Source organism: Phoxinus phoxinus (genome assembly GCF_949152265.1).
Source record: "Phoxinus phoxinus genome assembly, chromosome: 10".
Lineage (NCBI taxonomy): Eukaryota > Metazoa > Chordata > Actinopteri > Cypriniformes > Leuciscidae > Phoxinus > Phoxinus phoxinus.
Window position 1 is genome coordinate 5,983,196 of NC_136885.1, and position 288,358 is coordinate 6,271,553.

The 288,358-nt window shown below is 39.2% G+C and overlaps 8 protein-coding genes and 2 long non-coding RNA genes across 12 annotated transcripts in view; 6 read left to right on the top strand and 4 right to left on the bottom strand.

Annotated features, from left to right (window-relative positions):
* Positions 1–72,813: 72,813 nt before the first annotated feature.
* LOC307005121 lies at positions 72,814–73,896 on the bottom strand. The gene is made up of 3 exons (XR_013799227.1): positions 73,608–73,896; positions 72,995–73,258; positions 72,814–72,908 (listed from the first exon to the last, which is right to left on the bottom strand). It is a non-coding gene; the product is annotated as an uncharacterized lncRNA (long non-coding RNA).
* A 15,012-nt stretch (positions 73,897–88,908) lies between these two features.
* On the bottom strand, positions 88,909–187,599 carry bckdhb (branched chain keto acid dehydrogenase E1 subunit beta). 2 transcript variants are annotated; one of them, XM_079624929.1, is made up of 11 exons: positions 187,343–187,599; positions 186,024–186,101; positions 165,066–165,134; positions 157,680–157,813; positions 155,936–156,091; positions 153,296–153,404; positions 143,621–143,718; positions 142,114–142,224; positions 102,467–102,553; positions 90,813–90,961; positions 88,909–89,263 (listed from the first exon to the last, which is right to left on the bottom strand). In XM_079624929.1, the coding sequence occupies exons 1-10, from the start codon at positions 187,533–187,535 to the stop codon at positions 90,821–90,823; spliced, it is 1,176 nt and encodes a 391-aa protein (XP_079481055.1). In that variant the 5' UTR covers positions 187,536–187,599; the 3' UTR covers positions 88,909–89,263; positions 90,813–90,820. The 2 variants fall into 2 exon arrangements, with proteins under 2 accessions (XP_079481055.1, XP_079481054.1); XM_079624928.1 differs by having other exon boundaries at positions 90,813–90,980; positions 102,421–102,553.
* LOC307005120 lies at positions 170,032–179,071 on the top strand. Its single transcript, XR_013799226.1, has 3 exons — positions 170,032–170,154; positions 176,770–176,935; positions 178,506–179,071. It is a non-coding gene; the product is annotated as an uncharacterized lncRNA (long non-coding RNA).
* Positions 187,600–188,340: 741 nt separating the features above from the next.
* Positions 188,341–210,492, bottom strand: ttk (ttk protein kinase). The gene is made up of 25 exons (XM_079624918.1): positions 210,296–210,492; positions 209,378–209,474; positions 206,998–207,220; positions 206,096–206,202; positions 205,845–205,988; positions 205,450–205,522; positions 203,475–203,553; positions 203,285–203,388; positions 200,844–200,940; positions 200,619–200,724; positions 200,256–200,475; positions 200,070–200,176; positions 199,814–199,957; positions 198,323–198,459; positions 198,094–198,224; positions 197,745–197,874; positions 194,882–194,974; positions 194,637–194,794; positions 194,398–194,549; positions 192,145–192,269; positions 191,985–192,056; positions 191,687–191,863; positions 190,871–190,961; positions 190,123–190,208; positions 188,341–188,994 (listed from the first exon to the last, which is right to left on the bottom strand). Exons 2-25 carry the CDS (start codon positions 209,463–209,465, stop codon positions 188,911–188,913), a joined length of 2,928 nt encoding a protein of 975 aa, XP_079481044.1. The 5' UTR covers positions 209,466–209,474; positions 210,296–210,492; the 3' UTR covers positions 188,341–188,910.
* A 1,138-nt stretch (positions 210,493–211,630) lies between these two features.
* Positions 211,631–218,223, bottom strand: dctn3 (dynactin 3 (p22)). Its single transcript, XM_079624934.1, has 7 exons — positions 217,812–218,223; positions 216,689–216,773; positions 216,504–216,590; positions 215,003–215,086; positions 214,839–214,897; positions 212,286–212,345; positions 211,631–212,141 (listed from the first exon to the last, which is right to left on the bottom strand). Exons 1-7 carry the CDS (start codon positions 217,911–217,913, stop codon positions 212,055–212,057), a joined length of 564 nt encoding a protein of 187 aa, XP_079481060.1. The 5' UTR covers positions 217,914–218,223; the 3' UTR covers positions 211,631–212,054.
* A 3,568-nt stretch (positions 218,224–221,791) lies between these two features.
* elovl4a (ELOVL fatty acid elongase 4a) lies at positions 221,792–236,649 on the top strand. 2 transcript variants are annotated; one of them, XR_013799224.1, is made up of 8 exons: positions 221,792–222,042; positions 222,646–222,736; positions 223,305–223,492; positions 227,018–227,098; positions 230,461–230,632; positions 231,848–231,975; positions 234,503–235,490; positions 235,724–236,649. XR_013799224.1 is itself a non-coding variant. In XM_079624931.1 (7 exons), the coding sequence occupies exons 2-7, from the start codon at positions 222,670–222,672 to the stop codon at positions 234,812–234,814; spliced, it is 948 nt and encodes a 315-aa protein (XP_079481057.1). In that variant the 5' UTR covers positions 221,792–222,042; positions 222,646–222,669; the 3' UTR covers positions 234,815–236,649. The 2 variants fall into 2 exon arrangements, 1 of the variants encoding a protein (XP_079481057.1); XM_079624931.1 differs by having other exon boundaries at positions 234,503–236,649.
* Positions 236,650–247,207: 10,558 nt separating this feature from the next.
* Positions 247,208–258,141, top strand: mtcl3 (MTCL family member 3). The gene is made up of 7 exons (XM_079624919.1): positions 247,208–247,315; positions 248,099–248,825; positions 249,882–250,106; positions 250,250–250,408; positions 252,128–252,196; positions 252,726–253,913; positions 255,731–258,141. The coding sequence occupies exons 2-7, from the start codon at positions 248,148–248,150 to the stop codon at positions 255,839–255,841; spliced, it is 2,430 nt and encodes an 809-aa protein (XP_079481045.1). The 5' UTR covers positions 247,208–247,315; positions 248,099–248,147; the 3' UTR covers positions 255,842–258,141.
* Positions 258,142–258,328: 187 nt separating this feature from the next.
* On the top strand, positions 258,329–270,096 carry mtcl3a (MTCL family member 3a). The gene is made up of 7 exons (XM_079624917.1): positions 258,329–259,031; positions 259,117–259,284; positions 262,985–263,239; positions 265,349–265,807; positions 266,067–266,146; positions 266,232–267,744; positions 269,416–270,096. Exons 1-7 carry the CDS (start codon positions 258,708–258,710, stop codon positions 269,608–269,610), a joined length of 2,994 nt encoding a protein of 997 aa, XP_079481043.1. The 5' UTR covers positions 258,329–258,707; the 3' UTR covers positions 269,611–270,096.
* A 2,997-nt stretch (positions 270,097–273,093) lies between these two features.
* On the top strand, positions 273,094–279,223 carry echdc1 (enoyl CoA hydratase domain containing 1). The gene is given in 6 exon segments (XM_079626082.1): positions 273,094–273,466; positions 275,110–275,252; positions 275,756–275,808; positions 277,500–277,580; positions 278,663–278,964; positions 278,967–279,223. Coding segments are annotated over 6 exon segments (915 nt in total). The 5' UTR covers positions 273,094–273,234; the 3' UTR covers positions 279,071–279,223.
* Positions 279,224–279,852: 629 nt separating this feature from the next.
* Positions 279,853–288,358, top strand: part of LOC307005117 (uncharacterized protein) — a 69,279-nt gene continuing 60,773 nt past the window's right edge. Inside the window, exon 1 of the mRNA XM_079624935.1 lies at positions 279,853–280,201. Coding sequence (XP_079481061.1) covers positions 280,064–280,201 — 138 coding nt within the window. The 5' untranslated portion in view covers positions 279,853–280,063. The remainder of the gene's footprint in view (positions 280,202–288,358) is intronic.

Here is a 288,358-nt window from a genome sequence, read left to right on the forward strand (position 1 = left end):
TTATGGTAGACAGTGTCCAACAAAGACAAACATCGATCAGGCGCATTTCCATAGAGCAAATCACCGTAATCGAGTGCAGTAAGAAAGGTTGCAGAAACCAATCTCCTCCTGGTTTTCCAAGAAACAGGATTTGTTTCTAAAATAAAATCCAATTTTTAATTTAAGCTTTTGTACCAGTTTATCAATGTGCAACTTAAAAGAGAGCTGACCGTCGATTAATATACCCAAATATTTGTACAATTTGACTTGTTCGATCTGCTCGCCATGTATATTAACAATACTTGGAAGACTGTTAAAAGTCTTCTTAGATTTTGAAAAAAGCAAAAAAAGTTTTCTCAACATTCAAAACTAGTTTAAGCGATACAGTTGTATCTGAACAAGGTTAAAAGCAGATTGTAAATAAGAAAAATCTTGGTGTAAAGTCGCAGCCTTACAATAAATAATGGTATCGTCAGCATAAAAATGGCAATGAGCCTGTGAAATGTCATCACCTAAGTTATTAATATAGATGGTAAATAAAATTGGACCCAAGACTGATCCTTGGGGTACACCACAAGATACACCCAGAGTTGTTGATTTGAAATTGTCAAAATAAACACACTGAGTTCTATCTGCCAAGTAGTTGGTAAACCAATCAACAGTATGGTCAGAAAAAACAATATTACATAGCTTTTCCAGTAAAATGCAATGGTCTACTGTATAAAATGCTTTGGCTAAATCTATAAAAGAGCTACACAGGTGTTCTTGCCTTTAATGTCATTTATGACCTTCATTGCAGCAGTAGTAGTTCTGTACTGCCTTCGAAACCCAGACTGTACGTCAGACAAAATACGATTGGAAACCAAATAGTCTTTTAACTGATCACCAACCAATGTTTCTAAAACTTTAGCTAAAATCGGTTAATTGTTATTATTACATATAATAATAATATTATGGATCTGGGCCAACACTATGTTGCTGTCTGGGATCTATGGAGAAAACTGTCCATGAGAGCAGTAGTCTAATTTAATATAATATTTTTTTATTTATGTCTTTCAAATAATTTGTTATCATGCATAGGTATTTTTGAAATGTTATGCATTGTGAAAAAAAGTACACTTTAGCGTACTTATTACGGAAAAATTAAGTTAAATTTTTTTTCCGATATATTGAAATGAATGTAATGTTTTTAACCACTTTTTAATTGCATATTAATTGCAATTAATTAAAATGCATTATAGTTTAAATTTATATGCAATTAGTTGGCCTTAATTGTCTTAGGACTTAACTACAACTTTACATGCAATTTCATAATATTTATGTGCACATTCAATACAATTAAGCACACTTCTTTTTCACAAGGGTGTCAATGGAAACACATGTGTAATTGTGTAGTTTCAGCATCTATCAGACAAAACAATCATTCAAATAATGGTGGCAAAAATAAATAAAAAATTGTGATCAGAGCATGTCCAAAAGTACTGATTATTTCACAGATGTAGCTTGACACATTTTGGCAAATTCAGTGTGTTTAGTTCTTCCTGGAAAGTTCTTCCTGAAAAGTGCTGATTGTATCCACCCGGTACTTTGTAAACATGGCAAAAAAGACTGATAAAACACTTGTGTGGCTTTCCTCCTGCAAGTTGTGTTGGGCCAGCCAATCAGATTAGAGCTTGCCACAATGAAAAAGTACATTCCAGATGTGTGAGAATAAGAGGGTCAGTAAATGAGCTCTGGGAGGTCCATTAGCAGCTGTCAGGAAAATTAGGATGGTCTGGTCAGTTTTGGCCTTTTGCAGCAGGTTAACCTGTATTTAAACTTTGGTTAAAGGTGAGCATATTACAAATGAGTTGCTGCTGGAGTCCGCTGTGTGTGTGTGTGTGTGTGTGTGTGTGTGTGTGTGTGTGTGTGTGTGTGTGTGTGTGTGTGTGTGTGTGTGTGTGTGTGTGTGTGTGTGTGTGTGTGTGAGTGAGGCTGGGAGTGAGAGAAAGAAAGTGAGAAATGAAGGAGATCTGAAGTGAATTCTTTGCATGATTGTGTAGCCAAAGAGATAAATAACTATTTCATCATCTTTTAAAGACCTTTGAGTTTCATCCACATATATCTCTTCATGCCAGATGGAGGGCTGAAGCCCTGGACGTGTGAACACTGATCTTATTTATCTTCCCTTACTTGACAAGAGGATTTATGCAGCCTGTTGACATTGACAGTGTTACACTACATTCATGTAAAGAGCATCACAAAAGGATACACTTCAACAACAGCATACTTTTAAAAGAGTACTTATTACAGAAATAACCCCTAACCCTTAAGCTTAAACTTAACAGTGACTGTAAAGCTGTCCTTCAAATCTGATTGGTTGATTGAAATTGTGTTCCAGGATCAACCAGGTTTATCCAGGCTCATGTTCTCCTTGGTGAAATCAGGTTCACTGTAGTTTGAGTGAGTGCGAGAGTCCAGAGTGACCGTTGCCTTTTATTCCAGCAATATGATATTATCTGCATCCACAGTTTGTTTTTTAAAATATACTTTTAAGATTTTAAGTCGTCACATTTATTTATATAGCACTTTAATAATTTATACATTACTTTATGTATTCAAATTCTGCTGTAAAGCAGCTCTAAAAAGACAATAGTGTCATTATTCAGCTCAAGTCAGTTCAGTGTTGATTCAGTTCAGGTTAATAATTGTGTGACGTTTATCATTATATATATTTATATTATGCAATTAGTTAAATTCAGCTACAACTTACAAGTGCATATTCAAAGTTAAGCGCACCTTTCACAAGGGAAATTGCAATTTTTGATGCAACTTTTCATGTGGATGTAACTCAGACAGCAACATAGTGTTGGCCCAGATCCGATCCTGGAAACCACATGTACCAGATACAGTATGGGCAGGATCTGGGCCGACAATATGTTGCTGTCTGGGAACACTCTCTAATGGTCCTTTACTGTGACTGAAATTACAAAACATGATCAGCATATGAGATGCTGTGTTTATGCGGGCAACATACTAAGTCAAATGTGCATGCAAGCACCACAGTTAACTTTAACGTGTAATTATGTTCAAGCAGTGTTGGCCAAGCTACTTGGAAAATGTAGTAAGCTAAGCTAGCAGTTACTCTACATTAAATTCAGATTCACTACACTGAGGATACCTCCCTTGGAAATGTAGCAAGCTAAGCTACAGCAATATGGCAAAAGTATTTTTTTTATTATTATTCCTTTTTATAATTTTTAAACATCATGTCAGTCAAACAGATAGGCAGGCATAATTTATCGGTTCTATTGTTTATTCACAAACTGTTCCAAACCAATTTGAAAAAAACTAAAACTAAAAATAAACTATATAAAACCATATAACTATATAAAACTATAACAAAACCAGGTGTCGAGAGTGTGTGCATCTTTCCATTAAGCAAATTTCTCACGTGTCAGTCCAAGGATTGAGATTGGTACGTGATGTCCACGTCCGGAGCAGAATGTGATGGTAATGCACCTAAAAGCTGGTTGTAGGGCGCTATTGTTTTTATTTTTCACACATTCCAAATTCTTTTTTTTTTTTCATTTACATTTTTCTGTATTCAGTTTTTTTCCGTTTTAATATTTTTGGACTCCCATTTTAATGGTTAAATAAAATTTTAGTAATCAAAAAGCATGTCTAATTAATTGAACCATGGAACTTATACAATTTAACAATCATCTATTAAAATATTCAAATTAATTTTTACACTATTACTTACTATAAAAAAATTTTTTACCAAATTTTGTTTTCTTTTTGTTTTGTTTTCTCCATTTTAATGGTTAAATATCATTGTAATAACCAATTATTTAAAATGTAATGATTTAAACAAAACTTTCTTCAAAGGTTAAACCAACCTTTTATTTTGACGGGTTGCCGTGGAGACCTTTGAGTCTGTGTGTGTTTTTATGATTTGACGATAGTTTTTCTCAAATCAAGCTGAAATGCTGCTGAAGTGACTCTCAGAGCGGCTGTGTAGATAAAGTTCATTCATTAATGTCCTCATATAGGATGAAAACATCGCGAGCGTCATGCATGCCTCAGTGTGTGTTTAAATCTGTGGTAAATGAAACCGCGCGTTCATTCAGAGACACGCAGAATTTAAATACTCTTTATGCGAATATTCACATACACTATAGTCTATATCACGATTTTATTTAAATTTACTGACCTACTTTTCATCCAAGATATGACAATTCCATATACAGTAAATTCCGTTTTTATGCCTGGATTCCGCGATTTTGTCCGTGTTTTCCGCATCGCGGGAATGAAATATGGTCCTATGGTTGCCAAACGCCGTAAAAAACATTAAGAAGTCATCGTCCCTTACTAATTCAGGATCAGTGATACTTAGCAGTTGTATTTCCGATTTGAGCTTGAACTTTAGAAATGCTTGTGAAAGTGTAGTGTGGACGCTACCGCACTACTTAATAAAAAAAAGAGCTTCACTACTGAAAACCTATTTGATTTAGAAAACAGCGACGCTACCACCACTACTGAGAAATGTAGTTAAACTAGTAGCGTCACTACTTGTAGCGACGCTACTGCCCAACACTGTGTGTTCCCAACGACGAACGTTCAACATAAACTTTAATCATAAAATAAACAAATAACAACAGGAAAGTTAAGCAGCAGTACCTGTTGTCACTTCTCCTTTTATCCCTCCGTGGGATTGGAGACAGGTGTGGCGCACAGGTGATGCTCATTAGCCCTCGCGCCACAGGCCTCGCTCCGTTCCCAATGCTCTCGGCCCCGACCTGCTTGACAGCACATGTAAATATGTAGATACAGTTCAGGTCCTTCTTTGGGATTTTTTTGTACATTTTATTGTCTGTGAGTTGAAAATTATCAAGTGTAGCGTCAGTTCTGGCAGGTCACGTTAGTCAAGCTCGCATCAGCTGACTCTCAGCTGATCCACGTCTACCTATAGGAATACGACGCCTATCACCGTATACATATATAAGCTCCTTCAGTATTATCAGCATCACATTTTTTTCTGGAGCTAATTACCCTCCTCCATCCCCAGCTCCTCCTCTCGCCAGTCAGGATTTGGCATTCTGATTCCCCTTGAATCAGAATAAATTCTCAAATTATGTTGTACTTTAAAATCTTGAATTAATTATATCTGCAATACATTCATGTTGGTTCTGTTCTGTTTACCCCAAGCGGGGTTATTGCTGCTCTCCTGCTGTTTTCTATGCTAGGCTGCATGGATGCGCAGGGAGTTCTTGCCCAGAACAGAACCATACCGCCAATCCAAACTGTACGCTAATTGTCAATCGTATTCGACGATAGTGACAGACAGAAATAATTTTGATTGCTTAGAAAACTCATGCAGTTCCAAGTTTAAAACTTATGTTTAGAGGTTTCTTCAAATGTCTAACTCTAAGTAATAGAGCAATATCAGTCATGCTTGCTGTACCACAAATAATAAATCATTTGCCGTTTTAAGTGCAATACATTTCATGGCAACTCAGGGCACTAGTCCATCTTGCATAGCTCTTTTCAAATGGATGTTCTCTATCAGTCTATAAAAGCAGTGGAGGTTGAATGCATTTCCAGCTTCGAACACAGAACTTGGAGGAAAACATCACTCAAAATCAGATAAACACAACCTCAGGTGAATGAGGTTTCCCAGAGGAAACGTCATACTGTTTGATTGGCTGCCTAACGGAGGTATGTGACTTGCAGTACGGTCATGTTTTAATATTCTATTCATCACATCTGAAATCACGTCTCTGGCATCCACAATTTCCTATAAATCTTGCCTGGATCAACATGAGAGACGTTTACAGCGCATGGGAATGATTATACATAAACGTATCACTTATTTTGAACTTGATATTAGCACTTCAAGCACAAGGCACAATTCCCATTTCAGAAAGAGAGCTTCTTGGCTTCTGTGTCTGCACTTGCTTATATTACATTTATATTATAGATGGACAGTTTTGCTAAAGAGCGAAATAATATTCACCCTAGATTCTTTATGTTCTTTGCTTTGATAACCAGAGAACATTGTCTTGGTCATAACAGTGGTGTCCTGTCAGGGGAGGCAAGGGTGGCATAGCCTTCCCAAATTCTGAGGTGGAAAATCAGAAAAGAATGATTTAATGTCAATAAAATTGCCAGTTATTCATTCAATTTCATGTCTCAGAATGTGAATTTCTTGTTTGCAATTTCACCATTGTACTAACACAAAATCTTACAGTCAGAACCCCTGCTGCTCTTCCCCGAATGTGCCGAATCTGCTGAAGTAATTACAGTCGTTTGGAAAACTGTGCTTAAGCGAGTCTGAGGGGATTGAGAAGGAAGGTTAAAAAATTTTTTTAGCCAATCACCATTGAGTACTCTTTGTATACTGTATATGATCAACCGATGTATCTATGCCAATATATGTGTGGCTATACCAATACATTAGAAACCAATGCATTTGTGTTACAACAATGCGTTACATTCAACCAGTGAACCAATCCATATTCACACAATACATATGTATTATTTCCTGAACGGCTTCTCATATTGCTGTACCAACGTGTCATCCTGGAATATGGCCATGATGTGTATTTCTATATAATTTTTATAGAAATGAAAAGCTCCACATCAGGGTTAGAAGAACTGTTGCCAATATAACATGGTAGAAACATAATAATCATTGCAATAATGATCCAATCATTGAGTCTTATGCATTTGCCTGTTTAAATCCAAACAGCAACTTTTTTTTTGACCGGGCAGTGACCCTTCACATCACGATTTAGCAATACAGGCAGGGTTACACTCATGTGACATTGCAGTTCTACGCCATTGCGAAAGTTTATTATTTGAATTTGTTTTTGAAGCCTTGCCAGTTAAACTTTTTATTCACTTGCAATTGTAATAAGATCGTGGATAGTGATCCTGCCTAAAAAAAAAGTGATATGATATTTTTGCCATATTTCCCACTCCTATGCTGAAGACTGGAGTAATGATGCTGAAAATTCAGCTTTTCATCACAGGAATAAATTACCTTTTAAAATATATTAAAATAGAAATGAATAAATAATATATCACTGTTTTACTCTATTCATTGATAAAATAAATGCAGCCTTGGTGAGCAGAAGAAACTTCTTTCAAAAAAATTTTTTTTTTTATCTGACTGACCCTCAGAAATTGTTGTGCCAATTTTTCATAAAAAAAAAAAACATAATTATTTGTGTTTTCCTTGAGTATTAGTGACATACACTGTTGTTTTGCTACAACATCATATATAAAAAGGGCCAGTTTATGTCATTGAGTGAACACAACTTTACATTTCTTTACATTGACACTAAAACCAAATGACACCTGCCTGGATTTTCTGTTTTCACTCTTCTGAGTCTCATGTTCTCAGAATGAGAAAATCTAAAAAGGATCATGAAGGCTTGAATTGGACATCTTTGTATGGATTTATGTGTGTGAGAGCACTTACGCGTGAACGGCACACAGCTACATGTATCTGCCTGCCCTAAAACAGGCAAACAGCTCGGCCAAGGAATTATCAAACATTTGGATCCACTCGTGGCTTGATACAGGAGGGGTGCAGTCAGGGATTTGAAGGGAAAAAAACTTGCATAGTCAAGCTCAGAGCCTGAGGTGTTCTAGCCAGCTGGTTCAACAAGATATCAGAGCTGTAAGGATGACAAAAAGTTTTATTTTCCCCCGACAAGACTGTAGAGAGCTTTGCTATGTGACATGTAGAGACAGGGACGGTGCTGTTTGGGATAGAACAACTGATTTATGAATAGATGAATGATCTGTGGACATTGTGGACAAAACTCTTCTTGATGGACAACGTCCAAAGTTTTCTTTTAAAGCGGGGCTATTGGGGCTGGCGAGACTGAGGGCTGGTTGCATAAAATGCTTCTTAAATGTTAATTAATAAAAAAAAAAAAATTAAGACTGGCCCTAACTTTTTTAAGTCACCTACATAAAAAGGTATATTGATCTAATTTTAATAGAAAAAGTAAGACAGATTACCTCTTAACTAACTGCTAATTGGTAACTGCTAAACTAGTTCTTAAGACACAGTCTTAACATAGTGTCTAAGTTTATGCAACTGGCCCTGAGACACAGATCAGTGGAACAAGTGAAAACTTTTTTTAAAGCATACGCCTCCAGCGTAACAGCATCTGAAGCATGTGTGAAACTAATCCAGTCCGGATTGGCATTGCGTCGTGACGTAGCGCCACGGAAGCTGCAAATGTAAGCTGGCACACAACAAAGTCAGCTTCTGTGCTTCAGCAAGCTCTCTGTGCGTGTAAAACTGTCATTTACTGTTGAATTTCCTATTTGGTGTTGTTTGCAGGTTCCAGCTCTCGCTGGCTTGCTTGCTCTGTGACTTCTTCTGCCCCAAGCCAGAGCCCGATGCTTGAGCTCTTCAGTTCTGAGGAACTGTAAGCGTCTCAGCATCGAGGCGGGGGAGATTGAGGACTCGCCACACATACTATGGCCATCATGCAAGCGTACCAGGCAGACTTGCTGAGGGACCTTTGGAGGGCGAGAGAGTTGGGACCGACGATATTAAATACCTATGTGGAGCCATTGACCTGTTGCTCTGTGCCACCAAGGAGATGGCCCAAGCTATTGGCGCTCTATGGCACCATTGGTGGGAACGGTGGTGGTGAACCTCTTGAGAATAAAGGAGAGGGATCGAACATTATTCCATGATGCCCCACTGTCACCTTCTGGCCCTTTCGGCAATGCTGTAAGTTTGATCGTCTAGATCGTCGAGACGTCGAAACGTCAATCAGCAGCGTTTTAAGAGGTTCATCCCTTGCCGCTCTCGGTCCCGTGGGCCGCCAGCCTCCAGCTCCTCATACCGTCAAGAATAGAAAGAGAGTGCTGCTTGAGAGACTGATCCCCCTAGGGGATACAAAAGCATGGAAACTTCTACCAAATATATCTCAATGGGCCTTGCATACAGTAGAATAGGGGTACAGAATCCAGTTCGGTCTTGACCACCTATGGTGGGAAAAAGAAGTGCAGTGTTAGCGCCCTCATCACCTCTGAACAAAGCATGAAGAGAGAAGAGAAACTTCATAATTTTTCTCTGGAAGACACGCTGTGAGTTTACACAGGATTTACCTCAGAAGAAGAAGAACGCGATTTGAAGATAACAAATTTAAGGTAAAACGTGTAGACCTATTCCCATTTATAATAGTTAGCATGTTTAATGGTGCATAAACTTCACATTGTACTAGCTGAACTGGTGCCAGACTAAAATGTATGAAATCGATGGAAACATGTTGAAATATGAACTATAGACAGGTAGGCAACCTTTCAATGATAAATAAATATAGCCTATGTAGACACAAGGGTGTTTTTATGTTCGATAATAAAACACAGCATGATATAAAAGTAGGCTAATATGACATTTATGATGCATATTTTAATGTTTAGACCAGTATTTACTGTTAAATGCTGTTTTTGTTGATATCTGCTCAAACTTGGATGTTTATAATGTGCTAACAATAATGTTTCATAGTTTGGAGCGGCTCGATCGCTTCGATAATGTTCTCTGCACGCGCTGTGAGTTTGAGACACTCACGCTGTGGCTTTGAAAAGCAAAACGCTCCAACATTAGGCTTCATGTTTTTACCCCAATCTCATTTCATAACGTCTAATGCATATATTGATATATATATATATATTTCCCTCTAGTGTAGTGTACTGAAGTGTTCCTCTTTAACCATTTATAGGCCGCCATCAATTGGCTATTGTTATTATTATTTTATGCAGCCCTACAAGTATATGGCTACAAGGCACAACAATATTGGTGTTCATTACACATATATATATATTTTAAATTTTAAATCGCAATTTTAACCAAATTTTACAAATTTAAAAATGTATTCCCAAAGCCCTATAGCTTCTCTTGATATCAGCATGTTCACAGTTGTTTCTTTTTTTTTTTCTTTTTTTTACAGGGACCAGATGCCACTGATGGAGTCCTGCTGACTTAAACATTCACATGAGTCTCTGTACATGAACATGGTTAAATGAAAAATCACACAACATGGAAATAACAGGTATGTACTATGTTTCAGGAATGGCACAAAGGTGTGATCAGTGTGTTCAATAATGTGCTTTTTTGTCCTTTGTTGTGTCTCTTTTGATTATGTTGTTTTGTAAATAAATCCCAAAAATCAAAAAGCCATTCTTTTTTTTATTCACTCCTCATTCTTTGTGCAAGGTTCCTCATAACGATAGGGCCTGATAGCACCTAATATGGTCATTATGGGAGGGTCTTTGTCTTTCTCAGGTGTGAAACACATCAATATTCATGTTTGGTTCACGCATACAGCCTTCTTACACAAAACATGTCTTACAATTTTTAATTCATACATTAATTACATACATGCTGCTGACATATTATTGTAGCAGAGTTTGTTCTGAATACAGTGTAATAAGACTTTAGCCATGAAAATGTCACAAGTAACAGAAATAAGCCCAAATGTCAGAACACCTCCAGGGCCCAGAAAACACCTCAGACCCCAGAGGGTTAAACCGGTTTCTGAGAAAATTCAGATTCAAGATTGTTAACAATCCTGTTGATCGTGAGTCAAATCAAGTCCGAGGACTGGTTTGTCACAATAGATCACAATATACTTCCATAGATCCACCCTCCCTCAACATCGGAAGTTCCTGAGGTTCGCTTTCAGAGTGAAGCGTTCTAGTATCGGGTTCCTCCATTTGGCTTAGCTCTGTCCCCACGCACCTTCACGAAGTGCATGAATACAGCACTGGCTCCTCTGAGACTCCAGGGCATTCGTGTGCTAAACTATATAGACGACTAGTTGATTTTACCCCAGTCACGAGAGATGGCAGTTTAACATTGAGATGTCGTTCCCGCTCACATAAGGCGCTTGGGGCTGAGGCTTAATGCCAAGATGAGCGTGTTACATTTGCTATCACTAAACTTGACAACACTTTCAGCCTTTATTTTAAAAACATTTCCCCTGAAAGTTTGAGTTAGAATAGTTTGTGAGAGTGCGATTTTAAACTACAAATGTCGACTAGTGAGTAGATGAGTTTACCCGGCTGTTCGGCGTGATGCCGTTTAATGTTCCAGATAACCTCTGTAGATAGGAAGTTCGGATAATTTGACTGACTGACGTCAAAATTATCAAATCTTTTTCGAGTAATTTTGTTCATTTAAGGGGCTTTGAATGTTATACTTTTAACAGGAAAATTCCTTGAACACATCCACCTACGCTATCTACAAATTACAGGAATATCTGTCTGTCTGTCTGTGTGTCTTGTGCAGGGACGTGCACAGGAATTTTGAGGGGCAGTTGCTCTGACCCTAATACTGCAACACATCGCCGCGATATAAAGTTAAGGCAACTAAACAACCAAGAGAAATATATGTCTACCTCAAATGTAACATTTGTTCTGTACATTTGTTTGTTCTCGTTCACGGTAGAGAAAGATGCAAGTAGGCTACACAGGGACCGTGAAGACACTGAATTAAACATAAAAGCAGCCCTCATAATAATCACAAATACACTTACATTTCTATAAATCAGTGTTTATAAATGAATGAATGAATGAATGAATGAATGAATGAATGAATGAATGAATGAATGAATGAATGAATGAATGAATGGCTTGCTCTAACTGTTGCTCTGGTCTTCGTCAACAACACGCGCTTGCACTCCCTGCTGGTGAGATCGATTAACAGCAGATGGAGAGTATGCTCGGTAATCTACTGCTTTTCCTGCAGTTCCTGGATGTCAATGTTGAATTTACTGTCGAATTTGAACCACTGAATTTGTGGAAGCGAATTTGTAAAGCGAAATAAAGTGGACCGAAAATTGCCTGTTGAATATTATAGGTTGCATTTTTAAACAGTTTGAATATTTTGGAAGTGAAATATGAAAGGTGAAAATGGATTATTGAATTTTTATGAATGAAAATGTGTTTGAAATGTTTTGAATTGAAATATTCACAGCTTAAATATACAACCATGTTGAATTTCAGCCCATAAAAATGCAAGCCCTAAAAATACAATGCATTAAAATGCAAGCATGGTTAATGCAATAAATATTTTTTTCAAGTAGTGCAATTCAACAGGCTTTTTTATTTCAAAAACATTTGTCATTATTTTACTTCCATATTTGTGGATGTTAACTGTTTACTTCTGAATATTATATTTATTCTGGTGCGCTTAACGTTATTGCTACTGTGTAATAGTAGACTACAGTATGCTATTCACCAACTAAACATATCCCATTCCATGCGTTCACAGTCTCTTTTACGGTCATCATTTGTAGTAGCCTATTTACAAACTATTTGCTCAAGCGTAGTGTTTTCTCAGAGTTCACTATGTAGCCTGCTCTCTGAATCATTATGTCAGTATTTGCTTTCTACCATGCACAAATAAAAATGTCACTGAACTTGTGCTGTGTAATTGTAACAATGAGCACTCAAACACACCAAACCAACAATTACTAAAAACACACACAAAAACTGATTTTGCATGGGCACTTTGCACTAGTATTCTGAATTAAGAAATAATTACTTTACCTTCCGAGTCTTTCGTTCATTTGTCAGGTGACAGACGCAATTAAATGATCGTTCATGAATGACTCATCACTATTGTAGAACCATTTAGACACTTGTTAGCAACCGCCTTGTTCAAGACAAGTAACAGCTTTTTGAAAAAAAAGAAGCTATCATGAGCTTGTGTTTACCACAGACCAGGCACTTAATCAAAAAGCCATCCAAAAACCTATTGACTTAAAGACGCTGGAACCAGGAAGTGCTAAAATAAATATTGTGATCAGTCATGGATCAGCGCACACTGAGAGCCAGTCGTGATCAGAGCACAGTCTGATCTAATGGTTAGCGAGTCCGACTGGTAACCTAAAGGTTGCTGATTCGATCCAGAACCGGCAGGAAATGACTGAGAAAGGCACCTAATCGCTCCCCGGGCGCCACAGCATAATCCGGGAGTGTCACGGATTGCAGTTTGTGTGTGTGTGTTCACTAACTTGGATGGGTTAAATGCAGAGGACAAATTCAGAGTATGGGTTACCATACTTGGCCTTCACATATCACTCTCACTTGCAAAAATATGTCATCCCTGCAGTGTTTTCTCAGACATTCAAGTGATGATCTATCGTGGGATTACAGATACGTTTCTCACGTGTCGCACGCAGCAAATCCAGTCAGATATGATTATTTGGGTGCAGATGATGCTCCGAGTATTATTACTTGTTTATTGTGCTTCTTGAAATTTAGATTCAGATTCAACATTTTTGAACCAGTTTGACCGATTTAAAGTAATCAAACTGAATATAGATTAATTCACAAACTGGATAAATGAATGACTGGTTAATTTTTATGATTTAATTTAGTTCTTAATGTATTGGATTAAAAGTAAAGTGTTCAAGTAAAGTAGTGATCTAACAAAGTATTTCCCCTTTGTTACTGTACACCTGTACTTGAGAGTTAATTTTATACAAATCCACTGAAACACCCATTTAAGCATGCAGAACCAAATATGTGTAGAGTGAATTAATTAGCAGTGAAGTTGTAGATTTTCATAGCACATATGAAACATCTGATTTCAAATGTGAGCAGTAGTTTCCAAGGGGTTTTATAGCAGTGAGATTCTTGTCGCTGGACCAACATTTCTCAAAAAGAGTGTGCACGCTCAGACTTTAAAACACAGTGAATGAAGACTGACGGGAGACAAATGTACCCATGTCCAGATGTGCCTCATAAGATTAGGATCTCCGATATGTCATCCGTCTTCCCTGTCGTATGGTGATTTTTACTATGTGGACAACTTTTTCCCAACACAGCCGTTTAAATTCCATTATCTTATTAACTTTTGAGAGTAACAAAATTGAGCGTTTTTCATTAGTTTTGAGGGCTCAGAAAACTTCACCAGATGTTCATCTTTAGTCTTACCTGAGCTACTGGGCCAGAAAGATCTTTGGGAGAAATGACAGCTAGTAACTGTAAAGATATCCGCACACCCGGATTGTATGGAAATTATCGTTAACACTTTATAATGACTGCACGCTATTAATCATTATTTAAGCATTAGTAAACAGTTAATTCATAATTTATTAAGCATTAATATACATTAATAAGCAGTTCATAATACAGCTATAAATACTTTAGTCTTTATTTTATAAGCATATCTATAATGTGTTTAATAATTGTATTGTCATACTTTATTAATGATCAATTTATAATTTCTAAATGAAGTATAGCATTATTTACAAACCAGTTATTTGGGAGTTGTCAGTGATTCAAAAGATCACTTAGAAATGGTAAGTAAATGGTAGTTATAAAGCATTTAGTAGTGGTCAGTTAACTATTGTTGTGAGCTCATCTATAAAGTGAGGACTAGTTATGGTAAAGCATTTACAAAGGAGATTTAATAGAGTTTCCGGGAAGGCTGAAGAAACCCTGTCAGGGTATATTTTGCTACTGACCGTCTGACTGTTGATCTGCTTATTTTAGGACATTTTTCCCAAATGTTTGACCACTAAATGATGTGACTGACCAAACTCAATCCAATATTTTAGACCGTTGTGTAATAGTTTTGATAAGTGCTTTTATTGAATTGAATTGAATTGAATTACATTGCCTTAAAATATATTTAGCCCCCAACCTTTTTATGTAAATTATTATTCAATTAAGATTTCCCCCCTGCAACAGTGCACCCCAAAACATAATGAATGTATAAACCTAGAATGTATAAACCTATAAAGAACTAAAAATCAAGGGCTGAAATGTCAGCCGTTAATAATTAGGCCCATGCATTCTTTCACAGCTTTTTGAAACACAACATGATGGAGCAACATTAGTTTCTCAAAATTGCTGGATCTGATCCAGGTTAGATAGCGATGCACAGCAAATTTGAGTTATTTTCACAGATGTGCGATGAGGTCAGAAGCCCGACTGAGCGTCTCTAGGGTGTTAAACCACTAGTGTTGCTTTGGCGGTGTGCTTTGGGTCACTTCCTCTTTTAGGTTTTGGCAGAGGGGAGTAGGTTTTCGGCCAGTATCTTAATTTTTAAAGCATTCATCTTCCCATCACTCTCAGCCAGACTGCCAGTCCATGGTCTAAACATGGTCTAAACTCCCTCACAACAGCGGATCTCACCGCGGGGATGCTGGTGCATGGATCGGGAACTATGTTCAGGTCCATATTTCTGGTTCAGGTATTTTCACTGCCTTTGATATTTCCCTCTTGTATATTTCCCTAAATATTATAGCATTTATTAGCAGCTATTAAATATTAGCAATTGCCACTGAGATGAATAGGAATGCTTATGAAATTACACACAGCTGCTTTTTATATCACTTTATGGGATTGAACAATACATAACCACAGCAAACTATTCATTTACATTTTACATCTATTTTACATTTATTCTGCAGATATTTTTAGACACTTTTATCCAGAATGACTGAGAAACAAAGAGTTCATTAAGGGCACATTAACGTCAATAGTTTTGTACCGTGACACTTTTCAAGTTCAATATTCAATATTCATGAATAACTTACTTTGGTTTCTAAACTTAAAGGGATGGTTCAAAGTAATTTCAACCTAGGGTCCTTTGCACCATGACCTCGAGCCAAACACCCCGTAAAAGTCTCGTGCGATCACCCTGTTTGCTGAAAAAGTTTTTTGGTATATCCACATTTTTGCAATATTTTATCCCAAGTGTTGACAGTTGACATAGTGTTAACTAATAATTGTTGTAAACTGGTACTATCAACAAAAAATGTGTGCATTCCTGGAACTGGGCGTCGTTACACTACATCCTTATGCATCGCTTTCTGCCAGGACTTTTACGGGCTTTTCCCAAATCACGGAAGTGACCTCGACGTCCGGGTTAGCGCTAGCGTAAGCCATCAGGCAAATGTTATTTAAATAAACTCCTGATGTACTTACAAACTTTAAAATGTTTTCTTATAATTTACATTGTTGCATCACCTGTTTTCACCCTTTGTCTGAACTCTGTTTTGGTTTTGGTTTCTATAATCTGATCTGATTGGTCAGCCAGCCCCAGTCTGTTGTGATTGGTCTACCGCTTGAGCATGTCAGAAATGTAACGCCTCATACTATAACCGGCAAGTATCTGTTCCGGAGTCTTCCAGAGGCGCTGATAACGCTATTGTAACTATGCTATCAGTTTTGCCGTATCAGTTCGAACCCGAATCCGATAATGAGAGTCAACCGGAACAAGCTGATGAACCCGAACCACCTTTGCAAGCATGACTTGTGCAGGACGTTTCACAGTGGTAATTATTTATTTTATATCTCTCTCATATGTCATGTTATAACTGTGTCATTACGTCTGACCTGCATCAAACTGTATGGTCCAAAGAGCAGAGAGAAGAAGAAGAAAGTAAACAACAAAATGTTGTGGTTGCATTGCTGAGGAATACATTTTAACCACGGTTTCATGTACATCTTAAAAGGCCAAAAAACGGGGTGTCTCCTGGACATGGTGACAATACACTACTAATGCAACTTAACCAAGCCTAGGGTTAGGCTTAGTAGGGTTAGTGAAGAGAAGGTGGGTGACTAATAAGAGGAATAATTCCTTCCCTTTGTCTCGTTGTACTTACGGTTGCAATTCTCACATGCAGTGAAATATGATCGTATATTGTTCTTTTTCAAACTCTCCTTTTGTTTGACTAATAGTCACGCAGACGCATCAGTCACAACCATCACAGTTATGATGCAGCATTTGTCCTTAGAAATACCCATTCACCCTCTCTCTACCCAATAACATTTAAAAATACATATATTTGTCAAATAAAGAATAAAAAAGCTCATAAAATGTCCCTAAAATGAAAGAAATTGTTCACTCATAAATGAAAGATCTGCCATTATCTACTAACCCTTTGTTTCTGGTGCACAAAAGGAGAATTTGTGATCAAACTTAAAATATGTCTATTCATCTAACTTGCTGCGGGACTCACTGCTGAGCTTTATTTCACGTTTCACTGAATTATGCCCTGACATTCTCATGTAGAGTTTTATCATATGACGCTGTAACGATTTAATCCTGGAGGCAAGTTGATGTGAAAAACCAAATGCAACTTTAATTAACGAAATAAACATAAACCAACAGCTGGAAACTCAAACCAAGAACATAGACATGAAACATTCAATACTCAACAAAGACACAGGGCAAAAATGAGGGCTTAAATACACAGACTAATTACAAGACAAGGAACACCTGTGAACATTAATCAGACGATTAACCAATGACAAGACACATGGCAGGATCACATGACGAACAGGGAATCACATGACAAGACAAGAACCAGTAACAAAACCCAAACCGTGACAGACGTAGAATTCATAGTTCCATCAATGCCATCAGACTGTCCTGGTCCAGACAGAAAGCAAACCTAAACCATTATTCCTTTAAGTTTTCTTTCACGTTTTGTTACATAAGGTAGTCCTAATAACATTATGTTGATTTTATTTTTTTGAGCTGGATCTTTTCATTATCTAATTTTTTTATTTGTTTTAACATTAGAAGACATGTGGGGAAAAAATAATTGTATTACTGACTGGTTCTTTTAGGAAGCTTATGGCTTGCTGGGGTAGTTTGTGTTAATACAGAAGCCATATATGGATTTATTTGCCATTAGTTTTGGATAAAAATGTAGATGTTGGCTGTTCTTGTTAAACAAACGAAGGGATGCTGCTGAGTGTGTTTAAATGTGTGATTTTGCAGCTGCACTTGCATGTATCTGTATATAGAAGTGATAGCCGTATATAGAGAATATCCCCTAATAAGTATTAGAATACAGAAAGTTATAATGCCTTTACATTTGGATGCACATTTCACAGCTTCAATACTCACACAGTCCAGCTTTAATTAACTGTTTGTTTTCCAGGATAATCTGAAATTCTACATTCCTAATCTGTCTTTACACGTTTAGTTTAAGACACATGCACCAAGCTGTCAGAAATGAACGTTTGTTTTCATGTTTTTGGAAACGTTGACATTTTGGGTCCTATTTTAACAATGTGCATGGTCTAAAGCGTATGGTCCCAATCCACTTTTGCTAGTTTAACGATGGGCAAAGTGGTCGGCGCTCCCGGCGAATGGTCTAAAAGGATTGTCGCCATTCTCTTAATGAGTAATGGGTGTGTTTTGGGCGTAAGGTGCAATAAACCAAGAGTCTCATCTCCCATTTCCTTTAAAAGCCAGTTGCGTTCGCGTGCCTTGATATATATATATATTGCGCCATTGACTTTAGACCAGGTTTCAGTTGGTCAGTGGCACAGTCTGTTTCAGTTCCTCAAAATAGCAACTTGCCAACAATGTGCCTGAACACACACCTCGTTTTCCGACCACCACTCCATGGGCGAACAGATGGACGCAAATGCATTTGCTATTTAAACAATGTGGCGCAGGGCATGAAAATGATAACTGCGTCGGGCTAAAACTAGTAAAAAAAACACTTGCGTTGCGTCTGGCGCCACATTGTGACGGGTGTATGATTGGGCCCTTTGATTTAATGACTCTACAAATGAATTGTAATCATCAAATAAAAAGTAATTACAATTTATTTACACCTTAAATACATGTGTATACATAACAAAATTTATATTAAGTCTTTTATGTAATAGTACCATGTGTTGAATGCAAGTTGCATGTGAGGTATTTTAGCATGTCATTTGTAAATTCAGATCAGCAGCTAAACCAAGAAGTATTCTGGAATTCAGTGCATTAATACTAATGTTTCACAGCGTTTCTGATACCAGAGCGTTGCCGAGACTGTCTCATATAATCTTGAGGTCATCTCAAACAGACAAAACATTCCCTGAGCTTCACACACACATACACACTGCACTCACAGGCATTTCACACTGCGATAAACAAACTTCACTTGGAGGCAAGCTTTGACGTCAACTGTCGTATCAATCCTCTGCTTCTTAGTGACACATGCGGACCTTTGATAAAAAGAGGAAAACAAAACTATCACTGGGATTTTGCTGCTGGAGGTTACTATAGAGACATGGCATACCTCGCTGGGTAAGCTTCATTAGAGATAAGCACGAGGAGAAAAGTAGCCCATGTAAATGTAACACACATTAATAGCCCTTACTTGATAATGATCCTTTTAGCGCCATAGTAACAGCCTGGGCTGAATGGATGGCTCATGAAAACTGTTTCTATATATTTCTCACCTCTTTTATATTTTAGATAAAGATGAACATGTACACAAGATCCAGCACTCACTGCAGGGGATGTGATCCGCATCATTGGGCCAATGGCTGATTTATGGACAAACCATATTAACCACAGTCCACTGGACTAGTAAACAAAGATGCCAGTCCATTTAAGTTGATTGTTCTTTGAAAACATTAAAAAACTGTGTGTCCGAAATTGAAAATTATAACTATGCAGCCGTCTACTACAGTATCGCATCAGGCAGTGCATTTTAGTCTCCTTGAGGAAAAATTGAATTAATTCATTGCTATAGGAGAGGAAGAATTGTCTAAAATCGTTAAATCATCTAAATCGACAACTTTTATGTTAGACCCTATACCGACTAAGCTACTGAAAGAGATGCTTCCAGATGTCATAGATCCTCTTCTTAATATCATTAATTAATCTTTGTCATTAGGATATGTACCGAAAACTTTTAAACTGGCTATGATTAAACCGCTTGTTAAAAAAGCGCAACTTGATCCTAGAGAATTAGTCAATTACAGGCCGATCTCGAATCTACCGCTTCTGTCAAAGATATTAGAAAAGGCAGTATCTTCACAACTATGTTAGTTTTTAGACAGAAAAACCAATCATCAGGATTTAGACCATACCATAGTACCGAGACAGCTCTCATCAGAGTCACAAATGATTTGCTCTTATCATCCGATCGTGGTTGTATCTCTCTATTAGTGTTACTGCATCTTAGTGCTGCATTTGATACCATCGACCACAACATTCTTTAATTCGACAATAACATTCCACAATAAACTCGAAAATTATGTTGGCATTAGTGGAATTGCACTAGCATGGTTCAAATCACACTTATCATACCATTATCAGTTTGTAGCAGTAAATAAAGAGATGTCTTATCGATCAAAAGTTCAGTATGGTGTACTACAAGGCTCAGTACTAGGAGTGTTGTTGTTCACTCTGTACATTCTAGATATCATTAGAAAGCATGGGATTAGTTTTCACTGCTATGCTGATGATACTGAACGCTATATTTTTTCGCGCCCCGACGAAACTTACCTCTTCACAAAATGAACGGAATGCATAGCTGATATAAAAATATTAATGGCTAGTAATTTCACTCTACTTAATTCTGAAAAAAATTATTTTCTAATTGTTGGGCTAAAAACCTCTGCACGTATTAACCCAGAATACTGTTTAACAATTGATGGCTGCTCTGTCAAGTGTTCGCTGTCGGTTAGGAACCTGGGTGTGCTCTTTGATACCAATCTTTCATTTGAAAGCCACGTTTCTAGCATCTGTAAAACCGCATTCTTCCATCTTAAAAATATATATAAATTACGACATATGCTTTCAATGAAAAATGCGGAACAGTTAGTTAATGCGTTCATGACATCAAGGCTAGATTATTGTAATGCTCTACTGGGTGGTCGCCCAGCACGCTTAATAAACAAACTACAGCTAGTTCAAAACGCAGCAGCTCGAGTTCTTAGCAGAATGAACTCAATGCTGCATTGGCTCCCTATTAAACATTGTGTAAATTTTTAAATATTGCTGGTTACTTACAAGGCACTAAATGGTTTAGCTCCCCAGTTCCTATTTGAGCTCTTAACACATTATAGTCCTTCACGTCTATTGCGATCTCAAAATTCTGGATTAATCATTTAATTTATTCATTTTCATCTACATGTCAACTAACTGTCATTAGAGTATTAGTAGACTGTAGTAGACTGTCAATAGACTGTTAGGTTATGGTTAGGTGTTAGGGTTCGGGTTAGGAGAATAAGTTGACTTGTAGTTGCCAAGTTACTTATAGTCAGTAGAATATCTGTTGGGGGACCAACGAAATAAAGTGTTAGCAAATATTAAGCAGACAGTCTACTAATACTCTAATGAGAGTTAGTTGGCATGTAGTTGCAAAGTTACTTATAGTTAGTAGAATGTCTAAAGTGGACTATCAAAATAAAGTGTTACCTTTTCTTTTCGTTTCATCTGCCTCCTGGTGATAAACACTACTAACCTTCACACAACACCTAAAATACAATGTTAGCACTTTGAACAGGATGCTTCACCGCTGATGTAATTAAATAAAAAGACACAAAAGGCTGTTGTCATATTAACCACAGTCTCCCTCCTTTAACTTATTCCTGAGCCGAGAAAAGAACAAACACAAGTCCCTTTCACACGCGGCCAGAGACATCCAAATGTTTTCAAGTGCAGGACTGTTGTGTTGCCATGTTTGATTCAGCGGCCACAATGTCCAACTTTAACCCTCAGATAAGCAACAAACACATGCTGACGAGATGTAGAGACATTAGATAAGGACAGTTTATTGAGTTTACTGAGAGCATATTGCTTCAATTTAGATTGATACGATTCCCATGTTTTCGCTCATTGCTCTTGTATATTTATTTCTCTGTCAGTGTCAGCAGATGAAGTGACACTACATGTGTTTGCCAAGCTTGAGGAGCTTCCAGGAAAGAAAATTCTTTTCAGTTCACTAAGCGGATCTAATTGTATTATGTAATGATGCTGCTATACCTTTGAATTCATAAAACATATATGAATAAAACATATCCAAGACACATCTTAAGAACATGTTTAGTATATGTTTAGTATAAGCTATTTCCAATTGCTTTTCCTCTGGGCTGCTATTAGTTTTCTCCATTTTAACAGTAGCTGCGTTTACATGGACACTTATAATCGGATTGATGGCTCAATCGGACTAAAAAACCTTCAAGTAAACACCCTAATCGATCCGATTGAGCTCGATCCGAATGAAATTTCGATCGGATTGAAAGGGGTGGTTTATTCCTTTTGTAATGCAATCGAGAGAACATGTAAACACTTGATCGGATTAAAAAACGAAACTGAAAGGACTGCGCATGTGCAATATTAAATAGCGCAATGACGTTAAATAGCGCAATGACGTATGACGCGCGGAACGAGCTGTTCTTCCTGTTGAATAAAGTGTCATATAAATAAATGTCCCGTCATTCTAAAATTCTCATTTCAGCGTCTGTGAAGTGAAGCAGGACAACGTCCCACCAGTCCTTGTTATGGATTTGCATCCACAGACGACTGGTTTTGGCCACGTGGAGGGACATACTGCGTGATAAATATAAGCAGCACGGCAAAACGGTTATGCTCATCGTCTCCAAATCATAACCAGGATTAATATTACGTCTGCTGTTTAAAGCAAATAATGAACCAATAGAGGAGAATAGTTATGCGCGAACAGCGGGAAACTCTATGGGCCCTATCTTGCACCCAGCGCAATTGACTTTGTACACCGGCGCATGTATCATTCCTATTTTGCACCCGCGCAAAGTGGACTTTTCCCTCCACAGACGCACGTCGGTAAATTAGGGAATGAACTTGCGCTCGCGGGGGCGGTTCAGCGAAAAGAGGAGGCATGTTCCGGCGCAAACGTTCCCTGCTGCTATTTTGCAGTTTGAGAAAACAATTCCGCCACTGACCAGGAAAAACCTAGTCTAAAGACAGTGGCGCGTTGCGCGATAGTCATATGGTATATTTAAGGACGCGTGCTTGGCCATTATGTAGCGTGTGCACAACGCACATACACTTTAATTCTCTAATCTAAACAGACGCAGCAGTTTTCATTTTTGCAAATCATACACTATTACAAGGGAAAATATGAACACACGAGGGAAATCATTGTTGTGTCCATGAAGATGTGAAAAAAACGACATACTTCGCATACTACAGCAAGAAGTATGTACATCTGTCAATGTTAAGATGTACAGACAAAAGTCAGCTACATTAAATACTCAAGACCTACCCGGTACAAAAGAGTCTAACTGAGTGGTGAGACATCAAAGTATTGAAGAAATTGAAGTGGATTGATTTTTATACCTTTATGAACACAGAAGCCGGTTCATTTCATCTGCATCTTTACAAAACTATCTCATATCCTTGAATTCTGTAATTGCTTCTTCTATATTTGTCATTTCATGACTGATGAAGACATGATGTGGTACTATTAGGCAAGGAGGTACATGACATGTCTGTGCTAGTGTAGTCTTTATCAACGCTGGCCTGTTTAAACCAGTCTGAGGTGGTTATCTGGAAAAATTAGCCAGATTTCTCTGTTTTGAGAGGCTGTTTTGGGAACTTTTAAACCAATGTAAACCTACCTTAGGCTGGTTTAGGGTTTATCACTTTTTGCAGTTTTGTCTGTATTTGATAAAAGGTCCAAGTCACTCAAGACCCAATGGGGTTTGATGTCATCATCATTGAAGTCATATACTATTTGGATGTGACATTGTAATTGCCATTGTAAAAAAAAGTCTGAATGAAGTCTGTGAATTAAGCAGTTAAGGCTAAATAAATTGCTGAAATATCATCCTTATAGGGTCAAAGGTTTTAGAACAACTATTAAACACTATTACTAAAATAGTTTATTAAAATATATATATATATGTTTTTATTTTCCATTTTCATTTTAGCAAGTTTGTTGTGTGTTTTTGTCCTTTTTATTAGTTATTGTTTTTCTTTTATGAATAATATTATTGTTTCAGTTTTTGTTATTTTAGTACATAAATCTAAACTAAATGAAAAAGAGAAATGTTGCTTTGGCAAATAAATGAAATAAAAAAAATATATATTTTTTTTTACAAAAAAGGTCCATTTGTTCAATTTAGTTGCATTAACTAACATTAACTGACTATAGGCGATACATTTGTTACATCATTGATGTTTGTTAACTTTGGTTAATACAAATGCAACTGGTCATTGTTAGCTCAGGTCCATTAAATAATATTAGCAGATACAACTTTTGAATTAAATAATACATTAGTAAATGGTGAAATTAATATGCTTTAAGTATTTTCTATTGTTAGTTCATGTTAATGTATTTTACTAAAGTTAACTAATGGAACCGTATTGAAAAGCATAATGTTTTTTGTTTTTTGTTTTTTTTATTGTAGTTATTTTCAATAATAATTTGTTATGGTTTTGTTTTATATAATAACCCTATTTAGAACACACAAATAAAAGAAACAATCACCATAAAACTTGTCACAAAAATGTTAATTTGACACATTTCTTAAGTTTTGCAATCCAAACACAGTGGATTTCTCACTGTGTTTGGACATCATGTGTGAAGATGCTTATCTGATTGGCCATGCAATAGTAGTGACAAGAAGTTTCTGGCCTCAGTTCAGACAGAGAACGTTCTGTGGTGCTCTGCTTTCATGAAGGCCGAGGCAGACAACGCTGCTGTCCCTCCAATAAAATATATAAAACCAGAAGCTAGAATTGCAGAATCTTCTCCAAAATCTGACAGTAAAATTATTTAAAAAAGTTATTTAATTATTTTATGCACATACACATTTAATTGTGTGCAGTGTGTTTTCTCTGGGTTCAACAGGCATTTGACGCATTTTATTCAGGTACTTTCTGTGAAAATATCAGATACGCTTCTTCCCAGATGAAGGGAAACCCAGCGGTTCAGACATGCTGAAGTGGTTCTCTGAGACAACATTCCTTTGAACCAATAAATGTCACACTCACATCTGCTCCTTTGTAATATGTTGTTCACACGTTTTGTGCCCAGAATCACTGCATCCGTCCTCTTTTTTCATTACCAATTTGTTTCTTTTTGTTAAATTTTTGTATTGTATACCTTTTTTAAATACTACTATGCAGTGTTGCCAGACGTACGCTAATAATCATATTTGTACGATAATTTTGACCTCTGTACGATGTACGGTCAATAATGAGAAAAAAAAAAGAATGTACGGTAATTTCAGAATTTTGTGACACTTCAAATGATGGTGGTTGTAACCAGGCTTCTGTACTCATTGATCCTGCTGTGGATTCTACGTCTATCATCACGATTGTGTGGTGAACATGAACATGGTGCTACGCATGTTTTCAATCTCATCTCACGTTACGTCTTCTCGGCCAATTATCGTGGAGAATGAATCTCTTACGTGCCCAATTTAACGTTCCTGCCGCGGCGCTTATGTCAGTTGTTTCCAAGCTGACGTTGATAGTTTAGCAATAAATATCTATAAACAGCTGTATTTTTTACTTTTGACTTGTGTACGATCATTTTCTTCCAAATATGGTAATTTTTAACTTCTGGTACTATACTTGGACATTTCCAATCTGGCAACACTATGGGCTTTTCACAAAGTAGGTTAGTTAGTAGCAGCAGTAAGTTCATTAACTCCAAAAAGGAGTTAAAGCAATAAAATTACATTTAAATTCAACCTTTGCATGAAAAGATCCACAGCCACCTTGATTTCTGCTGCCACATGGCCAACTTCATGGCCCTTTGCTTATTGGCCCCTGTGATGCCCAACATATCATAAGCCAGGGACTGGCTCGTATCTCACCCGCCACAGGTTGCCTCAGTATTCTTCCACCAAATCTGTATCTTCTTCCTCTCGTTGATCTCCTTGATGCGGTCCTCCCATAACAGTGAGTTACAAGACTTCCACTTGTTTAGAGGATTCAGAGATTAACACCATGTCTTCCCTTAGCATTCCCCACGTTGCTTCCCCAGTGTTACATTCTAGCTCCCAAAGGGAGGGGAGCCTGACAACCCATTACTCGGGCCCGCCGATGCCAGCAAAGGAGGTGTGGAGTCGCGGTGCGAGAAAAGGACACAAACACCAAATACCGTATAAAAAATGAAGCTTTTATTTAGCCACAGTAATAGTGTAAATAATAAACAATAATAATTATCTGGGAAAAGGGGAGGGCTAGACGGACCAAAACAAAGAAATAAACAAAACAAAACCCCTAACCTATACTAAATAGAAGAAGAAAAAAACAATCCCTATCTGGCACATGATCAAGGCGCCCTAACCAAACTTACAGCTGGTGGTCCGCCCAGGTCTAGCTGGTGTTTCTAGACAGAGAAGGATCCCTAAGGGATGTATGTATACCCCGGGGTAGCTCTAAATCTACTCCCCAACTCCCTATGTACAACAGAGGACAAAAAAAAGTAATTAATACAAAATATAAGAATCCACAAACAAACAAGTGCTCCGTCCTACTACTACAAGTTCCAAAAAATGGAACACAAGTTAGGTTTACTAACACACAAAAACAGTTTGAAACTATTGTCAAACGTGTCAATCAAAATGTCAGAAAACCAAACACACACAGGGTACAAACCAAACCAACAACAGGAACAGAGAGAGAGAACTGATCCAAAACTTAGCCCTTTAAAGAGCCCAACCAGCTGCAGCCACTGATGAGTGGGCGGAGTTCCAAGTCCCAATCAGCTGTTGAGCCACCAATCAGCTGCCGGAACTGGTCACAGAAGCCATCTTACCTGGTAGAAAAAACGCAAACACACATACCACAAGCAATACCAGAACAACATGACTGTAAAACGAACCCAGAACTCTGGGGACGTAACACCCAGGTTAACTTTTAGCTCCCAGTCTTGTGCTGTTTTAAGCAGGCCAAAGGAAGTGGTCCTGGCAGCTGATGTTAGCTTTTCCCCAGCCCTGGTCTTCTTCACTGGGTGGCTAATCCCACTGCAGATGGTATCTGCTATGGTCTTCAGGACTTGGTCATGGCGGCACCAAGTCCACCTTGCAGAACAAGTTAGAAATGCTTGGTAGAACATCATAGATTGCCTATATTAAGAATCTTGTTTGCTGGGGCTCGGCTTTTCCAACTTTGTCCAGCTTCGCCAATTGAAGTCCATACAAGCCCAGGTAACCAACTCCTCAAGGCCCTTCGGGAATCACCAGTCTCTTGGAAAGAGGCTGTTGTCACTGTCAAGTCATCCATAAAGGATCTAATAGAAAAAAATCAAAGAGGATCACTGGAATAAATGCACTGAAGGGCATCCAGTAATAATCTCCTCCTCGAGACTCGCCAGTCTGAGGTGGTATTCCCAGCAGAGACTCTCAGACTGAATCTGTTGTAGTAGTCTAAAATGATGTCCCTGAATTTGCCTGGTATATGATGCTGGCTTAGAGACTCTTCAACCAGCTTGTGGGTTATGGACCCATAGGCATTTGCCAGGTCAAGCCACAGCACTACCAGATCCCCATTGTTCTCTCAGGCTTCCCTGATAAGTTGGGTGACCACGGCTGTATGCTCCAGACACCTCGGTACCTTCAGGACCCCTCATTTCTGGACCAAGGTATCATTGTAGGATAGTCTGTAGGTAGTCTGACGAGCCGCTAGCAAAACTGCTGAAGAATATCTTCCCCTCAACACTGAGCAGCAAGATGCTATCTACTGTATATGCTCAATGAATATTATTGCCTTAAAACATTGTGATCCAAATGCTAAATTTATTTTATTGCCTGAAAAATAATTGAACATTATTTATTTCAGTATGTGTCAACAAGTGATATTTATGAGTCATTGAATCATACACTTAACTGGTTATTTCAAAACATTAGGTGTGTTTGACTTCATATGGCGCTGCACAGACCGATTGGTGTCGGACTTGAAGCAGTGCATGCCGGTTACAAAATTGTGTCCATGAGACAGTGCCGACGCCACGTCACTGTGACGTATGGCATCACAGTACCACAAGAGCGATTCGAGAGTAGCCGGAGGATTCAGCAGCGCAGCTTCTCCAGAGCAGCTGCATGAGCTCTGATGACGAGACAACTTATGCCAGCAGCCATATCACCCTATAGCCCAAGCCCGGTTGCCCACTGAAGCTAAGCAGGGCCGAGCCTGGTTAGTACCAGGATGGGAGACTCCTGCGAAATCCAGGTTGCTGCTGGTAGAGGTGTTAGTGAGGCCAGAAGGGGGCGCTCACCCTGTGGTCCTAATACCCCAGTATAGTGACGGGGTCACTATACTGCCAAAGAGCGCCGTCCTTCGGATGAGACCGAGGTCCTGACTCTCTGTGGTCATTAAAAATCCCAATTCGAAAAAGAGTAGGGGTGTAACCCCGGCATCCTGGCCAAAATATGCCCAGGGGCCTCTGTCCATCATGGCCTCCTAATCATCCCAATATATATACTAATTGGCTTCATCACTGTCTCCTCTCCACCAGTAAGCTGGTGTGTGGTGGGCGTTCTGGCGCAATATGGCTGCCGTCGCATCATCCAAGTGGATGCTGCACATCGGTGGTGGTTGAGGAGATCGTCCAGCTCAGTTCAGTTCTCATATAATGGTGTCAATGCAGGCAGATCAATAATATTGATGAATATTAAGTGTGCCCAACTAAGCAAAGCCATATGCAACAGTGGCAAGGAACCCAAACTCCATCAGGTGACACAATGGAGAAAAAAAAACCTTGGGAGAAACCAGGCTCAGTCGGGGGCCAGTTCTCCTCTGGCCTATGAACAAACAGTGTATGATTATGATTCAGGCAGTATTATAGCCAGTTCCATCTGGTTGAATATCGGAGTCTTAAATACTGGGTGTTATAGGAAGTGTTCCCGGTTCCGGCTGACCTAGTTTATGCAGCCTAACAAGAGCAGAAAGTCTCTGACTTGGCGGCTTCAAGTCAAACCCACCTATTGATTTATTCAGGACCAAATCAAGTCTTTAAATCTTTACAAGTGAGTGATTGAACTGTTCAATCAAACGATTCATTCAAAACATTGATTCGTTCAGGAACAAAACACTATTATTGTGGCCGAGAAAAAATAGAAAAGTAACTGGCAATATTGTGTCTAAAATTACTCAATATTAACTTCTCGTTTATTGAATTGGTGTACAAAAGTATCACTCATACAATCATGTTGCTTTCCTGAATAACTGATATTCAGGAATAAAAGCACTGTTGCTTATGTGATATTGCTAAAATAATCTAGCTATTTGAGGTAGTATGTCTTAAACTGATCATACAGCATGTCAAAAGTCACATTAATTAATTGATTCATAAATAGTTGAATACTAAATATAAAATTATGGCAGCCAACACATTGATTAGATAATAAAAACATGCATAGTTCAGATGTCTTGAGATCATGCATGTGTAATAAACCCACACGCCATTTTAAGCTTGAGAGGATATAAATTTCGAGAGGAAATCACTTTCAAACAGTATCAATTCAGAGCAGTTGATTGATAACATGTATGTGCAATATATGTAATCACAAGCAGTGGTAGAGGAGGCCATGCACATTCATTGGTTTTCCACAATAAATAAATACATTTTTATAAAAACTAATATATATATATACACAGTAGTGAGTTGATATTTTTACATCTCGGTTGAGATTATATCTAATACTTGTTCACATCAACACATGATTGATGATTGATGGAGGTTAAGCGGTTGAGTTGAAGCTTACGTCGACCTTCAGAAGCTAGTAGACTAATTGTGCTCGTCTCTCACGGATGTGGCCTTCGTGTGCTGAGATGCATTATGGGATCAGCGAGAGGAAGGAGAAAGCTTTTATGACATGACGGTCTGTCTTTTTCTGCAGGACACCTTTCCTGAAGCTTTATTCTGTGGAGATAACTGGATGTACCTTGCGTTGTGTCACTTCGTCCCAGCCTTGAACACATCCTGACAACTACGTCATGAACAAAGATCCAATCTCATAATGAAAAAAACGTTCTGCTGTCAGATGCTCATGGTCACTTTAAGGTGCAGGGTGCGCTCGGTGCCATCAGGGTTGATGTATCCCAGAAGCCTTGGCTGCATTTCCGCAAGCTTCATGTGATCTGAATATGGCCAAGGTAACCTCCTCATTACCCTTGCAGAAAGTTTACAGCTCGTGTTCACGCTTTAGAAGAATTGATCAAGATTTTCAAAAAGGTTATTTTATAGTTTTAAGTGTAACTGTCTATTTTGGTGTAATTTTAGCCCTAAACCCCCATTCATTTTGGGATCTTTCATGATTTTGATAATAAAGACTCAAAATAAGACATTTTCAAGCTTTTAAGATTAGAAAAGGGGTTTTACCTCCTTTAAATTGAATTTGTGATGTTACACCTACCAGATTGATTTATTCAGTTCTGCATTATAACACCTCAACATTTTCAACAAACAACCATAAAATAAGTGAAAAAAATGTGCAAAACAATTTTCACTCATACATTGCTAGTAAAATGTACAATTTGTCAGCAGGTAAATCAGCAGGTAACCGATTACTGAAATTGTATTTTCTTGTGATCTTTGTGTTATTTCTAATTTTGGGAAATATTTGTTTACAGTGCATGTGTGGATGTAGCATATGAGAGTCTAGCTGTTGGAAATGTTGGAAACAATATGTCAAAATGGTAACAAGATGATGTAGTTGCACTTGACATGTACTTATAGTAATAACAGTAGATTATGCATAATCTCAAGCAACTAACTCTAATCTTAACCCTATAGTAAGTACATGTAGTTAATTAAAATGAATCAGTATTTATTACACTGTAACAACATCACCTAAAAATAAAGTGTAACCATTTATAGAATTTTGTGTTATAATTGTTGTGCATGCAGTTTTTTATGAGCCCATGTTAAGTAGTATATTTGTACTTTTAAAAATTAATTTGTCACAGAGCAGGACTATTACAGTTTTTTACAGTCGCTAGGACACATTTCTCAATACTTAGGTCACTTTTTCTAAACTCAATTTCTCAATTCGCCACAACTCTGTGTACCTACAGGCCAATCTGCACAGGCTTACACACTGATTTCAAAACTGTTAAACTTAAGTTTAAAACAATAACATTATACAAAACTGAATAAGACAGTAATTTTCTAAGTTTCTAAAGTAATATTGTAATGAAATATATTTAGAATCTAAAAATTAAATGATATAAAAACAATTGGACCAACCATAGCTAATTCCTTAATGTACCTGTAACGGTGGATGGTGTGTATACACATTCTTGTATTTTGGAATTACTCAAAAAAAAAAAAGAAAAAAAAAGACATACAGTTTTTTTACAGTCACTAGGACGCATTTCTCAATACTTAGGTCACTTTTTCAAAACTCTTCACACAGTTCTCCTAACCAACTTTCAGCTCGGCACAGCAGTTCATTTCACATTCAAAATGCACTAAAAATACCAAATCACTTCATACATGTCTCACATCAACACATATTTCCAGAACACTAGCAAAGTTTGACAGCCAACAAACACACGTTATCACCCACAAAACAATTACCTAAAAACACTAACAACAGGTAACTTTATACAATGTTTTCCTCTGTAAAACAAAGACAACTCTCTACTGTTTCATTGCAATATATGTTACTGGAATGAATCAGTCATGATGCAGTATGCTTCAATATGATTTGATTTACTGTATTTTCCGGACTATAAGTCGCACTTTTTTTCATAGTTTGGCTGGTCCTGCGACTTATAGTCAGGTGCGACTTATATATCAAAATTAATTCATACTGACTGAGATGAACCAAGAGAAAACATTACCGTCTACTGTATGGATTTTTTCTTACTGTGGTTGAAAAGCAAGAAATTCCCCCGGTATAGAAATAAACCGCTTTAAATCCCCCAGAAAGTCCGTTTTGAGCCGTGAGAGGGGATTCTATCAGAAATGCTTCTGATTGGCCATTGCGTTCAAGAAATCAACACATATGTCTGTGATTGGCTACATCGCTCAACGCTGCAAACATGTTACAAATAGAAACTCTGGCATGTAGATCGTTTCTATTTTGTTTTAGTTCTTCTTGTTGCGTTTCTGCAACAGATGAATAACAATTTATTAGTTTTTATATGTTTTATTCATATATATTTATATTTATATCACACACATAGTGAGTGCATTAGGCTACCGTCTGCGCTCGCACTCGGCCATCAAATCTAGTCCCGCGCCGCACTTCTCTAGATCACGGGCCCGGCCCGAGTATAGCGGGGGGAAATATCGGGCTCGGGAGAATCTAAGCTCTAAACAGGACAGAGTAACACGGCGGATATCGCTCATATAATTTTTTGTTGACGATGTATCTAAGGCGGCAGGCGTGTGTTGCTTAGTTCCAAAGTGCTGCGGGAAACCCTGTGTTACGTTAACATGCCGGACACCTATTCAGCCTGTTGTTCTGTGTGCTGTTGTGGAGCTGAATAACTTGCCTTTCTAGATTAAATGTCTTTTCTTGGTCTTGGATTTTGTGAAATAAATTACAAAATGAATGTGACTTATAGTCTGGTGCGACTTATATATGTTTTTTTCCTCTTCATGACGCATTTTTTGACTGATGCGACTTATACTCCGGAGCGACTTATAGTCCGGAAAATACGGTATATGATATTGTCTTTTTTTTTTTGTTGCACTGAGTAATTCCAAAATACAAGAATTTGTATACACACCATCCACCGATACAGATACAATAGGAATCAGCTGTGGTTGGTCCAATTGTTTTACAGTTTTTTACAGTCGCTAGGACACATTTCTCAATACTTAGGTCACTTTTTCAAAACTCTTCACACAGTGAGCACAACAGAAGTCTATGTGGACTAAACTGTGGATCATTTATCATTGCTTTGGCACAAAATGCATTCAATGACTACATCTTTCAAATTACATTAATTATTTTCTCACTTCGCCACAACAACCGCCAAAACTCTGTGTACCTACAGGCCAATCTGCACATTTACACACCAATTTGTAAAATGAACTAGTGAAGGCAAAAATAGTAATCAAATACAATATCTGAAACATACTGTACCTTTTCCCTTACACACATTAATCTACAATTGTCAATTTGACATGTTGTCACGTAAAAACAAGTGTTTATAAGCAGAGAAAAGGCACACTTAACCAAATGCTGTGGACCACAAACACCGCTGTAGATCTTAAACAGGCCACATGTTTGACACACAGTTTCTTTTCTCATGAGGTCAAAGATATAGACACTACCAGAACAAAGGAATGCATTATTTATTGCCAAATGATTATCGACAGATCATTATTCTGTACGTTTTGCTTTAAGGAATTGGGATTTAAATCTGTTCTTCATTGACATGACCAGCAACCTCCAGCCAAAAGTGTAAGTGTTTGAGTGAAAACACACTCTGTAGACTCGGAGTGATGTGTTATCTCTTGCCTTTGAAGCCCAGCTGTAGAGCAGGCCCTGGCAAGCTGAGGTGAGAGAGAGAACGACGTCAACCAGGCCAAAGTGCAGATGCAGACATGGAGGTCAATAAGGCACAACATAAACCCACCAAACTGCCCCAGTACCAAAGACTAATATGAGCTTATTACCCCCATTATGAAGTCGTGTGGCTGAGAGGCAGCATTAACAGTCAGCGTCCTCTTTCTCTCACTCATGTTCCTAATAGTCCTTATGCCAAAGGCTCACAGTGAACACATGAAACAGATGGGCAGGTCGTATGCCAGAGAAGGCCGTGTTTTTAAAAGAAGTTTCTTATGCACACCAAGGCTGTATTTATTAGATCACTTTTTGAGGGTCAGCAAAAGCGCACCGTTTTTGTCTGTCCCTTTAAATGCAAATGAGCTGCTGCTCCCTTTCAAGAAGAGGGCGGAGCTACAACGGCTTGTGTCCTTTTACCTCACACACACATGCACTGAAAATTGTCACTGACAAATGTCAAAGATTTCTATTTCAAATAAATGCTGCTCTTTTGAAGTTTGGATCTTGGTTTCCACAAAAAATTTGAGCACAACTGTTTTCAACATTTATAATAATAAAAGAACATTATTAATAATTGAGCCGCAATATTATATACGTGAGCTGTGGCATGCTGCTGATTACAACAGAATATGATTTTGTCTTGTACCAGTTCTCGGCAGTCTCGACCAGTCGAACCACGAACGCCGCCGTGCTATGTGAGCTGAACTGTGACTTGAACCCATAGATATCCATATAAGGCTAGATGTCTTAAGGCGGAGTCTCGAACGGCATCACCGGTGGCCATCTTGTCACAGGGAAGCTTTCTGTAAGGCGAGTGATCTGCACGAACACAAATACTCTTATCTCGCTGAAATCTTGATGGATTTACAAACGGTTTGGTTTCTTACAAACGTTATTAACGTGGCTCTAATTCTGGATGCTTGAACATGTTGAAATATATAATATTATAATTATTGATAAGTACGCAGTGTCATAACTACATCTCTGACATTTATAACAAACCAAACCGTTTGAAAATCGGTAGAAAATTTAGCAAGTTATGGTTATTTAAAAAGTACATGCACCATTAAAACACAATGTTACGAGTGAGCGACCCCCCTGTGGCAAGATGGCTGCTGTGTGCGAACGTCGACCTCCATTGGCCAGCAGCGCGGGCGAGACATCTAGCTTTTATTATATGATATCTATACTTGAACCTATCGACCAGCTCACGTAGCACGGCGTTCGTGGCTCGACTGGTCGAGTCTGTTTTCCAAAGATGGCTCCTGCCTGTATACGCGACGTGTACGGTCTTTATAAAGTATCTTCTTATTAAACTGTCTGTACACTTACAAAGTTCTCAATGCTTCGGTTTGCATGTAGGGACCGTCATTATGCTACCGAGTTAGTGTGAGGCTATTTTGAGCCTTGTTAATGGTATTAACTAGCGATTTCTTTTCACTTATTCTATGCCCCACTAAGAGATAGAGATAAAACTGGGTAAATTCGATTGTCATAAAAAACAAATCCCAGAAAACAGTCGACTCGACTTACCCATGTGTTATTAACCTAGGTTCATTTTGCGCCGGAATTGTCCTTTAAGAAAGCAAAATGAGCAAAACTGTGTTTGACAATTACAGTCTAATGGAAGTCTGTGGGATAAATGTAAAGCCCCTTTCACACAAAGATTCCGGAAAATACACGGATAATGTGACCCGGGATTTGTCCCGGGATCGTTTGATTTTGGTTAATTTACACTGCCAGTGATTTTCCGTGATCTGTGAGTACGCACTCACATACATGCCAGTAAGATCCTGTAAAGACACGTGACGTCAGGATGAGACCACAAAGCTGGCGAACGCTCTCAGCTTCAGCGCGGAGAGTAAGTAGCTCCTGGTCTCTGCTTCGTTCCAGTTTGCAGACATTTTTTCGTTCTTTCTTTGTTGATGATGAACACACACTTTCTAGAGTCGCGCAATGGCACGTGCGTCATCACTACGACACACCCCTTACGGCATTGATCCTGGCAATGTTACAAGGTCCCCAACCCGGGATCGATGCCGGCATCAATCCTGGGATGTGTTTGCGTTCACACAGAAGGCACTCCGGTTTTCCGGGTAATGTTAATGTTTCCCGGGATCAACGCGCTGTGTGAAAGGGGCTTAAGACTATCCCATAGCCTTAAAATATATTGAAAATGTGAATGTATCTCTTCAAGAGTTTTGATCTATCACATGCACTCCGATCAAACAGAAAAGCTTTGATGGAATGCTGATGTTTGCTTGCAGCACCAGTTGATGTGTTATGGGCAGGGGAGAGCAATGGGGGTTATGCACAACACACTTCCGTATCCTGTAAAACAGGTCGCACCGCTTCCGATTCAGGACTTTTGTATGTGCTTCGTTAAATATAGAACTGTTTTACTCAAGATGCCTTCAAAGGAACGAGCAAAGATGAACATAACTGATGTCCATCCACACATGCATATTGATATCTAAAAGCTTTTTTTCCCCACTATAACATTTTGATATTTATATAGAATAAAACGCCAAAAATAAAAAAAACTAGCTAGGTTAGCAAATTTCTTTAAAAGTCCATAGATATTGCCGTCAGTTCATACTGCTATTAACACTTTCTCTAACTAGTGGATGAGATTTCCCCGTTTCCCGTTTGTTCACGTGACATTCGGCATGAAGCCTATTAAAACATTTTCACTTTGCCTTCTCATATTCTCAGAAGGCGAAGCACTGCTACTTCTGCGGAGTGATTTGCTCGCAACACCTGAGATGTATACGGTTAGAAGATGTCTCATGTGACCTTGTTTTTATGTACACGGAGTGACTAAACAAATCACAACATGTAAATAGGAAAATGTTGGCGTTATTTTGTCACTTATTGGAAGCAGCATGCTAGCTGGAGCCATTTACCTCCAGTCTTTGTGCTAAGCTAGGCTAGCAGTGTGTGCGTCAGACAGAGTTACGGCACGCACTGAGATGAAAAGGGTATGACCGGACTTATCTAACTCTGGGGGATACGGTGAATAAGCTTAAGTCCCAAAAAAGTCGGCGTGTTCCTTTAAATAAAGTGTGATGAGATCATAGAGTTCATCATCTGGATTCTTTCTGACTTCATCAGAGGGGAAAAACAGCTCAACAGACAAATGAAAGCAATGAAGAACTCCAGTGAAGGTTATTAAGTGTCAATCAAAAACTTGGAGCAGAATGTCAATGGAAACAGACTTTTCTTTAGATATGTACAGTAAAAAAAGACCCCCCAGTTTTCTGAGGCCCTAGGAAAGAGAAAGCGGGTGCATCACTAATTTCACGCAGCTGTTTGAGCGCTGGTGTTATTTGTCACTCTTGGTCATGATCCCTCACACTAATCAAAAGCACGTTTTAGAATCGATGTTCTGAAATCTCTTTTAAGAGGCCTGTCGGTTTGTTTTCTTTCCATGTAGATGGATGGAAGCATATTTAGGTTTTGTTTATATTCGTGACATCCATCATTGTAGAAATTGTCTACAAAGTTCCTTTGCCAGTGTCTGACCAGCTGATTTGATCAAGTTTGCCAGCCATGTTAGTCAAATAGCTAAGGCATACTTGAGTAAATTATTAATTTCAGCTGATTAGTTTATTATAAGTCTAGAATCTATCAGCTTCAGATTCTAATCCTACAACTCTACTTTAACAACCAAAAATTATATAATGAGCTAGTACATCATGAATCCATTTTCCAAACCGTATTTTTGTCACAACAGTACACCTGTAATAAGTGTTTATATTGGGACTATTTTAGACTGGTTTGGGTCGTACCGCTACGGAGTAGTCCAGTGCCTGCGTGACTCGTCATAGACATAAAAAGAGAGAAGTAGCTCCGGCTACAATGTTCTTCCGCAAGACACACGCCGTTCTGTTTATTAACTGCTAGAGTGCCAAAAGTTACGAGCTGCAGCTTTAAAATACAAAGGAAAAAACAAAACATTAATTTGTTTAAGGTGTATATCTGACAAAATTGTTTGGCAAATTTTACTATACAAAAAGCTCACAAGAAAAAGTTTGTGGAGTGGTTGGGTGTTGTTGAACATTGCGGAGGACATCACCAGCACCACTCCAGCCCAGCCAGGATCACCCCGCTGTACGGACACGACACCAGAGCCCACCGCAGATGGAAAGCTCGAGACTGTCACGATGCATGAGCCAGCTGCAGTAAAGAGGGCTGAACCAATCATTGCCCTAGAGCCCAAGTGAAATGTCTGATCAGTTGCGTGAGCCGGCAAGATCATGTGCCACTGTGGGTAGTGTTAGTGGAGAATGAGGGAATGGAGGAAGACCCCGCCCACACTCCCACCACCGAGAGTGAGCTGCTGTTGCCATCTGCATTGTTTTATGAATTGGAAGAGGATGTTTACCTTAATCTCCCATCCCATCCAGCTCCTGTGTCTCCAGGGTTCCCACCCAGCCTCCCTCTCCCACCTCCTCTTCCATTAACAGCCAGTTGCTCAGCTCCACCTCCGCTTGTTCCCTTCAGCCCCTCAGCTTCTCTTCTGATGCCACACTACAGTGTGGAATTGCCTCTGGTCTTCTGGTCTCTAGCTCCGGCTAGTAAAGATGATCCCCAGGCTCTGCCTCGAGCCGCTGATCCTGTCACTCCATCTCGGCCCGTCGACCTGTTGGCTCCGCCTTAGCTTCTCCCTCCCCCGGCTCCACCAGAGACCTTTGTCCTTACGGCTCCACCGGTCTCCCTCATTCCTCCGGCTCCGCATTGGTCAGACGTCACCCTCCCTGCGCCACGGACTTATGGGCCTCCAGGACCACCGGTGTTTCCCGGTCTCATCGGCTCTCCGTTTTCGCCTTGGGCTCCAGCACAATCTGCTACATCTCCGTCAGTCATCCCACTGAAGTTGACAACCAAATCACCAGAATGGCTCCTCCCTCCCTCCAGGACTCCACCGTGGGCATTCATCTTGGCTGTGGTCTGGGTCCCTGCCTGGCTACTCCTGGATCCTCACGCCACCATCTCTTCTTGTTTCTTACCCTTCGCCAGGCCCTCGTCCTCCTCCAGAGCCCTCAGTCGAACTGTTACAGCGTGGGGATGAACCTTCCCAGGGGGATTTTCTGTGTGGATTTAATAAAGACTGTTTTTATTTTCTACTCCTTCATCGTGTGCTTCTCTACAACCCTACTTAACAAGCCACATTATTTTTATACCAATCTGAGACGGTATCTCTCACTGAGATTTTGGTCACATATTTCTTCAAGTTATGGAATGGCAAATATAAAGTACAACAGCCCTCATATATTATAATGCCTGCTGGGTCATATGGTACTGTGTGTTCTCAGTGGGGGTGTTTTAATACAGTCTCTTTAGGAAGCCCTTTTAAGCCAGTGTAATTTGATTTCGTCAAGGGCCTTGAATTATTGCACAGTTCTGGTTCTAATATCTGAAAGAATCATGCAACCTCCTTTATGACAACCAGTCTCAGCTTGTAACGCAAATTTGAGAATGAGGCACTGGAGAGGCACGTGAAGAGGTTTAGCCTGATGTGTGGCCTGGTCATGCTTTGACCTTCACTGAGACACTAAGTAAAGCTTCTGCAGACTGAACACCAGGAAATGAAGTTATATTGTCGTCTGGTATTGCAGTTCTTGCTGCAAGAGTTAACCGTATCTGAGTCATGGACAAAAGCTTTCTGTCTTGCCTTATATGTGTCCAGACAACCAATGAATCCACATAATCCAAGATTTATGTCATTCTGCAGTCAGCAGCACTGAATCCTTGAGAGGAAATAAGCATTTTGATAAGACTCAAATGTATAACTCAGAGACACATATGGTAAGAGTATATTTGCTCTGCTTTGGCTCTAATCAGGGAATGTTGAAAAATGTTCTGAAACCTATGGTTATATCATATTGACAAAGGTTTATAATGTCAAAACAAGGATCTGTTCGAGACGGTGGTCTCTGAAAGGAGCTTTAATGTGATTTTGAGTACACAAATTAAGTACTTGAGTAAAAGTACAGATAAGCGGCGAAAAGAGGAGGCGTGTTCCGGCGCAAACGTTCCCTGGTGTTATTTTGCAGTTTTAGAAAACAATTCCGCCACAGACCAGGAAAAACCTAGTCTAAAGTCAGTGGCGCGTTGTTGCGCGTGTTATTCACATGGTATTTTAACGGCGCATGCTTGGCCATAATGTAGCGTGTGCACAACGCACATACACTTTGATTCTCTCATCTACACAGACGCAGCAGTTTTCATTTTTGCAAATCATACATTATTACAAGGAAAAATATTAACACACGAGGGAAATCATTGTTGTGTCCATGAAGATGTGAAAAAATAGATCTAGCTTACACATTTACCCAAATTATTATACGCCTGTTTAACCGAAGCTAATTTGAGTGGGTTTCTCCCATCATCCCCATACAATGTCACTTCACTGTCTTTTACGGCCCTGACGAGAACGTCGGTCTCCTCGGCTGTGAACCGCTCCTGTCGTTCGCCTGGCAAATCTGCCGTTATAATAGCAATCCGCCATGGAACAAGCGCACCTGCTCTTAAAGGGAATGTGAGAGGACGCTCTGATTGGTTTATTTCACATTATGCCCAAACCACACCTATGAATAATGAAGCTACTTCAGACCAACCCATTTTAGATTTGTGTCGGGCGCAAGAGTCATTTATCCCGCCGGTATAATATCAACAGCGCCCGGGAACCGCCCACAAAGTTACATGCATTTCACGTTTGATGCTTGTGTTTCAGATCGTTAAAATAGGGCCCAAAATTTTGAAATTATTAGGGCATTTTAGGGCCCTAAATTGTTCCTAATTATGTGAAATATTGTAAAGTCCACTGATTGCGTACATGGGAATTTACTTCAAATCAAAATTATTTCCATCATTTGTGACAACGATTCTGGAGAATGGTGGTGGGGAAAGAGTTAAACTACAGTTGAATGTATATTTCAAGCATAATAATGAATACCTAAGTAGGAACAAAGTAGAATACTTAAAGAGCAAAAAATAATATACAGTACATATTATTTTTGCTCTTTAAGTATTCTTCTTTGTTTGTAATAGCTGTGACTTTTATCAAATAGTTCTCTGTTCTCAGACACCAATGATAACAAGAACTCAACATCCATTCTCTTCTCTCTCCCGGAAACATTTTCTTCGATGTTTACACTGGATTTTAAATCAGATTTCTGTGCTATAGCGCCACCAATCTGGCCCTAAAGCTCAAATCTAATTGGACGGCCCGTTTCATTGTGGGGCAATGGGGGGAAAAGATAAAAAAAATAGGTGGCGAAAAAAAAAAACTTCGACAAATTGGTCGAAAAAAGAACCCCCCGACAAATTGGACAAAAAAAAGATAGCTTTGTCGCTGCACGATTGATCACATCCGGTGTGAATAGCTCTATAGGGATCTATTGTTTCATTCAAGAAAGTAATTGCATCGTACATCGCGTCGCTTAATCACACTCAGTGAAAAAGGCCCTTAAAGCATGTTGTTAAGGAAATTGAACGGTTTTACTTGAAATGAAGGTTAATTTAAAATCCAAGTCTTCAAAGATGGAAAGTACCATTTCAATCCATGAAAAAGCCAAATTTCTCCCAGTGTATGTTTCAGCTGTTTGCATAAAGAAAAATGGCACCTTTTATGCATTTCATCATTGTTTCTCTGGTCCATCGTATTTGGGAGTGTAATTTTGCCAGAACGAGCATGATCTCTTTATTTCAAGACACTATGACATCCTGACAGCAGGGCCTTGTTAGTGGCTTCCCAAATGAGCATTCACATTTATTATTTTTTTGTTGTTTTTGTTGCTGGTGGAAGAGGAACTCAAGGGGATTGTAATGAGTTTTTGAGTTTAAGCATGCAACACAGCTGGTCTGTGCCATTAGCAATAACATTAGAAACATAAGACACAAATTTATGGAGTAAAATCAACAATAACCAAACCATAATTACTGGTGCTGCAATGACGACACAAGCTCATTAGACTCATCTGTTATTATGTTGTGATGGAATTGGTCCAGCATGCAGCAGTTATGAGTTATATGATGGTCCAGTTATTATCACACTGCTGGTTCTAACACAAAAACTCTCTATGTTTGAAATAATTACATTTTTTTGAATGTTGTTGAAAGTATTTCATGCTCACCAACGCCACATTTATTTGTTCAAAAATACAGTAATATTGTGACATATTATTACAATTTAAAACAACTGTTTTCTATTTGAATATATTTAAAATTGTAATTTATTCCTAAAGGGAAAAAAGTGCGTTTAGTGCGCACTCATACACATTTCTTATTATCATCAGTGTTGAAATGATCAGTTGTGCTACTTCATAGTCTTGAGGAAACCTTGATACACTATCATTCAAATGTTTTCAATAAGAAGAAGATATTAATTTTTTATCAGCAAGGACACATGAAATTGATAAAAAAAATGAGTAAATCCATTTATAATGTTACAAAAGATTATATTTCAAATAAATTCTGTTAATTTTGATCCATCAAATATACACTATATAGAATTTATTTGAAATAGAAATCTTTAAAAAAAATCAATACTGTAGGTTCAAATGATCATCTGAATGTTGCAGCTGAAATCACGTGGACAACTAGTTAAATGTATGTAGTTGTATTTTACATATCAGTTATAACATGTCAGCACAGACCCTGGAACTCATATCCTTTGTCATAAAGTTTGTAAATATTGTAAAAAATGTGCACATGATATGAAGTTACATCTGTGGTATACTTGTTTTAACTATAATACCACAGACATTGCTGTCTGCTAAGCAACATCCTTAAAATTGCACATTGGATCACAAAAAAATGTGAGGTAATTGGTTTTTACTCTATGCAAATGTCCCTAACACAATATGAATAATGGAAGAAATATGTCTTTGAATGTGAGCAGTTGCTTCCTGTACTGCAGATTTATTTGGGAAAATGCTCATTGTTCCCTTGTCCAAGAGCATGACAAGTTCAAATTCACTTCTCCATGAAAAGATCAAGTTCACTTAAAATGTATGTTCATGAGACCAAAAGCTGTCTCAACTACAACAACTGCCTTAGCTATTACTGCCAAATATGTCTGTTGTCAACATAGAGCAATTAATAATGATTCTACCACGAGGCGCGCTGGGATGATGATGTGCTCAAATACATGTTCTGGAGTGGACAGATTCTGCTGTTGAAGGACGATCACCGTCCCATCATCAGATTCATTGATTACGCCCTGTGGTGTGTGTGGATCCCTGCCTTCCCTGGAGGCAAAGCCATCCACAGCGTCCCAGTGATACCCCAGGAGTCATTGCCATCAGAGCAGTTCACCCTAGAGCCACAATGGGAGCACTGGCTCATTGACTTGGGGACTATGGGGCCAGTCCCCACCCAAAGGCCCATGCCTGAACTCTCTTGCCCTCAACCTGTCCCTCGTAACTTCCTGGATGAACCCGATATCCTGGCCGCCCCATTGTTTCGGTTCTGTCCACTGGCTCCACCTGCATCCCTGGACTCGCCTGCACTGCTGCTCGTCTCCTTGGCTCCAACCTCACTGCTGACTCCCTCCAGCTCTCCGGCTCCTCCAGCTCTCCGGCTCCACCACCATCTGCTCAGCCTTGTGAGACGAATCCTCTGTCTTCAGCTCAGGCCTCAAGGCCCATGACTCCATCTTGGCCTGTCAGCTCCCCCTTGGCTTTGCACTCCCTCGGCTCCACAGCAGTCAGTCATCCCTCAGGCTCCACCGGGCTCCCTCGATCCTCTGGTTCTGCCTTGGTCCATCGTCATCCAGGTTCTCCCACAGATTTCCTGCGCCTCAGCCCTCCAAACCTTCGGCTCCACCATCATCCTCCTTCCCTCCGGCTCCTCCTATGTTCTCTCTCCCTTCGGTGTCACCTCAGTCTTCCAGGCCCCCGTCTCCACCTTGGTCCCAAGTGAGTGATCTTGTGAGTGAGTGATCTTGCACATTAAGATAAAATCGGATTGTCTCCAGTCATTGTTAAAAAACAAGCTAACAAAACTTGCAAACTAACCTCAGTGAAGCGGTCAGAGGGTTCTTTCTGCAACCAACTAAGCTCCGCCCACAAAAACAACGTCACCATGTTTACTAACTGAAGAGGGGTCTATTGACCAATCAGAATCAATGATTGGAACTACCCGTTTTATAAAATGCAATGTTTCAGTTTTGTTTTAAATAAATGTGTCACTATAACTTATGTTTATACTTATACATTCCTGTTTTAAAAATGTTTGATTTGTTGTGGTGTGAGAGGAACTAAAATACATGTTCATTATGTTTAAATTGTTTAATTTTATTTACCAGAAATGTACTTTTCTGAATGAAACACTGATGTGATATCTAAACCAGTTTTTTTCTCTCTCAACAAAGCATTTTTGACTGTGCAATTCAATTGAAAAAAAAAAAGCAGTTGATTGAAATTCGATCTATACTTTGCAATATTTAGTGAATTTTTATATTTATAATCAACATTTCACTCACATCATCTGCCTTTATTTTTTCCTTCCTACCTTTTGGAAGAGGTTTTTGTGCCAGAAGTGTGCACGAGACGCCTTCAACCTGCACATTTGGAACAGATCTTAAGGCTCAAAACCGCTTCTAGACTCGATAGATAAATACTCATTTCCAAAATGTATGACAGACCACCTTCAAACAAACCTCCATCTGCTCATGCAGGATCAGCATCTTTCTCCTCACACGTGCTCTGGCGTCTGAAGCCCTGTCTGATCTGGTGCTCGTGCAGGGATCACGCACATGTGCAGAAGTGCAGGAGTCCAGGAGCCTCAGGGTTTCCCTGCGCAAACAGCTGCAAGCTCTCAATGCTGTCTTCCTCCTGGAAGAAGGACATTCCTGGAATGAGTAACCTAAATATTTTACTCTCAAACTGAGACCTAGACTTGCACAAGGAGAGCGAGAGAAGTGTGAGGACAGTTATAGGCTAGAGCGGCTCTCTTCGGGAAATAGCAGTGTAAGATCAGAGGCCGTACGGGTCTTAGTTAGCAGCATGTTTAAGCCACATCTGGGCAGCGTAGCATGAAACCTTTATGATGGGAAAAGACCGGCCAGTTAAAGCTGCACTGAGCAGCCCTGGAGAAAAATAAAAACACACAAGCGCCCACAAGCAATTAAATATATGACTCTTTGGCTCTGTGCATTAGCAGTAGCGTTTTAATTGTATTACCACTGTTTAAATGTGAAACCATGAGGCTTCTTTAGTGCTTTTAGGCTGTGAGAAATCAAAATGATGCAAATTAAAATGAGTAATTTGTCCAATTACAGAGCAGTAGAAGCGTTCCTGCTTTCTAATTTAGATATATAAACATAAGCGGAGATATTTATCAAAGATGTTTCGCTTTTTAAAGTGTTCGTGTTCTAGTCGGCGAGAATGACTGCTGGGGTTCAGACACAATTCTCAAAATACCACAGTTACGATTTCTGTAAAACCATCATAGCATTTATGTGACCTTCAAACAGTTTTCATTCTAATAATCTTCCAATTATTTTTTTAAATTATTATTATTATCATTTACATTAATACATTTGGAATGCATTATTTGCTTTTATCCAAAGCAACATTGCATTCAAGACATAGTACATTCAGTTCATGTATTCCCTTGAATCAACATCTGCTGTTTGAGCAACAGGAACACATGACAGTGGTTATCAGTTTTACTGTATTAGAAATGAATTACTACTGTAAGATAGAAATATGGCAGAAACCATGGTAACATTTTGTTAGAGTCATTGTACCAGAGACACAGAACACAAATTATTACTCCATTATCAAAATACTCATGTGCTCAGTTGCTGTGAGTGGTTACCAGGGCATTGCTATGTTGTTGCTAAGTTGTTCCGAGTGGTTGTTAGTGCAGTTGCTAGGGTGTTCTTGGTGGTTGCTAGGTGTTGTTCACTGGCCCAAGTCAAAAATCCCACCACCAATTCACTGGTCCCAAGATTTGGCATGAATCCCTCCTTCAATATATATTTCTGTCCACTTATTTTTATACGAATCTTGCATAAAACACGCTCGATGGAAACGCCAAGATGTGCATGAATTCTAAAAATACGCATTAAAAACCTACGTGTTCAACTGAGGTGGATACGTTTTTTGATCCAATAAGAAGACATGTGCATAAACTACGATGGAAACGCATTTACAGAATAAATCCCTCGGACACTTATTTTGCCTCAACAGTGGATGTGATTGGATTACTGGACTAACCAGTGGACCAGTTTCATTGCACAGCATCTCAAATGTTGAGTTGATCATTCTGAAATCCCTGAGCCAAAATTTGTCATCAGAATAATTGGGTATAAGCGTCTCACACACGATTGCGTTCCCAAACACCATCCGAAAGCAAGATAATGTGTTTATTGCGTTTCGTCTGCATGCTCTGAGGCACAAGTCATTTATGATGTGGGAAAAATGAGCCATTTTGGCTTCCCGGATTGCAGCCACTTCAATTTTTATTACAGATATTTTGCACCAATTTCCCAGGAAGTGACGATTTTGTTCTCTTGAACACATGAGATGGAAACAGTGCAAATGCAATATGCAATATTCCTATTTTGCACATAACTGTGATTGGAAATATAGCTAAGTCTATGTGGTTTTACACCTCTATATATACACTGCCTGGCAAGAAATCATAAATTTCATAATTTCATAGAGTAATGGCACAGATATTTTAACAACACACATCATTTGAGAAGTCGTTCAAGTCTAGAGCACAAACGAACGCGGGACGTCCTTCTGCCAGCGCCAGTGAATTTTTTTAATGAACTTTTTTTTTTTGTGAGTAAAACTCAGTGATGAGTGTGGGGGGATTTTATTGACGATGGATGTGATTTTTTTGCACAATGTTTGTTAATGTGTGAACGCATGTTGAAACTCACTGAAACTAAATTTCCCCACAGGAATAATAAAGTCACTACTACTCTACTATGTCCGTCACTGAAGGGTTGTGTGTTTGACTGCCAATGCTGAACTCTCCACTGGAAGAATTGTTTCTTTCTTTGTCCTTTCAACCTAAAATTTTCCCAAAAGCCACACAGAGCTCTAAATATGTGTCTCCGCTGTTCTAATTAGAGACTGTCTCTCCTCGTCGGGCACTGAGTTCAGGCTAAATATGAAAACTAAACATGAAATTTGGTGAGAGAAGAAGCAAACAATATACAAAGCAAAAACAGGACAGTATCCTTTGTCTGGTTTACGTTCCTCACTTTAATGCTTTTTGACTTTTTGTAGAAGTGAGTAAATTGTAGACTATGCATTTGTGTTAGTTCTGGGTATTTTTTGTTGATTGTGGAAATATAGCTGGACGTTGTGTTTTTTGAATCTTTAATTTGCTAAACAGCTGAATCAAGTTAAAAAATAAATCAACTTGTCCTAAAAGAAACATTAAATATCTAAAAACAAGAACTGGGTTACTGTCAGGTGCTCGGCTTTAGCACTATTTCTGTCTCTGGTTGAAATATGTGGTTCAAAATAATCTTTATTTGAACACTTTTTATTTCGATTTACAAAGTCTAATGGTTAACTTCTTTATTAAGCCTTATTTGCACAGCATGGGGGTATGCATACCATTCCTGTCATACCTGTCATATACACGTATTAGATAAAATATCAAACTTGCAATTTTAAAGATCCATCATATCAGCTAGTTTTCTTGTATCCCAACATCACAATGTGATGCAAGTGAAAATAGAGATGAATGTTAAATAATTGCACTACTTTGATTTGAGTCCGCGTTCATCGTCATCGGATCGGTTGTTGCATCAACTTCTACAATGAACCACTGACACTACGGGTGTCCCAAACACACACTTTTTTCATTCTATAATTAAAATGTTTCAAATAAAACATGTTTTCTTGGAAATATTTTAATTAGTTTTAATTGGTAATTAATCAGCCTTACTGAAAAATGTATACTTCAAGTTCATTTTATTAAAGGTACACTGTGTAGTTTAAGTATTTTATTAGCTAAAATCAATGTCTTTATTCATAAATATGTCCTCATTGGTGTAAAATGACCTCTGCCAATGATCTGACTCATCCTCGTAAGCGAATAATTTCTTATCTTTATTTACATGGGACAGGTAAGTCCATAGAAGCTTGAAAAACTATAATAGCAGAGAGGGACAAAAAGCACTAGCCTACCTCAACGCGTTTCCACAACGCGTTTTCGTTCAGAGCCAGCGTCACGTGACTGAAACGGACAAGGAGATCAGTGAGAGGCGCTTGTGTTTTTATTAGTCTTGAGGCAGGATCATGACAGACCCATGTGTTATGTGCAAACACATGGCCTTTTGTTGGGTCATGTGCTTGTGTTGTCTCGTCATCTAGCCCCGCCCTCCTTGTTATCCTCGTTTAGTCATTATTGCTTCCCCATTATCACCTGTTTCCTTCATTAGTTTGTCTCTATTTAATCCCCTCGTGTTTGTGTCGGTTCATTGTCAATCCTTGTCAAAGTTTGTGAGTAATCTGTCAATGTAGTAAGTATACTAATATCAATATACTAGAAGTTATTTTAATACTACTTGGGACTAAATTGGCCCACTTTTTAGCTTACAGAAGTATACTTTAAGTGTAACAGTAGTAAACTGAGTTCACAATTAGTTTACAACTAAGTTTTTCATTTGTTCTACAATACTACAACTGTTTCACACATACTCCGTATGCGGTGCATTTTTTTTACATAGGTTTTTCTGCTTTTTTACACTGCACGCGGATGCGGATAACGTAGTTCAAACGACTTGTATAATGAAGTGATTTTTGTCTGATTTGTTACCAGGCACTAAAGCGACTACCCATAAAACGTCCTTTGAACCAATCAGATCTAGAGATGAGTCCCAGTTTAGGACCCCAGTAGTGTGCCTGATCTAAATCTGTTCTCACGATAACTTGTTGTAGCTAACGTGAGCTGTTTTACCGTAGCTTTTAATGCTAAATCCTGCTGCTTTTAATGCTACATCCCGCTGCTTTTAATGCTAAATCCCGCTGCTATGTATACAAGATAAGATAAAATCAGTTTGTAAGTAGTCTAGTAGTTATATGATTTATTTGTATAGCACTTTCCACAGTACACAGCTTTACAGAAAGACAGACATAAATTGTATTCTATAGCTAATATTTAAAATCTCAAGTTGTTGAAAGCAACGTCATGTCAAGACTTTTTACATTTATCACAGAACAATATTCACATGGTGTTTGTCTTTTTCTTTTATCCATATATCCAATATCCAGGTAAATCGGTTATAAATATAAATCAGCAAGATCTCTCTCTCTCTTTAGTAAGGGTCTTCAGGAATTATTATTAGCAGCTTGCAACCACAGCAACGTGCTAAAAGCGATTTGTCCTTAAAACAGAATTTGATATCAGGTTACCACAAGCAGACTTAATCCCAAAGCCCACATTAAGCCAAGATTTCAAGGCTTGATTTTTAGCTTTCTAATGAAAATAAATCATCTTTATATTCAATTCAATTCAAATTTATTTGTATAGTGCTTTTCACAATACATATTGTTTCAAAGCAGCTTTACAGAAAATGCATTTCAGAAATGTACATACGAAAATACAGTTAGTTAATCAAATTTAGAGCATAACATATCGCCGGCGTCGAGTCGTCTCTTCACAGGCTTTGGGGCATCTGAAGTCTCCATGAGGGGCTGGATACATAACTGGAGCTGACGAACTCTATTTGAGTTATCTCGGGACAGGCGTCCCTATCTTTATATCACCAACACCTGACTCTAAACAGAGATGAGCCGTACTTCAGAGTATGTTGTCTTGAATGAAATCCAGCATCACTGGCAAAGGCTCAAAGAGACTTTTTAAAAGATCTTTTAAAGGGGTCATCAGATGCAAAAGTGTTTGCATATGAATGTGTCTTTGCAGTGTGTGGACACAACCACCATACAAGGAAAAAAATCCATTCACTCCTTTTTTTTCATCCTCAAAAAGTCTAAACACTCAATCAAGCCGTTTGGATTTTCTGAGCAATCTAATGTCATATTGCTCATGCTCCGCCCACGATAGACGGACTGTCCCGTATAGACCCCTTTTACGTCACGGTGCTAGCTGGAGGCAAAACCGAGTGAAAACTGGAGGCGGCCAATACAAACCAGCACAGATTTGACTACATAATAAGGAGCTTAAATTACTATTATTATTATTAAATGTCATCTTGTTGTGTTGTTGGGTTCTAGAATCGACGGAGTACAGGCTACAATTTTACATTTTAACGCATTATGTTTTCTAAATTATTGTGATTATTTGTGAATCATCTATGATTGTTGTTTTGATTGATTGTGACTACACTTTTTGAAGAACCTGGTAAGAAAGGGTAATCAAATACATAGTTAAAAAAATGAATATGCTGTATCTGGAATTTTTTATTTCTAGAAAATATTCACATCATTAAAATTGCACCGTAATGTCACTGTGACATTATCATCTTCTGGCCTTGGCGCTGACTCGGCAGAACTGTGGATCGTACCACAAGTCCTGTACGTGGCCATTCAGCACATCTCTATAGGGTAGAAGTCAGGCTAACTACTTCTCAAAACTCTGTTAGTGTTAACCTTAATCCTGTCAGATCGTCCATCCATTGACTAAGCGTGTACGGGTCGGCCAATCTGGTTCTTTCTGTTAAAGTTAACTTTTGCAAATAACAATCCCGGCCCTGGACAGTGAGTGATCTTTCACATTAAAGGTGGGGTTGTGAAAATATGGCAGATTGTGAAAATACACAACTCAAATGGTCCTACCTTCTTTCCTTTGACTCCACCCATTCAAAGAACATGGACATGGAGGGGGGAGGGGGGGATGGTACGACCGATTGATTGACGCAGTTACTGTCCAATGATTCTAGGTGGTCTTGGAAATGATTGGCTGGAGTTTTTCGAGTCCTGCCCGTTCCACAGATGATTAAATTGCTTAATTTTTATTTCAGTGCTTCTAACTCAGTGGCTGTAAGTGGGTTAGGAATAGGATTTTAAGTGATTTTGAAAAAATGGCCAAAAAAGAGAATTACATACCCCACTTTTAAGAAAAAAATCTGATTTTCTCCAGTCATTGTTAAAAAAAGCTAACAAAACTTGCAAACTATGTTAGTGAAGCGGCCAGAGGGATCTTTCTGCAACCACCTAAGCTCCGCCCACAAAAACATCACCATGTTTACTAACTGAAAAAGGGTCTATTAGCATATTTCCGGCCTCAGCCTTTTGTATACTTATACTGTCCGCCAAGGCATCTTGTGTCGACACCCCCCCCACGGAAGAGAGGGGTGGGGTGAGCAGTTGCTCATTAACATTTAAAGAGACATGCACCGAAACGGGTCACTGTGAACAGAGCTGTTTTTGAGGAGGTAAGGGTGTTTTACTCAACCATTGAGGAATTTTAACCAAAGTATGTTACAAACTTTACATGAAGACCCTAAATAATCACACCATCTTGTGGAAAAGGGGCATCCAATGACCCCTTTAAAAACAGGTTGCTGTTGATATAGGTCAAATTATTTTTGTTCAGTACTTAGCTAATATTATGTACTGCAATATTAAATATAATACTTGAATGTGTGTTTTATGTAGTGTACTGACTGCTGCGTTGTAAATTTAAATGAGGAACGGGCAACTCAGTCCCTTTTTAGGTCTCCTTGAGGTGGAGTTTGCCTCCGACCCTAATCGAGCACACCTGAACATTTGAACCAAAGATACTTGTAGACACTTATAGGCAGCTGGGTTTGAGGTGGGAGCTACATCTGCAGGACAGTGGTCGCTTTAAATCAGGCAGAACATAAGCTGACCTGACTGTCCTTTAAACAACTTCATTTAAATTGTTTGTGTTTTTTGTTGCACTGGAGAACATCTGGCAATGGGAGGTCAAGGCTTCTTCCTCTGGTTGTTGGGATAAAGCTACACTACATCAGTGATCACATCTTCTGTTCATCAGTACAACTGAACAAACGGTGAAGAAGAAGAAGAAGATGATGATGATGATGATAGAGACATGTAAGAGCAAGAAACCAGTTTAGCTGTGATGTTTTTTCAACACATCAAAACTGTTTCTGTATCATAGTTGACCGGATGGGATTCATGGCACTCATTTGTGTGGTTTGAGGAGATTAATATGATGTAAATGTATTTTTGATGACCCATTTTTTTATCTTGGGTCTTTTTTTATTTTATTTATGCTATTTTATCAACTTTATGCTGTATCCTCCAATAAAGTGTTATGTAATAAAGTATGGTGAATATGGTGTGAAAGTGTTTTTGTACAGTGAATACAAAATTTGACTATGCTCTTACAAGTTTATTTCATTATAAACTCAACAACAACAAAAATCTGTACATCACATCTACTACTGCATTAAAAATGAAAGCATGCATATTATTGATGTCAGGCATGTATAAGGCACAAGAAGACGGGGGTGAAGATTACATTTTGCCACTGTTTTTCTTCTCTTCTGAATGGTGCATTATCCTTGTGTTATAGTATTAGTGGTGTAAATATATAAATTGATTTTGTTTACTGACAACACAAGAAATTGAATAATGGCTAGTTGTTGCGGGTTCATCCATTTATTGGTGTTGTTCATCCAAAAAAGCAAAGAAATAATAATAATAATTATTATATTACAACATTTCTTTTAAATATTTATATATATATATAATTAGATGGTCTCATACTATCCATCAAAACCTAATACAAGCATGATGTTAGAAAAGAAAAGTTTGGGGAAAAAAATCTGATATTTAAATGTGATTTAACCAAGTTTGTTGTCCACGATGAGGAGAATTAGATTTGACGGTCCTTCCACACACACAGCGCTTCTAACATTTACAGTGTATGAAAGGTTTAATTTTAATCACTTCTTTATTCCGTTCTTCAACATTTTAACTACTGGAATTCAAATAAATGTAACAAAAGCATAATGCATCCACACAATTTTGTAACCAAATTCCAATATTTAATGATATTTCAAACTGTTTACTATTTTTATATACACTATTTTTGCACACTGTCAATCAAAAGGGTCATTTCCACAGCATCTGGATGTTGCTGTTTTTTGTTGTTGTTGTTGTTTTTAAATTAAGATTTCAAATCACAAATTCAAGCAAATATGTTTCCTCTCCCATCCCCCACCCGAGAGGTAGACATTGCACTGCCTGTATTTTAAGCCTACACACGATATATACTATATGAATAACACCAGCAGTTAACTATAGCTATAGTAATTCTCAATGACTAGTTTTAGCTGTTTATTCAGTCCTGTTCCTGCCAGTGTGTAAATACCGGTAATCAGGTTCGGATGAATCAAGTTTGAGCAGATTTCAGGAGGACTGCTTTACCCTTTTATAGAAAAATGTCCTTCAATTACAAGGCGTTTTTATTTATTTATTTCAAAGGTTGTTGTGAAACAGGAATGAGCCATACAAATATTAAACATGTGTATATACTGTATTCTAATAAATTTTAGTGATTTCCCCATTTCCTAGTGAACATTCAGCTGCCAGTCAGCCCTCAACATGCCTGAGTGCTTCTATTTCCATGCTTCACATGCAGTTCAGAAGCGAAGATGATCATTAATGGAGTCCATTAATACGGTGTTTTAAGCTCCACGGGCAGTTCCGTCTTGGCAGTGCAGCGCTGCATATTGCAAGAAAATTGCTTCCACGTGTATCAATATCATTACTTTTGAGTTTTTACTGAAGTGACATCAGACGCTCGTACATGTTTTCCACGCACATAAGAACAGGTCCCGATCTGACCGAGAGTGAGGTAGCTCCCGTTCACACTGGCTGTCCGGGCTTGTTCTGCTTCCAGCCCTGATAGAGGCGCTCACTGTGGGAATGTGTGTGTGTGTGTGTGTGTGTGTGTGTTTTTGTTCCAATCCCCAGAGAAAGAAGAATGCGTTCCCTCATCATGTGTTTCCCTGACTGACCTCAAATGACTCATGCGCTGTCCAAACTCAAATTCCACTGCTTGGGATCCTTCGGCACCTTTCACTGCCATTGTACTCAGTATAGGCCTACTTACAAAGTGAGATGCAACAGTTGTCATTTGTGTGTACATTTTTTCTTTCGTGGAAAACAAAATGGGAATTTTTTAAAGAATCTTCATGCAGATCTTTTCCATAAAACAGCAAATGCACAGTTGAGCTCTGTAGGCTAAATAGGTAAAAAATAAAATAATCTAAAATATCTAATTTTCTGAGAGACTGAATTTGGGACTGAATTTTCATTAGTTGTCAGTTATAAGCATAAAAATGAAAAGAAATTAACATTTGAAATATTTAAGTCTGTGTGTAATGAATGAATATAATATACAAGTTTGACTTTTTGTATATAGCCTACATACACATACACACACACACACACACACACACATATATATATATATATATATATATATATATATATATATATATATATATATATATATATATATATATATATAGCCTACACACATTATATATATACTGTAAAAACAAAGAGGCATGTTGTGTTCTTCTTCACTGGGTAGTGGCGCGCGTGCTGTATCGCGTCGTTTCCGGTTTGTTTTATCGCGTGATTTTTCGTGACAAAACGTGGTTTGTAGACTAGATAGAATCGTTGGGTGACAGAGTTGTTGTCAACTCGTGTAGTGCGTTACCTCCTGTTGCGGATCAATCACGCTGTGTCGTGTGGTGTGAACAGCTCAAGAACTTGAACACTCCTGATTTCACAGAGAACAAGTCATGTAGTGTGAACCGCACAGTTCAGCCCGACGTTTTCAAATCCTGTAGTGTGAACTTGCCTTTAGGTTTAGCGCCACTCACCGGACATTTCACCAACCAACGTGATAAAACACAATCGAGTCTACCCGTTTCAAACTGATCGCGATTCTAGTGCTCCTCACTGGACACTTTGAAAGTGTCGTGAAACGTGCAAGAAGCAGCGCATCATTTACACACGGACACAGTGAGCCAGGGTTGTTTAAAATGTTTTCACACAAAGCGATCGCATGAAGTCAGAAGAACTATTTATGATAGTTTTATCGACTTTTTTTTTTTCATTTTTGAAGCTTGACTTCAAATGTGTGTTTGTTTACCATTTAATAATAATTAAACTTATAAATATAATTTATAATCTGCTGAATATGAATTTTAGTCTACATTAGGCTATGATTATTATTTTAATCAAACTGGAAAAGGGACCGTTTCATGACATGCAACATGGAGAGATGATGGAAAAGTAACAGCCAGTCTGGACATGCTAGTTAGTTCTGTCGGAGGATCCTCTCCTGTTACAATCACAGATTCAACAATAATGACAAAGGGATTGACTAGTTAAGACCAAAAGAAGTCAAAACAAAGAGCTCAAAAGGTGCACAAAAGTATGTCCTGTAGGCTATACTTGGTTGTAATTCTACATTAGGGATGTAACTATAGTATTTTCAGCAACCGCAGTTGCTGCCACATAGACACTCAGGAACTGTGAGGGATCACCTGTTTGTCTGTTAGTTACCATGGTTTCTCATTGTTTGATTATTGTTTGCACCTAATGTTCATTTCGTTGATTGGTTTGTCTGTGTATTAAAGCTCTATGGGTTTCTCTCTGTTCATTGTCATTTCTCATTATGTGTATAGCAGTTGTTTTGTTGCTTCTTAGTGTTTTTTTGAGTTATGTTTAATAAATAGTCCTGCTGTGAATAGATCCTTTCTCGTCTTTATTTCAACCGGTACATGACAGAAGAAGTGAGTGAATATCAACACTGTTGTAACAACACTGTTTCCTCCTGTTTTCAACACTGATAATAATCAGAAATGTTTGAGTTGGCGCCGATAGCCTCGTGGGCAAGTGAACTGACATGTAGCGCCGTTGCGCTTCGGGCGACCCGAGTTCGAGTCCCGGCTCGTGGACCTTTCCCGATCCCATCCCCCCTCTCTCTCCCATCTCACTTCCTGTCTAGAAACTGTCCTATCCAATAAAAGGCAAGAAAAAAAAATGTTTCTTGAGCGGCAAATCATCATATTAGGATGATTTCTGAAGGATCATGTGACTCTGAAGACTGGAGGAATGATACTGAAAATTCAGCTTTGCATCACACGAATAAATCACATTTTAAAATACATTCACATAGAAAAAAGTTATTTTAAATTGCAATGTAATTCAGTGGTGACGTAGTAATACAAGGTATTGTGCAGTATCTGTACATATGGGGGATATATATATATGCGCATTTTATATCAACACTCATTTCTGACGCAAGAGAAGCTGAAATTCCCCAGCATCATTATTGTGGAGTATAAAGCTTTCTGGTCAATGGAAGTCACGCATGCGGCTCAGCGTGACGTAGCTCGTTTGCTAAAGTCTTAAGTGTGGAGCGTTCAATGAAAGGATCCTTAAATTAGAGGTGAAAATGATTTTGTTGCCATACACAGTTAAAGCACTTGCGTCACATGAGACAGAGCTGTCCTTCTGTCTCCAACAGCGCGGCATTCGTGTATAAACAAACACTCTGTCCAACGGTCAGCCAAATGACCTGCACTGCCCAGTGCTCTGTCCCTAGCAACCGTTCGTTAGCATCCGAGTCCCACGAGTCTGCTGGAGGAGAACAGAGTCGGTCTGGGCAAGTCAGGCTCAATTAAACTGCTCTTCCTGTTTTCAGGGGTACAAATGATCCTTTTTCTGTCTGACGTGGGAATTCACGTGTGAGCCAAAGCCTGACTACTTCCTCATCTTAATCTGCGCTTACGCCGCTTTCACGTGCTATCGGAGTTATCGTAAATACGAGTTTCCTAGTTCAGAACTGCTCACGAAAGCCCTCTCAAGTCGTCTTTACCACTGGGAAGCTCAGGGATCATTTTAATACCCAAGTTCCTGATTTGGACGTGCCACAAAATTGAAAGATGGCGGAGGAGGGAACGATTGATGCATTTGATGCTGTGACTGGCATTCTTTTTTTTTTTTTCACAACCGCTACATCACCTTGTCTTGTTGTTAAAGTAGAGCTTATTTACAAATATGAATAATCTTTTGAAGCGGATTGTATGATTTATACACTGCGGAAATAGTATTTCACCAAAAATCTAGAATTGTCAGTAAGCTAACTATAGATAGTGTGGTGAATGTTTATATGGTTGTGAATGGGATGCTAAAAAATTATCTTTTGGCTCAAATAACATTTTCCCAATAAGCGAGAATAACCCTGAAACCTGTTCTTTCTGACAACAAAGCACTTGAATGCGACGAGCTCGTAATTCCGACTTCAGAAGTGGGAAGTAAGACATTTCCGACAGCACGTGAAGGCAGCATTAGTCATCATGAATTGGACCCTATTTGCTTTCTAGTAGGAATTTGTTTTAAGAATTGACTCCCTTTCGATTCATTAGTGTCAATTTTAATTGAATTGGCCAAAACACACAGGAAGTTGAATTCAAACTGAACTGGAATGAATAGAGTGCATTAGAGCCCGCCCACTTTTTCAGTGGAGTTGGTTCTGGAAGTTATTCCCATAGCAATTTAAAAAGTCTTTGTTAAAGAGTAACAAGCCATGAACCAAGCCAACCAGCTACGAGGAGAATCACAAAATTACAAACTTGATTTGAAGCAAAAATGTATTTGAAAATTGGATTAAAAAAACAAACAGGTGCAAGACTGTGTACAAGACTGTTGTGGCAGGCGGGACAGGGCCGAGAGCCGTGGGTACGGAGCTTGCTAATGAGCGTCTTCGAGGAGTGACGACAGTGAAGGACGAGAGAGGACCAGGCCTGGACTTTACGTTGTCTTTTAGGTTTGATTATGTTTAGAAGGGAACCGGCGAACATTCAACGAAACAACTCCATAAACAAACACAAAATGAAGGTAAAGCGGCAGCCCCTCATGGACGACTGCCTCTTTACTTTCGTTTTCTGTTTATTGATTAAAGTTTCGTTAAGCGTTCGCCGGTAACTAACCTGGTTACAACTGTGAAAAAAACTACAATCCCATGAAGCATTGTGAAAGTACGGAAGGGGATTAAGGCAAAGCAATAATACATTTTTTAAAATAAGTTTTGAGAAAAAAGTCGAAATACAATGTTGAGAATAAACTCATTAAATTTTGAGAATAAAGTCGTTGTGTTTCGAGAAAAAAATTGTTAATTTAGAGAAAAAAAGTCTAAATAATATTGAGAATGAACTCGTTAAATATTGAGATCAATTTGAGATACCGGTAATTTATATAGGCTACATTCATTATCCTAACATCTAGCCTGCATGCGTTTCAGCCATCCATCGACACCCGAGCGAGGAGTGGATTTTGACTTCATGTATGTGTACCTTGTTGATTATTGATGACTTTTTGTATATCATGCGCGCTGCAATTGTGCTGTATACCACATCAAAAGTTCCCAAATGATCCAAAGAACGAACCCTTTACAGACCTGGTGATAGAAAGTCTAAAATATAGCTTTACTAAGTGGTCCAACTCTTTCATGTCCTCTATCAGCATGCAATGAACACTGATCGAATGCGTTTATCCTCGACATTTTATTTAGACTTTTTTTTTCTTGAAATGTAGTTTTTTCTCGAAACACTGCAACTTTATTCTCAAAATGTAATACGTTCATTCTCAACATTTTATTTCAACTTTTTTTTTTCGAAATGTAAAGATTTTTTTTCTCAAAACACAAGTTTATTCTCAAAGTATAATGAGCTTTCAACTTTGTATTTCAACTTCTTTTTCTCAAAATTTAACGAGTTTAATCTCGCATTATAATGACTTTAATCTCGAGAGTGTTTTATTTTTTATTATTGCTTGGCTCTCATCCTCTTCCGTATTAACTGGATAGTTCAACCAAAAATGAAAATGCTGTCATCATTTACTCACCCTCGTGTTGTTCCAAACTTTCTTCCTTCTGTCGAACACAAAATATATTTTTTAACAATGTTAGTAACCAGACAGTTTACGGTAGCCATTGACCATAGGATTTTATTTTTACCTATGGAAGTCAATCCACCACAACTTCTCCATTCGGCTGGGTTCGTCAGGGATTGTGATTGATGATCAATTGAACTTCACAAACCTCATGACTAGAACTGCCCGGTCCTGCAGATTTGCCCTATACAACATTAGGAGGATCAGGGCCTTCCTGACACTTCATTTTACCTTTTGTCTTCTGCATTCTCCTTACCCTTGTCTCCTGTTCTTCCCTCAGACTCATCCCACAGCAACAGTCCCACGGACCCAGCCCTAAACCCCATCTCTGCAATAATAATTAATAAAGGCTGTTTTAAAGTACTTCTTCCTGCCTGCATGTATTAATGCTCGTGGCTCGCCTAAAAGAGTTCCATTCAGACCTTAACTTTAAGTCTTTTACTGTTATATGTCAACAAGACATATTCTCCTGGCTATACCCAATGTTTAAATCTGTTGTGGTATTTATGCAAATTAGCACATACGTAATTATATTATGCACCATTTGCCCATGTTAACAAACATCATAAGCCACAGAAGAGGCTCGTTCTGAAGAAGATGCTTCTGCATGGCTGGTTTAAGATACTTAAGTTTTGATCATCAGTCATACAATCATCATAAACTTGTTGCCAACTCACATCTGCTCTAAATGTAATGCATTCAGTCACATGACACTGATTTGTGTTTTTCGACGGATCTGTCCATCCTTCCACTCAGGTCTCAGCGTCTTGCGAGGCTGGTAAGTCCTGGCAGTGTTTGGCAGATTGACGAAGCAGTGATATTTGCGTCTGGCGGTATTGTAAGTCAGATTAGCGATGGCTCCAGATGGGTGTGTGTATCACAGGAGGGCTCGGGTCCTTTCTGTGTGGAGTTTGCATGTTCTCCCCGTGTCAGCGTGGGTTCCCCCACAGACTCAAGACATGCAGCACTCAGTAAACTAAGCCAATAAAAAAAAATAAAAAAAAGTATGGCATTTTATGAAAAATAATAATACTAATAAAACTTATAAATATTTGTACTAAACATTATCTTACAAATGTTCAAATCTTACAAAATGTCTTAAATAGTTCTAAGGAAATGTATAATAAATGATATTTATATTGAACTGATCCCTTGTCAAGTTTCACAGTACATTACTGCTAAAGTCACTTGTGTTGCTTCTGAAGCCGCCGTGGCCCCAGAGATCCCCGTCATCGCCATCTCTCACTGTATAGGACCAAAACAACTTTTATAACAATTACAAATATAAATCAAGAATAAATATTATATATAAGAGCAAAAACACTACATTAAAAAGGATCCCCATATTTATCACAATCACAATTAGAGAAAGTGCTTGAGAGAAGGGGTCATTTGTATCAGTATCCAGTAGAGTAGATGATCTCTAGCTAATTCAACTTTTTTTTTGAACCCCACGGGAAAAATAAATATAACAGATGAAAAAATGATAAGAACTTTGATTGTGAGAAAACTGAAATAATTGAATGTCTTTTAAAATCCATATAACAGGCCTATAGTATTAGACATTGCTGCTAGTGTAAACCTTTAATGATTATATTTTAGTTCTATTTAGCTGTTATTACTGAAGTGAAAGTGACTTTAGTTTGTCTCAGGGATCCATTCTTCAATTGGGCAAAGTGTGATTGCTTTTCTTATGTCAATATCTACTGTATGTGAAGCTCCTTTGAGTAATGAACTCTTCAGTTTCATAAACTACTGTAACTCTTACAGGGAAATCATCAAGTCAAGATCTAGCAAGCTGAAAACTACCTGACTTTTTTTTTTTTGGCACTGTTTATATATGAGAACCAGTTTCAAGTTCTAGAACTCGGATTTATGCATGAAATCAAAGTGTTAATCCATGTGCACAAATGCATTACTGCGGTTTACATTTGGCAGATGCTTTCATCCCAACACCTTGCTCTGCATTCAAGCTACAGTCTTTAGTTTTTCCATGTCGTGCTTTTCTTGGGTATATATGAAAGATGCATCTTAAATATATGATATTCCATATATTCTTGAGCAATCAGCTGAATGATCTTTACATACTGTAAAATGGTTAAAAAGGGCTTGAAAGAACACAGTCTCGGATTAAAAGGAAATAAAATGCGATTCACTTCACTACATTTGGCTGAATGTACTTGACCAAGGTTATCCTTGTTCCATTTAATTACATAACATTTTAGTTGGTTTGTATACATTTTATTTATTTATTAATACTAGTGCTTGATATATATATATATATATATATATATATATATATATATATATATATATATATATATACACACACACACAATTTAGTTCTTTGGTTGTTTGTGTGGGAGTTTGATTCCAGGTTTTTTAGAGCAGACTCCATTTATTCTACATCAAAACAGGAATAATACGAGGAATAATAAAAGACTGCAGACATTATGCACATTTTCTTCCAGCATGAAACCTAAATTCCCCTTATTAAAGCACACTTTTAGCGTGACTGTCCAAATTAGACCAATTTACTGATGACATTACCTTGTAATGTGTAGCTATCAACATAATTTCCTGGTTGCTAATACCTTTTTTTATTTTTTTTTAGCTGTGGTGGAATATTATATCAGAATTAAATGCACGAGAAAGAAGGCAGGCCTGTTCTTTAATGAACTCCTCTCATTATAATCGTTGGGTGATCGTCGTCTTAAACCGCTTAGACAGGAGAGTTAAAGATCCTACAAATAAACAATACATACAGAAACACATGGAATAATGTACCGTACACTTATTGATGCGTTTATTCTTGATGCAAGTCTTCATTGATTTATGGTTAGTTTTATGAACACAAATTAGTTTAACCATGGAAAACCACATTAATTGATTCTATATACATGCAATAAATATAAAACTACAAAGCTGTCAATATGACTCATCTACTTCTAAAGTAAGCCAGATGCAGTGTCGGGGTTTCACATTACAAGTGACCGGAGTTTGTTTTCCCTCAAGTAACTAGTAAAGAAACACGTTACTTTCAAATTTAGAATAACAAAATATCCGAGTTACTCTTTCAAATAAGTAACGCAAGTCACTGTTTCCCATTCATTGACTGACAGCTGTCCTGTCGGCATGCGGAGAGGAATCGTGAGCAAGTGCAGAAGTGTGTGTGTGAACATGATGGGTATTGTAGATCTAGAATAAATGTGAGCAGGCAAAAAAAAAGAGAAATGCAAGATCACACTATTACACAAACCTGCAATGATGAAATGTTAAATAACACAAATATACTATGTATTTAATCACTTTATGAACCAATGTTTTTGTTGCCGACTTTCGATGGATCCAATTCAACCATACCAAGCAAGAATTACTTTATCGGTAAAATCACAAATGTGATGTTTATCTAAAGTAAGAGTGTTGAACTTTCTCTCAGACGTAATTTGCATTTTCTTCAGCCTGAGTCTTTATTTATTTCACTTCTGGTGTGAACATCTCCTTTGTTTTGTGTTATTATAAAACAACCAACAAGCCCAGCCCAGAAAAAGTTACACAGAAGTAACGTAACGCATTACTTTCCGTAAAAAGTAACTACGTAACGCAATTAGTTCCTTTTTTCAGGGAGTGACGCAATATTGTAACGCATTACGTTTAAAAGTAACTTTCCCCAACACTGGTCAGGTGTAGGATCAAGATGTATTTGCACAGCATGGGGGTATGCATACCATTCCTGTCATACCTGTCATATACACGTATTAGATAAAATATCAAACTTGCAATTTTAAAGATCCATCATATCAGCTAGTTTTCTTGTATCCCAACATCACAATGTGATGCAAGTGAAAATAGAGATGAATGTTAAATAATTGCACTACTTTGATTTGAGTCCGCGTTCATCGTCATCGGATCGGTTGTTGCATCAACTTCTACAATGAACCACTGACACTACGGGTGTCCCAAACACACACTTTTTTCATTCTATAATTAAAATGTTTCAAATAAAACATGTTTTCTTGGAAATATTTTAATTAGTTTTAATTGGTAATTAATCAGCCTTACTGAAAAATTTATACTTCAAGTTCATTTTATTAAAGCTACACTGTGTAGTTTAAGTATTTTATTAGCTAAAATCAATGTCTTTATTCATAAATATGTCCTCATTGGTGTAAAATGACCTCTGCCAATGATCTGACTTATCCTCGTAAGCGAATAATTTCTTATCTTTATTTACATGGGACAGGTAAGTCCATAGAAGCTTGAAAAACTATAATAGCAGAGAGGGACAAAAAGCACTAGCCTACCTCAACGCGTTTCCACAATGCGTTTTCGTTCAGAGCCAGCGTCACGTGACTGAAACGGACAAGGAGATCAGTGAGAGGCGCTTGTGTTTTTATTAGTCTTGAGGCAGGATCATGACAGACCCATGTGTTATGTGCAAACACATGGCCTTTTGTTGGGTCATGTGCTTGTGTTGTCTCGTCATCTAGCCCCGCCCTCCTTGTTATCCTCGTTTAGTCATTATTGCTTCCCCATCATCACCTGTTTCCTTCATTAGTTTGTCTCTATTTAATCCCCTCGTGTTTGCGTCGGTTCATTGTCAATCCTTGTCAAAGTTTGTGAGTAATCTGTCAATGTAGTAAGTATACTAATATCAATATACTAGAAGTTATTTTAATACTACTTGGGACTAAATTGGCCCACTTTTTAGCTTACAGAAGTATACTTTAAGTGTAACAGTAGTTCAAACGACTTGTATAATGAAGTGATTTTTGTCTGATTTGTAACCAGGCACTAAAGCGACTACCCATAAAACGTCCTTTGAAGCAATCAGATCTAGAGATGAGTCCCAGTGTAGGACCCCAGTGTGCCTGATCTAAATCTGTTCTCACGATAACTTGTTGTAGCTAACGTGAGCTGTTTTACCGTAGCTTTTAATGCTAAATCCCGCTGCTTTTAATGCTACATCCCGCTGCTATGTATACAAGATAAGATAAAATCAGTCTGTAAGTAGTCTAGTAGTTATATGATTTATTTGTATAGCACTTTCCACAGTACACAGCTTTACAGAAAGAGACATAAATTGTATTTTATAGCTAATATTTCAAATCTCAAGTTGTTGAAAGCAACATCATGTCAAGACTTTTTACATTTATCACAGAACAATATTCACATGGTGTTTGTCTTTTTCTTTTATCCATATATCCAATATCCAGGTAAATCGGTTATAAATATAAATCAGCAAGATCTCTCTCTCTCTCTTTAGTAAGGGTCTTCAGGAATTATTATTAGCAGCTTGCAACCACAGCAACTGCTAAAAGCGATTTGTCCTTAAAACAGAATTTGATATCAGGTTACCACAAGCAGACTTAATCCCAAAGCCCACATTAAGCCAAGATTTCAAGGCTTGATTTTTAGCTTTCTAATGAAAATAAATCATCTTTATATTCAATTCAATTCAAATTTATTTGTATAGCGCTTTTCACAATACATGTTGTTTCAAAGCAGCTTTACAGAAAATACATTTCAGAAATGTACATACGAAAATACAGTTAGTTAATCAAATTTAGGGCATAACATATCGCCGGCGTCGAGTCGTCTCTTCACAGGCGTTGGGGCATCTGAAGTCTCCATGAGGGGCTGGATACATAACTGGAGCTGACGAACTCTATTTGAGTTATCTCGGGACAGGCGTCCCTATCTTTATATCACCAACACCTGACTCTAAACAGAGATGAGCCGTACTTCAGAGTATGTTGTCTTGAATGAAATCCAGCATCACTGGCAAAGGCTCAAAGAGACTTTTTAAAAGATCTTTTAAAGGGGTCATCAGATGCAAAAGTGTTTGCATATAAATGTGTCTTTGCAGTGTGTGGACACAACCACCATACAAGGAAAAAAATCCATTCACTCCTTTTTTTTCATCCTCAAAAAGTCTAAACACTCAATCAAGCCGTTTGGATTTTCTGAGCAATCTAATGTCATATTGCTCATGCTCCGCCCACGACAGACGGACTGTCCCGTATAGACCCCTTTTACGTCACGGTGCTAGCTGGAGGCAAAACCGAGTGAAAACTGGAGGCGGCCAATACAAACCAGCACAGATTTGACTACATAATAAGGAGCTTAAATTACTATTATTATTATTAAATGTCATCTTGTTGTGTTGTTGGGTTCTAGAATCGACGGAGTACAGGCTACAATTTTACATTTTAACGCATTATGTTTTCTAAATTATTGTGATTATTTGTGAATCATCTATGATTGTTGTTTTGATTGATTGTGACTACACTTTTTGAAGAACCTGGTAAGAAAGGGTAATCAAATACATAGTTAAAAAAATGAATATGCTGTATCTGGAATTTTTTATTTCTAGAAAATATTCACATCATTAAAATTGCACCGTAATGTCACTGTGACATTATCATCTTCTGGCCTTGGCGCTGACTCGGCAGAACTGTGGATCGTACCACAAGTCTTGTACGTGGCCATTCAGCACATCTCTATAGGGTAGATGTAGAAGTCAGGCTAACTACTTCTCAAAACTCTGTTAGTGTTAACCTTAATCCTGTCAGATCGTCCATCCATTGACTAAGCGTGTACGGGTCGGCCAATCTGGTTCTTTCTGTTAAAGTTAACTTTTGCAAATAACAATCCCGGCCCTGGACAGTGAGTGATCTTTCACATTAAAGGTGGGGTATGTGATTTGCAAAACGGCTGGCAGATTTTGAAAATACACAACTCAAATGGTCCTACCTTCTTTCCTTTGACTCCACCCATTCAAAGAACATGGACATGGAGGGGGGAGGGGGGGATGGTACGTCCGTTTGATTGACGCACTTACTGTCCAATGATTCTAGGTGGTCTTGGAAATGATTGGCTGGAGTTTTTCGAGTCCTGCCCGTTCCACAGATGATTAAATTGCTTAATTTTTATTTCAGTGCTTCTAACTCAGTGGCTGTAAGTGGGTTAGGAATAGGATTTTAAGTGATTTTGAAAAAATGGCCAAAAAAGAGAATTACATACCCCACCTTTAAGAAAAAAAATCTGATTTTCTCCAGTCATTGTTAAAAAAAAGCTAACAAAACTTGCAAACTATGTTAGTGAAGCGGCCAGAGGGATCTCTCTGCAACCACCTAAGCTCCGCCCACAAAAACATCACCATGTTTACTAACTGAAAAAGGGTCTATTAGCATATTTCCGGCCTCAGCCTTTTGTATACTTATACTGTCCGCCAAGGCATCTTGTGTCGACACCCCCCCCACGGAAGAGAGGGGTGGGGTGAGCAGTTGCTCATTAACATTTAAAGAGACATGCACCGAAACGGGTCGCTGTGAACAGAGCTGTTTTTGAGGTAAGGGTGTTTTACTCAACCATTGAGGAATTTTAACCAAAGTATGTTACAAACTTTACATGAAGACCCTAAATAATCACACCATCTTGTGGAAAAGGGGCATCCAATGACCCCTTTAAAAACAGGTTGCTGTTGATATAGGTAAATTTATTTTTGTTCAGTACTTAGCTAATATTATGTACTGCAATATTAAATATAATACTTGAATGTGTGTTTTATGTAGTGTACTGACTGCTGCGTTGTACATTTAAATGAGGAACGGGCAACTCAGTCCCTTTTTAGGTCTCCTTGAGGTGGAGTTTGCCTCCGACCCTAATCGAGCACACCTGAACATTTGAACCAAAGATACTTGTAGACACTTATAGGCAGCTGGGTTTGAGGTGGGAGCTACATCTGCAGGACAGTGGTCGCTTTAAATCAGGCAGAACATAAGCTGACCTGACTGTCCATTAAACAACTTCATTTAAATTGTTTGTGTTTTTTGTTGCACTGGAGAACATCTGGCAATGGGAGGTCAAGGCTTCTTCCTCTGGTTGTTGGGATAAAGCTACACTACATCAGTGATCACATCTTCTGTTCATCAGTACAACTGAACAAACGGTGAAGAAGAAGAAGAAGATGATGATGATGATGATAGAGACATGTAAGAGCAAGAAACCAGTTTAGCTGTGATGTTTTTTCAACACATCAAAACTGTTTCTGTATCATAGTTGACCGGATTGGATTCATGGCACTCATTTGTGTGGTTTGAGGAGATTAATATGATGTGAATGTATTTTTGATGACCCATTTTATTATCTTGGGTCTTTTTTTATTTTATTTATGCTATTTTATCAACTTTATGCTGTATCCTCCAATAAAGTGTTATGTAATAAAGTATGGTGAATATGGTGTGAAAGTGTTTTTGTACAGTGAATACAAAATTTGACTAGGCTCTTACAAGTTTATTTCATTATAAACTCAACAACAACAAAAATCTGTACATCACATCTACTACTGCATTAAAAATGAAAGCATGCATATTATTGATGTCAGGCATGTGGCACAAGAAGACGGGGGTGAAGATTACATTTTGCCACTGTTTTTCTTCTCTTCTGAATGGTGCATTATCCTTGTGTTATAGTATTAGTGGTGTAAATATATAAATTGATTTTGTTTACTGACAACACAAGAAAATGAATAATGGCTAGTTGTTGCGGGTTCATCCGTTTATTGGGTGTTGTTCATCCAAAAAAGCAAAGAAATAATAATAATTATTATATTACAACATTTCTTTTAAATATTTATATATATATAATTAGATGGTCTCATACTATCCATCAAAACCTAATACAAGCATGATGTTAGAAAAGAAAAGTTGGGGGAAAAAAATCTGATATTTAAATGTGATTTAACCAAGTTTGTTGTCCACGATGAGGAGAATTAGATTTGACGGTCCTTCCACACACACAGCGCTTCTAACATTTACAGTGTATGAAAGGTTTAATTTTAATCACTTCTTTATTCCATTCTCCACCATTTTAACTACTGGAATTCAAATAAATGTAACAAAAGCATAATGCATCCACACAATTTTGTAACCAAATTCCAATATTTAATGATATTTCAAACTGTTTACTATTTTTATATACACTATTTTTGCACACTGTCAATCAAAAGGGTCATTTCCACAGCATCTGGATGTTGCTGTTTTTTGTTGTTGTTGTTGTTTTTAAATTAAGATTTCAAATCACAAATTCAAGCAAATATGTTTCCTCTCCCATCCCCCACCCGAGAGGTAGACATTGCACTGCCTGTATTTTAAGCCTACACACGATATATACTATATGAATAACACCAGCAGTTAACTATAGCTATAGTAATTCTCAATGACTAGTTTTAGCTGTTTATTCAGTCCTGTTCCTGCCAGTGTGTAAATACCGGTAATCAGGTTCGGATGAATCAAGTTTGAGCTTGATCAGAGCAGATTTCAGGAGGACTGCTTTACCCTTTTATAGAAAAATGTCCTTAAATTACAAGGCGTTTTTATTTATTTATTTATTTCAAAGGTTGTTATGAAACAGGAATGAGCCATACAAATATTAAACATGTGTATATAGGCTACTTTATTCTAATAAATTTTAGTGATTTCCCCATTTCCTAGTGAACATTCAGCTGCCAGTCAGCCCTCAACATGCCTGAGTGCTTCTATTTCCATGCTTCACATGCAGTTCAGAAGCGAAGATGATCATTGATGGAGTCCAGACCATTAATACGGTGTTTTAAGCTCCACGGGCAGTTCGTCTTGGCAGTGCAGCGCTGCATATTGCAAGAAAATTGCTTCCACGTGTATCAATATCATTACTTTTGAGTTTTTACTGAAGTGACATCAGACGCTCGTACATGTTTTCCACGCACATAAGAACAGGTCCCGATCTGACCGAGAGTGAGGTAGCTCCCGTTCACACTGGCTGTCCGGGCTTGTTCTGCTTCCAGCCCTGATAGAGGCGCTCACTGTGGGAATGTGTGTGTGTGTTTTTGTTCCAATCCCCAGAGAAAGAAGAATGCGTTCCCTCATCATGTGTTTCCCTGACTGACCTCAAATGACTCATGCGCTGTCCAAACTCAAATTCCACTGCTTGGGATCCTTCGGCACCTTTCACTGCCATTGTACTCAGTATAGGCCTACTTACAAAGTGAGATGCAACAGTTGTCATTTGTGTGTACATTTTTTCTTTTCTTTCGTGGAAAATAAAATGGGAATTTTTTAAAGAATCTTCATGCAGATCTTTTCCATAAAACAGCAAATTCACAGTTGAGCTCTGTAGGCTAAATAGGTAAAAAATAAAATAATCTAAAATATCTAATTTTCTGAGAGACTGAATTTGGGACTGAATTTTCATTAGTTGTCAGTTATAAGCATAAAAATGAAAAGAAATGAACATTTGAAATATTTAAGTCTGTGTGTAATGAATGAATATAATATACAAGTTTGACTTTTTGTATATAGCCTACATACACATACACACACACACACACACACACACACACACACATATATATATATATAGCCTACACACATTATATATATACTGTAAAAACAAAGAGGCATGTTGTGTTCTTCTTCACTGGGTAGTGGCGCGCGTGCTGTATCGCGTCGTTTCCGGTTTGTTTTATCGCGTGATTTTTCGTGACAAAACGTGGTTTGTAGACTAGATAGAATCGTTGGGTGACAGAGTGGTTGTCAACTCGTGTAGTGCGTTACCTCCTGTTGCGGATCAATCACGCTGTGTCGTGTGGTGTGAACAGCTCAAGAACTTGAACACTCCTGATTTCACAGAGAGCAAGTCATGTAGTGTGAACCGCACAGTTCAGCCCGACGTTTTCAAATCCTGTAGTGTGAACTTGCCTTTAGGTTTAGCGCCACTCACCGGACATTTCAACAACCAACGTGATAAAACACAATCGAGTCTACCCGTTTCAAACTGATCGCGATTCTAGTGCTCCTCACTGGACACTTTGAAAGTGTCGTGAAACGTGCAAGAAGCAGCGCATCATTTACACACGGACACAGTGAGCCAGGGTTGTTTAAAATGTTTTCACACAAAGCGATCGCATGAAGTCAGAAGAACTATTTATGATAGTTGTATCGACTTTTTTTTTCATTTTTGAAGCTTGACTTCAAATTTATGTTTGTTTACCATTTAATAATAATTAAACTTATAAATATAATTTATAATCTGCTGAATATGAATTTTAGTCTACATTAGGCTATGATTATTATTTTAATCAAACTGGAAAAGGGACCGTTTCATGACATGCAACATGGAGAGATGATGGAAAAGTAACAGCCAGTCTGGACATGCTGGATAGTTCTGTAGGAGGATCCTCTCCTGTTACAATCACAGATTCAACAATAATGACAAGGGGATTGACTAGTTAAGACCAAAAGAAGTCAAAACAAAGAGCTCAAAAGGTGCACAAAAGTATGTCCTGTAGGCTATACTTGGTTGTAATTCTACATTAGGGATGTAACTATAGTATTTTCAGCAACCGCAGTTGCTGCCACATAGACACTCAGGAACTGTGAGGGATCACCTGTTTGTCTGTTAGTTACCATGGTTTCTCATTGTTTGATTATTGTTTGCACCTAATGTTCATTTCGTTGATTGGTTTGTCTGTGTATTAAAGCTCTATGGGTTTCTCTCTGTTCATTGTCATTTCTCATTATGTGTATAGCGGTTGTTTTGTTGCTTCTTAGTGTTTTGAGTTATGTTTAATAAATACAGTCCTGCTGTGAATAGATCCTTTCTCGTCTTTATTTCAACCGGTACATGACAGAAGAAGTGAGTGAATATCAACACTGTTGTAACAACACTGTTTCCTCCTATTTTCAACACTGATAATAATCAGAAATGTTTCTTGAGTTGGCGCCGATAGCCTCGTGGGCAAGTGCGCTGACATGTAGCGCCGTTGCGCTTCGGGCGACCCGAGTTCGAGTCCCGGCTCGTGGACCTTTCCCGATCCCATCCCCCCTCTCTCTCCCATCTCACTTCCTGTCTAGATACTGTCCTATCCAATAAAAGGCAAGAAAAAAAAATGTTTCTTGAGCGGCAAAACATCATAATAGGATGATTTCTGAAGGATCATGTGACTTGAATAAATCACATTTTAAAATACATTCACATAGAAAAAAGTTATTTTAAATTGCAATGTAATTCAGTGGTGACGTAGTAATACAAGGTATTGTGCAGTATCTGTACATATGGAGGGATATATATATATGCGCATTTTATATCAACACTCATTTCTGACGCAAGAGAAGCTGAAATTCCCCAGCATCATTATTGTGGAGTATAAAGCTTTCTGGTCAATGGAAGTCACGCATGCGGCTCAGCGTGACGTAGCTCGTTTGCTAAAGTCTTAAGTGTGGAGCGTTCAATGAAAGGATCCTTAAATTAGAGGTGAAAATGATTTTGTTGCCATACACAGTTAAAGCACTTGCGTCACATGAGACAGAGCTGTCCTTCTGTCTCCAACAGCGCGGCATTCGTGTATAAACAAACACTCTGTCCAACGGTCAGCCAAATGACCTGCACTGCCCAGTGTTTCTGCTCTGTCCCTAGCAACCGTTCGTTAGCATCCGAGTCCCACGAGGAGAACAGAGTCGGTCTGGGCAAGTCAGGCTCAATTAAACCGCTCTTCCTGTTTTCAGGGGTACAAATGATCCTTTTTCTGTCTGACGTGGGAATTCACGTGTGAGCCAAAGCCTGACTACTTCCTCATCTTAATCTGCGCTTACGCTGCCTTCACGTGCTATCGGAGTTATCGTAAATACGAGTTTCCTAGTTCAGAACTGCTCACGAAAGCCCTCTCAAGTCGTCTTTACCACTGGGAAGCTCAGGGATCATTTTAATACCCAAGTTCCTGATTTGGACGTGCCACAAAATTTAAAGATGGCGGAGGAGGGAACGATTGATGCATTTGATGCTGTGACTGGCATTCTTTATTTTTTTTTCACAACCGCTACATCACCTTGTCTTGTTGTTAAAGTAGAGCTTATTTACAAATATGAATAATCTTTTGAAGCGGATTGTATGATTTATCCACTGCGGAAATAGTATTTCCCCAAAAATCTAGAATTGTCAGTAAGCTAACTATAGACAGTGTGGTGGATGTTTATATGGTTGTCAATGAATGGGATGCTAAAAAAATTTTTTTTGGCTCAATTAACATTTTCCCAATAAATAAGCGAGAATAACCCTGATTCCTGTTCTTTCTGACAACAAAGCACTTGAATGCGACGAGCTCGTAATTCCGACTTCAGAAGTGGGAAGTAAGACATTTCCGACAGCACGTGAAGGCAGCATTAGTCATCATGAATTGGACCCTATTTGCTTTCTAGTAGGAATTTGTTTTAAGAATTGACTCCCTTTCTATTCATTAGTGTCAATTTTAATTGAATTGGCCAAAACACACAGGAAGTTGAATTCAAATTTGATTTGGAACTGTATGAATAGAGTGCATTAGAGCCCGCCCACTTTTTCAGTGGAGTTGGTTCTGGAAGTTATTCCTATAGCAATTTAAAAAGTCTTTGTTAAAGAGTAACAAGCCATGAACCAAGCCAACCAGCTACGAGGAGAATCACAAAATTACAAACTTGATTTGAAGCAAAAATGTATTTGAAAATTGGATTAAAAAAACAAACAGGTGCAAGACTGTGTACAAGACTGTTGTGGCAGGCGGGACGGGGCCGAGAGCCGTGGGAACGGAGCTTGCTAATGAGCGGCTTCGAGGAGTGACGACAGTGAAGGACGAGAGAGGACCAGGCCTGGACTTTACGTTGTCTTTTAGGTTTGATTATGTTTAGAAGGGAACCGGCGAACATTCAACGAAACAACTCAATAAACAAACACAAAATGAAGGTAAAGCGGCAGCCCCTCATGGACGACTGCCTCTTTACTTTCGTTTTCTGTTTATTGATTAAAGTTTCGTTAAGCGTTCGCCGGTAACTAACCTGGTTACAACTGTGAAAAAAACTTCAATCCCATGAAGCATTGTGAAAGTACAGAAGGGGATTAAGGCAAAGCAATAATACATTTTTTAAAATAAGTTTTGAGAAAAAAGTCGAAATACAATGTTTTGAGAATAAAGTCGTTGTGTTTCGAGAAAAAAATAGTTAATTTAGAGAAAAAAAGTCAAAATAATATTGAGAATGAACTCGTTAAATATTGAGATCAATTTGAGATACCGGTAATTTATATAGGCTAACATTCATTATCCTAACATCTAGCCTGCATGCGTTTCAGCCGTCCATCGACACCCGAGCGAGGAGTGGATTTTGACTTCATGTATGTGTACCTTGTTGATTATTGATGACTTTTTGTATATCATGCGCGCTGCAATTGTGCTGTATACCACATCAAAAGTTCCCAAATGATCCAAAGAACGAACCCTTTACAGACCTGGTGATAGAAAGTCTAAAATATAGCTTTACTAAGTGGTCCAACTCTTTCATGTCCTCTATCAGCATGCAATGAACACTGATCGAATGCGTTTATCCTCGACATTTTATTTAGACTTTTTTTTTCTTGAAATGTAGTTTTTTCTCGAAACACTGCAACTTTATTCTCAAAATGTAATACGTTCATTCTCAACATTTTATTTCAACTTTTTTTTTTCGAAATGTAAAGATTTTTTTTCTCAAAACACAAGTTTATTCTCAAAGTATAATGAGCTTTCAACTTTGTATTTCAACTTCTTTTTCTCAAAATTTAACGAGTTTAATCTCGCATTATAATGACTTTAATCTCGAGATGGTTTTATTTTTTATTATTGCTTGGCTCTAATCCTCTTCCGTATTAAATGGCTAGTTCAACCAAAAATGAAAATGCTGTCATCATTTACTCACCCTCGTGTTGTTCCAAACTTTCTTCCTTCTGTCGAACACAAAATATATATTTTTTAACAATGTTAGTAACCAGACCGTTTACGGTAGCCATTGACCATAGGATTTTATTTTTACCTATGGAAGTCAATCCACCACAACTTCTCCATTCGGCTGGGTTCGTCAGGGATTGTGATTGATGATCAATTGAACTTCACAAACCTCATGACTAGAACTGCCCGGTCCTGCAGATTTGCCCTATACAACATTAGGAGGATCAGGGCCTTCCTGACACTTCATTTGACCTTTTGTCTTCTGCATTCTCCTTACCCTCGTCTCCTGTTCTTCCCTCAGACTCATCCCTCAGCAACAGTCCCACGGACCCAGCCCCAAACCCCATCTCTGCAATAATAATTAATAAAGGCTGTTTTAAAGTACTTCTTCCTGCCTGCATGTATTAATGCTCATGGCTAGCCTAAAAGAGTTCCATTCAGACCTTAACTTTAAGTCTTTTACTGTTATATGTCAACAAGACATATTCTCCTGGCTATACCCAATGTTTAGATCTGTTGTGGTATTTATGCAAATTAGCACATACGTAATTAGATTATGCACCATTTGCCCATGTTAACAAACATCATAAGCCACAGAAGAGGCTCGTTCTGAAGAAGATGCTTCTGCATGGCTGGTTTAAGATACTTAAGTTTTGATCATCAGTCATACAATCATCATAAACTTGTTGCCAACTCACATTTGCTCTAAATGTAATGCATTCAGTCACATGACACTGATTTGTGTTTTTCGACGGATCTGTCCATCCCTCCACTCAGGTCTCAGCGTCTTGCGAGGCTGGTAAGTCCTGGCAGTGTTTGGCAGATTGACGAAGCAGTGATATTTGCGTCTGGCGATATTGTAAGTCAGATTTGCGATGGCTCCAGATGGGTGTGTGTATCACAGGAGGGCTCGGGTCCTTTCTGTGTGGAGTTTGCATGTTCTCCCCGTGTCAGCGTGGGTTCCCCCACAGACTCAAGACATGCAGCACTCAGTAAACTAAGCCAATAAAAAAAAAAAAAAAAAAGTATGGCATTTTATGAAAAATAATAATACTAATAAAACTTATAATATTTAGTAAAAATATTTATCTTACAAATGTTCAAATCTTACAAAATGTCTTAAATAGTTCTAAGGAAATGTATAATAAATGATATTTATATTGAACTGATCCCTTGTCAAGTTTCACAGTACATTACTGCTAAAGTCACTTGTGTTGCTTCTGAAGCCGCCGTGGCCCCAGAGATCCCCGTCATCTGCCATCTCTCACTGTATAGGACCAAAACAACTTTTATAATAATTACAAATATAAATCAAGAATAAATATTAAATATAAGAGCAAAAACACTACATTAAAAAGGATCCCCATATTTATCACAATCACAATTAGAGAAAGTGCTTGAGAGAAGTGGTCATTTGTATCAGTATCCAGTAGAGTAGATGATCTCTAGCTAATTCAACTTTTTTTTGAACCCCACGGGAAAAATAAATATAACAGATGAAAAAATTATAACAACTTTGTGAGAAAACTGAAATAATTGAATGTCTTTTAAAATCCATATAACAGGCCTATAGTATTAGACATTGCTGCTAGTGTAAATGTCACAGGTTGATCTAGTTGTTTTCTTTTTCTTTTGTTGCCTAATTAGTAGAGACATTAGGGCCTTACTGTGTGCAGTGTATCATGTGTGATGGTGTTTACTGTGTGCATGAACATATTTGCACTCTGAATTGTAGTGATTATTCACTGTGAGTGCATCATATTTGTAGTGGGTTTTGTTGTTGCCATTTACTCATTCTGCCCTACTTGACTCTTTTTAGACACCCGCTAATGGACAAACCTGGCAACCCGCTTCCTGTTTTATTACTATGCCCATATTTGGACTGTGTTTCCTCCCCTGCTAATGTGACGTAATTTGTTTATTAGAACTCGTTATCATGCTCCACCTTTTTACCCATATTTGGCCGATACTTCCTGTCATTGAGTGACTTTATTATTGCCTCTGCCTTGCTGCTGATGATTGCAATTAGTGACTAATTGTTTACCAGCTGGACATGCCTGGGTTGAAAGAGATAAAAACTGGTTATTTGGAAGAGAGAGGTGGCTGGTGGCGGTTGATCGGCTGCCGTTGTGGTCAATGCACACTCCTGCTCTGTAAATGGATCCCAGGTTCCCAGGCCTCTCTGCTTGAACACTGTGTGCTGCAGTTGGATTTCCTCAACGCCTGCTATTGTTGCCTGAAGCGCCCATCCTGTGGTTCCAGTGTCTGGTGTCGTCCTGAAGACCGTGTGGCTATCCTCGAACCTCCCTCAACGCTCGCTATTGTTGCCTGAAGGGCCGTAACTATATTTTACTATCACACAGTGTGAATGTGTCCTTTTGCTAGCTGTGCTGTTGGTGTTCATTGTGGTTGATTGCTTCTAGCCTCAGCAATACCCATCCTGTGGTTCCAGTGTCTGGTGTCGTCCTGAAGACCGTGTGGCTATCCTCGAACCTCCCTCAACGCTCGCTATTGTTGCCTGAAGGGCCGTAACTATATTTTACTATCACACAGTGTGAATGTGTCCTTTTGCTAGCTGTGCTGTTGGTGTTCATTGTGGTTGATTGCTTCTAGCCTCAGCAATACCCATCCTGTGGTTCCAGTGTCTGGTGTCGTCCTGAAGACCGTGTGGCTATCCTCGAACCTCCCTCAACGCTCACTATTGTTGCCTGAAGGGCCGTAACTATATTTTATCGTATCACAGTGTGTGCGACCTCTGCTATCTGTGCTGTGGGTGGTTATTCTTGGCATTCTTTTCTAGCCTCTGACTTATCCATCTTGGGGTCCTGGGCCCAGTGCTGCTGTGAAGACTGCCTTGGTTACACCAAGATCTCCCTCGACGCTCGCTGCCTAGAGTACCGTAACTTTCTCCTGTGGGTCTGACGACTACCGTGATCCTCTGGACGTGTTCGTTCGATTGCTTTGAGGGAGGACAGCTGGAGCGGACCACCGAGAAGCCACTCAATCACTGACTCTTAACCTCTTTCTAAATAGTTTCAGAGACTTGATTTTAGTGAACTCTTTCCCCTCCGTATCAGTATTTTCTATTTTAGTGCTTGCTGGCCCATTAATAAAGTGTATTCTTTTGTAATCAACTTTGACTGTCTGTTGGGTTTCTGTGGCTGGGACCTGAGTTTATTATTTGACGTTGGTCACTAGGTGACAGTCTTTTCTGGCGCAGTCGGCAGGGTCCCAGCAACGGAACACAACAGCCATGTCTGACCCTCCCGGTAGTGCAGCTAACCAAGAGGCAGAAGGAAATGCAGCTGGTGGGGGTAGTCAGGGAGTAGCCCATTTGTTGGTACCATGGTTTATGGGGGGGCCATGGATACCTCGTTTTTGTGGAGAGAGGGGAAAATTTAGCTCATGGAGGTCTCAGGTAGAAGCAATGCTGAGGGCTCAAGGGTTAACTACACAACAAGGGGTAGATTTTTTGTTGGCAGCTCTAGATGGGGAGGCGAGGCGTCAGGCGCGGTTATTCAAGGCAGAAGAGAAAGCCGACACTAAGGCACTGCTGGATGCCCTACAAAAGAAGTATGGGGATGGAGGAAGTCGAGCCCAGCGGCGGTCCAGGTTCTTCAGCTGCAGACAAGGTCAGGATGAGGGAGTGGAGTCCTTTATCTTGAAGTTGCGGGAATTCTACTTCGACTGGCAAGGACGTGAGCCGACTCAAGAAGAAGAGGGTGAGTACCTGTTAGATCAGTTCACCTTAAACTTAAGACCAGGCCCAATCCAGCAGGAAATCCATCGGCAAGTGCGCCGCAATCCACAGTTGACGTTTGCTGCCATCTGCACTGAGGCTGTGGCTCTCGAGCAAGAGCAACAACATGGAGAAGATCACACCTGGGTCAGACGGGCCATGACACCCACAACAGCGGCATCACCAGTCAACACCCCAAACTGCGACACAGCTGACCTGAGTCAACTGAAAAGCGAACTCCAGGCGGAATTGCGCAAAGAAGTGGCAGAGCAACTGAAGGGTTTAAGTGTCTCCATTGTTGAGGAACTCCGCAAACAGATATCACCTACCCCTCTAATGGCCAGTCAGTCCACTGTCCCACCCCTAACTAACGTCCTACCCCAGCCGCCCATCGGTCCAATCGTACAATCAAGACCTCAACAGACACCACCAGGCAGGGGGTCCTTCCAATGGGATGCAGAGGGGAGGCCTATATGCAGGGACTGTGGAGGAGTTGGGCACATCCAGAGGTATTGTCCAACTCGTCGCAGATCAACTTCGGGTTTTTAGTGCCCCCTGCCACCAAGGGGCGTGTGGCAGGGATGGTCGCTCACTCTGCTGGAGTGACCACCAAGTCCCAGCTTGTTGGAGAGTGTCCACGCGTTGAGGTGGAGGCTAATGGGAAAATGATCTCTTGTGTCCTTGACACAGGCTCCCAAGTTACCCTGGTGAGTAAAGCCTTCTTTACAAGACATTTTGGAGATATTGACATGAATTGTGCCCATGACTCTCCTTGGCTAACCTTACGAGCTGTTAATGGATTGCAGATACCGTATGTTGGCTATGCGGTTGTTGATTTTGCTGTTGGAGGTGTCCAGGTTCCACAGAAGGGTATGGTGGTGGTTGAAGATGGGTGTATGGGAGCAGACCATGCCATTCTAGGCATGAACGTAATTGCACACTGTTGGGATGAATTGGCCAAGGGTAAGCACCCTGGGTTGGCAGCTTTTAAGTCTCTTGTGTCGCCTGTAGCAGGTCAAGTTTGGGAACAAGCCTTCTCCGTCTGCCAGAGGGTGACAGCTGAAGGGCCTGCCATTCCTTTTCAAGGGGTTGCTCGACTTCCCCGGCAGCCACCGGTGGTTATCCCCCCTGAGTCTGAGATGGTGGTATGGGCTCAACTTCAGGAAGGAGCCCCCAAGGCAATCCACAATGCGTTAATAGAACCCCTTGAGGATCAGGATGGGGAATGGTATGTAGCACGGTCCCTAGTGGTGGTGAGTGGAGGTAAGCTGCCAATGAGAATGTGCAACCCAAATCCTTATCCAGTAGAGGTCCCACTGCGCCGACCATTGGCTAAGGTGACGCAGGCTGACGAGTGTGATGTCCAAATGGGCCAGGAATTAGTGGTCCAGCCTGACTCCTCTGGAGCTGTGGAAGTGTCAATTCGAGCTGTGACTAACTCTTCCAAACCCCCTACTCTTACAGATCCACATCCTGTCTTTGCCATTGGGGGAGATGGCCTGAACACAGATCAACATCAATGCCTCCTGCAGCTCTTAAAGAAGTGGAGCAGTGTGTTTGCCGCGCATGATGATGACTTTGGCAGAACCAATGCTGTACAGCATCAGATACCCACGGGTGCTGCTCCACCCTCTCGAGAACGCTACCGTCCCGTCCCCCCGACTCTTTATCCGGAACTGAGGACCCTTCTGCAGGGCATGCTAGACAGTGGGGTGGTCCGTGAAAGCTCCAGTCCATGGGCAGCACCGGTAGTCCTGGTCAAAAAGAAAGATGGCAGTTGGAGGTTCTGTGTGGACTATCGTAAGCTGAATGCAGTTACACACAAGGATGCATATCCACTACCTCGCATCGAAGAGTCCCTCACGGGGCTGAAGAGGGCCCAATGGTATTCCACACTTGACCTTGCTAGCGGATACTGGCAAGTTGAAATGGACCCCCAAGACCGCCAGAAGACCGCATTCACCACCCCGATGGGCCTCTATGAATTTGACCGTATGCCTTTTGGCCTGTGCAACGCACCAGCGACCTTCCAGAGGCTCATGCAGAGGTGCTTGGGGTCCATGGTGCATGACTTTTTGTTAATTTATTTAGATGATGTGGTCGTGTTCTCCCCTGACTTTGACAGCCATCTTCACCATTTGGAACAGGTGTTTCGGAAGTTGTATGAGCATGGCCTGAAGTTGCAACCAAGGAAGTGCAAGTTGTTTCAGCAACAGGTAACCTACTTGGGCCACGTCATCAGCAACCGGGGAGTAGCGACTGACCCTCAGAAGACAGCTGTGGTGGAGGAATGGCCTGTCCCACAAACCATCAAACAGGTGCGTTCCTTTCTGGGCTTCGCAGGGTATTACAGGAGATTTATTCATGGATTTTCACAACTTGCTGCCCCTCTTCATGCCTTGCTGAAAGGAACGGCCACTGCTCGACAGGGAAAGACCCAGGTGAATTGGACGGAAGCTTGTCAGGACTCCTTTGACAGGCTTAAAAAAACCTTGGTATGTGCCCCAGTCCTTGCATACGCTGACTTCTCTCTGCCCTTCCGGCTGTTTACTGATGCCAGCCTGGAAGGCTTGGGAGCAGTATTGGCCCAAGAACAGGATGGACAAGAGAGAGTCATAGCTTTTGCCAGCCGGAGTCTGCACCTTACGGAAAGAAATGACCAAAATTACAGCTCATTCAAACTTGAACTTTTGGCTCTGAAATGGGCCATAACAGAGAAGTTTAAGGACTACCTGTGGGGGGCCACCATAGACGTTTTTACTGATAACAGTCCGCTTGTACATCTAGCCACTGCTAACCTGGGAGCTGTGGAGCAACGATGGGTGAACCAGCTGGCCAACTACCAGTATACCATCAAGTTTCGCCCTGGTAGAACTAATAAAAATGCTGATGCCCTTTCCAGGTTGCCAGGCGAGTGTGTCGATGCTGTGGTAGGGGTGGTGGCTGGACCAGCTGATTCGGCCAGCTCTGCAGAGGACATCCATCAGGCTCCAGACTGGTGGTATAACTGCCAGTTTCAGGACCCAGGGCTGCAACTCCTGTGGACCTGGAAGGCTGCAAACACGCTTCCACCACCTCAGGAACGGAAAAGGGCTCCTCAACAGGTAAAGCGACTCCTGCTTGAGTGGGAACGTATTGAAATTCATGACAAACAATTGCAACGCAGATGCACCGACCCAAGGACAGGCGAGATATATTGGCAAGTGTTGGTCCCAGAGCAGGAAGCGCGAGAGCTATGGCGACAGTATCATGAAAGCTTGGGCCATCAAGGAGCAGAGAAGGTCTGGTCAGTGTTGAGGAGACGGTTCTTTTGGCCCAGCATGCTGAAGAGCGTGGAGACCTGGACTGCGACTTGTCCTCGTTGTCTCCGACAGAAGCCTGGACCTGAGATAAGAGCTCCCCTGGCACCTATTTCCACGTCCTACCCCTTTGAGGTATTGGGAATTGACTACCTGTCACTGGGAAGACCAGGGGACCCTTTCCCTTATATATTAGTCATGACCGACCTCTTCTCCAAGTTTGCCTTTGCAGTACCAACAAAGGACCAGTCTGCAACCACCACAGCCAAATCCCTGTATAGTGCCGTGATCCAGGTGGTGGGGTGCCCAGAAAGGATCCTCTCTGACCGTGGGGGGGCCTTTCAGTCAGCAGTAATGGAACAACTCTGCCAGTTGTATGGATGCAAACAGTCCCGAACCACCCCTTATCATCCTCAAGGTAATGGCGCGTGCGAGAGGTTTAATCAAACATTGCTGTCTCTCCTTAGTTCGCTTTCAGAAGCTGAACAGAACCACTGGCCACAGAGTCTCCCTGCGTTACTACAGGCTTATAATAACACCACCCATGGTTCCACTGGTATGACTCCACATTTCATTGTCTTCGGCCGGCATGCGCGCCTTCCAGTGGACTGGGTCGTAAACTCATCCCCTCCTGTACCAAGATATTCCCTGTCAGATTGGGTGAAGCAACACTATAGAACTCTGACACAAGCCTACAATATGGTAAAGGAAAATTCTGAGAGGCGGCAACAGAAGGACCAGCAAAGGTATAATCGACGGGCCAAGGTGGATTCCCTTCTGCCAGGTGAACGAGTCCTCCCGAGGAATTTTCGCAGACGTGCAAAGGGCAAGCTGGCACCACGTTGGGGCCCGGATGTCTGGGTGGTGGTAGTCCGACCTCGAGCAGATCGACCTGTCTATGTGATCCGTCCAGAAGGCCATGAAGGCCCCACTAAGACCATCCACCGCAATAATCTGCGCTGTTGCCCCGTGAACTTATCAAGAGAGGAGCCTTTAGAAGGGGAACCATCTACAAGCCATCCAAATGCCATGTCCTGGTATCCGATCATAGTCGCTCCACTCGCCAACCAGCACTTGCTCGCTGGCCATACACCCGCCGCAGCTTCAGTCATACCAAACCCAGAGAGAGGTCTGCTGACTACAGCCGGAGGAATAGACCCAACGGCACAGACCCCAGGCCAGTTGACCGAAGAGCTGACAGGTGAACCGGAGCACAGAATACAGCCTGAAATCGTGCCCTGTCCGCCAAGCCACCTATGATGAGTCCAACAGGTGGGGCAGTAAGGCGGTCACAAAGATCCACCAGGGGGCAGCCCCCAACCAGGTACGGGCACATATAGATGGTGGTCGGGACGACCATTAGAAAAGTGGGGGGGAAATGTCACAGGTTGATCTAGTTGTTTTCTTTTTCTTTTGTTGCCTAATTAGTAGAGACATTAGGGCCTTACTGTGTGCAGTGTATCATGTGTGATGGTGTTTACTGTGTGCATGAACATATTTGCACTCTGAATTGTAGTGATTATTCACTGTGAGTGCATCATATTTGTAGTGGGTTTTGTTGTTGCCATTTACTCATTCTGCCCTACTTGACTCTTTTTAGACACCCGCTAATGGACAAACCTGGCAACCCGCTTCCTGTTTTATTACTATGCCCATATTTGGACTGTGTTTCCTCCCCTGCTAATGTGACGTAATTTGTTTATTAGAACTCGTTATCATGCTCCACCTTTTTACCCATATTTGGCCGATACTTCCTGTCATTGAGTGACTTTATTATTGCCTCTGCCTTGCTGCTGATGATTGCAATTAGTGACTAATTGTTTACCAGCTGGACATGCCTGGGTTGAAAGAGATAAAAACTGGTTATTTGGAAGAGAGAGGTGGCTGGTGGCGGTTGATCGGCTGCCGTTGTGGTCAATGCACACTCCTGCTCTGTAAATGGATCCCAGGTTCCCAGGCCTCTCTGCTTGAACACTGTGTGCTGCAGTTGGATTTCCTCAACGCCTGCTATTGTTGCCTGAAGCGCCCATCCTGTGGTTCCAGTGTCTGGTGTCGTCCTGAAGACCGTGTGGCTATCCTCGAACCTCCCTCAACGCTCGCTATTGTTGCCTGAAGGGCCGTAACTATATTTTACTATCACACAGTGTGAATGTGTCCTTTTGCTAGCTGTGCTGTTGGTGTTCATTGTGGTTGATTGCTTCTAGCCTCAGCAATACCCATCCTGTGGTTCCAGTGTCTGGTGTCGTCCTGAAGACCGTGTGGCTATCCTCGAACCTCCCTCAACGCTCGCTATTGTTGCCTGAAGGGCCGTAACTATATTTTACTATCACACAGTGTGAATGTGTCCTTTTGCTAGCTGTGCTGTTGGTGTTCATTGTGGTTGATTGCTTCTAGCCTCAGCAATACCCATCCTGTGGTTCCAGTGTCTGGTGTCGTCCTGAAGACCGTGTGGCTATCCTCGAACCTCCCTCAACGCTCACTATTGTTGCCTGAAGGGCCGTAACTATATTTTATCGTATCACAGTGTGTGCGACCTCTGCTATCTGTGCTGTGGGTGGTTATTCTTGGCATTCTTTTCTAGCCTCTGACTTATCCATCTTGGGGTCCTGGGCCCAGTGCTGCTGTGAAGACTGCCTTGGTTACACCAAGATCTCCCTCGACGCTCGCTGCCTAGAGTACCGTAACTTTCTCCTGTGGGTCTGACGACTACCGTGATCCTCTGGACGTGTTCGTTCGATTGCTTTGAGGGAGGACAGCTGGAGCGGACCACCGAGAAGCCACTCAATCACTGACTCTTAACCTCTTTCTAAATAGTTTCAGAGACTTGATTTTAGTGAACTCTTTCCCCTCCGTATCAGTATTTTCTATTTTAGTGCTTGCTGGCCCATTAATAAAGTGTATTCTTTTGTAATCAACTTTGACTGTCTGTTGGGTTTCTGTGGCTGGGACCTGAGTTTATTATTTGACGTTGGTCACTAGGTGACATAAACCTTTAATGATTATATTTTAGTTCTATTTAGCTGTTATTACTGAAGTGAAAGTGACTTTAGTTTGTCTCAGGGATCCATTCTTCAATTGGATCTTATGTCAATATCTACTGTATGTGAAGCTCCTCTGAGTAATGAACTTCTTCAGTTTCATAAACTACTGTAACTCTTACAGGGAAATCATCAAGTCAAGATCTAGCATGCTGAAAACTACCTGACTTTTTTTTTTTGGCACTGTTTATATATGAGAACCAGTTTCAAGTTCTAGAACTCGGATTTATGCATGAAATCAAAGTGTTAATCCATGTGCACAACTGCATTACTGCGGTTTACATTTGGCAGATGCTTTCATCCCAACACCTTGCACTGCATTCAAGCTACAGTCTTTAGTTTTTCCATGTCGTGCTTTTCTTGGGTATATATGAAAGATGCATCTTAAATATGTGATATTCCATATATTCTTGAGCAATCAGCTGAATGATCTTTACATACTGTAAAATGTTTAAAAAGGGCTTGAAAGAACACAAAGTCTCGGATTAAAAGGAAATAAAATGCAATTCACTTCACTACATTTGGCTGAATGTACTTGACCAAGGTTATCCTTGTTCCATTTAATTACATAACATTTTAGTATACATTTTATTTATTTATTAATACTAGTGCTTGATATATATATATATATATATATATACACACACACACAATTTAGTTCTTTGGTTGTTTGTGTGGGAGTTTGATTCCATTTATTCTACATCAAAACAGGAATAATAAAAGACTGCAGACATTATGCACATTTTCTTCCAGCATGAAACCTAAATTCCCCTTATTAAAGCACACGTTTAGCGTGACTGTCCAAATTAGACCAATATACTGATGACATTACCTTGTAATGTGTAGCTATCAACATAATTTCCTGGTTGCTAATACCTTTTTTTATTTTTTTTTTAGCTGTGGTGGAATATTATATCAGAATTAAATGCACGAGAAAGAAGGCAGGCCTGTTCTTTAATGAACTCCTCTCATTATAATCGTTGGGTGATCGTCGTCTTAAACTGCATAGACAGGAGAGTTAAAGATCCTACAAATAAACAATACATACAGAAACACATGGAATAATGTACCGTACACTTATTGATGCGTTTATTCTTGATGCAAGTCTTCATTGATTTATGGTTAGTTTTATGAACACAAATTAGTTTAACCATGGAAAACCACATTAATTGATTCTATATACATGCAATAAATATAAAACTACAAAGCTGTCAATATAACTCATCTACTTCTAAAGTAAGCCAGATGCAGTGTCGGGGTTTCACATTACAAGTGACCGGAGTTTGTTTTCCCTCAAGTAACTAAAGAAACACGTTACTTTCAAATTTAGAATAACAAAATATCCGAGTTACTCTTTCAAATAAGTAACGCAAGTCACTGTTTCCCATTCATTGACTGACAGCTGTCCTGTCGGCATGCGGAGAGGAATCGTGAGCAAGTGCAGAAGTGTGTGTGTGAACATGATGGGTATTGTAGATCTAGAATAAATGTGAGCAGGCAAAAAAAAAGAGAAATGCAAGATCACACTATTACACAAACCTGCAATGATGAAATGTTAAATAACACAAATATACTATGTATTTAATCACTTTATGAACCAATGTTTTTGTTGCCGACTTTCGATGGATCCAATTCAACCATACCAAGCAAAAATTACTTTATCGGTAAAATCACAAATGTGATGTTTATCTAAAGTAAGAGTGTTGAACTTTCTCTCAGACGTAATTTGCATTTTCTTCAGCCTGAGTCTTTATTTATTTCACTTCTGGTGTGAACATCTCCTTTGTTTTGTGTTATTATAAAACAACCAACAAGCCCAGCCCAGAAAAAGTTACACAGAAGTAACGTAACGCATTACCATCCATCCATCTTCTTCCGCTTATCCGGGGCCGGGTCGCGGGGGCAGCAGTCTAAGCAGAGATGCCCAGACTTCCCTTTCCCTAGCCACTTCCTCTAGCTCTTCCGGGGGGACACCGAGGCGTTCCCAGGCCAGCCGAGAGACATAGTCTCTCCAGCGTGTCCTAGGTCTTCCCCGGGGTCTCCTCCCGGTGGGACATGCCCGGAACACCTTCCCGGGAAGGCGTCCAGGAGGCATCCGGAACAGATGCCCGAGCCACCTCAGCTGACCCCTCTCGATGTGGAGGAGCAGCGGCTCTACTCTGAGCTCCTCCCGAGTGGCCGAGCTCCTCACCCTATCTCTAAGGGATCGCCCAGCCACCCTGCGGAGAAAGCTCATTTCGGCCGCCTGTATCCGGGATCTTGTCCTTTCGGTCATGACCCAAAGCTCATGACCATAGGTGAGAGTAGGAACGTAGATTGACCGGTAAATCGAGAGCTTCGCCTTGCGGCTCAGCTCTTTCTTCACCACGACAGACCGGTACATCGTCCGCATTACTGCGGAAGCTGCACCGATCCGTCTGTCAATCTCCCGTTCCATCCTTCCCTCACTCGTGAACAAGACCCCAAGATACTTGAACTCCTCCACTTGAGGCAGGAACTCTCCACCAACCTGAAGTAGGCAAGCCACCTTTTTCCGACTGAGGACCATGGCCTCGGATTTGGAGGTGCTGATTCTCATCCCAGCCGCTTCACACTCGGCTGCAAACCGTCCCAGTGCATGCTGAAGGTCCTGGTCTGATGGGGCCAACACGACAACATCATCCGCAAAGAGCAGAGACGAAATCGTGTTGTTCCCAAACCAGACACCCTCCGGCCCCTGGCTGCGCCTAGAAATTCTGTCCATAAAAATTATGAACAGAACCGGCGACAAAGGGCAGCCCTGCCGGAGTCCAACATGCACCGGGAAGAAGTCTGACTTACTGCCGGCAATGCGAACCAAGCTCCTGCTTCGGTCGTACAGGGACCGGACAGCCCTTAGCAAAGGACCCCGGACCCCATACTCCCGGAGCACCCTCCACAGGCCGCCACGAGGGACACAGTCGAATGCCTTCTCCAAATCCACAAAGCACATGTGGATTGGTTGGGCAAACTCCCATGAACCCTCCAGCACCCTGTAGAGGGTATAGAGTTGGTCCAGTGTTCCACGGCCCGGACGAAAACCGCACTGTTCCTCCTGAATCCGAGGTTCTACTATCGGCCGTATTCTCCTCTCCAGTACCCTGGCATAGACTTTCCCAGGGAGGCTGAGAAGTGTGATCCCCCTATAGTTGGAACACACCCTCCGGTCCCCCTTCTTAAAAAGAGGGACCACCACCCCGGTCTGCCATCCCAGAGGCACTGTCCCCGACCGCCACGCGATGCTGCAGAGGCGTGTCAGCCAAGACAGCCCCACAACATCCAGAGACTTGAGGTACTCAGGGCGGATCTCATCCACCCCCGGTGCCTTGCCACCGAGGAGTTTTTTGACTACCCCGGTGACTTCAGCTTGGGTGATGGACGAGTCCACCTCTGAGACCTCAGCCTCTGCTTCCTCCATGGAAGACGTGACGGCGGGATTGAGGAGATCCTCGAAGTATTCCTTCCACCGTCCGACAACATCCCCAGTTGAGGTCAACAGCTGCCCACCTCCACTGTAAACAGCGTTGGTAGGGCACTGCTTCCCTCTCCTGAGTCGCCGGACGGTTTGCCAGAATCTCTTCGAGGCCAGCCGATAGTCCTTTTCCATGGCCTCACCGAACTCCTCCCAGGCCCGAGTTTTTGCCTCCACAACCACCCGGGCTGCAGTTCGCTTGGCCTGCCGGTACCCGTCAGCTGCTTCAGGAGTCCCACAAGCCAACCAGCATTACTTTCCGTAAAAAGTAACTACGTAACGCAATTAGTTCCTTTTTTCAGGGAGTGACGCAATATTGTAACGCATTACGTTTAAAAGCAACTTTCCCCAACACTGGTCAGGTGTAGGATCAAGATGTGAGAAAGTAGTTTCTGCGAGAGCTCCAGCTCTCTGACGCACGACACAACACGTGTCCGAATTACTCGCTTCATTTCGTTCACTTATTTCTGATATTTATCTGCCATGCACTTTATAGGGAGTAGGGAATGAGTGAACAAGAGTGATTTCGCACAGCGACGGTCAACCGTAGGGCTATTCAGTGGACTCCCCAGCGCTAGTTGTTTGTGATGCATGACAACTTAAAAATGACCTAAAATCTGTGGCACATCACAGAGCTGGTGCAAGACGAGCATTTGTGGTTAAATAGTATATAAATGTATTTAAAAAAATTTTTTTAAATAAGACTCTTATTCCTCAGCTGGGATCGTGTAGAGACTTTAAAGCGGCACTGACACTACAATTTGGACCTTCAAACCGTTGAAGTCACTATATGGAGAAAAATCGTGGAATGTCTTTTCAAATAAATGAAGAAAGAAAGACATGAATATCTGTGATCAGAGCCGCCGTAACCTAATGTTAGGCCCCGGGGCTGAGAGGTTTTGTAGGCCCCCATCCCCTCGATTTATAGAGTCTCATTTAAAAAAAAAAAGTTTAATATCTATGTGTGGATGTGTGTTTTGTTGTTTAAACGCCTTTATGACGATCGCGTTAGTTGAGCTGTATGCACGATGGGCGGCGCCATGTTAGTTTGTGCCACAGTCCAGAGAATCGGATCTGTTGGATTTACAACACGTCCTCCACTTCTCCCGAAACACATGAAAGTAAGTGGCTGGTGAACTGGGAGAAGAATAGGGTGAAATGTAGACCCACTTACACAATGTGTATCTGATATGAATAAAACGTGTCGTCTTATTATAATGGAAAGGATCATTATTGACATCAGTGTGTATTTTACAAACTCAAATTCATTGGTTTTTTTTGTACTTAAGTGATTTTAAATGTCTGAAACCTAAAATAAAAATTATGTGGTAGAAAAAAACTGAATAATTGTGATTTTTTGACGAGTCTGAGCACCTCCGTCTCAGCGCCAGCCAACGCGCGAGCGCGAGTTTGAATTTAGCAGTTGATCACGTGATGCACTGACCATTGGCGACAAGCAACAAGAGACACGCGACAAAAGTTGAGAAATTTCAACTTTATGCAAATGAGAAGCGATTTTCGCGAGCGACAACCAATAGGAAAGAAGCCTTTCAGTGGAGCTCAGCTCCAGTCACCGTCTCGAGTGCAGGCGAGACAGAAGAGTTCGAGAGCGATTTCACTGTTTTATATGATTTGACTGTAACTAACCATAAACATGGATATAATAAAATAATGCATGGAAAAGAAACTGTCGCAGACATGTAACGTGCGATTACAGTGATTGACAGACAACCTGACAAGTTACAAAACAATATGACCTTTTCAGCTCATCATGAACCTGAACATGGGAGGCCCCTGAACATGGGAGGCCCCTGAACATGGGAGGCCCCTGAACATGGGAGGCCCCTGGGCTTCAGGCCAGGTAAGCCCTTGCATTAAAGCAGCTTTGTCTGTGATGACGTGTGGGTGAGTAAATGATCAGGAATTTTTTATTTTGAAGTGACCTAATCCTTTAACCTTTGACGTATTGTGTTGTTTGCTAACAGTCTAATTCGGTTTGTCAATGTCTGGATTTTGGTTTTGTTTCTGTACTGCATGTGGATCTTAATTAAAATCTGTCAATCTGGGGAAGCCATCGCTGACAGATTCATTCAAGCATGTGTCAGTCATCTATGTAGGTTCCTCAGTGAGCGATCACACAGACCTGGGCCTCCCAGCAGGCCGAACTCAGCAGAGCGTCTCTGAAGATCACTGGGACTGGATTTAATATGCTTAAGTGAGTAATGACACGGTGTGAGTGCACTGGACGCTAGAATACACTCAACCTGAGGTCATCCGAGCGGCCACACCCAGCCTCGAGCGCTGCGGTCACATACCACTGTCACTACGACCAAAATGAAAGATGCCGTTTTATCTTTATATTCTGTCCACGGTTTGCGGTGGAAGTCCTGACGCTCAGCATCCGTCTGTGACAGCAAGGCAGCTCACTAAGTCTTAAAGCAGAGATTATTTATTCAATTAAATCAAAGATATTACAAATAGGATGGTAAATTCACAAACTGTTGACAATCAAAACACGCAAGATCCAGCCTCAATTCAATTTAAGATGAATAAAAAGTGTACAGGGTGAGAGCACAGATACGGAAAGAGAAGAGCACAGCACCCGTGTGAGGTCTACATGTTAGTGTTCACAAATCACCATTCACCCTCTAGACACACGATCAACGACGCTTTCTGGAGTTTCCCAAAAGATGACAGCCTGTCCGGTAACATGGTCCTATCTACAGGCAGGGACTTGGCTGTGGGATTGACTGGTTTGTTCACTGATGAAGTTCTCAGTCTGTATTGCCTGTGAATAAACAAACAAACAAATAAACAAACAAACAGGTTCTGGGTCTGTGTTCAGTAGTTCTGGATCACATGACTTCAGTTTTGCTGGTTCTATATGCCAATAGTATCTACACGAGCTAAATTCGATTGTCAGTTCACCTTTTAGTACTTAATCCTGTACTGTACACACAGAGCTCAGTCATTTACAGGAGTGCGAACCAGATTCTGTAACTGAATTAAAGGGATAGTTCCCCCAAAAATCACCTTCATTTACTCACCCTCATGTCGTCCCAAACCCGTAAGACTTCCGTTCATCTTTGAAACACAAATGAAGATCTTTTTGATGAAATCGGAGAGATTTCCGTCCCTCCATTGACAGCTACGCAACTGAAACTTTGATGCTTCAAAAAATTAATAAAGAGATTTTAAAACTAATCCAAATGAATTGAGAGGTTTAGCGAAAAAATTCTGAATAGACTCGATCGCTTTATATGATGAACAGATTGAATTGAGTCTTTAATTCACATATAAAGATTGATCAGAGAACAAACAGAAGCTCAACTGAATTTGCGAGAACAAACCTCATTGCTGAAGCTCAAACGTGCTTTACCACAACTGATGTGTGAGTAGATGAATGTTTATTTGTGAATAAAAAGGACTAAATTCAATCAGTTCATCATATAAGATGTCATCATTGACATCAATCAAGACATATAAGAACTGATAAGAATGTAAATGTGTACCTTGAAATGCAATGCAAGTTGCTTTGGATAAAAGCATCTTCAAAATTTTTTAAATAATAAAAGAAATATATATAGAAAATTTGGACTAAACTGCTCAATTCATTATGGATTAGTTTTACAATCTCTTTATTAACTTTTTGAAGCGTTTAAGTGGTAGTTGCGTACAGTAGCTGTCAATGGAGGAACATAAATTTCTCAGATTTCATCAAAAATATATTCATTTGTGTTCTGAAGATGAACAAAAGTCTTACGGGTTTGGAACGACACGAGGGTGAGTATTAATGACAGAATTTTCATTTTTGGGTGAACTATCCCACTCCTGAAAAACTTTAGGTAGGGACAACCGCATTTGCAAAAACATCTACGCCGTGTGTACGGAACGAACTGAACAACTAGTTAATGAGGCATTTAAACGTGCATCTTTTCTGCATGCGCAGTGCAAGACAATCACAGGGAAAGAGGCGCGAGCTGACTCATTCATGTAGCCAGATCTTGCTAGAAAAACAGCCAACAAGAACAAGCCCATAAAAAAAATTAAACAGTTTTGTAAACGAACATTATTGGCTGTTTTAATTACATTTTCGGACATGCCCATCGACTCCAATGTTAAATGGGTCCATGGCCAATTCTATTATAGTCAAAAACTCGAGAGAGGAACCATTGTCAAAAAAATGTTGTCCACCACTCTTGTTCATCCAAAACAAACTACAATATAGACTCAAGGTGTTAAATACCGGAATTATCCTTTAAGTATTAAATATGATAGGCTTTAGGTTCAGGCTTCAGTTTACAGGGTCAAATAATAATGTGACAGAAGAATCTCACCTGTGTGCTCAGTAGTTGATCATGCGCTTGACGGCCTCGAAGCACTTCCACTTATCTGGGATGTAGAAGGGCTCAAAGATGTGCGGGAAGGGCGTATCATACCCACAAACCCTACTGATGGGAGCCTCCAAGTTGAGGAAACACTCCTCCTGCAGAGAACACACTCAGCTCCATTAGTAATATATACCATACACATCTTTCTTTATTTTCCAGAGCCTATTTATCTCATTCTTAACGCATTCCTATTCTAACTTCAATGTGTCGCGGCTTCTGGTCTCATTCGCTTCCAGTTATTTGAGCTGTACAAAAACAGCCAGTTATGCTGCTTAATATTGAAAACTGCTACTATCATATTATTAGGGGTTCAAGCACAAAGTGCTGAAACCTTGTAATTGTTAAGGTTTTTATTATTATTATTATTTTCCCCTAAAATGCATCGTGCAGCCCAAACCATAAGTGCTGGAGCCTTGAAACTTTGCCAGATGGTAGTACAAAAATCGAGGAGAGGTAATCAAAGTATAAAAAATAAAAGCTAGCTAAATAAAACGTAATGTATTTTGATGCTTGTGTGCTTAAAGGCCTTAAAAGCTTGAACCCCGCTAAATGCTGCTTCCAGCTTTAATTTTAATTTATTATCGAAATCATAAACATTTCATAAACCATATACAGCGAATAGTTATTCATCCCATTATTCACCTATAGCGGCTTATGAATTGGAGGACAAGTCGCCTTTATTTACAGGTGAAACTAAAAAAAATAGAACAATTATTTTGCACGATATTAAAAAGAATATCGTGCAAAAGTTGATTTATTTCAGTAATTCAACTTAATTATGATTATTACTTGATTATGGCTTACAGATTATGAAAACCCCAAATTCAAAATTAGAATATTGTGAAAAGCTTTTCATAATCTGTAAGCCATAATCATCAAAATGATAACAAATAAAGGCTTGGAATATCTCACTTTGCATGTAATGAGTCTATATAATATATTAGTTTCACCTTTTAAGTTGAATTACTGAAATAAATGAACTTTTGCACCATAATCTAATTTTTTGAGTTCACCTGTATACAGCGCTTTATACAATACAGATCGTTTCAAAAGAAGCTTTACAGTGATAACAGGAAAATTATTCAATGATGCAAAAAGAGTTAATTTCATCTCTAAAAGAAAATAGTGTCATTATTCAGTGTTGATTCAGTTCCATTGTAAATCTCATCTATTATTAAATTAGTCTATAAAACAGTGATGTCTTCGACCAGGTCAGTTCAGTTCTCATACAATAGCGTCAGTGCGGTCAAGTCATGGTTGAATATGAAGTAGAAGAGCCCACACAATCACTGAAAACGGCTAACTTCCGCATTGAAGGTGAATGCAAAATATTTTGAGGTTTTCAATCATTTGAGTTAACTTTAAACTAATCAAAAGTATTGTCATGTGAAGGTGAAAAACTTGAAATCACCGATTTGTTGCGGTTCTACATTCATGTAAATTCTGCAAAAAAAACCTGGCTCAATTTACACTAGTTTCTGGGGATACTTATGAAATGTATTATTTTCATATTGTGGAGCTGATTCCAGAGAGAAAACTTTCAGATTCAGTCAAGCGTGTCATTTTGAAGCTCGAAGGATTTGGTGAAATTGACTCTGAAAGGAAGGACAGAAATGTCTCCAGTTTCACGAACAATATCTTCATTTGTGTTTTGAAGACGAAAGTGTTTAGCTCAAACCTGCCTCAACCCATCTGTCTGGAAGTTTCTAGTGTCGCCAGAAAGATCTTGATTAGCTGGTTTAATTGGGGTTAGAGCTGAACGTTGGGCCTCCATGAGCAGGATTGAACACCCAGGCTTTAAAGAGTATTTTTCTGTTGATCAGCAGGATATTCAATGCTGTGAAACATCAAAACTGTCATTTATTAAAGAACAATGTTGAACTAAAGAACATGTCTTAAATATGGAGGAGCAAGAAAAGATGATAAACAGCAAAAAAAAATCTCTTCATGTCTTTAGTCATGACCCCAATGAGCGGTTGGGTTTCTATTAAAGCTTTTGGAGAACTTTAAAATAAGGATAAAGCCAAAAAAATCCCAAATGAAATCTGAACAAACCCAATTCCTAATGACAAAACAACACTTATTTTCACAGAACCATCAACACTTGTGCATCAGGAAAAGCTATAAAAGGGGTCTAATGTTTCCTAAACAAAGCCAACACTGAAATCTACTGTCCACGAAGACACTTCCAACTCTTAATGGATGCTTTTTGGCTTTTCCCGTGCCCAAATCTGAACTCAGAAAATGCATGAGCTAAGTGTGAAACATGTCGCACTCTGGGCGAACTCTCTCGTCTGCTGGTGTTTTCTGAAGTGCCTACAAAACAGCGTCAAGCTTCATTAAAGGGCTTTGTGCTTGCTTTACATGACGGCCTGAATAAACACAGAAATGTGTTTTAGATTTGCATCAGCAGGCGGTTCCAGCTCTGAGAGACACCAGGAGAGGGCCTGCAGATGCGAGGCAGGTCCCAGACGCTCGAGTCCTGCCGCTCCGTGGTCAGAACGAGCCTGGCGATCCCGCTGCGCGACACACACACACAATCACCGTTTTGGGAATTGATGTGGCAAGATGAACCTTGTGCTTCTGCGTCTCAGAAATAGTTTTATCTACATGTGATGAATCTGATCGTAATGACTGGAAATGGACTCCAGGAAAGGACACATCAGGACATCTGCTGATAGACAGGAGTTAAAATGCAATACATTTGTGCGCTTCAGTTCACTTCAGTGCAGGAAAATAATGTTTCCCATTGTCTACGCTCCCGACTCAAACTTCTGATGTTTTTGGCATTTACATTTGTTCTCTATATTCTCTCTATTCTCTTCCACCATCAGGGTTTGGATAATCAAAGCATCAAAGTAGTTTAGTGCAAGTCGTGCGCTATACTCCAGGTCTTCTGAAGTCACGTTTCATCCGCGAAACACGTGCACATTCAGCAGAACTACTACACAAACGTAGACGGAGCAAACCGATCTAACATCAGCAACAGTTGGAGGTCTGAATCACCACAGGGCATATTTAGCAAATTGTCCTCCGTTTTAAAGCCAAGGGTAATTTTGGGTCATTTATTCTTTAGTCCCAAAGCGGACGAGTACCTGCCAACCTGGCCCACGAGAAGAGCAAGAAGAAACCTCTAAATACTCTTACTGGAAAAGCAGGAGAACAGAAGTGCAGTCTTGTCTGAAGACACGGCATGTGGACTGAAAACAAGGCCATCCTTCAGTTTCATCCATATGAGACCCTGGATCACAAAACCAGTCACATGACGCACGGGTATATCTGTGGCAATAGCCAACAATGCATTGTATGGGTCAAAATTATAGATTTTTCTTTTATGCCAAAAATCATTAGGATATTAAGCAAAGATCATGTTCCATGAACATATTTAGTAAATTTCCTACCGTAAATATACAAAACATTTATTTTTGTGAGTGAATGCAGCACTCACCAACATAAATGCACAACTTTAAAGGAGATTTTCTCAATTAAAATGTTTCGATTTTTTCGCATCCTCAGATTCCAGATTTTCAATAGTTGTATCTCGAACAAATATTGTCTTATCCTAACAAGCCATACATCAATGGACAGCTTTTTCATTCAGCTTCCGTATGATGTATAAATCTCAATTTAAAAAAAATTAACCAATGTGACTTGTTTTTTTGGTCCAGGGTCACATATGAGCAGTGCATCACTATACAGTTATTATACCTGGAGACGAATAATTTACAAAAGCTTTTCTTGTAAGTTTTGTAAGCTTTTCTAAAGATACAGAGTTTTTTTTAAATAACAGTTTAGTGGCAAATTAAAAGTGATAATGTCAATATATACCGGTAATGCAATGCATTTGAGTTATAGGATTTTGTTTTGTAATACAGCTGTGTCATAATTATTCAACCCCTATTCGACGCCGCTGTTTTTAAGTCTGTGTTAAAACACAATTAAGCCTTTGGAAACTCTAGTCTATAACAAAACTGAATTAGCTTGTCCTGTTACACAAACATACATTTAGCCTGTGCATGTGCTAAAGTTGAGAAGCAAATACGGCCAAGTCAATAGAGCGCTCACAAAAGCTATAGAGAACAATTATTACATTAGATTAGTTTATCAGTTTATTACTTAAAAAAATTATATGGCTACAAGAAGATGTTTCTAGAGACACAACCTTATTATTGGCAGCCTTATTCATAAGTCCAAAATGTGTTGTACCAGAAAACCATTAGAGGTTTTGAAGAATACGCTTGATATCATTAGGGGGAATAACATGTTTGATCAGAGCAACTGAGAAAAACACAATTCACTGACAAAGACTTGCAAGATGCCCTGACGAAAGGAGGAAAACACATTTCAATGCAATGAAGAATTGACAAGCATGGCCTTCATTGTTGGGGCACCTGCATTCATAATTTGTTATTTATGAAAGCAGCTGGCCTCGCTTCAGAAGACCGCTATTAACCCCCTGAAGCCATATGTTTTTTTATTTTTTTATGATGATGGATGGATGGGCTTTTTTCCGGGTTACCATTCACTCCCTTTATAAAGCTTGGAAGAGCAGGATATTTTTTAATATAACTCCATATCATATAATATATATTTAAAATATAATTTTGTTTGGGTGAAAGGAGGAAGTCATATACACCTGGAATGGCTTGAGCGCGAGTACATTATAGGATAATTTAAATTTTTAGGTAAAAATCCCTTTAATGTGATGACCTTTATATATTTGTATGTGTGGGTTAAGTGTCCAGTGCTTCTTGGGGCCACTGTTTACATATATAATAAATTATATACACTTTACACTACTGATTTTTTTTTTTTTTTAAGTCTCTTCTGCTCACCAATGCTGCAATCATTTGATCCAAATAGTAAAAACAGTAATATATTGTGAAATATTAGTACAATTTAAAATTTCTATGTGAATATATTTTAAAGCGTAATTATTCCTGTGATTAAAGCTGAATTTTCAGCATCATTACTCCAGTCTTCAGTGTCACATGATCCTTCAGAAGTCAGTCTAATATGATGATTTGCTGCTCAAGAAACATTTCTGATTATTATCAATGTTGAAAACACTTTTTTCTAATCATATAAATATCTTTTGTGTAATCCATACATACATGCATGTGCATATTTAATGCGTGCACTCAAACACATTTTTTTGCTTTCAGAGTGGAACCAGCAACAGCCACAGATTAGAGAGTATTCAAAGACTACCGTGACATGGAAATGCCCATATTACCGACTGTGAGAGCCAAAAAAGACAATTGCTCACCGCATATTTGAGGAGCCCAAAGCCATACGAGGACAGACACTCTGAAACACTCACGAAATAAGATGAAACATTTGAATTCACAATCAAAGAAAGCTGTATATAAATATACATTTCAATGCCAGTGAATTTATCTTGCTTCCCACGTTACAACACAAAATTCAAAATCAACCTCAATGAGGCTCTTTATGACCAGCCGTTAGTGATCAAAACTAAATATGTAAGTCATTTAGTTCTGGGACATACAGTATGCTATAAACTAGTCTGTAAACTGAACGACTAAAAGCAGCGTAAATCTCCTCAAATTCACTGACACTGTTGCAGAAGTTCCTCTCCAGATCCTTTAGTACATGATGCATCAGAGACACGGATCTGAAGGGCCATTTTTAGACAATCATTCTGAACTTCATGCTATTTTTCGCTTGCTAACGGTCAGCGTTTGTGCACGTCAGAAGACTTCACCGTCACTCCGAGCGGCTCAGACACGCATAACATCAAATCATCTCGGCACAGCAACAAATGTCAGGACTGGATGTTTCTCATGTTTTTTACCCATGGGTCTTCACAAATCACGGTTGTGACATTCAGAACTGATTTGAGATGCCTTATAAACCACAATGGACTGAACTGTGGACTGAACTGTGAACTGAAGTAGCAAACCATGCAGAATTGTAATTTAAACTTAATGAAGCTGAATTAAAAATGGAATGACGTCTAGAGAATTTAATTTATTTATAGCATATACACACATTTAATAAAGTTCACCATTGTGTTAGATGTCAATATGCTTTACTTTATTTATGCTGAGCATAAGGTGCTGTTTTGCTAAATAATTTTGTGCGCTTTATAAGCCGTTTTCCTCATGGGGACCAAAAAATATCACCTCAAGATAAAAAAATTCTGGTATTACCATCCTTGTCGCCATTATGTAGGGAACACCTGACCCCTCAAACACACACACACACACATTCCAGAGGAAACTGGCTGCTTTATTCATACACAGACAAAGAGAACGAGACAGATGATACTGAATATTATTCCAACTATTCCATGGAGTTGTCCAGGAACACCGAGATCGATCTGAAAATCCAGCCCTCGCTCCAGGAATAACAGTACGGTCATCAGCGGTCTCAGTCTCAGCTTCTGTACGATCATCTGCTCAATGACTGCATGAAGCTGATGTGTCTGTGACAGAACAACACTAGACCATTTCTGCAGAAACCTCCTCAACACCACACATGGTTTGAGGTGTCAAATCCAATCATTTTATATATAATAAATAGAAAAATATTATTTGGTTAACTGCATTTTACAGGTCAAACTAAAAAAAAATGTATATCATGCAAAAGTTAATTTCAGTAATTCAACTTAAAAGGGGAAACTAATATATTATGACTCATTACATGCAAAGTGAGATATTTCAAGCCTTTATTTGTTGTAATTGTGATGATTATGGTTTACAGCTTATAAAAACCCCAAATTCAAAATTAGAGTATTGTGAAAAGGTTTTCATAAGCTGTAAGCCATAATCATCACAATTAGAACAAATAAAGACTTGAAATATCTCACTTTGCATGTAATGAGTCATAATATATTAGTTTCGCCTTTTAAGTTGAATTACTGAAATAAATGAACTTTTGCATGATATTCTAATGTGAGTTTCCCCTGTAGTTTTATTATGAATGGGCTGTGATGCACATTAGCACATTTTAGATAAAAAAAACATGACTTGTATTCCGGAAAATACGGTAATTGATGACAATTTTCATATGTGAACTAACCCTTTAAATACAACAGAACACTTTAAAGGCCTGTTCACACCAAAATCTAACTATAAAGATAACTCCATTAATAACTATATTAGCTTCCACACCAACACACAAAAATGTTCTGTTTATTGTCAGCATGCGCTGTGTTTTTGTCATTGCTGATATAAATGCTCTTTAAAGCCGGATGATTCTGATTGCCTGCCAATGTTTATATTCTTCACTGTTTTACTGTGTCGTTATCGTAATAGTTGTGGTGTGGAATCTGCTATTCTTTCAAATTTAGAAAGATTTTTTAAACTTAATGTTATTAATACAGATTAATTCTTGGTGTGAACGGGCCTTAACAGTTCTTGTTATGCTGTCAAAAAAGCAACTTATGGTTTATTAAAAAAAGACATGCGCAAAAAAAGTGAGGCCTGGTTGAGTGAGTTAGTAGTTGAAACTAGGTTATGGAAAGGGGTGCGAGAACGTGCGACACTTCCCAAACACCCTCAAAGCGCTTAACACCACCACTGGTCCAGCCGACCAATCAGAGCACAGTGTGCTTTTGGGAAGGAGGGGCTTCATAGAGACATGAACTAAACCGAGCGTTACTGACAGACTGGGAAAAGAGGTGCAGAAACAAGCTAAAATATGTGAAAATAATGTTTTTTTGAACATTAAAGAATGAAAAACCTCTAGTAGAGCCCAACATTTGAGGTAATTCGAGATCAACAGCGGTCCACATTTTCAAAAGGATGTAGATGTTCAAGATCAGCAAACAGAACCAAATAACTGGAAAATCATAATGTAATGTATGAATTGCACTTTCAAGAGCATTTCACTAGTTCAGTGGGACTACACACCAGGGGTGTAACGATACCCTCATGTCACGATACTGAACTCACAATATGATATTATTGTGATACTCCAATACATTATATAAAAGGTTAACAAAATTGTTACTGTTGATTAAAATGGTAAATTTGGTATTACATTGGGGGTGTAAATTAATAGGCTTCGACTTGGTGCTGGAAACCCAAAGCACAGGATAATAGAGACACCAGAATAAAAATATGAATGATTCTTAAACTGAAAATAATAATAATAAATAATAAACGACTAGATATACTGTATTTAAAATAATGTAGCCACTTTTTATTGGTAACATCAGACATTTGGCATTATCAGGACCCACAAATATCCCCCGATTGCATTATTATACATTATATTACACATTGTATATCGTTAGTTTAATGTGGTACTGAACCTAAAACTCCACGATACATATTGTTGCATTTTTGTATTGCAATATATTATGACACGATGTGTTGTTACACCCCAACTTGTAATGTGTTGGTCAGGCATCCACATCTGTGTGTGTCACATAACCGTGTAAAGCATCTAGATTTGAACAAATCTCAAGTATAAGCAGCGGTTTTAATGATGCTTCCCTGAGCAAACACCACTAAAAAGCAAAATGCATGTCCTGACTGCAGGAAAGACCGCCGCTGGTGTGTGGTGTGTTGGGCTCTGGGTGTTTTGGTGAGGGGCAGATTCATTTGCTGTCGTTATCACACACACACATCAGTAGCTTGACCAGTTCAGGTTTTACGTGCAGCTAATAGCCTTTTTTTTTAGCAACTTTTCTGTTCAATGCCATTATCTGTGCACATCCGGCTGACTCATGCCCACCCTGCTCAAACACACACACACTTTAACAAACTTTGACGTCAATGGAAACGTGACTGATGATGTTTATGTTAGAAGACTGGCCCTGCATTTATGCATGGATGAATCTCTTGATAAAATGTCCACCATCAGCACCACCAGACCTGAGACACTCATGTGTACACTACTGTTCAAAAACTTGGGTCAGTACAATTTAAAGAAGTTATTACATTAATTAAGCAATGATGCATTAAATTGATCAAAACTGACATTTATAAATGATACAAAGATTTCGGTTTCAAATACAAGCTGATCTTTTGAATTTTCTAGACATGAAACCAAAAAAAAAAAAAAAAAAAAAAAAAAGGATTTCCACAAAAATAAGAAACAGCACAACGGTTTTCAACTTTGATAATAAGAAATGTTCCTTGAAACACTGCTGTAGCTCGGACCTCTCAGGCAGGATTTGTTAACACTCTTTTCCATCAAAGACATTTGATTGATGGGCAACTAGAAATGTGTCTGATGTAATTTGAAACAAAATCAGGCCAAAACGAAGTTTATTTGAAGGTAGTTTTGGAAGTTCGAAACGGGACATTCTGGAAAAGTTTGCTCCGGCTGGTAAACACGTTTGAACTTCTATTGGTCCTTGTTATAACATCAATACAAACTGAAGTTGTAATTTTAATTGGAAGCAGCACTGACACAGTTTTTATATTTTATACTGTAAAGCTGCTTGCTTTAAAGCGGTCTATTGTATAAATGCTATATAAATAACCCTGACATGACTTTACTGGGGGGCTGAATCGCAGAGCTGGTGCAAACATATCCACATTACTATGATGTTGTGTTATTTTGTTATTGAGATGAAAGCACATATTTCCATATTCATCTAAACGCTGCTCTCATCTGTGTGGCCAGCGTCTGGACGTTCACTAACAGTATATCGCTGCAAAGGTATTTCTAACTTTTTACCCCTAAGCGTAGAACGAAAAAGAACTTCGCTGTGAGTAAATCATTACACTAGTCGTCTCAAAACAGAAGTCTGGGGTAGGATTCACAGGACTCAAGTATAGTTTGTAAATGCTAAGCAATATTACTTAAAGGGTCAGTTCACCCAAAAATGAAAATTATGTCAGTATAATTACTCACCCTCATGTTGTTCCAACCCCGTAACTATTCATTTCTTCTCTGTGGGCCTCTGAGTGAGTTCACGTAGTGTAACCGCAGCACTTCTGTCGTACGTCACACGCATCGCACACATGACCAGCGTCGGCCAATAGGGAGCCTACGTGCTGACGTGGAACCCAGAAGCGCTGTGCTGTTACACTACGTGAACTCACTCAGAGGCCCACAGAGAAGACATTAATCGTTGAATAAAGTTTTTTTTTTTTTTTTTTTTTTGCACAAAAAGTATTCTCGTCGCTTAAACTTGAGGTTGAGCCACTGTAGTCACTTGGACTATTTTAACGATGTCTTTACACTAACTTTTCTGGCCGTTTTCAAAGTTTCAATCCCATAGAAGCCTATGGAGGAGTGAGACAGCTCTCAGATTTAATCAAAAATATCTTCATTTGTTCCCGAAGATGAACGAAAGTCTTACGGGGTTGAAACAACATGAGGGTGAGTAATTACTGACAGAGTTTTCATTTTTGGGTGAACTATCCCTTTAAATGGTAGATGTTGACAAAACTGAAACTGAGTCAAATAATTGAATATCTGTGGCTAGTTGCAAAAAATTTTCGATTGCACAAAATGTACTATTCTTACATGTTAGTCATCTAAATGTAAATTGGTTTAATTTTAATGTGAAAAATAAGAATAGTTATCCTTAGGTTTACAGATTAGGTTGGTTATATTATTATTATTAATCTAGACTAGAGGGACTAATTTATGGCCACAGGTCACATTTAAATGGCACTTTTTTTTTTAAGTCCAAATATTGTTTTGCAAATTGTGGCAAAAAAAAAAGTGAAAGGAAAAAAATCGTGCATCACGCTTGAACAAACTAAATAACTTTGTCACCCCTGCCAATGGCTGGTGAGTTAAGAAAATTATAAAATCATATTTTTTTTACCGGCCATGAAACTTTTTTGGGAAAAACAGGCAGTTACGACACTAAAATTTTAGATACCAGTGTAAATTCACAATTCCAATTTCAATACCACAGCTAAAACTACTAGCCTAACTAATATACATTTAAAACATTATTAAAAGACAAGTAAACGTAATTATATTATTTGTTCTTATTTTTTTCTAAGTACAAGAGCACAAATCCACACTATAGATAAGAACAAAGATACAAATGAAACAATTTTACAAAACAATACAGAATTTTAATAAAGTAATCAAATAAAAACGGCATAGTCTTCACTGCATAAATTAAACCGATTAATTTGTTTGATCAAGATTATAAAACAGACATTAGGCTGGAATATCAGGCTGTCGTCACTTTAGGACATAATGCACAGATCCAATTTACTGATTCTGTACACATCCATTTTCTTTCTTAACGGTTTACTTTTACTTAAGACATAACCGACTACGTTTACTAGGATACTCGAGACATTTCTTGGCATAATTGTGTGAATTTGTCCATTCAAGACATGAAAGAGAACTCAATTTAGCATTCGTGCGCTGTCTGAGACGTGGCTTTCTTGGCGTGTTTGTAACGAATTGAGTTACATTTCGCATCTTGAGCTTGAATATTTAAATTGGCAAGGCTTAAACTTTCGTGATGATGCAGCACTGTCCCGAGTGATGTTCGTGTTTGTTCATCAACATTTCATCTTCTCAAAAAAATGTTGGGCCAACTGGCGATCGACGCGGTTTCATATACTCTGGGCCCTGCTATAGGCCCTGCTTGAACGTAATAGGCCCTGGTCAATCTCTGATTCATGAGATCTGCTTCTTACCTGAACAGTAGAGCTGATCTCCGCTGCAAAGCCTCCGGTCACTGGAGCTTCATGACTGACGAGCAGCCGTCCCGTCTTCACCACCGACTGGAAGGAAAGAGAACATGAGCTGAAACACCTGAAGTCAGGAATCACCCGAAGAGCTGTAAAACCAAATTATTTTATAACAGCACATCAAGACTATTTTTAATTTAAAAAGACATGAAGTGTTTGTGTTCAGGCAAAAAGGTTGGCTCCATATTACAATTCCAGCTCACGAAACCAAAATCTAAAATGTGAAATCAAAAATCGCAATAATAAACAGACAAGTTTTATTATCAAATCAGGCATAGATGCATTTTTAAACCGCTAAATCTTAACGTTGCTTTCACGTTTCACAGCATACCGCCTGAATTCTGCTGAATTGCTGCATGTTGTGGCAAGGTACCAAATTTGCAAAACATCGGTTACTCAAGCCCACAATATTCTTCGTCTATCTGCGTTTCCACAACGTAATTTTCATCATCAGTGCTGCCCTATGACATCTGGTAGAGTATAAAACAGTATTTATACCATTCATGTGTTTAACTTGTCCATACGAGCTTGAGTATACTTTGAAATCTCTGCGGCTTGGGTCATTCACAATTTAAAAAAATAATAATAAAATAAATCAAAAGGTGAGGTGTTTAAAGTGCCAATATTCAAATCAGAGCACAGAAACCTTCCTGTCTGGGGACTCTGGATATGTTGCAAGCCTGATTTGAACTCGCATTGCTTGCATGAGCACTGAAGCTCAATGTATTTGAACACGTGGACACTGCATTTATTAGTTAGCGCAGACTGAAAACACCATTTGCTGCAGATTATGAATTTTGTTTGATGTGCATACCTCAATGTCAGTGGTCATTATGACTTCAGTCAAACTGTCTTTCTGTTAGCCTGATAAAAATAAACAGCAGGTCACAGCTGCAAAGCCCCGACTCAACATCTGCAGGACTCCTCAGACTCTACGAGGTACAAAACTGACAAAGCTTGCCGCAAAGCCAGTTCTTCAAAAGGAGAAAAACAGGTGCAAAGCAGCAGATCACAAGAGCACTCGTCCTTGCGCTGGTGGTCAGGCATTTCCTGCGGAAAGATTTTGGTTTGTTCTGTAATCTGTGTAATTATATAAAAGTCTTGATCTTACTTGAGATAAAAAAGGACATAAATGTTTGGCGTTTCATAGCTGCGCATCTGCGGAGAAGAATGTGAGGTCTGGATATTGATATTCAGGTTTCTGTGGAGCTCCACAAAGACACAGAAGAAACTACACCAGCAACATCCACAGCACGCCAATTCCTTCAAGCGATGTGGGCCAAATGTAATATTTAAAATGTTCATTCCCAGTCATCATACAGATCGGTACGCATTCGATTATTTCAGCTCTCGAGTGGACAAACATTACCCTTCACTCAGAAAACATCCTTCAAAGTTGAGATGCCATGAACCTCATGAACTCTGGCAAATCCACTGACTAGATCTTCTGTTAAAGCTCTCATAATAACAATGACAAGTTGCAAATTAAACACTTTCCCAGTGGACTTATAAACCGTGACGAATTACTCCCAGAAGTAGATTATATGTGGCCAGAAACTAGTTTCTCAGATCTTGCTGTTTTAACCCTAGAATGCATAAAGGGGGTCAAATTGACCCGGAATGCTGTGATTTTTTTAAACATTTGATCAATTACACATTTATTTATTTGATATTCCATGAATTCTAAAAAAAAAAAAAAAAAAAAAAAAAAAATCATATTTCCTGGTCATAGGATGTTTTTATTTTATTTTTTATCACTACCCCAATAATGCATAAATGGGGGTAAAATTGACCCATTTTCATTTCCTATGATATTTAACAACAGTATTTTTGGATACATTTTTGTAAATAATGATATTTTTTTTCTTGAAACAACGGATTTCATAAAAATCTGTTGGGACTTTTTTGTTCTGATGTTTTTTAATTTGCCTTAGCCACCAAACCCGTGTCTGAAAACACATATTTCCTCACTATATAGTAGGTGAAAAGCAGTATGGGAAATGAGTAGTATATCTGAACTCACAGTTTTCATAAAACAGTAAAAAAAAAATTTTTTTTGTCTATTTACGTGGTTCTCTGAAGTTCACATCCAATGGACACTTTACTATTTAAAGCATGGAAGTGGAGTCGTGACCGGCAGCAGCGGATGTAGTACATTCAGATTGCATTCATACTACACACATGCTAGATGACACTTTATTCATACTATAATTTATACATACTTTAATAACAGTTATAAAGTTCTCAAATGTAGAGCCTATTCAGACAGTATGTGGTTTCAGATGCGGTGGATGAGCAGAGAAAGGCCAGACTAAAATTTACTCTACTGTGTATCTAAATTAGTTTAAGGTTGGTATAGAAAAGTACAACTGCATTTTAAAAATCAATTAAATCCAGAAAGAAGTATAAAACTTGTCCTAATTGAAAGAAAACAAGTTGACAAAAAGATTTAATCAGGGCTGTGCAACGATTAATAGCATCCAAAATAAAAGTGCGTTTACATAATGTGTGTGTACACTGTGTATAGCTATTTTGTATATATAAATACACACACATGCATTTATACATTTAAATATATAAGTGCATGCGTGTGTATTTATATATACAAAATAATTATACACCATACACACACATATTTTATGTAAACACAAACTTTTATTTTGGATGCGATTAATAATTTCACAGCCCTACGTGATAATATAACGTAACAAGAGATTTATAAGCTATTTTTGTAAAAGTGTAAAAAGATGAAGAAAAAAAAGGTCAGTAACTTTGAGTCCAATGTGATAACATTAACATTTTCGGGGAAAACAAAGGATACGCATCCGCATACATAAAATGCTCTCACATAGTGATATATAATTTGATTTGACTTTGGACATGACAGTTAAATGAATAACAATAATTCCACACCTCATAACCGAGTTGGTGAAACGCCAGAGACGTGGAGTCGGTGTAACTGCTTCTGATGCCTCAGATACCGGCGCACAGACTCACAGCGGGAGAATCTTGAGGTTGTGTGTTAGTAAGGGTGTGAGATTTCGATAAGACAGCAAGTATGCGAGGGTGTGACTGAAGGCATTTTCTTTACGAGCGCTCGGTGACACTGCAGCGCGACCAACCAGAGACAGCATTATTATATTACAGACACGTTTTATTCTGATTGAGATTTAGATGCGTTTTAAGACACACCTGGCCAGGAAATGCAGCGACCAGATTCAGACAGAACAAACTTGATGCAAGCAGAAAGCTTGGCCAACACACTGCAGATGTGCTCTTCCAGTGAAACCAACTTAAAGTGCATTGCTATGGCGGTTACAAACCTCAGTACTCAAGGGAGTGATAAGAGTTTCCTTCTGAAGTCCATGTTATTAAACCAGATGTTATTCAGGTAGCTAGATATAAACATGTCGACAGTTTAACTATCTTGCTCAGCAAGAATCTTCAAACTGTTGATGTGTATATGCTAATGTATACTAAACCCCCTTTTTAACAGTTTGATTCATGCCTTAAAATACACTAACACCATGTCACCAGATGCGAGCGGCACGACAAAATCAAACAGAACCCATTATAATCAGTGATGCTGTCTACACTAGATCCGACAGTAAACTGATGACTCGTTCTATTTCTGAAATATACTTCTGACACGAAGAAGAAATCGATTTGCAACGGTCGCTTTGTCGTGTCCGATGTAGACGCGGTGTAACATTCAAAAGTTTGGAGTCAGTACGATTTTTAAATGTCTTTGAAAGAAGTCTCATATTCTCACCAAGGCTGCATTTATTTTACCAAAAAATATAGTAAAACAGCAATATTGTGAAATTTGATTACAAATTTCTATTTGAATAGATGTTAAAATGTCCTTCAATGCAGCCCTGAAACCTGACTAAAATAAGTTCCAGCACTAAAATGGCTGAAAATAAATAACTAACTGAGCTAAAAATAAATTTAACCTAAACAGAGTTAATAAAAAAACTAATAAAAATGTAAAAAGTATATTAAATTACAAAAAACAACAACATTTAACTAAAATTTAAATGAAAATAAAACCATTCAAAATAAAAACTGTAATAGTATATAAATACTGAAATACCACTCACACGCACGTCACATGATCTTGCAACTCCAAGACCAGGAAGCTTTAAATATTACTTTTAGTTTGTTTTTAGTTTCTCTTTTTCCTTCCGTTTATGAAAATTATATACAATCATTTTAGTCTAAGAATAGATTAAAATACTCGATGCGGTTACGCTACAGACTTCAAACATTATTCAGACATGATTAGTTGTGGACGTGTACATGAAATCAACAAGACTTGTGTTACATGTTAAATGTATATAATGAATCAGACACTTGCTATTGATTAAACTCTCTTATTATGTTGGATCGGACCTTAGAATATTTCCAACTACCAACGGTTATTTTGGCAGAATAACTTCAGGAAGGAAAAAGGTCAAAATCCTGGATAGGTTCACCATGCAGGACAAGATTAACTCAGGGGCTAATGCCAGTGAATTTCATGTGAACAACTATCCAGATAAAGCTTATGAGTTCTGTAAAAGTGATGTGGCAGTAGCGAACCCGGTCATCCCACCCAGCAGCGTCAGGGAAAATCCTGAAGAGTCACAGCACATACCACAGATAGTTCAGACGCAAACAACCCTCGACTGTTATTACTGCATCATGGGACAGAACGTCACTTCGCTGGAGTGAGAGTCTTGGCCTGGTTGTTTTCCAGAAATACCACAGTGACGAACTGAAAAGGCTAATGACAAATTACACCATTATGGATGATTGAGGTTGAATGCTATAATGAGACCGTGTCGTGACACAGACGCTTTTCCTATGCAATGGTGTTAGCCAATCACAACAGGGGGCATTGATTCAGATGGCAAAACAATTAAAATAGGCTGAAATTACACAGTAAGGTCGTTTGTCCACCAAAGCGTTTTTAGCCAGCTGAAAACGCCTAGCTATGGGCTAGAGATGCACCGATTGATCGGCTGGTGACTGGAATTGGCCAATTTTCACTCGTCGGCCAGCGGGTCAGTCTGACATATGCCGATTTTATGCCGGTCAAATGCACTCGGGCGCCGCATGATGATTAACATCACGCAACATCAGCATCACACGTGCACATGTAGGAAACCTCGTGAATTACGGCCGTTTCACACCACAAGCATGAGCAGCGCGTATTTTTTTTCGGCATGCATGTTAATCAATGAGTGCGTTCACATCGGGAACAGGAGCGTCGTGTGAGGGTCAAGTCGGAGCAGCGTGTGAGCAGCGGTGAAGCGCGGGTTTCGGCGCAGAGTCTATTTTTGCTGCGCTGCTCACGCTCAATTAAAGTGAAAGCACATTTTTGATGGACAAAATAAACATGATTTCAAACAAAAAGTGCCAAAAATGCACAGAATTTGCATGTCTAGTGTGTTTTAACAAGAACTGGAGTAGGCTATGTCAGAAAAGAAAAAGACTCTTCAGTTTGGGTAAAAGTATATGGTGTTTTACAAAAAATATATATAGAAAATAAATATTTGTGTGTGCTGTAAATTGGTTAGAAAAAAATTATATCGGCTAAAATCGGTATCGGCAGGTCAAACTCAATGGAAAATCGGAAATCGCCCTAGAAAACTGTAATCGGTGCATCTCTACTATGGACGCTTGAGAGCGTATGGCAGCGCAGACACTTTGCTTGTTATGATACAGAATATCCGGCAAAGAATTACTAGCATCTCATTTCACACATATTTTGTTTCTGTGTTGACTATGTTAAAATGTTGATACAATGTAACGTATTTTCTCTGGCTCTAGTTTTAAATTATTTTGTTCCGTTATTATGCTTGTTGTCATCTGTTGACGTTGTACAAGCAGAATGTGGCGGTTGGCCGGTGTGGTATTAGTCCCGCCCCTCCTCCACAGTGATTGGACGATTGGGTAAAAAGTGACAGTGATGAGCGCTGCGTTTTACCCAAAGCTGAACTTTCTTCAACTCTCGGCGACCTGTAAAAAAAAAAAAAAGGCGAATGCTCAGCGCTTGGGAAAAAAAACGCTCAGCGCCTCGTTACGGTCATGCCGTTTTAAAAACGCGGCGCTCCCATTGAAAACAATTGAAAAAATACACCAGCCGCGTGAAAAAACGCTTTGATGGACACACAGCCTAAGTGGACTTGAGGAAATACAGATTAAAGTGTGTTGTGACCCATTTAAATGTAGCGTAAGAGTGCAAATACTTTTCAGGGACACTGTAGATGCCACAGAGCTAACAAACACACACCAAATAACAGCCACACAACACCCATTCATATTCAATGGGGACATTTAAAAAATATGTATATACACTACCGTTGAACAGTTTCTTATGCTCACCCATGCTGCATTTTGGTATCCCACTGCCACCTGTCGAACTCAATTCTAGCTCACACAAACCGTGTCAAAACAGCCTTTAATTGACCAGGAAAACAGCTCAAGCTAGAAAAACTAGCAGTAGAAACACAAACACAGGTCCAAAATGAAGTCATCATATTTAGTCTTTATGAGGTTGCAGTGGCATTTTAAAACACATGTCTCTGTCTTCATGAACTGAACAGACAGCGTAATGAGAAGCTAATGTGTTGACATTAACTACGGCCTGCAGCGCGGATGAAGATTTTATTGTCCAGTGTGACGTGCCTATGTATCCCGGACAGATGAGTGTTTCTCGTTGCCTCTCGGATTCAGAGCGGCGTCTCCTCCTAAAAAGGGCCGAGCTGGTGGTCAGCGCTGTCATCCAAACGCTTATTTACAGCTGACCTCTCAACCGCAGTTCAACACACTCGTTTCAAAGACTGACTGACCCAAGATGAATAGAGAGGAGGCTTTTCTTGGACACATACTCTCTTTCTCTCTCTCTCTCTCTCTCTCTCTCTCTCTCTCTCTCTCTCTCTCTCTCTCTCTCTCTCTCTCTCTCTCTCTCTCTCTCTCTCTCTCTCTCTCTCTCTCTCTCTCTCTCTCTCTCTCTCTCTCTCTCTCTCTCTCTCTCTCTCTCTCTCTCTCTCTCTCTCTCTCTCTCTCTCTCTCTCTCTCTCTCTCTCTCTCTCTCTCTCTCTCTCTCACACACACACACACAGGGAAAATGCACCAGTCGTTCACTTTCTGTAGGACTTTGAAGGAATGAAGGAATGAAGGAAGGAAGGAAGGAAGGAAGGAAGGAAGGAATGAAGGAAGGAAGGAAGGAAGGAAGGAAGGAAGGAAGGAAGGAAGGAAGGAAGGAAGGAAGAAATGAATGAATGAATGAATGAATGAATGAATGAATGAATGAATGAATGAATGAATGAAGGAAGGAAGGAAGGAAGGAATGAAGGAAGGAAGGAAGAAATGAATGAAGGAAGGAAGGAATGAATGAAGGAAGGAAGGAATGAAGGAAGGAAGGAATGAAGGAAGGAAGGAAGGAATGAAGAAAGGAATGAAGTGTTAATAACTGATCATGTTGTAGTCAATGTATCCTTTTCCTGTTAGCTTTGTTTTTCTATGCTTCTTTTTTGCATAGTACAATAAAACATGTAGCTTTATTTTGCCTTTTTTTTTGCCAAATAATTTTGTCAGATGAATAACAATCAAGTTGAGTGTTTTGTTCTTCCTTCATATGTAATATATATATATATATATATATATATATATATATATATATATATATATTCCTCATATTTTGATGGTTAAACTGAACTTGTAGGGTCATTAAAACGATCTCCTCCGGACAGCACTTTTAGCCACTATACTGTACAAACAGATAATACAAAGTTTGAAGTTACCTCCAAATCTTCTGAATGGATGTTATTCTGGTACTATATTTGGATGCCCAAAGATTTTTCTGGGTCCTGAAGCAAAAGAACCGCTGCTTTAACAGCCTTTCATCGTCTTCGTCTCCTAAATTGGCTCAAAAACATAATGTATAATGACCGCAGCGACAGCAATACAGTCTCAAATATAGGCAGCTGCACAATAGCCATACAATAGCACGAAATAATGACATGTTACTCGGACGGGGAGCAACAATTACACACAACATCTGAGGTCTTTATGTCAAAGCCTTGACTAACCACGCAAGGGATCGTAATGATGATGATGATGATGAAATGGTTTTTATTAGCAGTGCGTTTGAAAAGTATGTACATCAGTGCTTTCAGAAACATTTGTGGATATTACACAGCTACGGAAATAATCTAGTGCAGGAGACATTAAACATTGTGTTACAAGTGTTAGAGAAAGACTGAAGATTTACCATTAGAGAATGGTGCTTTTATTTCTGCTACTGTATATAAATTACAAAATCAACATAAAATGCTATTCAATTCATTAGGGCTGGTAAAAAATAATGGGTAACACTTAACAATAAGGTAACGTTAATAAGGTAACGCGTTAATGTTAGTTAATGCATTAACTAAGGGTACGTTTACACAACAACGATATGCTTAAAAGGAAAGTATTTCCTGTTAAAAACAACTAAAAACGCTGTATTCTGCTGCCAGGCCATTAGGTGGCGATGTAACACTATAGACTGAAAACTATGTTAACGTCATTGTTTTCACAGATTCACGTTTTTATGGTTTACACCAAGAAACCAGTTTTCAAAACTTCCCAAAACGCCTTTGTCGTGTAAATTAAAAGCATATTTTGTTTACATTTTTAGTTGAAAATGGTGTCGTGTAAATTAAACAGCTCCTAACAGTAACAATGAGCTATACATTTGTTACCATATTTACTGACCTTTGTTAGTTTAATAATACGTCTGTAATTTAATACCAATTGACCGTTCGCAAAGACCCGCCCCCCTTAGTTACTGTCGCTATGCCCGACAAGCTACGCCGCTCTCACACACACACACACACCAAGTTCTCACGCAGTGAAAAATACATCGCGGAGCAGAGAGGACACTGACAACACACTGACAGACAGGACAGACCAGGTTACTTTTCGGTTACTTTTGATATTAAATGTATTAAACAAAAGTCTCCCCTTTCAAATTTGGTCATTTTTAAAAATTAATTTAAACAATAAATACCGTTTTGTGGCTCTTTAATGTGTCTGACAGATCGCTGTGTCGCCTCAGTTAAAGCTGCTCGTGAACCGATCATCTCTTCCTTCTAGTTCATTTATATCATCAAATAAACATGAATGAACATCAGAAGGAATGTTGTTTTAACCGCGGAAAGACGTCAGTACACTCCGCTTCTCAAGTTCAAATCCTCCCATGTTACTAATTCTCCTGACTGCTTTGTCAGACAAAATGGCGGATGGCGAAGTATGATTGGTCAGATCACCTGTCAATCAAGCTCCCTGCGAAGGGTCAATTGTGTGTAATTTATAGCAAGCAGAATACAAAGTCTCGTGTGCACAAGTGCCATCATGAGAATTGATTCAGAATCACTGAAGAGAATTGCAATGCATCCGATGAATTATTATTTTTGGTGCCTACCTAATAAAAAAAAACGTCCATAATAGAATTCAACTTGATGTGCCTGTATATCAGCGGTTTTACAATGGTCCACCCATCAGATTTGAGTCTGAACTATATGTTCAATAACGCAGTGAATGGGAATAAAGGAGGGATGCTGATCTGGGCCGAGAGCACGAGGAGCGGGTGTTGAAGGGAAGGGTTAACGCCGTCTCTGCCCTGAGCTCAGCGCGCCTGTGCTCTCTGTCCCGCGGTGGCGACGGTGGCGTGTTGTACAGCAGGGCTGTGATTAGGACGGAGGGAAAGATCCTGTTTACTGCTGTTCCCATACACACCCTGCATAATGAGCCCAGCACGGCACAATCCTGCAACCCTCCTGCTGTCTCGGGGTCAATTTCATGAATATTTAGCATGAATGTGCACCTACATGTGTTTAAAAAATATATGTTTCTTACAACTTTTGGGCTGGAAGCATACTGACCTGTCCAATGGTTTCCATGTAATTTGCCAAAATACATTAAAATCAATAAAATAAAAACTTTATTGTAGCTTGTCAAACATTAAAATATTAAATGCATGAATCAAAGGAACATTTTATTTAATTTGAGAATGTGCAGCTAATTTTGAACAAAAATATGTGGCCCAAAGTGACCACTTAACACACTTAACACATTTCTAACACATTAGAAATAACCCAAAATAAATAAATTGTAATTATTAAATTTTATATTTTTTTTCTACTGGGCAACGATTAAATCGCATCCAAAACAAAAGTTTGTGTTTACATAATAGGCTGTGTGTGTGTGCACGGGGTATAATTATTTAGTATATATAAATACACACACATGCATGCAAAAAATATATTTATATATAATATGTATGTATGCATGTATGTATATGTATGTATATATATATATATATATATATATATATATATATATATATATATATATATATATATATATATATATATATATATACACACACACACACACACACACACATATATTTCTTAAATGTATAAATGCATGTGTGTGTATTTATATATACAAAATTATACACCGTACACACACATATATTGTGTAAATAAACTCATTTTGGATGTGATTAATCGTTTCCCAGCACAAATTTATCCCATCTCTGACAAGCTACAATAGAGGTTTTCTGTATTTCCATGAATTTTTAGTGTTTTTCGTCAAATTGCATGTTCAATTTGATCCGCAACACAAACGTACCATTTTTGGGTTTCATTTGTTATAAAAAAGTAGGCAACTACTTGATTAGTCCTGCCTCTGAGTCCTCAGCTGCACTTGTTCTATATATGGCGAAAGCAGGATAAAAATAGCACAACTTACACAGTTCTGACTAACTAAATATGTAGTCTATTAAGACATTACAGGAAGAGAACATTTACACATCCTGCCCACAATATGGATGTGCCACTACTGTGGAGTGTTATTTTTTTGTAAATGGTTTGTGAACCTTTAATCAGAGGCCACCGCATGGACATAACTCACAAACACCATGTGATCTCCATGACAAATTGGCTTCAAGCGCAGGCTGAATTCTTAATCTGTGTTTTAACGAGTTAGAGCGCTATTAGCACGCATGGGAAACCGGAGGCCGGAGAGTAATTCATGCACACGCATATCAGAGCGACAGGCCTTCAGCCAACATGAAGCCCGGACGCCAGGGGAGACCTCAGACTGAAATAGCTCCAAACAACCCATAAAGCCCAATTAAACCCGATTCAGCCAACTCAGGCAGGCCTGACGTGACCTGCCTTCATCCCTCAAAACAGGCCACCACCCAAGGCCAACAGAAAGATCACAAACACACTATAAACACCTTTACAGTGCTGACGAGTAGGGAACCCTAAAGTACAAGGGCAAACAAACCGCTTCAAGGGGAATGCGGAAGGCATTTATAGGTTAAAAATATATAAAAATTATATAAATATCAATAAATAGGTTCAAAATATCTACATTTATTCAATCGTATATTTATTTGGTACATTTACGTTTACACACACACATATTGGGACTGCAACAAGTCAATGCAGGGAAATAAAATATACCACATTTTTAAGAAAATAAACCGCACATGACTTTCAGTTGCACTGGGTAAAAATTGCATTATTGAGAGAAAAAAAATATAATACATATGTGAACGTGTTTTAATTAAGTAACCCAAGCAAACACGACTTTCACTTCCCATCATGCTTTGCAGAGGGCTGAATTGAAAAAGTAAATGTTGAAATAGTTATTTTATGCATTTTTTATCAAGATTAGAAAACCATTACAGCAAATAATTCCATGTACATCTGGATATTTCTTAGCTAGTTGTATACAATTTTTTGCAAGAACAACCACCAATACTTGCATTTCAGAGGACTTTCAATAATGTGAGTACTTTTGTGCGTGTCCGTTTTGGAGAGTTTGACATTATAAACCACCTTCTACTTTTAAATCTATGCAAAAGAGAAACCTTTTAGTTTCACGGAAGGAAGGAAGTAATGTTTTTTTCACATAAACATGACATCAGGGTGAGTAACTTATTTTATTACCAGTTTCCTTTTGTGAGTGCCTCACTGATCGCCACCAGCTCAGTGTCTCTGTGTGGAAGGCTCTTAGTTTGCTGTGATTCTGCACATTATTAACACATAAGTTAATCTGCTGGTGTGAAACTGGAGACATCAGGCATTCTCCGTTTCAAACTGTAAAACGTACTTTTATTGGAGCACCAAAAACATCTCTTAAAGGCTTTGAGAGTGGCCCTGTGGGACACTTTTAGCTCTGGAGCCAGCGTGACTTTGAATCACAGAGCCACGATGATTACACCAGAGCAGAGCCAACCCAGGCCTCACTCCACTAACCATGACTAACTTCAGTTCACTCAGGAGACCAAAACCTCCATTCAATTACATAATGCTGCCGGTGGACGATGAGCAGCTCGTTTCTCTATGAAAGTCCTGCCGTGCAATCAATATCCACCGTTCTGTGCAAGATATTTTTATTTTTTAGAGACGGTGCAAGAGAACCTAAAATGAGCACAAGTTTGTTAGAAGAAAACACAATAGTTGTGATTCCGGACTACTATAAACAGAGACGTCACTACATAGTAAATGAGTTACCGGTAAGCCATGTTTACACCTGGTATTAAGATGTGTTTCGGTCAATCGGATCACAAGTGGACAACACTAAATTCAAATGTAAACGGGGTCTAAACGTTTTGAGCTTGTCCACTTTCAAACACTTCCAGAGGTAGTCGAAAACTCATTCGACCGAATTGCTTTCGTAGTGTAGAAGCTCATGTGGTCGAATGTGTTCAAACCAAGCGGAGCTTCAGCTTTAATTTCTACATGTCCATAACTATTTAATTTACACTGACATAATTTGTTCTGCAGTAAACTGTACTAACGGTTTCTGCGAGAGTGAGGGCGGGACCTTGACATCGCGGCTTTACTTCCGGCTCGCTACTGCGCAGAAGCAGATCCCAAATCTGCGCAAGATGTCAGCGCCATATTAGGACTTTGGCGGCTTCAGTTTTCACAAATGGAAGAGAATAAGGGCCGTCATCCATCTTTTTTTTACAGTCTATGGTTCAAACAGCCAGAAAAGACTGCCTACTCTCCACCTACTGACCTGATGCATAAACATTATGGGAAGCACAATAGCCAGACGTGATGGAGACCCAAGTTTGGTTTGAAGTGGAAAAATGTACCAAGCACAATATTCTCTCACCATTCCTGGTTTCTAACACACACACTCACAGCGTTCGGCTGATCTTGCGGCTGTCAGAGCAGAAACAAAAGCTGCTGCTCTCCGTATGTTTTCCCACAATCTGTGCGCATTCATATGTAAATCACACAAGCTTATTTTGTCTTTTAGATCTAAAGATTTACCCGCCCATTAACCCTCCTCTCGAAGATATCAGGAAAGAAGTGGTTGAAGGTGGACAAAAGAGACGGATTAAAACACCAAGTGTAAACGGGTATGTGTCTCCATCTACTTGTGATTTGATTGACTAAAACGCATCTTAATACCAGGTGTAAACAGGGCCTAAGCCATTGGTCAGAGACACTCTAAAGAAAAAGAGAGGGAAAAGCTTGAGTGAATAAAAAGCCACTTTTCCCTCTTTTGCTTTTTATGAGCCTGTGTGGATTTATCCAGCTCTCATCCAAGGTATGACACAAAGACTGAGAGGAATTCTAGAAATCTCACGAGTGCCGAGCCGAGGAATGCAAACTCTGCAGGAGTGAACAGAAGAGCAGATCTGGTGAAAGCTGTAAATGGAGTGTGATTAAATCGGAGAAGAAAAAGAGAGAGGAGTACTCATAAATAAAGGAGGGTGGTGACTGCAAAGACAACTAGAGGAGCACATAACCAACCACAGTAAATCCCACTGCAATCTGCCAGCGGAAGCTCATGACACGTCAGGAACACAGCCAAGAGTTACGGAAATGTCTCTGTATGGAACTCAGATTAACTCACGAGAGAAATCCTCAAGAAGAAGAAGTAAAGATCCTCTTTGCAGTTCATTTATTTATAAAAATCAAATCCAGATGACGCTTAGTTCATTCTTGTGTGGTGAAATCAGTGACTTCATTTTCCAGCAGCTGTAGAATCATGAGTCACATGACTTTTATAGCATATTTGATTGGCTAAATAACTTAATTTTCTCAAGAGTAAAGATGGCAATTATGGATGCATGGATATAAAAATGATATGGCTGATTTCAATAAGTTGCTATTTATTTTCCTAAATTCCAAATTAATTCCAAATCTAAAAAACATAAAATAATAATTAAAAGTATAAAGCACTAAAATCAATCGGAAAATAAAATAAGGGAAATTACCGTGTGAAATTAAATTCAATACCCCCACATTTCAGTGAATAATGAAAAAAAAAGTCTAAAATCGGCATCTTTGTTCCAAATGATTTAGACTGATAATTCATGATTGCAGTCATTTTACTGATTAATTTCAAACAACTAAAATATATATATAGATTTTAGTTTACAAATCAGACATAAGAATCTATAAAAATCACATTCCAGAATAAATGGAGTATATTAAGGCCTATAAAATATAGTTAAGAGGAAATAAAGTTTCTAGGTTTTCGGATTAACATTCAAACACTTTCAAGGATCAAAGCCTATTTTCAAGGACTTTCCAGTCCTTGAATCTATACATCCGGATTTCAAAAAAAAAAAACTACTCCAGTAGCAGTAGAGTATTTATAGGTCATTAAAGGCCCCTTATGCCCTTTTTTACAAGCTGTAATCTAAGTCTCAGGTTCCCCAGAATGTGCCTGTAGTTTCAGCTTTAAATACCCCACATATTTATTATTTCATGTTGTAAATGACCATTTTTGAGTGAAAGGAAAAACATTCAGTTTTCGTGCATGTACTGTATCTTTAAATGCAAATGAGCTGCTGTGCGGAGCCTGTACAGTTCATGCCTCGGATACTCAGCCAAAACTAAAACCTCTATTTGTTTGGATTATCATCTCTATCGTGGTCACACTCACGTGACATTGCAAAGTTAAAAGGTGCTATATGCTGTTAATATGAATCAAACAACAAAAGAAAAACAGAAAATCCCTCACTGCTCTTGACTGAATAACTTTAGTAGCTTTAATAAGACTCAATTTCTTACTTGAATGCTGCTGTTAAATGCTCTGGCGAGGAGATAAACATGGACTGTGTACAGCTCACTGAGGGCGGAGTCTATGCGAATAGGGCGGAGTCAGTCAGCAGTCATGGGCGGGGCCTATGCATTTGTGATATCACATTAAATAGAAACCGCAAACGGCTTAGTCTGAGACACTGCTTATGATTAATGGGGATTTTTTAAAAAGGAGTGGGTGGATTTTTACCATTATAGGGTGGTTGTGTACACACTGCCGACACAAATGCATGTTCAAACTGCATGTTAAGTGAATTTTGCATAATAGGTCCCCTTTAATATGGACCCCAGCGGGACTGCTGTCACATGCACTCATACAGCATGTTAATCAGAGCACTCATTATGCAGCATTATACGCTAACCCTGTCCTTTGAATCCCAGACAAAACCTTGAAAAACAGACAGAAAGGTCTGTGGGCCACATGAGAACAGAGCCGATCCAGGGCCTGATGCGTGTGGGGTTAGGACACGGTCCAGCCTGAACGGGAAGCATAAAACGCTGGATTCGGATCAGTCGCGAGTAATTTTCCACAAATAAAGCTCTGCAACAATGGCCACACATGACAGAGTTACGACACCATCTCCTGACCGATGTGTGTGAACCATCGAGTCTCAGGACATCCAACGGCTCCAAACCAAAGTGATGCCTGCTAATAATGTAATTATACGTGTAAGAGTCGGTCGTAAATATGCAAGATGCAAACCAAGCCACCAGCGTTTCTTCCTCTGCCATCACCACCATAGTCGTTTCCAGAGACTTACAAATGCAACCGGCCAACAATATTCTCGTACTGTGGTTGTCATCAAACAGTGTTCAGCCTTGTGAAGCACAGCGTTGCACCACTTCCCGTTTAAGATATGTGACTGTTTTAGTTTTCCAGTAGCCAAACTGTTTGAGCAGGACTCTAGAAATGGAAAGATCATTACATCGAACACTCATACTAATCATTATCAATTAATATGAGTGAGTGAGTGAGTGAGTATGTATGTATATGTAAATAAAAAATGTTCTTGAGCAGCAAATAAGCATATTAGACTGATTTATGAAGAATCATGTGACACTGAAAACAGGAAAATTCAGCTTCACAGGAATAAATTAAATTTTAAAATATTACAATAGAAATCAGTTGTTTTAAATTGTAATATTTCACAATATTACTCCTTTTACTGTAATTTTAATCACATAAACACAGCCGTGATGAGTATAAGAGAATGCTAATCGTCATCTGCTCTCACAGGTTCCTGTTTTTAAATGTGGCAACATAATATCAACACATTAAAGGGTTAGTTCACCAAAATTTTTTATTATCCCATAATTTACTCACCCTCAAGCCATTCTAGGTGTACAGTATGTGACTTTCTCCTTTCAGCCAAACACAATCAGAGTTATATTAAAAAAAATCTTTGCTCTTCCAAGCTTTATAAAGAGTGATTAGAGCCTGAGTTTTTGAAGCTCCAAAAAGTGCATTCATCCATAGAAAAAGTAATCGTAAGAGACTTGCGTAGAAGCCAGTGATTCTACACTCTAAAAAATATTCAGGGGCTTAGTAAATATCACAGTAATAATTAACTTTATTAACGTAAACAATCAAGTAAATGATATCAGAGATTTTGAGTTGAACATACCAAAATAATTGACTAAAAATCCAACAGTTAATTTAGTCTAAAATGTAGTTATATATACACGTTTTTGTCACTAAAATAATTTAGTATTTGACTAACCAATTATTTATTTTAAATAAACTTAATATATTTGTGAATTTATGAAAATATTGAGAATGGAGAATTAAAAAGATCGGTTTCAAGAGCCACAAATATTACTTAATTCAAGTCAATATTATTAATATATTTAACACACACTTAAGAAATTGAGTAAGTTTACTCATTTAAAACAATGCACCCCTCCCCCGCCCTCTGACGTGACGACAACTCAACGGTTGAGTGAGCGCGGGCGCTTTGAACTCTCCAGTCTCCAGAGCAGTTCTCTCCCATTATAAAGCTTGGAAAAGCCAGGATATTTTTTAATATAACTGCGATTGAGTTTGGCTGACACAGTTTGGCTGACACACTGACACACAGTTTGGCATATACACCAAGGAGGGGGTGAGTCAATTATGGAATCATTTTCATTTTGGGGTGAACTAACCCTTTTCAGTTCTGTACATCTGCAGATTCTGTGAAATGCTCAGTCGGTCCACTTTTCACATGTGAAAGGGAGTTTGCATTAACCAATTTCCTTAATTTCATTCAAGATGAATTGTGACGTGTAAATATGGACAATCACGAATCATTTGTCTTCCATCAGAAAGTCGTTCCTGCAGCTCGGTTTCAGTAAATGCTCTCTTTAGACGGAGCAGAAGGTTTTAAGTTCTGAACGTTACAGTATGTTTTCCTAAAGCTCAATGAACTCCTCTCGAAAGATCAAGGTCTGCAGAGTATTAGATAACTGCAAAGCCCGACCCCGCAGCTCTCTGAAGTGGGACTGAAATGGACTAATTCAGCGGTCCACTAAAATCTGTTCCAGTGGCTGATGGGATCAGAGACCCATTAACCTGTTCACTTGTCCATCATAACTCCGACAGACACGGTGCATTCAAGGTAAGTGGCACAATTAAATTACTCTGAAAAGCTGCTGAAATATATTGGGCCCCTTTCTGGTTGCACAAGGCAGTCTTGGCTGAAAATGTCTTCAGTTTTCCATCTTGACTGTCTAGATCAGATGTTCTAATAGGGGAAATACAACAACACTGGATAATGCCAAGTTATGCTACTTCCTATTAAGGACCTGCAGGCTTTACAGATGATGGTATGACATGTCCTTTATGGGTTAGTTCCCCCAATAATGAAAGTTCTGTCATCATTTAATCACCCTCATGTCATTCATTTAGGAAATAAAAGGAGTAGTTTGGCAGATTGTTCAGGCAGAACGTTCTCTGTGTGAGGAACAGACCTAAATTTAATAATTTCAGCGTATCCTGAAATCATATGTCATCATTCACTGATAGTGGAAAGTCGAAGTTTGCAGAAGTAAGAATATGAGGTTTGTATGCAAAACCATTTCCACCGCAGAGAAAAAAAAAAATCATATTTATGACAAAAATATAATAATTCTGACTTCTAAATTTTTTCGTCTTTTGTCAATCTTGACTTTTTATCTCATAATCATGACTTCTCATAATTTTCTTTTTCTCTTATGTGGCAGAAATGGGCTTCCCTAGATTTGAGAGCTATGGTGGAAAGGAGGATTTTCAGCAAGTATAAACTTAAATTTGGTATTTTCCTCATATTAAAATATCATATGGCTTTGAGACACTACCGCATGAATCATATAAACTGCTTTTGTGGTGCTTTTGTAAAAAAAAAATTAGCGTGTGACACTGTGTCCATCTTCTCCAGGAGTTTGGAAATTAAAAAACAAATTTTTAATTAAATTAAATAAAAAAATACCTTAAATCCCCCTAACACTGGACAAAAGTAATAAAGTGAGTGATATTACATAGGTTTACATTTTTTTAAATTATTATGTTGCAAAATTAAATTTTATACCCTGGGGTCTCCAGCATCCTGAGTGTAGGGGAAAGCCGGGACGATTGAAACGCGGGACAGATGAAACATTGAGATTTCCTTGAAAACCACTCACGTCATGTACGTCAAATTTCGTCAGCATGTACAACACGCAATGCCTAACAGACCCGCAAAAACATTTCTTCTTTACGTCGTGCCGTTTTGGATTTAAAGCCGGGAAACTGTTTTTGAGTGCAGTAAGTGAATTCTTTCATGCGGCACTTTTTTTTGACTGACAAGTTGTATTTATTGTTTCATGTGCCATTGTAATGATAATACGGCAGGTGTATTAGTACTGCAACACACCCTTAAGTGTGCAATATCAAAGTTTTTTAGTTTAAGGGAAAAACAGGTTTAACTGGCGGGAGGCGCTGTCGGGACGGTTGAAACAGCGCCTCCTACCAGTTAAACCTGGTCATAGGAAAACCGCTGTGAAGGTTATTTAACTAGTAAACACTCGATATGACTCAAGGAAGAAGTGTAAGATAATTAATTATAAACGGATTTGTCTGTCTTCGTCAAAATAGCCTATTAGAAAGATTACACAAAATGCGCATAGGTTTATCGCCTATGTTTAATGGGTGATAGAACAAAAATGGTTAAAATGAACCTTTAAATTAAAATAAATTACAAAATATGTTTGTAACAATATGTACATAAGTTACTTGTCAGGTATTGTTCATAACAACAAGCATTAGATGAATAGTTTCCGTTTAAACTTATGTTTCATCCGTCCCACCCCTGTGTTGCAACCGTCCCGCTCAGGCGGGACGATTGAAACAAAGCACAACTATCGATCAAAGTCAATTTTTACTTAAATCATTCTATATTTGTACCGAATAATGTGTTGATCACACACACACAAAAAATCTATCTGTAACCTTATCGTAGAAAATGACGTTTATCTGAAAAGTGTTTCAACTGTCCCGCCTCTCCCCTACATTAAAAACAAAGAGCGCATAAAAGGTCAATGTATGTTTGAATAAACCGGTCATGAAAACAAGTTATTACAGCCACCACTTAAATGTTTACATTTAACAAATTTGAGAAGAAACTACTATAATCATTAAAAGTTGATACAAAAACTGCAATTTAAATGCTTATATACACAACTATTTGAATATTGGTTATTAAATCATTTTGCGATTTTGGCTAAATTAAAAAAATACATATTTCAATGTCACTCATTGGGCCTAATCTTGCAACCACGCAATTGACTTTGTACTAGGGGTGGGTATTGGCAAGGACTTCACGATACGATACGCATCACGATACATGGATCACGATACGATTTCATCACGATACATCACGATACGATAAATATTGCGATATTCCACACAGTTAACTAAAAATGTAAAACCAAAATAAAATACAAGTTACGGTGTGTGCCATCTGAGTAGTCTTACATCAGATCACATTGATAAATCAGCAGAAGAATTGAGTCAAAGCAATATATTACAAAATTTCTTTTTTTAGCTGCCATAACAAAATAGACTTGAACTTTTAACAATGGACACATTAAAAACGTTAAAATAAAGTGCATTAGATATTTAAAACTAAATTAAAGTGTAGTGCACAGTTACGGTAAGTTAACTCACTGAGGTTATGTGGGGCTGAGCTTGAATTAAAAAAAAAACATGGAAATAAAGTGCAGATACTCAGGTACTGTCCATGTAAACAATGAAGTGAAATATGCAGCTTTCACTACCGAAATTGAGAGTGTGTGTGCGCTACTGAGTGAGCGTGCGTTTGTGTGTGTGAGTGAATGTGCGTTTGTGTGAGTGAGTGAGCGCGAGAGAGTGCGTGTGTGAGTGAATGTGCGTTTGTGTGAGTGAGTGAGCGCGAGAGAGTGCGTGTGTGAGTGAATGTGCGTTTGTGTGAGTGAGTGAGCGAGAGAGTGTGTGTGCGCTACTGAGTGAGCGTGCGTTTGTGTGTGTGAGTGAGCGCGAGAGTGTGTGTGTGTGCGCGCGCGCTGTTTGTGTGAGTGAGTGAGCGTTAGAGAGTGCGTGTGTGTGAGAGTGTGTGAGCGCTGTTTGTGTGTGTGTGTGTGAGTGAGCGCGAGCGAGTGTGTGTATGTGTGCGAGTGAATGTGTGTGTGAGACGGCACGCGATGACTGGTCGGAAAGCAACGTGTGTAGTCTGATATGTTTCTTGTCCACGACAAGAACATAAAGCCGCCATACTGCGACATCTAACGTTGCAGGAACGGAGGTTGTAGTTCACCAGGTCACACCCCGTTTAAAACGTGATTTAATTTTTTTATTTAATTTTTTTTTTAACATCGATTTTTTGAGCTGGAAATCGATGTTGTGTATCATGAATTTAAAAATCGCGATGTATCGCTGTATCGATTTTTTAGCACACCCCTACTTTGTACGCCGACGTATATATCAATCCTATTTTGCACCTGACGCACAACAGACTTTTCCCTCCACAGACGCACGTCTGTAAATTAGGGAATGAGCTTGTGTTCGGGGGGGGCGGTGCAGCGAAAAGAGGCGGCGTGTCCCGGCGCAAACGTTCCCTGGTGCTAGTTTGCAGTTTCAGAAAACAATTCCGCCACAGACCAGGAAAAACCCAGTCTAAAGTCAGTGGCGTGTTACTCAGATGCTTTTTTTTAAGGGCGCATGCTTGGCCATAATGTAGCGTGTGCACAACGCGGATACACTTTGCTTCTCTCATCTACACAGACGCAGCTGTTCATATTTCTGCAAACCATACATAATTACAAAGGAAAATATTACCACACGAGGGAAATCATTGTGGTGTCCATGAAGATGTGAACAAATAGGCATAAATCTAGCTTACACATTTACCCAAATTATTCAGGCTAATTGACCGTTCACAAAACCCCGCCCTCGAATGATGTGGTTGAACAGGTACACAGTCACAAATTCCTCTGGAACTCAAACATTAAACTTCAAAACAAAGTTCGCGCAGTTGCACAACTATTTACACAAATATGTCCTTCTCAGTCGGCGACGAGTTATGAATGAAGAGAACCGAGAGTTGATGGTTTCAGCGCGTCCCCTGATTGCAGTGTTGTGACTGAAATAGCACGCGCGGGAGCACATGCGCAAAACAGTTTCGTAAAATGATATATAATCAAATAAAAATGATTGATATATAATTTTACAAAACTGTTTTGTGCATGTGCTCCCGTGCGCTATTCTGTCTATACTTTCTGTCGTGCCCTGGAGGATATGTCTGCTGCATTACTCCAAAACCAATCACTTAATGTATGGAGCTCAACCCAGCCATGGCTATGGTTCTCAATTGTTTGACGGGCGTAGTAACAATAACTAAGGGGCGTGGCTTTTGCGAACGGTCAATTGTAGTAATGACGGATCAAACCTGTTTGATCAATAGTGGCAAGACACATCGGTATATAAGGACATCTGACAAAGTGGGTTGTCCGTCAAGAACCAGGAAACGAAATTCTGAAGACTGAAATCACGTTACCATCATGTAAGTCGCGTGCGCCTGCAAATCCGCCGTTATAATAGCAATCCACCACGGAACAAGCACGCCTGCTCTTAAAGGGAATGTGAGATGACGCTCTGATTGGTTTATTGCACGTTACGCCCAAACCACATATGGGTGATGTATTGACTTCAGACCAACCCATTTTAGACCAACTCGAGATCCACCCACAAAGTTACTTGCGTTTCGCGTTTGATACTTGCGTTTCAGATCATTAAAATAGGGCCCACGGCTTAAAATTCAGTTTGCTTTATTACTTTTATGTTCAGAAGTAAAAAGTCATACAAATTTGGACTAAAATGGTTAAAGAAATGGCATTGTTTTTGGTGAACTAACCAACTTTACAAGAAGCACTGGTTTTTGATACACTGCTGCTCTAAATGAATAAATCATTCAAACCGCAATTCCATCTGGCTTTGAGAAACACACCGATCTAAATCATGAGGTCTTTGAATTAGATCTGCATTAGAGAGCGTGGCACTTATCAAATGAGGCTGACAGACTCGTGGAGAGCAGATGAAAGTCAGTCAGGCTCGCCGAGGCTCCAACACTCTTCCAGTAATCATCACACCACGTCCAGCACACAAGCACGCGATTCCTCATCCAAAGTCGTATCCGAGCGGATTCATTATCTTTAGAGTACCGGAGTCATTGCACCAACACAGTCAAGCCCATGTTTGCTGTGAAATGAGACATGTAATGACGTGCACTTTCATTAGGGGTTCAACAGGTTCAGCCAACAGCGCTCAATCTCCACATGGGATACAGGCAGGAATTCTGTGGCACGCATGCGCCGTCTCACTTTACAGAGCAAACAATCCCATTAAGACAAGCTGAATAGAGGAATCACTCCTCTATTCATCTGTGTGCGTATCCATCAGGTGTCTCTGCAGATCCACGGGCCTCGGGTCAGCGTGAGCACAGATGATGTACGACCCCAAACCAAACGCATTATCTCCTCAAGTAGCCTCCATTGGGAAACTCATTCTCTGAAGCAAAGGGAACCGTTGCAGTCCAAACAGCAGAACCCAACACAAACACTCCACAGATCCTCCTCTAAAGAAGCAGAAAAACACTTCAGTCTCTTCCTCGCTCCTGAATGCGAGCGTTTATGTGAGCCGTGGAAGCAGGAATTGTGTTTTATTATCTGCTGTGCATCTCACAAACACCATGACAAGGGAAGCAACGTGCACATGTAAAAGATGTACACTAAATGCACTTCAAGGCGCTTCAATTAGCATCTGCTAAAATGTATAGCAGGGACAAGTAAATCGGTCATTCACTTGTCCGGGTAAAAAATAAATTTTAGTTTTGTAAATATTTATTCTGAAGCAATATTCCCATTTAGTGTTCTATTAGCTTTGACATATTTAAATCTGCATATTTGTGATATTTACCCATTTTTTTTACCTTTATAAAAAATAGTTTTTTCCTAATCTTATTAACTGAAGAAATTTTGGAATTAATTATTTTAAACATGAAACTATACCGTTCAAACGGCTAATTCATTGAAAAATGAGGCAGCTGTTTATGAATGGGTCATTGAATCTTTGACTCAACCGATTCATTCAAAACGCTGAATCATTCAGTATTGAAAACACGACTGAGTGTTGCTGTGAGATGCGCGATGTTTCTGCTGTGATCTTTGGAAGTATTTTCGCTGTTGAAATGGAACAAGAACAGTCAATATTGCGTGTAAAATGTAAGTGACTGAATTTGATCATCGTATGAAATCAGTCGCATTTTTCAATCGGGATGGTATTCAGGAAAACATCACGCTTGGTCGAGTGATGTTGCGAGCGGTGTTCTCCGCGGCTGGACTAATTGGTAATAGGTTGTGCTCGCGTCTCCTCCCAGAACATGTTGACGCTCATTTTTTTTAATAAGAATATGACATATGCCTAAAGGCCATTTGCACACTGAGTCCGAAATTTTGGTATGCGTTTTTTCGTATTCGTGATTCGGTGGCTGTGAATTGTCAAAGCACCATTCAAACACCATTCAAACTGCTAGTTACAGACGCGGAAAATGCAGAAAAATCAAACCCGTTTCGTTTTTTTTTATGATGGACGAAAGTTTCGGAGGCAGTGTGCAAGCGTGATTGACATAACGTGAGGTCGTATTACGTTTTCGTATCAAAACTATTTTTTTTTAAAAGTAGGCTATTGCCGGTAACCAGGCAGGTTCGCATAAAATCATTATGACATATCCTACTGCATTTATTTTATTTTTTGATTAGATTAGATCAGGGGTGCCCAATCCTGCTCCTGGCGATCGACTGTCCCGCACAGTTAATCTCCAACCCTAATCAAACACACCTGAAGCAACCAATTAAGGTCTTCAGAGCACGTCAGGATCACTTGAAAATTAAAGGCAGGTGTGTTTGATTAGGGTTGGAGATGAACTGTGCAGGACAGTCGATCGCCAGGAGCAGGATTGGGCACCCCTGGATTAGATTAACCTTTATTTGTCTCACAGGTGAGAACTAGCATCTGGTTTGGCGATGCAGAAACAGACTGTCGTGCTTTTTTTTTATTAGCCTATCATAGGCCTTCTATTTAAAAAAAAAAAAAAAAAAAAAAAACAAGAACAAGAACATGTTACTTGTTCAATCAATAAACATGATTGTTGTTTTGATGTTTTGTTTTGATGACACATCGCTAAAGATGAAATTGGCCGAAATTCACATCCCTAGTAAACATCTTTCACTTGCCCATTGAAAAAATCCACTTGTCCCGGACAAACGTCAAGCATTAAATGTCGGGCCTTATATAGGGTTGTGATTTACATAAATGACACACAAACATAAGTGATTTGGAGTTTCCAGTTTTAATCCATGTTTTTTTTTTGTTTTTTTTATGAAACCAGTTTTTGTGCTGAAAATCACAGAATAGTACAGAAAAGTACAATGGTATCCCTCTTCGTTTAGGTTTGACAGGTCTTAGTGATGCATGACTTGTTTTTGGGGGGGAGGAAAATTGGTCTTTGTAGCATGAGAATTAAGGTGTGTTCACACTGGCAGTAATCAAGTTGCTTCAGGCAGCAGAATGCTCTTCATTTGCACTCAGCTCATATGCATAACATTTGATTCTGTTACCTAAGCATCCTAGCTAAGATTAGCAACTTTTGAAATTTAGGAAAAAAAATACAAAAATCAGGACAGTCGATGTTTAGGACCACCGCTGAGCCAGAGGAACTCAAGGAAGTCCAACCTTCACGTTAAAAGTAACCTCTCGAGACATTCAGCAACACTGCACAAACACACAGCACATCTAAACATGCATTTAACTAGGTGAAAATGCAAGAGCAGTGAACCACAGGGCTCAGGGCACATCTTGATCATGTTAACCAGACGAGGCAGTGCGTTTGCTTTGGAACATCAGCTGCGCTGCTGAGACGGCCAGAGAGCGGAGCAAATCAAAATATCCTTTAAATACAGAGCTCAACCCATATGGAAACAAGACAGAGCTCAACCCATATGGAAACAAGACTCCCATTGTAATGAGGACTTGGCGTTTCCAAGGTTTGCTGACCACTGGCCTTCGCACATGGAGGGAAGAGCAATCTCCATTCGTGATGGACCACAGACTGGGTCACGTCCTGGGAGTCCAGACAAAAGATCACCAATGGATCTGAACCTAGACTGAAGCCTGAGACCTGGCATCACACACCTGCGTGTCAACGAGAATACGTCACCTCATCCAAAGTGTAGGCCACCTCTGTTCTTATGATTTATGGGGACAGACACTCATGATTTATGGGGGTGACATTTTTCATAAAAGTGAATCTGCTCTGTTAATAGCTTTCCAAGGTCAAGGGTTTGCCAAATATCCATGAAAATTATTTTGCACTACCAATTAAAAGTTTTGTAAAACGTTCTTCTGCTCACCAAATCTGCATTTACTTGATCAAAAATACAGCAAAAAAAAAAAAATAGTATAGAAGTAGTACTACAATTTTAAAGAACCATTTTGGATTTGAATATATTTTAAAAGTAATTTACTCCAGTGATCAAAGCTGAATTTTCAGCATCATTACTCCAGTCTTCAGTGTCACATGATCCTTCAGAAATCAGTATAATATCTGCTTTGCTTCAAGAACATTTCATATTACAAACGAATAAATAATTGTACAGGAAGTTTATGTACTCATAAAATCCTTCATGAATTATGATAATGAAACTGGTAATTTTTTGTTCAAATAATTATTAATAATAAATAACAAAAGTATCTTAGAATTGTCCATACATTCTCTGCACTATATTCCAAGTCTTCTGAGGAAATATGACAAATCTTATTTTAGTATCAATCTCCATTTCACATATGTAATGTCATGTTGAGACATTTAAGACACAAGCGAGAATTTGCAGTCAAATGATGTAAAATCTGCCGTGAACCATGTATCTGAATGCAGATGCATCTCAGAGCTTTGGTTGAAGGCAAGATTATCAGCGACTAAAGGCCGTGACACACCAAGCCGATGTAAAAGTAGCGACGACAAAATCTGACTGTTGTCGTCTCGCGTCGGCTGCGTCTGGGACAGAAAGCTGCACTTGAACACACCAAAAGGACATGCCAACTAGCATGTGTTTTCTGCGCATGCGTGTAAATAAATATCTGTCTATATCAGCAGGTATCAATAGCCGATATTCAACATTCAGAAAGAGAAACTTAAACAAGGACTGCATATATCACTGATCACTTTCTTCATTCAGGCGGCTCATGGAGTAATGAAAATAAACCCGAGACGCTCACTGCTTGTTGTGTTACGGCCCTAACAACTGAAATTTCACTTTATTCCTCAAACACAGCGATGGTACGACTATATAAGACTTGGGCTGTGCCCGATAACTCCCCGATATCTAACCCTTACATAGGGCATTATTTGAGGAAACAGCCATTTGAAGTGGTGTCCGAAACCATAGTGGACGTTATTGAGTGCACTCATTCAATCCCACAATGCACCGCAATAACAAGTGTACAACCGATGTACGCTCAACGGCTAGAGAATACCCATAATGCACTGTGAAGCTTGTGCCGAATTAATTCCCGCGTCTCACTAGAAGATGCGCTCGCAGCTGAACTACCAATCCATCCGTTTTCCAAACCGCTGGTCCAATGTGGATACAGCGTAATATCATACGAGTATAAATTATTTTAGAATTGATTATTCAATTGTTTAGTTAAAGGATTAGTTCACTTTTAAAAAAACTTTTGCTGATAATTTACTCACCCCCATGTCACCCAAGATGTCCATGTCTTTCTTTCTTCAGTCGATAAGAAATTAAGGTTTTTGATGAAAACATTTCTCCATATAATGGACGTCAATGGGCACCAAACGTTTCAAGGTCCAAATGACAGTGTCAGTGCCGCTTCAAAGGGCTTTAAACGACACCAGACGATGAATACGGGTCTTATCTAGCGAAACGCTCCGTCATTAAAAAAAAAAAAAAAAAAGTTTAAGTTTTATAAGCACAAACGCTCGCCTTGCTCGGTTCTGTGATGCGCGTTCGTGACGTCACGTAATACGCAATTACGCTGAAAAGGTCACGCTTCACCAAGTCAGTGTTTACAAATGTGCGGAAGGAGGACCATACACACATATTCAAATGTCTTTGTGTCAGTTTATCGTTTAAAATGCCCATTTCGTGTGCGTATCCTGGGTGTTGTAATATTAAAAAGCCTAAAAGAAAATTTTCGTCAGGACAGACATTTTTTACTTTTCATAGAAGCGTGACCTTTTCAACGTAATTGCGAATTACATGACGTCACGAACGCGCATCACAGAACAGAGCAAGGCGAGCGTTTGTGCTTATAAAACTTAAACTTTTTTATTTATTTTTGAAATGACGGAACGTTTCGCAAGATAAGACCCTTATTCACCGTCTGGTGTCGTTTAAAGCCCTTTGAAGCGGCACTGACACTGTCATTTGGACCTTGAACCGTTTGGTGCCCATTGACGTCCATTATATGGAGAAATGTTTTCATCAAAAACCTTAATTTCTTTTCGACTGAAGAAAGAAAGACAGACATCTTGGAGGACATGGGGGTGAGTAAATTATCAGCAAAAGTTTTTTAAAAAGTGAACTAATCCTTTAAGGTTTATACATGACAGAGTTCAAGATAAATATTTTCATTACTACTAGAGCTGCCAGTTTGCAAAGTTTAAAACGAAGCAAGCACAAACTACGCAAAAGCGGCCGCCCTTCCGCTGCACTCAGTGTCCATTCACTCACTCGTTTTAATTCCCTCCTTCAAGTGGACTATATTAGTGGAGTAAATTTAGGGAATAGTGAACGAGGATATAGTGGGCGATTTCGAACACAGCCACAGAATATAGTGCATAAGTCATATGGACTACTGGGATGGTGCTTTCTTGCCATTTCTGGAGCTTGACAGCAGTGGTTTATGGACTATGATCTGTCATTGTATGGAAAAGAGCTGTGTGAAAATTCTTCATTTTAATCTTTGGAGGTTAATAACATCAAGAGGTTGAGGCTGAATCTATTCCTGTATGGCCAAGGAGGAAATCTCATCATTATTTCACTATTGTAATGGTTTGTGCTCAATCTAGGACACACTATGATATTTTCAAAACCTGTCCCAGCCGCATAAATGTGAACGAATGCAAGGGGGAAAAAACACTTTCCACATTATATCATCTAAGCTGCTGGTCTGGCAGGGGCAAACTGGCCATTTTGTTTATCCTTTAAATGAACGTCTATTACATTTACTGAACAGTTCCAGACACCAAAGGGGAATAAAAAACACACAGCGCTTTCAATTTAACTGCAATTTCAGATGATTCCCTGTCAACAAGCAACATGCATATATATAGATCTCAGTTGTTGATTAGCAGTGCTGAGGATCATCCAGAGAAAGTAACAGGAAACCGAAAACAACATGTTCCAGATACGTGTTGTTTCAGTGACCACAGACAGGAGCCGTGTTCATACGTGCAGAGGCGACTGATGAATATGTATGAGGAAGACTCTGCCAGTTGTGTTTCACTGGAATACTGTGCTGAGGATTTATCTGCTTCTGCTAAGAGATGATCAGGCCATACCATCAACATTTACATCCGAATAAAGAGATAAAGGCAAAGAATTTGGCAAAAGTAGAGCTGCACATGTAACAGTTTAAGTCCAAGAATGAAGAAGGTATAAATAATGACAGTTATTATTAAACATAAGCCAAAAACACAAAACAGAGACCGGACAGAGATGGAGTGAATGTGAGAGAAAGAAAAGAAAAGGGCAAACAGGTGATTAAATGGATTGGATATGAGTGAGAGAGCGAGTATGAGTGAGAGAGCGAGTATGAGTGAGAGAGCGAGTGTGAGTGAGAGAGCGAGTGTGAGTGAGAGAGCGAGTGTGAGTGAGAGAGCGAGTATGAGTGAGAGAGCGAGTATGAGTGAGAGAGCGAGTATGAGTGAGAGAGCGAGTATGAGTGAGAGAGCGAGTATGAGTGAGAGAGAGCGAGTATGAGTGAGAGAGAGCGAGTATGAGTGAGAGAGAGCGAGTATGAGTGAGAGAGAGCGAGTATGAGTGAGAGAGAGCGAGTATGAGTGAGAGAGAGCGAGTATGAGTGAGAGAGCGAGTATGAGTGAGAGAGCGAGTATGAGTGAGAGAGCGAGTATGAGAGAGAGAGCGAGTATGAGAGAGAGAGCGAGTATGAGAGAGAGAGCGAGTATGAGTGAGAAAGCGAGTATGAGTGAGAAAGCGAGTATGAGTGAGAGAGCGAGTATGAGTGAGAGAGCGAGTATGAGTATGAGTGAGAGGATGAGAGAGAGAATGAGAATGAGAGTGTGAGAGTGAGAATGAGAGTGTGAGAGTGAGAATGAGAGTGTGAGAGAGTGAGAGAGAGTATGAGAGTGTGAGAGAGTGAGTATGAGAGTGTGAGAGTGAGAAAGAGTGTGAGAGTGAGTATGAGAGTGTGAGAGAGTGAGAAAGAGTGTGAGAGAGAGTATGAGAGTGTGAGAGAGTGAGAATGAGAATGAGAGTGTGAGAATGAGAGTGAGAGAGTGAGAATGAGAGTGTGAGAGTGAGTTTGAGAGTGTGAGAGAGAGAGTGTGAGAGAGTGAGAATGAGAGTGAGTTTGAGAGTGTGAGAGAGTGAGAGAGAGTATGAGAGTGTGAGAGAGTGAGTATGAGAGTGTGAGAGTGAGAAAGAGTGTGAGAGTGAGTATGAGAGTGTGAGAGAGTGAGAAAGAGTGTGAGAGAGAGTATGAGAGTGTGAGAGAGTGAGAATGAGAATGAGAGTGTGAGAATGAGAGTGAGAGAGTGAGAATGAGAGTGTGAGAGTGAGTTTGAGAGTGTGAGAGAGAGAGTGTGAGAGAGTGAGAATGAGAGTGAGTTTGAGAGTGTGAGAGAGAGAGTGTGAGAGAGTGAGAATGAGAGTGAGAGAGTGAGAATGAGAGAGTGAGAATGAGAGAGAGAGTATGAGAGTAGGAGTGAGAGAGTATGAGAGTAGGAGTGAGAAAGTATGAGAGTAGGAGTGAGAGAGTATGAGAGTAGGAGTGAGAGAGTGAGAGAGTATGAGAGTAGGAGTGAGAGAGTATGAGAGTAGGAGTGAGAGAGTATGAGAGTAGGAGTGAGAGAGTGAGAGAGTATGAGAGTAGGAGTGAGAGAGTGAGAGAGTATGAGAGTAGGAGTGAGAGAGTATGAGAGTAGGAGTGAGAGAGTGAGAGAGTATGAGAGTAGGAGTGAGAGAGTATGAGAGTAGGAGTGAGAGAGTGAGAGAGTATGAGAGTAGGAGTGAGAGAGTATGAGAGTAGGAGTGAGAGAGTGAGAGAGTATGAGAGTAGGAGTGAGAGAGTGAGAGAGTATGAGAGTAGGAGTGAGAGAGTATGAGAGTAGGAGTGAGAGAGTGAGAGAGTATGAGAGTAGGAGTGAGAGAGTATGAGAGTAGGAGTGAGAGAGTGAGAGAGTATGAGAGTAGGAGTGAGAGAGTATGAGAGTAGGAGTGAGAGAGTGAGAGAGTATGAGAGTAGGAGTGAGAGAGTATGAGAGTAGGAGTGAGAGAGTGAGAGAGTATGAGAGTAGGAGTGAGAGAGTATGAGAGTAGGAGTGAGAGAGTGTTTGTCATCTCTAGTAAAGGACTCCATTTGCAATCAAAAGCAATTCCTTGTTGAGAAGGTTTGGGAAGTTCAGGATGACGAGTACGAGAGCATGAGCAGTCTAGACCAGCCTTTCTCAAAGTGGGTGCCGCGGCACACTGGGGTGCCCCCTGACTGTGTCAAAAAAAAAAAAAAATCGGACATTTCATATATAAATATATTTGAATTTACATAAATACATTCTTCTTCTTTTTAAACATATGAACGGACACGTAAGTTTATAATATTATAATTGACCCCACAGTGTGAGTTTTTCAAGGCGACCGTTATTTAGAAACCGTCACTTTATTGTTTCCATGGTGACGCGTCACTGCTTGTCACGACACAGCGCAACCACAACACAGTGCTGAATGAATGATGATCTGCTTTTATGTAATTTTTCCTTTTTTATTCTAAATAGTCACACATTTATTAGCTATAGTATGAAACACTGATATTCCGATTGTCAAATATGTGCATGTGGATGTGTTTTGTTGTATAAACACCTTTATAACGATCGCGTTAGTTGAGCTGAATGCGCGATGGGCGGTGCCATGTTAGTCTGTGCCACAGGTCAGAGAACACGTCAATTCATCCACTTCTCCCGAAATACATGAAAGTAAGTGGCTGGTGAACTGGGAGAAGAATAGGGTAAAATGTAGACCTACTTACACAATGTGTATCTGATATGAATAAAACTTGTCGTCTTTTTATAATATAAATGATTATTATTTCCGCTTTCTTAGACATCAGTGTGTATTTTACAAACTCAAAAAATGTTTTTTTAGTACTTATGTGATTCTTAAATGTCTGAAACCTAAAATAAACATTATGTGGTTGAAAACACTGAATAGTTGTGATATATGACAAGCACTGAGCGCGTCTGTCTCTGGCTCAGCGCCAGCCAACGCGCCAAAGCACATTTGAATTTAACCGCGAAAATACATTTGATTTCACAAAGAGCAAGAAACAAGCAACAGCATCATGGATTGTTTTTTAAAAAGAAAAGCCCCACAAGAACCGGAAAGTTTTTACTGTGAAATGGAGCCTCAGCCTACTACTTCCTCCACCAGCTCTGAGTCGGCACCAAAGATCGAAAAGGTTGACAAGGCTAAAAAGAGAACATACAACGACAATTACCTAAAATTTGGTTTCATCAGTACTGGGGATGCAACATGCCCTCTCCCTTTGTGTCTAATATGTGGGATGAAACTGTCAAACCAAGGGATGGTTCCGAGCAAACTTAAAAGACACCTGACCACCAATCATCCATCACTTGCTGACAAGGATCCTGAATATTTTGTTAGAATGAAAAGTCAACAAAGCCGTCAAGAACAAATGATGATTAAATCCGCTAAAGTCTCGGAGAAGGCACTGGAAGCTAGCTACCTTGTAGCTGAAATAGTAGCTAAAACAAAGACGCCTCACACTATTGCAGAAACTGTAATTATGCCAGCATGTACAGCAATAGTGAACAAAATGCTAGGGCCTCAAGCTGCAAAAGAAATTTCAAAGGTCCCGCTGTCGAATTGTACAATAGGGAGGCGAATCAATGACATGTCTGTGGACATTGAAGATGTCGTTTTGGGGAAAATCAAGACAAGTGGACATTTTTCTTTACAACTTGATGAGTCAACGGACGTGAGTGGGCACGCTCAGCTCTTGGCAAATGTTCGGTTTGTGGATGGGGACCGTATTAGAGAGAATTTTTTATTTTGCAAACCGCTGCCAAACAAAACAACAGGAGAAGAAATTTACCGTGTGACAACTGAGTATATTGAAAAGGGAGGATTGAGTTGGAAGAACTGTATTAGTATCTGTACTGATGGTGCAGCTGCAATGACGGGCTGTGCCAAAGGTTTCATTAGCAGGGCCAAACAGCAAAACCCTGACATCCGAACAACCCACTGCTTCCTTCACAGAGAGGCACTTGCTGCAAAGACGCTCCCAAAAGAACTTTCGGACGTGCTTGACAGAGCAGTGGACATTGTTAATTTCATAAAGGCGCGCCCGTTAAAGAGCCGTCTGTTTTCGATTCTGTGCGAGGAAATGGGGGCAGAGCATCAGAGCTTGTTGCTACACACGGCAGTCCGCTGGCTGTCACGGGGGAAGGTTTTGGGCCTATTGTGCGAGTTAAGAGAAGAACTCAGAGTGTTCTTGACTGAAGAAAAAATATAGACAGAAGCTGCTCGCAGATGAGACAGAAGCTGCTCGCAGATGAGCAATGGTGCCTAAAACTCGCGTATTTGGCTGACATCTTTAAGCACCTCAATGAGCTGAACATTAAAATGCAAGGCAAAGAAGAAAACCTCCTCTCCTCGTCTGACAAACTGCGTGGCTTCAGATCTAAGCTCACACTCTGGCGTTCCTTTGTGGGACAGGGCAGGCTGGATATGTTTCCCCTGTGCAATGTGCATGTAAACAGCAGTACACTTTCTGATCTCATAACCCAGCATCTGAAATCTCTCGATGAGCGATTTAATCATTATTTTCCATCGGAGTCTTATGCACAGTTTGACTGGGTCCTTGATCCTTGGAGTTCAAGCGCGCTGGAGAGCGCAAAGGACTGGCCACTGCCAACACAGGAGCAACTGATGGAGATCAGGGAAGACCGCACATTGAAAATGAGATTTGGTGACATGGAATTGGACAGGTTTTGGATTTCAGTGAAAAAAGAGTATCCAGTGGCTTCAAGTAGCGCTGTTGCTATTTTGCTACCCTTCTCCACAACTTATCTGTGCGAACTGAGCTTTTCAAGCCTGACGTACATCAAGAACAAGTAAAGGGAGCGACTGAGGACTGTGGACCAGGAGCTCCGTGTCTGCCTCTCATCCATCCCTGCCAGGATAGGGCGGCTGTGTGCGTCGCACCAGGCTCACGTCTCTCATTGATTGTGGTCACCCCCAGCTTGTGTGAGCGCGTATGCGCGCTGCATGCGCGCATCTTTCTCCCTTTCTCGTTGCGGATTATTGTTTGTGTGTGTGGGTGTGTGTGCATGCACATATGGCACGGATGAAAACAAGCACTATATGGAAAAACATTCCTGCTTATCTCTTGTGCATTTTTTAACATGCATCTTTTTCTTATCGTATTGTATCTGATTTTATTTATTTTTGTCATGTCTGCCCCTTTTTATTTTATTTTAACTGCATCCAGCACTTAATTTTAGTTCTCCTGGTCTGGATTTGTTGTTGAGTTCTTGTATTGGGCGGTCTACCTCTTACGGTTTTATGGCATTTGTGTCTCTGATTAATTATTTTGTGAATTACTTTGCAAACCTGTGTTTTTAAAGGTGCTATAAAGTTGTTATTATTATTGTTATTTACAGTTCGTATTATGCTCTGTTCATCACTGTCCTGTCTAAATAAACAGGATATTTGCATTTACATTTGGGTTATGCAGTGTTTTTAAATGATATTTTACACTGGGGTCGGGGTGCCTTGAGATTTTATGCACTTTTGAAAGGTGCCCTGACTGAAAAAAAGTTTGAGAAAGGCTGGTCTAGACATTCGGCAGGCTGAAATTACAGATCCTGGACGTTTCTGAGACGACATGCATTTAGCGTGAGCCGTCAGAAAAACTTCAAACAGCACAGGCCGTAAGAGCCACTGCGAAACAGCTTCAACTTCAGCTCGCTACACTCACAACAACTTCAGACCCGAACGAAAAGAAGAATGAAAGTGCAGGCCAGGGCTCAGGGAGGAAGAAAATCAGGACCAAAGCTTCAGGAATGGAGGAAATAAGCTACAATTTCCATTTTTAAAACACTGATTATAATGTGACAGGATTTACGGACCTCCTCTCTGGCAAAGCACTTCAAGATCAAATTAAAGCTCAGATATCCATTCTCAAGACAGAAACCTCACTCAATACTTTCTCTCAATGCACAGCAGATACTCGAAGAAAACAAACTAAAACCACATTTCAAAGTTTTTTTGCATCAAATATTTTGTTAAAACTAAATGCAACGGTATAAAAAAAATGGCTAGCCCAGCCCATCATGAAATCTGATTGGTCGAAAGTCACTCAACACAGCTCTATATTAAACATCACATATGATGTCACACATGCCTACGTCACACAGCTGTTTAATGCTCAGTGTGGACAAATTTAGTGCATGCTAAATTACTAAATAAATAAATTAGTCATTGCATCCAGGTTCATTTTAATTGTATTTCACTGCAATTTTTTTCTTTATTTGTGAAGATTTTGGTGCTTCACTCAAACAACATCACAATATTGAATAAAAGACATAGGTCTTAATGGTGCTACAATAGGCTTGATTTCTTCTTTATGCAAAACAATTTCTCACTGAGATTTATCCACAAGCTGTTCATCAATCATCATTAATCATAGACTAGCAAAAAATTAATTCACAATCCAAAAGGCTCTGGAGATAAATTGCCCTAAAGCTTATTTTTTGCTCCACCTCAATCCACTAAAGGTGAATTAAACATATTCAGCGTTTCAGTGAAAGGACATTGAATGAGGACTGAGGTTGTCCAACAAAAAAATGACACAAAGAAAAAATATCATCAACATTAGTCTGTATATGCGCCATATTTCAAGTCTTCTGTAAACATACAAACACTGTGTGAGGATGTAAGTGGGGCAGAATTAGTTTTTCTGTTTTTTAATCTTAGACATTACACAGACATAAAGTCAAATGAACAAACATGGTGCAAAACAAGCTTTGTTTTGTGCCTTTTACTTTTAAAAGTGCATTTTACATTGATCATAAACCTTCAAATATTGGCCTTTGTTTTACGTCGCTCTATATTTACTGGAGTAGTCAATGCGTTCATCTGTTGGTCCCACAACAACAGCAAACACATTGAGCATTCAGAGATCTGCATGTTTGTTTGCTTCTTTCAGTGAAGCTCGATGCACATCTGGATTCAAAATGTTTCTGCTCTGCGCTTTGATATTGATTATTATTGAAGTTAATAGAACACAACTGCATTTTCTTGGGTCACAAACAAACCATGCTCTTCAATTGCTTCAGTTGTTCCATTTCATTGCAAATTGTTTAATTACAAAGTCACTCTCTACACTGCTACCAAATAATGGCACACGATTTACCGCGACCCCAAAAGCACTGAACGCTTGACATATGAGCGTCTCTGCATTACATTAGCAAACCAAATGGCATTTATTGTAAAGACGGCAAAAAACAGACTTTTAAACAAAGTTTGTGTGGTTTGAAATAAAACAGCAGCTATTGTGTGACTGTAGCCGTGTTTCCATTACCATTCAAATTGCGCAAATTGAAAACACGCTCAATGGAAACACGTCAATTTCGCAAAAACTATTTATCGCTAAAAAGTTTATACGCTCGCATGAGGTTTTTCAGGCAATTCGAAAAATAAATATTTCGCAACACTGCAATGGAAACAGTTTTTGTGCATTTACAGTCACCTGGCGTAGATGACGCGGTGTGTTCAGAGAATACGAGACATAACAGAGTTATTTATTAAATTCATAAAACAAAGAAATTCTGGGAATACTGGATTCTAAACCTCAAAGAAATGCCAAAATCAAGACCTCGAAGCAGATATGAGGAGAAACACCCAGAAACTCCTCATATGTGCCGCTCTCAAGTACAAGGGTCTTTCCTTGCCATTAATAAGTGGATAACACACACACGTCTCCTTCCATTAATAATAATGGCCAGTGCAGTGACTGGGATATACATAAACCTACCAACGTCTGTCGCCATGATTTCTGGAATGACTTATTGCGAGAGGGAAAAAAATAAATCACGTTTTAGTCGATTGCATCGGTTAATGGAAACAGCGTCATTTCTCAATCGTTTTTTGGCGATATTTAGGCCCCGTTTACACGAGAACGCTCGCGGGTGAAAAAGTAAAAATATTTTATCGGATGTGCCTTTCGTTTACACGGCGATGGTGTTTTTGGGGCTTAAAAACGCAAAAAAGTGAAACCACCCTCCAGAGTGGAAAATAATAAAAAAACGCGTTCCTGTCTAAAGGGTAAAAACGCTAAAAACGCAAATGTCTGCTAGACCGTGAAGGCGTCGCGTACGCGTTTACATCACAGGCATGCGTCAGTACAGGAAAATAACAAAACATTATAAAACTAAAATATAGCATTAATTTCATTGACAAAAAAAAAAATCCAATTAATTTGAGCGACACGCGAAGAGCACCGAGGGTCAAAGCAGCAGCATTAACGCAACGCCGCTTTTGCGTTTTCTCTTCAGATCGTTTCCGTGTAAACACAGCCTTATGGCGCCAGTTACCAGTACCAGCTCAACTTAACTCGACTCGCCTCGCGTTTCGCTCCGTTTTCCATTGCAGATAGTACCTCCACAATAGTACCTGGTCGTCATAGCGACGCGACACACACCCGCTACCCACACACACAGAACAATGGAGGAAATCGAGTGTATGCTGTTTTACATAATATTAGTAATGGGTATATCACGCAGTCTCTGGCAAAACTATTTAAAAATGTCGGGGTTATTCAGGATACTCCATCTGGCGCGTGCAATGATGATGCAGTGAATAGTGACGATTCTCTCTGACCAATCAGCAGTCTGCCGTGTGTCACGTGACATTTTAGTATCGCCTACGAAAAAAAGTACCTGGAAGCAGGTACCGGTACAACTTTTACACAGTGGAAAACCAAACAAAGGCGAGTCGAGTAGGTACTGTGTAGTGGAAAAGCGGCACTAGAAAAAAAAATTTGCTAAAGTTTTGCGCAAATCTGTAATGGAAACGTGCCTTGTGTTTATAAGCAGATCATGTCTACAGTTAATATAAGGAAATAAACCTGCTTACACCAGAAAAGTGAAGACTCAAAAAGATTGTGCAGCATTTGAAACATGCAGGCACTCGATTTGATATTGTGAATCTAAAGCAATGCCCGTGCGCAACATCCAAACACTGTTATAGCACGTGTGTGTGGAGCAAATAAAGGAGATTATGTACAAATTGATAGGGGAAAGTAAAAAAACAAAGTTTCTGAACAGACCGGTGAACAGCAGTGTGTAGTGCTTTACTGTAAACACACTAATGAGTTTCATGGAGGCGGTTTAATGGGTTTAATGTTTATTTAAGAAGCTGCTTTCCAACAAACAACCCATGAGAATCTACATCTCCCTGACCACACTGCCAAAACAATAATCTACTGCAAAGATTCAATAAGACATGCTACTCTATTACACTGATCCTGCCAGAGCAATTACTTTTTAGATCAGTACTATTTGGGAGATTATCATACAATGAAAAGCACCACCATAAAGCAATATTACTAATCTAATTTGATAGGTATTTTCTCATGACTAGGGGTGGGAATCACAGGGTGCCTCACGATACGATACATGGCTCACGGTACCGATAATAACATCCCAACAGCAATTCTGTGATAATCGAAATATTGCTAGACTAACTATGAAAACAAGATGCCTGTGAAAAAGTTAAGTGCAGGTTTTCTCTCTTTATTAAAGTCCAAACTGTTAGAAAACAGCATTAAAAGTTTTTCAGTCTGTAAATTAAATTGCACATTTTAATTAAAGGGACACTTGTATTGTTAGCGATTGGGAAGCGAATTACATCTAGTGGAAATTTTTGGTACTGCGCCCAAACAAAATCTTGCTGTATGCTAATCTTTTTTTTAGATATCAACCTCAAATTTGGAGCACAACCTGTTTAGATTACTGGCTTTGATTTTCTCAGTTTTAGAGTAAAAACTTGTTTTGAAAAATATATATTTCATAGAAAATGTCAAACTAGAATTATGCATTTTTCACATTAATAAACAAACTTCAATAACTTTTTTTTTGTTTCACTTTAATTTTTTTTAAATAATAAATTGGCAATAATCTGCCAAGTGTCTTCTTTAAAAAGAGACAAAACTTAAAGTCTGTGTCCCAAAGGTTTAAAGATTAACCACAGAAAAACAAAACAAAAAACGTTTTCAGGTCTATGAAAAAAAGTGATAAACAGGCAATAAATGGATCATAACTATAATTTAGCAGCATAAAATCCCCTAAAAATACAAACTATTAAACTAAAATATAGTACATTCATTTCATTGAAAAAAAAAAAAAATATTATTATTATTAGCTGGAATAATATATAAATAGGAATGATACTTTTAAGGCACTTCTGTGTCCTTTTTAAAGGTCAAAAGCCTGAATAAACTTTCACTTTCATTCTTTAGGAAACAGCAGCTTCCGGTAAATATCTCCTCCTGTGCTTCATGAAAGAGGGTCATTCAGCTTGTATGGTAAATAAATTAAATTGTTCATTTGGGGTAAACCATCCCATTAAGAGGAAATCATGTGTGCGTTCAGATCGTACCTTGCAAACGGTCTCTTTATCCCAAGGCAAAATGGTCTGAAGGTCGATGAGCTCACAGGAGACACCCAGCTTTTCCTGTGCCATGGCAGCCACTTCCCTCATCACATGTACCTGTAACCCAAAGATCAAAGGTTAACTCGCAGTCAACGCTAGACTAAGTTCTGACACTTGGTTCTATTGTTGGCAGCCGTTTCAGAGCCAATGTTGAGGTTATGTTTGTGTTCAGACGAGGTGACAGCTAATAAACGTGTCTTAATAATTGAAAAAAAAAATTGAAGATTGTATAAAGTAAATTTTAAATGTTTAAAACAATGGAGTAAAAAAAAATTATATAACTATACAAAAAATTATAAAATCAACTGCAATGTTTGTGTGTACATAAAAATATTTAAAAACATGAAATGCCATAAAGCAATACAACAATGTTTCCGTTTCTGAAAGAATTCTCTTATTCTCACCAAAGTGGCATTTTATTTAATCAAAATACAGTAAAACAGAAATATTGTGAAATATTATTACAATTTAAAAGAACTGTTTAAATATTTTACAATTGTAATTTATTCCTGTGATCAAAGCAGAATTTTCAGCATCATTACTCCAGTCTTCAGTGTCACATGATCCTTCGAAAATTATTATAATATGATGATTTGATGCTCAAGAGCTATTATCAAATTTGAAAACAGTCGTAAGGCTTAATATTTTTGTGGAACTGTGATACATTTTATTTTTCCAGATTCTACGATTAACAGAAAGTTAAAAAGAACCGCATTTATTTGAAAAGGAAATCTTTTGTAACATGTCTTTACTGTCACTTTTGCCAATCTAACTGAAATAAAATAATTTCTTTCTGACCCCAAACGGTAGTGCATATCATAAATATTTCATTCATCTCCCAGTCCTAGCTTGTGTTGCTCATGTACAGGTGAACCTCGAAAAATTAGAATATCGTGTAAAAGTTCATTTATTTCAGTAATTCAACTTAAAAGGCGAAACTAATATATTATATAGACTCATTACATGCAAAGTGAGATATTTCAAGCCTTTATTTGTTATAATTTTGATGATTATGGCTTCCAGCTTATGAAAACCTTTTCACAATATTCTAATTTTGAATTTGGGGTTTTCATAAACTGTAAGCCATAATCATCAAAATTATAACAAATAAAGGCTTGAAATATCTCACTTTGCATGTAATGAGTCTATAATAATATATTAGTTTCGCCTTTTAAGTTGAATTACTGAAATAAATGAACTTTTGCACGATATTCAAATTTTTCGAGGTTCACATGTATATAGTCTCAGAGGAATGAATGAACCGAAAAAAGAACAGTATTAGATTAGATTAGAAACACGCCTGGGAAGTTCTTGTTTTCTCAGTTTTCTCTCTGCACTTCGTCATGAGGGACATCAGTCATAAAGCAGGATAAGCCTGAGCTGAGCTGAGGGACACCCAGAGAGCTTTGGAAATCATGATCTGACGGTGAACACACCGTTCTTACAAGCGTACCTGTGTTCCCCAGGCCACGAGCGTGAGATCGCTGCCCTCCTGCAGGACCTCGGCCTGGGAGAGAGGGATGTGATAGGCTTCTGTGGGAACCTGCTCCACTGCAGAAAAAAAAAAAATAATAATTAAAAAAAAAAAAAATCACACATCACCAGAGAGAGAAGAGGCACAGTCACCCTGTAAAGCCTGACATATGGAAATACTTTATTGAACTTTTAGACAAAAAAATCAATAATATCTTGTTGATCTATGGATAACCTAAGTTACTTTAGTCCAGTAAGTGTTCATTTTGAAATATCACTAACCTTACAATAGTTATTCTTATGTTATCCTTTTTTTTTTAATTAGTAAAGATTTCAGAGCAAAAATACGCTTAAAACATGAGCTGAATGTGGACGTTTTAACAATTATATTAAAGCGGTTTTATGTGCTAAAAAAGTATTAACTATCGATCAGACGACAGAAGGCATGAAGTAGACGGTGTGCAACAGGATTTTGAACTAAGTTGAGATCATTTAGAGAAATTTGCGTATAAAACGTGATACGGTTGACTTTATAGGGTTGTGATTAAATCCATAAACTGCGGAGGAAACCGTTATTTTGCTATATTGGTGGAATACAAGTCTGAGAACATATCTTGAAGGACAAGGGGGGGAAATGTTTCATGATGTTCAGTGACAAGCGAGTTAACCCTCTAGGGTCGGCAAACGCGCCGGCACGTTTTGCTGGGTTTTTTCACATAGCAGCAACATAGACTTAAACTACTCCGTCATTTTCACATCCTTTTGAAGAAAAAAAACTCTAGGCTACAAGATGCAGTTCTGAAAAGTCTTGTGAACAAATGTTTACTATGTGTTATATGGCATTATTTCAGTGACTTAACGTTTAGTTTAGTTTTTTCAACAAACACGCATAAACGTCATTTTCTCATAAATACACACATGTACATACATGCTATTTTATTGTACTCGCATATTATTGTAGTCCTGTTTGTGCTGAATACAGTGTAATCAGACATTAGCCATTAATATGTTTTAAAGCAACTGAAAAAAGCACAAATGTCAAGGCATGTCAAAATTTCTCCAGGGCCCCAAAACCCTGGGGTTTTGCACGGCTGGAAGAAACAAGATAACTAGCTAAAGAAAGGTTGTCGTCTCACCTGACAGCATGATGAGTGAAGAAAGAACTTTTCACAGCGGTCATAACTCATGAGGTTTTGTTTTTGATTCATGCTGAATTATCTTTATGGCTAAATTATGTTTAATTAGAGACATTTTCCACATCCCCCGTTTATATGCTTATTGAAGTCATTGTCTGTGCCGCCTTCTGGGAAATCTTGCGCTTTCTGGGAAATCTTGCTGCTTTTGACAATGAGGTTTAAAGTAATTTTGTTGGAAATTGTTGAAGTTGACTTTGGTTGGTAAGGAGGACTGTACTTTTGCTCGGAATTAGAAACAGAGGCTTGTGGGAAAAATCCATATGATCTTTTCTTTACCAGTATGTGTCTATTTTCCACTTGGACTTTAAGCAAAAACTTTCTTTTGGGGAAAAACAGGAAGAGCTAAGACGGAGCGCTTTTAATGTTTCACATGTACTTTGGAAGAAGTATTACAGTTATTTTACTATAAAAATTGGAATACGTTTAAAAGTACTTTACTTTTTTGGTAATGCAACTTTTTGAAAACCTACTAGCTTAGAATTATTCTTAACGTTGCTTCAACAGCAGTTCAGTTTATGATCAGTACCAAAGACTTGATATATAGGAACTCAATTACTTATGAATGGGAGAAGTGCAATGGCCAATATGGCGAATAAGCCCCGCCTTCTAAATGAAAGAGCCAATCGTTGACTAGTAAAGTCATCGCATCACTGCAGCTGCCGTTAGAAGCTCCGCTTGCTACAGAAACGGTCTAATTTTAGCATTTAGAAACAAAATTTATGACAGTTGTTGTCAGATTTCATAGATGATTTCAAATATGAAATTTAATCGTAAGCTTGGTGAAGAGTTTTGGAGAATTTGATGTTTTCCCATTCAAAGAGATAGGAGCTGCACTTGGCGTTTCAAAGATGGCGGCCGAGTGAAATGACTTGTCTTAAAGGGACTTTGGTTTTAACAGAGTCTCATAGGCTTTTGGCCCACAGGTTAATAAAAACCATCTTGTTCTTTAAACTGGCTCTAAACCCTGAAGTAATGCGAAGCAGCGATACACACAGCACGCTGCTCCAGGATTTTTTGTATTGTAGTTTGCCTGCTGCACATCTGATTATAATAACCTCAGAATAACAAACCAGTATAGCAATAAAACATCTTTGCATATCGATCAAGAACAAGAAATGAAACGCTGTCAAGATGTTCAATAAACAGGAGAAAAATATTGTGATAAATGTATCTAATTATAACGGTTGAGTGAGGGTGCTAAGATCTCTTGTTTTAGTGCTAAAAGCTGCTTGGACAGGAGATTTTAAGATATTAAAAATACAGTTTAGCCTAAATACAATTAATAACACTTAAGGTGCTTATTCCTGTTATTTTTTATTATGATTAGTTTAATGATTTCATATAATTAAGAATAACCATGGCAAACCAAATCAATATTTATTGTATTAATAAAACTTCGATGGATCCACAAAGCTGGCAATGAGGTATTGGGGTGCAAAGGATCACAAAATTGACGGTTTGGATAATTTTTCAGATCAGCAACAAAAAAAAGTGTCACAAATGTAACTTTGCTTTCCATTTATTACTTAAAGTACACTTTAACACTAGAACTACCGGAATTCCAAAACTACTAGAACAACCATAGCGGTCATTTTGACCGTTCATACTTTGATGTTCATATGGCCGTACTGAACGTTATTTTCGTCATGTCATATCTACATTGGAACCTTCTTTTTATGTTTTCCAATGAAGCTTTTAATTTCTGTCATCATGTTATGACGCTATCGCTACTAGCACAAAAGAAAGATTGCCCTGATAGGTGCTGCCTCTCTATGTGAGGAAAGTTTTTGCGTCAATTTTTTTCCCACCGCACTTCACAACGTGAAAAGACCGTACCGTTCATACAGTTAGCCTACAGCCCTGTTTGTAAATAAGTTCAATAATCAATACAAAATCTAAAAATAAATGGATCTACAATGTTACGGTAGGTAGGCTAATAATAAAGACAAGGACACAAAATTTAAATTCAAATGTGAGAATGTATTTTCCAGCCTAATTGATACATTTTTTCTTTGTACAATAAAAACAAATCTTATGATACAATAATAACTTATAACATATATAAAATAACAAAAACACTATAAACATTTTAATACATTAAACACTTTCATGGACACGAATGCAGCACAATCCAGTACTTGCACACAAAAACAGGCTAAACAAGAAAACGAACTGCTTTAGAACGATTTTCAGTGAACAAAAAATATTAACGAACAAAAGGTTAACACGTCTTCCTCCAAGTGGGCTCATCTGAACGGCGCAAACGGGTACCAATAGGTGCGAAATTTCACGGATTTATGTATTAATAATGCGTCCGCTATGGCCATTCTAGGTAGAAATAGTCAGAACTGTTTTGTGATTTTAATAAAATAACAGTGTCAAAATAACATATATACATAGTTAGGAAAAGTCAGAGTCCTACAGCCAAATTGATTTTATTTTAACAAAGTTATTACACTGTAAAATTTAAAAACGGTCAAAATGACCGTCTTGGGAGTTCTATAGTGTTAAGTACTTCAATACCAAAGCAAAAACTACTTGTGACAAGTGAACAGGTTTTCCGGGACGGCCAATTACTTAAAATTGGAATTTCTCTGAAATTATAATTTTTTGGAATTTCTCTGAAATTATCATTTTTTGGAAAATTTTGGGATATTGTAAGTACACAACTGCAGGAAATATATCACACTGTGCAAGTGATTTTTGGATATTTTATTACAAAATTATTACATATTGTACCTTTAAACTAACAATAGGACAACAATATACAAGTGCTATGACCCTTCCCAGTTTAATCTAACACAAGATGCTTTGGAAAGCAAAGTTATATTTGTGACTTTTGTTTTTGTTTTGCTGACCCGAATAGTTAATTTTGTGATCCTTTGCACCCCAATACATACCTCATTGCCAGCTTTGTGGATCCATCGAAGTTTTATTAATACAATAAATGTTAAATGTGTCACTTTAAGACCGAATGCACTACTACTATAAGAAAAAGAAAAGCCCCGCTCTAAAATCTAAACCAAATAATGATAAAGAGCCAAAGATCATAAAACAAGCTCCAATGTTCAGTCAGGATATTAAAGTCATTCAACAAAATTCTTGAGACAATAAGTCAGATTTGACTTATTTGAAGGAGTGAACATGAAGAGACAGAGCAGATCTAAACCGAGGCATCGGGAGACAAATATTCCTCATGGCAAACAACACTTGCATTGACTTCCTTAAAACTGCATCAATTTACTACTAGTACTACTATTATTTCAGAAGCCTTTTTAAAAGAATTGAAAAATTTATATTATATAAAATTCAACCCCCCAAAATGGCCAGTAGGAGTGACTGCGTTACACACCACTGCTGAAATACACACACATTTGGTGGGTTGGCGGGTGTTAATGTCAAACACTGCTAGTATGTAGAATTACAATGTAAAGTTACTACGGCTGCTATTTGTTTCTTAAGTAAGCTACATGTAGGACCGCACACACGAGCAGCTCCGCTTATCCAATCGAAGGCTCAGTTGCAAAGAACAAATTAATTCACTTTCTACTGACAGTGACTCCGATGTTTATTCACAGCCCGTTTCTTGCTTCCAACATCAACATGATTCTTGCGGACAAAAATAAATAAATAAATGCTATGCATCACACTCGATTTAAATCTTGATGGCATTGATGGTCTGAGTGGAGTGGTTCAGGCGGAGCTCACTGATTTGTGGTCAGGAGGTTTTACCCTAGGGTTCAAGTGATTGATGAGGTCGAGTAAAAGTGCATCACTAATGGTCCAGATTCTTTCGAGTGGTAGGTTGTTGGATGCCCGATGTGTGTTTCCAGCTGACACACACTCTATCATTAAAAATACTGCTGGATTTAATGGTAAAACCACTCTTTAATAAAAACCGTATTCAGAGATGGAGAAAGATACATGTTTATGCAAAAAACATGAAAGATACCTCATATGAATATAATTTCCCCTAAGGTATCTGATGTGTAGATAACTGCATGTGTGCAGTGTAGACAGCATTGTGGATTATAGGCGTGTATTGACAATGTTAAAATCTCGAAACATAACTAGCCTTGGAGTTTGACTCTTGGCAGAGCACCCTAGCAACCACATGCTAAAGCCTTAAGAACACTGTCTTAGCAACCACACAGCCACATGATTAAAGCCTTAACACCTTATCAACCACATGCTAAAAGCCAACCGTAGCAACCAAACAGCCACACGATTAAAGCCTTAACACCTTAGCAACCACACAGCCACATGATTAAAGCCTTAACACCTTAGCAACCACACAGCCACATGATTAAAGCCTTAACACCTTAGCAACCACACAGCCACATGATTAAAGCCTTAACACCTTAGCAACCACACAGCCACATGATTAAAGCCTTAACACCTTAGCAACCACACAGCCAGATGATTAAAGCCTTAACACCTTAGCAACCACATGATTAAAGCCTTAACACCTTAGCAACCACACAGCCAGATGATTAAAGCCTTAACACCTTAGCAACCACACAGCCACATGCTAAAAGCCAACCTTAGCAACCACACAGCCACATGATTAAAGCCTTAACACCTTAGCAACCACACAGCCACATGCTAAAAGCCAACCTTAGCAACCACACAGCCACATGATTAAAGCCTTAACACCTTAGCAACCACACAGCCACATGCTAAAAGCCAACCTTAGCAACCACACAGCCACATGATTAAAGCCTTAACACCTTAGCAACCACACAGCCACATGCTAAAAGCCAACCGTAGCAACCAAACAGCCACACGATTAAAGCCTGAACACCTTAGCAACCACACAGCCACATGATTAAAGCCTTAACACCTTAGCAACCACACAGCCACATGCTAAAAGCCAACCTTAGCAACCACACAGCCACATGATTAAAGCCTTAACACCGTAGCAACCACACAACCACATGCTAAAAGCCAACCTTAGCAACCACACAGCCACATGATTAAAGCCTTAACACCTTAGCAACCACACAGCCACATGCTAAAAGCCAACCTTAGGCCAACCTTAGCAACCACACAGCCACATGCTAAAAGCCTTAAGAACACCTTAGCAACCACACAGCAACACCCTAGTACTGCAAGGGGACGATTTACCAAGCACTAACATGTGCTTCAGAAACTTCAATCTAATTTTACATAGAAGGTGATGTGAATTTCTAAATATCATGTAATAAATCAAAACCGTATTTAAGGCCAACTAAACTTGCATGAGTTACAATTTATGACATTAAATTCAATGTTGGCAATAATGACGATTAAAAAAAAAAAACAAGGTGGAAATTGGAAAATTCCAGATTCAAGATTTATATAAACTGAATGGCTGAATGATTTATTCCTATCGTGTAAGAATAACTGCACGGAAAAAGAAAAAGAAAAGCTCTGCACTAAAATTAAAACCAAATAATGATAAAGAGCCAAAGATCCTAAAACAAGCTCCAATGTTCAGTCAGGAAATTAAAGTCATTCAATACAATTCTTGAGAGACAATAAGTCAGATTTGAGAGTGAACATGAAGAGACAGAGAGCAGATCTAAACCAGGGCATCGGGACACAAATATTCCTCATGGCAAACAACACTTGCATTGACTTCCTTAAAACTGCATCACTTTCCTTTTCCACTCTTTATTTCATAATTTCTTTGGACATGAGGATTGTGTCGTTTAGAGCTTGTGCTTTAAACTGCACCAAATATTCTCCTCCTAACCGATGTCTGAAAGTGCGGCTGGTGAGTTTTGGCTGTGGTTGTTAGATGAACCCCAGATGGATGATGCTGTAACTACATAATTATGTGGGAGAAAAGACTCTCTATTCCACAGTAACCCTGTATTTTCAACAAAATGTTGTCATTTGCAATATATAAAAACAGCCAATATTTCATTGCATTATGACAGATGTGTTCTGGAGGTTCTTCTCTTTGACATTACAGATCAGGATTGTGACTAGTGAAGAACTGAGACTGTGCTTTCATCAGCCAGTTAGTGTTTTTACAATGTCACTTTCTTGATCCTAAAGGGATGGTTTGGAGTAATATCAGCCAAGGGTCCTTTGCACCATGACCTCGAGCCAAAAAAAAAAAAAATTTAGCCAAATTTTACCTATTTAAAACTTGACTCTTCTGTAGTTAAACCGTGTACTAAGACCGACGGAAAATTAAAAGTTGCGATTTTCCAAGCCTATATGGCTAGGAACTACTCTCATTCCGGCGTAAGAATCAAGGAACTGTGCGGCCGTACCATGGGTGCAGCAGCGTAATGATATGACGAAGCACTTGCCGTCAACAAACCAACGTGACAACCTGCTTGCACAGGGAGTGTGCCTTGTAGCATGGACACATTTGTGAGAGACGATTTAGATTTACTACGCACAGAACCATGGCTAATCGCACAGGAAACCTAATTTGCCGCCTAAAAACTACACAAACTTATTTTCAGGTGCTTCGTCATATCATTACGCCCATAGACATGTATAGAAAGGCTAGATGGCTTACCGGCGCTGAGAGCCAATGGGACCCGACGACGTCACACGGCGGCCATCTTAGGACAGGACCGCTCGTCCAGTTATAACATTAAAGTCTATTGTGCATGTAGAGCTGAAATAACTATATTTTGCTCAATTTTCAACCGATTTTCAAACGGCTTGGTGTGTCATAAACGTCAGGGATGCGGCTATTTAACTGCATACTTGTGAAAAATTATAGCCACGGAGTTTATTAAACATCGGCATCAGCACAAATCATAGCCACGTTAATAAGGTTTGTAATAAACCAAACCGTTTGTAAATCCGTCAAGAATTCAGCAAGTTACGAGCATTTTAGTTGGCGTATGTCACTCACCTTCCGTCCACAGCAGCAGCGCAGTCTCCTGACCTAAGATGGCCGCCAAGTGACGACACAGCTGACTCCGCCTTGAGCCATCTAGCCTTTCTATACATGTCTATCATTACGCCTGCTGCACCCATGGTACGGCCGCACAGTTCCTTGATTCTTACGCCGGAATGAGAGTAGCTAGCCATATAGGCTTAGAAAATCGCAACTTTACATTTTCCGTCGATCTTAGTACACGGTTTAACTACAGAAGAGTCAAGTTTTAAATAGGAAAAATATTGAAACTCGATGGTCATTTTGAAAGAAATGCTACTGGACTCATCAGAATCAATGATCTATGCTAAGCTATGCTAAAAGTGGTACTGTCAGACCCGGAGTTCGGCTGAATGGATTCGAAAACGGTAAAACTCAACTGTTTAACTCTGGGGGAGTTGTAAAATGAGCCTATTTCCAAAAAAAAGTTGAGTATCTGTACTTTACTTGAGTATAATATTTTCTGGAAACTTTTTACTTTAACTTCACTACATTTGAAAGAAAAATATCATACTTTTTACTCCACTACATTTCTGTCCAGGACCTTGAGTAGAAAGTAGTAACGTCAGTCAGGGGATGATTTTGGTTGCAGGGGTTGCATTTTAGTTGGAAATTAAAGTCTGGTTGACGTCAGAACTCGACTGATGTTAGTTTCTGACGTCAACCCGATTTACATTTTCAACCACAATACAAAATCTGTCAAACGTTGAAGATTAATGTCAATCTGACGTTGGATTCTGACGTCAACCTGATTTTCATTTCAAATTTCAACGCTGGGTTTGGTCTTCTAAATGCAAATTTTGTTATTGTTTTGGAGCATACTATCTTATAGATAACAGTAAGGCAAACATATTAATAAAAAACTTTAAATAGGGCACAATTTGAGGGTACAGCCATTTGGGTGTCCGAATCCATTGTGGACGTTATTAAATGCAATCTCACATTCAATTCCACAACTGGGAACTGTGTTCTAGAAATACATGTGATATTGATATGAGGGTAGGCAGGTGTAGATTCAGAGGCATAAGGTACTGCAAGTATTACATACAACAATAATAAAACAATGCATTGACATTCACTTTTGATACTCAAGTACTTTTAAAAACGAGTACTTCTGTACTTTTACTTAAGTAAAAATCGGTCTTTACAACTTTTACTTGTAGCGGAGTAATATTTGACCAGTAGTATCTGTACTTTCACTCAAGTAAGGAAGTGGTGTACTTAGTACCAGTTTGTAGAGGTGGACATCAACAAAAAAATGCTTATGCATTGCTTTCTGCCAGGACTTTTACAGGCTTTTCCCAAATCACAGAAGTTTTACTTATTTAAGATTTACTTATTCAAATCAACCAGTTCTTTATTTATCCTTGCATGTCAAACAAGCAGGGACAGTCCAAAAAGTGTGTGGCACTTCATTCACGATAGAGTGGAGTCATGAGGTTAGACCAACAGTTATGAGGTTTAGTTACAAGCTGTTTTTAATACTTTTCAATGGTTAAAAATTGGGACATAAAGATGTAAAAGGTGACCAACAGTGATGATGTATGGAAAAAAAAAAACCTCCTCTCACCTGCTGCTCTGTACAGGATTTTAGGCTCAAAGAAGATGCATGGGTTTTGATCATCAATGCAGGACAGAAGAAGACCCTTGGCCTGAACCGGACCTCTCGGCACAACAATCTAACAGAGAGAGAAAGAAGGGGAAAAAAAAATGTGTTTTATTAAAGAAAAAAAAAAAAGTTAAACAGGTCATTGGTACATTTATAAGGACACACACTGATCAAAAGGCATTGCTGCGTCTCAAAACTGGGTTCATTTTAAAGATGCCTCTAGATTTAAAAAAAGTGACTTGCTATCAAAAACCAGGAAAAAGCATTCCTGCAGAAACACGGATTTTCAAACTGACCTAACCGAATAGACCATTACAGAAGAAGACTTCATAAGATTTGGTGCATAAAGATTTGTGTTATGATGAGAATCAAACTGAGGAGTGAAGAGCAGCGGTGAGGTTACATCAGCTCTGACACTCTGTGTGTCGGCTCATTAAGTGTCCCGTCTGTGGTCATGTGACTGATCCAGATGATGCAGGTGCAGGTCCCTTCATAGTGAGTCAAGCATCGATCTGCTTTGAATGTGATTCATACTGCAATTTCCTGAGTGTTTTGATGCAGCGTGAGATGAGTAAAGAGCGTTTTCTGTACAATCTATCACAGACTGGTGAGTTTATTATTATATTCCCCTTTTGTGAACAAAATCCTTCATGGCCTACGACAATCTCGGTGTTGATGCACTTGGAAACCAAAACAATTGTTTGAAACGTTGTACATGTCAGGTCAAATCACACAAATCACACAGTCTCGTGCTTCAGCTTAAAGCCCATACAGACCAGTGTTACTTTAGTATTATTATAGACTATTTTTAATAAGCTTTTATTTTTATATTTTCATTTTCAATTGAAAGTTTAGTAAGTAGTTTTTTTTATTTTTTATTATATATATATATATATATCTCAGTGATGCGCGGGTTGATCCAAAATGAGCGGGTGCCTGCGGTTACGAGTCATCCAAAAATATTTTTAATGATATTCGGGTCGTGGTCGGTCGGGTCGTTTGAAATAAAAATGCCAATTAAACCTTTGTAATTTATATAGTATGCTACTACTAGACACAATTTTCTATGAAATACATAGGTCTACACTTTATCGTCTGAATAACTGGCGCGAGGATGACGCACGAGCAGTCTGCAGATGAAAGTGGGAAATCCTTATTTACCTTTTGAATGTTGAGCGCATTATTAACTTTTGAATAAATGCTGACGCGGGACAAAATGCCCGATTTCCCAACGCGTTGAACTAAGCAATGCCATTGTGCCATTTTAATAAGGCTACTTTTAAACGCATATAGCTCAGTAATGTCAGTTTTATGTATTTGCTGAGAGGGGCGGGGGGGATTTTTGTTGGGAAAGTCAGGGGAGAGACGCACACTTCGATTAGACTGGATAAACACATGCAGCATCTTAATTGTTAAGAAAATGAAACAAAATAAATGAATAAATCAAGCCTGTATTACAAAACACTAGGCTATATCATACAGCATTCAGAAAAATGCGCACCCCTAGTTCCTCCGTCTATGGCCCATGATGCGATGAGCATTTACTATAGCTACTTTAAAAAAACGCGGGTCAGGAAGCGGGTCGGGTACAATATTTTCTTGCTTTTTTTTTTAGGTCCGAGTTGCGGGCGGGTTAGTTGAAAACGTCGGTCGGGTGCGGGTTGTTTATACATTGACCCGCGCATCTCTCACACACACACACACACACACACACATATATATACAATATATATATATATATATATATATATATATATATTATACACACATATACACACAGGTGTAACTCGAAAAATTCGAATATAGTTGAAAAGTTAATTTCAGTAATTCAACTTAAAAGGTGAAACTAATATATTATATGGAGTCATTACATGCAAAGGGAGATATTACAAGCCTTTATTTGTTATAATTTTGATGAATATGGCTCCAAATTCAAAATTAGAATATTGTGAAAAGGTTTTCATAAGCTGTAAGCCATAATCATCAAAATTATAACAAATAAAGGCTTGAAATATCTCACTTTGCATGTAATGAGTCTATATAATATATTAGTTTCACCTTTTAAGTTGAATTACTGAAATAAATGAACTTTTGCACGATATTCGAATTTGAGTTTCACCTGTAAATATACATATATATATATATATTTTTTTTATACATTCGCTTAAACATATTTCAGTTAATTATCAAGGCAATTTCCAATTGTACATTTTTCATCTAATATTTATTTTAACAGTAATAGTTGTAGTTAAAGGCACGGTTGGTAAGTTTCGCCACTAGAGGTCGCTTATTCAAAACAATAAAAGGCGTAGTTTGAAGATGCTGTGAATGAGCGTGGGAAATAATATAATGATTTGTTTTCTGTCGATAAAGGTACATCGACAGATGCTTGCTGACGGCCGTCTATAGGCTTGGTGTGTCACGGCCCTAACAGAACCCATTAACTGACTGAATACAAGATTTTCAAAGCATATTAAGACAACTTTGGTGAAAAACGGTCATGAAAATAGCACCAAGAGTCAAATAATGCGAAACATCTCAATGGCCATAAAAACAGGCTTAATTTTCTGTTATGAAAATATAATTTCTTGTGCGATTCACCTTGATTCCAGGACAGTGTGCGAAGAAGGCCTCTGGACTCTGGGAGTGATAGAGCGAGCCGTGACCCACGCAGCCCCACGGGGATCTGATGGTCAGCTTCCCACAGTCAAACATGTTCCCAGAACGGTACCGGTACTTAGCCGCTTCATTCACGATCTTCAACAGCAGAAGAAGACACAGAAAAAGGGCTTTACATTTACAACTCACATCTGTGTGCAAGAAAAGACCCATCCAAAGCTCCGCTCATAAAACGCTTTAGTTTAAAAGGCGATATTTCCTGCCATAGTCACCAAAGCATTTTAAAATAAACAGCGTGGAGCCAGGAAATTCTCTTACAATGCTCGACAACAAATGCCTGGAAGGAACCATGTAAATGAGGGTTTTACCGACTCTAAAGGTGGCATAATGATATGATAATGAAGAGAATAATGATATGATAATGAAGAGAATAAAGCATGTGAAAGAGCTCCCAGAAATATCAGATATTGTCCAGACTCAAATCCTTTGCTCGCTGGACGGTCAGATTTAGGATGTTAAGAGACTCTACGTGGTGTGAAGCGTTCCTGTAAAATATTCCCCCATTATTGCATCTGGTATTCGGTTGCCTTGACAATGAAGGGAAAACTCATCCATCTTCAGTGAGGCGAGGACACGCGGAAAACATCGGCGACAGACAGACAGACAGACAGACAGACAGACAGACAGACAGACAGACAGACAGACAGACGCTTCCTCCTACAGATCAGCCGGCCAGCGTCTCACAAACACCCCAAAACTGCATCCTGACTAACCTGAGAGCGCTCATGCGGTCCACAAACAGAGAGCATTGCATCCTGATATGAAAACATTAAAGGGGTCCCATTATGCTTTTTCACTTTTACTACTTTAGTAAGTGTGTAATGTTGCTGTGTGAGCATAAAAAAGATTTAACGTTTGAAAATTAAGAAATTAAAGTTGTAAAGTTGAGATTAAAGTTTAAAAAAAAAAAAAATTCTTGAATCTTATTTTACAGTAAAATTTTAGTAGAAAAATGGTGTTGTTAATGTAGTAATTTTATATATTATCTAGTAATTATTATTATAATACACTCACTGCCCACTTTATTAGGTACACCTGTTTGTTAATAAAAATATCTAATCAGATAATCACATGACAGCAATGCATGTAATGCAACTCATTTAGGCATGTAGACATGGTCAAGATGTTCAAACTGAGCATCAGAACGAGGAAGAAAGGTGATTTAAGTGACTTTGAACATGTCATGGTTGTTGGTGCCGGCCGGGCTGGTCTGAGTATTTCAGAAACTGCTGATCTACTGGGATTTTCATGCTCAACCATCTCTAGACGTCTAGTTTACGTCAGAATTTGGCGTAAACAACATAGATCCATCATGGCTATAATCAACGGTTCAGGCTGCTGGTGGTGTAAATGGGGTACAGGATATTTTCTTGGCACAAGTTTGGCCCTTAGTACCAGTTTAGTACCAATTAAGCATCGTTTAAATGCCACAGCACACCCGAGTACTGAGTACCGACAAATCTGCAGCAAGTGTGTGATGCGATCATGACAATATGGACCAAAGTCTCGGAGGAATGATTCCAGCACATTGTTGAACACATTAAGTGAACCTTTTGGGTGAACTAACCCTTTATCTAACATAAAAAAAATTATCTCCTTAAGTACATTTATAAAGAAATATCCATGATGGTGTTTATAAAGAAAAGACCCTTGTAAACAAGCTCACCTGATCGAATGCTGGGTAAATGTAGTCTGCAAACTGAATCTCTGCAATAGCAGTGGCTCCGGCGACGGCTGCACCGATCCCGAACCCCACAATGCCTTGCTCACACAGCGGGGTGTTAAATACACGGTCCTTACCTGTGAGGAAAAGCGGTAAATGTCAACATACTCAGGACTTATACAAGGCAAAATTATTATGTTTTTTTTATTGACATCTTCAAAACCGGCGACAAGATGCCAGCTACAAGCATTTTGTCTACACTAGATGCGAAAATGGGCCATGATGCAACTAGGAAATTACAAATCACAGCCAAACGCTGCAGATGAAAAGTGAAAACTCAAAAGACATGCCTTGTTTTCTCATGATTCAGCAGACAGTTTGCTTTTAAGTGATATTTTTATGTTTTTTACATTAGTAGTACAGGGCAGGACTGAAATAATTAAAGCACCAACCTCAAAACATAAAATCTGCTGAAAATATATATTTTTTCACAATTGAATTCTATTGCAAAACGAACCCGGCTGTGTTTTTGTGTTTCCCTGATTTTGTCCTGTTTTTCGCCTCCCCTTTGATGCAACAGAACCACATGAAATGGACTGTATATTTATAGTGGAAAGTTATTTTCATTCAAACCAAAGCACATGAGCGTGTCCTCCTCTGAACCCCCGCTAAAACATGAATCTACTGAAGACGTAATACTTCTGTGAAATCACACATGAAACCATTTTTATACAGAATAACAGCGGTTAAAGGATTGTTCTGGGTTTAATTCAAGTTAAGCTCTATGGCCCGCATCGGTCACATGCTGCTGATTACCACACTAAACCAGTGACTTCGATGGTTCCATGAAGAGCCTTTAAAGAGGACCTCTTATGCTTTTTTTTTTACATTTTCAACTTTCTATATTGTGTAATGTTGCTGTTTGAGCATGAATAAAGTTACAAAGCACAAAGTCCCTCCAGCGGGAGTTCTTCTCTATATCAGTGTCAGTGTTTCTGAACTCCCTGAAACGCCTCCATTGTAGCCTTGACTTTCTTCTGAGAACAAGCACGTCAAAATATTCCTCATTTAAATAATTAATGTGCAAAATAAAGGGGCGGGGCCTGGTTGAGTTGGTTAGTAGTGTGTTAAAACTGACGGTTATGTAAGGGGCGGGGCATCTCCCAAACAAGCTCGAAGTGGTTGACCAATCACAACACACTGATCCGGTTGACCAATCACAACACACTAATTCAGCCGACCAATCAGAGCACACTGATCCGGTTGACCAATCAGAGCACACTGATCCGGTTGACCAATCAGAGCACATTGTGCTTTAAGGAGGAGGAGCTTCATAAGAAAGAACTAAACAGAGCGTTACTGACAGACTGCGAAGAGAGGTGCTGCAAAAATGTGAAGAATAATGTGTGGGAGGGGGGGGGGGGATTCTTGAACGTTCAAGCATGAAACTGTTCTTGTAGACCCAAAGCACAAATTGGTGTGTATGCATACTTAGTGAATGAGACCCATTGTTTTGGTTGTGCTTCAGCGCTGCGTGACTGTGGTTGAATATGGTTCTCCTACTGCTCATAAAACATTCACTGCTTGGCTTAAGAGATACAACCAGTCAAGCTGACTAGCTGAAGACGTTACTGTAGATTTAGCCATTAATAGACAGTACTTCCTTGAAAATAAATGACAGCACAGCGCTACAACAATGAACTCCGTTAGAGAGCTACATATGGCAATTTATACATTAAATAAATACCTTTCTCAGCGTCACTTACATTTTTTTTTAAAATCCCTCAGTTCTCACCATCTCCGAAAAGCCAAGCCAAGCCAATGTTGATTCTTGTTTTATTACGAGCTCTGCTGCGCTCTCTTTTCTCCAGCAGACTCTGTTCGCCGTTTGTTTAAAGCAGGTGATTCCTTGGAGGTTTGAGATTTAGCGGCTCATTTCTTTTATTTACGGATATGATGAGAGTGTGACGCAAGTACACAATTTCCCACGAAAACCATCCCGCTAGATTTAAAATACAAGCACTTATAATAGGCTTACCATAGTGAATTAGGGTAAGACAAAAACACATTTTGGAAGGATTGATGATGTCTTGACTTAAAGTTAAATAGTGTACCCTTAAAGGGTCATGAAACCCCCCCTCTTTCAGCTCAAGTCTAGCTCACAATATTTTTGAAAAATGTAACTTAAATGGGCGTGGATGGCTGTGAGAAGGGAGCGGAGTGGGTGTGGTATGGCACGGCAGGGATGACCATAGATATCATATAATAAAGGCTAGATGTCTCGCCCGCGCTGCTGGCCAATGGAGGTCGACGTCCGCACACAGCGGCCATCTTGCCACAGGGGGCTCGCTCACTCGTAACATTGTGTTTTAATGGTGCATGTACTTTTTAAATAACCATAACTTGCTCAATTTTCTACCGATTTTCAAACGGTTTGGTTTGTTATAAACGTCAGAAATGTAGTTATGACACTGCATACTTATCAATAATTATAATATTATATATTTCAACATGTTCAAGCATCCAGAATTATAGCCACGTTAATAACGTTTGTAAGAAACCAAACCGTTTGTAAATCCGTCAAGATTTCAGCGAGATAAGAGGATTTGTGTTCGTGCTGATCACTCACCTTACAGAAAGCTTCCCTGTGACAAGATGGCCGCCAGGTGATACCGTTCGAGACTCCACCTTAAGACATCTAGCCTTTATTATGTATATCTATGGGGATAACTGTCATTGGCCAGTGGCCCATGCATATCGATTGTCATTAAAAATCTGTGGTAAAATGTGAGTAAAAAATGCTTGATTTTTTTTTTATAGCTGGCAAAGTTAAAGTCTAATGAAATACACGGACACCTTATTTCTGTCCTTATTATTACTGAACGCCCTGTAATCGAATTCTATCGAATAAAACATTAAATGTACCTGTATACTTATAATGTCAGTTGTTTATATACACACTATAAATGCATATATTTGAAAATAATACATTTTCAGTTTTAAAAAAAAGTACACAGTACACTCAGGACTTCTCTCCTCCTGAATCCCCGGGGCTAAACAGAGACATAATGGATGGCGGTGCAGGTCCTCTGCCCTGTCTATTTGAACCATTAGCCACTGCCGTGACTGTGGAGGAAAACATGGACGAACCGGAGGCCGCGCGGATGGGAGACGTGTCAGAATGGTAGGCAACTAAAAAGAGAAGAACAAAAACCCTTCTGCAGGCAAAAGTCCGATCTGAAATTAGTGAAACGTTTGTATTCATAAACGTCTAATTTTGCAACAGATGTGTCCGTGGTTGATGGCCAACCAACCGCCCGGAGCCAGAGTCCTGGCAGCACCGCGGGGAAACATATGCAACGCACTTGAACTATTGCACCACGAATACAAACACTTGCGTCCCATGATTGCCTCACTCATCTACTGCGCAATATCACAGTTTGACTGTGTTGACAATTGACAATATCACACTGTCATTGGAAAGATCCATGTGGTGTCATGAATAATTAAGAGACAGTGTCTTCTCATAGGATATGAAAGCTCAGTCTCATTAATAATTATGAGATACCGATGAGTCATCAACGCACGTATGTGCACTGTCACGTCACACGATGAAGCTTTTAAACCCGGAAGACGAAAATAGCAGATAAAAACTCAAATTTAACCATTTTGCCCTACTATTAAATCTAACAGATACTAACATTGTCTTCAATGGTGTTCAACACACATACCTCTGTTATAATCTCAGAAAATTGGGTTTAGGGTTTCATGACCCTTCAACAAAAAAACAAGGTGCACATTTCTGCTTTTAAAGTCTCCAGAATGTCTTGCCCTATAAACCTTTTTGCTTGTTTTTCAAAACTGAGAAACAAGTCAAAATTATTTTGTCTGGTCACATGGGCAGATCATATTGTATTAAAGGGGCGGTTGAGTATGATTTCACTTTTCTAACTTTAGTTAGTGTGTAATGTTGCTGTTTGAACATAATCAACATCTGCAAAGTTACAACGCTCAAAGTTCAAAGCAAAGGGAGATATTTTCTTTGAAAAATCATTTTTTAAGGACTAAAAGAAACGGCTGGTAGGGACTACACGACATTCCTCCAGGGTTAGTGACATCACCAACCCAAAAATCTACATAAACCCCGCCCCCGGAACAATTTACAGATTATCATGACAGAATATGCAAATCAATGACTAGAAGATAACTACACATCAGCAACATAAATTCACCAACTAGTCTTTCAGAAATGTCCTGTTGCTTCTACATGTTGTCACTTCTTCTTGAGTCTCTCCATCATTGTCTGACTCCGGTTTGAACATAAAAGGCTAAAAGTTTTTTAAATGTTCAGTGCGTGTGTGTGAGGTAAAAGGACAGAAGCTGTTGAAGCTCCGCCCCCTGTGCCGGGAGCAGCAGCCTATTTGCATTTAAAGGGACAGACACAAAACTAGGCGTTTTTGCTCACCCTCAAAAAGTGACAACTTTAACATGCTATATAAAAATATCTGTGTGGTATTTTGAGCTGAAACTTCACACACACACTCTGGGGACATCAGAGATTTATTTTACATCTTGTGAAAGGGGCATTATACCACCCCTTTAATTTAAACCTGGAACAATTCTTTAAGAAATGATGCAAAAGAAGACGAGTTCGCAGGTTATTTCAGAGTTTCAGTTTACTGTAAGATATCGGTCGCCGTCCTTGAAATGAACCGTCTTTGTTGAATCAGGTATTTTGAGTAAGGTATGCATTCAACAGGCTAGTGATGGGCATTTCAGAGATAATACAGTATTTACCAGCCGCAGTCTGTAATCCACTTCACAGAAAGCAATTTAAAGCAGATTGCAGACAGAAGGAGCGGACGGCCGTGGCACTGCATTACGCCCGTGTGTGCGTCACTCCGCGCATTGACCTGTGCACGGTTTACCGGCACCGCACCGGGAAGAGGGCACAGACTCTCTCAAATGACTGGCATGAAAACCCTGTTCCCGTCTAACGAGTCAGAATGGAAAATAATGATCCCTCTCAAAGGTCAACACCTCTGACGTCAATAACACACAAAAGGCATCCACGCGGCAGGAGACATATTGGAGTCGTGGATCTGTGTTTATTTCAAAACATCACAGAGTGCCGCTATATATAGAGCTTCTGTCCAAAACGAGTGGCAAACAGCAGATGTGTTTTTTTAATCATTACCATAATGTCTGTTTTCCTCTTCCTTAACTGAATATGCCACTCTCTGCAGCTGCATAATTTAACTATTTATGGCTTATGAAACCTGTGGAGGGTGTTCTGTTCAATCTACTGCATTTACTCTTGCACAATTAATGAAGCGGAACAAATTGAAGAGAGACTTCAAATGCACAAACATTACATTAATTCATCCCCTCGTGATGATGTTCTACTGAAAGTGATTTTAAATTTGGCTCAAAGGAGCTTGAACAGAGGAATCCTTACATGAATATCCAGAGGAAAGCACAATAATCAATGTCAAGTGCATAAATCGCACCACATTATGAAACAAGCCAGTTACAACAAAGACAAGCTGAGTCAATGATTATTTTCTCTATTAAAGGGGTGGTAAAATACTAAATAAATCTCTGATGTCCCGTGTGTGTGTGTGTGTGTGTGTGTGTGTGTGTGTGTGTGTGTGTGTGTGTGTGTGTGTGTGTGTGTGTGTGTGAAGTTTTAGCACAAAATACCCCACAGATATTTTTATATAGCATATTAAAGTTGACACTTTTTAAGGGTGAACAAAAACGCACCGTTTTGTGCCTGTCCCTTTAAATGCAAATGAGCTGCTGCAGAGGGCGGGGCTTCAAGAGCTTGTGTGTGTGTGTGTGTGTGTGTGTGTGTGTGTAGCTGCGATTACCTCACGCAGACACACAAATGACAGAAACTGTTCTGCCTTTAATGTTAAAAACGGAGTCAGACAAAGATGGAGAGACTCAAGAAGAAGTGACAACATGTAGAAGCAACAGGACATCTCTGAATGGTTAGTTGATGAATTTATGTTGCTGATGTGGAGTTAACTATCTTCAATTAGCATATTCTGTCATGACTCACAAATGTGCTCGACTACAACAACTCTTCCTCTTCTCAACATGGACTGTATGTTCCGGGGGCGGGGTTTATGTAAATTTTAGGGTTGGTGATGTCACTAACCCGGCAGGAATGTCGTGTAGTTCCTACCAGCCGTTTGTTGTAGTCCTTTTCTTTAAAAGCAAATATCTTCCTTTGAACTTTGAGTGTTGTAACTTTGCAGATGTTGTTTATTCTCAAACAGCAACATTACACACTAACTAAAGTTAGAAAAGTGAAATCATACTCAACCCCTTTAAACAAGTCAGATGGGTTTTTTTTTTATTAAAGGAGCATGTAGTAAGAATTATCATGTATTAATAACTTGTTTATTTAATTCATATCGTCTGTAGTCTCAAACACTTTATAATCAAACTAACAATATTTTTTATAATTTACAGTCTTTTTAAGATGACCAATTATTTGTTAAGATTTTTTTTTAATGTGTTTAAGTCTCTCTTATACTGACCAAAGCTGCATTTATGGGATCAAAAACAGTTAACACAGTAATATTGTGAAATATCACTACAATTTAAAACAACTGTTTTCTATGTGAATATATTTAAAAATGTAATTTATTCCTGTGATCAAAGCTGAATTTTCAGCATCATTACTCCAGTCTTCAGTGTCACATGATCCTTCAGAAATCATTATAATATGAGGATTTGCTGCAAAAGAAACATTTCTGATTATCGATGTTGAAAACAATGTGAGCTCTGCTTTATATTTTCATAGAATTCTTTTATTTCTGGATTTGTTGATGAATAGAAAGTTAATGTTTTGTTTTGCATGATGTTAATATTTTGAATTAGATTTTATTTTTATATCAATATTTTTTTTTTTTAAATATGTCTATATAGATATAGTTTTTGTTATTTTATTAAACAAAACTAAAAAGTTGTCTATATATTATTTTAATGTTCATTTTATTTCATGCAAATCAATATTTTTGTTATGGTTTTAGTATTATTTGGTAATATTTGATTATTCCCCCAAAAATAAAGACATTTTGATATCAAATTGAAAAAAAAAAAAAGTTTCAAAATTTCAAAACATTCCGCATTTATATTTCCAAATTGATAACTGACACCCCTCACACACACTTGCTTACTCTTTACTGTGTGTAGGCAAGTATGCAGTACTTAAGCAAGTATTTGATTGTGAATAGCCAAAGCTTCAGCCAGGAGCGCGACAGTGCCGCCATCTAGTGTGAGAACACAGCGCACACACACACACACACACACACACACACACAAGGATCTTTCACCACACAAGTGACCTACAAGCAGACATGAGAATATACTCACCATATTTATCTCTGAGGCCGACGGTGCATCGAAACACCCCACCAAACGCCACATCCTCACCAAAAATCACTACGGGAGACAGACATTTAATATTAGCACTCGAGACCTTTCAGTTATTGCTCAGTTAGATATAAGAGAATAAAGCCTTGTTCAGACTGTCAGTCCAAATCTAAATTTTGTGAATATCCGATTGGAATTCAATCATATTTTTAGCAAGTGAACGGCAAAAAAAGAAATCTGATTTATACAAGTCCGTTTCAAGCTTCATTCATATGTGGTTTGAAGTAGAGCCCGACCGATAAAGGATTTTGAAGGCCGATACCGATACAAATATTTGTTGGTTTTAAAATCCGATATTCCGATATATCGGCCGATATTTAAAAAAATAATAATAATTCAGAAACGCGCAACAAAACATTAACAGATTTCCCTAACATTAGTTATTTGTAGTAATAAACATACAAATAAAATGATTGCTGCTACAGCCACAACTATTACTACCAGCATTATTATTATTATTACTATTGAGAGTAATAATTACAAAAAAATAAATAAAAATGACATTATTACTATCATCATCATGACTTTTATATTATCATAAAACAAGATAAAGGTTTTTATCAACCTAAAAAAAAACCTTGTCTTATATTCCGGTATACTACAATGTCAGCTTGCTTATCCTTTTACCTGCACTTTTTAAATTCTTTCCATCAAGCTACATCAAACCATTTTCAATCATCAGTTGCTGCCTGCCTTCTAAAACCTACTATTTAGCGATCTAAATCCATTATGTGACTCGTTAATGCTGCGGCTGAATGACAGTCTGCAACGCACACTTGGCGTCATTGGATTTCACACACGTGTAAAAGAAAAGCTAACTTTTATGCACAAGCTACGTTTGATACTTTTTCTCTATGTGTAAATGTTCACTCCTCGCAAGTCTAACTTACATTTTACAATGCAGGGCCTCTAACTAGAGATATGCTAGTTATAAATACATTAATCATTACTTTATTTAGGCAGAATAAGTTCGTTGTGGTTTCCAAGCTCGTAACGTTAGCGGTCTTCCACTGATAGTGGCATTAGCTAGTCTATGATGTGCCATAATTTAGCAATGGATAACGTCATACTGCAAATTGTAAAACATACATTTTCAATATAACAGACCAAGGAGAGATGATACGTCTCATTGCTATAACTGTCATTCTATTAAAGAAATACTTCAGTCACATTGTCAAAAGTTAAAAGGACAGTCAGTCAACTACACTGTAACAACGTAACGTTACTACCCAGCTAACAGGGAACGTTCCCAGAACATTCACTAACGTTCTTTAAAAGTTGTGTAAATGTTAGTACAAAACGTTATTAAAGTAATGTTTTCGGAACGTTCATATAACGTTATTAACGTTCTCATAACATTGAGAGAAAACGTTCTTAGAACAACGTTCTCGGAACGTCTTTTTGACGTTATTTGTGATTGATGAACGTTCTCATAACGTTGAGAGAAAACGTTCTTAGAACAACGTTCTTAGAACGTCTTTTTGACGTTATTTGTGATTGATCAAAGTTCTCATAACGTTGATATAAAACGTTCTTGGAACAACGTTCTTGGAGCGTCTTTTTGACGTTATTTGGGATTGATGAACGTTCTCATAACGTTGATTGAAAACGTTCTTGGAACAACGTTCTTGGAACGTCTTTTTGACGTTATTTGTGATTGATGAACGTTCTCATAACGTTGATATAAAACGTTCTAAAACCAAAGTTCTCGGAACGTCTTTTTGACGTTATTTTGTGATAGATGAACGTTCTCATAACGTTGATATAAAACGTTCTTGGAACAACGTTCTTGGAACGTCTTTTTGACGTTATTTCGTGATTGATGAACGTTCTCATAACGTTGATATAAAACGTTCTTGGAACAACGTTCTTGGAACGTCTTTTTGACGTTATTTGTGATTGATGAACGTTCTCATAACGTTGATTGAAAACGTTCTAATACCAAAGTTCTCGGAACGTCTTTTTGACGTTATTTGTGATTGATGAACGTTCTCATAACGTTGATATAAAACGTTCTTGGAACAACGTTCTTGGAACGTCTTTTTGACGTTATTTCGTGATTGATGAACGTTCTCATAACGTTGATATAAAACGTTCTTGGAACAACGTTCTTGGAACGTCTTTTTGACGTTATTTGTGATTGATGAACGTTCTCATAACATTGATATAAAACGTTCTTGCACAACGTTCTTGGAACGTCTTTTTGACGTTATTTCGTGATTGATGAACGTTCTCATAACGTTGATAGAAAACGTTCTAAAACCAAAGTTCTCGGAACGTCTTTTTGACGTTATTTGTGATTGATCAAAGTTCTCATAACGTTGATATAAAACGTTCTTGGAACAACGTTCTTGGAACATCTTTTTGACTTTATCTGTGATTGATGAAAGTTCTCATAATGTTGATATAAAACGTTCTTGGAACAACGTTCTTGGAACGTCTTTTTGACGTTATTTTGTGATTGATGAACGTTCTCATAACGTTGATAGAAAACGTTCTAAAACCAAAGTTCTTGGAACGTTTTTTTGACGTTATTTGTGATTGATGAAAGTTCTCATAACGTTGATAGAAAACGTTCTTGGAACAATGTTCTTGGAACGTCTTTTTGACGTTATTTGTGATTGATGAAAGTTCTCATAATGTTGATATAAAACGTTCTTGAAACAACGTTCTTGGAACGTCTTTTTGACGTTATTTCGTGATTGATGAACGTTCTCATAACGTTGATAGAAAACGTTCTTAGAACAACGTTCTTGGAACGTCTTTTTGACGTTATTTGTGATTGATGAAAGTTCTCATAATGTTGATATAAAATGTTCTTGGAACAACGTTCTTGGAACGTCTTTTTGACGTTATTTCGTGATTGATGAACGTTCTCATAACGTTGATATAAAACGTTCTTAGAACAACGTTCTTGCAACGTCTTTTCGACGTTATTTGTGATTGATGAAAGTTCTCATAATGTTGATATAAAACGTTCTTGGAACAACGTTCTTGGAACGTCTTTTTGACGTTATTTGTGATTGATGAAAGTTCTCATAACGTTAATTGAAAACGTTCTTAGAACAACGTTCTCCGAACGTCCTTATAATGTTATTAGTATTTTATGAATGTTATATTTAGGCTGTCATACAGCGTTCTAAGAACATGTTATTTGCTGAACATTCTCATAATGTTAAGTAGGCTACACTTAACAAATGTGTGCTTCATAACATTAGTTTACAATCACTAGATTTGTATGACTATATATCCATATAAACATTTTAAACATCACAGTAGTTTATAACACCACCCCAATAAACCAGCACTTATAGCGCTATAAATAATTGTATATTAACCAGTGCAAAATGCCTCTGCAAAAAAATTTTTTGTGTGTGTTTTTAGTAATTGTTGTTTTGGTGTGTTTGAGTGCTCATTGTTACAATTACACAGCAAAAGTTCGGTGACATCTTTATTTGTGTATGGTAGAAAGCAAATACTGATCCTGAAATAATTACATAAAATAAATGTGGAAAATTGAACTATACGATTGAGGGAGCAGGCTACACGGTGAACTCAGAGAAAACGTTATACGCTTGAGCAAAAACAGTTTGTGTATAGGCTACAAATGATGCCTGTGAAAGAGATTGTGAACGCATTGAATATGATATGTTTTGTTGGTTAATAGCATAAGCTACTATTACACAGTAGCGATAACATTAAGCGCACCAGAGAAGTACATATAATATTCAGATGTAAACAGCATAGCTGACTTACAGATTCAGTTAACATCCACAAATGAATAAGCGTGATGAATCAGGCAGCAGGCTACACAGTAACTCAGAGAAAACGCTACGCTTGAGCAAACAGTGTGCGAATAGGTTACTATAATTGATGGCAAAGTGCCTGTTAGGGTAGGGTTAGGGTTAGGGTTAGGGTTAGGGTTAGGGTTAGGGTTAGGGTTAGGGTTGGGTTAGGCTCATTACAATCACACAGCAAAAGTTCAGTGACATTTTTATTTGTGCATGAAAGCAAATACTGATACTGACATAATGACATACAATAAATATGGAAAATTTAACTACACGATTCAGGGAGCAGGCTACACAGTGAACTCCGAGAAAAGCTGTGAATAAAATACAATATTCAGAAGTAAACAGTGTAGCTGACTAAATGTTTAGCTGACAGAGTGTTTATGTCAGAATGTTTATTTTTAAACAATTACCTTCTTTTGCCGATATATTTAGTGATATCTTTTGCATTTCTAATCCTAACAACGTCAAACTTGACACTGCACTTACTCGTGCCCGTAGCAAGAAACCTGTCAAGTTTGAAATCCATTGGACTAACGGTTCGAGAGATATGTGGTTACAGTATACAGACAGACAGACAGACAGACAGACAGACAGAACTTCCTGTAATTTATAGATATGCTATTCACATTATGTGAAGCTCTGTTAAATATATTGAAATACATTTTGAACATATATTATTTAAAAAATACATTTTAAACATTTAAACATAAACCTTTTAAATTGTTCTTCATGTTACATCAGTAAATTGTGTACATATTGTGTATATTTCATAAAATATATCCATGCCTTATCATGTTTAGTTTTTAATAAATGTTTAGCAATTTTATTTATACACCACGTTAACCATTTATATAAAGCTATATAATATTATAGACTATATTACATTATATTATAGCCTATTATAAACTATTATAAATGACTTTGTAAACATTGTTTTACACTCAATGCTTCATATTCTTATTCCGTTTACAGTTTGGTGATGGCCACGAGTCTATACACTTAATGTTAACCTCACATTTCAGGATATTTTATCTGATTATCAAATAATTCCCTCCATCATTTCTTCTTTCATGTAAATGCTGCGTGACTTCTACGTATTTTAATTTGCGCGCGCACTGAACACTCGAGTTGCTTTTGAACCAGATTTGAACTGGAGTTACCATGGAAACGGGCGGGGAGCTCAACTGACGACAAGCAGCAACTCTGTCTCTCACTGTTGGTTTCGCTAATTTCAGGTAAGTTTAGTCCCCAAAATTACACAAATAGTACATAAAAATGTTTCTGACACATTCTTTCATGTAAATAACACGCTTCCGTTGAATATTTACTTTATAGAAATGGTTTAGTGTCTTCGGAAAAGTCCGTTAGCATCTCAACTGTTAGACTTTAGCTGTAACTTAAGTTTAGGCTTTAGGCTTGTAATCTTGATTAGCGATTTTGTAAAGGTTTTGGTGGCAATTTTTCAATGTGAATGGAAGTAAACTAAATTATCTTAAAATTAATTAACTTAAAAGTATTCACTGGACGGTTATTTCGTAGTTTTCACATGACGGAATGCCCTACAGGAGGGCAAATTGGGGTTCCCTTTCGAAGGGAACTCGACAATACGTCATCGACGCTTTGGGGAACGCCTCAGGCGTGACAGGTGTCTGAAATCACAATCAAATCACGGCAATCACATTGACCGGCGACAGCCCGTGAATCATTACGTGAATGATTAACGTGCGACCTGGAAGTATATAAGGGCGCCTTGCAAACATGACAAATCATCTTTTCGTCTTCAGGGACTGTTTTGTCTGTAACCGCTTTTGAAAATCAGGTATTTATGAAATGCACTGAGAAGGCTGAGTGTTTTCAACTGTGCTTTTTTCTGTCTGGAGGAAGAGCGCGCACAGGCAGTTCTTGAGGGAACTGCCTGTACAATTGCGAGCGTTTTTCTTTGAGAACGCTCCGATCTCGTCTGACCCTCTCCTTGAGAGAAGAGGGCTCAGCATCTGGGTGTAAAAAAAAAAAAAAAAAAGGGGATCCCAGATGAAGCCCGCCGATCGCCTTGAGAGGGGTATAATCCTCTCAAGCGATGCGGCGGCTGACGAGATTAAGCAGTGAGTGCTTTTCCGGACAAACAGGAGATGGCTGATGAGGGTGGTGATAATCAATCTTCTCAGCCACCCTGCCCCGTGTATGCTGAACTGGTGGTTTTATGGTAACGTTGGGGGAAAATCGCTCACTATGAGAGCGTTTTTTCCTCAGTCATAAAACCACTAGCTCAGGTGAGCCTTTCATTTCTTCCCGATCTCATACTGAGATCGAGAGGACATGGAAGAACCCATACTCTGCCCGTGTCCACCGACATCAGCGGGCTAGTCTCACTGATGTTGAGGTGATAGGAGAGCATGGGTATGTGTCGATGCCGCCCATTGACGAGACGTTTGCAACTATCTCGTGTCTGGACAGGCGTCTACACTGAGAGCTCAAACCCTGCCAGTTGAATGGCAGAGCATACACGCCAGCGGGTCAGGCCGGTGCTACCCTGCACATCATGGTGGTGTTGCAGGTACACCAGGCCAATCTGCTGGGGGATCTCGTCCAGGGGGTGGGGCCCCTGAGGCGGTTACTGAGCTGCGCCACGGAGTGAACCTGGCCGACATCGGGGAGAAGAGAGAAAGTCTTTCTCCTCGATTCGCCCTCGCCCTCTGAGCTTTTTGGCACCTCCGTGTAGGCGGTGGCTGGAAAGTTCAGAGAGGCGAGGGCGCGCTCAGTTGTATTAGGACAAATACATACCGCTGAGATCCGTATCCACACCCAGACAGACGGGAGGGCCTGGCCCATCATGGTCCGGGGACCTTAGACAGGGCCAGAGAGCCAGTGTCGCCTCTCGTGCGCCTCCTCCGTGGAGGAGTAGATCGCTGTAGAGGTGCAACTCCCGCAAGAAGAGGGATCTGAGGGAGGTGATCCAGCACGATTGCACACAGCATCGGCATGGATCACCTCCCCCTGAGGGCGTGATTATATCTTAGCCCTCTCCTCTCTTCCCCGACTCCCCAGACACTTTCTACATCAGGCCTGAGGCTGGGCTCATGGTTAGAACAATGTTCTGTTGGCCTGCCTCTGCTTGGTTAGGAGAGTGCCTCTTTCAGGCATGTATAGGTGGTAGACCCCATGTTCATAAAGAACTGTCTGGTAAGTCTTCACTTCGCACGCCGCAGGTGAGCTGAGTGGTCTTCTTTAAGAGTAATTTGTGTGCAACTAACACTAAAATTTATCTCTCTACAGACCTCGTTCCCTGTATAGAGCTATGGGGTCATGTAAGGTACATTTTTGGATTATTAGGGCCCTGAAGTCCCCCTTTAGGTGGCTAGAACGACTATCTTAGCCCTCGGGCTGTTAGCCACCTCAGGGTAGAGTAGTTGGTCTCCCTCCCATAGGATTTTCATCTTGGAGTATAGACTGACGCTAGTGCTTCAGATAGATCTTATGTCCGGTCCATGGGACCGTCTGACTTCCTTCCTGAGTACATCGCCCCCTTGAGCTCTGTTTGGGTTTTCAGTGGGCTGAGCGATTCTGCAGCCAGTTGTATGAAATAATAACTATTTTTCTAGTAAGGCTGTGGCTCCTCCGAGCCCTCAGGTAGATCTATGCTTGCAGGCTGGCCCTCACCAGGGCCGCCTCTGTAGCTGGCCTAGGCTGTGCCAGGGATAGTGGAGGCGTTCTGCTTAAGCATTTCTGCCTCTGAACCTTCACTGTGTGAATATAGGTTCCTAGCATCCCTGTATGACAGCCTCCTCCAATGGGAGTCGTTAGGCCAAGGCCCGCCCCCTTCTCTGCATTCTGGGGCGACAAGTGTAATGCAGCGTGGTGCAGAGGCATGGTTTATAAAGATCCTGGGTTAGGCCTCAAATAGGCCTCCCCGGTACAATGTGTCTTTATTGAGCAGGGTTAGGCCGCCTTTCGCCTCACTAAGAGGCTGGGTCTGTCTGCCCGACCCTGCCGTGCAGAACTAGCATACGGATATGGGCTGCCAGTATAGGCTTTACTCACCTCGCTGAGCTACTGCTCGAGCGTCGGGTTGTAGGTGGTTGGCTCACAAACTAGCCCCACTCCCCTAGGTTGGGCACAGATACTTTTTCTGTCACCCCTAGAGCCACTGGCGGGCCCGCACCCTGGTAAACCTCAGGGTGAGGTGGAGAGTATTCCCCTGTGATACAGGGCAGGTCTGAGTCCTTCACTTTCAGTTCTGTATTATCCTACCTCGCACCACTATGGCTCGGGTTGAGCGGAAAGTTCTAGCCTTCACTTCTTTTTTGGTCGAAGTACGCTCCCCTGAAGCCAGAGCATTGCCATGAGCTGACGCCCATGCTTACAGATGGTAGGCCCCTGGCTCTGGGGCCTCCATTGAGGCAGAGTGGCGTATGTTGTACTCCCCTTGCTCAAAGGGTGCTAGCGCTTTTGCTGAGTACACTGCCATGGGCAATGTGATTAGGTACCAGAATGCTGTAGGCGCTGTGTAAACAGCTTATCTGCCAACGAAGGCTGCGCCATTAGGTAGTAGGCCTCAGCAGGCCTCCTGTATGGGCAGCCCCCAAGTGGGCGCTGTAGGCCAGCTCACTTCAAAAAAGTGTTGCTGGCCTTGGTGGTTCGGGCAGTTGACTCACTGATGGGGTAGGCCCTAAACAGGCCTCCTCGGAAGTGAGTCCCAACTTTGTGGGACTTACTTGTTGGTGTGGTATGATTCCCAACAGTGTACCTTTGGAGCAGATTGACTTGCTGTCAGCTAGTAGGCCCAACCAGGCCTCCCTGATAGGCGAGTCCCCAGTGGGCTGGCCTTAGCAGGCCGCCTTCGAACCGTCACCCAGATTCAGGGCTCATAGCTACCAGTTGTTTAAGATTACTTTCAGGTAGTAGGCCTCCTCAGGCCTCCCTGAAGGTGAATTCCCACTTACGGTGGCTATCAGGTAGTAGGCCTTACCAGGCCTTCCTGTAGGCAAGCCCAAAGGACAGGCAGCTGGACAGCTAGCCTGACCTACTATCAGGTAGTAGGCCTCACCGGGCCTCCCTGAAGGCATGTTCTCACGTAATGTGATTATCAGGTGGTAGGCCGCTAACCGGGCCTCCCTGAATGTGAGCTCCCAAGTATTGTGGCTGTCAGGTAGTAGGCCTCACCAGGCCTCCCTGAAGGTAGTTCCCACATACTGTGGTTATCAGGTTACAGGCCTCACCAGGCCTTCCTGGTCATGAGCTCCCACATGCTGGGGTTATCAGGTAGTAGGCCTCACCAGGCCTCCCTGAAGGTAGTTCCCTCATACTGTGCTTATCAGGTTACAGGCCTCACCAGGCCTTCCTGGTTATGAGTCTCCACATGTCAGGTTACGGGCCTCACTCGGCCTTCCTGAATGTGGGCTCCCACATATTGTGGTTATTAGGTTACAGGCCTCATCCGGCCTTCCTGGTTTTGAGCTCCCACACACTGTGGTCGCTAGGTTACAGGCCTCACCAGGCCTTCCTGGTCATGAGAGCTCCCACATACTGGGGTTATCAGGTGACAGGCCTCACCAGGCCTTCCTGGTTATGAGCTCCCACATACTGTGGTTATCAGGTTACAGGCCTCACCAGGCCTTCCTGGTTATGAGCTCCCACATACTGTGGTTATCAGGTTACAGGCCTCACTAGGCCTTCCTGGTCATGAGAGCTCCCACATACTGGAGTTATCAGGTTACAGGCCTCACCAGGCCTTCCTGGTTATGAGCTCCCACATACTGGGGTTATCAGGTTACAGGCCTCACCAGGCCTTCCTGGTTATGAGCTCCCACATACTGTGGTTATCAGGTTACAGGCCTCACCAGGCCTTCCTGGTCATGAGAGCTTCCACATACTGGGGTTATCAGGTTACAGGCCTCATCAGGCCTTCCTGGTTATGAGCTCCCACATACTGTGGTTATCAGGTAGTAGGCCTCACCAGGCCTTCCTGTGAGTGGTTCCCCAACAATGCTGGGTTCTGGAAGCTAGTGGCCGCTTGCTTTCAGTTCAGCTGGCCTTATTAGGCCGCTGCTAAAAGCGAGCTTGTGCCCTGGCTCAACTAAAGTGTTCGTCCTCTGCTACTGGTTCCCTCCCGGAACTTCTTACTCTGCCTACAGCCTGGTTTCCTACCAGTCGGTCCATTGCTCCCCTCACTGAGGGTCACTATGAGTGTTTGGACTCCTGAGTCTGGTCAGACGGTCGTAGGCCTCTCGTGAGGCCTCCCAGTTAGATCAGCCCCTAGGCCTTCACAGGCCTCCTCAGTGTTTCAAACACAAACACTGGGTAGATCCGTGGATCGAGTAGAGAAACTCCCCTCTCTAGCAAGGGTTTAAAGCACTATGCTGAGTCATACTCTCCGGGATATCCCGTCTCTGAGATCCGGGCTGAGGTTTCACTGCCAGCTTCGCAGTCCCTCGGGTTGGGTGCCTTACCTAAGGCAAATGTCCAGAGGCTCTGTCTCCAGACAGACAGGAATTTGGCCAGACTGAAGTGTCCGACGTAGTGACACCAGGTCAGGCCGTCCTGGTGGCATTTCGGGTGGTATATTCCCCCGAATAGTGACTGGCTGGGGTTCCCTCGGGTTCCCTAGCCATATTCCCTAGAAGGGACCCCTTCTAAATTGAAGTTGTGGTCCTAGGCCTTTGAGCAGGCCCAGGTAGGCCTTCGGATTACATATTTGGAGTTCCTCCTGTTAGGCTTATAGCTTGGGCTATGACCGTAGGGAATGCTGTCACTGACAGCCCAGTGTGACCTGAGGGTGAGTGGTTCTTGCATTTCATTTGAATTTGCTGGTTCTGACAGTTGTCACTGCCTCCTGGCATGCACTCCCCTCAGCATGGCGGAGTGGGTATTTCGTTCCCCAAAGCGTCGATGACGTATTGTCGAGTTCCCTTCGAAAGGGAACGTCTCAGGTTACAACTGTAACCTTTGTTCCCTGAGAACAGGGAACGAGACAATACGTCTCCCTGCCATGCCTCGGGGCCTGCCTACCAAACAGTCCCTTCAGACGAAGGATGATTTGTCATGTTTGCAAGGCGCCCTTATATACTTCCAGGTCGCACGTTAATCATTCACGTAATGATTCACGGGCTGTCGCCGGTCAATGTGATTGCCGTGATTTGATTGTGATTTCAGACACCTGTCACGCCTGAGGCGTTCCCCAAAGCGTCGATGACGTATTGTCTCGTTCCCTGTTCTCAGGGAACAAAGGTTACAGTTGTAACCTGAGACGTTTTATAATGCCATTTATGCCTAGTATTAACATGAATGTCACGCAACCGCTTAATTCACAGGTAAGTTAACGTTAATTCCAAGTCAGTTGAATCACCGTTTTCATATTAATGTGCTCTTTTAATTTAACGTTAAGCATACAGCGCGCGCGCGCACACACACACACGTTACACACAGATGAATAACCTTACTTCAAAAAATGTATATATTCCTTGACAAGCTACTTTTTGTTTTTTTACAAGTGAATGAACGATTTATTTGTCCAAAGGACAAGTACAAGACCAGGGTTAACGTTAATGCCAAGCCCTGGTTTATACATTTTTATAATTTTATTATAATAGCTTCAAAGAAGACCTTTCTCAATGCTGCTATTGTCATACAATGAAAGTATTATATTACTACTTCCATAGTATGGCAAATTAGTACAAATTAGAAAAGTTTAGCAGGTAAAGTTACACAGAATTTTGATGCACATTATCTTATTTTCCCCTCAATGATGGAAGTTCATAAATTTTTTAGGTGTAGCTAATCCTTTACAATGTGTTATTGAACCTTTCCATTGTATAACATTTGTAAGCTACATTTTAATCTTGTGTGGTTTACAGTTTTTTTCCCACAGAGACTTCCAATGGGACGGGCGTCTGAACTGGCGGATGCGGAGCATCAAGCTTCTACTAGTTCTTCCCCCTCAAGGCCAAAGCATACCAAACAGACATCATCCCATTACAGGACAACCGTTGGATGCATTGACCTCTGAATTGGAGCTCTAAGGTGAGAGAAACTATCCCCGTACTATGCTCGAAGACGAAAATTTTGTCAGCGTGCCAGCATGTTGTTGTGGAATGTACTGTTGCATGAGAAAAAAAACACTCCTCACATGTGAAAACACTTTGCTTTACTGATCACTAACCAATCACATATAGGTCAAAGGTCAGATTACCTGTTTTGAACTATTGATGCCATCAATGGACAGAGACCCCACACACACAATTGTGTTCTTTACTGTATTCTAAAGAATATACTTTTGGTTTACATATGTTTATGGTTGTGTTGTATGCTACTGTATACAACAGTAATGTTTGGCCTAAAAAACATGTTATGTTTCTACATTGCATTGGTGTTTAGTGTACTTGTTCCCGCTCTCAGCAGATTACTGTCACTGTAGAACATTGTATTGAAGTGAAGATATAAGCCTATGAAAGACCAGAGTGCTTTAGATATAGAACAACAGTGTTTACATGGTATATCCAAAAATTTACTATTATGAAAGAAGTGTTTGCCATTTGATGCAAATGCTTCATTCTGTCATGTGGTTATGGCATTTTGAATGCAGTGTTACATTTTGAAGGAGATGTGAGGCATTTTGTGTGTGCAGTTTTGGGAATTGTGTGTAGAGTTTTGAAAAAGGGTGACATCGTTTTGAAAACGTGTTTGCAGTTGGAAAAAAACTAATATAAATTTATAGTACTCAAAGCACAGTCTAAATAACTTTAGGGTTAAAGGAACACTCCGACTTTTTTGGACTTTAGCCTATTCAACTTTTCCCCCAGAGTTAGATAAGTCCATGCATACCTTTTTCATCTCCGTGCTATAAGTCTGTTTGACGCACCCACCGCTAGCCTAGCTTAGCACAAAGACTGGATGTAAATGGTTGCAGCTAGCATACTAATCCAAATAAGTGACAAAATAACGCAAACATTTTCCTATTTACATGTTGTGATTTGTATAGTCACAGAGTGTACAAAAAACAAAGTCACATGAGACACAGACATATTTTAGCCGTATAAATACTGGGAACTATATTCTCAGAAGGCGAAGCACTGCTACTTGGGCGGAGTGATAACCGCAGCACCTGAGACGCGCCGTGGTGAGGAGCAGAGAGTTCGTTCAGAGCGCGTCTCAGGCGCTGCAGTTATCACTCCGCCCTATATTCAGGGGATATAGTTCCCAGTATTTATACGGTTAAAATATGTCTGTGTCTCATGTGACTTTGTTTTTTGTACACTCTGTGACTATACAAATCACAACATGTAAATAGGAAAATGTTTGCGTTATTTTGTCACTTATTTGGATTAGTATGCTAGTTGCAACCATTTACATCCAGTCTTTGTGCTAAGCTAGGCTAGCGGTGGGTGCGTCAAACAGACTTATAGCACGGAGATGAAAAAGGTATGTATGGACTTATCTAACTCTGGGGGATAAGTTGAATAGGCTAAAGTCCCAAAAAGTTGGAGTGTTCCTTTAACATTTATGGAGTAGCCACACTGTTATTATCAAATGTTTATGAAATAATAATTCACCAATTTTTAGTAACATCAGTCAATCTGTTTTTTATCCACAGACGGGGCATGAAGAGACTGGACCACAGACTGGACCACAGTGCTAGTTTGGCACACCCACACTACTTATATTTAAGGGATAGTTCACCCAAAAATGAATATTCTGTCAGTAATTACTCACCTTCATGTTGTTCCAACCCCGTAAGACTTTAGTGAAATCTGACAGCTGTCTCACTCCTCCATAGGTCACACGCATCACACACATGACCAGCGTCGGCCAATGGTGAGCCTACGTGGTGACGTGCAACACAGATATACTATGTGCAGTTATACTACGTAAACACACTTAGGCCCACGGAGAACATAATGAATAGTGGAATAAAGTCATTAGTTTTGTTTGTTTTTTTGCGCACAAAAAGTGTTCTCGTCGCTTGATAAATATATGGTTGAGCCACTGTAGTCACTTGGACTATTTTAACGATGTCTTTAAAGGTGCAGTGTATGATTTTTAGAGGCATCTAGTGGTGAGGTTTGCGAATTGCAAACAGCCAGTCACTTACGGCCTATCCCTCCCTTCTCAAACTGGAAGGAGAAGCTACGGTGGCCGACGTAACAGCACATTTCTCCCCACATAGCAAACCCACAACACCGAGAGGGAGAAGAACCACATGAAACTATCCAACTACAAAATTTTTCTAACAGATTAGTTTAGCTGGCTAGTATGAACTGTTATGCTGTAGGCTAATGTTAGTGTTTTACAGTCAATAGTACTAATCAGCTGATTGTCTCACGAACGTAACAGCACATTTATCCCCACATAGAAAAGCCATAACAATACCTTACCTATCCAGCAGAAAACAGGCAACTTCGGCGTCGCTTTGAAAGCCTTTTTCCCTCAGTGAAAGGGAAAGCTTTTCCCTTCCATCAGTGAAAAGCCACACCGATGTTGACCCGTGATTTTTAGATTTACCCTCCGTCGGCTCTTGTCCTAAACAATATGTGTTTTCTGCAGCTTCTCATTCAAGTTAGTGACGAAACGCTCTGTAGCGCTGTTCGCTGTCGGCTACGGTAGAAACATGACGTCACAATATGTCGAGCTTCATAGAAGGGGGTGCCTGCGGTTATGTAGATATAAATGACTCAAAACATAACGGTTCATTAAGTAAGGTCTTTATACACCACTGAAAACATAGTTATGGATCTTATATTGCATTTCTGTCAATAGATCCTCAGAAATATTACACATTGCACCTTTAATAACTATTCTGGGCCGGCAAGTTTCAATCCCTCAAGAAGCCTATGGAGGAGTGAGACAGCGCTCAGATTTCATCAAAAATATCTTAATTTGTGTTCCGAAGATGAAGGAAAGTCTTACGGGGTTGAAACAACATGAGGGTGAGTAATTACTGACAGAGTTCTCATTTTTGTGTGAACTATCCCTTTAAGACTTCCGTTCATCTTCAGAACACAAATTAAGATATTTTGATGAAATATGAGAGCTGGCTCACTCCTCCATAGGCTTCTAGGCAATTTCATTCTGCCGGCCCAGAAAGTTAGTAAAGACATGTTAAAATAGTCCAAGTGACTACAGTGGCTCAACCTTAAGTTTATCAAGCAACGGCAATCATTTTTGTGGGCCTCTTGAGTGAGTTAACAAAAGTGCCGCACTACATCGAGACCCATCTGCGTCATCTTCTCAGTTCTCGCTGATCTCATGAACTCTAGGCCTGGGACGATTAGTGATCGACCGATATATCGCCCAGGCTGATATATCGGCCGATATAAGGCATTTTTCAAATATCGCCGTTGGCCGATTAGTTTTTCTGATTGGCCGACGTTTTGGAAGCGGGACTTTTATTCTGACGGGCGGCGCTGAGAACACGAGCGCCTGAGAAGAGAACAGCAAACGCCTTTCTGACTTATTTCAAAAGCATCATACTACTACATTCTCTTTAATAAATGATTCAATAACAAATACATTTTGTCACTTGTTGCCACCTTGCTGTTCTCTCAGGTTTCATCGAAAATATCTTAATTTGTGTTCTGAAGATGAACGGAAGTCTTACGGGGTTGGAATAACATGAGTAATTACTGACATAATTTTTTGAACCCTTAAACACAGTTGTCATTTCATTTAAATGTTTACATGAAAATATTTGTAGTTGTTTTTTTTAAGCTATTATGTAGCGTTTAAAATGTATGATAATCATATGAAATGTTCTACTTTTTGATGTGATGTAAAAGTGCGCTTATAATTCACATGGTTGTTTTAATAAAAAAATTAAGTTGAACGAATGGTGCAGAATTGTTTTTCTAACCTTAAAATAACATTTTCACATGAAAGACAGTGGACATTTTAATGTTCTTTGAATGTTGTATTGTTAATAACATTTTGGGGGAAAACGTTGCAGGAACGTTATGCTTACCTTAAGATAATGTTCCAGCAACGTTATGCGAACGTTCCGACAACATTATGCTAACCTTAAGATCACGTTCCATGAACGTTATGCTAACCTTAAAATAACGTTCCATGAACGTTATGCTAACCTTAAGAATGTTCCAGCAACGTTATGCTAACATTCTAGCAACGTTATGCTAACCTTAATATAACATTCCAGCAACGTTATGCTAACCTTAAGATAATGTTCCAGCAACATTATGCTAACATTACAGCAACGTTATGCTAACATTCCAGCAATGTTATGCTAACCTTAATATAACGTTCCAGCAACGTTATGCTAACCTTATGCTAATGTTCCAGCAACGTCATGCTAACGTTCCAGCAACGTTATGCTAACGTTCCAGCAACGTTACAACGTTACAACAAAGTTATGCTAACGTTCCAGCAACGTTATGCTAACCTTAAGATAACGTTCCAGCAACATTATGCTAACGTTCCAGCAATGTTTTGCTAACATTAAGAAACCATTCCAGCAACGTTAAGCAAACTGGACATTTCAACGTTTTTAGAACATTTCAAATCAACGTTCCCACAACGTTCTCAGAACATAATTTTGTTAGCTGGGTAGCTAATTCCGCTTTACTCTCGGCGTATCTAACAGCAGCAAAACTGGACATGATAGTCACAAATTTTGTCATGCTTATTTGAGTTAAGACAACTGATGGGGATGTTATTTTAATTGTTATTCAAGCAATGAATGTATATGTTTCGTGACCAACTCACCATGAACTCACTTAACCAGTGCCGCAGCTCCCACCACGCGCATCACGCGCTGTCCGTAAGGCATCAAGAGCTGAGGGAGCACCAAAAAAATAGCCTCCCGGAAGTTCCGGGACTCTCCCGCATATTGATAGCGGCTCACTGATGCCCGCGAATTAGTTAAAATCTCCGGAATCTAGAGCGAGCGCGCCCGCGAGACTGTGCTTCCAAACCGTGTAGCGCGTACACGGCAGAGCAGAGAGGGAGAGAGAGCAAGAGACCGCGCGCGTGTGTGCCTGTAATATCCCTGAAGGCTGTTTCGTCTGATTTTTTTTTATATTTTTTTTTTTTATATTCATTTATCGGCCATTATAAATGCCGATACCGATAGTTTGGAAAATGCCTAATATCGGCCGATAATATCGGCCTGCCGATATATCGGTCGGGCTCTAGTTTGAAGTCCTATTCAAATCTAATTCCTATTCTAACCCAAATCACTTTCTCACACGTCGTCGTGTGTCCTAACGGTTACAAATCATTGTGCTCAATCTGAAGTTTGACCTCATATCCCTCAAACTAAGGCCCTGTTTACTCCTGGTATTAAGATGTGATCCGATCGACCGAAGCGCAAGTAGACGAGGGAGACATTCCCGTTCACACCTGGGGTTTTAATCCGTCTCTTTTGTCCACTTTCAAACACTTCTGTCCTGATTTCTTCAGGGGAGGATCTATGGGCGGGTAAACGTGTGTGTTTTTCAGCTCTTTAGATCTAAATGGACAACATAAGCTCGCGCAATTTACATATGATCGTGACCGGAGACCATGGAAAAACATACGGAGAGTGTGTGTTAGAAATCAGGAATGGTGAGAGAATATTGGGCTCGGTACGTTTTTCATCTTTAAACCAAACTTGTGTCAAACTTGGGACGCAGCACAGAATAAAGCCGCTCATGCCAGGCTAGGGCTGGGTATCGAGTTCCATACTTTTTAGGTACCGACCGAATTGCCTCGATACTATAGAGTATCGAAACATGCCTTGTCATTTGGTACCAAATTTCGATACGTAAGGGATAATCTCGTCAACGTCAGTGAGCCAATAAGTATATGCAGCATGATTGGCTGTGGCGGAAAAACAATAGTTAAAAACAATAGTTAAAAACACTTAAACACTATAGAAGCATGAACTGTCTACTTTTAAATGAAACAAGTCGAAACAAATAGTTTGATTATGTAATCTAGTGTTCACTACAGAGATGACGAATCAGCATCATCTTCATCTTTGCAGCCAACACATGAGTATGTGTGCGTTTGTGTGTGTGTTTGTGTGTTTGCATCTCATTGAGTATGTGTGCGAGTTTGTGTGCGCTCGCGTCTCATGAGTATGTGCGTCGAGAGTTTGTGTGTGTGTGTGCTCGCGTCTCCTGAGTATGTGCGTCGAGAGTTTGTGTGTGTGTGTGTTCGCGTCTCATGAGTATGTGCGTCGAGAGTTTGTGTGTGTGTGTGTTCGCGTCTCATGAGTATGTGCGTCGAGAGTTTGTGTGTGTGTGTGTGTGTGTGTGTGTGTGTGTGTGTGTGCTCGCGTCTCATGAGTATGTGCGTCGAGAGTTTGTGTGTGTGCGTGAGTGTGTGTGTTCGCGTCTCATGAGTATGTGTGTCGAGAGTTTGTGTGTGTGTGTGTGTGTGTGCTCGCGTCTCATGAGTATGTGCGTCGAGAGTTTGTGTGTGTGTGCTCGCGTCTCATGAGTATGTGCGTCGAGAGTTTGTGTGTGTGTGTGTTCGCGTCTCATGAGTGTGCGTCGAGAGTGTGTGTGTGTGTGTGTGGTCGCGTCTCATGAGTATGTGCGTCGAGAGTTTGTGTGTGTTCGCGTCTCATGAGTATGTGCGTTGAGAGTTTGTGTGTGTTTGTGTGTGTGTGTGCTCGCGTCTCATGAGTATGTGCGTCGAGAGTTTGTGTGTGTGTGTGTGTGTTCGCGTCTCATGAGTATGTGCGTCGAGAGTTTGTGTGTGTGTGTGTGTTTGTGTGTGTTCGCGTCTCATGAGTTTGTGTGTGTGTGTGTGTGTGTGTGTGTGTGTGTGTGTGTGTGTGTGTGTGTGTTCGCGTCTCATGAGTATGTGCGTCGAGAGTTTGTGTGTGTGTGTGTGTGTGTGTTCGCGTCTCATGAGTATGTGCGTCGAGAGTTTGTGTGTGTGTGTGTGTGTGTTTGTGTGTGTGTGTGTGTGTTCGCGTCTCATGAGTTTGTGTGTGTGTGTGTGTGTGTGTGTGTGTGTGTGTGTGTGTGTGTTCGCGTCTCATGAGTATGTGCGTCGAGAGTTTGTGTGTGTGTGTGTGTGTGTTCGCGTCTCATGAGTATGTGCGTCGAGAGTTTGTGTGTGTGTGTGTGTGTGTGTTCGCGTCTCATGAGTATGTGCGTCGAGAGTTTGTGTGTGCTCGCTAGGGGTGTAACGATACCGTCATGTCACGATTCGATACGTATTACGATACTGAACTTACAATACGATATTATTGCAATGCTCCAAGACATGATAAAAGGTTAACTAAAAATTTACTGTTGATTAAAATGCTACATTTGGTTTTACATTGTGAGTGTAAATGAATAGTCTTTGACTTAGTGCTGGAAACCCAATGCACAGGACAATAGAGACACCAGAATAAAAACATTCATGATTCTGAAGCTGAAAATACAGAATTATTTAGACGAATATGCTAGCACTCGGTCACTGACTAGATATATTTAAAATAATGTACCCACTTTTTACTGGTAGCAAAAGACACTTGGCATAATCAGGACCCACAAATATCCCCCCATTGCATTATTATTCATTATATTCAGTTGTGTGTGCATGCACACGTCTCGTATGAATATGAGTTTGCGTGAGCGACTTTAGGTCATTGTGCATTTCATATGTACAGTGCTATGCATAAGTTTAGACACCCATGCTAAAGTTGCCTAAAAAGAGGAATAAAAAATCATCTTTTGGAAATTTATCTTAATGCCTTAATTTAAAAAATGAGGAAAACTCCAACCTTTAAGGACACCAATTTTCTTTGTGAATGAATAATGTATCGTAAATAAATAAATGTTCTTCCTTAAAATACAGGGTGCATAAGTTTGGACAACCCTATGTTAAATTCCCATAGAGGCAGGCAGATTTTTATTTTTAAAGGCCAGTTACTTCATGGATCCAGGATACTCTGCATCCTGATAAAGTTTCCTTGGCCTTTGGGATTAAAATAGCCCCACATCATCACACACCCTTCACCATACCTGGAGATTGGCATGGTTTTATTTCAGTTAGCCTAATAGCTGGTTTGATTTGCATTGAGATATGATCTTATGGAAAGTACTCCATGCCAATCTCCAGGTATGGTGAAGGGTGTGTGATGATGTGGGGATATTTTAATCCCAAAGGCCAAGGGAACTTTATCAGGATGCAGAGTATCCTGGATTCATGAAGTAACTGGCCTTTAAAAATAAAAATCTGCCTGCCTCTATGGGAATTTAACATAGGGTTGTCCAAACTTATGCACCCTGTATTTTAAGGAAGAACATTTATTTATTTACGATACATTATTCATTCACAAAGAAAATTGGTGTCCTTAAAGGTTGGATTTTTCCTATTTTTTTAAATTAAGGCATTAAGTTCAATTTCCAAAAGATGATTTTTTATTCCTCTTTTTAGTCAACTTTAGCATGGGTGTCTAAACTTATGCATAGCACTGTATTTGTTTGAGCATTCAGCAGCATACATGCATGTGTGACTAAGTATACGTGTATGCAAGTGTTTCATATACGTGTGCGTGAATGAAGTTTGACTTAAGCCCTAGACGGCGCCTCACACATTAATGAAATTTTCATTCAGATTCATTGTTAAACAATGCATGAAGTTAAAGCAGAAACAACAAGCTCATTGAAGTAAAGAACGCATATTGTTAAATGATTAGGATACATAGAACATTTAGCATTGGTGCTTTTTTTACAGACTCAAAATATGGGAGTAAAAAAAGTAAAAAAACTGAAAAAGTTTTTTGAGGTAATGTTGTTAAACCGGATTTCATAAAATTGGTATCGAAGGAACCGGTATCGAAGTCAAGGTATCGGTATCGAAAATATTTGAACGATACCCAGCCCTACGCCAGACTCCTGTGTTTCGACCATTGCTTCATTAGACGTGGTAGTCCAGTGCCGTAATGTAAGAGTTCAAAGAGTTCATGCGGTTTTTGGCATATGCCTACCAACCCAAAGGCATTGCCATAGAAACCAGTACAGATATTCCAGAAAACAAAAGAGTGCCATGGGACACACACATCCTATCTCTGAACAGTTGCAGACACATGGTGTGGACAGGCAATCGTTTAGATCAGACTCCAACTGGACCTGGACTGACAGAGAACAGTCTGACAGAGATCATCTGCTCGTACCTGCGGTGGGATCACTGGCAAGCGTGTTGTCCAAGGCACTGGTTACTGACTGGAATAAATTCATCTTCTGTGTGGGGCCTGCAAAGACAATTCAAGTCAATCTCACAGTAACGTCTCATGAAGTTTAAACACCTATTCATAGATAGTACTGCTTAAAGAGGACCTATTCAGGGTGTTTTATTTAGTGCCATGTCAGCATTCAAAGCTATTTGCATGGCAAAAATGTAATTACAAAAATCATATAAACACAATAAAAAACAAACAAATAAAAACAGCAAGATCTGTTAAATTAACATATGATTAAAAAAAATACAAGTTTAATAAGTTTTAAAAAGTCCTTAAGTGAGGTAACTTCAAAAAAGAGCATTCTGCTTGTAAAGAGGACACATTATGCTAAATGCTATTATTCTTGGGTATAATCTATTTTGGGAGAAACATTTATTTTTCACATCTTTTGCATTCTCTCGCAAAACCTGTTGTGAGCCTGGACAAACACAAGTCCTTTAGGCCTGCTTATAGAGACCAGTTTATATTATAAAGCTCATTTGAGGAAAATTGGGTTGTAGCTCGTTGTCTATGTTACTATGATTGTAAATAGGTGTAATTTGTGTTTTAACAACGTTTAGCTCACGAGTTATTGATCCAGGAAGTTCGAATCTGTGAATATATTGCCAACCTCACTTTATATATATATATATATATATATATATATGCTCTATTGTTAAGGTACAGAGCTGTCTGTTCAATTTTCCTTTACAAAATTATAATTAATAAAGGGAACTATCACATGTCTTAAAAGTCTATTCATAAAGTGGCCCATTTTAGCAGATGAAAGCATAGTTTTTGATAGTTCCTTTTATTAAACCAGTACATTAACTTTAAAGACTTCTGAATATCTATTAATACGAACTAAGCAGTGTTTTTAATAAAATATGATATTTAGGATGATAAAGCTCAGCATCTTATTTTATACAGACCAGACACCAAGGTATAACTTATCATTCATGATCCCTTACTTGACCTTAGCGACTAATCAAATGACCTGATATTATGTCAAGCACTGTTGTGGTCACGGTTTACAACATCCTGCAACTATAAACAAGCCTGACAAGTCAAGTTTTCCCGAAGCTAGTTTCTTTCAAGCAGTTCCAATGCTAGTTTACATTGTCAAGTATGTTTATATTGATTTCGGTTATGATTTATTCTGTTAATTATGAATATGAATTAATGATAGGAGCTTTTAGAGGTGAATCACATGAACGGTTCACTCTCTTGTCAGTATTCCGGAGCCACTGTAAAGTGTAAACAAGGGCATTTACCATACTGAGTAGTCACCGGGTCAGGGTGAAAGGTAAAGTGCGCTGCGTGTCTCCTCTGTGTTTTCGGCTTGGCTGTGCAGTCGGGATAGAGTTTAAGCAGAGTTAGTCCCAAACTGCTGTGCACGCCACCGGTTAACCCGGTTAATGAAGACTTAACGCCTGAAGTTCTCCAGAAGAGCCGCGACGCCGCCATGTTTGCGCTGGAACCAAGCAGAAGCTGCGCGCTCACGTCAACACTCACATGGACTCCTGATGCTCTGATTGGCTGAACGCGTGGGAGGAGTTTTGATTGACAACCCACGTGACATAGGATCCTAAAATTTAAAAGGCATAGATATGTTATAAATATGTATTAGTTGTTTGATTTAATTATTTTTAGAAGTATTTTATAATTATTTAGATTTATCGATTTTATTCATTTAATATCTCTATATATTATTTTATTTTGGTCACATTTTATTATTTTATTTATATCAAAATATTATTTTTTGTTAATATTAACCATATTATTTATTTTTATTGTTAGTAAATTTATTTTTATTATTTATAAAATAGTTTTCTCTAGATGTTTCCACAGACCCCTGACCTAGACAGCATTTTTTTGGTCATGACAAAAAGTAAAACAGCCATAATGTACTACTAGTAACAGATTTTTAAACATTCTAGAATATTTGGCAAAATAGAAGTCTGTTTATTTGTTGATTCAGTCATTACTGCTAGGAAGTACTTTTTCCATGCGTAAAAGTATTCATATTTTGGGTACAATATTAATAAACGTGAAAGCATATTACTTAGTTTTCTTTTATCACAATATAACTTCTAAAATTGTTTAATTTCAAACAACATTTTGGAGAAAATAATATTGTTAATTTTATTTTATTGATATTGTTTTGGGAAATAATATTAAAAAAAAAAAACAGTCATTAGGGTTTTGGGGTCCACAATATCCCTTTCCATCCGATTAAAAAAAAAAAAAAAATTCTTTATATTTCTTTATTCCTTAATGACATCACACAGGAAGTGACATCATCTTTGGTAGGAGAACAACAGTATACGCAAAACCCTTTCTCCAGGAGGCATTCAACGCTCTTAATGCAAAATCAATAAATATCTATTTTAATGGAACTCCATAGAGATGATGATACAGAAGCCTGTTTTTATCATTAATAAGCACTGAAGCGTAATCATGCATTCTGATGAAATGGTGTCATACTGAAAAAGCATTTATGAGAGATTAAATGCACTGAAGAATGAGACGGTAGTGAAAACATGTTAATGTGTCATATTGCAGTAGAATCATAATTACTCCCATCTTGATTACAAATAAATACTACATTTGGAACATACCTGACAAGGTGTTTTATTTTGTCATGTACACTTTCTTAGATTACATTATATGGTCACATAAAATCAGAAACGGTAAAGTAGAAATGGACAACAAACATGCATTTCTATTAGCAAGACGGCAGAAGCTGTGGTGAGGTGAGAGAGAGACGTGTCTCGGTGTCTCCTGAGCGCTTAGAAACAGTGGTTTTGAGTCCCGCAGGCTTCCTTATCTCCAACCCTCATCACTTCCACAGGGTCTGAGTGGATGTTTTCACACATTCAGAAACGTCTAACTTCCTCCCGCTGTTGCACATCTTGGCCAGGTTCTGCAGCGGGGAGTAAAGAGAGACAGTTTAAATGTAAATGTTGATCATATTTTTGCTTAAAGGTCACCCAAAATGAAAAATGTCCTGCTTATTTAGCACTCCAGGATTTTTCTCCATCTAATGAATTCTGCTCAACGTAGGCCACTTTTGACTGTCCAAAATCCAGATTTAGGATTTTCCACACAACCACAGCTGACAAATAAGGGTCTATTGACTAGAAATGCTCTCTTTGGTCCAGCTCTGCAAAGCGCATTCGAGAGCGTTGAGTTCACGACCTCTTGCCTGATGCGAGCTGGATTCAAGGTGAGCATTTGTGGTTAAAAATAACACCATCCTTTCGCTACAGAAGACCCTGATTTGTCGGCTGTGGTCGTGCGGAGCCCTTTGAAGCTGCCTAAATATAGACTGTGGACTGTCAAAAAAGGTCTATGTTGAGCACCATTCACTTGTTTTGGAGAAAAATCCTGAAATATTTTCCTCCAAAACCTTCATTTCTCTTCAGCTGAGGAAAGAAAGTCATATACGTCTTGGATGGCCTTGGGGTGAGTACATCTCATTTTTTTGGGAGAACCATTCCTTTATTGCACACTTTGTGTTGATAGATTTCCCATTGAAACAGAATGTCATGGTGAAACCTTTTTAAAACGGTCACAGGCACAATCTTAGAGACTCTCCATAGTTCAGCAGGAAGGACAATCTCGTTCTACAGTGCATTAACGTATAAGATAGAACATGGTTTCCAAACTTATGTCAGCTGAACCCCTTCGACCTAAAATATCTACTTGGAGATTTTACACTAATGTTTCAAGAATTTATCGACACATTTGCATGTTCACGGTTCTCTGATGACAGTCACATGCAGATAAACAAACAAAATGTAATCTTTTTTTATTAAGCGTTTTATTTTAATTGGTTTAAAATGACTTTGAATGTTGACTGACTTAAAATGTTTGAATTTTACAAATGAGATTTTCATCAACTCAGTTTGGGAAACGGCAGTAGAGTGTCTCAAAGCTAACCTACACACTTTAATTGACATTTGATGGGGTCTAACAGGTATTAAAAACTAACACTGGAACACACACAACGCTGCATGAAGATGTTTGAGCGGCGGTGAGGACGACTTACACTGGCAGCTCTTGCGATACTGTTGGGAGACTGAAGAGCCGCCAGTTCATTAAGGATCCTCTTCAAATCATTGTCACATGGTTCTGCTGTAAATGACAGAAATATAACAATCATGATTACATTAAAACAGACAGAATTTGCTTTATTTGTAATTATTTACATTCCTATGAGGATGACTGATAATTAGTACATACTAGGGGTTGAACGACTTCAGATTAATTTTTTTAAGTCAACATTTCTGTGATTGAAGTCAAGTCGGCGTCGACTAGTCGCTGATATAATTACATGCTAACACCATAAACAAAATTATGAACCTGTAAATGAGCATAATAGAAACCCTTTAAAAATAAATACTACAATATAACTACATTGTGCCGCTGAAGACGCTGCCATTTTGAGTGTCAACGCATTGGCGGTACCAAGTCAGCGCTTTCATGTTTTAAATACAGAGTTTACAAGTTTCAATTACAAGTTCTACAAGGAAGTTGAAAAAATCTTTTAATTACGGTAATTAAATGAGCGTACTTTTAAATACTACTTTATCATGGTCGTATGATCAGACATTTTTGATTGTGGAATAAATGAATCGTGCAGCAAATATACCTGCAAACAGGCTAATTCTCCAATAGCATTGACATCAGCGAAATCAAGTGCTGTATTAACCAGCAAAAATTATTTTAAACACCTTTAGATATGTGGATTGCTTTCAGAAAACATTTGTTCATGTTTAGGAGACATTAGCACGTACCTGGCTCAGGTGCATGTTGCAGTTGCAGGTATGGATGATCGAGGAGTTCTGCTATGGAAATCCTTTCTCTAGGATTGCGAACTAAACACCTCTGAAATGAACAGACAGACAGTAAAGTAAGCACTGTACTATGAAATTGTTGAGGTCATTAATTGACTACGTGCATGTACATGTGCAACAATAATGTGATTATTTCCAATTATTTATATTTGTAAGGACGTTTACATGACATGAGCAAACCTCTTCACTCCTTTTTACATGCAATTTTCATTATTCTGATTATTTGCTGGGAATTGTGGTTATTTTTACTGCCATTATTCACAAAGCCCAACGCACATTCAGTAGGTTTGTCACTGGCCACTGATTTTTATCTACTTGCGTCAAATGCAAAACAAATGTCTATGGACGAACTGGATTATTTTCGGTGACGCACATAAAAATGTCTTCATTACGATGTTTTCGACCATCAATATGTGGCATTATATTCATGTCACCCAATGTTGTGTTTCCTCAGCACCCCAAACATGTGATGCCTTATTTACCGAATTTGCACGACAACATCATCTGTGTACGTCACAACTCACAGGCACATTCGCTCTTTGGTCTGAGTGGAATAGATGTGATTAAAGTGCCTGTTTATTGTGATTAAAATCAGCATACGCCACATATGTTACTATGATTATGAGCTTAATCCCACTTTAATTTGATCAAAGTATTGTGTACAGGAGAATCACAACTTTAATCACAATATCCCCCAAATCTCATTATAATTGCACCATGTAAACGTAGTCAATGACAGCCAAACATTCTGCACACCTTAAGTACATCAAGTAGGTCCTTTTCTGGAATATCGGGGAAGTCGATCTCATGGGACGGGTCTATGATGGCATGGATTTTGCTTATCTGATTGGTGATGCTCTGGAATGGAGTCTTTCCATAAGTCATGCAATACAGGATACACCCCAGAGACCACACATCCCCTTTAGCACTGATCTGTGGACAGCAGAGGAAAGAATGATTGCGTAATCTACCATTATACTCTGTTCCTGCAAGAAACACATTAATATCAGAGCCGATAATAACTTTGAGGCTTCGAAATGTGAACTCTTCTCACCTTTGACCCTGGCTTTCCATTGGAGGACGTGTCTTTAATGGCCTCTGGTGGCATGTAGTTTAGAGTCCCCACCTGACGCACATCATAAAAACAAGTAAATCAAGTAGAACAGACCAGAAACAACATTTCTCTGTAGATCACAGTTCTGTTCCAACCCAACCTGCGAGTCCTTCATGATGCTGGTCACGTCCGGCTGAATACGGTTGGCGATTCCAAAGTCTATTAGTTTCAGCGAAGCATCCACAATCACAAAATTAGCTGGCTTTAAATCACTGTGGATGATACCTTCAAATGAAAAATGCAAAGAAATGACTCAATTAAAAAGGGCAATAATTAAACTAGATTTTTACATTTTGTACGAAGGATATGAGTGTTTTTCTATGAAACACGCCCACCCGCGTGTCTTTATTTTAGATGGTACCCAAAAAACCCTAAAAAGAGACGCAAAACTAGTCCCCAGAAATCAGTTAAAATAATTGACAAACTAAAACCCTAAAAAAGTATTTTTGTTCCTTGAAATAAACATTATCTGAATGAAATAGAACAATGAAACAAAATTGAAAAAAAAAAATGAAAAAAAAATCAGCTAGTTGCCAGGGCAACATTTTCATTTAGTTTACCTTGATGTATTAAAAAAAAAAACTAAAACTAATACAAATTAATACAAAACTATACAGACGTATTTCTACAAATGTTTTTGCTAAACTTTCAAAAGGTTCCAAATGAACAAAATTTAAATAATGAGTCAATATATCATCAATCCTTCTTCCAAAATGTGTTTTTGTCTTACCCTGACTCACTATGGTATCAATCCTTCTTCCAAAATGTGTTTTTGTCTTACCCTGACTCACTATGGTATCAATCCTTCTTCCAAAATGTGTTTTTGTCTTACCCTGACTCACTATGGTAAGCCTAATTTTTGTGTTTATATTTTAGACATCTCGGGATGGTTCTCGCGGGAAATTGCGTACATGCGTCACTCGCCCGTGCATGTCTCGTCATATCCGTAAATAGAAAAAAGTTGCTCCGGCTACTTCGACGTGTGTCTGGTGTTTGAATGGCAGCGGTTAAATCTCACAACAAGTTAGAAAGGTTGACATGGAGCAGCTAAATATCAAACCTCCAGGGAATCACCCGTTTTAAACAAATGCTGAACAGAGGAGAGTCTGCTGGAGAAAAGAAAACTAGACCGAGCTCGTCAGAAAACAAGAATCAACCTTAGCTTGGCTTTTCGGAGATGGAGAGAACTAAAGCTGCGATCACACTACAAGCGATCACAGCATGTCGCCAGTGGCTCGCGGTGAGGTCGCTCCCACTACTGGTTGCCTAATAATGTTTGAGAGTGACATTCACAGTTGTAGGAAAATGTTGTACTCCAATACTCCATGTTGTAGGGAAAAAAATCAGTTTTCTTGCCGCTACAAATAAACATTTTGTAAAGGAAAAGTCTAAATATAAATGGAATCAGTACATAAAATGCATAATATTAAAGATGAACGAGAAACCGCGAGTGCTCTTTGCCATCGCGGCTATTTAACTGCAGCAAACGGGCAAATGCCGGTCTATCTGTGTTCACGAAAGCATTCAGTGAGCACAGTCAGCACTGCGAGTACCACCGTATGTACACGGAGACATACCATAAATTATAGGGCAGTTTCTGACTGCTAAATTGGGCTTCTCAGTAGACTTGCCTCAGTCGGACTTGGCACTTTATAGTGACGGACCGAGGTGTAAAGTCCAGGTTCAGAAAATAAAAGCCCTCCTCAGTATTTTGTTCCAATCACCTGGATTTGCTAATTAGCACAGTTTTTCAGCCAGGAGATAGAACTAGTGAAATCAGCTGACTGAGTTCATGGGTGAAATAAACATATGGCTGGACTTTTACTTTCTGACCCCTGGACTTTACACCTCTGGTGACAGGTCACGTGCGCTCCACTCCTTCACTCCTATTGGTTGTCGCTCCCGAAAGTCGTTCTTAATTTGCATAAAATTAAACAGATCTCAACTTTGTCGCGCCGCTGGACGCCCAACGGTCGCCGGAAATCGACCGTTGAATGGTATCGTGGCACTTTGTCACTTGTAGTGTGAGCGCAGCTTAAGGGATTTGAAATTTTGTAAAAGAGACGAAGAGATGGCATTTTCGTACAGCGGAGTAAGGTGTTTATTTTATTGAACAGATAAATTGCTGTATGTAGCTCTCTAACAAAAGCATTATCTATTGTGAAGGGTCATTTTTTATGGTTGTTGTTGTGCTGGAATATATTTAAGGAATTTTATTGTCAAAGATATGGCGACAATATCAGTAATATTAAATGCATCGCCCAGCCCTATGCTAACGGCCCTGAATGCTTAGTTGAAAAGTATGAGGAATAGTAAAAGTGATGGTTTAGAGAGTGCGAGAAGTGATGGTCACCATGTTTGTGGATGGTGTGCACAGCCTCCAGCATATTCCTCCAGTAACATTTCCTATCCAGCGGGTTGACGGACTTGCGGTTGCGTAGCCAGGTGTTGAGATCCAGGTGGCCGCACTCCATGAGCATGTAGATGTAGCTACTGGTGATCTCACTGCAAGCAAGCAGAAACACATCGCCATTTACACGGTTTTCCAAGCACAACACAGTCGTGATGCTGGTGAATCACAGACACACTTACTAGTCATAGAGTTTAATGATCTGGTCACTGTACTGTTGAAGATGATTCAAGTGCTCAATCTCATTCTTATAGCTTTCCACTGCCTGGGCATCAGCTTCCTCTAGATTCACATATTTCACAGCAAACACATGCTTCTTATGGTCAAAAACCTGATAGACCTAAAAAGAAAAATATATTATTTCCGTTACCCACAATGAATCGTATGAAATGGAGAACTATACACTCAACACGCCATTCTTGCGTACCTTACTGGATCCGCCTCGACCGATCATCTTGAAAATGAAGAACTGTTTGCCCTTGATTGTGATGGATTCATTTGAGAAAGCGGAGGAGGGGGTCTGAAGGGTGAAAGATTGTTACAAAATGAATTATAGATCACTGAGGCAGAAATGAAGCCGAGAGCAACATGATACCCACATTTCCCTTTTATCCACCTGGTATTTTTGAATTTTGAAAATTAGTTCAAATGGAATTCTTGATATCAGGAATGTATTTTGACTAGTAAAAAGCATAATTATTGATATCTACAATATCTTATCAGAAAACAACTCAAAAACAGCGCTGGTTGTTCTCTTAATACTCAACGACGACGGAATCCAACGACGACGGAATCCTAACTGTACGTTCACACCGGCGCCGGCGAGAGCGGCTAAATTCGCTCTCGTCGCCCTGCCACCGACGCCGTGAGATTCGGGGACTCTCTGGCGCTCTGACGTAGATTTTAGAATGCGTGATTTTTTTCAAACTTTATTTAAAGGAGACGCAAAGCAAATAAGAACTGAACATAATTCAGTATCCTATTTTTTGCAGACTGGCCACACGTAGGGTATAAGTTAACCTAAGGAAATCTTTTAAATGTGAAAGTAACAAAACACCAACCATTTCAGACACCTTTTTCCATGCGTCGTTCTTTTTATTAATGTCCCTGTATGTAAACAGCGACACGTCGTACAATAACGGGAAACCCGCAACAGAAATAATTAACTTTTCCTCCGTTTTGCTTAGGAACTAATGTGGTCGGAACCAAAGTTTACAGGATTGTGTTCTCTGGTATCCTCTCAGGCGGAGGACTTCTACATTCCGATTGGTTGCCACCGAACCACGTTATAGCTTATTACCATAAAGTTGACGATTTCAACTCTTCTCGCCGCTCTCGCCGTCCAAGACGCGCCGCGCCGCGCCGCGCCGCCCTCGCCGGAGCTCGCCGCCAGCTCTCATTGAAAATGAACGGCTTTCGGCCACTTTGACGCTCTCGCCGCCGGCGGTGTGAACGCACAGAAAGGCGTGGGCGAGGGTATAATGCGTGTATTAAATTGTATGAAATAATCCCCAAAAAAGCACAACACGACAGAGATGCCAAGTTCAGCGGCTGGGACTAGCTGAGGTGACGTGACGCTAGGGCTGCACAGTTAATCGAATTTCTAATCGCGATTAAGATTACGTAATCGTTCAAAGCCGCATTACAAAAGAAAATCCACGGTGTTTAGAGCATGTTATGTTACGAGAGGCGAATCACGACTACTTCAGAGAACCCAGCACAATAGGAACAACCAGGCAGTGACATAAGATACGCTGAAATAAAAAGTCTTTCACTTCAGAAAAACGGACTTTCCTGTCCTGTCCGCCGCTATACTGTGCTCGTAGCGCGCACTTCAATTCCACGCGCAAAAGTGTATCGCTTCACCGTATATAAAGTGCAAAAGAAACTACGAGCATGCAACATCGTTACGTTGTAAATTAGTAGGTCACGAAATAAAAGTAAAATACCAATAAATCACATTACTGGTACGGCGTGTGTTAGCTGAGAAGGATTTGCGTGCAGGTATGATGTTCATTCTATTCACCAGGAGCAGTTTCCATGTTTCATTAACAGTTCTTGTTTGTATTGTGTATTCACCATGGTAGCTCGTTTCCATAACCCCAAAATGCCACTTTATTTTCACTTTGTGTTATTTTTTTATATTTTTAAATGACTGTGGTGGCTCATACCAACATTGTATTAAAAACTGGTTTGGGACTGCTATTTAATAACTTTAGCATAGGCTTAATGTTTTATTTATTAGTAGTCTTTACTATTAGTAATATTCTTACAATTTAGGTGTATGTTAAGTAAAGGCAGTCAGTGTGTGTGTGTGTGTGTGTGTGTGTGTACAATTTTTGTGTAAACATGTATTATAATATGCCTATATATATATACACATCACAATCTACATTGAATATATATATATATATATATATATATATATATATATATATATATATATTCAATGTAAATTGTGATAATCGTAATTAATCGCAATTACAATTTCAAGGGAATAATCGGCAATTATGATTTTTGTCGTAATCGTGCAGCCCTACGTGACGCTAAAAGAAAGCAGACAAACGGCTAGTAGTGACAGCAGCGGAAATCCACCCATCAATGAGGTGGCCACGCCCTTAATTTTACATTTACGCATTTGGTAGACGCTTTTATCCAAAGCGACTTACATTGCATTTCAAGGTACACATTTAAAATCTTATCAGTGCTTGCTTTCCCCAGGAATCAAACCCATGACCCAGCGCCAACGCTCTACTGTTTGAGCTACAGGAAAGCTAATTATGCAGAACTTTAAGGGTATAATTTAAACGGATAAGTTATTTAAAAAAATACACCCCCCTCACACTTTTACATAGGGGACTATGGGATTAACTCGCTTTTGGAGCCTGTCTCAAACGGCCAGTCGCTGAATTGCAGTTTAAGTCACTTCCGTGTTGGCTTCCCGAGAGAGACTGGAAGGTTGCCGCTTGGGAGCCAAGTCATTTTTTATATTTAAAAAACATTCCACTAGTGGAAAAAATTATTATTCGATATCAAGCAAAATCACAAATACTTCATAAAATATTAGCAGATGTTGTAGATAATGGAGGTCTCTTAAAAGAAGATCATCAAGAAATGTATTATTTGCTCATGGCATATCACGTTCACTTTCAACAAAAATAAAAAATACTCCTTAATCTATTCTGCTTTCTTATCCAAGCCCAAAAAAAATGTATGCTCTCTTTTTAGTTGATAAGCAGGTTTATCTCTCTATCACGGTTGATGTTTTGGAGATACGCGAGCCTCTTTACCTGTGATGAATGCTGGATATAGGACACCTGGCTCTGAGGAGTGCAGGGCAACTGAGCGTGACCCATTTTCTGTGCCGTCGATGGAACGGACACAATCACTGGCCGCTGCTTCACCACAGGAGTGACGAAACTATAGAAGGAACAGAAAGCATCGTTCATCGACACAAAGATCTCAGGTTTTGTCAAAAATATCTTCATATATGTTCCGAAGATGAACGAAAGTCTTACAGGTCTGGCATAACATGAGGGCGAGTAATTAATAACAGAATTTAAATTTTTGAGTGAACTAACACTTTAACGTTGAGAAATCAAGGCCACTTCTAATCCATGTGTTCTGCTGTGTTATTACCTGTTTGCATTTGGGTCTTTGTAGTTGGGAGTCTGACAGCTAAAGGAGGGGTGTAATCTCGGAGGCGCAGGTGTTCTCATAGCATGAAGTGAGAATGAAGTGGAAATTGGGTCTGCAGGAGGCTTACGATCCTGAAAAGAACAACATAACAGATTGATCATGAACCGATCCCAGCTGAGTCTGCGCTGTAATCATTCTACCTCAGATATTAAACAAGCGGTGATCAGACCTCTGGAGATGCATGTTTGTTAATGAGGGTAGGAATCTTCCATTCGGATGAAGTCTCCTTGACATGGGGCTTTTGCTGCTCCTCAGGAACCTTCGTTGGATTTTCTCCATCCATTTTGTTACTTAGTGCTACATTTTCTGCAAAACCAAACCATTTTAATATCGTTCTTTTCTGAACAGACATTTTTCACTTTAAAACTAGCACATCCTCAACTGGAACTCTTTGTTTTTATCGTAAAAAGACCAAAAAAATGTATCGTTGTCTTGTAGGTGTAGGGTTAAGGCTGATTCACGCTGCACAGACAATGCCGAACAATGCGGACAATAACCAAATAATAGTCACTTCTCAGACATTCCACGACCTGATAAACACTGACTGCCGCAAGATTACTCAAGACAAACCAAGCATTAAAAAAAAGACAAAAAAAAAAACAAGAATTAAAAACAGCCCTTAACATTTTATTTTATAATTATTGTATTCTTTCTTGAAGAACCATAATTCCCACTGGATAACGAGGAAGCCTAATTTTAATGGTGTTTTCTAGATTTGGAAAAGTCATGTAAATGAATCAGTTCTTATGCTGCGTTCACACCAAACGCGAATAGAGCGTCAAATTTGCGTCTAGTTGGACGCAATTTAGCTTCAAACGCTTACTTTTTACGCGCGTCAATTTCACTTTGGACGCGTGAATGGATTCAAAATGTTCAAGCATCCAACTAGATGCGATAGACGCAAATTTGACGCTCTATCCGCGTTTGGTGTGAACGCAGCATAAGAACTGAGGCAAATTGCTACATCGTGTACTAAGACAGACAGAAAATGAAGTTTCAATTTTCTAGGCCAGTATGACTAGGAACTATACTCTCATTCCTGCGTAATAATCAAGGAACTGCTGCCGTACCAGCAGCCGCAATGATATTACAAACTTAGTGCCGGTCACGTTGGAAGTTACCGAGCTGGGGACTATTTTCAGGCGCTGCGTAATATTTGCACCTGCTAATACGGCGGCAGTTCCTTGATTATTATGCAGGAATGAGAGGATAGTTCCTGGTTATACTGGCCTAGAAAATCACAACTTTTCATTTTCTGTCAGTCTTACACAATGTAACTACAGAAAAGTCCAGAGTTCCAACTACAGAGTTGGAAAAGTCGGACATGTAAATGTACCCAAAAGTTGCGAAAATCGCAACTTTTCATTTTCTGTCGGTCTTAATACACGATGTAACTACAGAAGAGTCAAGTTTTAAATAGGAAAAATATCTAAACTCTTTGGTCATTTTTTTTTTTTAGAGATTCTAACGGTCTAATCAGATTCAATGATCTATGCTAAGCTATGCTAAAAGTGCTACCGCCAGACCCGGAGATCGGCTGAATGGATTTGAAAACGGTAAAACTTAACCGTTTTAACTCTAAACTTTAACTCTAGGGGAGTTGGAAAATGAGCCTATTGCCAAAAAAAGTGTAGTGTTCCTTTAACAGAAACTGACTAACCTGCAGTGCTCTCTTCATGCTCAGCAGGGAGCAGATGAGCTTTACCAGAGTTAAGATTTCTGATCGCTGTCTGCAGCAGTTCAACAGGCCGTGCGTTCGAGCTCAATGCTTTCTGAAGAATCAAATTACTCTTCCTAGAATTTCCTGAGAGATGTTAAAAACACATTATTATACAGGTTTTTAAACCGTTTTCTTCCATGTTGACTCATGCTGAATGACCATGTTCTTACTAAACCAACAGAATCTCATATATTACCTTGTGAGAGCTCAAACTGAGCATGTGCTATATGCACAAAAGCAAAAGCTTTACAGTGTGATCTGGCAATACTGAAATGATCTTGTGCGTCTTCTGGATCTTCAATTCTGTGGAGGAAGCAAGGAATAAATTACTCAAGATATCAGCTGCTAACGTGGTACTCAGAGTAATCTACCATTGACTTACCCTTTCAACTCCGCATATCGCACCAGCATTTGAGCGTAGCTTTCAGTTTTGCAATGTTTTGCCAAAGGAAACCTGGCGAACACTTTAGAGTAGATGTCCAGGAGTTTGGAGAGAAAGGCAGAGTCTGAACAAGGGTCTCCTCTCTTCTCTAGGCTTCTCAGGAAGATCTGACAACCTTCAGGAGTGTTTGTGCTGATGAGCTGGTTGATGTCGGTGGTTTCTATGGAAGAAAGAAGACATCTGAAGAAAGGAGTGCACTACAATAAAAAGTTCCTTCCTCATGTGATGGCTTTGTCTGGGGAACAGACCCAATTTTTGGGTGAACTACTCCTTTGAACAGTCTATATCTAAATTAAAAATTACCTTCCATTCGAGTAGTTTCTTTTCTTTCTGCTCGGTGTAGAAGTGCTGTGATGGTGTTGCCCTGTTCAATGTCTTCCCTCAGATGATCTGGACTAATCATGGGTGGCTGCATAAAGGAGGACACTATTCAGTACTGTATGGACATGAAATAAAACTAGTGCTATGATGTTATTGTGTCAGCACTAGTGAGAGTATGTCTATAGTAAGGTCAGATGACTCTTATACCTTCAGGTTCAATAAACTGTAGGAGTCTCCATCTGGAGTGCCCTTCTTTGAGAAACACATCGGGAATGCGGAGCGGACACTTGAACCACTTGTCTGCCTGTAGAAAATCAAACATTAAGGCAGTGTTTCCCCTACAATGTATTCAGTAGCGGCGCAGCGCCGCCGCTGGATTTTCAGCACCACTGCAAAATTTTCACATGATCACTAATATCATATCACGACATTCACTTACACACCTAAAAACACTGAGACATGGCAACCGGCGGCGCTGCTAATGCGGTGGCTCTGAATCCCCTTGTTGACAAAGAGGAAAGAGCCAGATGTGGAAATATTTTTGATTAGGCTAATGTCACGTTACCATAAGGGGCCGTTCACATAGCGCATTTTTTGCGCGTGCAAATTCGCTCGCCTCTGTTATGGTTTCATAGTAACGACAGACGCCACTGGAGAGCAAGCGCTTGTGGAAAGGAGAAAGCGGTATGAACTGCGCTCTCCATGAGGAAGAGTAAGTATCAGCAAATAATTAATTGATTTCTAGCCCTTGCATTAGCTTTACTATTAGATATATTTATGTGGATGAGAAATAAAAAAACACCCTGTACAGCTATGATCAGATGTTCGGCCGAGCTTACGACGTCATAACGCGGAAAGGCCGAAGCTGATCGGTTGTTTTTTGTCACATGACCTGTTGAGATGAGATGTTTGTTTAGCCGCGTGGCTTCTATTATGAGCCCGCTTGCCGCGTGCCTACAATTGAAATAACTAATTTGCGCGCAAAAAAACGCAATATGTGACCGGCTCCTAAAGTGGACTCGTATCTGGTACTGGTATCAGTATCGGTGCATCCTTTTTATGTCATTAATATTATACAGAATATACAGAAAAGCAGTTCTAGGCTTATTCTTGGCTGTATAACTCTTAGCAGGTTTAAAAAGCCCTTTTAAAATGAATTATGAACGCAGTTTTGGATGAAATAAAAGTACAGTCAAGTCAAATAAAACACGTTTTATCTCCTGTATAGTTTGGTAACACTACAATTAAATACAATTCATTAACATCAACACATTGAGTGAACAATATATTTTTGCAATATGAATTAATGTTTGTGAACGTTATTTAAAACAAACCCTTGATACTGTTAATGTTTGTTCACTTCATTCATTGTGCATTAAATAATGTTAACAGATAAAACTTTTGATTTTAAAAATGTATTAGTAAATTTTAAATTAACCCAGAGGAGAATAATTGCTACAGTAGCCTATTGTTATTGTTAGGTAATTGTATCAAACAACTGGAATTAAGTGTTTTAATACTACAGTTTCCATCTTTGTAACTGTGATATACACTTTAATATATGTACATTTAATCTAAATTAAGCTTTGGTACCGAAATTGGTTCCGAGAACCGTGGATTTGGTATTGGTACCGAATACTGAAATTTTGGTACCATGACAACACTATAAGGTAGTTATAAATAGGCTACAAATGGCCATTTCTATCCACAAAACTTACCAGAAGTCATGGTTTAAGGGGTTATTTAAAAAAAATATATTCTGGAGGTAAATGCCCCCGCGCGCGGCTTGGTAACAACCTCCGGCACGTAACAGCACCGCTGCTGGAAAAATTTCTAGGGGAAACACTGATTAAGGCTTTATAAAGAACAATAAATTTTGAAACTGGGTAATATGACAGTAGATAGGCCTATTGTGTTTATTAAATAAACACTGATTGATATTAATAAATAATAAATGTCTGATTGAGGTTATTTAATCTAACCGTGATTATTACAGACAACCATGACTATTGCGCTCTTTTAGAAGGCACAAGGGGAAATCATATACAAAAAGACATGGGCAAGGGGTTTTCACCACTATTCAATATGACTATACAATAATATTAATTGGTCACATTTTATATTAGGTGTCCTTAACTACTATGTACTTACAACAAATTGCTGTTCATATTGCATAGCAAAACACTTTTGCTGATATTGAGGGGGGATACGGGTAAGGTTAGGACAGGTTTGCTGGTATGGGTTAAAATGAAATGGAAGGTCTACAATGTGGTTATTGATGCATTTACCAAAATTGATTACAACTGTAATTACATGCAGGTATTTTTAAGTACAATGTAAAAACATGTACACAATAAGTTCATTGTCTCGAATGATTAATTTAAATGTTAGTAGTTAAAGACACCTAAGATAAAGTGGGACCTAATAATTCTTCAAAATCTTTGTATTATTATTGAAATATAAAATCAATAAAGAATTGAATACTGTTGCAAACTGTTGTACTGTAATACAATAGTACTTTTAAAATACATGTTTGTTTGTTTTTTTATCTTAAATGCATCTAAAAACTCCCAGCAGGCTAAAAGGAGTCATTCTGTATAAATATATATATATTTAAAAAAAAATCATATCAGATTCACATTTCTCACCTGGAGAAACTGTAGGTAACAGGAGCTTCCGCTTTCTGGACACCGTCAGAGTCGCTGCTCTCGTTTTCAGGGATGGAGAGAGGCACCATGGGCACTCGTTCTGCCTGTAGGAATGAACAGAAGTAAGCACATGCACTTCCACTTCCACATGTCGTTTGCTGTTGTTAGTTGACCTCTTCTCACACTTTACCATGGCCGTTCTTCTTGGTTGTGACCCTGTTCTCCACACAGGCATGTTCTCATCTTGTGGACTGAACTTCTGATCGCTCCTGGAATTCAGAATGTTTAACATCATCAATTTCTTTACGGTAAATAAATAATTCTGTAATGAGAAATAGGGATGTCAAGGTGAACACATTTTCACACCAGTACTACCGATAACACGCAATCACATGTGGGCATCAGGGAACCCAGATCAATATCGCTGGGTATTGAAATCGCCTTTGAATGCGCGTTCGTTCGTTCACATTTGCAAACACATGTCGGCTACTCTGTGTGTAGGGAGCGGCGGCCAGTACATTTTACAAGATAAGATATTAATTTGTCAATGACGGTCAGGATCTCTTGCACACCAAACCCTCCACCATCATCCTGTCAATCATCTCTCCTTACTATCATCACGTGATAAGTGAAATCTGACTCCTGCTGCTGTATATGGAGCAGAGCAGACGCTTTCAGTTTATAATTGTAGCGATCGGTTCTCCATCTGAACTAAAAGGTTAATCTCTACAACAACTGAAAAGCAAAACAACAGTGAAATGACTGATTTCTATTTGTTTTAATATATTTTAAAATGTAATTTATTCCTGTGATTAAAGGTGAATTTTCAGCATCATTCCCCAGTCTTCAGTGTCACATGATCCTTCAGAAATCATTATATTATTCTAATTTTCTGCTCAAGAAACATTTCTGATTATTATCAATGTTCAAAACAGTTGTGCTGCTTCATATTTGTGTTGACATTTTTTTTTTCAGGATTCCTTCCTTGATGAATAGAAAGCAAACAAGACAGCATTTATTTAAAATATTAATCTTTTTTAACATTTGAAAATGTCTTTTTGTCTTTTAATTTTGATCAATTTAATGTCTCCTTGCTGAATAAATAATTAATATCGTTAAAAAAAAAAAAAAAATGTGTAATGATATATGGCATCATTACGAGATGGAACTTTTTCTGAATGATATTTTATGTTTTTTTCCTTTATATATAAATGTTTATTCCAGAAATTCCAGGATTTAAGAACTTTAAAGGTGCTCTAAGTGATGTCACGCATTTTTTAGGCCAAACATTTTTTTTGTCACATACAGCAAATATCTCCTCACTATCCGCTACCTGTCTGTCTCCTGAACACACTCTAAAAAAACGCGGTCTCTGTAGACACCCCAGGCTCCACAAACAGCAACAAAAACAAACTGGGCTAACCCGTACCACAACATAACAAACTGTTCCAGCCAATAACCGACAAGAAGGATTTGGGGGTGGGGGTGGGGGGGTTAGTGCGCGGATGAGGAGGAGGGAGGGTCTAGCTAGCCTCCGTTTTGTTTGGCAATAGTTCGAACGTCAACAAGAAGTGACGTCACCCAGGATCGCTTAGAGAACCTTTAAGCAGTATTGTTTTGGTTTTCAAGGACGACAACCAGAGATCTTACTTATAAAAAATATAATTATCCTTCAAATTATAAAAAAGGTAAATAGATTTTTAAAAAAATAAACTAATAAAGTGCAGCACATGCAACGACTGGTTATTTTAACCATTGAAAGGATACTATGACAAAGATATCACTTTCCTTATTTAAAAAGATTTTTTTTCTCATGAATATATGATTCATATCCTGAATAATGAAAGCTGTATCATATACATGGATATTTACATGAGCAACTTTATGCTCATATCCATGCAAAATGGTTCTACATCCATATCAGACGGGCTGCAACGTTAATGTTGCATGAAAAGATTGTTTTATCAATAAAATTAAACACTAATTTCACATGTCTTTCAATAATTAAAGCACTTTTTCATATATATATATATATATATATATATATATATATATATATATATATATATATGGCTGTTTTGCAGGACTTAAAATCCCAAAACTCAAATTCAAGTAGATCAAACACCTTGAATGAACTCTGCATAACTGAGATAAATGTGTCATACCCCGGGGGGAAAGTGCTGCTGGCCTGCAGGTCACATGTTCCATCTGATGTTCTGGAGCTGCTTCTCACACAATCTTGAGCATTGTCATGTGCGGAATAGAGATATTTCACAAGTCAGTTAAAATGAAAATTCATTCGTTCTTAGAAAGCAAAAGCATGCATTACATAGAGCAGCATAACAGCAACAAATGCCTACAGCAAATCTTCACAAATCAATGATTCGTTAACCAAAAAATTGACAATTCTCTCATTTATGCACCCTTATTACATGTTAGATTGTTAGTGTTACTTTCTTGTGTCAAATTTTTAACAATGCAGAAATGCACCAGTCATATTTTGCAATGCAAGTACAAACATGGTCCAAAATTGACATCATAAATGTAACCCTCTACACACCTGATCTGTTCTCTTTATCTTCTTGTGAGAGGAGCTGGCGTTTGCCTAGATTTAGATTCTGCACGGCGGCCTCCAGAACGTGCCTGGGTTTAGCATTCATCTCAAAAGCCTTCTGAAGAATCAAAGTGCATTTCTTAAAGTTGCCTGGGGAGAATGAAAGAAACTTCATGACCATGTGTTCTCAATTAGCAAACATTTTGAAATAGACAAAAGCTAAATTTTAGGGACTGTCGTCACTAAAGTCTCCTTACCTTGTAAAAGCTCAAACTGAGCATATGCAATGTGAACAAAGGCGAAATCCTTACAATGGGATCTCGCTATATCAAAACTAGCCTGGGCATCATTTACATCTTGGATGCTGTTGGCAAAGAGAGACATTACAAATAAAATAAAACATTTAAAAGTTGTTTACTTATAAAATCAAAGAAAGTGTTCACCCAAAACTAAAAATATGTCTTTATTTTCTCATCTTCATGTTTCATATAATCTTAAAATATTTCCGCAAAACGTTTGCGATTTTTTCTACATGTCGAAAAAAAACTATTGCGACGTGACGGTGTTTTCAATTTTTTCCTCTCACAATAAGTCATTCCAGAAATCATGACAACGGACGTTGCCAGGTTTATATATCACAGCCACCGCGCGAGACATTATTATTATTAACGGAAGGAGACGTTGTTATCCAATCATTATACAAGACTGTATTTTAAAAAAAAGAAAAAAAGGGTGGTGACGTCAAAACGTAAGCATTCATGCATTACACTCAGAACGCAGATTAAGGCGTTTATATGCCAGGCAAACCTCTAGCTGTGTCGATCGGTTTATTCTTCACCAGTTTATGACCTTACGCCAATAAAGGAAAACGGTTTAACGTGTTTACATGACCACACGCATTGTCGCTTATGTGTAATCGGTTTAAGAACGTCCATGTAAACACACTTATTGAAAAATATGTGGAAAATAATGTGTATTTCAACATTCAAGCATGAAAACCTATTCTAGTAGACCCCAAACACAAATTCAGGACTTTATAAAAAGGTACAGTATGTTCAAGAAAAAGCGATCATTATGCACAACTTCCATAATGAGGAAAAGGATGCTATAAGTAATTTGAAATCAGAATGAAGCAGGAGATGGAACTTGAGCGACTCACGCTTTTAACTCTGCAAATCTGACCAGCATCTTGGCATAGCTCTCATTCTGACTGTACTTCCCCACAGGCATGCTGGAAAACACACGCGTGTAGCAGTCGATGAGCTTAGTGAGAAGGCCGGGATCCGTGTGGGGATTGCCTTTCTTCTCCAGATTGGTCAGAAATGTCCGGCAGGTCTGAGGTGAGTTTGAACTGATGGCCTGGTTGATGTAATCGGTGTCATCTGTACGGAAGAAAAGCTGTAAATGTTCTGGACTGGTTGATTACAACACAGAACTCGTGTTTTGACCAATGATTTTAAGATTACCACTGGATCAAGATTGCTAATAAACATTTTAGAAATTGCTCTTAGAAAAATTTAATATTTTAGTGCAGAGCATAATTACAAACATTTATACTGGAATTAGAGGAATGTCCTTAACTTTATTAAAGGGTTAGTTCACCCAAAAATGAAAAGTCTGTCATAATTTACTCACCTTCATGTGGTTCCAACATTAATCTTAAGAACACAAATGACAAATCTGAGACAAATCCTCCATTGACAGCTACGCAACTACCACTTTGACGGTTCATAAAGTTCATAAAGAGACCGTGAAACTAATCCATATGAATTGAGCGGTTTAGTTACAATTTTCTGAAGATACTTGATCGCTTTATATCAACGTTCCTCAACGCACACATCAGTTCATGTGTTGAACTTTCAAGCATGTTGAAAGTTCAAGTATGTTCGCTTGACGTGCGAGAACCAATGAGGTTCATTCTCGTGTTACGCAGCACGTTTGAGCTCCAGCAAGAACCAGTAGCGGGCAGTGCTTTTCACACCTAGGCCTTCAGTGGTGTCCTGAATTAGTCCACCTCTTAATAAGCTTCTAATAGTGTAGCGCACACACTCTTTATAATTGTTGTGAAATTGCTGTTTTATTTTGCACCAGCAGCAATAAAATAAGCATTATACTCACCAAAACTACGGTATATTTTTTACACAAAATCCATACTAATTTATTTCCTTAAGAAGACTTAAATAACTCTGTTGTACTGGGTTATCTGTGCCTTCCAGTCCCAACAATAAGTCTTTTCTATCGAAGCTAATGCTGAAAGTCGAGTCTGTCCCGTCGTATTTCTGCCATAAGTTTTAATTCGCTTTAGGGCTGAGAGTGTCCGCTCGAAATCAATGAGATCAACGGGACTTTTGCCTTTTAAATCAGACATGGCATACATTACAGTCAGTCAGTTAATTCTGTTTTTACCCGGGACAGATCGAATATTATTCCGTAACTCTGAGTTTAGCTGGATGCATGATTTCTTTCCCGGTAGGTTTGAAACTCCTGGGGCTCGGGGAGGGAGAGAAACATTCATATGTAGGTTGAAAAACTATTAAATCTACATGAATATATTTTATTTTATTGCTACAAACGCGGTTAGCTAGACTACTAGTAATAGTACGCGCTCTGACCATCCAATCAAAGGACGTGAAAATGCCGACGTTATTGTACACTTGCTAGATGTGCAGTCAAATCGAAATCTGATTGGCTGATTAAATCTGATTGATTATCTGATTGGTTAAAGCAACAGTTTCATTGTCATTCATACAGGCTCCCACACTATCGATTCTGAAGGCCTCAAGGCAGATTTATTTGATCCTGGCAACACATGATGGCTGAAATATGATTGGATAAAAGCTCTAACATGAACATACATTACTGGAAGCAGCTCAACTGAGAGAAAAGCTATAGAATTAAGAGAATAATTTAATATAAATTAATTGAAGATAATAAATTAAAGCACAAGTCAGTGATTCTGATAGTGTTTACCCAGTAGAAAAGACCCAGACGCCCACCACTGCCAAAGATTCAGATTGTTTTATTTAGTCCCACCACTGGCAAGAAACAATGAGGTTTGTTCTCGCACGTCAAGTAGGTTCGGTTGAGCTTGTTTATGTTCGCTGTGATCAATGTTTAAATATGAATAAAAGACTCAATTCAATCTGTTCATCATATTAAGCGGTCAAGCCTCTTCAGAAAATGTAGACCGCTCAATTCATATGGATTCGTTTCGTTTTACGATCCCTTTTGTTAACTGTTAGAAGCGTCAAAGTTGTAGTTGTATAGCTGTCAATGGAGGGACAGAAATCTCTCAGATTTCATCAAAATATCTTAATTTGTGTTCTGAACATGAACGAAAGTCTTAAGGGTTTGGAACAACACGAGGGTGAGTAAATGATGACAAAACTTTTATTTTTGGGTGAACTAACTTATTAATTTCCATAACATTTCTAGAGGAAGTCACAAATTTGATATTCCCTGATAGAGCAAGGTTTAAAGTGTGCGTACCCTGAAAATATTATTTAGCAAATGTATTACCCAAATATTAAATGTATTACCATCATTGAATAATCTCTTCATCTTGGCCAGCCGTTGACACAACATGGCAATCTGCATCTGTCGCTCAGTACTCTCTTCTTCATCCATCTCTGCACACTACACAACACAAACACAATTACTGTACTGACATCTGTGGAAATGATCAGTCTATGTATGAATATGTCTCTCTAAAAGCTTATTTTACTGTTTACATAACCTTAACTATAAAAACTTAGAAAAAAATGTTATTCATAATTTCTTTAGTGTTTTTGTCTCCGCAACAGGATCCCCCAAAACAGATGTTTAGTTTAATTCAAATTACAATTTTACTTATTATATTTGCATGCAGATATGTATGCATATTACAAAACAAACATAAACACAACACAATTACTGTACTGCATTGGCATCTTTGGAAATATTCACCATGCTTTCGTCTAACGTTATGTCTTTATGACTAATATCTGTCTGTCAGTCATTCTAAACATGTCTCATCAAACCTTTGATTCATGATGGATCTTAAAGTATTCAAAGTGAACAAATCCTAAATAACTTTCAAATATTATGTCTCTTTCAAAGGCCTTTCAAATGTTTGTTTTGATGATGATGATGACGCACCAAACTTACAAGAGTAACGTTAACGTCTGAGGGCCTAACTTATCCTCATCTGAGCTAGTTTTTATCCTAGACCTTAATTTGATCAAACTCATGACTTGACATAATTGTTTTAGTCTTGCTGTGATTAATAACCTGAAGAACAGCTCCACCGTGTCGGGTGATTAGCAGCTATCCGGCTAAACTCACTTTACAACAGAACACTCCTCGTTGACAATCGTGAATTATTGATTAAATTAATGACAATCAACATCTTGACGCACTGCATCGCACTGTTTGCATTTTGGACGATGTTAAAATGTATTTTAAAGCAGTACACTTACCCTGAGACGGAGAAATTAGGAAAATCTGACGGTGCGATCAAGTAAATGTTTTGTTCAACAACCGTTTCAAAATTCGCCACTTCCCCAAAGCGCGCGCTCCTGTTGGTCAGTTTGTATTCCACGTGATCATTTTACAGCCAGATGGGCGGGGCTTCCCTGCACGTCACACTTTCATTCTGCGCGCGTTCTGGTGAAGGATTTGGAGAAGAGAAAATGTCTACAAAAAAGCGTTTCATATTAAAGTCATAGAATATATCCAGCAATATATATGCACTAGAACGCTTTTAGACTGCTAGTTAAACACTCATGGGACTTTTGCACAAGTTTTTTCTTTGTAGATGAAAGATGTGTATAATATATAAAACCACGAATAAACTGACATGTGGAATTGATATAACGATAGGCTCTAATTCAATGACAATTAGATGTGAAAAAAGATAAACGCTGATTTTATTCAAATATTATTCGTTTCAGTTCCACGTGCAATGAAAGGATCTGGCTCTGAGCCATTTCGTAAATAAAATGTTATACTTTATCCTTTGCTTTCATAAACACTGACAAATAAAAGCTTATTTTATTGTTTCAGTTACTGAAACCATACAAAATTGGTAAAGTGTTGTTCTTAATAAAAAAAATGTCTTTATCATTTCTTCGTCTTATGGGTGTCAAAAGATTAATCGCGATTAATCGCATCTAAAATAAAAGTTTGTGTTTGCATAATATGTGTGTGTACTGTGTATAATTATTTATATACATAAAAACACACAATCATGTATATATTATATTTATGAAAAATTGGTTATATTTATATATAAAATAATTATATATAATATAAATTATATAAATGTATATACAGTATATAAATGCAAATATTTCTTAAATATATACATGAATGTGTGTGTATTTATACATAATAATTATACACAGTACACACACATATTATGCAAACACAAACTTTTATTTTGGATGCGATTAATCACGATTAATCTTTTGTCAAAATCATGTGCCCTCATAGTCACAATCTTAAATCAAAATAACTTCTGATGATGTGTTTACTGGCGTGAGGGCGGGGCAACCTGTCACTCACATGAGATCGACCAATAGCAAACCGCAACCATCCAATCAATTCCCAATGGACAAAATCAAGTCCCACTCTACATTTTTCCTGATCCAGATGCCACTTCACATATTTTAAAGGCTTTATAAAAATATATATTTTTTTTAATCCATGTACGGTAATGAGCCCTTTAATGTCTCCTGCAAGTCACTCAGAAGAAGGTAAATACTAGATATAGTGCATACTATGTTTTATACAAAAGAAAAAGACATACAACAAACACTTCAGCAGAACTTAATGGTTTATTTATTGTAATTTAGGAGGTGAAACTTTTCTAAATGCCATAAAAAAAAATCCCCCTCAAACACACATTATCCTCACAATTGCTGGAATAGATAAATTAAAAAGCAAAACTAGTTCCTCAACTCATTACTTTAGAGGAGAATGGTTGAAAAAATATTTTTTTCCAAGCACCTCATATTACAGGAGAAATTTATTTTTGTAAACACAAATGTAATGAACATTTAATTAATAAGAGAAGCATATTTGTACAAGATCAGCGGGTAGCCAAAAGCCTTCCACAACACTTAATACAACAAGGTATGTTTAGGAATGACAGTGCTGTTTTATTAATCATATCTGTAATAATTAATAAAGACTGCTAAATGCAACATTTTACAATGAAATCTAAGCATTAAAATCCTAATCTATCGGCTGGCCTTGCTTGGGTCCTTCCAGCGTACGAAGAGTTTCATCCCACTGTGAAAACTGCTTTGATAAAAGAATCATCTGTGAAAAGGTTAAGGATACTAAGGCATTCATGCGAACGAATTCATGTTCAAAAATGAGCTTATTGTGTGTTTTTTTAGCTGCAGGGACTTTTGGACACGTGGCAAGCAGGCTTTTTTTAACATTCACTGCAAGTAAGGATACCATTTTGTTGTATTCTTCAAACAGCCTTTTCACTTCAGCAGACAGTTCTTCATTCTGGTCCTGTGGAAGTCAATCACAGATCATATATGTTTGTATAGGAAGGAGAGTCAGCATGATTCACGACAGTGATGGTGAAGCCTATGCTAAAATACACGTAAAATACAAGTTTTATACAAAGAAATCCCTACTCCACTCCACCAGCAAATGTGCATATAGGAAGAGAGCAGAGGTGTAAAAAGTATTGGAGTAAAATAACAACTATCTACTACTATAATTATCATTGGTTACACTTTATTTGGTTACACTTTATTTGGTAACACTTTATTTTACAATGTCCTCGTTACATATGTTACATGTACTTACCATAGTAATAACAGTAGCCTAAATGATGCATAATTACATGCAACTAACCCTCAACCAAAGCCCAATCCTAACCCGATACATGTAGTTAATTATTATTACTCAGTACTTAAATAATTACACTGTAACAATAACACCTTCAAATAAAGTGTAACCCTATATTTTAAGGTGATCGTGTTACAGTGTATGTTATGTTATACATAAGTACAATTAAAGGTACAGTAAGCAATTTTTTAAAAATGCTGTTATACCACCAAAATTGTGACGAGTTTTCTTCCGGGAAAGAACACAAGACTACAATAGAGGCGTTTCAGGGAGTTCAGAAGCAGCGACACTGATCAAGAGAATAACTCCCGCTGGAGTGCTTTGTAACTTTGCAGACATTTTTCATGCTCAAACAGCAATATTACACACGAAATAATGTTGAAAATGTAAAAAAAAAAACATAATAGGCCTTCTTTAAATACATCTCAGGTACAATTAAAGGTACAGTAAGTGATTTTTAAAAAATGCTGTTGAAGAGTGGACAGAACACCAAACCACACTTGTAGCTAATCAGCAGTAAGGGGCGTGTCCACTCATAACGGGGGAGGAGAGAGAGATCAGTGCTCAAGACAGACATTAGTAGAACGACTATAGAAAGAGAGAGATGGCAGAGTAAATACAAAAGAGGAAAAGGCCAGGGGAATATAACTTAAAAAAGAAGGGTTACGTTCAGGCAAAAGGTAGGACCCGCTTTAATATCGGAGAAGCTTTCCGGCACTGGAGAGACTTAAGGAGCGACCTAAGGAGCGGGCAGGCTTGAAAACGGACGCTGATGTTGCTTTATTTCTTCTTGATACATGAGTAATGTTAGTTTTGCAGTGTTTCACAGAACTAAGTTAGGCCCCGATCACACCTGACACGTTTTTTGCAGTGAGAGGCGCCTTTTTAAAAATTGTTTTCCTATGGCAGTGAGCGTTCTGTGCGCCCCAGGCTCCTCGCGTTTTTGCAGTTGAAAAAAAAGTTCATAAAAAGCTGATTTGACGTTTACTTGACTGACAGGACAGCTGTTTCGGTGGTTGCCTAGCAACATAAAAAACGCAGTGCACTGCTCGTTCTGTGTGATGGGCCGGTGCTGTGCGCCTCGTGTTTTCAAACCTGTGATCGGGGCCTTATACTGTCTTTTGCTTGAATATACTTGTGTCATCTTCGGTTGTTTGTTGATTTGCATTATTATTATTATTCTAACGGCGCTGAGCCACTTGTCCGTGCGATACTTCTGTCGCGCCGCACTCCACTTTATTCCTATGGGTGACATCAAGCGGCTTTGACGCGCCTGCAAAGCATTCAGGGAAGGCGGCGCTTCATTTGAAAAAATGCCGCGCGTCAAAAAGCTAGCTGATGCCCATCTTTATGCAAATTAATTCCATTGAACGCGACGCAGCTATCCAATAGAAGCAAGCACATGGAGACAGAGGGAAAGTCTCTCGCGGGTCCTTCGTTCTAGACTGGCCGCTGGCTCAAAACCCCGCCCATATCGGTAAACTAGAGGAACGCCCATCAAAGTACAAATGTGGGGAGGCGTCGTGACACCACGCGACAGTCGTGTCGGACAAGTGGATCAGTACCGTAAGCCTGGAACGTCTAAACCTCCTCCACCGCCTGTTTCAAGCATCGGCTCCCAAAGTGTGTCCAAAAGGTGAGATAACATACTCTTAATTTATGTTTTTCTTTTGGTTCCCCTTTTAGTGATCACTATAACCCCTTAATCTTGTCACATTTGTCATTTATTAGTTGCTTGCACTATTGTGTTATTTTTGGGGAGGGATGGAAGGGATGACTAGAATAGAGGAGCTAAATAACAATTAGACATTCGACCTGAACTCTCATAGTAACACAAATTGCTTTCACTTATTGATGACATCATACCCAGCACAGATTTCGCCATAATCATTGTCTGTGTTGAGTAGCGTATGTGTGAATGTGGGGGCGAAGGCATCAAGATTGGGCTGTGATCCTTTTGTGTAGGGGCGTGTTTGTTTTGGTGATTTCAAATATTAACAGTGTTTAATCGCTTACTGCACCTTTAAAATGTAGATTTCTGGAACAGAGTACCTGTACTTTAACTTGTGTACAATTTCTCAGTAGTTTTTACACCCATGGAAGAGAGCACAGAGGATAATGGAGGTAGAAAGAAAAAAAGTGGGTTACCTGCTGTTGAATGTGAATTTGTGACAACCGCTGCACTTTAGTGGTGAACTCTGGAACCGCTGTAATAACACCATTTTGTTAATAATACATCCAGATAAATATTCAAAATATAAGAAAAGAGTTACTTAAATATTTGACAGAAAAAGCAATGGTGTGTGTTTTACCTTTGATGTGGTTGCTGTCCAGAAGAGGCTGCAGATTGTGCACCTGCTCCAATAATGTGGCCTGGGAACGCAAAAACTCTTCCTCTGTAGATATAGGAGGACGAGATTAATACACTGTTGAAATAATTGAATCTATACAAAAATCATTTGGGCCTGGCTTCACAGACAGGGCTCAGATTAAGCCAGGATCAGGCCTTATAACGCTGACGTGGAAACCAGGAGAAACTGTTAATTTTACCATGAACAAACAAGTTATAGAAGGCTTTTTAATCCACAAATCACCAACATGGATGGATTTAATGCAGCAACTAGGGCTGGGCAAAGAAATCGATTTTTCGATTAATCGATTTGATCGATTCAATATCGATTCTCAATGGGCAAAAATCTATTTTTTTCCATATTTTTTTTTTTCCATATTTATATCACCCACAAGCCAGTATTAGTTTTCCTACAGTGTTCATAGGCTTGTAGCCTCCATGTTACAGCTAATGCTGTGAGATTTTATGTTAGCTTTACCTTAAACAAAAAATAACCTGATCCTGATTGATCAAGGCATGCGACTGTTAGACTGCTCCCATCCAGCCCAGAAGAAGCCGCTAAACAAGCTTCTGGGCCAGCGAGAGCTGCGGAGAAGCAAGGGAAACCCGTTCAAGGCCTTCGGCAAAGTCCATCTGAGATCGCCATGATCGTCCCGTGTTTGACACATAAAAGTTTTGTCCATATTGAACTGATACGGAACGCACTTTGTTCCGTATTTTTGAGAATCAATTCAGTGCAAATCCATGACAGACACACACGGCTTCTGTATAGACTTGTCTAATTTTCAGCATCAATTTTTCATCTTGCATCAAAATCCTGTCTATTCATTGTATGCATTTGAAGGTGGGTTTTAATGTACCCAGGAGTACCTAAAATAAAAAGAGTTTAATATACAGGTTTGTGGCTCTATTTATTTTTATTAATTAACCACTCGTAAACTTATGTTCACCGTTTAAAAATAATTAAATATAGGATTTTTATTAAATCTAAGAGTCGAATCGGGAATCGAAATCGAATTTAGAATCGGAATTGAAATCGAATCGAATTCAGAGCTTGCGAATCGAAATCGAATCGAATTGGAACATCTGAATCGATACCCAGCCCTAGAAGCAACGCTAACTGTAACCTTGGCATTGTAGCAGAAATGGTCGAATGTTTTTACATTATTCATTTCATGGTTGATCCAACCTTTTGAGAGTGAAATTCAAGCACTTTTAACGGATGATCAGTGATCACACAACTTTTTCCAGCACTTCAAAAGTCTGCTTGTACTCCTAAAAATTTCAGTAAGGGTCTACTGTGCTCCTAGTAAAAAAAAAAAAAAGTTAGTCTGGACTCTGAAGCCGGTTTAATTTGTGTTTGCTTGTACAATTCACAATTGTGGTACTTTACGTCAAATGTAAAATAAGGGTCCTGAAGCAAAACCAATTGGGAATCACATGGGTGAAAAAAGTGCACTAACCTGCTAGAATAAACTCCAATTTCATCGCATCTGGCACAGCAATGAAGTCTGTGAACTGGGGGTCCAAATACTTCAGCAAATCTTCAACTGATAGAGAAGAGAAATTGATAAGTGATGATGGAACATATTAAAACATACACAGGATTTTGATCACAAATGTTACTGATTAATTGGGAGGCTCTCACTTTTCTTGTGAAGGATCTTGACACGCTCTCTCTTGTTGGCTGTGTTTGCAAGAGCACTACTGATCCTTGTGAGTGACTCAGCACACTGAAGGAAGGAAAGACAGATTATAAATCCAGCAAAAGGTTTATCATGTTAAATATGAAGAGTTACAACTGGGCATGTACTTTCCCAACATCAAGGCTTTAGGTAGAACCGATTAGGTTTTAGTTGAAACTGTTTTTAAAAAGGACTAACCATTTCTGAGTTAATCACTTAGTTTTGATCAAGTATAAAGTATAAATACTTCATGTAATCTCAAAATTAGAATTAACTCATGAAAACGGTCATTTTAATAATTATAATAGAAATGCTGTGCAAGAAGGTTCACTGTGTCACACAGAAGGACATTTTGCTATTTTGACACATTGTTCCCATCAGAACCCCGTATGCTGCATTCATTTTCATGGCAGCTTTAATGGTATTATATGTGAATGTTAAGTGAGTGGCGGTACATTCAATCTAGTCTGTGTCTTAGATCAAGGGTTTTCTATCTTTTAAATGCCAAAGACCCCCAACTATTTTCATCCTTGTGTGAGGGACCCCCATCCTAAAAAAAATTAAGTCAGCTATATATTTTCATGGATAAAGACCCAACTTATACTATAAAAAATGTATATTAAAAATATAATTTGGAAGACTTTGTTTCTATTATTACTTTTTATCCCACTATACTATAATGTACGGGTTTGGAACAATATTATTTATTAAAATGACTTTTTAAAGCATTTATTTATTACTTTAACAAACTTTTTTTTGAATCAACTTCATTTATTTAATTTAATCTTATTTATTTATTTTTTCATAAGTTTATTCATGTAATTTGTCTGCTGCCACGCCCGCAAAATGAACAGATCTCAGTCACTAACGTTACTGCATCACAACATCTACCGAATGCCATCGTGCGATTTCTGACAACCAATGCACATTAAAACCAAAATCGTCAGCAAGAATTAATGCTATTATTATGTCGTGAATATGATCTGTCAAATCCACAACAATAAACACTCGCAGCTGACACTGACACACACACACACACTCATGCAGAGCGGTTGGAGGGCTTTAGGCGTGTCTGAGGCGAATCACCTTCACTGGCTTATTGTTTTTTCCTCCTCTATCCCCATGAACGCGTTTTTCGAGAACTTGAAGGCGAGCGTCCAGATCGTCCAGATTGTTTTTCCCTTCCATTTTGTTGTCTGGGAGTGACCTAAACCGGAAATGACGCTTCGGACAGCCTCTTCTTCTGCGCCTCACGTGACAGCGCAGTCCGCCACCACACGTTTCTCCCTTTCTCCCATAGACGGTTTCTCCAGTGAAGAGGAAACAACATTATCAAAAGGTCTAATAGTTTAAACAAACACTATGCGTAAAGACAACATTAGAGTCACTACATATTCAACATAAAATCAAAATTATGGAACAAAAAATGTACGTCCTTTACCCCTGTACGTTCGTTTGATTTGTTCAGTTAATTTATATGCCGCCAGTAGGGTTGCCCACTTTCTGAAATGGGAAATAGGAAATGGAAATGGGAAATGGGAAATGGGAAATGGGGGGGGGGGGGTCGGTGACATTCAATTAGACAACATTTTAAGGAAGTGTAGTGCAAATAGCCTATATTTATATGATTATACTTCCATTATAGACTTTATTTCCGGTGCAAAACAATAATACATAAAAGAACAAATAATATAGAAAATATAAAATATATATCTTTTATAGCTATATATTAGCTGTTTTTTAATGTATTATTGTTTGGCACTGGGAAGAAAATATTGCACTCAAATACTGCATTCAAGCAATACAACACCTGTATATATGAACATGGAAAATCTCACAGAAACAAATAAACCTCTAGACTAAGCACATTGTGCAGCTATTTTCCCATTCAATTCTATATTTTTGTGCTCTTTTTTGCCGGCTGCTCGGAGGCAGTCATTTTTACATTTCCCGCTGTTGTCACTTGTCGTCATCGTTGCTACGATACATGACTCATGACTGAAACGACCAATTAAAAGGGCATTCTCTGATGATGTTCCAAGATGTTAAAAACGCTACGCTGATCATAGACAAACAGGGGGGGAAATTAGTATCTACCGCACACACCGTCTGTTTTTTTCTTATCATAGCCTACAAATGTCTTCGTTCATAGTCTGACATATATTAGAAGACGTGTGTGTCTGTCATGGATTTGCACTGAATTGATTCTCAAAAATACGGAACAAAGTGCGTTCCGTATCAGTTCAATACGGACAAAACTTTTATGTGTCAAACACGGGACGATCATGGCGATCTCAGATGGACTTAGCCGAAGTCCTTGAACGGGTTTCCCTTGCTTCTCCGCAGCTCTCGCTGGCCCAGAAGCTTGTTTAGCGGCTTCTTCTGGGCTGGATGGGAGCAGTTTGCTCGCTTCTGCTTCAGAGAAACTAGTCAGTTTCAGAAAGAAAAAAACATAGACAAGTCTAAAACCTCATATAAAACTCTTGGAGCTTATGACTCGAGCCAAGGCCTGACTCAGTCTAGAATGGTCCAGCCCAAAATGCGAAGTCTCACTTGGTTGATTAGATGAGAAATATCTGCCTCATTGTAAGTCTCCCGCATCGGTGAGCCATTTCTCCCGGACCTACACGCTGAGGTGGGCGGTTCGTGGAAACACCCGTAGAATTTGGCTATCTCTAACCAGTAACATCCTCATCTTTGAAGGCTCCCGTTCTCCCATCTAAGCCAGACAACATGCCAGACAACATGACAACATCGAGGCTGGTTGGCAAATCATATGCGGTGGCAGGTCAGGTCGGTGGTGCCACACTGCTGGCATACCAGGTCGACCTTCTTAAAGACCTGGACCAAGGCGAGGGTCTATCTCCTGGCAGTCGCTTACAGGCGGCCTGTTTAATTGGCCATGGCTGCTATGGTGGCAGTGGAGAAGCATTTATGGCTTAATCTGTCGTGCATCAGGAAAAGTAATAAGGCCGTTCTCCTCGATTCCCCAGTCTCGTCTTCCAGACTTTCCGGCACTGCCGTTGAGATGGTGGTGGAGAAGTTGAAGGAGGCGAGAGTGCAGTCCACTGCCTTTAAGAAGTTTATCCCTCGCCGGGTCAGGCTCCTTCGAAGACTTTGGGTCTTTCTCGTCCTCTGGGAACGAGTTCCTGAGAAAGATATTCCGTCCTACAGAAGGCGAGTGTGGCGGGCCGAGCTCCTCCTCCTCCGAGTAGCTGGAATTGGACCTTAGGGCCTTGATTTCGGCTAGGAAGAAGGACAAATCGGGAGATTGAGCTGGATAAAATTGAGCTCTCACCCCCATTTCTCTTTCCCTTTCTGGTGGTCTCTTTACTTCTGTGACTCTCCCCTGTGGGGCTTATGAGGTAGAGACAGTTTTTACCCACTCTCATATCCCTTTTCCACCAGCATGATCCAGGTGCTAGTTCAGAGCCAGAGCTATTGCCAGTTCGGAGTTGGTTCGACTGACGGGCCTTCTAAGAACCGGTTTGCCTTTCCACAGGCTAGAGAGCCGCCACAGAGCCAGGTCTTACGTCACTGTGTGCATCTCATGTTGCGCAGCATCGCTCCGATCGGTCCGCGCCGCTCCGATGCATCTCGAACAAGCCTTCCATCAACAATGGCGGTTGTTGCGTTACAATTAATGTTCATGGCTTTGCGAACCTACATCGGCATCCAAACACGCCGAATACAATGCACAGCTCACCGTAACTTGCATAGCTGGTGCAAAGAACCGATTTGAAACTAGGCTCTGGCTCTGAACCAGCACCAGCACTGCCTTGGTGGAAAGGGGTATCAGTCACTGATAAGGCCTAATTAGGGCTAGGCTCTCTTGTGAACATCAGGAACTTACTATATGCATCACAAGTGGACGACACTAAATACAGGTGTAAACAGGGCCTAAAATGTTTTAAGCTCATCCACTTTCGACCACTTACAGAGGCAGTTGAAAATGCATTAGACCGACGATTTAAAGACGGAAAAACGTACCAATGTTCTTTCACCATTTCTGATTTCTAACACACACTCAGAGCGCTCGGCGTGATCTTGCGGCTGTCAGAGCAGAAATGAAAGCTGATGCTCTCCGTATGTTTTTCCATCGGTTTTGGTCGCGATCAAATGTAAATTACACAAGCTTATTTCGTCCATTAGATTGAAAGCATGTATCCGCCCATAGACCCTCCCCTTTGAAGAAATCTTGACAGAAGTGTATAAAAGTGGACAAAAAAGACAGATTAAAACACCAGGTGTAAACGGGAATGTTATCCAATCGACCAAAACTCATCTTAATAGCAGGTGTAAACAGGGCAGTAGAGCCTGGCAGAGCCTGGGCTGGTAGATAAATGGAAAAAATGAGTTGCCCTTCTTAGTTTTATTCTTGAGATTTTATTATGCTCCAGGGCGGCCCAATTTCTCCCATTCTATATAGGGGCCAAGTCTCCAGGGGCTACTGCCTTGCTACCAACTAATTTTCATCTTTAATAGGAAATTTATTGCTAAAGCAGCAAATTAATGAATGAAACAAATGAACCGTTATTTTATGCAGGGTGCATTACATTTTGGAAAGGTGATTTTTAAAGTAAATTTACATAAAAACTGTCTTAAAGTGCTAATAAATTGTACCAAATTAATGAGCTAAATGAATAAAATTAGTATGCTGGGATGAACTTGTGATGGGATGGAACATTTCAGACAAAATGGCTTTTGCTCTCCCTGTTAAATGTTATTAGCATTCAAGAATTAGTTTTTTTTGTCCTGCCTTTCATGTTTTATAATGTGAGGGTGGACATGTAATGCTTAATGAATTTGGGCAAGCATGAGAACATAACAGTTTTTTTATCAACTTGCCTCTTTAAAAGATGTTAATCACGTGCCCAAATTAAACAGTAGGCCAATACTGATATTGGATTACATTATATTAATATGCATCAGATATCTGCACTTCACATTAAAGCATCATCAATGATTGTCTAGTCACTAGTGTTTTATCAAACCTCACATCATCAAATATTGAGGGCAGAGTAGAGATTGAAGGTTTTAAAATCAAGAGGATTGCACCTGTTTCTGCGCATGCGCAGTTGAGCAGCGCTCACTCATTGCTGTGAGAGTCTAGGGGAGCGACCCGAGAGCCGCAGTGATGCCAGTAACCCTCTAGGATGCTCTACTCACCGATGCTTTTATTGCCGTCTGTTTCAGCCACAGGCCTTTGAGGAGATCCGGATAAATCCGGGAAGAAGGTGTTCCTCACCGCGCGGAATAACGGGATCGCGCGACCTTGCGCTGAATGTCATTAGAAAGAGATTTTAATCTCGCTACGGTAAGAACGGAAATCATCATTACCGCATTCGGTAACGTCGCTAAATGTCCGTTTAATGTGAAGTGTGTGATGTTGTTAAGTATTTTAGGGGTGTAAGAGAGAATAGACTGTAAACGCAGCATTTGCCGCATCGAAACGCTCGCGCGATTGATCCCTGAATGTCGCCTTGCATCTTTCGTTAACCTGTCGTCATTTAGAGGAACTAATAATAAAAGCCTTTGGTTCTTCTAATGGTGATTCGGGAGAGGCTGTGATGGCGTTTGATATGCAACGACAGATTTGACCGAAACCTTCTTCATATTGGCCTATACAGTGTGTTCAATCGGATGCTCTTCATGAATAATGTGTCATTTATTACCATTGTAATTCAGATCGTGTTGAGCAGATCTGCTGCTGACACGTGCTGTTCTTTGTGCTGATGCTGAATTATACACCCCACCTCCTCCTCCCCATCACAATAAAGCCTTTCCCCATCCCCACCATCACTGTAATAAAACCTTTCCCAAACTACACACACCAATGTATTAAAGCATGGCCACGTGGCTTTCCATTGTGTGTTTTATTCTACCATTGCACCAACTTATCTTTCTTATGTGTTCTCAGACCATTCAGATTTGAGTCTCAGCGATGGATATGTTAAAGCATATAATCAACGACACTGTGGAATTCTACAAATGGAGTCTCACTATCGCAGGTAACTGGTCTGGACTTCAGTGAACTCAATGTGATGCATGATATCCATGCGAATTAATAAAGCCCGGGAGCTGGAAAGGCCTGTTATTAGATTTTGACCATAAGACACAGCGACTGCAGGTTTCACTTTTGGCGAACAAGAACAGATTTTAACGAATGTAATTGTTAGAAAGTATAGGCTACAATGCTTGCAATTATTGATCGGACTAGAAGTAGAATAAATACAATACCTGTCAAAAGTTTGGAAACATCCCGATTTATTCATGTTTTTTAAAAGAAGTCTCTTATGCTCACGAAGGCTGCATTTATTTAATCAGAAATACAGTAAAAACAGGAATTTGTTTTCTATTTCTAGTTTTCTATTTGAATAGAAAATGTAATTTATTCCTGTGATGCAAAGCTGAATTTACAGCATCATGACTCCAGTCTTCAGAGTCACATGATCCTTCAGAAATCACTCTTATATGCTGATTTGCCAGGAAACAGGAAAAACGGATTCAAGTGCATTTTATAGACATTTGTAGATTACAGATAAAACCCCAATAACGGGATCTCATGTGTGTTTGTAGACAAGCGTGTGCAGAAATGGCCTTTGATGGACTCCCCGCTGCCCACGCTGGCCATCAGCTCCTCCTACCTGCTCTTCCTCTGGCTGGGACCCAAGTACATGCAGGGCAGAGAAGCCTTCCAGCTGAGGAAGACCCTCATCATCTACAACTTCAGCATGGTCATCCTTAACTTCTTCATTTTCAAAGAGGTGAGTTCACCCAAACTCTCAGCAGGGGTTTTACACATTTATTGCGTTTGAGAATGATTATTTAGTTTCAGTTTAAATCTGCCTATGGTGAAAACACACCTCGTTTATTAGAAACTGCATATTCATCAGCGCCCAGTCCAGTGGCGCTCGTGCTATGCTATACATGTACCATTGCTGCTATATTTAGCAGTAAATTGTAACTACCATCTCTCTGGGTGTTTATGATTCAGCAACAGCAACTTCATTTGGACAGAATACATGATGGTCAGAAGTCAGGTTTGAGAAATTAATTAAATCAGGCAACATTGATTGAAATGTGAAAAATTGTCATTTGCTGATGAGATTCTATTTAATCTTACTTTATATTATTTTGGTTTATTGCTCATTATTTTTTTTGCAAACTCCCATTTTTATTACCATACACCATAAGTTTATTAACATAGACCATGATGTCTTATGCTGCATCCTTTTTCGCCTACTTCTACTATGCACTAAAAGTACGTACTGTTTTTGTGAAGAAAAAGTACATGCTTTTCACTGTGCAGCAGAAGAGTAGGCAAGCTTTGAGATAAACTACCTCGCCATAATTGCGTCTTTAACGGACAGCTCTGTCGCTTTGTTACATGCATCCTGTCAATCATCTCGTCACAATTAAAATCGTACACATTTAATTTAATTTACAGTGTAATCGAGAGAAATGTAGTAGCATGTTGATCTGCCAGTCATGGGTCTTTCATGCGGAGACTCTCCTCATGTTTTTGCATAATGATGCATTTAAAAGCTAATTAATTTTTTTTATAAAAGTTCACAATACTGTTGCAGATGAAATATAATGTTGATATCATTGAATAAATATATTTTTGTCAGGTTAGATACTGATTACTCAAACCCCTTTATCTAAACCTCTCTACTTAACCGTTGGACTCACATATCCGTCATGTTTGTAGTTTTTTTAAACACTTTATATTCATTCATGTTTGTAGTTCTAATCGAATCCGTGTCCAGCGTGCAGTGGGTTGTGTGGGTATTATTAGCCGTTAGAGTGTATACAAGGATCCGTTCTTCAGATTCTAATGCAGTCCAAATCCGATTATATTGACTTGTGTGACTGTAATCTGATCTGAAATTATTGACTGTCCACATTGTGTATCGCAACTGTTCAGATCCGATTTGTGTTTGTGTCCACAAACTTCACAGAAAGGAAACCAAGATGGCAGAAAGTGGCATTCTGATTGTTTTCTTTATATTACAAAAGCACAATGACTTGTTTTTATTGTGAGTGTACAATGAGTTAATGATGTCTTACTCTTGATGGAGTATTTTAAGTTGTTTCCGCTATTATAATTAAACAGAATTATTGTGTCGTCGTGACGCGTGGAAGTCTCACGGCACCAGTCCAGTGATGAAATATGTGTGTTTTTTGGATTGGAAATAGGCTCATTTTCCAACTCCCCTAGAGTTAAACATTTGAGTTTTATCGTTTTCGAATCCATTCAGCCGATCTCTGGGTCTGGCGGTAGCATTTTTAGCATAGCTTAGCATAGATCATTGAATCTGATTAGACCGTTAGAATCTCTCTCAAAAAAATGACCAAAGAGTTTTGATATTTTTCCTATTTAAAACTTTTAGACTCTTCTGTAGTTACATCGTGTACTAAGACCGACAGAAAATGAAAAGTTGCGATTTTCTAGGCCAATATGACCAGATACTCTCATTCCTGCGTAATAATCAAGGAACTGCTGCCGTACCAGCAGCGCAATGATATTACGAACTTAGTGCCGGTTGCGTTGGAAGTTACCGAGCTAGGGACTATTAATGTAAATGTACCCAACGTGGACATGTAAATGTACCCAACTCGTAGTCTCAGCCTCAGACGTCACGCCCACGGAACGTTGTGTACCATACAAACTTCCAGTTAAGTGTACCATATGCATCAGACGTTTAGATGCATAATGGTACACCTAACTGGAAACACTTCAGGAATGTCGAAGTCGTCATCTGATTGGTTGAATTTTATCGGATTTCCGGGGGGGGGGGGGGGGGGGGGGCGGGGCGCGAGTGTCGCGTTTATTTTCGGTCCGCCGGGAAACAAAGCGCAGACGTGTGATTGCGGGAGAAAAACTGTTGTGTTTACATGAGTGACAATGAGCATTTATCAAGATCAGCTAAACGTAGAAAGTATGCGAGGTTCACGGCATAGACTCTTTACGAGATGTCCAGGAGTTTTGTTTGAGGCACTTAGTGGAGACTTGTTGCACGCCGGTCTGTTGTTGTGGGGACATTTCCACGCCCCGAAACGTGACGCTGAACGAAACGAACTGTAATTGGTTGTTTGACATGTCGGTCAAACGGCCTTATGGGCGGGCCTTGGCCAAAGAAAGGTGCTATGAATTCCAGACCTTCAGCCGTCAGTGTGAAGGTCTGGCTACGCGAGACTACCCAACTCGTATCGAACCGCGACCCCAAAACCGAGGAATGTACCGAACCATCACTTCTGTGTACCGTTACACCCCTAGTTGATAATTATATGTTAAAAACAACATCAACTGCAACATGGAGGGGTTTGCAATACAGGTGTTGTCTTATTTAGAGCCGCTTTATTCCTATATACTGGTGAAATTCGAAAAATTTGAATATCGTGCAAAAGTTCATTTATTTCAATAATTCAGCTTAAAAGGTGAAACTAATATATTATATAGACTCATTACATGAGATATTTCAAGCCTTTTTTTGTTATAATTTTGATGATAATGGCTTACAGCTTATGAAAACCTTTTCACAATATTCTAATTTTGAATTTGGGGTTTTCATAAGCTGTAAGCCATAATCATAAAAAAATATAACAAATAAAGGCTTGAAATATCTCACTTTGCATGTAATGAGTCTATATAATATATTAGTTTCCCATTTTAAGTTGAATTACTGAAATAAATTAACTTTTGCACGATATTCACATTTTTTGAGTTTCACCTGAATATATTTCATTCGACTTTCAGCATGTTTTCTATAACAACGTCTAACGTTAACGTTTTACGTGGCGTAAGATGATCAGATCAGTCAGACTGAAATGGATTTCCAGAAATTCTCTTTGACTAGGATTTCAAACCACATATCAATTTGCCGTTCACACTTGCTAAATCTGATCGGATTTGCACAAAAATCGGATTTGCACTGACAGTCTGAACGAGGCTTAACTGTAAATAGTAGACCATCCAGGTATCTTTGGAATACTCATTTAAACATACTACGATTCGGGACACACCAGTTCTAATTTCAAATACTATTTAGGATGGATTGGATGGTATGCGATTTGGGATGCAGCGTTAGTATTTCATACTAGATCTAGTAACTTTGCTAGTCCTAGATCTAAATTCGCTCCCTCTTATGCATGAGGTGAAGACACGAATGAATAGGAATTGTCCTTTATACCAATCGCAGCTCAGATCAAACTATTTTTACATCACATTCAGTGCCATTCCCTCAATGAAATAGTCCAGATGTCAATTATTACCTGTTCTATTCCAGCTCTTCCTTGCAGCACGGGCGGCCAACTACAGCTACATATGCCAGCCCGTCGACTACTCAGATGATCCCAATGAAGTGAGGGTGAGTGTGCTTCCCACACAGGATCACAATGTTACCCGGACTCGGCACTGAAACTGGACACGTAATTCTGCTCTCCAGTTACTCGCCTAAAGAGTGCTCCCGGAGTGGGATAACCGGGGAGTTCGGTTTCACTCTGTGACTTCACATTATTACATTCACAAACACCATCTGACTTTCACTTTCATGCTCAGATACTAGTGGGGTTTTATTATTTTAGCTAGGCCAAGCACCATTTTAAATGCAAGTGTAGTTTTTAATAATCACATTTTTTTGTATAAATTAACCATTGTGATGTTATCATGAACACAACATTTTTAGTAGAGGTCGACCGATAGTGGATTTTACCGATAACGATAGCTAGGTTGGGCCATACTTGCCGATAACCGATTAATGAACCGATAGTTTTTAAAATTGACACTGGATAAAAACAAACATAACACTCCAAGTAAAACAGTGCTGAACTTTATTATAAAAATAAAAAAAACTGTATTGAACCATGAAAACATGCTAAATGAAATAAATATATAAATGTGAATAAATAGTCAATAAAAGACATTCATTCAAACTGAAACAAAAAGTAATACTCTAAATAACAAATAAAACCAGTTACATTCAAAATGTAACTATTTAACTGTTCTTTTCAAGCCAACTTAATTAATAAAAAAGTAGCAAAATTTGTATTAAAGTGAAGATGAAAAAAAAAAAAAATAACCGAAATCGAATGCTTTTCTGATTCGTTTATGTTTCTGTCGGCTGTATGAACATATCAGTTTGCTTACGTCTCTAGCTTTAAATATGCAACTTCTCTGCATATTTAATGCATAAAAGTGACCAGCTGGATATGAACTAATGCAAATATAGAGGTAACAATTGTGACATTAAACATTCGGGTCGGACTTACGTTTATGTTTGTCAGTGTTTTAACCGCTTGAGGTACTACTAATGTTAGCGTCCTCTCAGCCTCGAAGGCAAACAAACATACTGTTGTGCTGTTCTTTCTCTACTCATGCAGCATTTAGTCAACAAATTAATCACTTTATAATGATATGACAATGTACTGTATACATACATTTGAGCTGTCTGTGCTTTAAACGCGCATCTGATGTCAGCGCTCTCCACGCAGCATGTGCTCTCAGTGCAGCACGCAGAATCACATGTCGAAATAAACAACACGAGGCGATAGTTTTTATTACACCTCTAGAGGCCGCTCTTGTACTGCATCATGCCAGCAGACCCTTCTCAGCTCTCTCTCTCTGTGTAATGAATGACAGCGCGCGCTTCTCAGCCGCTCCAGCAATGGACGCAACCAGGAAAAACTATCGGTATATATTTTTGCCGATAACGATAGTTCCACCAGTCAACAATCGGTGCCGATTAATCGGCAAAACCGATGAATCGGTCGACCTCTAATTTTTAGTATTTCCAGAAATATTAAATAATATTAATACATTTGTTAAAGGGTAACTGTCGCCAAAATTGAACCTATGCTCTTTTTGTTAATCTACCCGAGTCAAACTTTCGTGTAAAAGTATAATTATAATGGAACGCCACTTTTAAGTTTGACCGTATTTTCGTTTTCGGTCAAAATGCCTTTTGAATGGGAGAGCTAGGGGCACTTCTATGATAGCATCAAAATCGCTATTTTTAAAACACTAAGAAGGCTCGACACAACATAAAACTGCTGGAAGTATCACCAGCGAAAGGATCTACACGTGAACTCGTGCATTGACTACATTGTTTGTGTACACAAAGTTTACTAAAAAGAAAGGTTTTGTACGACTCATTTTATCAGTTAGTGTTTCCGGTGGCTGGAATTGTCAGTCAAAAGTAGTCGATCTCCAAATGCAACGAGTTTGAGATTAACACGGGTAGATTAACAAAAAGAGCCTAGGTTAAATTTTGGCGACAGTTACCCTTTAAGCCAGGGGTAGGGAACGTCGGTCCTGGAGAGCCATAGCCCTGCAGAGTTTAGCTCCAACCCTGAAAAAAACTCACCTGATTGTAGCCTTAATGATCCTAAAGACATTGATTAGCTGGTTCAGGTGTGTTTGATTAGGGTTGGAACTAAACTCTCCAGGACCGACGTTCCCTACCCCTGCTTTAAGCTGTATTGCACAATGAATGATTGATGGCTTTGTTTCTATTCTAAACTTGATTTCTTTGCTTTCAATTAATGTAATTCTCTAAAATGTGCAATCTACTTGTCACAACTGGTAAAACAAGAAGAAGAGCAAGGTATCTTATAGCAGCTATACAACTTTAATCATAACAAAATCAAAGATGAAAATCCATAGAGCAGGACTCGTTACTGTTTCTAATTATGCAAGCTCTCTGTATGTCTCAAGGTTAATTAAATTAGGCAAAATGAATCATATAGTATTAGCATTTTAAAAATTGTATTATACATTTTGAATGCTGCACAATCAAAAGAGACCAGTTTTATGATTTTGGAGCAAACTGTTTAGAAGTTATAGCCAAACACAGCCATTTGCATAACTCCTGACCAATAGGTGGCGCTGTGCAGAAATGCTACATGTAGCCTCAGGTCGTGATGACATGTACCAAGATTCGTTTCAATACGCTCAAGTGTTGCGGATATATAGCCTCAAATCCATTTTAACAGGCTCTTTATCAGTTGGGTTTGTCAAAAAGCTTTTAATAACTTTTGGTCAGCATGGTCTGAAGATGATATGGTGAACATCAGAAGAACCGTCTTGGCTAGTTCGAAAAAAGTTAGTTCAATTAATGTAATTTGTTAATGTAATTCCTGCTTTGTAAAAGAAAAACAACACTAAACAAAGAGAGAAACAAACTGAGGGTTTGAATACACGGGATAATGAGAACTGAACAAGAAACAGGTGGCCAACATCATCAGTAACCATGGGAACAAATGAGAACATAGTTAGAAACCCTGAGGCGTCACAGTCAGCTCCCGAGCTCGTGAATCAGTAAATCGTGTTCATGAATTCGGGCACTGGACGGTAAAGGACGCTGGCTCACTACACATTGGGACACTGATGACTCTATTTCTGGGCTACGTGACAACGTCCTCATTGTACAACATCACTACTGGTATTTATGAACAACAGCAGAACTGAAATCTTTCTGACATTATTTGTAATGTCATTTAAAGTACATTATGATAAATACTTTGCTTGTTTCATATACGTGCAACATTTCAACCCTAAATAAATTATAAATGTTAGCTAGATAATGTTCATTACCTGTTTAGCAATGTATGTTAATGCTGAAACATTATAAAATAATGGTTTGTATTTAAAAAAAAATGTTTTAGTCTTAAGCTTTGTCTGTGAAACCAAAATGATACTTGAGTAAAGGCACATCTTTTCTTGTGCTGGCAGGTGGCAGCAGCCTTGTGGTGGTACTTTATTTCTAAAGGTGTGGAGTACCTCGACACTGTGTTTTTCATCTTGCGTAAGAAGTTCAACCAAATCAGCTTCCTGCATGTCTATCACCACTGCACCATGTTCACTCTGTGGTGGATTGGCATCAAATGGGTCGCCGGTGGACAGTGTAAGTATTAAATACACAGGCACCACACGCAGGAAAAGAAAAATCCCTCTAGTTGCTACAGAAACATAATGGCCCTCATTTATGAAAAGTGCGTACACCAAATTTCCAGCGTACACCTGGCGTACACCCAAAACCACGGTGACTTTGCGATTTATCAATATGGACGTTGGTGTACGGCACGCTCAAACCCTACGCCAGCTCAGGAGGTGGTGTACATGTACGTTTGAGTTAGTGCTGAAATGCGCAGAAAAACAATTCCTAACACCACAAAACGCACTGACAAACTAAAGATATGATATATTATGACCCACTGTAAAAAAACAACAACATAGAAATTATAAACTTCAGTGTTTATTTTTGTGAGTTAAGCCCGGCAGGTGCGCACGGACTGGGTTCAGTAATGAAACGCTTTCAATGACCAAAACATATTTCAGTCTGACAAAATAATTAAAATGACATTCTTCTTCTTTTAAATAATAATAATAATAATACAAATAATAATAATAACAAAGACATTCTTCTTCTAAATAACAATAAGCATCATTAATAATCAAAATCATAATACTAATAATAAGAATATTACAAATTGTCATGCAATTATTCACATCATCATCACTATTGTACACCCCATTACATGTGACGTCATGCGAAATTCAACGCTAATAGTTTCAAAACACGTGCTGTAAAATAATGCATTGTGATAGGTAATTTGCTCAACCAACCAGCGATTTAAACTGGATTTCCACCGGAGAAGTTTCTCCTCTTTGCCGTCTTCCGTGTGTCCATGGCGTAAAATGAGGGCGTGGGGGAGGCGGAGACGTTAATATATAGGGGCGTGTTAATCTAATGACGATCGTTTTCAGCCGCGGCATTTATCAAGAGGCAGGTATTGCGCACACCTGAATTTCAAAGGTACGCACAGCTTCATAAATCAGGCGGTGAGAGGAGTGTAAGCATAATCTTACGCCAACATATACGGCCGTTTCGACGCAAGATTGGTAAATGAGGGCCATTGTACATATACAACACAGATGAGAAATGCAGATCATGTCTGTCAAGCTCAGAAAAGAACAACACCATAGAATTCGTTCATTCTGTGTGATCCATGCGCTATATTACAACAAATCTGTCCGAATAACAGATCAAATCTGACATTGTACTGATAATCTTCCACTCATATGAAACGGACTGAATGTGCATCTGTGTGTTTTGCAGCATTCTTCGGGGCTCATATGAACGCAGCCATCCATGTGTTGATGTACTTGTATTATGGGCTGGCTGCATGTGGTCCAAAAATACAGAAATACCTGTGGTGGAAGAAATATCTGACAATCATCCAAATGGTAAATACTTACCTTTTTACAAGTATGTGTGAAAAAACAAGTGCCGCTTTTGAGACTGATGTGGAAAACAATGTTGGTTCTTCAGTTAGGGGAACTTTAGAAAAAAACTATGATTCTAGTTTATCAAAATTTGTATCGTCACATTTACAGAATTTACTCGAGTATTCTTTACTTGAGTATAATTTTAGAGTATTATAACTTCCCCTTTGTAATATATTAAAAAAGTGTTTAACTGAAAATTATTCTTTGCACTTTTTTCCCTAAGAAGTAAAAAATACATAATTTCCATTTATTTGATATTTATAGTATGCAACTTACTTCAATACTGCTGTCATTACCATCACACTATCAAGCATTTTATACAATTCAGTTTCCCCAAAAACATTTAAGCCGAGTAACTGTTTAAAACATCAGAAATGCCATTAATTCTAAACTCAGCAGCTTTATTATGTTCGACATGTGACTAATCACTCATTCCAGGACATGTGATAATGTTTTAATATAGATGAAACATATGCTACTGTTTAAAATTTTGGGTCATTGTTTATTAAATCAGCATATTGGAATGATTTCTGAAGGATCATGTGACACTGAAGACTGGAGAAATGATGCTGAAAACGACTTTTGATCACAGGAATAAATTACATTTTAACATATAGCTGCAAGCAGCAGTTAACGGGGCCAAGCTCAGAAAGGGCATGATGAGTTACGCAAGCATGGCTGGGAGCATCAGACCAACTGTGACAATGAGTAATTAAAGACATTTTATTTGATTTTGAGCATTTGACCAATAGGTGGCACTGTTACCAAACTGATGTTGTGTGGTCAGTGTGAGGAGAATGACACATACAAAGTTTGGTGTCAATATGCCGAAGCTTTGCAGAGTTACAGCCTCAGAATCAGCTTACCATTCAATTTGTTGATGCGTTATTCGAGAATGGTTCGGTCAATCAAAAAGCTTTTAAATTATTTTTGCCGGCATGGTCCGAAGATGATCTGAGCCGAATTTGGTGAAAATCATACCAACGCTGTAGGAGTTCGTAAAAGTAGGTTTTCTAAGAAATTAAAAATGAGGGACAACAAGTTCGCCGAATATGACATAATTGGTATCATTGTTCTTGGTATGTCTCAAGGATCAATTTTAATAAAATTAGACAAAAATAATCAAAAGCTATTAGCATTTTTTAAAATTTCATCATAAATTGACCAGAAGGTGGCGCTGGTCTGTAACTTTTTGAGTATGTTCAGGGTTTGAGTACATAGCGAGTTTAGCAATGATTAGCGTATGCATTCATAAAATACACCCTTTTACGACAGAATTCAAGATGGCTGACTCCCAAAATGGCCAATATGGGATAATTTGATATCATTCGACTCGGTACGATGCACTGAATCAAAAGAGTTTTATGATTATGGAACAAACCATTTAGAAGTTATAAGCAAAAATAGCCATTTTCATTACTCCTGGCCAGTAGGTGGCACTGTGCCGAAACGCTGGATTAGCCTCAGGTCATGATGACATATGAGTGTGATTTTTATTTTTTTATTTTTTTAACCAGTTCAGCAGAAATCCCACCCTGCAGCTTAAGGTTAAGGTTACAGTGATTGGTTGGTTTAGGGATCAGTGTTTGGTGTATGAAATCAGTACAGTGATTGACATGACTAATGACATTTTTTTAATCGGATGCAGGGCGGGATTTCCGCTGAACTGGTTTGGAGGGAAAAATCACGCGGACCAAGACTTGTCCCAATACGCTAAAGTGTTGTGGAGATACAGTATATCCTCGCATCCATTTTAACAGGCTCTTCGTCAAATCATTGGCATGTTATTTGAGAACAGTAGGGTTTTTCACAAAGCTTTTAATAACTTTTTGCCAGCATGGTCTGAAGATGACCTGAGCCAATTTTGGTGAAAATCGGACGAACCGTCTAGGACGAGTTCGAAAAAGTATTTTTTTCAGAAAGTTCAAAATGGTGGAATATCAAGAGAATGATCCTCATTGGTTCAAGCAAAGCTTTATGAACTTTTTAAAGCGTCAAAGTTTCAGTTGCGTAGCTGTCAATGGAGGGACAGAAATCTCTCCGATTTCATTTAAAATATCTTCATTTGTGTTCCGAAGATGAACGGAAATCTTACGGGTTTGGAACGACATGAGGGGGGAGTAAATTAATTTTCATTTTTGGTTGAACTATCCTTTTAAAAGCTCCAAAATTGCTGTGGTTAATGTTGAGACTGTCCTGTATCAGTGTGCCAAATTTCATAATTTTCCCCCAAACGGTTCTATGGGCTACCATAGAAAAGTGGAAGAAGAAGAGGAAAAGAAGAAAACCAACCCCTTGTGCTTGGTCCCAAAATATATGACTATTTCCTATTTCACAATATTACTGCTTTTACTGTATTTTTGATCAAACAAATGCAGCTTTGGTGAGCATAAGAGACCATAAGAGCAAAATCAGTCATGACTAAAACAATGATCATGCTCTGGGATCTTATGAGTTATCACGTATCTTTTAACTTCTTCCACAGATCCAGTTTCACGTCACCATTGGCCACACGGCCTTGTCGCTGTACTCTGACTGCCCGTTCCCGAAGTGGATGCACTGGTGTCTGATTGGATACGCCCTCACCTTCATCATCCTCTTTGGCAATTTCTATTACCAGACGTACCGCCGGCAGCCCCGCCGCGAGACCGCGTCCAAACCCGGCAAAGCCCTTCATAACGGAGCCTCTAATGGAGCCCTGACGTCTAGTAATGGAAACGCTGCCAAGATGGACGACAAGCCGGCAGTGGCTGAGAGCGGGAGGAGAAAGCGGAAGGGCAGAGCAAAGCGCGAGTAAAACGGAGGAGAGGGAACGGATTATGGCCTCCATTCACATGAGGCCATAATCCCAAATTGGTACGACCAAACAGTATGGCCACTCTCTACGGCAGGCGGAGAGAAATACGAGCCTATATGTAGAGAGACTGAACAATATGATATCTTTCCATATCACCCTCCTTTAAGTTAAGTACATTATTCTATGTATCTGCCTTTTTTACATCACTGTTCTAATGCCAGAAAAGCCCCGTGTTTCATCAGTGTACAATGATTCAATGAAAGACTCTGATATCAGAGGGGTTTTTCATCATTTGTTATAGTAGGGTCCAAAAGTTCTTCTATTTTGCAACATAAAATGTTTCTTCACTATTATCAGCATGATCATGAGATGAACTGATCTAGATCCTGACGTCGATGTTCTCCAGCATGATTTGAGATGATATAAAGAGCATCTTGAGCTTCAATGGAAGAAGAAAATCGCTCGAGGAAGATCACGAATATGATTAGTCAAAAAGAAGACGCATATTTCGTCTTCATTTTACAGACTTTTGGACCCCGCTTTATATCATTTATTTTTTAAAACATATTCATGTGTTTGTTTATTTAAAACTTTTTGTATTTCATGTAAGTTGCGTGTTGTTTAGCTATTGGCTGGATATATTGCCAACAGTACTGTTCTTTAAAACATAGATCATGTGGCACTGCATATTTCAGCGATTTTCAAAATTAGCGATGCAACTTACCAAGGCCATTGACTGATAATATACAGTAGTGGGCAAAAGTGATGTCCGGCCTTGGAAAATTGACATCATCCTTTATTCAAATATTGTTGAAATTTGTTCAAGATTTTGTAACCATTTTGTGTAGTTGTGCTCTAAGTCAATTGTTTTATTTGTGATAACGCAATGAAACATGCCAAATTGGGCAGACATCATTTTTGGCTAGCCAGGCTGTCATACAAAGAAATTATGAACATGCAAAAACCAATAGAATATTAATAACTGATTATATTGTAGTCGATGTATGATTTTTTTCCTGTGAACTTAGTTTTTCTATGCATTTTTTTAGCAACTGTAGCTGTAGTTAGGTGTTTTTTGCCAAATAATTTAGTTTGATAAATACCTTAACAAAGCGTAGTGTATTGTTCTTCCTTCATATTTTAATTTATTTAAAATATATCAAATATTTTCCTCTTATTTTGATGGTTTAATCGAACTTGTAGGATCATAAAAAAAAAAAAATCCCCTCCGGATATCACTTTTAGCCACTACTGTGTCCTATAATCTGTTGTCTGTTGTTCTGTTGAAGTGAAATCAGACATTGTAACATCTGACATGAATGATCGGAAAGATAAATAACAGTTCAAATGCTTTTGTGGCCTGGCATAGAACATCTACTGACTGAAAAGGATAAAATATCTGCTTTCGTTATCAGCCAATTCAGACCAAAAAAGAAAAAAAATGATATTGGCTCAGACGGATAGATCATGCATCCTTATTTAAGCTTTTTGATATCACAGGGTTATCATAAAACATCTCACAGGATAAGATAGCTTCGCATAAACTGAAAATGGGATTGGGAAATATGTTTGTAGCTGCAATATTGCATTGTGCGTAAATAAAGTCTTGAGCTCCCTGTCATAGTTTTTCATTTTGAATAGTTCCTAAATTCCTAAAATATATCATGTGTTTTGTCTTGAATTTTTTATAATGTTGTATATTTGGTGCAATTTTGTACATTGTGCTTTTGAAAACGCAATGATCATCATCTACTCCGTTTTTTTTTTTTTTTTTTTTTTAAATGACAGATATACATTGCTGTATATAATAATAAAATAAATGGCAATGCATAGTCAACGTTATCTGGCGTTTCATTTCCCAAAAGCCTCTCACTCGTGAGCAGGACATAAGTGGCTGGCATGACATTACAAGCAGTGTCCTGTCATGCAATATCTGGTTATTAACATTTTTTCAGATTTTTGTGTAAATGTTTGTATTAAGACTTAGACAACACAAATGAAGATTTTTTAAATGAAATCTGATCAATACTCTGGTGAGTTTGATCGCGTGGTTGGAGTTTCAGGGTCTGACACTGGTGGAATGGTTGAATCTGTGACAGAAGGGAGAAAAGAAGGTTGTGGGGCTTTAACAGAGACACATGGAAGGTGGGTAAAACTCTGTATTGTGAAGGTAAGTTGAGAAGGTACTGTTAGTGACTGGGTTGATCTGCCTTTGAATGGTAAATGGTCCAATGTATTTGGGAGCTTGCAGCAGGGCAGCCAGAGGTGTATTTCCCTGGTGTAGAGCCAGAGCTTTTGACCAGGTCTGTAGATGGGTGTTTCAGCTCTGCATAGGTCGCTCTGACTCTTGTGCCTCTTTACTGCCCTTTGCAGATGGACATGTGCTCATGAGTCCCAGACCCTCTCACTCTCCTGGAACCAGTGGTTGACAGCTGGAACCTCTGAATGCTCTCCTGACCAGGGAAACAGAGGCTGTTTGAAGCAGAGTATGCACTGAAATGGGGTTAAGCCAGTGGTAGGTTGTCGCAGAGAGTTTTGGGCAAACTCCTTCCAGGATAAGTACTGGCTCCAGCTGTGTCGGAGACGATCTCAGGAAGCATCCTATCTTCTGTATCTTCTGCTCCGTCTGCCCATTCGATTGTGGATGGTAGCCTAAGAGATGGAAGAATGCCCTCCATACTCTGGGCCCGGTTTTTCAAAAGGTTTAATCCGGATCAAATTGATCCGGATTTAGTAATCCTTTTTTTTGCGATCCGTGATCACGTAATCCAGTTTACTTTTGAGCCAGTTTTTTAAAGCAACATCGGATTGGATCAATCTGATCCGGATAGGAACTTTTCAGGATCACCAAATCTGGATAACCAGTTCTCAAACAGGATAGAACTAATAGATATGTAAAGAGCAACAAGTAGAATAGCCAGTGTGGGGTCAATATAAGTTTATTTTTATTTGAAATGAAAACACTTTAAAAAAAATTAAAAACAATAAAAAACCCACCCCATCCTCTTCCAGCAGTCCGCTCATCTGAGACCAACACAAACACTGTACATTGAGGATATTTATAACAAGTTTCAAATATAGATGTATTGAATAAAAAATAAAAAAGACTTAATGGAGTTCTTAAGAGGTTGCTTTGCATGCCTTAACTACCTGAGAGCGGAACCACAGAAAGCATGCAACATAACCCTTGCCTGTATTGTCCTGCACAACATCGCTACTAAGCGCAATGTCCCTCTCTGTGCTGACAATGATGCACCTGAGCCCATTGGAGACCCTAACCAACCTCCTGCATTCTGCCAGAACGAGCAAACAGGACGTGCAACGAGGGACGCAATAGTTAGACACTATTTCTGATTTGGATTTGTTTTGGATTTCAAAAATCAGTGATTGCCATTCTTTGCATTTTTTTTGGTTATTCTGTAATCATTGCATGCATCACTAATAAATATTCTAAAAACAAAAATATTTTCGATTGTGATGAATATATATATCAATTAGTGACAGATTAAAATGTATTGTTTTTGGTCAATTTTGACAGCTGTTTGGGGGATTATTTTATGAGGCCAAACTCTTTCTGCTTTGCTGTAGGCCTATACTGAAAGGCCGAATACGTTAAAGCCTACCTAATCACTGTAGCCTGACGGATGAACAAATAAAATTAAAACCTTATGAATAAATAGGATATCTTGTAAGATACTGCATGATCCAAATATAGTATTATTTGATACATTTTTTAAGTTTTCATTACATTTTGGGCATGAAATCCACGCTGAATCCACCCTTCTGATGGGATCAGTTTAATCCAGATTTTTTGGATCAAAGTTATCCAAATCCTACAAAAAAGTTCTGAAAAACCCAAACTAAAGGTTTGATCCGGATCAAAACCAAGATTGGATTACGTGATCTAATCCGATTATGTAATCCGTTTTTTCTTTTGAAAAACCCATTTTCAAGATTTGATCCAATCTGTTATCCAAAATCCTAGTGGATTACTTTTGAAAAACCGGGCCCTGGAGATAAACTGAGGTCCACATATTTGTGAAACACATGAGTGAGTAGGGCCTCAGCAGTCACTAGGCGATGGTATGCCTGTAACGTGGGATGAGGCGGCAGGCTTTGTAGAATCGATCCACGACCACAAGGATACAGGTTAAAGAGTCAGAGGCAGGTAGGTCTGAAATCCACTCCTAGGTGTGACCAGGGTCGGCCAGGAATGGGCAGTGGTTGGAGCTTTCCTTCAGGAAGATGGCGTAGTGACTTGGAGATGATGCAGGTGGTGCAGCCTTGTACAAAGCTGATGACTTCCTTAGACATGTCAGGCCACCAATAACTGTGGATGAGCGAGAGGGTTTGATGACTGCCTGGATGACCGCACCCCAGGGAAGTGTGTTTCTAGTCCACGAAGGACAGTCACAAAGCAGATTGAACATAAATCCATCTGTCAGGACCTCCCATCGGAGCCGCGATCTGGTTGTCCAGGGCTCGTTGAATAGGACAGACGAACGGAGGGCTGGAGGGAGGATGGTCTCTGGATTACTGTTAGGTTGATCAGGTGCATGAATACGAGAAAGAGCATCTGCTTTCAGATTCTTCGTGCCAGGACGGTAGGTAACAGTAAACTGAAATCGGGTTCAGATGTTTACCCTCTCTGAAATATTCTAGATTCAGGTGGTCTGTTATGACCTCAAAGGGATGGTTAGCCCCCTCCAACCAGTGACGCCATTCCTCCAACACCAAGTTGATAGAAAGAAGTTCCCAGTTACTGATGTCATAGTTCTGCTCCGCCGGAAATAACTTTTCGGGGGAAAAAGGCACATGGATGGAGTTTAGGTGGGTCCCCTGGCCGCTGTGACAACACTGCTCCCACACCAGTGCTGGAAGCATCGACTTCAACGATGGAAAGAGGTTGTTGTCTTAACCTTTAAAGGTCCTGTGCAACGAGGAGGTGATGGTTTATCTCGTTTTGGGAGTAGATGTGGATATCGTCAATGCAGATGATCACGAAGCGATGGAGGTACTCCCGGAAAACCTCATTGATGAAGGCCTGGAAGACAGAGGGTGAGTTGGACAGCCAGTAAGGCATGACCCGATATTATTCCTAGTGCCCAGATGATGCTATGAAGGCGGTCTTCCATTCATATCCCCTTCGGATCCGGATGAGATTGTACAGGTCAAACTTGGTGAAGATGGTTGCACCTCATAGCTTCTCCTGAACCGCTGGGTCCAGAGGAAGGGGATATTTGTACATGACAGTCTGTTTGTTGAGGGTACAAACCTCTTCTACATACTCCTCCATGGCCTTTTGTTCCGGAATGGATAATGGATACACTCTTCCTTTAGCCAGGGAATTCAATTATATTACGCAATCCCATGGCCGATGAGGTGGTAAATGTGTGGCTCGTTGTTTACTGAACACACCCTGGAATGCCCCAAATTCCTCATGAATCTTGACCTGGTGGTGTTTCTCTGGACTTTCAATGGTGGTTGCTTGTAAGAGCACATTGTTAGAATCAGCTGCTGGTTTGATTCAGATAAGAAGTTTTAAACAGGAATTAAAGATGTCCTAACCTCACGAGAGAAATGTTGCCGGTAGTCCAAGAGACATGAGGGGCATGTTGTTGTAACCAGGGGCGTCCCAGGATGATGTCGGCCGTTGAACCATCCAGCAACGATATTGATTCGGAGTGGGTTACTCCGATGCGGAGCGTGAGGGACGGACTGCAGTGAGTTATACAGCCTTTTCCAAGCGGCTTACTCAGGAGAGAATGCACATTCAGTTAGAGTTAACTTGTCGTCTGACAAGGGATCTTGTGGGTCGATGAAGTCTCTTGAAATTAAGTTTCCTGCGGAGGAAACAATAAGTACCTTGCTGAAACATAATGATGGGCAGACATCACTGATACAGGAATATGCAGCAGAGAGGTTATTCTGGGATGTACATTAATGTTACTCACCGCTGGGTGAGGTGGTCCTACAGGACACTCAGACATCAAATGTCCCTCAGCCCCGCAACAGAGGCATAGATGTTGTTGATGAATGCGTCTCTGTCTCATTGTATGTGATAGATGAAATGAATCAACCTGCATGGGTTCGGGGACTGGAGCTGGAGGTGCAGTGGTGGCAGCGGCAGCAGGCGGAGAATGCAGGGCAGGTAACACATGTTCACAGACAGTAGAGCAACACGGATGGATCGTTGAATGAGGTTTTCTAAAGCAAAACTGTCATCATAGATGGCGAGATGAATCCGCCACAACAAAACATCAAAGTATAGCCAAGCAATGTTTACCACAGGCTTTATTTTACACATAAATCGAAAAAATCCATTATAAAACCCAATAGGAAAATCTCAGGTACCAGCGGCGAATTGGTATATTAGTATTAGATCTCATGTGAGTGACCGGTTGCCCCGCCCTCATGCCAGTAAACACGTCATCAAAAAAATAAAAATAACAAAAGGATTTGTCCATTTTAATTTCATGGTGACTTGGTAAAAAGCTAACAATATTATTGAAAATTATTTTTAAAAAATAACAACAAGAACTGTTACAAAGATCAATGTGTTCTTTTCTCTTTTTTTCTGTCTTGTGGCTTCATTCTGTAATATCTGTGATGTTTTCTCTTTTCCTTTCCCAGTGGAGACCTCTTCTGTTCAACCACAGCAACACAAGTCTCCTCTCCATCTGCTCTGCTTCCGGTGTGATTTCCAGAGACACGTCATGCTCCGCCCCCTCAGTCATTCACAGACCACCTGGGTCTCAGAGGACCAATCAGAGATCAGAGCGCTGCCTCTCCTCCTCCTCCGCAAAGACAAAGGTTTCCATGGTAATGGTACACACCAGTTTTTAATGCAGGCTTGTCTCTCTGACTGATGGGATTTACCATCTGCTCTTCTAACATCATGTCTTCCTAATGAACGTGTGATTCGTTTATACTACACTTTTAGTTTCTGCTGGTATCTAAAGAAAGGGGATTATGACTGTGAAAATTCAACTTGAGTCATTCCATGAAAGGACAAACATGCTTTTTACAAGATAAAATATAAGAATCTGTTCAAATTGATTATTATTATTTAAAAAATATTTGTAATGTGTTGATGGTATATTTGAATACACATTTATACATCTACAGGAGTATATGCATTTTCATATCGCCAGCTTATTTCATATAATTATATATGGAATATACATGGCACAATTGTATTTATTTGCACTTATAGACTAAAGATCCTTTGTCTGAAAGAAAGTTTAAAATCATACTTTTCTTTAAAAAACCCTTTCCAAAAATGCACCGTTTCATAAAATGATGCAAAAAGACTTACTGCAGGAAAGTAAACCAAACATTTCTGTGTAACAATTCTTGTGATGTATAAAGTCTCGCTCTCCAAAATCAATAAGAAGTGTTTCCTCATGTGACTGAGAAAGGAGACAGGCTTCCTCTGTTCTGTTGAAAGGCTTCTCCCCTCCGGCAGGACGCAGCGGCTTCAACTCTTTGCTCTGATTCTCCACGGATGCCACAGTAATGTAATCCTCTTCCTGTCTGTCGGACTCTGGAAGGATCTTTTTTTTTTATTCCTCGTATCAGATAGGTGAAGTTCAGCCAGCCACAAATACAGAGTAGGCCTAAACAAAAAATACAGAATGCAGAAAACAAGGGAGAATAAAAGCTCACAGAAATCAACATGTACACTATATAAAGTACACTGCAAGTACACTACCGGTCAAAAGTTTGGGGTCAGTAAGATTTTTAATAAATACATGCTGTTCTTTTGAACTTTATGTTCGTCAAAGAATCCTGAAAAAAAAAAAACATCAGAGTTTCCACAAAAATATGAAGCAGCACAGCTGTTTTCACCAATGATAATAATAAGATTTTCTATGAGCATCAAATCAGCATATTGGAATGATTTCTTAGAATGATTAGAAAGGATTATGGATATCTCATCTGCATTTATTTATTTTGCCCATGATAACCTACCTGTAGCAATGTTAAAGGCTCAGGGAAGAAGGAGGCGGGAACCGACGAACACTCAACATAAACTTTAATAAACATGCAATAAAACGAGAGTAAAGCGGTAGCCCCTCAAGGACAACTGCCGCATATAAACATAATAAAACAACATAAAGCCCAGGCCTGGTCCTCTCTCGTCTTGAACAGTCGTCACTGCTCCTTTTATCCGTCCTGAGCTCCTCTATGGGACTGAAGACCAGTGTGGTGCGCAGGTGATGCTCATTAGTTCTCGCGCCACCGGCCTCGCTCCGTTCCCACTGCTCTCGGCTCCACCCTGCTGATGAGACTATGAAATCTCTGTATTGGATTGGGGCGAACTATCACAGCCCTCTTGACTACCAGACACGGGGTACTTGGAGAGATGCCATCCTCAGATGTCTGCAGTGTGCCTAACCCCGAAATGATGACCACTGGAGACCCAAGGCCCACGCCCATCACATCGCAGAATCCAGAGCCCAGCCAGCCATCCCCCCCCATTCACGGACATTAAACCAGAGCCCACTGCAGATGAAGGGTTTGAGCCTGCCGTGATGAACAAGCCAGAGCCTACAATGAGGACTGAGCATAGACTGTGAAAAAAATATGGACGTAGTGTCCGTCACCCATAGGTTTCTGAAGATAAATTTTTAAGCCCCAAGTGGGCGGAGCGCGTCACTATACTATCACTATAATAAACAAAAATGAGCAAAGAGGCGGGATTAGCTGAAGTTACGTGACAACTAACAGACAGCAGACAAACGGCTAGTAGTGACAGCAGCCGCCAATCCACCGGTCACTCAAGTGGCCACTCACTGTTGTCATGAAGGGCAAAATTAGCTAGACCAGGCTGTAAACATGTTTTTTTCTGCTGTAAAGTTGGCCATTTTAACATGGGGGTTTATGGGATTGACTCGCTTTTGCAGCCTGTCTCTAGCGGCCAGTCGATGAGTTGCAGTGTAAGTCACTTCCATGTTGGTTTCAAGAGAGAGACCGCAAGAGCCAAACATCGCCTCGGAGCCCGAGTCCCACTGTGAGTCTGACCAGGTGTGTGAGCCGGCACCGCCGTGGGATGTTTAGTGGAGTTCGAGGGTATGGAGGAGGACCCCACCCACAATGCCGAATATAATGATTAATTATGGAATATAATTATGAGGATTTGGATATGGATGTTTTGCTGAATTTTCTGTGTTTTCTCCTGTGTTTTCTTTGTTTTTATCACCGCTGGTCCTGCCCATCAAAAAGCCTATTTCGTCACCCAGTACCAAGAATGCATCATTGTCGCTGATTCCACCCAGCCTCCCTCTCCCGCCTGGAGAGATTCCTCTGCCTGATTCAGCCAGTCCATCAGCCTCACCTCCGCTGCTTTCCTTCAGCCCCTCGACTTCTCCTCAAACGTAGTTGTGTGGATCTGCCTCGGGTCTTTTGCACTTCAGCTTCACCCTGTCAAATGGATCCCATGGCTCCGCCTCCAGATTCTGAGCCCATCGCTCCATGCCTTGACTCCTCCCTCACTCGGCTCCACCAGATACCATCGTCCTTACGGCTCCACCGGGCTCCCTCGTCCCTCCGGCTCTGCTGTTCAGACTCCCTTCATCCGGGCGTACTGTAACAGTTATGCTCAGTTTTGGTTTAAAGGGATACTTCAGGATTTAGCATTAAGCTTTGTATCAGTAGAAAACCTGTAGTATTTTCGAATTACCATGCTTCCCTCCCTCATGTCCCCCTGACACGAGAGATTAATGTATTTTTTGTCTGGAAAAAATCCTCAGATGACGCAAAAATCGTCATTTTGCGTCATCTGAGGATTTTTTTGGCCAGAGGCTAGAGACTACAGCCAGTAGAAGGCGCTAGATCCGCATGTTTTCAACCCGCCCATAGAGGGATCTCACTCACAGAATGTAGAAATAGTGTCAGCCATCTTTTATTTGGAAGCTAAGCTAACAGGCTCTCGTTCTGAGGAGAAAGCTGAGTAGTAGAGGTTACCATCCTCTTTTTCCCAGACATGTCCGGCCGTCGAGATCGTCCAAAATGTCCGGGATTCGGCTTTTGCTTTCTGCAGTCGCCATTCATTGTTTACATGCACACCTTTTGTTTCAATCTAACTGAATTTATTCCGATTGGTGAATCTGAATGTAGTGTTTACATGAACGCTAAACAAGTGATCGGTTGATGTGCGTTTTAACATTGCTAAGAAAATTCCCTCTCCTCTGTGAGAGATACGAGACCGGTGCGTCTCACAGGTGTCGCTCATCAGTAATCACGTCACCGGCCTCGCGTCGTTCTCCCGCGGCCGTCAGTCTCGTCCTGCTCGCCACAGTAAACATGATGAATGGCGACTGTAGAACGCAAAGAATCCCGGGCAGACTCGTCACGGAGACTCACAATAAAACAGCGTCTTTTAAGTTTCGAGTCATCTAGTAGCCTAGGCTAGGTGTGTCTTGGGAGTGGCCTCGTAGGGCAGTGAAGCAAGTGCATTCTGGGAGATGTTGTCTTTCATCCACATGAGCCAAAAATACATTTTCTGGCTTTTCTCAGTCTAGAAGGCTCCAAATTCAAATATAATCTCACATTTCTAAATGACCCATTTTAAATATACATTCATCTTTCCAGAGGTGGAGTATCCCTTTAATTTTTATTGTGATTCAGTTTCTAGTTAGTTATCTAGTTCGCTTCCCTTTGTTTTTCAGTTTCCCGCCACTAGTTTGTTATCATGGTTGTTCATTAACGAGATCACACCTGTTTTATATTCTGTTTGTTATCTTGTGTATTTAAGCACTCCAGTTCCTTCAGTTCACTGTCCGGTGTTGCTTGTGTGTAGACAGTGTTTCGTTGTGTTTTATCTGTGTGAGTTATCTTTGTTTAAATAAACAAACCTATTATTTTTACCTTTTTCGTCAACCTTTTTCATCTTCGGACCCATAACGGGACAACAATAGAAAACAGTCATTTTAATTGAATAATATTACACAACATTACAGTTCTTATTGTATTGTATTTATCAAATAAATGCAGCCTTGGAACATTTTGAACAGTTCATGTATGTAAAAACCATCAGAGGAGGACATTGTGGGTTGTTGCTCTAGTGTTGCTAGGTGGTTTCTTACTGGTCCAAGTCAAAAGAATACACTCCCAGGTCTCTGCTCAAGTCACTCAGTCAATCAGTGGGATTTTTATATACGTTTTATTGTCCACCAAGTGAATAATGGATGATTATTTACACACTGAAGTTTAAAACTCAAGTTTAGGGGTTTGTTTCAATCCATATGGGGGATTTATGCTCAAATGAAATAAGCGAGTCTGTCATATATAATTACACTTCATCATTGTAGGTCCCCAGCTGCCATTACACTGAATAGATTCATCTCTGATGTGTTCTTCTAATGGCAGCAATTAGAACCCGTCCCTTACGTTACCCAGCTGCCACACACCCTGTCATTCATCTACCAGCTGGCCAGAGAGGTCACATGTGACCATCCCCCGTCCCGCCACGGCACACACACTTTATTACAAGCCTCAATTAAAGCATCTTGTATGGAACAAATGCACTGACCGGAATGCTTTTTGCTAGTGTGTCATAGATACATGTAAACAATGAGTCAATAAGACAAAGGCAAAAAGTAGTAACCAAAATTGGGAATCAGGTCTTATGATCTGTCCTGTGATAGATGGGTTTGACTCCACTGTAATCAGAGAAAACGCATCAAAATTCTTTTCAAATTCAATCAAACAATTAGAAGCTTTTGTAGGGCAGTATGACTGGGCAAGAAAGGAAGACAACAGACATAATGCCAGTGTGTGTGTCTGGATGTGATGGAGTCCCAGATGGTGTGTGACTGCAGATGTACTGGGGTGGAGCCCGATGTATTGATCATGTCAGTCTGGTCGAGGAGAGAACACAATCCTGGCCGCACACAAGGTCCAAAAACATAAATATTAATTCTGAAATGTTTTATAGAAGTTACTGGATATAACAATCAAGTTTTTATGCTGTAAAGATTTTTATGTTTTAAAAAAATGGCATCAATGAGCTAGACGAGAACAGACAGACAGACAGACAGACAGACAGACAGACAGACAGACAGATAGATAGATAGATAGATAGATAGATAGATAGACAGACAGACAGATAGATGATAGATAGATAGATAGATAGATAGATAGACAGACAGACAGATAGATGATAGATAGATAGATAGATAGATAGATAGATAGATAGATAGATAGACAGACAGACAGACAGACAGACAGACAGACAGATAGATGATAGATAGATAGATAGATAGATAGATAGATAGATAGATAGATAGATAGATAGATAGATAGATAGATAGATAGATAGATAGATAGATAGATAGATAGATAGATAGACAGCGTTCTCTGATGGCGTTCAAGTCTCCGCCTAGCAGTGACGTCACCTCGTGAATATTGATCCATTTTAATGGTGGTTTTAGGACGCTGTACACTGCCATTATTTTAAGCTTGCGCCATGAAGATGAGAAGATGAGATCTTAAAGGGTAAGAATTGTGTTCATCTGTTATTGTGGGATGTTTAAGTATGTTTTCTTTAGATCTGTTGCTCGACCGGGTACAAAGAATGGCTTAAACGTTTCATTCACCTTGGAAAGGTTACAAGATAATAACTCATCATCGCTACGGCAATATATTAAATTACGAATCAGTGTAAGACTGACAAAAATAAACATGGGCACGAGCCTGTAGAATCAAAGATGTAACGATAGCCTAACTAAATGAATGTAAAGGAGCCGGTGCTTTAGCAGTGTCTCTGCACATAATCATTCATGATGCTTCTCATTTGAATCTCAGCTGTGGCACATGATCGATGTCTTTATTATTCTGTGTTTCTTTTTGTATTCCCGTCCATACGAGTCGTCATGATATCACTCGGGCCGGCATGAAAAATACTCGGTACAATGGACGAAATGGCTTAATTGTATCAAAAAGCCGGGTATGCTACCTCAAATAATAATACTCTATTACCAGAGACTTGATGGAAAGGTGTACGTGCAAAACAGAATAGGCCAATCTGCTATATGAGCCCCACCATGATGATGACGACAACATCTGCCATTATAACATCCTCTGACTTCAGACAAATCAATCAGATCGACACCCTTTTAGCCTCACTGTTTTTATCCAAGAAATGTTGTTCAATTGCATTAGCCAAAAGCATTAGATCACGTATAGAAATACGTTCTTCTATGGGACCGCTGCCTTTATTATTATTTTTTGAGAGCCTACCATCAATAAAATATTAAAGCTGTCCCCCCCCCCTCACAGCTGCAGGAAGAAATGGATTTCGCGCACGTGAACTCGCACAGATGACAGAATGGACTCTGTGGAAAGCATGAAGCAACAGCAGCGCGCGTCCTCGCCAGCCAGATGCAAAGACTCGCCGTCAAAAGCGGCGTCCAAAAGCGCGGCTACTAAAGGCGTCGCGTCGAAGCCCGGCGGTAAAAGCAGCCGCAGTAATTCTCCGGTCACTGTCCACGCGGGGAAAGACAAACACGCGGCTAAAGGCGCGGCCGCTGTCCACGCGAGCGGTGCTGAAAGTCCGACCCTGAGAAGGGCGGAGAAGAAGAGCATCGAGGAGCGCAGCAGCTCGTCTGAGGAGCCCTTCGCCGCGGAGGAGTCGCTGTTGGGGGCCGAAGCGCCTCGGGTGGTCTCCGATCAGCCGAGCTCCACGAAAGCCTCTCAGGGCAAACGAGAGACCGCGAGAGCTGATGGAGGCAAGCAGGCGGCCAAGAGTGCTGTAGGATGCGGCCCAGGCTTCTGGAGGGAGGGATGCTTGCAGTCTGAACTCATACAGTTTCACATGAACAAAAGCTTGAAGAAAGAAATCGGAACGGCAACGAAGACGCCGAGCTCGCCGGTGACGGAGCCGCAGATGATGATGCCGCACGCGCCGCACGCGGAGGCGAACCGGGCCTCGGAGGCTTTACCTCCGCCAAACCTGGAGCTGCAGGAGGACATCGAGAAACTAGAGGAGGAGAACGATTACCTTAAGGTAGGATAAGATAACTGATGCGTGTGTTAATGTGAGTGGAAATATGGGTCTATTAAAAAAAAAAAAAAAAAAAAAATATGCATGCGATACAAAGAACGTGTTACACCTCTGTTGTAATGAGCGTAATTTCATTTTTGAATTAAATTAATTAAACCATTCTGAGAACAAAGAAAAAGCAATTTAAAGAAGCTTTTCTTAAAAAATGGCAATTAATTTGATACAGTATTTAAAGAAAATATTAATACTTAAAATATATTTGTCCAAATCAAAGTGTGGTGTAACTAGGCCTATAATGCAGGGATGTGTTGTCATTGTGAGAAGAAAACAATCAAAACCTTTACATGACTGTGATTCAAGGGCGATTAATCACTTAAAAAATATCTGATAAATTTCATGTAACCACAAGAATTTTTTTTTTTAAGTCTGCATTTATTTGATACAAAATACAGAAAAAAACGATATGAAATAATATTACAGTTTAAAATTACTTGTTTTCTATGTGAATATATTTTAAAGTATATATATTCAGATAAATGCTTTTCTTTTGAACTTTCTATTCATCAAATAATCCAGAAAATTTTTACAATGTTTTCAACATTGATAATAATGAGAAATGTTTCTTGAGCAGCAAATCAGCATATTAGAATGATTTCTGAAGGGTCATGTGACACTGAAGACTGGAGTAATTCTGAGGAATAAATCGTGTTTAAAACTGTAATCATATTTTTCAATTTGACTGTTTTTACTTTACATTGGATCAAATAAATGCAGCCTTGGTAAGCAGAAAATACTTATTTTAAAAACATTTAAAAAACGTACAGATCCCAAACATTTTAAAGTTAGTGTATACTTTTGAATTTTGAATTTGAACACTTTTGTGGAAAGTGCAATAAAAATAGATAGATAAAGTGTAATAACTTTTTTTTTAAACCTATCCAACAACATGGATTTTAAACTAGATTTTACAAAGATTACTCATCTAAGACTTTTTTTTTTTAGCCCTGCACATAAAAATGATATTTCGCTATTTTACCATGAACTTGTGTGATTTATTAGCATGAAATTGATGAAATGCGAGCGGAGATGGACGAAATTAGGGACACGTTCTACGAGGAAGACGCCTGTCAGTTGCAGGACATGCGGCGTGAACTGGAGAGAGCCCATAAGAACTGCCGGATCCTTCAGTATCGCCTGCGCAAGGCAGAGAGGAAGCGGATGCGATTCGCAGAAACCGGTGAAATCGACAGCGAGCTGCTGAGGAGCCTGGAGCAGGACCTAAAGGTAGACTCAAATCCTCAAGCCAAACTACAGTATGATGCCTGTGAACAATAAATGCACAGCTTTAGCTTTTCACTGTCAAAAACACTGAACCACAAAACAATTGTCAAACAACGACTTCCCTAAAATGTTCTTTCCTCTGCCAGGTGGCCAAGGATGTGTCTGTGCGACTGCACAACGAACTGGAGAATGTGGAGGAGAAACGAACGAAAACAGACGAAGAGAACGAAAGACTGCGGGAACAGCTGATTGAAGTCGAGGTGACAAAGCAGGCTTTACAGAACGAGCTGGAGAAGACCAAAGAGGTGAGCATCTGAAATAATAATACACTATATATATAGCCTATAAGATTTGTCATCTTGACATACACATTTGAAATTTGCACAGACACATGTTTTCAAAGCATCATATGTTTTGAGAATACAGATATGTACTGCATACACTGAAACAAAACTTTGGACCAACTTAAAAAACTTTAATTTGTTACAGACAAATTATATTTATGGTTTGGTTCAAACCCTGGATTTGATTTAATCCAAAACATTTGTTTTCCCCAAGACACTCTTTTTTTTAAACAAAGTAAAAATATTATTTATTTTAAAGACCATACAAATTAAATTAGACCAAAGACCATAAAAAATCTAATTAATTGATGATACCATACTTAATCAATATATTTTCTTTAGACATAAGCCAAAATGTTACTTAATGTAGGTCAAGATAATATATATTTTTGTTGCTTTTTACAACTTAATTTCACCTTAAACAAAACCTAAAAGCTGGCCCACAATAAAATATTTTTTAAAACGTATCAGATTTTTAAAATGTGAGCGCAAGCATGACGATAAAAAAGTCATAGATTTATTTAGGTTTTGTATATAGACCGTATGTAGCCCCGCCCCTTTTCAGCGCTTGTTATCTTTTGTCTTCCGGTTTGTATTTCCACAGCGATCTTAAGAATTTATGAATGAACTGCCCGTTTTAAAATCTTCCCGTCTACTGATATATGTTACGACATCTGCTTTAAACATTACAATGCTTGTGATAACTTTAATTAACTATAATAAGTAAATCCAATTCACCAGCACTTTACTCTTCCACAGCGATGCCATAGAAATATACAGAGCTACCGCTAAAACGGAAGTTCAAAGACAATAATCTAAAGATGTGAACACAGGAAATCTTGCAAAATCTCTCGCGGTCAAAGACATGTTTGGCAGAACAAGTATCGCCAAGTACTTTCATGACAGCTCTCAGGTCAGATCAGTACGGTAATAGAGATTGGTATAGTAATGGATATGGCAATGTTAATGTATTTGGTCTTGGCGGAATAGATCAAGAAACGAGACTTGCTACTGCCAATACATTCACAGACACTGATGTGAGCATGTAAGACATGCTGCTGCTGCTGCACATGTAACACACATGATTTAACCCCCGTAGCAGATCTATACAGGTGGAGCTGGGGAAGGTGGAGGGTTTCTTAAAGCGCATTGCATACTGCTACCAGCAACACTACTGGTATTTGTTTGAATGTTGAGCCGCAGCTCATTGGACGCTGATGCAACAGCAACCAATCAGATGTGCCATGTAGATAATGTGATCGCTACCAAATGAGTCAAAGACTTCAAAGAGTCAAAGTTTCATGCCAGAACTAGGTAATTATGTTGACCATGGATCATATTTTACTTATACATTGAAAAAACCCATTATAAAAACCCATAGGAGGGAACCAGCGGCGAGTTAGTCTTCTGGGTTCTGACAACACGCTTGCACCACTTTATTGTGTTGTGATGTCTTTTTAAAATATGTATAGTATTTTCTGTTATATGCTTAAAAAACATCAGAAAAAATTATAAAACCACAATAATTTCTGCTTAAAAGTTGCGCTTTTAGACAAACTCCACAAAACCATGATTTTTGATTAGAGCAATATGAAAATGCATCTTAACTAAATGACAGTCGTTTCACTTTTTTCAGTGTAGATAACGAACTTCCATCATGTTTATTCCAATGCATTGCAGCTTTCTCTGAAACGAAGAGGAAAAGATGTAAAGGTATCAGAGAAGAGGACTCCACAAACCCCAACAGAGGTAAGAGACATTCAAATGTTGTCAAATGCACTTTTTGGCAATTAAAAATTGTGGTATAAGCACAAGCAGAATCCTTTGCCAACCAGTTGGCCTCCTAAACAAAGGTGCAAGCAGTGCCGACATCAGGACGAGTGAGGGCACGGTAACTCTTTGGGAGGTTACGAGTTACTGTGCCCTGAACGCGAAGTGAAAGTGAAAAGAGAGCACGCATTTGAAACCGATTACAAATACAGGTGTGTGCAGGTGGTAAATGGTAAAAAGTGATAACCTGCTATTTTTATCTGATTTAACACATAAACATTTTTTTTGTGGTATACATGAATGTATTTAAGTTGATTGAGTGATGCTAAAAATATATTTTTTGATTTAAATAAAACCAGTTAATGTCACCTGCAAATTGTCAAGAGCCATGCAGACTTGTCAGAGTCATCCCTGTTCCTATGCTCTTGATTTGCACCAACAACATCAACGCATTAACAATTTGACAGCAAATTCAACACCATTTCCCAAACTATATTTTCTTCCACAGGAGGAAAATGAAGATCTAAAATGCCAGTTGGCCTTCATCAAGGAAGAAGCCATCTTGATGCGGAAGAAAATGGCTAAGATAGACAAAGAGAAGGACCGTTTAGAGCAGGAGCTCCATAAGTACCGCTCCTTTTACGGTGATGTAGACAGTCCTCTCCCCAAAGGTGAGGCTGGAGGTCCCCCCACCACCCGAGAGTCCGAACTGAAGCTCCGTCTGCGGCTGGTGGAAGAAGAAGCCAATATCTTAGGCCGCAAAATCGTGGAGCTGGAAGTAGAGAACCGCGGGCTGAAGGCGGAGTTGGATGACATGCGCGGGGACGAGCTGGCCGGTGGGACGACAGACCCGTCGTCCAGAGAGCAGAGCGAGGTGCTGTCCGAAATGCGGCAACAGCTGCAGTTGGTGGAGGATGAGGCTGAACTTCTGCGCCGTAATTTGGCTGACGTGGAAGAGCAGAACAAGAAAATGACCAGCGAGCTCAACAAGCTCAAATACAAGGCAGGGTCACATGAGGGCTCGCGCTACAACAGCGGGGCGGTCGATGGTGCAAAGTTTGAAGCTCTGCAGGAAGAGCTGAAGGTCGCCAGGCTGCAGATCAACGAACTGAGCGGGAAGGTGATGCAGCTGCAGTATGAAAACCGTGTGCTGCTGTCCAACATGCAACGCTACGATCTGGCGTCCCACCTGGGCATCCGCGGCAGCCCGAGGGACAGCGACGCCGAGAGCGACTGCGGCCGCAGGGAAAGCGACGATGACTGCGCTCGGCTCACGCCGCATCGCAAACGTGAGGGTCCCGTTGGCGGCGAAAGTGACTCTGAGGAGGTCCGCAACATCCGGTGCCTCACTCCTACTCGCTCCCTCTACACCCCAGAGGGACGTTTTTTACCGAGAAGTTTCAAGGACCGCCAGCAGATGATTGATATCCGTATGGAGGCGGAAAGATTGAGCAGGACCATCGATAGACTCATTGCTGATACCAGCACCATCATTGCAGAAGCTCGTGTTTACGCGACCAACGGTGAGCTGTTCGGAAGAATGGATGACGATGACGAGGGCGGTCGAATACGAGAGCACGAGCTGCTTTACCGCATCAATGCTCAGATGAAAGCTTTCAAGAAGGAGCTGCAGAACTTCATCGACCGCCTGGATGTCCCAAAACCAGAGGATCGAGAAGCTGAAGAACCTCTGTCAGTAAGTACAAATAAACACAAGACTTACACAAACCTATTATGCTTTTTTGGATGTATCCTTTCATGTAGTGTGCAATATAGCTGTTTCTGAATGTAAAAGGTCTGCAAAGTTTCAAGTGCTTGATAAATGGAGTTATTGTCTCTGAAAAGAAAGAAGTGATTCTGAACTGCATGAAACATGTCATCAGTAATTCCAGTCTTCCTGCTCAAACCAATGTAGGTTTGTAACAAATTTGCATAACTGCCTCAGTGTTTGACATTTCGAGACGATGCTGTTTTATGCGCTGCAAAGGCAAATCCACATAGCATGCACTTCCAAAGGATGAGGACTTGCGCTAGAATTGATACGGTAAAACCGATGCCATCGTTACTGTTCGTATCACTGTGTTTAAAGCACTGAGGAAGATCCGGAGCTAAAATTCTGATATAGAGATGGGTATTTGGTTTCCGACACGTGACGTAAGCGATAGACCAATCACAACAGACTGGACCATTTGACCAATCAGAGCAGAGTAGACCAATCACAACAGACTGGGCCATCTGACCAATCAGAGCAGAGTAGACCAATCACAACAGACTGGGCCATCTGACCAATCAGAGCAGAGTAGACAAATCACAACAGACTGGGTCATCTGACCAATCAGAGCAGAGTAGACCAATCACAACAGACTGGGTCATCTGACCAATCAGAGCAGAGTAGACCAATCACAACAGACTGGGTCATCTGACCAATCAGAGCAGAGTAGACCAATCACAACAGACTGGGTCATCTGACCAATCAGAGCAGAGTAGACCAATCACAACAGACTGGGTCATCTGACCAATCAGAGCAGAGTAGACCAATCACAACAGACTGGACAATCTGACTCTCAGAAAGGAGGAGTTTAGAGCGACCAAATTCTTTATCGAACTGTTTCAGACACTGAGAAATGAGGTGATGTTGCCATGTATATTATGAGAAAACGAAAGTTTTTTTTAAAAATCTTAGATGCATGTAAACCTAGGAGACTCTAAAACAAAATAAGGAACCTTTACAATCGCATAATGCGGCACTTTAAAGGAAATGTTTAACAGAAATGAACATTCAATCATTATTTAATCATCCTCATGACATTTTGACCCTGTATGCCATTTTTTCACCAAACAAGACATTTAGAAGAATCACACAAGTTTATTGTAATTTCATCTGTCAAGCTCCAAAAAAGAACAAAAAACACCATAAAGCACGAGTAAATTAGTCCAAATTAATTATATTCATAAATAAGTTTTGCATGATGAACATGCTACATTTTAAATTAATTAAAAAACAGAATGAAACAAAATGAAAATGAATTCATTAAATTCATTCCCATTCTGCCATAGCTCTCAAATCAAATACAGCCCCAGTTTTGACCTCGATGACATTTTGTCATAAGAACAATCATGTTTGAAGATGTTATTGATTTCAGACTTGAGGTGATGTGAGAAAACACATGTGTGATGTGACAGCTGTGGTGGAGAGCAGGGTTTGTAGAGAAGAATGATGGTTTGTCACACAAGGCAATTGGGATTTAATGCATGAGTCTAAAAATGGCATACATATTCTTCAAATTTTACATAAATAAATAAATGCATATGGATTTGGAACAATGATGAGTAAATCGTCAAAGTTGTCATTTTGGGGTGAATTATACCATTCATTTCTTATATTGTTTACTGGATGATTGTGATATTCACTTGTTTTCCTCAATCTTGATCATATGTAATGAATATTGCACTTTTCTGCGTCTCTGATCCTCTCTTCCTTCCATTTCCTCTTCCATTTCGATATCAACCCAGATGTTTCAACCTATTATTTTGCTTATTCTCATTCTTGTTTTATTCTCATCTTTATCGTATGCCACTATTTTCAAACTAGTCTTTCTTTTCACTCTTTTCTTTGTTCTGTAAATTTCGTTTCTTTTATTTATTGTACAGTTTTGTTACTTTCTTCCTTTTCTTTTTGTTCTGTTTTCTTAGTTTATCATATTGATTTTGGACATGTCATCAAGGTTACACATGGGACAGGAAGCGATGGTCATTTCAGGCACAGACCACAGTCACTCAACCAAACACAAGCGTCCACTCACAATCTGCTTCACTGTTTGTATATTCAGTTCATTTGGTGAGTATTTTTTTTAACTTATTACATTTAATATAGTTTAAATTATGTGTATTAGCATTGTGTCCTCCTGATCAGGGCTTGACATTAACACCCGCAAACCCACCAAATGTGTGTGTATTTCAGCAGTGGTGTGTAACGCAGTCACTCCTACTGGCCACTTTGGTGGGTTGAAATTTATATATAATATATACATTTTTAAATTGTAGTCTTTAAAAAGGACATCTGGAATATATATATTTTTTTTTTCGATACACTGAAATATCTGAAACGCTTCCAATACTCATTTACCGCAGAATAGATACATGATACCAGTTGCTCTCTCTCTCTCTCATCTCTCCGACAGCGAGTTACACACAAACCCGCCTCCACTCACTCACGCGTTTAATTTGCTCCGGATGAATATTGCTGTTACAGGGCTTGAATATCGTGTGGGATTGAGCGTATTGCACATAATTTTACTCATTCCCGCAGATGTTGTGTTCACACCCGAAGTGCGCACACAGAAAGCCGCCTCTCAGGACTAAAATGAGTTATTTTTCGCTACTTATTGCGCTTAAACAGTCAAATACACATACAATAATGTCTTTTGTCTTCACGTAAACACAGTCAGATATGTTTTAAGTGAACGTAAACATTTGAGAAAGAAAACGCACGTGTAACTGTATAATGGATCCGTGCGTCAGGTCTTAAAGTGACAGCAGCCTAATATACCCGCTGCCAAATTATGAGATAATATTAAAAATATCTATATGGCAATTTTTTCATCATGGTATCAATGGCAAAATTGTGGCCTGTGAAAATGCTGAGTGGCTAGTAACTTTGGAAAGCCACTAGCCAATGACTGGTGAGCAAAAAAGTTAATGTCAAGCCCTGGTCCTGATTATCTGAATATTAATACAGAATATGAAAGCTTTTATTTTGTGGACTGTAAAAAACATTTGAGCATTGTACATTAGTAAAGTATTTGTCAGTGCTTCTTTGCAGCATGCATATTCTCACTGAGAATCATTTGACCAGTTCTCTCAGTAACCCTCAGTTGGCCATTTGGTTCTTTGGAGATGAAAATGTTCTTGATGTTGATATTATATTATATGTGATGAGTGTCCTGGTTCCTAATATCATCTTTTATCAGATGACAAAGTAAAGCCCTTCTCTGAAGCTCCAGTGCATTTTCTACAGAACCATGCAAACTCTGTTGGCATCAAGGCTGTTTGAAACCTTTAAAAAAAATAAAGAGTGTGTGATATATTTATATTTGTATTAATGGTTGATGATCACAGTTATAATGACGATCTACTGTACACTGTAAACAGTGAAAATTGTCAGCTGTTGTTTTCTACTTTTCTACTCACTGTGAACCTTAAAAATGAACATTCAGACTGTTTCTGTTGAGATTGAAGTTTGTGTTCTCTGTCTTTTTTTATTCTTGTGGTAATATCATTGTCTGCATGAAACAGTTGCAATAGCTTCCCTATTGTTTTCTCAGAATTGTGTGATCTAATCTCACAATTGTGCATTATAAATTCAGAATTGCGTGATAAAAAGTTACATTTGTATGTTATAATGTCAGAATTATGAGAAGTTAGTAATTTTCCCCACAGAATTGGACTTTATAACTCACAATTGCGAGTTAATCAGAATTGTGAGAGAAAAAAAGTCTGAATTGCGAGTTATAAAGTCAGAATTGCGAGATATAAAGTCAGAATTGTGAGTTATAAAGTCAGAATTGCGAGATATAAAGTCAGAATTGCGAGCAAAAATTCAAAAATGTGAGATAAAAAGTCGCAATCATCTTTTAATTTTTTTTATTCTTTGGTGGAAACAAGCTTCCATATATATCAGAATGAAACTGCTTCTCAAACAAGCACAAATGTAGGGCTGGACTTGATTTTGTCCAAGGGGAATTGATTGGACGGTTGTGGTTTGCTATTGGTCGATGTGTGTGTAAGTCATCAGAGAAGAGAAGAGATGTCACTGCAAGAGAGAGGAGACGTTTTTTAAATTAAAAATTACATGAATGTAAAAATGAATGATGTGCAATTGTGCACAGATAAATAAATAAATAATAAACAGTGCCGTATTCCATAAAAAAATTATAAGAATCATCATTTTTGATTTAATGGTAACTTTAAAGTTGAGCTTTTGGTGTGCACAAGGACCCTGAATGACAACAAGGTAGGCCTACAACATAGTTACAGAGGTAAAAATACATGTGAACTCTTACATCAGTGAGCTCAGAGTATTTTAGGCTCTTGACTCTTGAGTCTGTCGGTGTCATTTTCAGTCTGAAGCAGAGTACGCTAATGGATAACTTCAATCTGCAGTTCACTAGCTTATTTTATTAAAGCAAAATAATGTAGACTGAGAATTTACAACCTAAAGGATGCAGTTGAGAGGATAGTGTATATACTAGCCTATACTGTTTTCAGTGTGAAATCGACGTGAGAATGACAGGCTGACCTTGTCGTCCTTTATTGACATGGAAGGAAGAAATGCGCCCGGCGCAGAGACACCATGGGCCGCGGAGGAGATGGCACAAGTGGCTGGTTTCGGATAATACAGTGTTTGTGTGTTTTTATGGGGACTGTAACTGCAGTGCAAATAGTTAAAAAAGAGAGAGAGTTGTTATTCGTGTTTAGCTGTGACTGAAAGATGTGGAATGCGTTTGGAAATGGATCAAGCGGGTATGTGAGCAAGGCGCAAGGCTGGGAGTTCGTCCCGTGTTCTCGACTAGAGAGGCCCGGTAAGAAGGTCCCGAGTCCCGCCCGTGTTCGTTCGTTCCCGAGCAACTTTCTGGAGCAGCTTCCACCTGGAGCATCCGATGCGCCTCGCGCACAAACCCCGAGTCACGAGCTGCACAGTCCACACGCACGCCTTAAAAAGAAACTCGAGGACTTAAAAAAGCGCTACGATCACGAGAAAGAGGAGTGGAGGATGGAGAAGGAAATGCTCTTGAGACAAGTTGCTGATATTCAAGTAGCTACACACACAAGCATGCGACACCAGTGGGGTTTGACCAACCAGCAGTGTGCGTTTCTCTTATTCTGCGTTGTGTTTACAGGGTGGAGAAAACAGAAGGATATTGTTGGACCTGAAGTGTGTTTTAGAGGAGGTGCAGTCGGGGGTGAAGCGTGAGGAAAGTAGACGGGGTGAGCTGGAACTGCAGAACATTAAGGATCGATGCGCATGGGAAGTGGAGCGGTCAGAGCTGAAGAGGCGCATTACTCAGGTATGAAACATATAGCAAAAACATATCCACATTTCTGCGACAGGATGTCTATTTCTATAGGTGGGTGTATTTTTTAAAGTATAGACACAAACCGAAAGTGTTGAAAACAGCTATTCAACATTTGCATCGTAGGGTAAAAAAAAAAAAGTTAATTGAACACAGACTATCCAGGCATGTTGCCACACTAGATGGGGTAAGTTGTCACATTGTGAACTTGTTGTTTATTGATGCTGATTTGAGAGAAATAACGTTTTTTTGCCATGTGAAATAGAGCTAGACTTTTCTAAAAATCGAAGATAAAAAATATTTATCTTTTACATTAGAATAATTATGAAGCACTAACCAATTCAGAAAAAAAAAAAGGAAACTGCAAAAATATCAAACCGATTCTGTTGTTTTGGCCAACAGAAACACATTTGTATAATAACATATAAACAGCCAATAAAACACGTGACACTGCTTCTATTGAAAAACAAACAAACATGGTAACCTAAAAATGGCAACAACCAAATTAACTGATTTAAGGCCAAAACATATTATTTAACATCACATACATACCAACAACATTATTTTTTCCGGGTTAAATCGGGTAGTAATAGATTTTAAGGAAACAATTACAGGTTACCACTTTTTAAAGTGTATGAAAAGTTGTACACTAGATATAAGTTGTTGTTTAAAAATGAAGCAAATCTTTATTAGATTATTGTCATATTTATGAAGCACACAGATAATGTCAAAGTTTTTAATTATTTGTGTGTTTTCTAATGGTTGTCGTTGAGCATAGCTCAGAGATTGCATAGGCTTTATGTAACACAAACACGATCAAGTGCAAATATATCCTGTCAACAGCAGCTTTGTGTGCAAGTGGCCACAGAAGACCAGCTCTTTGGCGGATCACATATTTCATCAATTAATGAAAAATAAATTTGTCATGACACAGATGCAAATGTAAGAGATGCAAAGCAAACTGGAAACTAAAAATGATGTCTTGTGCTTAGTTTTCACCCAATGCCTTCATTTCTGTTTATGACATCCTTATAAAGACACTGTCCAGATCGCCTTGTATTTACTATCCATTGTGAGAGATTTCAATCCAGTCTAAGGCTTTATACTTTCTTGTAAGTGTGAGATAGTGACTCAGAGAAACTCCTAGCACAGTCGGCATTGTTGAGACGAAGAGGCGAGGAGCTTTGGATTGTTGTGTGAAGGCGTATCTTGTGACGGACTACACCTCAGGACATACACTAGACTCCAGACTCCATGCGGTGCTCCAACTTAAACATACTGCAAAAATATACAAAAGAATAACCTAATAATGCGTAGTGGTCTTGTACTGATGATTTGAGGTTTTGCATTGTGAAACTTTGGACTCAGGATGTGTCGCCTGACCGCATATGCACTTGTTTAAATTCAGAAAACGATTTGGGTTTAGCCACACCAATCCACCCAAAGTATTGGTTGGTGCAGAGAACAGAATTCAGGGAGGGGTCGAAGTGAACCGTAAAAAAGTTGTTTTCCTTGCAGTCCGCATCCTACCACAGCACATACTTTAGTCCCAGTGGATTTATTCGGTTTACCACTAGGCTTTCACAGCAGGGTATTCGCCAGCATATTTCTGAGCATATTTTTGATGTTTAAAACAGAGATGAGTCGCTCCAGCGCCCCACCCTTAGGAATGTGAGATGCTAAAGGATTGGTCTTGCTGTCTATTAATAGAGAGCTGCTTTTGTGACATTGTTACACAGACACAGACAAAGTGCACTGCAACCACGGTAATTATATTTATTCCTAAAACTAGCAGCACCCTTGCACTGTCAGCTCTGGTTACATGTCACATCAGTGTCTCACATGCCCTCGGCTTGTAAACACATGCGGTTAGTGCACCCAGGAGAACTCATAGGGTTAAGGACAGTGTGCCAGCACATTTTAGTGCTATAGGAGTGCACTGTTTGTGCAAACACTGCTTTGCTCTGGACCGTTGCTATATGAACCATGAATAAGATTCACTTATTTTTGTCTTTGCGGTTACCCTGATGGTGGAGCATGCAGGTTTAGTCCAGTCAAGACTTAAAGGGGTGGTATAATGCCCTTTTAACAAGATGTAAAATAAGTCTCTGATGTCCCCAGAGTGTGTATGTGAAGTTTTAGCTCAAAATACCCCACAGATATTTTTATATAGCATGTTAAAGTTGTCACTTTTTTAGGGTGAGCCAAAACGCACCGTTTTTGTGTATGTCCCTTTAAATGCAAATGAGCTGCTGCTTCCGGCACAGGGGGCGGAGCTACAACAGCTTCTGTCCTTTTACCTCACACACATGCACTGAACATTTCAAAAACTTTTAGCCTTTTATGTTCAAACCGGAGTCAGAAAGATGGAGAGACTCAAGAAGAAGTGACAACATGTAGAAGCAACAGGACATTTCTGAATGGTTAGTTGGTGAATTTATGTAGCTGATGTGTAGTTATCTTCTAGTCATTGATTAGCATATTCTGCCACGATAATCTATAAATCGTGTTCCGGGGGCGGGGTTTATGTACATTTTAGGGTTGGTGATGTCACTAACCCAGGAGGAATGTCGTGTAGTCCCGACCAGCCGTTTGTTGTAGTCCTTAAAAAGCAATGACTTTTTCCGGTCTGATATGTGACGGGGAAAGGGACTAGAGCCATTTCGCCATTAGACGGATTCAAACTCGATTTGCGTCAAAACATTCTGTTACGTGCCTTACCCCTATACTATTACTACTGTTGGTAATCTAGCGTCTTTTGTCATTTTGTCTGGCCCAACCAGATGTCAGTGCGCAGAGTTAGTGTAAATAGCCTCGCCAACAAGGCGGGTTATTTGCACTTAGTGTAAATAGACAATAGTGTAAATGACTTGAGTCTTAGAGCACAGACGAAACGCAATAACGTCGAATTTATGTGCATCTTGACATAATTTTTTTATACAATATCCTAAAATGCGCATAAAAATAGGCGGATGGAAACATAGCTATTGACAATAGACAAGGCACTGACTGACCTATTGGGGAGATGTCCGTTCTGTTAATCAGCCAGTCTGATTTTGTTGGCCGTAGCAGAATAGTGGCATCATCATATGTTCAGAAGACTGTAGTTTGGGGTATGTACGTTTTTTATTGTTCTTGACAAAAGTCTATATGCTTTTTCAAAGTTCAAAAGAACAGCATTTATTTGAAATAGAAGTCTTTTGTCACCATTGATACATTTTAATGCATCCTTGCTGAATAAAGTATTAATTAAAAAAAATCTTACCTTTTGAATAGGAGTGTATAGAAATGTCTAAAACACAACTGACATAATTATGTGTTATACTCATGTAGACTATAGGTCTCGATGACATCAATAGCTTCCATCAGCTGCAGAGTTCAATCAAGCTCTGTGATAAATATGGTTTTAGTGTTTGCCGTCTAGTGCGCTCTCTCCAGGATCATCGGGGGGTCAGCATACCAATGTGGCCTCTCCATTACATGCCAAACTCTCAGCACTAGTCTGAGCTGTTTTTGTCTGTAGGCTTAGGCTGGGCATCCAATAACTCCTTGGTCAGGACACAAGGTCCATTTCATCCTGTTGCCAACTAAACTCCTCATGATTCTTCCTGTTCAAATGTTTTCTTTTCTTTGTGCAACTGTCCCATTTCCTCTTTGGGTGGTCAGCAAATCCCTGCCTCTCTTCCCCCCACAGCTAGAAGCGCGGGGATGTGGCGTGTTGGGGGAGACTGTGAGGAGTAATGAACTAGGGGACTCTCTGAAGCGGGAAAGAGCGGAACAAAAGAGGCTTCTGGCAGACACCCACAGCGCAGCGATGGACCTCCGCTGCAGGCTGGACAGCAGTGAGAAGGGCTGGGTGAGGGAAAGATCGGAGCTGCTGGAACGCTTTGAGGCCGAGAGGAAGGAGTGGGAGAACCAGCTCATGGACATGCAGCGGAAGATTGAGGAGGTGAGTCTGCGGATGTGCGCCACTCCCCACATCTCAGCAGAGAGAGTCATATCTTGTTTCAAATTAAACGATTCCCTAAGCGCTCCTGTTTACTTCCATGCTAAATGAAAGCTCTGCCAGTAAGCCTCGATGGATAATGGTAACACCTAAAATTGGAAGCGATGAAGTCACATTATATAAACCTTGGAATTTCAAGTGACTGCCAAAGGAAGTTTAGCTCAGTTTAGCTCAGGCATTCATCAGACTTAAGCTTAGAGCTCCAAACTAGAGGTGGAGAAAATGCAACAGTGCATTTGGCAGATGCTTCATCCAGAGTGCGTTCAAGCTATGCATCTTATCAGTATGAGCGGTCCTTCAGAATCAAACCCACAACCTAGGTGTTGCAAGTGGTGTCTGTCAAAGTGTAATCCCATAGAGTCTGGCCAAAATTCGTAAATTTGGACCAAGTTTAGTTCAAACACTGATCAAACCACCTATGTGTAATTTGAATAACTCTGAAGACTTTTATTAGCTTGCTCAGGTAGGGATGAGCGATATACCAGTAGACACAATCAACCAGTAGTCAACTAGTGGGTATTTTGGACTATCGTCTCTATCGCAGTTACGCTCATGTGATGTTGCGCTATTGTGCCATCTCGAAAACTTATCGTTGAATGCGTTTTTAAGCTTTGCAGTTTAAAAACAAGTGATTTTAAACCGTTCAAGCTCAATAAGCCGCAAAACAGGACTCATTTTGTTGTATGCGCGCACTGAGAGACTGTTTTTGAGCGCGCACATAAAGCCACTGCAAATACAGCGCATGAGTACTGAACTGTTCTTTTCAGTGCCCTTAACAGGCAAATACACACACTTGTATGTCAAAATGCCAGTCTTTGCAAATATCCTCATAGACAAAATCGTTTGTCTTAAGTGAACGTAAATGGTCGAGAAAGAACGAAAATCACTGTGTTCACTCTTAAAGTGACAACAGCCTAATAAACCTGCTTTGTTCTATTTTTTTTAATAGTGTTTAGAGTTTTTCAGGTATGTCTATTTCATTTGTGTCTTTGTTGTATTTTTTTGTCCTATTGCTTGTAACTATTTTCTTTGTTCCTATTTTATAATTGTTTACTTGTATTCAGTGAGCTTTTTTTTCTTTTCTTTTTTAAAAACTTATATTAGTTAGGCTAGTGTACATTTTTTTGTGATTTTGAAATTGTTGATGAGATTTATGAAATTTCAATAAAAAATTTAAATCGTAAAAACTTTATTTAAAAGATAACCATATCTTGATATGTCATTATTGTGAAATATAATTATTCATATTCTAATGTAAGATTGTGGTCATATCGCCCACCCCTATGCTCAGGTGCCTTTTATTAAGGCTGGAGCTAAACTCTGCAGGGCAATGGCCTTCCATGACTGCATTTGTGGGATCCTGCTCTACTCTAAACCATGACTTAGATTTTTGGTATGTGGTTACATATGCATTTGGCAGACACTTTTATCCAAAGCACCATATTCAAGGTATTTTACCAGTTCATGCATTCTCTGGGAATCAAACCCACAATCTTGGCATTGTGAGCACTATGCTTTACTACAGGAGTGTCCAAACCTGCTCCTGGATGGCCAAAGTTCAGTTCTAAAAGTAGTGAAACTTGCTAATCAAGGTCTACAGAGTAACTTCCAGGCAAGTGTGTTGGAGCTAAACGTAGGAAGGACGTTAGCCCTGCAGGAGCAGGATTGAAGACCGCTTCTCTATTGATATGGTGTGGAATGGTGGGTGGTTAAATCTAGAGCAAGAAGGGGGCAACGGATCTAGAGCAACGTTGGTCCTGGAGGGCCGCTGTCCTGCAGAGTTTAGCTCCAACCCTGAAAAAAAAAACTCACCTGTCTGTAGCCTTATAATCTTGAAGACATTGATTAGCTGTGATTGATTAGGGTTGGAGCTAAACTCTGCAGGAGAGCGGCACTCCAAGACAGACGTTGCCCATCCCTAATGTAGAGGAAAGGGCATGGCTGGGTTTCTTGTGGAGGTCTGGCGTAATCGATTTAAACTGGCAATGGACAAATGTTTGGGTATTAGAAGATGTACCAAGGACTACATTCACTATGTTTTGTCTTTTCCAGTTGTACAGTGAAGTGAAGGCTCACCGTACAGGATGTTCTCCCAGACCTATTACTGATGGACAAAATGCACTAAGGATCAGCTCATGTTCTGTCAGCACTTTGTCGAGTGAAGTAACCTATCCCTCAGATGCCCAGAGCAATGAATATTCTGAGGCTCTAACCAAGCAAAGCAATGCAAGTATCGACTCCCAAACAAGTCAACTCAGTCACATCACCAGTGAATCCAGTGACCAGTGCAGCGATCAAAGCAAACTACTAAATCAGCAAGGTACTGGTGAACAAAAGGCTATAGACACTGCAGAGCTGGAAGAAATCCTGGAAACCTGTTTGAAATTGAAAATGGAGAACAAGTCCTGCTTCGTTGGACAAGATGACCTCCTTAACCCTTTCAAACGATTTCAGAGCATGGAAATAACCTGTGGAAGTGACAAAAAGAAGAACAATACTGCCCTTAATGCGGTGAGACTGTTGTTCATAACCCTCTAATCCTCAATCTAATCACTCAGGGGTTTCAATTACTCGATTGCATTACTTTCATGCTAATCCTCCTGAACTATTCCTTAATAGAAACACAAAACAAATCGTAAATTTACTGTACATTAACTTATATTTAATTGTATTCTATGATAGGATGCTGCCGTGTTTGCAATGTTGTATTGTGTGGTCTGAGGTCTAAGGTTTGCTCTTATTATTCCTCTTATTCATTAACAACTTGTAGGCACTTAAGGAAATTGCCCGTGTGAGTGAAGAACTCTGTAGCTACCAGGATGAAATGAGGAAGCTGCCTGATATTAAGAGGTAAATCTCATTGCACTGCATGCATCACAAATGAATCAGATCTTTGCTTCATAATGACCTCTCTTTGTTTGGTTTCCCTTCTTAGAAGCCGCAGTGAGTCAATGTTTTTTCCAAGAAAGGCTGAGTTGGCGGAGAGGGTAAAGGATAATTTGGAAATGGAGGATACAGTTTTGTACTTGAAAAACATGAGTGAAGACCTTAAATCCCTTGACGAGCAATACTGGATGAACTGGGAAAGTTGTAACATAGAATCACAGCAAAGGGATACGAAGCCACCAGACAACATAAGACAACAAGCGCCACCCGTACCAGTCCGTAGTACATCTTGGTACCTTAGCAGTCCTTCAGCTTCAGAATTAGAGTCCAGTGGTACAGAGCAATTGTGTCAACGGCCAGGAACACACCCGGACAGAAAGTACACCAGCCCCGCAATTGTACGAAAATTTGAGGCGATGCTTCAAGAAAATGAGGGAAAAATCCTGACCGACTCTGGGAATGTATCCTGCAGTGATCCTGTTGATTCCAAGTGCAATATCAGTTGCTGCCAGAGCCGCTGGTCCTGTGATGGAAGTAGATTTGCCAGCAACAACTCATCCAGATATGTACCTGTTAAAAGATGTCTTTCCAACATTGACATTGCTGCTGAAGCCACTGATTGCAGTCTAAACCAAACAGATGCTGTGTGCAAAAACGATGTCAAGAGTGCATCTCATCCCATGAACATGCCTACAGATTCTGTTGCATCAATAGACTTAATTTCGCCATATCCCGGTGCTACAGCTACTCCCAGAAATGAGAGACTTGAGCAGAAAACTGCAGAGTTAAACCGTACACTCTTCCAGGCAGGAATGGGTCTGAGGTGTGATGAGAACATTTCTATGAATGTTTCTACTGATTGTTCTCCAAGTCATTTTCCAGAGGTCATATCTAAGGACACATTTACTGAGAGCCCATCAATGTACGTTGAAGACAATCTAAAGGTTGTGCTCTCGGATCTTGTGCCGAAGGAGGAGGGAAGAAGGAAGGAAGCAAATGACCTTGTCTGTAAGTCTTCATCTCCACAGCAGGAATGTATTCTACAAAAAGACGTTGAAGTTAAACGTTTCCAGGCTGAACACACTACACCAACTTCAGTTAACCAACTTGGCCCAAGTTTTGGAGAAACATGCTTTGAAATTAGCGTAAGTCCACCACAGCTGCAAATTCAGATGGAAAGGTGCAGCAAAGTTGTGGATGTTAGTACAGATCAACATCAAGCAGTCAAAAAATCCGAACAGGCCAAAAGGGACGTGTGTAGCACCAGATCTCGTATTTTAGAAGAAAATCCATGGAAGCCCTCGACACTAGCAGCCTATCCTCGTCCAATGGAGTCTAGGTCCAACTATGGGGCTGTTGAGAGGATTCTCAAATGTTACGAGGATTTGGAGAGATCTCAGGAGCAGAAGCAGTCACAGCCCAGTCCAGGGAAGGAAGAAGACCTCATGGACCTCTTGGAAATGTTGGATATGCAACATGATGAGCCCAGATCCAGTCAGAGACTAACACACACACCGCACCACCAGGTCATAGCCCACAAAGAGACACATGTAACAGTGCAGGTCAGTACTGCACACACTCCCACACATAGACACACACCATTCAAACCACAAAAGCACACACTTTCACCCGAGCTCCACACATTCAAACACATGGTAAATAACTCAGCCGGAGAAGTGTATGAGGTGCAAGTGTAGATGACTATAGTGTATTAAGTAGTAGTTTTTCAAGGAAAGAAGTCACTTTGTTCCATATTTAAATGCATTTAGGTCTGAAAGCCTGTTGTGAATATAGACACGGTTAAAGAGGTTTTAAGGGTTTAGCACCTGCAACAACTTCAGCCATAGCATACAGAAAGAAAAAAAAAATAGATGCAGTATTAAACATTTTATACCATGGTCTGAATAATTGATTCTGATTGGCTGGAAGGTGTGCAATAAAAAACGTTTAATGCACAGGTAAGTTCCAAGTCAGTTTAATCACTTCTCTATATTAAAGGTCAAATATTGCGCTGCAATAACAGCTTTAAGTTGTCATTGCTGGCAAATAACCATGGTATAATCGGGATAATCCACAGGCGGTTCTTTGCTTCCACGTCGTGCATTAAAATTGTTTAATGCACAGCTAGCCGTGGATTATCCCTTACTTATTTCTGACATCAACTAAGGTTAATAGGTGGTTTCTTTGGGTGCTGTACAGTGATACACACAGTAGCCTAATTGGTAAATCTGTTTGATCAGAATATGTTTTCATCAATAAATAACAGTAAATATATTAGACATTGCTTAGAAAAATTCCCTCTAAATCTACAGCTTAAAGTCTTTTCTCATGTCTGGAAATAGTCTATTCAGAATTTATTGTTAAAATACCTCATTCCCACAAAACCATCTAAGCAGCACAATTAAAATTCCTTAAGCTGAATTTCTGTCAGAAAATATATTGGCAGATTGCTCAAAGCGAGAAGCCCAGAAGCTTCTTATTGTTGAAATCGTGCATTTGCTTCAAGGCTTTAAGTGGAAAGAATTAGTGGCACCAAGTTTAATTTACATCTTTCATGTCTAGCTCTTTAGACAACCTCAATTAACTGTTTTTATAGGAGGCAAAGGTATGTGGTGCAATTACAGAAACATGAACCATGGCCAGTATTCCTCTGCACAGACCGCTTTTGCACATTACACAGAATTGCTGGAAATGATTGTCAGATTATGACCCAGAAAGCATCAGAGAGATTTAATCAGTTCTTTTAATTTCAAGTTAGTTCTAAAATGGAGAACATGCTGGAAACAAGGGTTAAGCCATTTCCTTGAAATGCAATGGCATCGAAAGAAAAATACTACCGGTAATGATATTTTGTGTAAAAATTCTGTATAAAAATTAGCACTCCCTCCCTTTAGTTTAGTTACTTTAGTTACATTACTGTAATGTAATGTAATTATGAAAAGTATCCTGTCTGGACACATTTGTAAGTAAAATCGGTTGAAATTTATCAGTATACTTTACAATTTGAATATAATAAATTAATGGAGAACATTTTCAATTAGGCTCCTTTTTTATTTATGCAAACAAAGCATAATTTATTTTAGGGAGAAACATGACCTGGGCATCTCCTGACAGATCTCGTGAGATTCATTCACAAATGTTCTGTACATGCAAGCGCACAGAGTAGGTGAGTGTGCTGTTGACAGGAATATTTAAATCCGATGATATTTCATAAAAAATATTTGTCTCAACAGCAAGGCAAAGAGTCCTCTGTAACTATCAAGAAGAGCTTTTCACGACCCGTGTGTCCTGCAAAGAGGCGTTTGCCCTCTCGTTGGGCTAGCCGCTCGCCCGTCTCGTCTGCACCGTCTCCCTCACCCCCACCCACAGTCTTCACCCAGAGACAAACACTCACCTACCCCACCTTTCACACAGAGACCGTGATCTAAATACAGCCCGATGCCTGTGTAAATAAACACTGTGACTTTAAATGTTGTGTACATTTCTGTAACCATGAAATCTAACTGCCTTTTTCATTCTTTTGTTTACATTTTATTTCTACCAGTGTGACTTAAAAGTTCACAAATTATGTTTTCTGTTTTTATAAACCAGTTTCATATTTTATAGCTGCCAATGTAGACCTGTTTTTTTGTCTATGCTTCACATGTGGCCTCGTGTGTGTGTGTGTGTGTGAGGTCTGATGTGTGATTGATAATATCAAAGCCTGTTTCACATCAAATCCTTTGTATACCTTTACCGACCTTAACCAAAATGACTCGTTATTATAGAAACAAATGAATTCTACACTTAATTTACGTGCTAATCTGATGTGAGACATATCATTTAGACAATGCCTTTGCAGTTCTTTTTCTTAATTAATATACCAAGTGTATTGAGCATTTATACAAATAAATAAAATATTGACACTCATTCCTAGATGTTGATGTGTTTTATTCATTACACATTTAGTCTCGCCTGGAGCCACGGCAAACATGGCCATACAAAGTAAAAATTGAGGTTTCTTTTTTGCATCAAATTAATTAAATTAAATGCGTAGTTGACCCCAAAAAAATGAAAATTCTGTAATTTACTCACCCTCATGTCGTTCCGAACCCATGTGACTTTCATTCATCTTCAGAACACAAATGAAAATCTGAGATTTCATTATTGAAAATATGAACTAAACCACTCACTTCATTTGGATTTGTTTTACGATCTCTTTATGAATTTTTTGAAGTGTCAAAGTGGTACACTACAGTTGTGTAGCTGTCAATGTATGGACAGAAATCTCTCAGATTTCATCAAAAAGATCTTCATTTGTGTTCCGAAGATGAACTAAAGTCTTACGGGTTTGGAACGACATGAAGGTTAAAGTAAATGATGATATAATTTTTTATTTTTGGGTGAACCAACCCTTTAAAAGCCTTGCTTGAACCAATTGTCATTCAGCCTGGAAGTATTTTGATCCTGAGCAAAGCGAAGTCTGTTTGAAATGGACAGTGAACATTTTCCTTTCTCTCCATGTTCTGAAATACCGTGAAAAAACACAGCAAGACAAAACTGTAAAACATCTATGATTTTGTAAATAAAAGCAGAAGACAGTGTTTGATTAAAGGTGCAGACACTAGCCACAAGTTTATATATTCAACGAGGATTAAACCCGTTTTACTCCTTAATCTTTTCCCACAACCATAAGGGCCCAATACGCCCCTAAAAATGTTCCTTTGAATACAATGTCTGAAGTACAGTTCATTTTACACATTGAATTCGCATCCCTCACATCCCTGGATCCAAAAATCTATTCTAGTCAACCATTTTATCTTCGTGCTAGACATTTAGTCTCCAACCTTGCTCTTTTGAGTCGCTGACAGAATTAAGTCAGGAAAAAATGTTTTTGCAGCTGCAGTATCCTGTCAGAAAACCTTAGCCAACGTGCCGGGACAAAGATCGCAAATCACCTCATCCTTGTCCACATTTATTCCACTTCACTCAAACATCTTTCCCATCAGGAAGCCAGGAGCCCCACATAGGCATCTCCGACTGGAAGATGAAGCATCTGTCAACCTCTCACTTCTGAAATTTGATGACACTTGACTGTCATAAGGCTCCATTTGCACTCCAAGAGTACTAACACTCTTAGAAAAAAAGGTTCAATGGGGTTGCTTTAATATTTAACGGGTCATTTCAGTTTATTTCTAGAGATAAAGTATGTTTATGAGCTGTTTAATACAGAAATTGCCATGACAGGAACCCCTGAAGGGTTATAGCTATGAAGCACCATAGAAATAGAACCTGACTAGACATTATTTTAATATAATTGTGGTTGCATCATGTACATACCTTGCCAGGCTGCATGGTTTCATGTTAGAGAGGTTCCTCAAAAAATCAAATAAATAAATTACATTCTGCGGCTTAGTGTAACTTGTGTGGACTGGGGACAATCTGTGGAGAGGCCTATCCTTTTAAACAGAACACTAGCTTTAAAAAAATATGTAAGGATAAAACGAAGTGATAAATAATGCAGTAGTCTACCTATCTCTGTTGCTACGCTGTCCTCCTCAGACGAACTTCTATTCGCGAGCGTCTGTTTGGCGCCAGATAAAAATACGCGCGCAGACGCCTGTCTGTCCCGCTGTGACGGGGTAACATAAAACCCTAAAGACCTATAAATATTAACTAATAAATAATTAAAACTGCATCGCAGTCTTTTCCTTAATAACCGGTAGCCTACTGTCAACCAGGCAGTAGAACTGCACAGAATGAGATAACCGTTACATTAATGATAAACATAGGCCTACAACAGTTTTCCGATTAAATTTTCTTTTTTTAAGTGATGTTGTGAACGTTAGAATCAGGTATAAAAGGTCAGACAAGGTTAACGGTGTCCCCACGTGCTATGCAATCATATGATGCGTTAAGTCATGTGGTAAAGATCGTATTTACGAGTTGAAAGCACATGAACCCCACCACAATGTCGTAAATACGAGTGGGAACTGGGAAGCTCGGGAATTTCTGCGTCGTTAGGGGAGTTGGGGGCGTGTCACTGACAGTACTACCAGCAGGCTAGCCTACTTACAAATATTGATATTGCAGTGATATTGTCAGGCTTTCTTTTTGCAGCTAATAGTTTATTGCCTACACAAAATATGATAGCATTATGTTACAATAAAGAACAGTGGCTTAAAATATTCATTAAAAACATAAAAATCAAAACACACCTGATGCACATTCCTTGCTCTTCGTTTCTTCATGTTCTAGTAGTAGAGTTTAATATCCTTGCTGTATTTTTATGTAATTAATTCAGAGAAAGTAGCTACACCACCATCTAACGAAAGTGACTTGAACGCACCGTCAACACGACTTCCCACCTCGTAAATACACCTGGGAAAGTTCGTATTTACGAGGTGGGAAGTAGTGTTTACGCAGGTGCGTTCAAGTCACTTTCGTCGGAGTAAGATGATTTAATTTTTTGGGTGAAATATCTCTTTAAAGACCTAATGATAGCGTACATTCATCATAACATAAACATTCACCGCGCTATCTTAGTCAGGTCTGATTGAAGTAAGTGAGGCGATTTCTTTTGAGGCAGGAGGGGGGAAAAGCTGAGGTCCTGACATTTAATTTACACCAGCAGGGTTGATGTTCAGTTCATGCATTCACTGCAGCGCTACAGTGTGTGTGTGTGTGTGTGTGTGTGTGTGTGTGTGTGTTGGGGAACAGCTCCCCCCTCTGGACAAATGCAGCATCGCATAGAAAGTGTAACTTATTTGGATAAATCTGACATCTCTGGTGGGTATTTTTTTTTACAGTCTATGGTACTATTTAGTCTGCTTTTATTTCTTTGTAATTTTTTCTCAACACTTTTGAGAGCATATATGCGTTATTCAGAATTTAATTGTAAAATGCGGTGTAGGCCTATATAAAAGCGGAAAGTTTACATTCATTATTTGTTTCTTTCAGGACCGTTTTTAAAGTTACTCCTACGGCTCGAAACCATAACAGGTCAAGTACTTTTAAAACACTGGAAAATGAATGCATTAAAAATTTAACAATATAGACGCGACATAATCATAATGAGTGTGTGCGGCGCTGCTCGGTGCCGGTGGACCCAGACCCGCAGTGCTGTGAGTCTCCTTCAGCAGAACCGAACCGTCCGCAGACACTCGACTGGAGCTCCTGAGAGTAACGTTATCAGGGAGAAGCTGCAGGCTTTCCCGGGAGGATCCATCGATCTCCAGAAGCGACAGGAGTCCGGCATCGCGGTGCTCACTGTCAATAACCCAGCGCGCATGAACGCCTTCTCAGGTGAGTTAAGTTACTCGTGTGTTTACCCCACTGTCCCCACACATTTATGGACAAGTTTGAGGACAGTTTATGGTGGAAATGAAACTTTTGGAATAAAATAGCAGAACCCGTTGACTTGCTAAGAATTTTAATACATAATAGGTCAAATATTATTTATCAAATAATAGAATTGTCCACTTTATGTACTGACATTTAAATAAAAAAATACATATCAGTTTTTACATTGTACTAATTTTTAATAAACATCTGTATAATTACACTGTTGACCCTTCCCTTAACCCAACCATTAAACCCACACCCATAGACATCATAATATCTATGCTATGCCACCACCAACCAAAACTGATCCTGAGGGCCGGATTAACCATTAGGGCAACTGGGCAATTGCCCAGGGGCCCAGGACATCTGGGGCCCTGGGCACCGTCAAATATTATGACTAAAATGTCTCCACGATCTGCTTTTGAAGAAATATCGTAGGATCGTGCATTCTATCAGTTTGCAGTTCTGGCGCCTCCGTCTCAACATACTGTACAGCGCGACGTATATTCACATGAAATGCAGAGGAACGGGACTTTGTAGTTCATAAAAACCTTACCCGTTTCCCCCCTCAAGTGATTTGCAATACAACATCAATACATTGTACATAACATTTTTTATGCAACTTGGTACATAGTAAAGACACCTGATATAAAGTGTGATGATAGCATTATATACAAATAGTATTTTGTTGACGTTTTGCATAATTTGACAAAATTAGTGTTTGATTGGAAATGATGCACAATAAAAATACTTTGTCCTTATATTATATTTGCTTTGATTTTTGTATTTATTTTTTAAACTTACAGTTTCCTTGCAAAACATGAAAAAAAAGAAAAAAAAACTTAACAGAATAGGTTTGAAATTTGGTTTATGTCTCATTTTTGTTGTGAAATTGTGAGATGATAATACTTCTTAACATTTAGTCATTCATGTTTTTGTTTTCTGAACATTCATATTTTAAGAATGATTGGCTGGTTCTGAGACAAAAGTTAAAGTCTGCATGAAAGAGAAGTTATGATAGTCTTTTCTTTCCTATTGTGAAACACTCACAAAATAAATATATATATATTTTTTTTTTTAATTTAAAGAAATCTTTAACAAATGAAATCAAATACAGTTTTAGTTAGTTTTATAAGATAGGTTTTAAAAAAAGATTGATCTTGTCCGTGGGGAAGTGATTTGATGGTTGTGGATTGCTATTGGTGGATCTCATGTGAGTGACAGGTTGCCCCGCCCTCGTCATCAGAGAAGAGAAGAGATGTCACTGCAAGAGGGAGGGGAAGTTATTTTGATTTAAAGATTATGAAGAACATAATAAAAAAATAATAATGATGTACACGGATAAATCATTTAGAATAAATACTGCAATATAAAAAAAATAAAAAAAAGGATTTGTCAACTCAATTTTTTATTTCATTGTGACTTTAAGATTGACAGTCTGGGACAAGAGTCAAACAATACAATCTTTACACACAGTAAATACTTCTAAAATGTATGGCAAATAAATGATGTTAGCATGTTTAAAAAAGCAGGTTTAATGTGACCTTGTATCAAAAAGGACATTGAAATGAGTTTGAAGGATTTGGTTATGTGTTGTCCCGCAGGCTGCATGATGCTTGAGCTGGAGCAGCGAGTGTGTGAACTGGAGACCTGGACAGAAGGGAAAGCTGTCATTGTGAAGGGCGCTGCTGGAAACTTCTGCTCCGGATCTGATCTCAATGCAGTCCGAGCGATCGCAAACCCACAGGTGAGAAGAGTTGATCAGTATCATACTGTCATTATACACTGCCTGGCCAAAAACAAAGTCGCTGTTTGGATTTAAATAGGCAAATACGTAAGAGTCCATGATTGGATCATTATTGCAGTGATTGTTATGTTTCTAGCTTGTTATATGGTTGGCAACAGTTCTTCTAACCCTAACCGATGGAGTGTGTAGCTTTTCATTTCTTAAACCACCATGTAGGAAGACACATCATGGCCATATTCCAGGATGACAAAGTCCAGATTCATCAGGATCAAACTGAAAGAATGGTTGTGAGGAGCATGAAGAATCATTTTCACACATGAATCGTCTCTCTGAGTCCAGACCTTATTTTTTAGAAATGCCTTTAAGGATTTGCCTATTTAAATCCAAACGGCGACTCTGGGAAGATATTGTAACTTTCAGAACTAAAAACGTCTCATTGAAAAAAACATCTGCAAAACAAAACAGTTGATTACAGTTGATGTAATGTTTGCTGTGTTTTTCAGGATGGCATGAGGATGTGTGAGTTCATGCAGAACACTCTAACACGACTGCTCAGGTTAGTCAAGGCACCAGGGGCACGGCTGGAAATATAGTTTGTGAACTAAATTTGAAGAAAGTAGAGGATCTCCTGTCCTTCTTTTTGGAAGCATGCGTGTCTATGCAAGGCGTTGTTATAATGTTACTGTGTTATCATCATAAAAATAAATAAAGATGTCATAGCTTTTTGCAGTTTGATCAAAAGATGGCATGTTAAAAACTGTGGCTGTAATTACTCCCATTACTACGGTGGCTGAGAGAGCTCAAATCGCTGCAACTGAAGAAAACGCATGCAAATAGAAAAACACCCGCAAATTAAGAAAACATCTTCATCAGTTTTACAACACGTGTGCTCCAAATACTCACAACACAACCAAATATAGATTCAAATTTCACACTTTACTACTCAGCGCAGCATATATTTAATACTACCGGCCCAAGGTTTGGAATAATTATGATTTTTTAAAACGTTTTTGAAAAAAGTATATTCTGCTCACCAAGGTTACATTTTTTGATAAAAGATACAGTAAAACCAGTATTATTGTGAAATATTATTACTCAAATAGAAAGATTTTTCTTATGTAAATGTATTGTAAAATGTTATTTACTCCTGTGATCAAAGCTGAATTCTCAGCATCATTACTCCAGTCTTCAGGGTCACATGATCCTTCAGGAATCAGTATAATATGATGTTTCGATGGTCAAGAAACATTTCTGATTATTATCAATGTTGAAAACAGCTGTGCTGCTTCATATGTTTGTGAAAAAAATGATACACTACCATTCAAGAGTTTGGGGTAAAAAAAAGTAATCATTAAACAAATCAAAAGTGACAGTAAAACATTTATAATGTGATAAAAAAACGTATATTTTAAATAGGGCTGTCAACAGATTAATCGCGATTAATCGCATCCAAAATAAAAGTTTGTGTTTACATAATATATGTGTGTATACTGTGTATAATTATTTATATATATAAAAACACACACAATCATGTATATATTTAAGAAAAATTGGTTATATTTATATATAAAATATATATATATAATATAAATTATATAAATGTATATACAGTATATAAATGCAATTATTCCTTACATATATATATATGAATGTGTGTGTATTTATACATAATAATTCTACACAGTACACACTCATATATTATGTAAACACAAACTTTTATTTTGGATGTGATTAATCACGATTAATCTTTTGACAGCCCTAATTTTAAATCAAATCTGTTCTTTTGAACTTTCTATTCATCAAAGAATCCTGAAAAAAGTATCAGTTTCCACAAAAATGTAAAGCAGCAAGAACAAAGTTGACAAATATTGATAATAATAAGAGGCATTGATAATAATTGAGGACCAAATCAGTATATTTGAATATAAATGCAGTTTTCCTGCATCAGCGTTTACCGCCAGAGTTTTGGCACAATCCCAGAAGTGCATAATGGGTTTTCAAATTGGTCGTACATTTGTTTTGCAGTGCATTAGTGGATTGAAAAAGTGCATTCAATCATTTCTATATGGTTTTGGTACTCCACTTCAAATAGTGCATGAAATAAGGGCATAGAGGGCATTTTTGGACACAGTCTGTTATGCCTAGAATATGTCCATATCATTTGAAAACTGTGCAGATCCATGTCTCTTACCCAGCATTACTTCTGCCGTGTGGTGTGTCCGAGCTAAACTGTGTTGTCTCAGGCAGGCTGCCGCTCATCTCCATGGCCCTGGTGGAGGGAAGAGCGCTGGGCGGGGGGGCAGAACTCACCACCGCATGTGACTTCAGGTACACACGTGTTTCATTGCTTACACGGGTCATATTATTTTATTTACTTACTCATTTATTCAAAGTGACTCAAAGTTTATTCAAAGAAAAAAAGATGTTCTAAATGAGTGTTTTTTTTATTTCACTGAAATGAATGCACATACTATATTGTAGTTTAATTATATTTTTAATTTAATATTTTGCATTTTTAGTACTCCTTTTATGGTACTAAATTATATTTATGCAATAGTTATAAACATTTTTTTCACTTTTTGAGCACAGACCTGAAAATTAGTCATAAATATTGAATGCTTTGGAGCACTGATTCAAGTTTGGACTCTTTTTTTTAAAGACAACACGTGGCAGATTATTAAAGTTTCAAGAAGTGAATTTGAAATGAGTTCTACAATTTTATGTTTATTGTTATGAAAAATGCTCAAAAATACTCTTTTCAATGTTTATATAAAATATATTTTCCAAATAATGTTTGAGTAAAACATGAAGGTATGAAGGTATTAATCGGTATGAAAATCAAAGCCATAAATCTAAATAAGTTTGTGTTCCAAATTTGAGGTTGACATTTCAAATAAATGATTTTGTTTGTGCGCAGTACCAAAAGTTCCCACTAGATGAAATTCGATTCCCATTCATTTCCAATGTGCTCATTTTTGACTGCAAACAATACATGTGTGACTATTTTTTCAGGACCATTTAACTTTTTCGAATCATGTCCATGATTTGTGTGTGTGTGTGTTCAACAGAAAGTGCCAAAACCTTTACCAAGTTTATACCATTCAAATTAAGTAAAAAATGATCTCCTGTGCTCTGCCTTCTTCAGGACGTCCCACAGGCTTTCTATAGGATTCAGCTCTGGGTCGATTAAAACATTCATCTTTCTTTGCTAAAGCCGTTCTTTTGTGTTTTAGAGTGTCATGCTGAAAGGTGAAAAGTGTCTTCTTCTTTTTTTATAGCTTTCTAGCTTGATCTTTTTGGACCGTAGTGAGAGATTTGTATTCTGAAAGTTACAGTATGTTTTTATTAAGCAATTTCACCTTTAATATATTTTCGGAATAGAACGTCACCATTTCCATTTTCATTTCCAGGTTGATGACGTCCGATGGTGTAATCCAGTTTGTCCATAAGCATATGGGTTTGGTCCCTGGATGGGGAGGAGCTGCGAGACTAGTCGGTATCGTTGGCAGCCAGAACGCCCTGAAGCTGCTGAGCGGGGCAGTAAAGCTGGACCCAGACTGTGGGAGACAGATGGGACTGGTGGATGAGGTGCTCCACTGCTCTTCTGGAGAGGCAGAGACACTCGCACACGCTGAGCAGTGGCTGGGGCCGTTCATCAAGGGTCCGGCTCCAGTGATCCAGGCGATCAAGAAGGTCGTCGTCTCAGGAAGAGAGCTTCCCTGGAACAAGCCCTTAAGACTGAGAGGAATGTGTTTGGGACAGTATGGGGCGGTCCCGCCAATCTACAGGCTCTGGCTTTGAAACCGAAACATAAGTGATTGTAATCGTGACATTAAAACTGTTGCACGAATTCTTGAAGCACTTTTCATATCACATCATAAAATAGAATCGAAAAAGTTCCTGGATTGTTTTGCAGAGTTCATGTCAACTTGCACATGCACACATTAGTAAATAAATATCATATTTCTTAATGTTTTGAAGTTTAAGGTTTTGTGATTTCTTGTGTACTTTTTGTTAAGCAATTGGAAGTATTTATGCACATTCAACCAGTCATCTATCTATCTATCTATCTATCTATCTATCTATCTATCTATCTATCTATCTATCTATCTATCTATCTATCTATCTATCTATCTATCTATCTATCTATCTATCTATCTATCTATCTATCTATCTATCTATCTGTCTGTCTGTCTGTCTGTCTGTCCATCGGATTTATCTATCCATCCATCGGATCTATCTATCTTATTTCTATCTATCTATCTATCTATCTATCTATCTATCTATCTATCTATCTATCTATCTATCTATCTATCTATCTATCTATCTATCTATCTATCTATCTATGTCTGTCTGTCTGGTGACCTAGTCATGTCTGAGTAGATGAAAATGAACAGATGCATGTTGTAAAAAACTAAGCATATTGCATTACTGATCAATTACTCAGACACCTAATTTACTGACGGGCCTATTTAATGCTTGAATCACATTATTTGGTTTACTTAAACTTACCTCAGAGTTCACACACCTGCATGTCTCTTTAATTTAACCATTTGTCGTGTTAAGCCTCGGTCAGATCTGGACACTGTACAGTCCTTCAGTGTGTGTGAAGTAGATTATCACCATAAAGACACTGACCGCTATCGTTTATTCATCTTTATGGCAGCGCTTTTGGCGCAATGGGTCACTGTTTTACACGGGTTAATCATTGATCGCTGACGTTACAGCGCGTGCTGTGTGTGTGTGTGTGTGTGTGTGTGTGTGTGTGAGTGTGGACACTGCAGTTTCTGCATCTCAGCTCTTCTGCCTGCATGCGCCAGTCTGACCGCACCGCGAGGCTTTATTATCCCCACGCGAGGATTTCAGAGCGAATTCAGCGCGAAGTGAGGCGTGTGTCCCGTGAATGCTTCTCTGACAGGACCGTCCGAGAGCTGCCAGCCGCACACACGGTAAATTACCAGAGACATGTCTTTATTAACATTTCGTTAATGCCATATTTTGAGGGAGACTGCGTGCACTGCAGGTTTGAAGATGTTCTTAATGGACAGATGTTCGGTCTGGTGTGTTTTGCAGTGTTTTATTCAGGTGGTGGTGTCTTCAACGCTACTGTACGCCCATATAATCAGAGATAATCGAAAAGTTATTAACTGCTCGAATTATAACTTGCTAAATTGTAATCGTTCAGCCTTGTGCATGTAAAGTCATGAAGTAAATGCATGAAGATATAGGCTACGAGTGTTTCATTTTAAATATAATTTCTGAAGTGTCTGTGTAGCTATTCATAGTGCGGATGATTTCACTTCTCACCTGTCAAAGGCATAATGTGTATTCTCAAATGGTTTTATTGTCATTTATTATTATGATGTGATACACCCTTGTTGCCCTCATGCATCAGCACATCTGCAGATATGCGATTTTGTGTTATTTGGACCTTATAACACTTTTCACACTCCCTTTTGCTTGTGTTTGTCCACTAACAGTGTCCATCAGTACTTGCACCACAGGACAAATGTACAGTATTTGTGTACCGTCATGAGTATATAAAAGTAATCACTATTCATTCTGGGGTGGAAATAATGATAGTGGAAATGGCAATGTAAACATTTTCAGAATTCTTGCTAAGGCTAACTTCATAGCTTGCATTTTCTGTATACTAGGCTACTTAAACATAATTAAACAATATTGAAATATCACAATTCTGCATAATTTGACTAAATTAGGCTATAGCTAGATTACAGAACTGTTGTGTATTTAATAAACAAGTACACTAACAAGATAAAATGGGGCAAAATGATGCCACAACCAAAAATGATGATGGAATTTCATAGCAAACAGCTTTTTCCATTTTTTAGTGTAGGCTACTATCAACCATACAGATTTGCTTTGCATTGCATTGCAATACAATATCAATGATTTAAAAACGGAATAAAAGTATCTGAATACATCAACCACTGAAAATAATATTATGCCTAATGCAATTCTATAGAAATGCTCCTTAAATCCATAAAGTTTGAGCCTGAATCCATCTCATGTTGACTAAGAGGTGGATCAGTACTTCTGTCACTCTCTATCAAGTGTACTGTACAGTGCGTCATGCATCACTGTGCTACTGTATCTGCTGAGCACAGATGATGGAACTGTCATAACAGAGATTATAAGACATTTGATGACTCAGTCAAAATCCATCCAATGGGTAACTAGTAGGAAAAGTGTTCATGCTCTATATCAGATATCTGTGCATCTGCGATGTAGGGCCTACCTTACGGTATCTATAATTAGTAAGAACTATCTTTACACCATAGCTATCGTTTTCACGTTGACCGTGGTCCAGTATGTAAATACTTGAAGGGTTAAGTGTTGGGGAAAGTTACTTTTAAAAGTAATGCATTACAATATAGTGTTACTTGGATACCTTTTATAGAAAGTAATGCATATTATTATTTTTTCACCTGGGCTGGGCTGGGCTGGCTTGTTTGTTTTTTTAATTATAAAAAAAACGAAAGTTTTATTTTTGGCAAATGTAGCGGCCCAAAAGTGAAATGAATAAGCCTCAGGATGAAGGAAATAGAGAGTGTCGCTCAAACAAACCTTTCAGCGGTTCTGCCATTCAGGATTGTAAAAGAAAATAGGACACAGGAGAAGAAAGATCAACACTCTTATTTAAACAATAAAAAAATGAAACACAAATGTGATGGTAACTAAAGTCATTTTTGCTTATTAGTATGGTTGAAATGTATCATTGAAGGTTTGCCGCAAAGACATTGGTTAATAAAGTGACATTAAATGCATAAAGTATATTTGTATAATTTACATTTAATTATTGCAGGTTTGCGTTATATTCTGAGTTTGCATTTCATTGATTTTTGTTCTTCTTGAGAAATCTGTTCTAATTCTGTTTCTGTGCAAGTGAGATGAATAAACACTCACATTTAGGCTCTGTTTACTCCTGGTTTTAAGATGCGTTTCGGTCGATCGTATCACAAGTAGACGAGAGAGACACATACTCGTTTACTTTAATCCGTCTCTTTTGTCCACTTTCAAACACTTCTGTCCTGATTTCTTCGAGGGGAGGGTCTATGGGCGGGTAAACTTATTTTTTCAGACTTTTAGATCTAATGGACAAAATAAGCTTGTGCAATTTACATATGAATGCGCCCGGAGACGACATAAAAAACATACGAGAAGCAGCATCTTTCGTTCCTGCTCTGACAGCCGCAAGACCAGCCGAACGCTGTGAGTGTGTGTTAGAAATCAGGAATGGTGAGAGAACATTGTGCTTGGTACGTTTTTTCGTCTTCAAACCAAACTTGGGTCTCCAGCCGACGGTTTAAATCCTGTTTGGCTAGCGCGCTTCCGATAATGTTCATTAGACGGAGAGTAGGCGGTCTTTTGTGGCTGTTCGACCACATGAGCGTTTACTCTACCAAAGCAATCCGGTCTAATGTGTTTTCGACTACCTCTGGAAGTGGTTGAAAGTGGACAAGCTCAAAACGGCGTCCACTTGTGATCCGATCGACCAAAACGCATCTTAATATCAAGTAGGGCTGTAACGATTAATCGCGATTAATCGAAATCCAAAAATAAAAGTTTGTGTTTACATAGTATATGTGTGTGTATTGTGTATAATTATTTTGTATATATAAATACACACACATGCATGTATATATTTGAGAATTATTTGCATTTATATACTGCATATATATTTTTATATGATTTATATTATATATAAATAGAACTATTTTATATATAAATAACACATTTTTATTAAATATATACATGCATGTGTGTGTATTTATATATACAAAATAATTATACACAATACACACACATATACTATGTAAACACAAACTTTTATTTTGGATTTCGATTAATCGCGATTAATCGTTACAGCCCTAATATCAAGTGTAAAAAGTGTACTAAAAACTGAAAAGTTTTTCCTTCGCATTTTTCACGTACAGACAACAACATTGTCAAAACGATCCTGCGTACACATCTGTGAAAACGACAAAAAATGCTGTGTTATACTGCCGGGCCAGTAGATGGCGACGTCACCGTTTTCACAAATTCGTGTGAATGAAAGGCCAAAATGCATAACAAGTTTTTAGTTGAAAACGTTGTCATGCAAACGGCCCCTTAGTCTAGAACTACAATAACCATCATGTTTACACAGCGCACACAAGGCACTGTCCCAAATGGCACACATCTGCACTTACGGGCTTGTGGACTTACAGTGGCTGCCGCGTGCGCATGTCCGTTAAGTCCATGAGACCGTAGGGTGTCCCATTTGTCATTTTAGGTTTCAGAAGGGTGCTCGCGAGCGCCCCCTCTTTGTGGTCGGTATGCATCCTCTATGCGCACTGTTAGAAACCCAACAGTCAAAGCGCCGTCACGTCTGAAGGTGTGGACTCGTAGGAAGATTGCGAGTGCCATAACACTTCTGCACTTACTCATGATTTCTCTCAACATGGCGACAGGAAAGCTGTCAGGTAACTTGTCACTTATTTGAAAAAGTAACTTATTTTGTTGTGAATTTAAAAGCTATGCATTACTTGTTACCTGAAAAAATAATAACCCGCATTACTTGTAATTGATGTACCCTCAACACTGTTAAAGCTACAATATGTAAGAATTTTGTCATAAAATATCCCAAAATCACTTGCACGGTATGATATATTTCCTGCAGTTGTGTACTTACAATATCCCAAAAGTCTCCAAAGATTTTTTATTTCAGAGAAATTGCGTGTTTTTGCCTGTCAATTTCGCGCTATCCTCGATTTCCGCTCGTACTTCCATAGCCATGACGATAGACTTGGACAACTGTGTGCGAAGTGCGGAACGTTTAGCGGCACGCTGTTCTTGTTTCGTTGAAACCTTATAAACCATGGCAAGCAGACTTTGGGACAAAAAAGGAACGAGGATCAATATCGGCGTGGCGTTTTCGTGATGCCGAGAGCTCCACGTCCGTGACAAACTTGGACTTGACAGAGCTTCACGAGTCACGACTTGACAGCGACACCGCTCTTGCACATACTTTATTAGACAGGTGAGCAAATGTACATAAAACAAATCAATGGTATATAGTTCAACATGATGTTCGAATATGATCAGTATGTTATTCTAATGTTGATCTAGCTTACTGCTAGTTTCATATAGCAAACAAACTAACACATAGAATAACATTATAACTTTCAACACACTCAAATGCTGTTAAGTGTGATAGTGTAGAGCAAGTGAGACAGCGCTATGTTACCTTAAAAGTTGAATTCGTCTAATAAACTGTCCTGTGTGAGTAGTAATTCAGCACTTGCGGGTAGTGAAATGTTCTTATTCCTCTATATCCGAGGGACTCCGAGGGGCGCTGATATCTGTCTATTATTAGCAATCGTGCCCTGCTTCACACCACAGTCATGATAAAAACATGAATGTATTCACTCATCCATAAACATTATTAGATCCATCAGCATGACAGCAAGTCCCATCATTCAGCTTAACACTGCGTCATCAACCTACGTCTTTGTTATTGTAAGAGGTTAGCGACCCCTAGCGGCAATTTTTTTTAAACATATTGTAGCTTTAATTGCTCACTGGAGGAACAAAGTGTGTGCAGAATAATCCATGGGAAGTTTGATCAATCTGTTGTTGTGTGGAAACTGGCTTTCAACTCAGTTTAGGAGTTTCGATTCACTGAAAAATAATTGCTTTGAAATAAATTTCACTCTGAAATTGCAAGTATATTTAACAAATTACAGTAAAGTAACACATTGAGTTAAACATTAAAGTCCTACAAAAGTTTGTTATGGCAACATAATGTATTAAGGCTTGTTCATATTTAAAAATAAGCGATTATGAGTTCATTCTTCAGAGAAGTGAACGTTTATGGCAGGAGTTGTGGTTTCTGGGTAATCGGCAGCTAGAGTTCATTTACATCTCATTTCCTCAGCTTTCTCAGTCCTCCATCATCTTCAAACAAAGACAGGTCTATATGACAATCTACATCTCACACTAATATCTTATCTTACTATGTGTTTGTTTGCGTGTGGATTTTGAGTGGAAATATTAAATTGGTGTGGTCACAAAATCTGTCATTATGTCCGTCCAGGGGTTTTCTCTATTGAACATTGAGGCCAGTGTGAACGCTGAACCGCATTACAGTATCTACAGTACATGACGGGGATAAAGTTTTATATCACTCTCGTTTTACATAGTTCTACATTATAATGCATCTGATATGTAAATGTGTTAGATACTGCTGCCATGCCTGGTCAACGCTGTGGCTAATCATTTACTCTGGGTTAGCCTGACTTTAACACGGGCCAGCTGCCTATCTGTGTAATGTGAGGAGTTCATTTTCATTTTAACAGTCAGAAACGTTGCGATTTAGCATTGCACAAGGGTTTATCATCAAGCAGGAGCATTTGATACAGAAGCGAAGATATTCAGTGTTTGTTGACTTTTTTGTGTGTGGCTTGATTGACTTTCTGTAGCTGAATGTCATGTGGTTCCTTGTCTTGTCATAAAAAGGTCAAAATTTGTGACTCTTTCCCAGCCAGCGTTTAAAAAAAAAAAAGTTGTTAGCCACTGGTAGCATTTTTGATAATTTTCACAACATTTTTATGGCCCCCAGCATATGTTGTTGTATGAATATCTGAATATGCGATATATCAAAAGAAAAAACACAGCCTCTGCTTTAAAACATTTTTTTTATGCAATCTTTTTTTAATCAACATTTGAATGTGGGTAAGTTTCATAAAAAAGGCAACATTTTGAGCAAAAAAGCTGAGAAAATCACGTTTTTGGCAAAGAATACATCCATATCGGATTCATGATCAAAACATTGATGGATTAGTTTGAGTCTATCAAAGCTTCACAGTCCTGTAGCTCGTCCTGGGTCGACATGTCATTCAGTAACATTAGGCAGTTTTGACAACTTTATTGTTGATGATCGTGTGATTTTACATATGCATCTGCTTACACTATCGCTTGTTTCTGCTTCTTCTTCACATGCTTTTTGATCTGGAGATTCAGTAATCTTTCTGAAGATGTGTAATAGCGCCCCCTACCGTATTACAGTGACAACACGGAAAGGCGAAACTTTCGGTCAATGGCGGGGAAAGAGTTAAGAGACTTGTTTACTTTGACACAATCTTCAGAGGTCCTGTCTCTGATATCATTTAATGTGCAATGTTTTATCCCTGCATGTTATTATTACAGGACCAACCACTGTCTGAATTGGCACACTTTTTTTAAATAAAAAAGGCAGTGTTGAGCAGCAAACGGGTATGAAGGTGTCTCTGAGTCTCCAGAATCTCTCCATGCTGGCTGGCAGTTGTGTGTAAAGCTACAACTAACCAAAGCTCACGAACAGAAAAGTTTACAGTGGGTTTAGGCATACATTTCAAACAGTTGTATTGCTGTGGTGGTTTTTTTGCAGCATGTGTTGTCCTGCCTGAAAATCCTTTTATTTCAGAAAGCAATATCTTTTTTTATACCATAGCAGAAAATGGTCAGTTATTAACTCCACATATCTTGCAGAATTCATTTTGAAACCATCAGAGACACTAAATGGTCACGCTTAAAGGGTAACTTGTCAAAATTGAACCTAGGCTCTTTTTGTTAATCTACCCGAGTCAAACTTTCCGAGTGTAAAAGCATAATTAGAATGGAAACGCCACTTTTAAGTTTGACCGTATTTTCTTTTTAGTTCAAAATGCCTTTTGAATGGGAGTGCATGGGGCGCTACACTGATAGCATCAAAATCGCTGTTTTTAAAACACTAAGGCTATGTTTACACGGAAACGATCTGAAGAGAAAACGCAAAAGTGGCGTTGCGTTATCACTTTTTATTCTGCGTTTATACGAGCGTTATGTGGGGGAAATCTGCGTGCATATGGTGACGCAAAAGTGTGTGAAATTGGATGTAGTGTGCACTCCAGGCGGCTAGGTGGCGATGTGGAGCACTGGAAGTGAAAGAGACGATGACACTGTTTTTCATGTTTAATACGATAAAGCTGCTTTTTTAACCCTCGGTGCTCTTCGCGTGTCGCTCAAAAATGACAGAATTTTTTATTTTATTTTTGTCAATGAAATTAAAGGATTAGTTCACTTTTAAAATGAAAATTCTGTCATCATATACTCACCCTTAAGTTGTTTCAAACCTGTATGCATTTCTTTCTTCTGCTGAACACAAAGGAAGATATTTAGAAGAATGTCAGTAACCAGACAGTTTCTGGTTCCCATTGACTTCCATAGTAGGAAAAAAATATACTTAAATAAATATTTGAAAGTTACTCCTACGGCTCGAAACCATAACAGGTCAAGTACTTTTAAAGGTCACATGATCCTTCAGAAATCATTATAATATGATGATTTGCTGCTCAAGAAACATGTATGCGTCGCGTACACATTCATTGTGGCTACACAAGATTGATCTTATGCCTAATACAGGGCTTTATAATCAAATAGGTCCTAAATTTGAGGTTGTTAGGGGGTTACATTTTTTTATTTATGTGCATTTCAAGACGTTTGAAGGCCAAAAAAAGGATAAGAAATAGCTTTAAAACCATGCCAGCGGGCAGTAGATTATTTGTCAATACCTGCTCTCTCAGTCTCCTCATCTTGCCCTGTCTACAACAAATAATATGATGGCTTATGAATTCGTTAATAGAATCAATATGAATATTCAGGAATGACTTTAAAGAGTTTTATGAGGTTATGTTTGTTTTGTGGATATTTCCGCGCGCGCCTCTCCAGTCCAAACAAGCGCGCGCAAACGGAAATAACTTGAAACGATTTAATTAATCTTTTACTTTATTATAAGTAATATGCTCATTATTTTATTTCTTTCCCCCAAAAATAAAATACAAATTCTTACTGACCCCAAACTTTTGAACGGTAGTGTTTAAACATTACAAAAAGCTTTCTATATCAGATAAATGCTGTTCTTTTAAACTTTCTATTCACCAAAGAATCCTGAAATAAAATATAAATAACTGTTTTCAACATTGATAATAACGAGAAATGTTTCTTGAGCAGCAAATCAGCATATTAGACTGATTTCTGAAGGATCATGTGACACTGAAGACTGGAGTAATGATGCTGAAAATTCA

Bases quoted from the DNA above. Each gene is read 5' to 3' on its own strand.
- mtcl3a (XM_079624917.1), top strand. From the start codon at position 258,708: ATGTGGAATGCGTTTGGAAATGGATCAAGCGGGTATGTGAGCAAGGCG. The intron at 265,808-266,066 runs GTGAGACTGTTG...AACAACTTGTAG, and splicing joins ACAATACTGCCCTTAATGCG to GCACTTAAGGAAATTGCCCG. The intron at 266,147-266,231 runs GTAAATCTCATT...TTCCCTTCTTAG, and splicing joins AAGCTGCCTGATATTAAGAG to AAGCCGCAGTGAGTCAATGT.
- bckdhb (XM_079624928.1), bottom strand. From the start codon at position 187,535: ATGGCGGCGTCGCGGCTCTTCTGGAGAACTTCAGGCGTTAAGTCTTCA. The intron at 153,405-155,935 runs GTGAATCGCACA...TCTCTCTGTTAG, and splicing joins CACACTGTCCTGGAATCAAG to ATTGTTGTGCCGAGAGGTCC. The intron at 142,225-143,620 runs GTACGCTTGTAA...TTTGGGTTACAG, and splicing joins TCGTGGCCTGGGGAACACAG to GTACATGTGATGAGGGAAGT.
- elovl4a (XM_079624931.1), top strand. From the start codon at position 222,670: ATGGATATGTTAAAGCATATAATCAACGACACTGTGGAATTCTACAAA. The intron at 223,493-227,017 runs GTGAGTTCACCC...GTTCTATTCCAG, and splicing joins ACTTCTTCATTTTCAAAGAG to CTCTTCCTTGCAGCACGGGC. The intron at 227,099-230,460 runs GTGAGTGTGCTT...TTGTGCTGGCAG, and splicing joins ATGATCCCAATGAAGTGAGG to GTGGCAGCAGCCTTGTGGTG.
- dctn3 (XM_079624934.1), bottom strand. From the start codon at position 217,913: ATGGAAGGGAAAAACAATCTGGACGATCTGGACGCTCGCCTTCAAGTT. The intron at 216,774-217,811 runs GTGATTCGCCTC...TCCTTCCTTCAG, and splicing joins AAAACAATAAGCCAGTGAAG to TGTGCTGAGTCACTCACAAG. The intron at 215,087-216,503 runs GTTAGTGCACTT...CTATATCTACAG, and splicing joins ATTGGAGTTTATTCTAGCAG to AGGAAGAGTTTTTGCGTTCC.
- mtcl3 (XM_079624919.1), top strand. From the start codon at position 248,148: ATGGACTCTGTGGAAAGCATGAAGCAACAGCAGCGCGCGTCCTCGCCA. The intron at 248,826-249,881 runs GTAGGATAAGAT...GTGATTTATTAG, and splicing joins AGGAGAACGATTACCTTAAG to CATGAAATTGATGAAATGCG. The intron at 253,914-255,730 runs GTAAGTACAAAT...ATATCAACCCAG, and splicing joins AAGCTGAAGAACCTCTGTCA to ATGTTTCAACCTATTATTTT.
- ttk (XM_079624918.1), bottom strand. From the start codon at position 209,465: ATGGATGAAGAAGAGAGTACTGAGCGACAGATGCAGATTGCCATGTTG. The intron at 197,875-198,093 runs GTAATAACACAG...TTCCTTCTATAG, and splicing joins AAAGACCCAAATGCAAACAG to TTTCGTCACTCCTGTGGTGA. The intron at 194,975-197,744 runs GTAAAGAGGCTC...TTCACCCTTCAG, and splicing joins ATATCCAGCATTCATCACAG to ACCCCCTCCTCCGCTTTCTC.